We start from the raw sequence: 288,358 nt of genomic DNA, 5'->3' as shown, positions 1-288,358 counted from the left end.
GTATCTTAGCGCTAACACCATGAAACCAGCAAGGGAATATCCTGCACTTCCCTGTGACTCCAGGCACAAGCTGCAAGAACACTGCTTAAGAATAAGCACAAGACTGTCCCAAAAGGTAAAATGCAGAGGTGAGGTTGAGGGTGGTGATCCATTCAAATCAGACCTAGTTCATATAGTTTTGAGTGTTCTGTGAGTTTCTATGTGACTAGCTAGCACAACGCCTACTTTACGGAAGCACTCAACAAATGGTCATTGGTGCAGTTGTTGTTGTTAATACTTTGTTCTAACTCTAAGGGCATGATGTACCATCCTGAAGAGTAGTGCTTCTTTGTTAATGGCTACACAAACCATTGGCAATTGGAAAAATCTTTCCCAGCCATCTGAAACTTTAAAAGTGACTTCTACAGGTTAGCATCCAAAATATGTAAAGAACTTATACAACTCAACACCAAAAACCCACAAGTAATACACTTAAAAAATGGACAGAAAGACATAAACTGTCATTTCTCCAAAGAAGACATCCAGATGGCCAACAGACCCATGGAAACATGCTCAACATCACTCATCATCAGGGAAATACAAATCAAAACCACAATGAGATATCACCTTGCACCTGTCAGGATGGCCAAAATCACAAACACAAGAAACAACAAGTGTTGTTGGCGAGGATATGAAGAAAGAGAAACCCCCGTGCCCTGTTAGTATGAATGAAAACTGGTGCAGCCACTGTGGAAAACGGTATGGAGGTTCCTCAGAGAAGGTAAAAATAGAATTACCATACGATCCAGTAATTCCACTACTGAATATATAGCCAAAGAATACAAAACACTAATTTGAAAAGATATATGCCCCCCTATGTTTATTCCAGCATTATTTACAATAGCCAAATTATGGAAGCAGCCCAAGTGCCCACTGACAGATAAATGTATAAAGTGGTATATATGTACCATGGAATATTGTTCAGCCATAAAAATAGAATGAGATCTTGCCACTTGCAACAACATGGGTGGATGTAGAGAGTATAATGCTCAATGAAATAAGTCAGTCAAAGAAAGACAAATACCATACAATTTTACTCATATGTGGAATTTAAGAAACAAAAGAAATGAACAATTGAAAAAAGAGACAAACCAAAACACAGGTTCTAAACTATAGAGAACATACTGGTGGTTACCAGAGGGGAGGTGGGTGGGTGAAAGAGGTGCAGGGGATTAAGAGCACACTTACCGTGAGGAGCACTGAGTAATGTATAGAATTGTCAAATCACTATATTGTACACCTGAAACTAATATAACACGGTAACTAGACTGCAATTAGATTTTTTAAATGAGCTCTAAAAGTGGGAAGAAGAAAGATTTGTATCTATGTGTGCTAGATTGTAAATCTCTTTGAGGAATTTTTCTCTCTCCAGTGTCCGTGCCTAGCACACAGCATGATGTATAGAATGACCTCAGTAAAAGTCACCATAGAGGGCAGTGGTTAAGAACACAAACTCTAGAGTCAGCCTGTTTGTGTATGTATTCTGGTTCTCCCACTTCTCAGCTGTGTAATCTTGAGCAAGTTACTTAACCTCTCTGTGCTTCAGTATCCTCGCTTGTAAAATGGGGGTGATAATAGTTTCTACTTTTCTGGGTTACCCTGAGGCTCAAATGAGTTATTACATGCAAATTTCTCAAAATAGTGCCTACCACCGCAAGTTGCTATATATTTACTATCATTATTTTGATGATGATGATGATGAGCTCTCCCCCAACCCTTAAGCATTAGCCTAAGAAATACAGCATGAGACCGTGCTGTGGGCCATACTTCCTGGTGCATACTGACCCCCTGAGACATGTATATGGTCGTCCTTTTTATATCCAATAATCGACTGTGACAACAGCTACTAAGTGGAACACATTCTACCTAATTGTAGTTTTTTTCAAGAAAAACTGATGCCAGAGAAGCTGCCAAGTGCCTCTGCTGTGGTTTTCAAAAGGCCAAGTTAAATCTTTTCTTGCTGTTGTTTCAATATCATCTGAAAATGATTAGAACTGTAACATTTGTGCTCTATTTAAGAAAATGACAATATTTTCTAAATTATTGGGTAAATGATATTTACTGGTGGCACTGTTAACCCTAATAGGTTTTTTGGATCAAATTAGCCCATTTAAGAATAAATAAAGCACAATAAACCTATTCTTTCTAAAAATCAATAAATAACGCTTTTAATTCACTTTGATTACTGGACTTGGCAGGAGAGTAATCATGTCATGAAACTGACACCACAACAAAAAGCATTATGCTGACTACCACAAGTAAGAATAAACCAACAACTGAGCTGTAGAAAGAAAAAAATTATGCCCGGAAGTATTTCTGCCACGAAATGAGACGCTTGTCTCTGCCATTGGCTACAGCATGAAGAGGGGCAATTTTCTCTTGCAAATTGCACTCTTTGCAGCCGAATGACATTGTCCCCACCTGTGCAACAGTCCTTCCTGCCAACGGTTTCCATAAGCAGTGTGAAAACTGCCTCGGACATCTCCTTAGGAAACTGTGCTAGCAGACGAGATGACAGAGTAAATGGAGCATGTACTCGATTCATTTGTCATGAGGACAGGACCACTGACTGAGGCTTGCCCTGTGCTGCGCCTGATGGTGACATTCTACAACCAGGGACAGCAGCACTCATTTCCAAAAGGCAATAACTGTTGCTGATTTCAGTTAACAAATTTCATGTAAAGCATCCCTTTTTCCACTTTGTTTCCTGGAATCTAAAATGAGAGTTTAAAAGGAAGGAAGGTCGAAGGTCAGTAAGAGAAGCCCAGGAAGGGGCCCCTGCCCAGATAGAGCAGAAGGAAGATGGCCCATAGAATCAGGAAGACCTGCTCAGACTATCAGCTTTGCCTTCTATACATTATCACCCTGAACAAGTTCACTTCCTTCACATCCACAGACTCCATTTCCTCAGTAGCAGAAGGGAATAATAAATTTGATCTCGGGGCTGTTACCAGAATTTAATGAAATATATAGGCATCCAGCATATGGTACAATATATATACAATGAGTGATATGAAAATTGTCTGCAAAATGACTCTTTTTCTTGGCCTTTGATATAGGGCAGAGACCCCATGGCCCCTTTGTGTAAGAGGACTGAAGCCAAGGTGGATAACCCTGGAAGGTGAGATGAAATTGCAGGAGTCTGCAGGTGCAGGACACATGCTGCTTACAAGGCAAGAGACCTGGACTTCAGAGTCTGTCCACTGGGAGCAAGGTTATCACCTGGAATGCAATCAGGAGGGCCCCGGAGTCCCTCCCTATGCTCTCCCATCTTCACTACAATCTTCTCTCATCCCACCCCCCTACCACCCATTAACCAAACCATTGCTGGAGGAGAAAGCCATTACCGTACCATTATGCAGGCTCCCTGGGAGGCTTACAAAAGGCGCCGATTACTGCAAACTTCCTGACAGCTCTCACACTATCACTATTACATGTGCAAACCTTTTTTTATGATTCCTTTGAACAGATAGAATGTTAAGAGCCTAGAGCAAGCATGTGACTCCGATGCGCGTACCTCAGGCTTATTTATATACTTGGATGGGAAGAAGACTGACTTTTCTTAATTTTAGGCTGTCATTGCTACAGTAGCCATACTTCTCTCTGAGACAGAGATATAGAATTAATAATTCAAAAAAACAGTATGGGGGAGAAAACACTTTATCTTGCACGCATCCAAAATCCCAAAACTAAAAGACAAATATTGGGGTATGCAGTTAGAAGCAAAGAGCTCTAACTGAAACCTGAGTCACACTTATAACACCTTCCTCAGATGAAGGAGCACAGTGTGGTCTCAGTTCTCTGCCCATTGCCTCCACCCCAATAATACTCAGGAGGATAGAGTTTAATACTGTCTCGGGCAAAGAAGAAAAGGCAAGAGAAAGGACTGTTGTTCTCTCTTTTCCTTTCTCCCTCTGTTAAGCTCCAAGGAAAAGTGAGTTTCCAGTGGCAGGCAGTGAATAAGACTGAAAAGAGGTTTTATTTCACCTCTTTAAGTCAGGTTAAATAAAACTTCTGCCAGAAAACATCCTGGCAATATAACTATAGCTAAAAGATTGGGAGATCTATCTCCATTCACAGCCAGTCACTCACCCCCCTTTCCCATTGCTTCCCTCCTCTTGTGAATGCCCAAGAAATACAGGGGAAAGATGCTACACAGTTGACTCAACATTTTTTTCCCAATCAATTCTTTTTTTTTAAAGATTTTATTTATTTATTTGACAGAGAGAGACATAACGAGAGAGTGAACACAAGCAGGGGGAGTGGGCAAGGGAGAAGCAGGCTTCCTGCTGAGCAGGGACCCTGATGCAAGGCTCAGTCCCAGGACCCTGGGATCATGACCTGAGCTGAAGGCAGAAGCTCAATGACTGAACCACCCAGGCACCCCTTTCCCAATCAATTCTTATGCAAAAACAGACTCATCAAAAATACACACTAAACACATCTATAGTAGGCTAGGTCTCACTGCTTCCTTCATGCATTCTCTGACAACACAGCCTCTTATCTCTATTTCATCATAATGAGAGATGTTTGGTACCAAATAATTTAGCATGTTGCAGCCTTGGTTATATGCCTCAGTGTAGTGGTTAAGAGCGTAGGGTCTGAGCACAGGCAATACTGTAAAGGACACCATGAAGATAGTGAAAGGCAATGAATGTATAGAATGGGAGAAAATATTTGCAAACCATTATCTGATGAGGGATTAATATCCAGAATATATAAAGAACTTCTACAATGCGATAAAAACAAAACAACCCTATTTAAAAATGAACAAAGGATTTAAATAGATATTTCTCCAAAGAGGATTTACAAGTCTCCAACAAGCACGTGAAAAGATGCTCGATATCACTAATCACTAGGGAAAGGCAAACCAAAACCAAAATGAGATACCATTAGGATGGCTATTAGAAAACAAATATTGGCAATAAGGTAGAGAAACCGCAACCCTTGTACATCACCCATGGAAGTTTAAAATGGTGCAGCCCCTATGGAAAACAGTATACCATGTCTCAAAAAAAAAAAAAACCCCATATATAGAATTATCATAAGTTGTAGCAATTCTACTTCTGGTATATATGTAAAAGAATTGAAAGCAGGAATGCAGACAGATATTTGAACACCCATGTGGTATATTTACACTTTACCAAAATAAAAAATATATAGGAATTTGAAAAAAAGAGCCTAACTTCTGGAGCCAAAGTTCCATATTTGCCACCCTAGCTACCCCACATTAGCCTTGGGGCAAGTAATTTAACTTTCTGTTTTCTCATCTGTAAAATGGAATAAGTAGAGTGCCTAAGTCATAGGTTGTTGTGAAGTTCATGGCAGATGACAAAAAGAAAACGCTGGCACATAACAAGTACACAAAACATGTTAGCTATTATTATTGCTTCTTTGTATAGATGCTAAAAAGCCCAAAGCCATGGACAAATATTTCTTGCTTTTCTGCATCCATCTTAGAGCATTCTCTATATATTATTAAATACTTATTGACTGATTAACATCTTCATACACAAAGGTGAACCTTATTGACTCAATATAAGTGGTTGTTTTTCCAGCACAGAATATAATTTAATATCGATCCATTCATATTCTTGAATAAGCCTCTTTGAACCAAAGACATATATTTGTAGACATCTGGGTATTATCTTGAAAATATAGATAATGCTGAGATATTTTCTTGAAAAGGATTTAATTCATATGGCTATATTCCAAGGTCAAGAGAATCATGAAGTCTTCCCATTTTGTTATTGTTAACCAACCTACAGAACCAATCACAGAGTACAATGTAGTTGGGACACCACCATCTAAAGATAGATTCAAAGTAAATTAAATAGATGGTAAAATCTCTGAGCCCCCAAAGCTGATACTTTCTTAGTATCACTGAGGAAGGGATTGAGGTGTGAAGGACATAGAGACCACCATTAATAAACTCTGGATCAGATGATGTTGGGAACCCATATTAAATTTAAAAGCAAGTATATCTAAAGATGCCATTGGTTTTGAGTTGACAGCATGAGATACAGGGCATTTGCTAATTCTCTCCATTTTTAAATTTTTTTAAATTAAAAAACCTCTATCCAAAATCTGTTGTGATATAATATTAACAATCATTCTCAGAAATAACAGGTGATTTCTGAAATGTACAGCATTTTTACAAGCTTTTCCTAAAACGAGTTTTTTAAAACCTTGGCTGATGCTGGCTACTAAAATCATCTTCAGTCTGAGTGAGAGCAAATTCATTTAACGGTTTATTTCTCCAACAATTTGAGTGACTATTTCCCCTAGATATCTTTTTTCAGAGCCCACACCCTAAAGCTTCATAATTCCATTAAATCAGCACACAGCTGGGCAATTCCTTCTTTGCTCACATTATAGTGGTCCCCAGGGAATTTATGTAAATCTATGGAAATTCATTTTAAAGTCTGTGCTCTGAAAGGGAGGATGCATCCTCATTAAGTAAACGATTACATCTACAAACAAGCTAAAAGCAACATGCTGGAGAGCTAAATTAAACTTTCCATCAGGAAGACTAAACCATTCACGTTAATATATAGGCTTTACCCAAATGCTACCAAAATCATAAGACAAAAGATTTTGATGAAGTCCAAACAGATATAAAGAAAAGTATAGCTGAGTCACTATGGTAGGGCACAGCCTCCTTTCTGGTACAACTACCTAACATCACCTTGGGCCATGGTACAGGGAGGGGTTCATCCATATCATTCACAGGCTCTCAGAAAAGACTTCTCATATAGGGATAAAAGGAAATGAACTCACAAAGTCCTTCAAAAGGCACCCAAGTCAACCCTAAGAACCCCTAATAAGACTAGAGAGTCTGAAGCTTAAAGGAGAGATATTATGTGCTGAAAGGAGGATACAGGATTTACAGTTAGACTTACCTGCATCCCGCTCCTACCTCCTTCACCGATTACCTGAATAAATTATCTAGACTTCATAACATCAGTTCTCTTATTTGTAAATAGGGAATAATAATAATTCTTGACATGATTTTTTTAATGAAATAAACTATATAAAGCATTTGTTCCAATGCCTAGAACATGGTTGGCACTTGAATGCCTTCAACTGAACCAAAAAAATGAAGTCTGAGCAAGATCTAAGCTCTAGAAATGAGGAACTAACTGCAAGGGAAGGAGAGAAGTCCTCCACTTCAAAGTTTTAGGCCCTCAAACAACTATGGTGCCTTCCCACTTTGGAGATCTCACCTTTCCTACTGCTGAGAAAGTAGGGCTAAGGCAATTTATGAGAACATTGACTCAATATTGCTGCAAGCCCTTTCTTCTTAAGCCATTCCAACATTTACTCTTTTCTCATATCTGAAAACTCCATGCTCTACACAAGTGACATCTTGGTTCTGAAGTCAGAATTAAAAGTGAAAATATCAAATGATCAAATATACCCGTGAAAATCCCTCAGGAAGGTTTAGCATTGGAACAGTCTTTCAGGAAGTCCAGCATAGGCCATTTCTCAACCATTATTGGGACAGATTGTTGATTCTTCAGTTGAGCCCAAGTGATTGAATTGGCTTGATTTTGAGATCCATGTCATCTCAAAAACATCTGCATAGACATAGATATAGATTCTGATAGAAGATTCATATTCCAATTAAGCAAGATTCTCATAATCCATGGGAGGTAAGTGGAACCAAGGCCAACAGATGAAAGGGCAGATTCCTACCTCCATGCACACATTGAATGGAATAACATTCCATTGGATGAATGGTGGAACAGCCTACATTACTTATATATTTATTTTAGTACGTTTTTATTTTGCAAAGCAATATGACAACATTTGCATACGTTGAATATGCTTTAATCAAATGCAAGTACGATATTATGCCACATTTTGTTTTTGGGTTACTGAAATGAGATTGTAGTTAATGGTAACCCCACTAGCCAGGCCACATATAAGGATTGGTAACTGTACTGCACAAGGAAAAAAAAGAGACACATTCACATTTTAGGAATTAAGACAAAGCTTGGTCACCGCAAGTAAAAATCTGGAAAGAACACAAATACATGGAGGGTAAATAACATGCTACTAAACAATGATGGGGTCAACCAAGAAATCAAAGAGGAAATAAAAAAACACATGGAGACAAATGAAAATGAAAACACAATGGTCCAAAATCTTTGGGATACAGCAAAATCGGTTCTAAGAGGGAAGTTTATAGCAATACAGACCTACCTCAAGAAGCAAAAAAAAAAACCTCAAATATTAACAACCTAAACTTACATCTAAAGAAGCTAAAAAAAATAACAAACAAAACCAAAACCAGTAGAAGGAAGGAAATAATAAAGATTAGAGCAGAAATAAACTAAGTAGAAACTAAAAAAAATATAGAAAAGATCAATGAAACCAGGAACTGGTTCTTTAAAAAGATCAACAAAATTGATAAAACTTTAGCCAGACTCACCAAAAAAAAAAAAAAAAAAAAGAGAGAGGACTCAAAATCAGAAAGGAAAGAAGAGAAGTAACAACCGATACCATAGAAATACAAAGGATTATAAGAGAATATTATGAAAAATTATATGCCAACAAATTGGACAACCTAGAAGAAACGGCTAAATTTCTAGAAACAGATAACCTCCCAAAACCAAACCAGAAAGAAATAGAAAAATTTGAACAGACAGATAACAAGCAATGAAATTGAATCAGTGATAAAAAAAACTCCCAACAAACAAAAGTCCAGGACCAAATGGCTTCACACATGAATTCTACCAAACATTTAAAGAAGAGCTAATATCTAATCTAAAAAATAAAAGAGGAAGGAAATCTTCCAAATTCATTCTATGAGGCCACCATTACCCTGATACCAAAAGCAGATAAAGACACCACTAAAAAAGAGAACTGCAGGCCAATATCTCTGATGAACATAGATGTAAAAATCGTCAACAAAATATTAGCAAACTGAATCCTAAAATAAATTTTAAAAATTCAGCATGATCAAGTGAGATTTATTCCTGAGATGCAAGGTGGTTCAATATTCACAAATCTATCAACCTGATACACCCCATCAACAAAAGAAAGGATACAAACTGTACGATCATTTCAATAGATGCAGAAAAAGCATTTGACAAAGCACAGCATCCATTCATGATCAAAACCCTCAAAAAGTAAATTTAGAGGGAACATACCTCAACATAATAAAGGCCATATATGAAAAAACCATGCTATCATCATAATCAATGGTGAAAAACTTAGAACTTTTCCCCTAAGGTCAGGAACAAGACAAGGATGTCCACTCTCACCACTTTTATTCAACATAGTATTGGAAGTCCCAGCCGCAGCAGACAAGAAAAATGAATAAAAGGCATCCAAATTGGAAAGAAAGAAGTAAAATTTTCACTATTTGCAGATGACATGATCCTCTATATAAAAAACCCTAAAGGCTCCACCAAAAAACTGCTAGAACTGATAAATGAATTCAGTAAGGTTACAGGATACAAAATCAATATATAGAAATCCATTGCATTTTTTACACTAATAATGAAATAGCAGAAAAAGAAATTAAGAAAACAGTCCCATTTACAACTGCACCAAAATTACTAAAACATCTAGGGATAAACTTAACCAAGGAGGTGAACGACCTATACTCCAAAAACTATAAAATATTGCTGAAAGAAATTGAAGATGACACAAGCAAATGGAAATATTTCCCATGCTCATGGCTTGGAAGAACAAATACTGTTAAAATCTCCCTAATACCCAAAATAATCTATACATTTAATGCAATCCCTATCAAAATTCCAACAGCATTTTTCATAGAACTAGAAAAAACATCCCTAAAATTTGTATGAAACCACAAAAAGACTCTGAATAGCCAAAGCAATCTTGATAAAGAAGGACAAAACTGGAAGCATGACAATCCCACATTTCAAGATATACTACAAAGTTGTAGTAATCAAAACAGTATGGTATTGGCACAAAAATAGACAAATAGATTAATAGAACTCTGGAGAGTCTAGAAATAAACCTATGATTATATGGTCAATTAGTCTTTGACAGAGGAGGTTAAGAATAATTAATGGGAAAAAGACAGTCTCTTCAACAAATTGTGTTGGGAAAACTGGACAGTTACATGCAAAAAAATAATGAAACTTGTCCACTTTCTTGCACCACACACAAAAATAAACTCAAAATGGATTAAAGACCTAAGTGTGAGACCTGATACCATAAAAATCTAGAAGAGAGCACAGGCAGTAACTTCCCTGACATCAGCAATAGCAACATTTTTTCTAGATATGTCTCCTGAGGCAAGGGAAACAAAAGCAAAAATTAACTATTGGGACTACATCAAAATAAAAATCTTCTGCCAACAAAGGATTCAAAACAAAAAGACAACCTATGGATTGGGAAGCAATGTTTGAAAATGATATATCTGATAAAGGGGTAGTATCCAAAATATATGTAAAAACTTACACAACTCAACAACAACAAAAAGTTCAATTGAAAAATGAACAGTAGTGGTGCCTGGGTGGCTCAGTCAGTACAAATTGAATCTTTTTTTTCCTGGGGGGAGGGGTTTGGGAATGGATGAAATAGATGAAGGGGATGAAGAGAACATTTATCATGATGAGCACTGAGTAAGGAATAGAATTGTTGAGTCTCTATATTGTACACCTGAAACTGATAGAACACTGTAGGTTAACTCTACTGGAATTAAATTTTTTAAAAAAAGACAAAGCTTGGACAGGATGCACAGTCTAGTCACTGTTACAATTAAGCTAGCCCCAGAGTCATAGCTATCTGTTTCTGTTTGTCTAGCTCTCTGTCATTGCCTGGGTTCTGTCTGTCCCACTGACAACATCTCTTCAACTTTATTTCATTTCTTTGGGAAAAGGAAAGAGAGAGAAAAGAGAACATTTTCCTCTGACAGCTGCATCAGATTTTGATCCAGAAAACTTGAGATACCTAATCTTTTGAATCTGTCTCCAGATCTCTATTTTGTTTTCCTGCAGGCTCCATTCCTTCAGCTCTTGACCTTTTCACTCCTTCAATCTCGATGTGGAGGGAGAAGGACAATAAGCATATATGGGTCACATGCAATTTTTAATATTAACTTCAACCTAAGAAACTATGCAGAGATTCTGGCATATCATTTTTAAAATAAACCCAGCTGCCTTGTGCTGAAACATGAAAAAAAATGACCATTCATTTCCTGAAAAAGGAGAAGTTGTTTTAAAATTCTTAATTTTTCATTTCTATTTTCAATATGAAATATCTAAAATGTAAAGATGCCATTTTAATAAAATAAAGAGGCAGAGATACAGTGGCTCTAAAGATTTGTTGTAAATATTTTGTAAGGAAATTGCCCTCACATTATTATTAAAATTTTAACTTTCCACTAAAGCCACATTTAATCTTCTACAAAGACTCTGTTCCTCCTGCAAGCATAATTCACTGCTGCCTCCTCCGTGCTCTTCTTGTGCATGTTTATCATAAGTGATGATATTAACATGTGATATCTTATATTTCAAATTTATACACATCTGTTTCCTCCATGTGATGGTAAAGCTTCTTGCTTACTTTGGGGATGTAAATTCAGTTTCTTGCAAAGAGTAGAGGCTCAGTGAATATTGATTGGGCTTTATTTGAATTATTCTGTTTTGAACTTTGGAACTGATGAGATCACCTTTGCTTCCTCCATCCGTGGCCCATCCCTCACCCTCTTAATTAGCTGTTTATTGCTGTTTTCTGCATCCACCACCTCTTATACACCAATTCAAAGCTCTCGGCCTCATGTGCATTTTGTTTCAACTGCTCCTGCAGTAACCAGCTCTGCATGGGTTGGGAATGATTTCATTCATGCAGAACTTGACAGTACCTTACTTTAAGGCCAAACCATGAGTTTCTTACCAATCCAGAATTTCTTTGTTGACCCTGAGGTGTGAGTGGTCTTGTTTAGTGTCCACAGTTGCAGTCTGGACCTTCTGGGGAGTTAAGTCCCAGTACAGCAAACTTTTAACCGATGGTCAGCAACAACAGCAAAACAAATAAATCCTTCCTCTTCCTCAACTGTCTATGGTCCTGAGATGCAGTTGATGTGGCCTTTCAGAGGACACCCCTACAATATGAAGCAGTCTACATCAGTGCTAATAGTTTAGCAGCACACCCCCCACTGGCTCTTTCTCCCACCCTACCTCAAAGTCTTTTACACTCACTCCTGCCTCTCTTAATAAAAACATTTGCATAAATTCTTACATCGGACTCTGCTTTCGGGGGTGCTTGGGCTAAAACACCTGCCCGCATCACAGCCCCCTGCCGAGGGGACATGGTCCAGTCTGCATCAAATAATCCTCTCTGCTTCTTAGGGGAGGATTTCACAGGAAGGCACACCTAACACAAAGGTTCCCCATCCACTAACTAAGCCAGCAAGCAAGCCTCGAGACCTGGTATAAAAAGAAGCTGAACAAGTTGAAATCCTCTCTAGGGAACTCAGAAATGGCAAAATAAGACATGAAGCTAGGAGCAGCAGATGATGACATAAAGACAGAAGGTGGCAGGGCAGCCATGATGTTCTAATTGCTCAGTTCGGTAGCAATTCTTACTGGCATGTTGCTTCCTTCTCTCTCTTTCAACTCCTTCTTAGATGCTACCAATAGTTAAGTCAGAGAATGGTGTTCATTGCCAGGCCCTAGTCCTCATCTTAATTCAGCCCTTTCGTCATCATATCTGATTAATTGAAAAAGGGCTTCTAACCTGGCTATTCTGAACTCAGGCTCTTCCTAACTCAGGAAGTTATAATAAAGTCATAAATAATATGAATTATTTATAATTGCCATCCCGTCCAACGGCTCTCATCATATCACTTTCTCTTCTAGGAGAAAAGATTGATAACTTTTACTTTTTTGATAAATGTAACATTAAGTGACTCTCCTCCTCATTAATCCATCAACATTAAATTCAGCTTCATTTTTCCTCTATTTTTCACCAAAATTCCACCCTTAAGCCTTATTCCTAAAATGCAGTTTAGGGGCTTCTGATTTAAAGAATACTACTTTATCTCATGTGTTCAACAACTCTCTATGCTAAAACTATTGAAATGACCAACAAACCTTAAAGCTAAAACATGTATCTATGTTAGAATATATAGAAGGTTCCCCTTAAAAGATAGAAAATTTAACAGTTTCTATAAAATATGGTGCATGACAGGTCAGATTAAGGGATATACTGAACACAATTCACAACAGCAAACAGAGGATTGAAGAAGTTAGTATGTCCAGAGAGTTTGAATGACATGATACTAAGGCTAAGAAAGAGGAAAAGAAGCATAGAAGAAAATGGACAAACAGAAAGCACAAATTACGATCATTGAAATAGGTAAATATACATCACTGATCACAATATTTATGTATATAGACCAAACCTTCCAGTTAAAAACAGAAATATTAAGGCTAAACAAAAATTCAACTATATGCTCTGTATGAGAGACACACCTAAAATATAAAAGCAGAACATGACTGAGAGAGATATATCCAGCTAATAATAGTCCAAAGAAAGCTGGGAGAGCTGTTATTAATTAATAACTATTAATTAATAACTATAATAATTAATAACTACTAATGTTATATAAATAGGCTTTAAGGTAAAAAAAAGCCATTATCAGGAAGAAGAGGTGATGCTATGTGAAGATTAAAGTTTCAAATTACCAATAAGATTTAACAATTAGATATGTATTATGAACCTATCTCAAATTACATAGAGCATAACATTCAAGAACTAGAGAGAGAAACTGACAAATCATCATAATAATATGAAGATGAAACACGTTTCTCAATTATCCATTGTTGAAGCAGGAAAAAAAATCTATAAAAATCTAAAAAAATTTATTAAAAAATCTTTGGACTACCAACCTTGACTTAATGGTTATATATAGATAGAGAAAGAAAGAGAGATTCCATATTTTCCTCTCGAGTACACAATGTACATTTACCAAAATTGAACACATTAATCCATAAAGCAAAGCTCATTATGTGTGTGTATGTGTGTAATATATTCACTACATCGTATAGAGAGAATATACATAGTCTTCATATATATGTATGTATGTAGGAATATATAATTCATAATATATACTCTAATCCTCTAGCCACAATGCAACTAAATCAGAAGTTATTTGAGATAAACTTTTAACATCTTCTTATGAAAAAGGTCTCACACACATAAGAGTAAATGGAATAGTACATGGAATGCCCTTGTATCCTTCAGTTGTCTTCAACAATTATTCCACTCTTAGTCAATCTTTTATCATGTATATACCCACTCCCATCTGAATTTTTCTATTTATAAGGGACACTTTTAATATAACCATAATACCATTATATATTTTTTAAAATATGTAAAAATTCCTCAAATATCCATTCAGTGTTCAAGTTTCCCCGATTATCTCATATGTTTTCTTAAATTTGTTCAAGTCAGGATCCAAATAAGGGTCACACATTGCATTTGATGAGTGTCTTTGAAGTCCCAAGTAGATACATTATTAAAACCCCATAGGATTGAAATTTTAAAACCACACTTCCCAATAACTCACAGGTCACAAAAGAAATGACAGTGGAACACTGACAATACTTGTAACTGAACAAAAAGCAAAATACCAATATAGCTAAAACTTTGAAATGCAATGAAAGCAATAATTGGAAAAAAAAATGTTTACCCTTCAGTGCTTATAATAGAAGAAATGTTGGAAATTAATGATTTGAACATCCAACTTAAGAATTTGGTAGGGGGGAAACGATAGACTATAAACAAAGAAAACAGAAGGAAGAAACCAAGAAAAGAATAGATTATTTGAGAGTGCCCGCGTGGCTCAGTTGGTTAAGCACAGACTCTTGATTTGGGCTCCAATCATGATCTCAGGGTTGTGAGATCAAGCCCCATGGTGGGCTCCACACCCAGCAGGGAGTCTGCTTGAGATTCTCTCTCTTTATTTCCTTCTACCCCTCCCCCCCGCATGTGTACACTCTCTCTCTCTAAAATAAGTATATAAATCTTTAAAAATAAAAACTAGGTTGTTGAAATAGAAGACTAAAATACAACACTGGATCAATGCAATGGAATAAAGATAGCTCCAATTCTTTGACACTCATTCCTTTGATAGGAGGGATCCATTTCTCCTTCCCCTTGAATCTTTGTTCTGTGACTGCTCTAAGAGTATGGCAGAAGTGATGTTTTGCCAGTTCTAGGTCTAGATTTTAAGAAAACTTGCAATTTCTACTGCCTGTTTCTGTGTACATTTTCAGAGTTCTGAACTGCAATGTAAGAAGGTTCAATAACTCTATTGGAGAGGCCATGTGGAAAGGCTCTGTGTGCTACATGGACAGAAGGAGAAACCCATCTGAGCTTAGGCTCCTCAGTTTCCTTGCCAAGGCATCAGGCGCCTGAGTGAAGCAATCTTTTTTTTTTTTTAAAGATTTTATTTATTTATTTGACAGAGAGAGCACAAGCAGGGAGAGCGGCAGGCAGAGGGAGAGGGAGAAGCAGGCTCTCCACTGAGCAGAGAACCCGACATGCAGGACTGTATCCCAGGACCCTGGGATCATGACCTGAGCCAAAGGCAGACCGTTAACTGACTGAGCCACCCAGGCACCCACTGAGTAAAGCAATATTAGACTCTCTAGACCATACCAACAACCAACAGAATACCACCACATAAACCTGGCCAAGACCGCAAGAAACAAAAGAATGACCCAGGCAAACTGTACCTGAATTCTTGACTCACAAAATCATGAGATAATGAAACGGTGGTTGTTTAAAACCAGTCTGTATTGAGGGTAGTTTGTTACACAGTAAAAGGTACATGACAGCAATAAACAAAGCCAAAGTTGGCTCTTTGAAAAGACTAATAAAATTTGTCAATAATCTCTAATGAGATTTTCCAAGGGAAAAAAATAAAACCAAGAAAACTAAGAAAAAATATATTAAGAAAAAAAGGACTGTGTATCAGACTATATAACAGAGATGATTGGATTCAAGCCTTCACGCAGAATCAGGACAATGTGATGGAGCAGAACAAGTACTTGATTGAGGTACGTATTCTTCCACAGCTAACTTTGGGCAAGTCATTTAAGTCTACTGGACCCCAGTTTGATTACAAAACAAAACAAAACAGAAAATGAAAGCTCTTTCCATAGGTTGATTGCTTGATGTGATCTCTCCGTGTATGTTTAGTCCCTGCTATTTAGTGAAGTTTTACTTAGAAAATGGTGGAATATAGAGCAAGGAACAAAGGAGAATTCAGTAGGGAACCAACCATCATGGCTTCCTCTCTTTGCTTAAGATGAAAAAAAAAAAATAAGCGGACAGTGACATGGATTTTTTGTTTTGTTTTGTTTTGTTTTTTACAAAATTTTAGTATGCATATTCAGGACCTTCTCATGGTAATAAAGTCAATAAATATCTGTTGAGTTAAATTCACACAAACTCACAAAAAGGCTTTTTCCCAGTATAAAAAACAACCACATTAGCTAGTTTGATAAACATAATGGTTATAAGGAAAGAACTAATTTTTACTTTTATATGTTCTATAAAACACTGTATAGTAAACTCTAGTTTTTGAAAGATTTTGCAAGATTTGGGGACTCTTACAAATGACTTGTGTTGTGATATGATGTGGAGTTCAAATGGAATTAAGTACTTACCAAAAACATGGCCCCAACTTCTACCTTGCTCTACATTTTTCAACAGTAAATAACTTAAAATTTTCCTAAGATTTGAGCAATTATTTATGTCTTTCTGAGGGTTATTTAACATGGAATTTAGCTAATGAAGTTTTGTAGTGTGTTATATCTTTGCTGATATTTTGGAATGATTTTGGGAAACATATGAATAGAGGGGGTGGGAAGGGCCATAGTCCTATCAGATTGTTCTAGCTTGTTACTTTAGATAAAATTAAAAGCTACATCACGTTATCACCTTAGTTTCTGGAGAGGAAGTTTATTAGTTTAAATACCTTTTCAAATTCCAAAATAAACTCAATTCTGAAATTTCCTGTATGATAAAAATCTAGATCAATTGACATAATGAACAGGTTATAAGCTCCAATGGAAAGATTAGGCCTGTCTAAAAAAGGATATCATTGAATTTTTTAAATTTTATTTTAAATTAGCAAAGCCATTTCACTTATTCAGTTGTTTTTTAATGAGGATAAGCATTTGCATGGTAAAATAAACATTTATGACTTAATGTACACAGTATAAACATGAGAAGCATGCTACCCATCAATAGATACAGATTAATCTTTTTACTTCTCTACTCTGAAACATAGAAAAACATCTTTAAATAGATATAGCTATATAAAATGACATATTTATGTACAAGTTCTCCACATTATTATTAAAATTAAGATTAGGACATCAATCATATCCTTTATCCATTACTATTTCAAAAATAAAAATAAAAAACCCTAGCTATATGCTTTTTTTAATTTCAAAGTGTCCTCTTCACCTTTGTGAGCTAGCTAGTTACCTACTACAAGGCATTAGTAATTCCTTTCTTTCCAAGTTATTTTTAGGGTGCTTTAGCTTTATTAAGATGTCCACCAAATGCTAAAACATTAAATACTGAGTTCCCTCTTCTATGTCTACCCCACAGAGAGGATATTTCTTGCCTCAAACCTCAGTGCACACATGTAAACACAATTACTCAAAACAAGGCAACAAGTGAGAAGCAGGGTTAAAATAAGAACTCAGACAATCTGACTCACAATCCAGCATTCAACTCCCTATAACTTGCTGTTTTCCTTTGTCCTCTTTGCTGTGAACCAAGATACTTGTTCTTTAGCAGGGTGTTTCTGCTGCAAATCCAGTTGCTACTGCATTATGCAATGAAGTCAGAAGCCTGAGCTTGTGACATCAATATAGGTTGCTATGGTAACTCTTTCCATAAGTATTACAGGTTCATTGTAGGCTCAAAAAAGAGGACTTCAGCACAGTAGCAAAATAGCTGGCATTAGTCAGCCTAAATTACAACAATAATTGATCCAAAAAAATGTTTTATGCTAGCTATAATAAATATAGATTTTTATATTTATGTTTTGTGTCATTATCAAAAGTCATTTTTCAAATACATTAATTTTTAAAATTAAATTCTCCATAAAAATAGCATTGCTACTGACCTTCTGATATAACAGATCCAAAGATCCAGGAAGAAGAGAGTCTCACTGTAACACAGCTTATTATTCCATGCCTTGTGTCATTCCAGAAGTCAAGTCATGTTATGCATCATCTGTTTGGAATTAATTCACAATAGCATGATTTAAGTAGTTGTCAGATTACAGAAATTATAAAAAGGTTCTAAGGAGTTGCACATATGAAAGCAATTTTAGGTGAGAAGTTTTCCCAGGTAATGTGTCCATTTTGAGCATAACAATAGTAAAGATCACTTTTTGTTGCACCTGTTCACCCTCATTTCCCTAAAATGTTTTCTGCCAATGCCTGAGTTCAAATGATTAAATCCACCTCACTGTGTCGGAGATACTTAGAAAGATTCTTTTGCCATTACATTTTTGAAATCAAAATTCGAAGCACATGGCCGAATAATTACAAAGCCTGAATTCCTTTCTTCCATAGCTCTTTTTTGTTTGCTTATCACCCACCATCAGCAGCATGAGGATCTTAGTTCAATTCTGTAATCACGCCTGGGCTAGGCATTGCAGTTACATGTGCTGGGCTTTAGGTATAAGATGTATAAGACACAGTCCCTTTCCATGAAAAGCTCATACAGATAATAGCAACATCGATAACAAATAGTATTTACTGAGTACCTGCCGTGTGCCAGACATCATGATAAGCACTTTCCGTTCACTATCTTATTTAATCCTCACACTACAACAAGGGAGGGAGGTACTGTTCTCCCCATTACCCAGATAAAAGAACTGAAACTCTGACAGATAGTCACTGGTCTGAAGTCACACCTGTAGTTAGGGACACAGCCGGCATTTGAATTTAGGATTAACAGACTCCAGATATTTATGTTCTAACGAAAATTAACGATAATTTCTTGTTACCATGGTAAAAATTGAAAAATGGATCATAATCCCACTGAACAAGGACTGCTTGACATAGAATTTACAAGCAGAAAGCAGATGATAGTCTTCAGGTGGATTTCATAAACACTTTCTATGACGGACTTTTCTGTTTTTGTAACACTCAGCAGTTCAGAAAGTGTTTGCCTGCAGACATTCTTATTCCCCTGGGGTTATAAATGAAAATATCTCCCAAAAATATTGGTTCTATCACTTTTCTTAGACAGCTGTATTGATATTCTAATATGCTCCAAGCTACTGTACTTTCTTGAGATCAGGTAAATATATTAGCACTTTAATGTGTATAGTGTGTTGCATTTTACAAATCCTACCAAACATTCATCCATTCAGCACAAATGTATTGAGCCACTATTATGAGTCAGGCAGTGTGCTAAAGTTAGATATGACCCTACAGCAAAAAGTTGAAATAGTCCCCAAAGGAATGGAGCATGTAATCTTAAAGGAGAGAAAGTCATTGATCAAATAACAATAGAAATAAATGTAAAATTGGAACTGTGTCCAAAGAGTAGAAAATAAGAAATGCTGAAAATAGATAACCTAAGAATTCAATCCTAAATGATATAAAAAGAACAGAAGAAACACAAAGAAGCAGAGGGAAGAAAACAAGAAGAAAAAAGTAAAGCCTAAGGAAATGTAATGCAACATACAACAGAAATATCAGCAAAACCAAACTGGCTCTTCGAGAAAATGAATAAAATTGACAAACCTCTGGCAAGATTGCTCAAGAAAACAGACAAGGCAAAGGTGAACAACATTTGAAATGACATAAAGAACACACAGAGATACAACAGAGATTAAAAAAGGAAATAAGATCAAATGAACTTTATGCCAGTACATTGGGAAGCATAGATAAAAAGGACAAACAAAATTGATCAAGAAGAAACAGAAACTTGGGTAGGCATAGACACTGAAGAAATTGAATTAGTGTGGGTCTTACGTCAGTTCTCGTTTTATCTTCTGAGGAGCTGCCATATTGTTTTTCATAGTGGTTGCACCAGTTTCCGTTCTCACCAGCAGGGCACAGGGTTAACCTTTTCTCCATGTTCCTGATGGCACGTGTTACCTCTTGTCTTTTTGATAAGAGCAGTTCTAACAGGTGTGAAGTGATAGCTTATTGTGATTTTGATTTGTGGTTCCCTTTGATTAATGACATTGAGCACGTACATTGAGCACATACTTGCCAGTTTGCGTGTCCTCTTTGGAAAAAGGTCAGACCTGTTCAGGTCCTTTGTCTATTTCTTTAGATTATTTGGTTTTGTTGTTGTTGTTGTTGCTGCTGCTGCTGTTGTTAGAGAGCTATGAGCTCCTTATTATATATTTTGGAAGTTAACCCTTTATCAGATAATGGCTCGCAAACATCTTCTTCCATAGGTTGCCTTTGCTGTGCAAAAACTTTTTAGTTTGATATAGTCCCACTTGTTGATTTTTGCTTTTGTTACTTGCGTTTTTGGTGTCATATACAAAAACAAAACAAAACAAAACAAAACATTACCGAAACCAGGGTCAATGAGCTTTTCCCCATGTTCTCTTTTAGGAATTTTAGTTTTAGGTCTTACATTTAAGCCTTTAATTCTTTTCAAGTTAATTTTTGTGAGTAGTATAAGATAGCAGTCCAATTTCATTATTTTGCTTTTAAATATTCAGTTCCCCCAATACTACTTATTGATGAGACTATTTGTCCCCATTGAGCATTTTTGGCTATTTTCTCAAATATTAGTTGACAATATATGGATGGATGGATTTCTGGACTCTTGATTCTGTTGCATTGGCCTATGTGTCTGCTTTTTTATGTAAGTTTCATACTGTCTTGATTACTACAGCTTTGTTATGTAGTTTGAAATCAGGAAGTGTGATGCCTCCAGCTTTGTTCTTAAGTTTGCTTTGGCTATTTGGTTTTCTATGGTTTCACTCAGATTTTAAGATTATTTTTTCTCTTTCTGTGAAAAACTTTGAAATTTTGATAGGATTTACATTGAATCTAGTGATGGCTTTGGGGAGTATGGACATTTTTAACAATATTAGCTCTTTTGATCCATAAACAAAGGATGTCTTTTTATTTATTTGTGTATTCTTCAATTCCTTTCATCAATGTCTTAGAGTTTTCAGTGTACAGATCTTTTACCTCCTTGGTTAAATTGATTTCTAAGTATTTTAGTCTTTTTGATGCTATAGTAAATGAGATTGTTTCTTTCTTTCTTAGGTAGTTTGTTGTTAGTGTATAAAAACACAACTGATTTGTGTATGTTGATTTAGCAACTTTATTGAATTGACTTATTAGTTCTATGTGTTTTTTTGGTGGAGTCTTTAAGGTTTTCTGTATGTAAGATCATGTCATCCATGAACAAAGACAATTTTACCTCTTCCTTTTCAATTTGGATGCTTTTTATTTCATTACCTTGCCTGATTTTCTGGCAAAGACTTCAAGTACTATGTTGAATAGGAGTGGTGAGGGTGGGCACACTTGCCTTGTTCCTGATCTTAGACCTTAGAGGAAAAGCTTTCAACCTTTCACCATTAAGTATAATGTGAGCTATGGGCATGTCATATATTGCCTTTATTATGTTGAAGTACATTCCTTCTATACCCATTTTATTGAGACATTTTATCATGAAAGGATGTTGAACTTTCTCGAATGCTTTTTTTCTGCTTCTTTTGAGATTATGTTATTTTTATCATTCATTCTATTAATGTGTATCACATTTATTGAATGGCATATGTTAAAACATCCTTATATCCCAGGAATAAATGCCACTGGATTATGGTGTATAATCCTTTTAATGTGCTGTTGAATTTGCCTTCTGAGTATTTTGTTGAGAATTTTTGCATCTTTATTCATCAGGGATATTAGTCTGTAGTTCTCTTTTCTCATGGTGTCCTTATCTGGCTTTGGTATCAGGGTAATGTTGGCCTCACAAAATGAGTTTGGAAGTGTTCCCTCCTCTTCTATTTTTTGTAAAAATTTAAGCAGGATTGGCATCAACTCTGTCTCAGCAGTTTCATAGGGCTGATGACTTGCTTCCCTACTCTGTCAGCCATAGGATGTACTCCATAGACCCCCAGCATTTCTGGCCAGGCTTCCTGGTTTGGTGGGACTGCACTCAGCAGTTGGGCAAGGCTGGTGAATTACTTCCCTGTTTCTGTGTAGATCTAGAATGGGCTCTCAGATCAGAACAGATATATAAGTTGGGGACCTAAAGTAGGCAGAACTGCTAACCAAGGTCCGCAACCAGACGGGGCCATCCATCTTTATCCTTAAAGCTTTGTTACTTGTCATATCTGCCCCAAATTGTAGTCTCTATATTCCATTTCCATACCAGGCTTGATTTTAGAGTTATGCCTTTTTAACTCAATTCAGAAATTCAGGCAATATTTTTAGAAGTTTCCTTTATTTTAAGTCTTCATTTTAATTCCAGCTAGTTAACATACAGTGTTATATTAGTTTAAGGTGTACAATATAGTGATTCAACAATTCCATACAACAACTGGTGCTCATCACAACAAGTGCACTCCTTAATCCCCATCAACTATTTAACCCATACTACCCACCTCTCCTCTGTTAACCATCACTTTGCCCTCTATATTTAAGAGTATGTTTCTTAATTTGTCTCCCTTTTTCCCTTTGCTCCTTTGTTTTGTTTCTTAAATTCCACATATGAGTGAAATCATATGGTTTTGCCTTTCTCTTACTGACTTATTTCACTTAGCATTTACTCTCTAATTCCATCCATGTTATTGCAAATGGCAAGATTTTGTTCTTTTTATGGCTGATATATGTAAATATATCACTTCCTGTTTGTCCATTTAACAATGAGTAGAAGTTTGCATTGCTTCCATATCTTGGCTATTGTAAATAATGTTGCTATAAACATAGTGATGCATGTATCCCTTTGAATTAGTGTTTTCATATTCTTTGGGTAAATATCAGTAGTGTAATTGCTGGATCATAGGGTAGATTCATTTTTAACTGTCTTCCACAGTGACTGCTCCAGTTCGCATTCCTATCAACAGTGCATGAGGGCTCCTTTTGCTCCACATCCTCATCACCCCTCCTTGTTTCTTATGTTGTTGATTTCAACCATTCTGACAGGTGTGAGGTGATATCTCATTGAGGTTTAGGATGATTTGATAGTTATCTAATCATATTTGTGTGATGAAGACAGCCTACGGTCCATCTACTCTGACACCATCTTCTCTCTGGGAGGTTCTCGTTTAGTGCCTGTGGAACATATCCATTTGGCTTCCACCACACTTACAATGCAAAATTCTCCTGAATTTCCTACTTCTGCTCTCCCAAAATTCTACCTTTCATCTCAAAACTGTGTTTTTGAAAACATTGCATCTTTCAGCTCAAAATCTATTGCCTCATCTCCCTTATCCAGTCTGGTTCTGGGTTCCTACCCATTCTTTCAAATTTGCCATTACTCTCTCATGCATTTTCTTCCTCTCTTCTCTTTGCTGCTAACCACATCTGAGCCCTCATCACTTCATGTGACAGATGTCTCAATAGCTTCCTGCAATGACTCTCTCCTTTAGCCTCTACCCTAAGAGTTCAAAGTGCAGATAACTATAGATTTACTTCCTGAAACATCTAAAAATTTAACTTAATCACATTGCAGCTCCTATACCACCCAAATACTTTTAGTCACTCCCCTTGACAGAAATTTGAAATTTTAACTCTTTAACCTGATATTCCAGGATTTTAAAAATCTGACTACAGTGTAACTGTTCAGTCTTTGGAGCCATCACTAGCCTTCAAGAATTATCACCCAAACCAAATGCATGAATTACCAGTCTCTAAATACACATTTTACTTTTCCATCTTTCTGCTTTGTCCATGCCATGTCACCACTAGAATGTCCCACCCCTCTCCCCGCTTCCCTTTACCTTTTAAAATTCTAAACATCCCCCTAAGCTCAGTATGAATTATTGACTGGAGAGTTGTGCTCTTCTTTTGTTTGTTTGTGTGTGTGTCTGTGTATGTTTTATCTTCTCAGCTAGACTGTAAGCATCTTGAGAAAAGAAACTATATCCTTCATCTGCTACAGTATGATACAAATAATGGCACTTAGTTAATACTAAGTTGATGTCACATCCCAGAACAACAAAAACTTATGCAGATATTTGCTCAGGCAAATATTTGCATCACTAATTGTGTGACCATGGCTTCTTTGGAACATTGCAGATTCAGATTCTTTTGTTTGTTTTATTAAAAAACCCTTGAACATTCCATCCCAAAGCAACGGAATACACATTCTTTTCTAGTGCCCATGGAACATTCTCCAGAACTGATCACATCCTAGGTCACAAATCAGGTCTCAACCGGTACCAAAAGATTGGGATCATTCCCTGCATATTTTCAGACCACAATGCTTCGAAACTAGAACTCAATCACAAGAGGAAAGTCGGAAAGAACTCAAATACATGGAGGCTAAAGAGCATCCTACTAAAGAATGAATGGGTCAACCAGGAAATTAAAGAAGAATTAAAAAAATTAATGGAAACCAATGAAAATGAAAACACAACTGTCCAAAATCTTTGGGATACAGCAAAGGCAGTCCTGAGAGGAAAGTATATAGCAATACAAGCCTTTCTCAAGAAACAAGAAAGGTCTCAAATACACAATCTAACCCTACACCTAAAGGAGCTGGAGAAAGAACAGCAAAGAAAGCCTAAACCCAGCAGGAGAAGAGAAATAATAAAGATCAGAGCAGAAATCAATGAAATAGAAACCAAAAGAACAGTAGAACAGATCCACGAAACTAGGAGCTGGTTCTTTGAAAGAATTAACAAGATTGATTAACCCTTGGCCAGACTGATCAAAAAGAAAAGAGAAATGACCCAAATCAACAAAATCATGAATGAAAGAGGAGAGATCACAACCAACACCAAAGAAATACAAACAATTATAAGAACATATTATGAGCAACTCTATGCCAGCAAATTAGATAACCTGGAAGAAATGGGTGCATTCCTAGAGATGTATCAACTACCAAAACTGAACCAGGAAGAAATAGAAAACCTGAACAGACCTATAACCACTAAGGAAATTGAAGCAGTCATCAAAAATCTCCCAAAAAACAAAAGCCCAGGGCCAGATGGCTTCCCAGGGGAATTCTATCAGACATTTAAAGAAGAATTAATACCTATTCTCCTGGAAACTGATCCAAAAAATAGAAATGGAAGGAAAACTTCCAAATTCATTTTATGAAGCCCCCATTACCTTGATCCCAAAACCAGACAAAGATCCCATGAAAAAGGAGAATTACAGACCAATATCCTTGATGAACACGGATGCAAAAATTCTCACCAAAATACTAGCCAATAGGATCCAACAGTACATTAAAAGGATTATTCACCACGACCAAGTGGGATTTATCCCTGGGCTGCAAGGCTGGTTCAACATCCGCAAATCAAACAACGTGATACAATACATTAACAAAAGAAAGAACAAGAATCATATGATCCTCTCAATAGATGCAGAAAAAGCATTTGACAAAGTACAGCATCTTTTCTTGATCAAAAATCTTCAGAGTATAGGGATAGAGGGTACATACCTCAATATCATAAAAGCCATCTACGAAAAACCTACAGCGAATATCATTCTCAATGGAGAAAAGCTGAGAGCTTTTCCCCTAAGGTCAGGAACGCGGCAGGGATGTCCACTCTCACCACTGCTATTCAACATAGTATTAGAAGTCCTAGCCACAGCAATCAGACAACAAAAAGAAATCAAAGGCATCCAAATAGGCAAAGAGGAAGTCAAACTCTCACTCTTTGCAGATGATATGATACCTTATGTGGAAAACCCAAAAGACTCCACCCCAAAACTGCTACAACTTATACAGGAATTCAGTCAAGTAGCAGGCTATAAAATCAATGCACAGAAATCAGTGGCATTCCTATACACCAACAACAAGACAGAAGAGAGACAAATCAAGGAGTCGATCCCATTCACAATTGCACCCAAAACCATAAGATACCTAGGAATAAATTTAACCAAAGAGGCAAAGGATCTGTACTCAGAAAACTATAAAATACTCAGGAAAGAAATTGAAGAAGACACAAAGAAATGGAAAAACGTTCCATGCTCATGGATTGGAAGAATCAACATTGTGAAGATGTCAATGCTACCTAGAGCAATCTACACATTCAATGCAATCCCCATCAAAATACCATCCACTTTTTTCAAAGAAATGGAACAAATAATCCTAAAATTTGTATGGAACCAGAAGAGACCTCGAATAGCCAGAGGAATATTGAAAAAGAAAAGCAAAGCTGGCGGCATCACAATTCCGGACTTCCAGCTCTATTACAAAGCTGTCATCATCAAGACAGTATGGTACTGGCACAAAAACAGACACGTCGATCAATGGAACAGAATAGAGAGCCCAGAAATGGACCCTCAACTCTATGGTCAACTTATCTTTGACAAAGCAGGAAAGAATGTCCAGTGGAAAAAAGACAGTCTCTTCAACAAATGGTGTTGGGAAAATTGGACAGCCACATGCAGAAGAATGAAACTGGACCATTTCCTTACACCACACACAAAAATAGACTCCAAATGGTTGAAAGACCTAAACGTGAGACAGGAGTCCATCAAAATCCTAAAGGAGAACACAGGCAGCAACCTCTTCGACCTCAGCCACAGCAACTTCTTCCTAGAAACATCACCAAAGGCACAGGAAGCCAGGGCAAAAATGAACTATTGGGATTTCATCAAGATAAAAAGCTTTTGCACAGCAAAAGAAACAGTCCACAAAACCAAAAGACAACCAACAGAATGGGAGAAAATATTTGCAAATGACATATCAGATAAAGGGCTAGTATCCAAAATCTATAAAGAACTTATCAAACTCAACACCCAAAGAACAAATAATCCAATCAAGAAATGGGCAGAAGACATGAACAGACATTTTTCCAAAGAAGACATCCAAATGGCCAACAGGCACATGAAAAAGTGCTCAACATCGCTCGGCATCAGGGAAATCCAAATCAAAACCTCAATGAGATACCACCTCACACCCGTCAGAATAGCTAAAATTAACAAGTCAGGGAACGACAGATGTTGGCGGGGATGTGGAGAAAGGGGAACCCTCCTACACTGTTGGTGGGAATGCAAGCTGGTGCAACACCTCTGGAAAACAGTATGGAGGTTCCTCAAACAGTTGAAATTAGAGCTACCATTCGATCCAGCGATTGCACTACTGGGTATTTACCCCAAAGATACAAATGTAGGGACCCGAAGGGGTACGTGCACCCCAATGTTTATAGCAGCAATGTCCACAATAGCCAAACTGTGGAAAGAGCCAAGATGTCCATTGACAGATGAATGGCTAAAGAAGAAGTGGTATATATACACAATGGAATATTATGCAGCCATCAAAAGCAATGAGATCTTGCCATTTGCAACAACGTGGATGGAACTGGAGGGTGTTATGCTGAGTGAAATAAGTCAATCAGAGAAAGACATGTATCATATGACCTCACTGATATGAGGAATTCTTAATCTCAGGAACAAACTGAGGGTTGCTGGAGTGGTGGGGGGTGGGAGGGATGGGGTGGCTGGGTGATAGACATTGGGGAAGATATGTGCTACGGTGAGCGCTGTGAATTGTGTAAGACTGTTGAATCACAGATCTGTACTTCTGAAACAAATAACGCAACATATTTTGAGAAAAAAAAAAGAAAAAGAAGAAGATAGCAGGAGAGGAAGAATGAAGGGGAGTAAGTCAGAGGGGGAGACGAACCAGGAGAGATGATGGACTCTGAAAAACAAACTGAGGTTTCTAGAGGGGAGGAGGGTAGGGGGATGGGGTATCCTGGTGATGGGTATTAAAGAGGGCACATTCTGCATGGAGCACTGGGTGTTATGAACAAACAATGAATCATGGAACACTACACCAAAACAAATTATGTAATATATGGTGATTAACATAACAATAAAAAATTTAAAAAAATAAATAAAAAACCCTTATAATAGTAGAACATAGAATAAGATTTCCTGCTTGACTACACAGAGCAAATAATTTACCTGATATATCTATCTATCTATCTAGATATATATCTAGATAGATAGATAGATATATGACTTTCAGTGCACTCTCCCAAGAAAAGATAGCAAAAACTATGAGTTATTGTTTGTATTAATCTAGATTCTTCCAGTCGAAAATAAAAGATATCTAACTTAAAATTAGCTTAATCAAAAAGGATAATGTTGGCTCATGGAATTGAGAAATTCATGGGTAAAATCTTGTTTTAGTAACAGTTAGATCCAGAAGATTCACTGGTATTAATAAGTCTTACTCTCCTTTTTCTGAGTGCTCACATTATTCTCTGCAGTTGCAGATAAGCCAACTGTATGTGGTAAAAGCAATGCTAACTACAATTTTGATATCACATTATGCCCAACTGGCAACCCCAATTAAAGAAGAATCTCTCTCAATCTCTCTCTCTCCCATTCCATAACCACAGAGAAAGTTCAGAGACAACTGTTGAACCCTAAATATGTCATATACCTATCTCAGCAAAGACACTGGGCCAGAAAGGAGAACACCTGAGAATAATTCAGCCTGAGCATGAGTTCATGCCAGTGGCCAAGATGGTAGCCAAATATATTGACTGGCTGTGTCTCCAAGACCACATGGTGTTGAGGAAAGATAAGGATCAGCTGCTTTCCTTGAAAGAAAGAAAGAAAGAAAGAAAGAAAGAAAGAAAGAAAGAAAGAAAGAAAGAAAGAAAGAAAGAAAGAAAGAAAGAAAGAAAGAAAGAAAGAAAGAAAGAAAGGGAAGGAAGGAAGGAAAAAAAAGGAAAGAAAAGAAAAGAAGAAAAGAAAGAAAAACGAAAAGAAAGGATAGCAAAACTACTCATTTCTCCCTTTAAGTCAGGGAGATCCTTTGGGTCCTGAATCATCTAAATTGACTTTAAAGTCAATCATCTAGATTGACTTTAGTACATCCAATTATCCTCAAATATTTATTCTGTACCTACTATGTGTCAGTCACTCTCTTAGGCACCATTGAAGATAAAAGATTATTATCTTTGATTTACAAGAATGAGAAATGTAATATGCTTATACTAATTCTGATCCAAAGTAGAATTTGGTATGTGTCATAAAAGAGGGCTAAAAATAAAGATTTAGGAATCATACATACAGAAGCAGCAGTGTAAGCAGTGTAAATGGATGACACTGAAATTTTGAGGGAGAGAATAAAGATACAAGAGAAATGAAGACTGAAGAGAGAAAGAACTTAGAATAAACTTTCATACCCATGTTCAAGTTGTATTCTATAGAATGTGAGCTCCTTAAGAGTAAAACTTTAATCTCAGGGCGCCTGGGTGGCTCAGTCAGTTGAGCATCCCACACTTGGTTTGGGCTCAGGTCATGATCTAGGGTCATGAGATCAAGCCCCGCATCAGACTCTGTGTTCAGAGGGAGTCTGCTTGAGATTTTCTCTCTCCCTCTGCCCCTCCCACACCTCTCTAAAATAAATAAATCTTTTAAAAAAAACTTTAACCTTGCTTTGAGCAACAAAAATATTAATAATAGAGAAATAAAATTACAATGTTAATACTAAATAATATTTATTGAGTGTTTACCACGACAGAAATTGTGCTAATTTTCCGATTCAATCCTCAAAACAATGTTATGAGTTAGATATTAATTTTAACATCTTCATTTTATGGATGGGAACACTGAGACTCAGTAATGTTCAACAATCTGCTTAAGCAAATGGTAGGTGTGGGTTCTTATCAAGTCCAAAGTGTGACCTCTTAATCAGTATATTATAGTAAACATTTTCAAAGTTTGCATCTTCTCATGTGAGTCAAGGAATAGATTCAGTATAAATTACCCAGAAATGGTGTTCTTTGAGCTTTTAGTACCCTCATGTCATCTCAGCTTCTTGCCCAAAGTAAATCCCAACATCATTTTCTCCTTAGATTCATCCAGCAGACTAAAATCATTCAGGAACTCTGTTGTTTGAGAGGAGAATGAATGAGAAGACCAGAGGAAAAAAACATGGTTATAGCATGGTTGAGGTTTTGCCTTTGTACTAGCAAAATAAAACTCAGTGATACTGTTATGGATTGAATTAATATCACCCCAAAATTAATATGTTGAAGTCCTCACCTCAAATATCTCAAAATATAACCTTCTTTGGAAATAGGGTCTTTACAGATATAATCAAGTCAAAACAAACTCATTAGGATGGGCTCTAATCCAGTATAGCTGGTGTACGCAAACCAACGGGAAATTTGGACACGTGTGCATTCACAGAGGAAAGACTACATGAAGAGATATGGAGAACACTATGTGAATATGAAGGCAAATATTGAAGGTGATGTATCTGCCTGCAAAGCAAGAAATATCAAAGATTGCCAGAAAACCACCAGAAGCTAAGAGAGAGGCCTGGAACAGATTCTCCCTCACAGCGCCTAGGAGGAACCAAACCTGCCAACACCTTGGTCTTGAATTTCTACCTTCCAGAACTGTAAGACAATAAATTCCCATTGTTTCAACAACCCAGCTTGTGGTGCTTTGATACAGCAGCCCTAGGAAATTAATATAAGTATCTTCAAGAAACCTTAGAACAAATCTAAGCCCCTTGCAAATGAAAAAAGCAATTCCCAGTACTTTCTTTCATGGGGGTGCCATGTTAATAGAGCCAGTTCATAATTAAAATAGCTGGATCAAACTTCTACCTTTGATTCCCCTAATAGGGAATGTTTGCAAATAATTTTACATAAATATTACATTTTGTGTCTCCTAATTTGTTGCCATCATTTGCTAAAAGAAGGCTAATATTTTTTCTGAAGAGAATGCTTTTCTTTTTTCCAGAAACCTGACACCTGATTCATAAGTGATCAATTACATTTTTTATTCTGGCTTCTAGGACACATCTAGATAATCAGAACAGATTATTTATCCATCAGTTCAGATATCAAGTTCTTATCCATCAGTTCTCAAATATCAAGAAAATATTTTTATTTAATAACAATCAGCAGCTCATCTAACTGCTAATTTTAAGGGGTCTTTTTGTAAGCATGGTGGAAGATCCTTATTTGAGGTTTTGTGAAGAAGATAAAACATGGCATGAATCATAATTGGAATCTATATTCATAGCCACATTACCAAAGAGTATACAGAACTAAAAGTTTAAACATTTACTATGTTCTTGAGTAAACTGAGAATGTGAGTAAAATGTATCAGTGTTGAACACCACAGTCCCTTGAGGGAAAAAGTTATACACAAATGTGCCCCTGTGGGCTTACTTTTCCAGACTGGTGGAACCTGATGGACATTCTAAGTCAACAGAATGGTCACTCATGTGCACCCTCAGGAGGAAGCATGGCTTTTAGCAAAATCTAACAGTCACTGATCCTGCTCCCTGACCTGATACGCTTGCTTTCCTCCCTTTCTGCCTTGCTTCTTCTTTCCTTCCTTCCTTTTCAGTATAAATATGTTTTTTCTATTAAAGTAATGCATGTTTGGAGTTGTAAAGAAGCCCCATTGTTCTGTGCCCAGGTCTATCGGAATGTAGGAGCATTGTGAAGCAGACATCCTGTCTCTAATTTTCTCAATTCTGAGTATGAATGTAGCAGCATCATATATTGGTTAGACAGTGATTTTGAAGTCAAATAGCCCTTGTTTTAAACTGACAGGTCCTCTTATTAGCTATATATAATTTTAGGGGTAGTCCTTAGCTATTCTAAGCTTCCTTACCTGTAAATTAAGGATGATCATTGTACCTCCATCACATGGTCTGAGAACAAAAACAAAACAAAACAAATAAACAAACAAATGTGGTACCTGAAGAACAAATAGCATATGGATAACCCACCTTGTGAATACTTCATGTAATGAAGCTAATGTAAGCTCATAATTATGCTTATCAAGTAAAGTAATTATATGACATTCTGGAAAAGTCAACACTATAGCAATGGTAAAAAAAAGAGCAATGGTTGCTAGGGATTTGGGGGAGGAGGAGAGTTAGGTGAGCATTGAATACATGAAACACATTTCAGTAGGTGATAAAACACAATTCTGTATGATACTGCAATGGTGGATATATGACATTATATATGTCAAAATCCCTAGAACTTTCTAGCCATAAAGAGTGAAACTTTCTATATGCAAATTAAAAAAAACTATTTTGGAGGTCAGGGTATCACAGATGGAATGCAGAATTTGATAAACTACCTATAATACAAATATGTGAAACAAATCTAACCATACTGCAGATATATGAAGCAACCTTACATGAAGGGGGTGGGGGTAAAAGGTAACCTAATTTTGGAAATGAATGGAATCTGTGAACTAAAGGCAAAATAAACTATATATAAGTACTGTGGTCATGTTGATAAAATTGTTTCTTTTGGGGATACGGTTAATTTTGATACTGTCTGACATATACACTGGAATTGAAAAATTAAGTAACTGGGTGCTGGATGTTGGGAGCCAGGTCTCTCAGTGTTGCGGTGGTTACACTGTAGAGCAAGGGAGGAGGCTAGAATGAGCCATGTGATAACACATTAGAGTTGGAGACATCAGTATGAACTCATGGCTAGCTTAGGATAGACACAGATGATTACATATAGAAATAGTTATAGGTATGCATATATGAACAGGCTGATATCCACACATAGAACACCTTGCAGTGTTCTATGCACCTCAGTGGAGCATGCCTGGGTGCAGTGACACGTCAGTACCAATAAGCACACCTACCACCCAGATCTTGTTTTCTAATACCATTTTCCAATGAAAGGAATCAGGGGTCCTTGGAGAAAGGGCCAATTCTAGGACTGGGGCAGAAAATATATGAGATGAGCTCAGAGTATCTTGTAGATACTAGCCAGAAAGTAAGGAAATGCCTTAAAAAAATGATGGTGTAGGAAAAGGATATATGAGACAATTAAAAGAGCCCCCAATAGTCAAAGCTACAAAGTTTGAACAATACAATAAACAAAGTAGTATTGGCTTATAACCCAAAATAAAAAAATAAATTTTTGATTCCATACCGATAAATAATTGAACAAATAATAAATAAGGGAGAATAAACAAATCTTCCATGCTGATGAATTCTTAATAATTAGTGTAGGTACTCTGTCCTCAAGGAGGTGAAGCGGAAGTCCCCACTGACTTCCTTCCACAGAGTACAATATAGAAAAGGGAAAGAAGGGTAATTTTACAGTGGATAAACCTCACAAACACTAACTCAGTCACTTGGTCAAGGTAAACATCAACAGTGCTAAGTCCTGTTGATAGTATGTACTCTTGATATGATGTGATGAAAATGGCACTTTACCTGTATGGTCTTCCTCCCAAAATCCATAACCCCAGTCTAATCATGGGAGAAAAAATCAGACAAATACCAATTGAGGAACATTGTACAAGACTGTACAAAATCGACCAGTAATTTTCTAAACTGTCGAGGTCACCAAAAACAAGGAAAGTTTGATAAACTATCACAGCCTAAGGACACATGAGGACTAAATGTAATGTAATGTCCTGGAGGGGACCCTCAAACAGAAAAAGAATATTAGGTAAAAACCAAAGAAATCAAAATAAATTATAGACTTTAGTTAAAGTAACATATCAGTATTGATTTAACAATTGCAAACAAATGTAATATAAATGTACAAATATAAGACATTAATAATGGGAAAAATAGGTATAGGGTATATGAGAACTCTGAACTATCTTAAACTGTTTTGAGATTTCAAATTTATTTTAAAAAGAAAAATATAAAGGTAGAACTATTATATTAAACCTATAAACAAAATCATTAACCAGTAATACTAAATGTTATTATTTTTTATTTGGTAAACAATTAGTACAAGAAATACCTGGCAACTACTAGAACTTTATTAAACTTAAATGTTTTTAATCATTGTTCCAGCTAACCCTGGTCTAATTCTTATACTTTATTCAACTCATGTTGAATCTCTTCTTAAAATTAGACCTTCCTTGAACTTGATCTGGTACCTTCAACAGCTTTACCGCCCACTCCAATTTGCCTACGAGGAAATCTTGTGGATGTCAGTGACTTTTATATTCAATAGTCAATTCCTAACACTCTAAATGCTCCGTTATTAAGCACTCTTTGATTTATAGATTAAATGATAAATTGCCCTTTTTAATCAGTGAAAAACCACCCAAAAGTAAGAGGTTAGTCACAAATTACATTGACCTACTAGCCACACAAATCCCTCCTATTTTTCCTAATAAAAGTAGATTTCACATCATTTATGTCTCCTGTGTTTAGTTCTTTGCTTTGAAAGTCAGAATTCACAGATTTAGCTTTTTTTTTCTTCAAGTAAATCCTCTTCTAACAAACTTCACCATGTATAGTAGATTTTATGTGGCACTATTTTCTTTTAAAAGGCAGGTGGGTACCCAGGCTATAACATACTTAAACAATATGAGTGAGGTGCCTGGGTTGTTCAGTTGGTTAATTGTCTGCCTTCCACTCCGGTCATGATCTCCGGGTCCTAGATTCAAGCCCCATGTCAGACTTTCTGCTCAGTAGGGAGTCTGCCTCTCTCTCTCTCCCTCTGCCCCTCCCCACTGCTCATTCTCTCTCAAATAAATAAAATCTTAAAAAAAACATAAATAAACAATACGAGTTTTAAAATAATCATATAATAATTTCCTGTATACTCTACTCCCAGGAAGTTGCCCCTTCCTTCCCTACTACAACATAGAAATGTACATCTCTGAATCAGTTTTTTATAAAGCCTGTGCTTTGGGGGCTTGAAGGTGAATAATAGAGCAGAGAGATTAAAAGAAACAATAGAGACAGGTAGTTGAGCTCCCCCCATCACACAATGTCCTGCATAAATCTCCCAGTTAGCATTCTTGGGACTTGCATATCAAGATCTGTTATGAGTATGACATAAGCATAATCTAGAATTTTACGGTTCTTCACAAGTTCCTAAAACATACAGTGACAATGGCCTTTGACACAGATGGGGCAGCTGGAAATACAGATGAAAGAAAATTAAGAAATCTTACCACTTCTCAAAGTGCTCAAAACCATTAAGTTCAAAGCCAACTCATTTACTATTGAGCTCAGGGGGCTTTCGCTCCACACCAAAAATCTCCGTGTACCTACCACTCTGAGCCGACTTTATCCTACATTTGGAGGATATGGACCATTATTTTATTCGGTATGAGTATTCCCTTTGCTTTTCATAGTAAAGTATAAAATGATGTGGTAACTTGGTGATCAGCTCAGTGCTCCTGCCTACAGAGTGTGGGTTCTGAGAGAAATGGGAAAAACAAGTGCAGCCAATTTACATACCTTATAATCCTTTAATATATCTGGTAGATCATAAGTCTCACAAAACTTTATGCACCTGAAAGTTTGGGGTCTATGCTGAATGTGTGTGTGTGTGTTGGGCTGGGTTGCCTTTTTATGCATCTAAAAGTCAGTTTCAAGGGAACCTGGCACAGTCTGTTAAGCTTCCGACTCTTGGTTTCAGCTCAGGTCGTGATCTCAGGGTCAGGCTCCACGTTCAGCACAGAATCTGCTTAAGTTTCTTTCTCCCTCTCCCTCTGCTCCCTCCTCACCTCTGCTGGGCATGCTCTCTCCCCTCCCCCTCTTTCTGTCAAATGAATGAATAAATAAATAAATAAATTAATTAATTAAAAGCCCATTACAGAGGAAGTTAAGCTATAATGTGGTACTCAAACTCTTTCGACTGTACTACTTGTGACAATAACTACTGTGTATTTTATCAAATGACACGGACTTACACTGAGATATATTTTTAAACTGCTGGGTCTTTTTCAGTTTAAATATAAAAACAAGGTTACACACATGGGAGCTGCTGGATCCCCATGGAAGCATAAGGCAATGTTGGTATAGAAGACAGCATATCTATTTAAGCTTTGTCTCACCTCCAATTCCGGAAGCTGGCATCTGGTCTCAGGTACTTCATTCTATTCCATAGAGACTCTGTACATCTTACTTCATCCCTGGTCATCTTCAATCTCTATAAGGGTGAGATTATCTTACAGTCAAACCTCAGAAGTGTGTCTTCCCTGGGGCAACCTGAGCAACGCAAGCAATTTAACACCTCAACTTTCCAAGCCATACCAGACCTAACCTAAAATTAACCCTTACAGAAAAAATGATCCAAATCTGGTGTCTGAATACAGAAAGATTCTGATGAGATGGCCTTTGAAGCCGAGACCTGTGGAAGTTGTATGTATACGTGACCATTCTGTTATAACGCAGTTCCGAGACTGGCCTTCCCACGGGGTAAATTTGAAATGGGTATTTATGGATATAGGTCTAACCTCCATACCTCTCTCTATGTATCTTCCCCCCATCTTTTTTTTTCCTCTGTCTCCCTATCTAATCTTCCTCTCTTTATAACCTCTCTGTTTACAGGTCACTCTCCTTTTTCTCTCTTCCCTTCCCCTTCTCCCATATCTTCCATTTCACTCTCTCTCTACCTCTCCCCTGCAGACCTATTGCATCCTCTCGCAACGTTTTCCTTGACTTCTTAAAAATGTGTCTGTCTGGCCCACTGGTTCCACTCGAGTCTCTGCTCTGATACTTCTTCTATTTCTCTTCCCACCATAAAGCAAACGGAAGTAAAACTCTGTATTGCTTGCGAATTTAACAAATGAAGTCATATTTGCATCTCTAAAGTAGTTATGTCATTCTTCACTTACTCTGGTCCCTGAGTTCTCTTTCGGTGGGTCTTACAAGGAAAAAAATTGAGTATGCCATGTTATACCACATAAATAATATGTAAATATTTGAAAATTTTTACTTATTTTAATTCTCTTGAGTGCATGTGAATTTATTTTTTATTTATTTTTTTTAGGGAGAGAGAGAGTGCATGCGTGAGGGTGGGGGAAGGGGCATGTGAACTTTAACACACAACACTGTATTTCATATTTGGAGGAAGCATGTGGCCCAGTTAGAGATGAATTTTGACTCTGATATTTTCAGAAGCAACATTTTAGAATTTATACGAAATGGAAATGAACTTTATTCATTGTATGCTTTTAACTTCAATTTCATTAATGTGTTTCAATTATTTTCTCTACAATAATAGTATGCAATTATCTATACTTATTATTAAAGCCATCTTAATAGAACTTTTATTAAAACTGGGAAGGCTTAGACATAATAATAAGACACACTGAAAATATTTATTTTCAGTGATAGCTTTATAAAGAACATACTTTTTCTCAGAAAGGAACTCTGTACAGAATTATTTTGTATTAATTTCATTCTAATAAAATCAAGGTACATTTTACATTTTACAAATTAATATGTAAAGTAACACATTCTAGTGGATTATTTCTAAATTTAGTTTCGATTTTCTTCAATGAAACCCGAAGTTTGAAACGATCCTCAAATTCAAAAAATGACTTGAAAAAGACTGAGTAAAGATGAGAAAGACCAATATTCTTTACCTAATGGCAAGAACATTTAAGCAATGTCCAATGAGACTCACTGTAAAGGCATTTCCCCCCATTTCATTCTCATTTCAGAAATATGGCAAATACTTGCCTATTTATCTGGGAAAGCATACAGTGACAAGACACATCCTCAAACTGATGAAACTCCTCCTCATTTAGATGGTACTACTGCTGACATTATTCTTGAGCCAGAGACTTCCTTTGTATGCTCCTGCAGAGTGTTCGATCTTGCTGATAGGTTTGACCTATTGAAGGTTATATTTGACCTTGTAGCCTAAGCAGAATTTTTGTTTTCCTTAAAAAGAAATGACCCTTTTTCTTCTGAATTTAAGGACATGCAGGTCCATTTTCCAGAAAAGGAATTATTGCAAAGAGGAAGCTCTAGGTGTGAGGGGACCACAGGTGAGACAGGAGCATCAGTGGAGTCCTTGGGATGGGACAGACATCTGGGGCATCAAACACTGGGTATTTATTTCATTCCACACCAGGGCTTCAAGAAGTAATTTTTGGACAAACTGAAGTGTTAAACAGAAAAGATTGTTTTTACCATGTTCTCAAGAAAAAAACTTACTGAGTCCTTTCCACTTGACCCTTCTAGCATAACTTCTTCATGCTTCCATCTCCTTGGCTCAAAAATGGAAATAATAAGACCAAATCCATAGGGTTGTTTCGGGGATTGAATTAGCTAATTCAATTAAAGCACTTAAAATTATACCTGAAACACATTGCCCATTTGGTTAATGCTAATTATTGTTATCACTGATGCTGTTAGGGTAGTTAACAGCACCAAATGCAGTTAGGACACTATGTACATAGTTGTGGGGCTTAATAGAACTGGTCAATCTGAAACCTATAGGCAACCGAGGTGCTAGAAAAACGCAAGTCAGGGGCGCCTGGGTGGCTTAGCCGTTAAGCGTCTGCGTTTGGCTCAGGTCATGATCCCAGGGTCCTGGGACCGAGCCCCGCATCGGGCTCCCTGCTCCGCAGGAAGCCTGCTTCTCCCTCTCACACTTCTTCTGCTTGTGTTCCCTCTCTCACTGTTTCTCTCTGTCAAATAAATAAATAAAATCTTAAAAAAAAAAATAGAAACACGCAAGTTTGCCATCTTTTTCCTCAGAGCATCATCAGATACGTTTCATAATTAAGCACATCTTCATCCCCTTCTAATTACCCAGAAAAAAAGCTTGTAAGTCTAGTCTCATTTAAGGCGACTATGTTTGAAAATGCTTTGAAGATCAGAGAAGATAAACTCATGCTGTGGTCCCAATGTTAAGGAAACAACGAACATGAAAGAATATTATCACTCATGGGAGCATCCTTTAGAAACCATGGGATTTACCATATAGAACAGATTAAGGAAAACTTTGTCTATTTTGGTAAATTGTTTACAAAATGGCTGATAATATGCTTCTCTGCACCATGAGTCGTCCCCTCCTCTGATGACTCTGGGTTTGGTTATAGGACTTGCTTTGGCCAGTGGAATAATAGCAAACATAATTTAAGTAGGAGAGTGAAAGTTGCTTCTATTAGGGTTCTTCAGAAAAACCGGACCAATAAGTTTTAGTATTATATAAAATTTATTAATATATAAAATTTATATCAATATATAATGTGTCTTTATATTTAAAACACAATATTTATAATATTAGAATAATAATATAAAATAATTTGTAGGTATATGTTTATAATTTAACATTATAAAATAATATTTATATATGTAAAACCTATTAGTTCCGTTTATACCTATATAGATTATATACATAATTATTTAATATGTAATCTATATATAAGATACAATCTAGAACAAGAGTGAGAGAGATTTATTACATGGAATTGACTCACAAGATTATGGAGGCTGAGAAGTCTCATGATGTTCAGTCAGCAAGCTGGAGTCCCAGGAGAGTTGATGGTGTTAAGTTCCCACCCAAGAGCAGAAGACTGATGTCCTAGCTTGAAAACAGGCAGAGAGAACAAATTCTCTTTTATCCCTCCTCCTGTTCTATTCAGGCATCCAATAAATTGGATGAGGCCCACCCATCTTGGGGAAGGCAATCTGCTTTGCTTAGTCTATTGACCCAAATGTTAGTCTCATCCAGAACCAAATAGCTGGAAGCCTGTGGGCACATCAAGTTGACACATAAAAGTTGACACATAAAAGTAACATCACAGTGCTCATACAGTGGCTTCCCTTCTTGCTGCTGGACCCTTCCTCCCTCATGTGAAGAAGCCCATGCTAGCTTGCTGCAGGCTGAGAGACCACATGGCTAGCTGTCTTAACAGAGGTGCCAGATATTTGAATGAACTCTACCCCAGCCCAGCCAGATTAAACCAAAAGAACCATTCAGCCTACCCATAGAAACACGAAAAATAATAATTTTTTGATGTTTAAATCACCATGTTTTGGAATGGTTTTCATATAGCAAAAGTAAGCTGATTTGACAATTGAACACAACTTTAAAAGTTGATGTCACACTTAAAAGCAAGGCCATATTATAATCTGTGCTTAATAAATTTTAGTCTAAAACAGGAAATTATACCTATTGCTTACATATAAAAATTATAAAATATATAAATAGTTTTGATTCTTTTATTATCATCAAAGGAATTATACAAATGGATTTTTAAAATAACAGATCAAACTTTAAATATTGTAGTTGAGTAGACACAAATATAAAGTGAAACTCAAGATCAAGTTTCAAAAAATGGCACAAAGCAGATTAAATATTATGTGAATGTTGAAAATATTGGTGATGCCATTCCAATTCTAAAATGATGATCTAAACATTAATTTCAAACATCTTCAATATCCACTAGTAAAAATCTTTTGCAAAATAATTCACATACTATAAAATTCACTATTTTTAAATTGTGCCATTCAATGGACTTTAGAATATTCAGAATTGTGCAACCATCACTACTACAAAATATCGGGATATTTTCATCACCCCCAAAAGAAACCCTGTATCTCTTAATAGTCACTCCCTGTTCTCCTTCTTCCCCTGTCCCTGACAACACTAATCTACTTTCTGTCATTCTGGATTTGCATATTTTGGACGTTTTACATAAACAGTATTAAACCATCTGTGACCTTTTGTGTCAGGCTTCCATCACTCAGCCTAGTGTTCAAGTTCATCCATGCTGTAGCATTTATCAGGACTTTGTTTCTTTTCATTACTAGGTAATGTTGTATGGCTAGACCACAGTTGGCTTATTCATTCATTAGTTGATGACCATTTATGTTGTTTCTATTTTTTTATTGTTACAAGTAATACTGCTATAAAAACATCTGTGTACAACCTTGTGTATAAACTTATGTCTCAATTCTTGGATATACACCCAGAAGTGAAAATGTTGGGTCACATAGAAACTCTATGTTCAACATTTTGAAGAACTGTCAATCTATTTTCCACGGTGCCTGGACTATTTTACATTCTCATCAGGAATGTATGAATGTATGAGAGTTCTAATTTCTCCTTATCCTCAACAACAATTGTTATTTTCCTTTTTTATAATTTTTTTTTAAATTTTTAGAGAGAGAGTATGCAAGCAACAAGAGGGGCAGGGGCAGAGAGAGAAAGAGAATCTCAAACAGGCTCCATGCTCAGCATGGAGCCCAACGTGGGGCTCAATCTCACGACCCTGAGGTCATGACCTAAACTGATTTCAAGAGTCCACACTTAACCGACTGAGCCACCCAGGTGCCCCCTCCTTTTTTTAAATATTACATAGCCATCCTTTTCGTGTGAGATAACAACTCATTTTGGTTTTAATTTGCATTCCACTGATAACTCATGTGTTGAACATCTTTTTATATGCTAAGTTTTCATCTGCAAGATTGAGAAGTATCTGTTCAAATCTTTTGCCCATATTTTAATTGGGATTTTGTCTTTTTGCTGTTGAGTTGTAAGTGTTCTTTATACCTTTTAGATACAAAATCTTTATCAAATATATAATGTGTAAATGTTTTATCCCATTCTGTGGGTCATTTTTTTACTTTTTTGATAATATTATTTGAAGCACAAAAATTACAATAAAAAACAGTAAAAATATTTTTAATTTTGATGGAGTACATTTATCTATTTTTTCTTGTGTTATTCATGCTTTTTGTGTTATATTTTAAAAACTGTTGCTTAAACTAAGGTTACAAATAGTTACTCCTATGGTTTGTATCTAAGAGTTCTGTCATTTTTAGCTGTTTGTATAAGTTTAATACATTTTTAGCTAATATTGTAGATGGTGGAGGTAGGGTCCAGCTTCGCTCTTCTGTGTATGAATATGCAGATGTCCTAATGTCATTTGCTAAAAACACTAGTCTTTCCCCCATTGAATTGTCTTCGCACCCTTGTCAAAACTCAATTGACCATAGATGTGTGGCTTTATTTCTGGACTCTTGGGTTAAATATTGTGTGATCTTTATGTCTGTCTTTATGCCAGTACCACACTGACTTGATTACTTTGTAGTAAGTTTTGAAACCAGGAAGTGTGAGTCATCCAACTCTGTTTTATTTTTCCAAAACTGTTTTGACTATTCTGGGTCCCTTGCATTTCCTTGTGAATTTTAGGATTAGTTTACATAATTGCCGAAAAAGGAGTTGGAATTTTAACAATATTAAGTCTTCTGACCCTTGAACATGCAATGTCTTCCCATTTGTTTAGGTCTTCTTTGATTTCTTTCAATAACTTTGGGATTTGCAGTGTACAAGACTTGTCCTTCTCTAGATAAATTTATTCCTAAATATATTATTCTTTCTGATACTATTGTAAATGGAATTGTTTTCTTAATTTCATTTTAGGATTTTTCACTGCTAGTGAAACACTGCTAGTGTACAAAAATATAATTGAATTTTGTGTATTGATCTTGTTATCATGCAACTTTACTGAACTCTTATTAACTCTGGTACTCTGCATGTGTGTGTATATGTGTGTGTATTCTTGGTGTTTTTATATATATCTGCAAATATAAAGATACTTTTACTTCTTCCTTTCTAATCTGAATGCTTTTTATGTCTCTTTCTTGTCTAAGCGTCCTGGCTCAAATCTCCAATACAATGGTGAACAGAAGTGGTGAGAGTTGACATCCTTGTCTTATTCTTGATCCTAGAGAGAAAGCATTCAACCTTTCATACTGACTATGATTTTAACTGTAGGTTTTTTTGTAGATGCCCTGAATTAGGTTCAGAAATTTCCCTTCTATTTCTAGTTTGTTGAGCATTTTATTCTGAAATGGTGTAGGATTTTGTCAAATGTTTATTCTGTTTTTTGTCTATTGAGATGATCATTTTTTTCTTTATTCTCTTAATATAGTATATTACATTGAATGATTTTCATGTGTTGAAACACTGTTGCATTCTTGGAATAAATCTCAAATGGTCATGTGTACTCTTTTTAGAGTTGGTTTGCTAGTATTCTGTTGAAGATGTTGGCTTCTATATTCATAGGAGATATTGGTCTGTACTTTGCTTTTCTGTGAAGTCTTTGTCTAGTTTTGGTATCAGGGTAATACTGGCCTCATAGAATGAGTTAGAAGAGTTTTCTCCTTTTCTTTTTTAGGGGAGAGAGGTGGAGAAGTATGTGAAAGGTTGATATCAGTAATTCTTTAAATGTTTGATAGAAATCACCAGTTGTAGCTGTTTGTTTGTTTAGTGGCATTTCTGAATTGATTCTGTAAAGTCTCTATTTTTTTTGTCATGTGAAAACTCTATATTAAGTTAGTTTAGGGATGATGTGTGATTAGACAAAAATTTCTTAAATACCAGAACCAATAAATATCCCAGTGTTTATTGAGATTTGTGTACATGTTGGAACACACCTCCAAAACTCAGTTTACAACTTTTCCTTTGCTTCCTGCAGAGTTTTAAGGTAAACAGATGTGAGATCCTTGGGCCTTCTCGGGTCCTTCCTGAGTATGTACACAGCACCACACATGTAAATGAAACTCCAGATTCCCAGGTAATATGTGAGAGCTCTCCAAAGCTCTGGACACCTCATTCCTTACCTTTTTCTTTTAAGCTCTTTGGTTAGCCCACTTTTTGTGCTGATTGTTAACCATCACCTCAGGCATGGTCATTTTAAAGCATTTGCCTGGAAATATTTTTCATAAATGCCCCTAGGGAGAAGCTTTTAGCATTGGGCAAGCTTGAGTCAGGTCAAATAAAGACAAACTTTTCCAGTTGGGTCTTCCAAGGAACCATCTAACTGAACAAATAATATCAATTCTTTGGGAATGAAGCTTTGGAAGAGCTCCAGCTCTGTTCCATCCCCTTCCAGTATTGGGAAAGCCAGCTCTTCCGGCCCCCCTGCCCCCAAGGCAAGGGCTGAGCTGGAGAGTGAAAGATGGGAATTGCTGTTTTTATCAGCATTTGACAGTTTTTCTTTCTTTTTTTTTTTAAAGATTTTATTTATTTATTCATGAGAGACAGAGCGAGAGAGAAAGAGAGAGAGAGAGGGGCAGAGGGAGAAGCAGGCTCCCAAGGAGCAGGGAGCCCGACGCGGGACTCGATACCAGGACCCTGGGATCATGACCTGAGCTGAAGGCAGACGCTTAACCATCTGAGCCACCCAGGTGCCCTGACAGTTTTTCTTAAATAAATACTTCCAGGGCTGCTACAAGTCTCTGGCTAATTTCCAGAGATCTGAAAAAGTTGATTCTGACTATTTTGCTACTTCTCTGTTGTCGATTTTATGGAGAGATACATTTTTGGATGTCATTTTCACTACACAAAACTATTAGCGGTAAATTAACCATACCAAAATTGAACTCATAGAGTAGAGTCAGTTCACCAGTATTTACCAGTAATTTTGTGACGACTCAATCTTCAATACTAACAGAGGAAGAAAATAAACTAAAATAAACAAATAAAGTAGTAAAGTAAAATAAATAAATAAACAAATAAGTAAATAAAATATACTGAAGCAAATCAAGCATTTCAACCTCTAAACTATGAAATGTGACTACAGGTAACAACACAAGAATATCTTCTCTAAAGATAAAGAACTGTGAAGTATATGCAGACAGGTGATATGTACTTGGGTTACTACTTAAGTGAAACACTATAGAATGACAGCTCCAGGATCTAAAAGAGTCCATCACAATGTTTTACATTAGGACAAGAAATTAGAAGATGCAGCTAATGAATTAAGAGTAAAGTCTACTTGTAAAGTGAACTCATCAAAATGAAAGCAAAGGAGCTTATTAGGAAGAGGCTGTGTAAGAATATTAAACTCACTTTGCACTTAAACTCTCATCAAGGATGATTGATGATACAAGAATAAACTAAGAGGAAACATATTTTTGTGGCTGTACTTTTATTTGCTGAGACTACAAAAAACCAAATCTCTACTAGACAAAGAATGAGATCACAATGAAAAAACAGCAAAGCACCTACATGTGCGTCTATATGGTACTAAGACAAAAGCCAACTCAGAAAACGCTTTCTGTGAAAACCAAGTTGCCTTACTAAGTATTGTATTGATATCTCCTCATCTGCTTTCATCTACCAAGCAGTTTTATTTTTAAATTCAGTCTTCTCTGACTGCAATGAGGTCTTTCAAATCTTATCTTTCTTGTGTGTCCTCAGAGCAATTGATGGGGTAGATGAGATAGACAGAACGATTCTGGGAGACAGAATTCTAAATTATATTATAAAGTATGTCTTAAAATGACATGGACTAAGTGCTCTTTCAGTTGGGTCATTCGGTGTTTAAAAGGCCACTTTAATTTGGTACCTGTTGGGGCACAGACAACAAAGACAGTTAGTTAATGATTGTGCATCATTATAGAGGGCAATTTAGCAGTGTATACAGAGCCAAACCCTCCCCCCCTCCGAGAGTCCTCACAAACCCCACAGTTATACTTAGAGGACTACCATTGTTCTTTAGATGACACCACATGGCTTTAAAAAGCTAATATTCCCTCTAAGAGTTTGACTTTCTCTCTCCGGCTATGGGTTAATCCTTAATCACTCATTTATCTGACTTCCTTTTGCAATCACAGTAATTTCTATACAAACGAACATTCTGTTGTCCACTACTAGCTTTATGTGCTTTAACCTTCTCTTTTATTTAGATAATCCACTGCTAGATTCCTGGATTTCTGTATCCCCCTTCTCCTTTCCTCTCCTCTCTTCTTTTATTTCTGGACTCCTCTCCTCATTCCATTTCATCTCGTCTCTTCGCTGCAGATGCTACAGCGCCTCCCTCTACTGTAGCAATTCATCCAAACTGTCTTGAAACCATAAAGCCTTCCCCAATTGAAAGAAATTGTTCAACTTTACACTGCTTCTGCCCTGTGTAAAGATCATTTTGAGGGTTTCTCCTTATTTCTTATTTTTAAAAACTAATTGTTCAGTCTTGCATCTCTGGAAGGTCGTCTGTTTTGCTATCGCCACTCCTCATATCTAGTCACAGAAATAGAGATTCTATCCCAACTCTTCCATGGAAGCAATGCACACTTTAGAAAATTTATCTTACTGGAAGTTTCTGTACCACTTGAAATAGTTGACCAATCTGTACCTTGAACAAAAGTCCTTTCTCCCACAGACTGCAGACTCATCTCTTGTAACTCCCCATCTTGTACTTGTTTACTCCCGCCTTCCAGAATGTCTTCTAGCCCTTCGAGATCACCGTGCCCTGGGCTCCTCTGTGTCTTCTCATATGCTCTTCTGTCCTCTCCCACCCTAGCCCCTTCCCTATTGCTTGGACTGCATCTATTCTTCTCAAATTAAAGTTTCTGTTTAGATATTCCTTCCTCAAGGAATTCTTACCTGATCTCCCAGATCTGGGTTTGAGACACATCCTGTGAGCCCTCAGAACACTCTTTACTTCCCTTACAACAGCACTTCTGTTATCATGTTGTAATTATCTCTTTGGGAGATCAGAAACCATGTCTACCTCATCCAACTCATGAATCCCTCCCATAATGCTTAGGACCACATTGTCATCATCATTATCATCATCTTCACCATCTCCCCTCCTCTTCAGCTGAGCTAAGAGCTTTACATATTTAAACTTCTAACTACCATATTTGTCCATCAGGAAAATGAGGTTCAGAAGAGGGGTGAGCTAATAATGAGAAAGCAGGATTTGAACCTGGGGAGTCTAACTCTAAAGCCCACTCTCTATTCTTTCTTCTTGGGATAACAGTGTAACAGCACCTGCTTTTCCTCTAGAAAACCACTCCTTCTCCACCCATTCCCCACCTTCCTCCACCTGAGATTTCACTTTTTATATTATACCCCTGCCCGTGTACCTGTGGCCACACATTCTGTGGCCTGTGGGGACAGGTTTGATTGTGATCTGCAGAGAGGTGAAGAGCCTATGGCTGGTACCATTCCCAGTTCACCCAGGCATCTCCCCACCATTCTCCAGAGAGACTATCCAAGGTCTTTTCATGGCACAGGCAAGAATGGGCATACATTAGAAAGAGAAGAGCTATCTTTTCTAAGGATTTAAGGGATTATGCCTCCCTCTAAATTCAGAAAACACTAGGTTTCAAGAGTAAAGAGAAGTGTATGTGTACTCTTTAAATTTGATAAATTAATAAAGCTAATAGGAAAACAAACAAAACTGATCTGAAATATAAAAAGGAGACGTTCTGCTGTTCATAAACTACAAAGCCCATCTCTGGGCCACTCCTGCCACTTCCACACTCCTCTGCTGCTACACTAGTGACCACCCTGTCTGTCTTTCTCAGCGCTTGACAAGCTCTATAACTCTTGAGCACAAGGACTGTTTTTCATCCCTAGAAGCCCAGCATCCAGAACAGTTCCCAACATTACAGTGGTACTCAAAAAAAAAAAAAAAAAAAAAAAATAGTAGTAGTAATGTAATCTAATGAAGAAAATATATATTTCCATCTAAGGTTTTTGTTCCTTCTTTGCAAGATAGTTTAAAAAGAAATTTGGTTGAATAATGTTAAAACTAAACTTGAATCAGCCTGACCAGATGTTATCGTGAGTCTTTCAGAACCAAAAGGGAAAAGTTAAGTTGTCCTCTGTTCTGTCATCTCTAATTCTCTGAAGCAGAGATTTATATAAACTGTCACCCTGCCCCATATTCCATCCAAATTTCTTTTTGCTGCTGTCGTGACTCCTCTACCCTTGGGGTGGTGCTCCCTTATGCCTCAATCAACTTCCTTCACTCTGGGACAGCCTGTATTCAGTCTCTCCTTTTACACACAGACAGGCATCTTAACACCAATCAATATTTCCTAGGGCCCAGGGCACAAGCCCCCTCCTACAATGGAGCAGAGGGAAAGGGTAAGGTGAAGGACAGCCCCCAGGGCCTATGTGCCATCACTCTCGCTCCTTCTTCATCCAGGCAGTGGGTGGCCCTGGAGAACCGGCACACAGATGCTTGGCCCCCTACGGGAGCAATCTATTCTTGAGACGGATGAAGTTTTTTCTAGTCAGCACTGTGATACTATAATGAGTAGACTCCGGCCTCAAAATTAAAGCTTCCTGAGAAAAGAACATCCTGAAGATTGTTTGAACTATATTACTGAAATTCTTCTTAATGCATGGTGACTCAACCCTGTTTGTTCATTGCAAACATAAGCAGGGCTGATTTTGAAGGGTGTGCCTGGTTAAACATATTATATACACCCTCTATATTAAGACCAACACCTGGTTAGAAGCTGCCATTTATTTTGTGTAGAGTGTTTAGTTTTCACATAGAATAGAAATTGAGAAAACAGTAATTAAATAAGGTTGGCAGATGTCACATCATGAATGTCCTCCTATATCCTGCATTTTTGCTATAAAGGACATTATTAGGACAATGGACAAAACTCAAATGGTGTCTGAAGATTAGAAGGCAGTTATGTATCACTGTTAGTGTCCTGATTTTGGTGGTCGCATTGTAACTATATTGGGCACCGACCATATACAGGAACTATGAGGTACAGAAGAAAAAGTACAAGAATTAACCCCGGTTGCTTACAGTGTAACAGGAACGATATCAGGGGCATGGAAAAGATGATGAAAAAATGCAAAGCACAGTGTCATAAGGACCAAAGACCAGACAAGAATCTATAGTTCTCAGTATTTTCTCCACCAATGACATTGACTCTAATGCTCATTCTTGGAAATTCATTGAGGTCTAGACCCAAATCACTGGGAGATGGATATAATGCCATTCCTTTCTCTTCTGCTGAATGAACATTGGAAGAGGAAGGAGTAGCATTATTCTAATATTAGTTTTGAATTTATTCTACTTAAAATGTAAGTGATTGACCATCTTGGTGACATCATCTCTACCTAATTCATCTCAAAAACATATCATTAAATCTCTTAGTATAACTCAAATTTTAAAACGTTGAGTAAGGGCTGATTTTAAATGGGGCAATAAGCACTATCACCACCCTTCCCACTCTCTCCCCATTAAGAAGTATTTCCTGCCTACTCCACCTCAAAAAGCACTGGTAAATCTTACTGTCTGTCACTTTCTCAGTAGTGCTTTCCATGTGTGCCAATAACACCGTGATAATAGATTCATGGACAACTCTCAAGTTTAACATTCATTCTTCCACAATTATGGAGTGTGCTAAATGGTGAGAGAAAGCTCATTCCTCAAGATGCTTATAGTTCAGTGGAGGGAGATTATAAACACGGGCAAACTCTGAAATACATACACACAAAATACATGCAAATCCCCTTCCCCTCCCCCTCACTGCAAGATTCAGAATGTCCCAGCTCACCTTCTCTCTCCTCTGACTTATAACAGAAACCCATTTGCCCCCAGCAACCCCACTGTATGGGAAAATCAACTTACAGGGGATCAGGGAAATGCATTTTATAGTAATTGCAAGTTTCCTGACTTCCCTGAGTCTACTTCCACATATATAAAGCTGGGACAAGCAAACCCAATACCTCGGTAGAGACTAGATTAAATGTGATCATGAACATAAAATACTACACTTGAAGTATTCCTCCCAACTCTCTTCTCTGCTTCTCTCAGGGTGGGTAGGTCTACATCCAGAAATGCAGTGTACAAATAGGGAAAAACTGATGACGAGGAGGGCAAATGGGATGGGGGTTGCTGGAGAAGGTTGAAGACCTCTCTCCTCCACCATGGCTTTTGATACTCCTAACTCCAACTGATCTCTCCATTTTTCACTCCTGGGGAGTAGAAAAAGGCTTCTCTGATTCTTGGTCTCTGTCTGCCCTCCCAGAATCAGAAGTAGAGAGGTACCTGTCCACCTGTTCAGGTCCTTTTCAGTTCCTTGATTATTAAAGAGAACAGGCTCACTCAAGTTGGGTTGATATTGATCTTCCCAAGGACCTATGGATTTCTGAATTGGTATGTTCTCAGAATCCTCCCCATTTCTTCCCCCAGCACCCTCCAGGGCTGGACTCCAAACTGTGGTCCAGTGCAAAGAGGAGAGTCCTCTACATTTCCTGTCAAGCCATCCAAGGAGCCTGGAGCCCCCCTGACACCTAGACACCTGCCTGCCCCAGCCCCAACTGCAGCTGTGCTCAGGACAAGTGGATGGGCTGGATGTTGGAACTAGGTGGGAACAAGATAGTATAACCAGGCTGCATATTTTCAAACTCATCTGCAAACTCCCAGTAATTCTTAATTCTTGAATCTCCTTTTCCTCTTCCATCCACTTTCACCAAATCCAAGAACTACTCCTATGAAGTTCCCAAACTGCTGAACGCTTGAGCCTGTCTCACAACACAAAAGCCAAATGAACCCTCCTTAGAGAAAGGCATGAAAGGCAAGGAGGGAGGGAAAAAACAAGAGAAGGAAACCAGAAAGAGGGTGTAAGTTGGGAAACCTCGTGTGATATCAGATTTCCACTAGTCACAAGTATCACTCTCCCCCTCCTTCAAGTTCTGCCAGCATCATCCTCAGACCCCCACATAAGCACACACTAGTTAGTTCTCCACTGTTGCAGAATGTCCCACTCCCAGGAGGGCAACAGCGGGAATTCTTTCATAAGTATGCTAGAGTCATTTCAATGAAACAGGTTGAGCAGGAATTGATCAAGGACTTATCTTTGCCTTCTTTGGAAGTTTCTGGTTGTCACCTCAGGTAACTCTGAGAAAAACTTGTCTATAGTTTTTGGAATCGGGTAATTTCTACAGTCCACCAGAATCTCTCTTCAGCTATTTTTAAACCTTGACTCTGATATTTTGTGCTATTTTAAGGTACTTACAGAGTTTGGTTTTTTACATTGGAAAAGAAAATCTTATGTACTATTGCATTTTAGTGGTATATTCCTCAAAGTCTATCAATTCTTCCTTTGGTTATTTTGATCCTCTAGAAGAAATGTATGGAATTAAAACAAAATAAAGGACCAGCCTGTATAACATTATTTCAGGGACCCCAAACTTGGACCCAAGGTACATGAGCTCCAATCCTTACTCTAATAATAAGTTACTTGTTATGCAAATTTTGGGGAGCATTGATCTGTCTCCTTCTTGAGGTTATCGTGAAAAAAATATTAGATGATATGTAAAAGTAGGTTGACAAAATATAATATGCAATATAAAAATAAGGTGTTATGTTTTAAGAAATTACTAAAATAGAGAAGATCATTGCAAAGCCTATGAAAAAGAACCCATGAGACCTTTTGCCTAGAATTGCCTGTTTTTTTCCAAATCTTTAAAGGACCTCGGAATGGGAAAGAGTCCCAGAATCTTCAATTCTTCCTTTAAAAGTATAAAAGCTTCCTCTTTTACCATGTAATATTTGAGTTACGTCTGTAAGTAATTCTAACCCAGTAGGTGTTAGATTGCACTTTTGATTATTTGGCATAAAGGTCCATACCACAATTGGAGTTGAAGCTATTCTCTGGATAATTTGATCAATTATTTCTTAAAACCACTTAGAAACAAGATATGATATAACCCAAAGACCAACTGGCTGGCTGACTGATAGACTAACATCTCTGATGCAAGGAACCTAACTGGATAACTGGGGCTCAAAGTGGATATGAGGACAGAGGCTCAATTTATTTTTTCTGTGCATGAAGCTTAGTTTATATGTTTCAGCCTTTCATATCACTGACGTAACTCACAAGAGAATAAGACCCTCACCAAAAGACATAGGACATTGTTCATGCAGCACACCATAACCATTTTAGTCTTACATTTAATGCATTATTTCCTTCAATTTCATACAGTAATCCTTAGCTCTATTTTCTGAAAAACACCATACAACACCCTGTATTATTGTTATCTTTTCTTGTGTGATGCTTATATTCTCAATATTACCTCTTGTACCATATTTCACAAAATTTCTGAAGATTAAAAACCTTTGGTTTTGTGGGGCTTTTTTCTTTTGGTCTGAATATTGAAGACCGGTTTATTCAAGTAGCATAGGTTAGATGAGTTTTCTGAATGATTTATTTTTTTTTCATGTTCTTTGTAGTCTAGCCAGAAAAATTTATAAATAATCCATCAAGTCACATTACAAGTCATTTGATTACTGGTAGCTGGCATGCAGAGCAATGAAAATGCAGTTTAAAAAAATGAAATGCTGAGCTGCTACTACCAAGACACTGGGCAAATATATACGAACAAGAATCCTGTGATTTTACCATAGGGAGGCTATTTGTCTTATTTATTTCTGACTCTGATCATAGTAGCCACTCAATAAATATTTGTTTAACATAGGCTGGTAAAATAAATAGAAACATCCAGAAAAAAATCACTAGATCTGAGTGTGGACTGAAGTAAGTTTTCTTTTTTGCTGTTTTTCTTTTCTTTTCTAGAAGCCAGAAATGGTTTCTATATAGCTCATTTATTACAGCAAACTTCCAAATAACTATAAGTGTCCTTAAAATGTTACTTGGAGAAAGTTACTGCTCACAGGGGTTATAAAGCATTTTGATAAGGCAGACCACAGCTTTTTGAAAGGGATGTGAAGTAACTTGAACCCTGCACAACAGACTCTCACCCCAGACTGCCCTGCACAGAATTGCTTCTTAAAACACTCTCTTCAGAGATGAACAATCACGAAGGAAGACTAAAATAAACATGCCACCATTTTGCAAAGTAAGTTGTTTTTATATCCTGATAGGGTTTCTCTAACAGATACTTTATAATATTCTCTAACTTCACTATCAAGACTGAAAAACAAACCCCTAAATATTTCTTTTTCTAGACAATATGTAAAATTGATGTTAAGAATCTATGTTGACTGTGGTTCTGAATTCATCTAATGATATGGTAAATTCTTTAATTTTCTTCCCATTTCCCCACAAAGTGTTATCAAACAAGAATAATTTTCAACTTGAACGTCATTATAAATTTAGGGGACATGGTAGAGACAAATGACAAATCTGAATTAAAATGCAAATGCAGACATAAGGTCTGGAAAACATTGTTTGTCTGTTTTCCATTTGTTTTGGTGGGTGGTTGTAGGGTGTGAGGCTAGGAAGGAAACACAGTAAGAAATGTTGTGATGATCCAGTTACAGCCAGAACCTGGAGAAATCCGAAGATGTGGACAGGAATCACCCAGAGGGAGGCTATTCCAAGCTTTGAAAATGCTGGTGCAAGAAGGAAAAAACACAGAAAACAATTGAGGTAGAAAGATTGAAGATGATGTGTCTGAGAGACAGGAATATGAGGAGGGTGTGAAAGAGACTGAGATACCCCCGTGCCCTCCCCCCCAAGAAAACAGAGGAGGAAAACACATAAAAATCAAAGATAAATATGTCCATTCCAAAAAGAAATTCCTGGGACCAAACACAATGATCTCACCTAGTACATGGCCAGGAGTGGCCCAAAGCCCTCCTAATTTATCTTTGAATTCCCAAGGGCTTACCTTCTCATGACCCTTTGTGCCCAACCCCTGCATCTACGCATGATGTGTTTATTTCATCCATGTCAGCCTAAACCCAAACCTTCCTATCAAGCATTGTCATCAATTTTCATAAAAATAACACTCACCCTGAACATTTTTACATTTAGTAGAAACTGACTGATGCTCTTAATCATCAGAGACGACTGATGAAGAGAATGAAATCCACATCACATCACACTCTGCCATTTTACTGGCCTCCACCCATCTTCCTATCATCTCTTTTTTTTCAGGAGCAAAACACAAAATCCATTCTCTGTCTCACTCGGAACAACTTACCAATGTCTCTGAAACCTTTGTATGAACAATAATTAAGTCTCTGGATGTTGGAGAAAGGAGGGGAAAGGTGTAGGTGTCTACTTTCTATCAATAATTGTCAACGCTTTCTTCCATAAAAAGTAGGATGGTCTGAATAACACATCACTTCATTACATGTATCAAACAATTCTTAGAGATCCTTTGCAGTCACTAAGATGTTATTTTCAAAGAATATTTATGAATATAAAATGCTTATGATATGGTAAGTGAGACATAGGTTATATATGTAACACAACATTTTTTACAGAAGTCATATATTTATATTCTTAAAAATGACTTCAGGAACATATACTAAAATATTAAAATATCTCTGAATAGTGGCATTATGGATGATTATACCTTTCTCCTTTATAATTTTTCTATAAATGTTTTGTCATGGAAAGGAACTGTTTTTTAAATCAGAAAGAAAACCATAATTCTTATTCTTAAAGATGTCTTAGAGTACTACTCAGTAAAATTGTTTTTAGATTAAAGTGATATCTGGTTAGTTTGAGCTACAGAAAGCAGGTGAGGGTACTGTGAGTCTCCTTTTAAAAATGAAATACATACTTCACTTGTCCTTGAATCCCAAGCAATTTGATTCTTTGAGAAACTGAATTTGATTTCTCCATGGGGAACTCAATCTTTTTCAAAATTTAAGTCACACTTTTATGAAATTAATACATTAGTTTAAAGGAAAGAGGAAAAGAGAAAGAGAGTATAAAAATAACATATGAACTAAGGTACAGTCGCATATATATTTTAAAGCCTTTCTTTCAATAAAAAAAAACATTTCTTAGGAAGGATTTAACCAAGTTATTTAGTTTTGGGACTTGCCTCTGATCTTCTAAAATTAGGTACCTGAGGGCCATCTTTTTAAAGAGTTGCTTTTTAAGTGCATGCTGTATTATGATGGTCTTATATTGATATTTCCTGTCTCTTTAAATGATTTCGTGACTACAGGTGATACAAACCAACTACCACAGCTTCTATTCCTATCTCTGAAATAGAGATCCAACATACTCTGCCTAAATCCCTTGCTAATAAATAAGTGGCTGAGTATCTTTAATTTTTAAAATAAACATATTTAGGGTAAACTACTGCCATTGATTCATTTACTCACATATTCACAGCAAATATATACCTGTGTCTAATATATACCAGGCACTGTGTTAGGCTCTAACAATAATGAAGTGAATATGAAGACTCCCTGCCCATAAGTACTTCATATTCTATGGGAGACACTCAAGACACTGGTAGGAAACCAAAGCTACACAGTTGCTTGTTTGCCCTGATTCCTTAATTACAATTAATGCTTACTTTTTACCTCTGAAAAAAATATTGTTACTGCTTTGATGGAATCATGCCCAGTTTTTTTTCCTCTTTTTTTCTTTATCTTTCTTTTTTCCTTCCCTTCTTCCTTCACTCCTTCTGCCCGTCCATCCTGCCTGCCTTCCTATAAACTCTACCAGCACTGTGCAGTAAAATAGCAACTAGTTATATGTGGTTATTGAGCATGTGAAATGTGGCTAACCCATATTGAGATGTATGGTAAGTGTAAAATACACACTTTGTTTAAAAAATTTGGTATGAAAAAATGCAAAATATCTCATTAATAATTTTTTCACATTAATTACATGTTGAAACCATAATATTTTACATGTAGTGAGTTGGACAAAATGTGTCATTAAAATTAAATTCACCCTTTTTTTTACTCATTTTAATAAATCTAGTTAAAAATTCTTAATATTATATGTGGCTTAAATTATACTCTAGTGCATGTGAATTGCACTAAATGAACTCAGTTTCTTACTCTGGGAGGAAAATAGAGAAGCCTACCACTTCCTAAATCATATTTGTACAAAACATAATGATATGTAGTTTAGTTTTAGTAGTCAATTATGAGGGTCAGACCATGTGAACATACAAACACCATTCAGGAAAACAAAATCAAAAACAAAACCAAAAACACTAGTGTATGAGCACTAATAGTTTTTGTGTATATTGTAATCATTATAAAACACAGCAGCATCTAGTAACTTACCTCTAGTTTTTATCTTTGGAGTGGAAAAGACATTCTTTTCTACCTTGGTAATTTGTTTCATATTATTGAAAATAAATACTTTATTTACAAAACGAGTTTATATAAGTACTACATAAACAGATCCATTTTTGTGGGTTTTGTAATTTACACTTAGTAATAGGATTAATAGATATTTAATCTATTAATATGTAAGAGTCTACATACATCTAGACATGTGTTTATACCAGAGAAGGCTCTCTTATTATATACCCAATGGCCCTGAAAACAATAAGAAGGAAATAGTATTTCTATTTCCTCCTTAAGAGTTGAAAAAATCTAATTCCCTTCTTATTTGCTGTGATTCCGTGTGTTTGTAGTCTCTAGGTGAAATGTGTGGAGCTCAATGAAATGTCACTAGAATTTTTCAAAAGCCTCATTATGCATAAAAAAAGATTTTAGTAAGATGATTACTAGAATAATATCTTTTTTAAATGTATTCTTTAATTTTCATAAGAGGGACAGTCAAAATTTTAAATTTAAGCTTAGTTTAAAAAATTTTAAATGGCTTGTACTGTGTTTTTCTCAAAAATACAACTTACAGTGTCTATTTACAATGTATATCACATTACAAAATATCCCACATAGCTTTCCAATGATCATTTTTATAATGATATATCTGAAATATAATAAAGGTGTTTCTTAAGTAATTTTGAATATATAAGAAAGTTTGAGGAAAACACTCCTAAGTGTATCTCACCAGAATCCACTCATTATGTCTCACCTTAAGTTACTTTGCAATGAATCATAATAGCATGGAATATAGTACATAGCCACATCCCCAGTGTATAAAAGATACATGTAAAAGGAAAAATATATGCATACTTTTCTGTCTAATGGAATCATTGCCTTTAACACTAGGTCACAATAAATATATTGGGGTTTTTTTGTTTGTTTTTTTAACACAACCTCTCATCTTTCTCTCTTCAGAAGTTCAAAGCTCCTATAATTTCCATCTCTGTGATTTGGCCATTGAAAATTTGATTAAAATATTACTTTCAGTTGCATAAACATTGAACAGAAAAGGAACACCTTATTCACTTTTCCCAGGCATTCATCCATTGAATAAATTTTTACTGAGCAGCTACTATGTGCCCGACACTGTGTTAGGCCCCTTGGATATGACGATAAGCAATATATTATTTTCCTTACCTTCACAGAACTTAGAAATAGAAGGAGAATTAGACATTTCACAAATAATCTCACAAATGAAAGCACAGCTATACACCATGAAAAATACAATGAAAGAGAAGCATAGGTTTTATAAGAAGTCTTAGGGAACTGTATGTTCTTTCTTTGTTTCCTTTTTAATTTTGAAACATGGGAATGTATTACCTGTTCAAAATTCAGTAATTAAAAAATAAAAACTAGGAGAGCCTGGGTGGCTCAGTCCATTGAGCATCCCACTCTTGGTTTCAGCTCAGGTCATGATCTCAGTATCGTGAGAACAAGTCCTTCCTCAGGCTCTGTGCTCAGGAGGGAGTCTGCTTGCCCCTCCCTGAGTGCATGCTCTCTCTCTCTCAAATAAATAAATAAATATTTTATAAATAAATAAATAAGTACTAAATCCAGCAAAAAAAAAAAAAAAGTTAAACTCTGAAGGAAACACAAGAAAGTAAAAGTGGTTATTGGCATTGAGGGTGATGGTGAACTGGGAGGCTGAAAGACAGAATAAGAGAAAAAATTTTCACTATATCTCATTTATTTTTCTTTTGATTTTGAACTATGTTAATATATGTATTCAAAAGTTTAAATAAAATATATTAAAATCTAAAATAAATATATATATACATATATTTTTTTTTTAAAGAAAGCTTAGGGGGATTAATTTAAGTGAGAGAAGTTAAGGAAGGCCTTTCTGAGGTAGTGACTGGTTTTGACTGGAAGAAGAGCTAGGTTGCACTGAGACCATTGGAGGAATGTTCGAGGTAGAGGAAACTGTACATGCAAATACGTCAAGCAAAAGAAGTGCTCGCCTCTAAGTACTGAAAGTCAGCTGGGGAGTAGGAACCTCCTGAGCCAGGGGGATGATGGAAGATGAGGTGGTGAGATTGGCACAGGTCAGGTCACACCTTGCCCCATGTGTTCTTTATTGAGACAGTAGGCGCCATCTAAGTGGAGTCTTATGATTACAGAGTAGTAATATTAATTTCATGGTTTTGATGGTTGTAGTTTGATTGTGTCAAACTACAAGGAAGAATGCCCTTGTTTGTAGGAAACACACACTAAAGTATTCAGGGTTGATGAGGCATCATATGAACAATTTACACTCAAATAGCTCAGAGAAGAAAGAAGTTCTTTGTATATTTGCAATTTTTCAGTAAGCTTGACATTGTTTCCAATAAAGAAAAAAGAAACAAGATTGGATAGTGAAAATTCCTTTCTCCTAATCCTCTAATAGTTTTCCATTCCATTTTTGTTTTTTTAAAACAAAACAAAATACCTGAATGGAATAATTTGGATGTATTCAAGGAAATACAATTTGGGGGACGACTTATCTTTCTTATTAGATACAAATCCATATTATATGTTTCCCATATAACCAGGAATAAGGGATTGGGAAGTAACCATTTTCAGTTTAGCTCTGGAAAGGCTACAGCTAGACTGCACTGTGTGGACAGGTGGTTTGGAACAGAGAAAAGGTAAAACAGGTTCTGCCTGAGTGAGTTACTGGTACGGCACCTTTCTTTGGCCTAAAAATTTCAGTCTCCCCTTCCCCCAGCCTAAGCTCTAGAACAGTGCAGGCACTACCAGGCCTGCCTTGATATTTGAGGAACAAATAGGGGTCCACATACCAAATGTTGAAATACTTTGAAATTAGAAATCAAGCTAATAAACTATTAAATGAAATATATTTTGTCCTTATCTTGATAGTACACCTTCCTAGCCATCTAGAGGGTGAATTTAAAATTTATAAATAAAAATTCAAAATTCCAACTTCTTAGACTTCTTCCTGGAATATGCAGTTCAGGGGAGAGTGGCCCATTCCCCTTCTGTTCCCACATCAGGCTCCCACCCACCTGCCAAGGCCTTCCCTCCCACATATAGACATCTCCACAAAGAGCTGCTCCCTCCGCCACCACCCCATGGGTCTAGGAATCAAGTGCAGGATTCCCGCAGTGTCTCAGTGATTTTCTTGAACTTTCCATCATGTTATATTTTTATATTGTTCCAGAACTTCCACCAAACATACATCCACATCTAATAGTTGCTAAACAGTAGGTTCGCTAACTATCTAGAGTACTGTTGGCATAAGTTTTTCTTTTTACATGATATGAATAATAACAGTTGTATCTATTACCTTGTTTTGTTGCTTTAGAGTAAGTCTTAGAGATCTACCCAACTTTATCTATGAATTTGCTTTAAGAAATCATAGCCATCATTGTGTATGTGAGACTGAATGTACAGACAATGGTCAGACCCTCTACAAAAATGGAACTCTGACACACAGTCTGCAGCAACCAGTTCAGGAAACCAACTCATTAGTTACAATATCCAGCCCAGAAAGCCAGCCTGCCATCTATAAGTCAGACTTGAAGAAGTCAGACCATTATCTCCAACAATCGCTCCGGGAAGACAAACAATAATCCCTGTAACACTGAAACCTAACGTCCAGGACTTGACTAATAACTGGCAGCTTCCCTGCCTTTTGTCCTCCTTCCATCTTAGGACCAACCAGAGAAAGCCAAATATGCACTCCTAACCTATCACATAGGATAGCCCGCTTCTAGTTAGCCTACCTACAGCTAGCTTCCCATGCCAACAGCCCCCAATCAGGGCACACCTGAAGTCTTCCTTAATTCAGTATAAAGCTTTCCATCTCCCGTGCCTGTCTTTGAGTCTCTGCCAAACACACGTAACGGTGGCTGACTCCTTTGAGATAGCAAGCTTGGGGTAAATAACTTTTGCTTGTTCTCATTGGTTAGTCTTGTTTATTTCCACATGTAGCAGGCAATGATAGCTTCCATGCTTCACTTCACTGATTGCAATGAAGGAACTGGCAAGTTTAATTGCAATATCTGTTTGGCCACTGTGTATTTATAATTTACTAAATTAAGTAATTTAATAAATAATTATTTATTATTTTATCATTAAAATTTCAGTTGGACGTGTTTCTTTTATCGAACTCATGGTGGCTCTAATAAAAATGGAATGTAGACTGATTAAAGGAAAATATTCACAAGGCTTTATTCATTTCCTGAGTTAGCAGCAAGAGCAAATGTTTCGTTAGTAATTTATGCAGTAAATGGTAGATTCTTTGAGTTTTGCATATAAGGATGAGTCATCATCACCAAAGGGTATTTTATATGGTGAAAAATAATGCTCATATCTGTAAAGTCTTTTTACATAATTTAGTTAACAAAAGGATGTTAAATCTGAGAATATAATTGATTTTATTACTGCAAAAGCATTTGGTAAGAGGAAGAAAAAGGCATGATACTTAGAGCAATAGAATTCCTAATCAACGGAGGTTGAGAAGTGATATAAGTTCCCAGATATCTTCCATCCTTACAATGGGCTGTTTTTGAGGTCTGTGATGTGAAGATACTTTAAAATTCAAACCATGACTCAGAAGTAATTTTGAAGACAGATAAAGTAGCTGGTAAATTCTAATTCCATTGTTTTCTGTTTTCCGCAGAGAGCAGGAGAAGCTGTAGCTATCCGTCCCTCTCTCCTCCACCGAGTACACATCTTCCTCCCGCCTCCCGGAGAGCTCCCAAATTCATTTCTCCAACCTCTTCCTTGTCCCATCGTGCCAGTAATTCCTCAAGGTGTAGATGTGGGCTATCTGGAGCAGAATCACTGAAAGGTTCCTGTCAAAATCCCGATTCCTGGGCCCCATCCAGACCATCTGAATCAGAACCTCAGGGAGCGGAACCAGAGGAACGTATATTTTCACAAGCCCTCCAGATGATTCCCATATACACCTGAAGTTGAGAATTACTGTTTAAAGCATTTCTCTAACTCAAAAATCTCACCAAATCTCTTGGATTCAGAGAAGGCCTAACATGCCAATGACAAGATAATCTGTATTTTTAACCTTAGCTTCTCATTTGAAATTCAACTGGTTTCTCTAACTTCTGATAAGAACAATTTATCAGATAACTTACTGTCAATCCACAGCTCAGTTAGAATAAAACCAAACTTGTATATTTGCCACAAAAGGAGATCCTCCCCTTTCTTCTATCAGTGGTTCATCAGCCTCCTACTTGTTGACAGTTTAAAAATTTAAAAATAAGAGTCATCTTTGACCTTTGTTTTCACATTGCAAATCCAACTGGCCACTAATCATGTAGCTTCTTGTCTCATTAAGCATCTAACTGTAGCTAAATCTATCTTCAATGCTGTAATTGTTACCTGAGTACCTACTATGTGCTAGGAAATAGTGATATGAAGATAATCAGACCTGATTCTTGCTTTGAGACGCTTAAAGTCTAACTATCATGAGAGTCCAATAACTAAATCATCCTCTGTGCTAAGTGCTATGGTGTAAACATGGCAAAGGAGCTGAGAGTACACAGATAAGAAACCAATGCTACGGTGAGTGCTGTGAATTGTGCAAGACTGTTGAATCACAGATCTGTACTTCTGAAACAAATAATGCAACATATTTTAAGAAAAAAGAAAAAGAAGAAGATAACAGGAGAGGAAGAAAAGGGGAGTATGTCAGAGGGGGAGACGAACCATGAGAGATGATGGACTCTGAAAAACAAACTGAGGGTTCTAGAGGGGAGGGGGGTAGGGGGATGGGTTAGCCTGGTGATGGGTATTGAGGAGGGCACGTTCTGCATGGAGCACTGGGTGTTATGAACAAACAATGAATCATGGAACACTGCATCAAAAACTAATGATGTAATATATGGTGATTAACATAACAATAAAAAAACAATGACAGGTTGAAACTAGAAAAAAAAAGAAAAAAAAAGAAACCCATGAATGATTCCTACATGGTCTGTGAAAGGTACACAGAGGAGGCAACATTTAAGCTGGTGTTTACTGAAGGATAAGTAGCTTCCCAGGCAGCGAGGAAAGGACTTTCAAGAGCGAAAACAGGGGCCCCTGGGTGGCTCAGTCGGTTAAGCATCTGCCTTCAGCTTGGGTCATGATCCCAGGGTCCTGGGACTGAGCCCTGAGTCAGGCTCCCTGCTCAGAGACGAGTCTGCTTCTCCCTCTCCCTCTGCCACTCCCCCTGCTTGTGCTCTCTCTCACTCTCTCGCTCTCTCTCTCTCAACTAAATAAATAAACTCTTAAGAAAAAAAAAGAGCAAAGACAATAGGAGCAAGAATACCAGGATGTGAAAGTGAGTTGGACAGAATAGTTTTTTGCCTGATGTGGGCTGGGGAGTGACTGTGGTAAAGCCAGAAAGGTGGGTTATGCCCAAGTTATCGAATGTCTTTTGTGCGACATGCCAAATAGCTTGGACTTCTTCTGTAGGCACTGAGAGTCACCAAAGGGTTGTTTTCTTCTTATTATATTTATAAAAATATATGTATAGGATTTTAAAATTCAAATATTATGAGGCTTAAAATAAAACCGGTACATTCTCTCTGTTCCACCCCGCCCTCCCCAGGCCCTGCTCCTTTCAGGCATCTACTTTTCATACTTAAAACGGTTACTTTTATGGCACCTGGGTGGCTCAGTTGGTTAAGCGACTGCCTTCGGCTCAGGTCATGATCCTGGAGTCCCAGGATCGAGTCCCGCATCGGGCTCCCTGCTCAGCGGGGAGTCTGCTTCTCCCTCTGACCCTCTCCCCTCTCATGCTCTCTCTATCTCATTCTCTCTCTCAAATAAATAAATAAAATCTTAAAAAAAACTGTTACTTTTAGTATTTACCTCCCTATTTCAAAATAATATGGGGCGTTGAAGAAATTTCATTGTGAAATCAACAAATATCTGTGTCACTGAGTCTTTCCTCTCAGCTGATCTCCTCTGCAAAGAGGAATTTTCTGGTCTCCTGCCTGAGGGCACAAGGTCAATTTGAGGAGGCTTCATTACAATCACCCTATGTTCTCATTACTTGACTTTTCCCTGGATAGGAGTCTTTGATGTCTAACACGTCCAGGCGACTTTCTTTGATCTGAGGTTATGTCAATTACTTCCTATCAAATAAATCATTACATTAATTTTAACTTTATACTTTGAAGATCCCAAGCTGCCTAAATTTTTTTGTAGCAGTTAAACCTGGTTTCTATCAGACAGATGAAGAAACTGAACAGACTGAAGTGAGGGTAAAAGTTGGTAAATATTGAAGTCTTCTAAAGCAGAGGTCAGCAATCTATAGTCCATGGACCAAATCCAGTCTCTCACCCATTTTTGTACTGCACACAAACTACAAATGGTTTATATTTTTTAAGTGGCTAAAAAAAATCCAGAGGTGAATACTATTTTGTGATGCATGAAAATTATACGAAATTCTTTTTTTTTAATTTTTTATTGTTATGTTAATCACCATATATTACATCATTAGTTTTTGATGTAGTGTTCCATGATTCATTGTTTGTGCATAACACCCAGTGCTCCATGCAGAATGTGCCCTCTTTAATACCCATCACCAGGCTAACCCATCTCCCTACCCTCCTCCCCTCTAGAACCCTCAGTTTGTTTTTCAGAGTCCATCGTCTCTCATGGTTCGTCTCCCCCTCCAACTTAATCCCCTTCATTTTTCCCCTCCCGCTATCTTCTTCTTTTTCTTTTTTCTTAACATATGTTGCATTATTTGTTTCAGAAGTACAGATCTGTGATTCAACAGTCTTGCACAATTCACAGCGCTCACCGTAGCACATACCCTCCCCAATGTCTATCACCCAGCCACCCCATCCCTCCCACCCCCCACCACTCCAGCAACCCTCAGTTTGTTTCCTGAGATTAAGAATTCCTCATATCAGTGAGGTCATATGATACATGTCTTTCTCTGATTGACTTATTTCACTCAGCATAACACCCTCCAGTTCCATCCATGTCGTTGCAAATGGCAAGATCTCATTCCTTTTGATGGCTGCATAATATTCCATTGTGTATATATACCACTTCTTCTTTAGCCATTCATCTGTCGATGGACGTCTTGGCTCTTTCCACAGTTTGGCTATTGTGGACATTGCTGCTATAAACATTGGGGTGCACGTACCCCTTCGGATCCCTACATTTGTATCTTTGGGGTAAATACCCAGTAGTGCAATTGCTGGATCGTATGGTAGCTCTATTTTCAACTGTTTGAGGAACCTCCATACTCTTTTCCAGAGGGGCTGCACCAGCTTACATTCCCACCAACAGTGTAGGAGAGTTCCCCTTTCTCCGCATCCCCGCCAACATCTGTCGTTTCCTGACTTGTTAATTTTAGCCATTCTGACGGGTGTGAGGTGGTATGTCATTGAGGTTTTGATTTGGATTTCCCTGATGCCGAGCGATGTTGAGCACTTTTTCATGTGTCTGTTGGCCATTTGGATGTCTTCTTTGGAAAAATGTCTGTTCATGTCTTCTGCCCATTTCTTGATTGGATTATTTGTTCTTTGGGTGTTGAGTTTGATAAGTTCTTTACAGATTTTGGATACTAGCCCTTTATCTGATATGTCATTTGCAAATATTTTCTCCCATTCTGTCGGTTGTCTTTTGGTTTTGTGGACTGTTTCTTTTGCTGTGCAAAAGCTTTTTATCTTGATGAAGTCCCAATAGTTCATTTTTGCCCTTGCTTCCCTTGCCTTTGGCGATGTTTCTAGGAAGAAGTTGCTGCGGCTGAGGTCGAAGAGATTGCTACGTGTGTTCTCCTTTAGGATTTGGATGGACTCCTGTCTCACGTTTAGGTCTTTCAACCATTTGGAGTCTATTTTTGAGTGTGGTGTAAGGAAATGGTCCAGTTTCATTCTTCTGCATGTGGCTGTCCAATTTTCGAAATTCTTTTTTTCATACGAAATTCTGATTTTAGAGTTTGTAAATAACGTTTTATTGGAATCTTATCCGGATCAGTACTTACAATTTGTCTCCGACTCCTTTCGTGTAGGAGTGACCAGGCAATTGTGTACTTGAGACAAAACCCACGTGGCTTGCAAAGCCTAAAATGTTTACTATCTGACTCTCTGCAGAAAAAGTTTACTGACCCTTGTTCTAAAGCAATTAGCTGAGGCAACGCAAAGAGCATCAGGTAAGAGGATTAAGCCCCGGTAGTCTGGCCAAGGGAAACAGAGAGATCCCTATTAGAGAAAGTGGGAGGAAAGAAAGTAAACGTGTTTTCTGCCTGTAGGACAGCGACATCATCTATATATTGTATGAAGGAACCCTTGGTGTATATGACTTTAAAACATTTCTCTAATGTGACCAAGTAAGGGTAAATTTGGAAGAAAGGGAAAAGAAGCGTGGCACATGGGCTGAAGAATTCTCCAGACAGAACGCAACAGAATGCCAAAGGCCCTGAGACAGACTCTGAGGAATGAGGTATGGGAAGAACAAACTGGCAAATTTTCACAAAGAATAATAATGAGTACTTTCAAATCTCATCATCTCTTCCCCTGCAGTGCCAGCAGACTGACGATGCAGCAATGCTAAGTGACTAGGGAGACGCTTCTCCTAGCCACAAACAGTGTGGAGAACAACATATATCTAGGATGCTTGCTCCTTTGCTAGTAATTGTGGAACTCAAACGTGAGGCAGTATTCCTTCGGTAATATTGGCAACCCCATGCAAACCACAAAATAGAGCAACAAGCACGTTGAGCATCCTCCATCTCCATAATAATTTTGACTCTGCCTCATTGTTCCAAGTTTGTAAAAGACAATAAGGAAGCTGAGGAGCTGGCATGGGCTAGGCACTCAGTACATATCTTCCGGAAAAACCAATAGCTAAATATCTGGAGGTTTGAGCTGCACAAATCCTGACGGTGCAGATAAAACAGAGCATAAGGGAGTTTGTATATATCATGGATAAAGGCAAACATTTTAAGGACTCAGTGAAAAGCAGACTTGGTTACAGAATTCTGTGCGGGAGAGTTCTTGGTGAACACATCTTCTATTCCAGAGAAGATAAAAATGTTAGCCAAATAAGCAGAAGAAATTTCCAAGGCAATATCGTAAATCCCTCTCTCTCTGAGAATGAAGTCATCGATCCTCCAGTGTCTACATATCATGGTATAAAAATATTTCTTTTTGTCATTTTATCATGTAAATGGGATCCAGAATTTGGAAAATATGGTATTCTACATGAACGTTGGGGAACTTGCTCAAGGGCACACAGAAAATTAGGGAAGGGCCAGAATTATATGCCCCAGGGTTTCAATCTGCTCTTTAGTTCTTTAGCTCAGAATGTTGCTCTGCATTCATCCTAACCTTGTATATATGCACCAGAAATAAATACCCCTCTCACCTAAAAAGCCACCCTTCTGAAATTCCCTTTTACGAGTTTTAATAATTGCTTTGTTTCCACTACTCTTTGGAAACAATATTTTTTGTTCAAATGTCACAAAATCACATGTGTACAGAAGCCCAGGCAGGTAAAATACACAAAGGAAGTGGAATGTATGAGGTGTGGCAAACGGTAACTGACCCTCAGCTCTGGTTTCTGGGGGATACAGATGTTGAAGACTGTGGGAAATTCGAGACAAAAACCCAATGTAGAGGCTCCAGTTTTCTGAGAAAGAGAAGAAATTCAGATTGGTATATAAGACATTTAAATTTCATTGTGTTTATTTTGGTAACTAATTAAAATGTGAAACACTGGCCAGGTCAAGACCACAGACAAAACCAAGCATGTCTGTGGGCCTGCGTTTAGCCAGAGGGACAGCTCACTTCCTTTCTATGTTGCCAGATGGAGCTACTGGGGGTATGTCTGTTTGGATTGGTTTCTAATGTATCAGCAATCAGGCGCATTAAAGAAAGTCCAAGAACATTTTTAATAATGCCAACATAGATGGAACTGTACAGCCTCCCAGGATGGCTTATTAGTAGGACAATTAATTTAAGGTTGAGAGTTATGTTGTGTCCTAAGAACATAGGCTCTGGAGCCAAGTTGCCTGGGTTTGAATTTCAGCTCTTTCACTTACCAGCTCTGTAACCTTGGGCAAGGGATGTGATTTCTTCATTGCTCAGTTTCAAGACTGCAAAATGAAGATAATGACAGTTACATGAATATACACATATTATATATATACACATACACATATATATACACATATATGTATATATACAAACACTTAAAATAATATCTAAATTAGTGCTAATTATTTGCTATTATTATTCAGAAATCATAGCATTGGTTAAAACAACAAACTTTCCACGTCTATCTCACATTAGACAGCTACTGATCCCATGAGAGGCCTTGGGAAGCTTTCTTCTTCAGACAGAACAGGTGGGGAAATCAGGCTCCTTGTGGTAAGCTCCCACTACTTTGGCCTGAGTATTGATGCCATCACCTCTCAGAAATGGCATAATTGTGTATTTCAGTGAGATGAATATACATAGCAAGTTTTTGAAATGCTAAAAATACTAGCAGTTAATGTATGTCAATCTATCTTTTCATTTTTTCTTTTTTGGAGATCATCCATTTTAAAGTCAGGGACATTCTGTTCCAGAGTTGGAAGGCAGAAGAATCAAAGGACTTTTATTTTCCTCTTTTATGGGTTAGTGAAGCATGAAATTTATTGGCAGATGCTTGGGCTAGATATAAGTTGCCGTGCTATTTCATTCAAGTTTATTTTCACATTAAATGATTCTGGAGGTTTTTATATTTTTAAAAAAGGTACCCCATTTTTTTGAATGCCTAGAAATAGAGAAAACAGATGGTCACATGACATCTTATCTATTTTACTGAAATAACCATATGTTTGTGAATAGTCAGCGATGACACAAAATTCATTTTCTATGGCACGAGCATATTTTCTCACCAATGAAAATCGAGATACACTCTGCCCTTTAAAGATTCCATAACTTTTCTTTTTCACTTCCAATATTCTGACAAATAAATAAAAAGCCCACCATACTTTCATTCCACCAAACTCTTCCTTCCTAAGGCAGGAGAAAACAATAGTGAACTCTCAGGAATAAGAATAATGCAGGTGGAATTTATTAAGATTGAAAAGAACATCTACTTGTACTCTGATCTCATCAAGGGCTTTGTGCCCCTATGAAACCCAACCCAGGAGCTAAGAAAAGCCAAAGTGCAGAAGCACAGAATCACAAAAGTTGTAAAGGCATTGTAGAAAGAATGTCATCTACACACTACCACCACCATCCATTTAACAACAAAGGGTCAAAGCTCAAAGAGAGAATATACAAAATATGCAACTGGGTACGATAGGGGCCAGAAACTAAACCTAAAATTGTCAATGAATTAAAATATCTTTGTATTCTGAACTCTGTGTCTATTAGCTTCTAGAAATATTAAAATTAGAGATGTATCACACAACATTAACTGTTTTTCCTCTCATAACTATTTCAAAATTCTCAGTTTTTCTTAAATATGATGGAAGGATTACCTGCCTCAAAATCACCTGAGGTCTATGCAAATGACAGATTCCCAAGCTCATACCAGACCTACTGGGTGGGAAGGGGATTTAGAATTTGGGTACCAGCAGTTTCAATACACAACTCAGAGGATTGTTATAAACAATAAAGTTGGAAAGCCACTAACATCTAGAATCTGGTATGTACATTAATACAAGTGGAATTCTGGAGTAGGGAAAAACTTTCCTACTTCATTTATTTAAGAAGTGGATATCCTTTAAAATCTCAAATTTGCAAGATTAACTTGCTGTAAAGAATCCTTGGGTTAGGGGTACCTGGGTGGCTCAGTCATTAAGCGTCTGCCTCCAACTCAGGTCATGGTCCCAGGGTCCTGGGGTCGAGCCCCGCATCTGGCTCCCTGCTCAGCAGGAAGCCTGCTTCTCCCTCTCCCACTCCCCGTGCTTGTGCTCACTCTCTTGCTGTCCCTCTCTCTTTCTCTGTCAAATAAATAAATAAAATCTTTAAAAAAAAAGAATCCTTGGGTTATAAATTCCAAATGCACTTTCACATGTGTGCACTCAGTGATTTTTCATGAAGTCACTTCCTTGCCTGGCTTTGTATCCTCGGGACTGACCCTAGAATGAGTCTTATTCAATGTCAGTGAAAGCACTTGGCTTATATTAGGTGTGACAAGTTATATTTTGCTGCCCAGGTACAGCTAGAATTTAGCCTTGATGTGTTTCTGAACAAAGACTGTATCTACAGGGCTAGGGCATTTCAAACCCAAAGAATGACATGTTTTTGTATCATACCATTTTCCCTTTTAATTTATTCTTTAATCTAAAAAGAAAAATATCAATTAAAATTAAACATGAATATAGCTTAGAGTTTAAATTGTATAACAGATTTAGAAACATGACAACTTTTAAAATGCATTAAACCAGGAAATGGCATTTCAAATATAGAAGATCCACAGATAAGCTTCTAGAATTCCATCTTAAGTTTGGTTCTCTTCCTTGTCCCGTAGCCACTCTTTCCCGCCAGCATGGTTCAGTACAAACCTGGCACTCTATGTACTACGTGGGTGAACTGAGGCTTTTTTGAAATTCTATTTTAAGACAAAAAAAATCTGTTTTAATTTAAAACAGTAATGATGGTAAAACCCCAAGGATTCATGCCCAATGTTTCATTACAAAGGCACTATTTCTCCTTGTTTTCTGATAATATTACGTTGTTGTTTTATTACTATTATGGTGCAATAACTCTACATACTACATTTTTAGTATGCATAGTTCATTATTATTATTGCCACATTAAACTGGAGTTGTGTTCTCAATGGAAGCTACTTTTAGTCAACCAAATACCCTGTACTCTACTACTCCTAATACTTACATCTTATAGGAAATTATGAATGTCCTCAGAATAGTCAAAATTAATTTAAAAATAGAAAGATTAGGAAAGTTAAAATTATCCTGCTGAACTATTGTCACCAGTCCATTGAAGATGATGAATATCTAGGAAGTAGTGTTCACTATCCACTAAGTTTTCATTACTTTTTCTATGCATTTCTTGTCCATTGTCATGTACAACTAGATCGATATGGTCATGCATTTCATTCTTCATCATATTAGGACACAGGTTAGGTTTCAAAGATAGCTTTAGGCAAATATTTGTGGAAAGACTTTAAATAAACTATGTAGGGCTGGTTAAATGTTTCTTAAATTTGTACTAGATTGGTTCTACAATGATTCATCAAAACATTGGTTAAAAACCTTGTGTCTAAAATTTTGTTGAGAAACAACAGGCAGAGAAATGCCACCTGATTGGCTGATATTTGACAGAAATTAATGACCAACAATAACTGACCCCCATGAGACAAATGCAAGGAACCAGATCCTTTCATACCTTGACTGTTCTAGGAATGCAGAGATGACCTGCTGTGAAACGCTATACCTGGGACCACAGTTTTACACCTGGTCAGCTTCACACTTCTTATCAGTAATCTCTTTCTCCGAAGTCCATGCTGAGCTAAAGATCAGAGCTAACGTTTACTTCTACATTTCACGTTCTTTGGGTCCTTATTTGGTGCCAGGTGTCGTGCTAACTTCTTTACAATTCAGTTTGCGTGTATAATTATTAAATCCCATTTTACAGTTGAGGAAACTTAGAGCCTGTGCTTTTAATAACTTTAGCATATATTTGTAAGTATCTTTCTTTTTTATTTTGGTAAATATTTTGATTTACTATTCTTTTACATTTGGTTGCAATTCTTTTTCTTTTGTTAAAAATATTTCCTAGGTGCATATGCATAGATATATGCTACCATATTGTAGACAAATAATTTCATATGTCTCTCTTAGGTTCCAAATGTAGATATTTGTATCTTTCTGGGAATGGGAAGCATCCTTTCTTATGTAAACAAAACTAGTGGCTACTAGTGGTTACTTTGGACTGAGAAATATTTCCAGTCAATCCTAGCCAATATTCTACTGTAGAATATTAATAAGGCCTTGTTGTATATAAACCCTTAACATTTTCAAAGTGACCATTTGATTATTACAACTCCAAGGTAAGCGGGAAAGAGATTATGATCCTTGCCTTAGAGACGAGATAATTGAAGGGAGAACTCCAGTCAACTGATTTACCCAAGATTATGTAGTTAAATAATGGCAGAGCTTCGTCTTAGAAACTTGGCCTTCTGATGACTCACTCATTGTTTTTCTAGTAGAATGTCCCTCAAGTAACACTTAACCTTCTGGTCGTTCAAGTCTTTATAGCTCACAACTTTTATGAATATGTTCATTTTTTCAGAAATAAACAACTCTATGTGGGATACAAAACTGAACTGAAAGGAAAAAGATATGGAGATTCAAAACAAAGATGTAATAAGTTCCAAACCATGTCATAAACAATCACAAAAATATTCCCTGGACCTGTACCTCTGAAACAAATAATACATTATATGGTAAAAAAAAAAAAAAGAGAGAGAGAGAGAGAAGATAGTAGGAAGGGAACAATGAAGGGGCGGAAATCAGAGGGGGAGATGAACCATGAGAGACTGTGGACTATGAGAAACAAACTGAGGGTTCTAGAGGTGAGGGGGTTGGCGGGGATAGGTTGGTCTGGTGATGGGTATTAAGGGGGGGCACGTATTGAATGGAGCATTGGGTGTTATCCACAAACAATGAATCATGGAACACTACATCAAAACCTAATGATGGAATGTATGGTGATTAACATAACATAATAAAATAAAATTTAAAAAAATTCCCTGGAAAATTGGGCTTCAGTCCTCAAAAAATGTTTAAGACTGACCTTCAGAAGACAAATTCTTTAATTTATAATTTGTCTAATAAGAGCATTTGAAACACAACATCTTTGCAACTACTTGCTTTTATTATTCTATGCTAGCTGTGAAAAAAAATTATTTGTGTATGACAACTAGTTTTTGGACATACCCATTCTGGACTGAATAACTATAAGAAGATCTTAGCCTCAGTCAAAAATGATATCAATTTCAGCTATCTTAAATATTTCAAGATGAATATGTATAAAAGACAGACCAGCATCAGAATTGCTGTGGAGTTATTTTATTAATCAGTGACATTTGAGTTTTTATTATTTATTCTAAATTCCTACAGTTAAAAAGCAAGTCAAAGTATTATGGGAACATGGTTCTTTTTTTGTGTCATTTATGGAGATTTTCTGTAAATGTAATTTACTGAAATTTTTGAATGAGTGAATCCAAGCTCTAATTCACAAGACAGCTGCTCTCTTGCTCAGTTGGATTGAATAGTCTCCTTTCCATTTCTCTCCAATCATCAATTCTATTCTCCTCTCTGAAGACCCACTTTCTCTGCTTATTCATTATCCCCATTTTTCCAAATTCTGTCTTTGGTTTTGTATCTGAATGGTCTTTTATTTTTTCCTTTCTGAGGTAAGGCATGGACTCTGGTCCTAAGTTTTCATGCTTTGTAAGTCTAGCATCCATATTAACCAGCCATAGTTTTGTCTCTTAATTCAAATTTTCAATACATAAAACAAACTGACTCAGCCCAATTTGGAGGCATGTTTCAATCAGATATGATAAATAAGGTGAAGACTCATATATAAATGATGCCACTAAAGCCTAACAAGTCAGGATGGAAAGCCCACCAAGAAAAGAGAGTGGGCCAGGAAAACACCCTAGTTTAGTATTAAACTAGTATCCTAGTTGGCCTAGTTGGGTGTTATAGATACACATAATCTGTGCACTTAGACTAGACCAGAAAGCATCATGGAAAGTTCCTAGAGGAGGTAATATATGAGTTGAGATTTGAAGGATAAATGAATAAGAGTTAGGGATAGACAATGAGGTAGAGTATATAAAGGAATGGAATCAACATGTACAAAGATAAGAGGTATAAAAGAGTTTGACCTTTTGAGGGAACTGTATGTTTTTCGATGTGAATGAAGCACAGGGTTTGAAGGAAAGAACAACAACAAATAAATCTGGAGAGTTTGGTTAGGGATCAGATTATGGGGTATTAGGCTCACTGAGGAATGTGCTTTTATCCTAGAGGCAATTATAATCCTTTAAGGAATTTTAAGAAAAGTTTTGATATGAAAATGCTAATAATAGGATTAGCAACATATTTTTGAGTACTGCTCTTCTTTGGGAACCATAGACAATACTTGGCACGCATTATCTCAACTAATTCTCACAAAAATTTAGTAAAGTAGACACTATTAGTATCTCTATTTTTCAAATGAGATCATTGAGGTTGTAAGTAATAGAAACAAAGCCAAGGATGACTTTGAGGTGAGCAAGATTAGAAACAGAAAAACCAGTTCTTAGATGATTGCATTAATTCTGTCTGAGATGAACTGGGACTTCATCTGAAGCAGACAAGAGGAAAGACAACAGTGAGGGTGTCAGAATCAAGAAGTTGTGGTTCAGGTTGGATATGGGCAAAAAGTGAAGGAAGTGGCCAATAACAACTCCCAATTTTCTGTATTGGTCATCTGGGAAGGCAATAATTCCTGAAAGGAGAAGCAAAGTTGAAGAGAAACAGGTTGTTTTCGAGGCATCTGTGAGATACCGAAGTAGAAATATCTAGTGAGCAGTTCAAGAAATCAGTAGGGTACTCAGGAGAGAGACACATACAAAAAATGTAATTGCATTTCTTACTTATGCAAAATTCCAGAACAGGTATTTCAGGTTGGTGGGTGGCTCTCCCTCAGAAAAAGAGCGGAAGTTTGAGGCCAGACATTTCCTCTTAGGCAAGTGAGGAGGAAGTTGCATGTATCCCTTCTAACGCTAGAACTACCATGCATCCATACCCACTATGGTGGGGCTAGGAAATGCAATCCCTAGCTTAATTGACATAAAACAGTTAAAATTCTATTATTATGGAAGAAGAAAAAGTTAAGGATAGTCGTTGGAGAGTTTAGAGTCATGGAAGTGGATTAGATTACCTAGGGAGAATGTTTAAAGTGAAAAGTAAAGAAGGCCAAGAATGAAACTGACATATTTATAGATGCTTTTCAGGCTACGTCAGAGCCATCAGGGAGATTTCCTTGTCTTTTTGTATACCTTGAGTTACACTTCTTATCTTGCCTCCCCTTACCCGCTGCTTTTTTTTAAGCATTTGATAATCTGACTCATGATTGTCTACTTCGTAACATAAAATACCGTGGTAGGAAATGACCCTGTTTCCAGTTACAATTCCAGTGTTCCCCCACCACCAACAGCACGCTCTAGTCCCAACCTTCTGCCTTATCTGTGGAGATCAGCCAAAGCACATAGAAGGAATATTATAAAACTTTTTATAACAGATAACTTGTAGAGACAATTAGTATAAATAAACCAGGGTTAAAAGAGTTTGAAGGGAATGAATAATGGTCTAGTACTAACAAGACAAAGTTTTACAGGAATATACACAGTAATGTTTCAAAAAACTAAATTCATGAGAAAAGAGGTAGCTTTGCCCAACAACAGTTAATATGAATACTTTAACTTTTATCTGACCACTAGATCAGTGTTCAGGAACACTGTCATACAGCTGCTAAAAAAGTAACGCAATCGGGTTATATTAGTAGGCTTGGCACACACAACAAAAAATGTTGGTACACAAAAACATTTTATACTGAACTCTTGGGAATGCTGTATTAGCATTTACAACTTATGGTCACCCGTGAGTTCCTCCTCTCCCTTTCCCCCACATCCAAATTCATATCAAGTCCTATCTATTCTATCTTTTAAATATTTTGTGACCCTTGTGGTATAGAGTTGGAATTGGAGATACTGGTATGAACTCATTATATTTATAATATAATATGTATATTACATATAACATGTAATTATATAGCACACATATATTACATATATAATTTTACAGAAAAAATGTTTTGTAAACTTTACAATTGTACAAAAAATTATAAAAATTTTACAGAATTACACATATATACCCGTGTGTGTGTGTGTGTGTGTGTGTGTGTGTGTGTATGTGTGTATGTGTACATTTCTTAGGTCTGTCAAATAGGTGAACCTAGAAGGAAAGACACCAAAAGAGCAATCAGCACACGTAACACCCAGATCTTTATTTCTAAATACCATTTTTCACTGAAAAGACCAGGGATCCTTAGAGAAATAGTTGAGCCCAGAGTTGGGACAGGCAAACTATAAAATGAGGCTAAAACAGTTTTGTTGTTCCAGAAAGTAAGAAATTGCTAAAATAGGAACATCTCAAAAAAGACAAGATCCAGCTAAATGAATACTAAAATTAGTGGATGAAATTTTGTTGAACAAAAATTTTACATGATTTCAGAGTAATCACCAGAAATCACTTACTAATTACAAAGAGGAAAAAACTATCCTGGGGATCACTTCCTAATGTTTAAAAATACTGAATCACTTTGATATATACCTGAAACTAAATTGGATACTGTATGTCAATTATACTTCAATAAAAAAGAAGAAACCCAAATAAAAATTTAAAAATAAAATATTCTCCCTAATATGATGAAAAAAAAAAGGCTCATATGTAGAAAATAGATCATTTAAATCTTAGCAACTTTTGTCTTAACCCAGGAGAAGCATCAAAATATATGTGTATATATAATATGGTACACATATACATATGTATTTGTGCATATATATTTTATTTTACACATTACTGTCAGAAAATATTTTCTATGACTAAAATACTTAACACTATGGTATATATATATTTACTGTGCAAATGTTAACAGAACAAAAATAATTTTTTTTCTTATTTTCAGGGGTTATATTTGTTTGTTGCATGCATATCTCAGAGGGAAATTGTACATAATTTTTAGAAAGGTTAAAACAAAAGAAAAATGAAAGTACTTAAAAATTTTAAAGGGGGGAAAATCAGTAACTTTATAGTAAATTAAACTAACAAACACAAATTTTTTTAAGTTATCAAGGTCAACATTGGTAATAATGAGGCAAATCGACATTATGTGCTTCCTGATATGATATGCCGAGGGCACAGCATTACTTTTAATGTTATTACAATCAAAAATACACAAACGAAAGCTAATTGTGAGGAAACATCAAAGAAATCCAAACTGAAGGAGATTCTGCAAAGTTCCTGGCTTTACTCCTCCAAAACGTCAAGATCATGAAAGGAAAAGAAAGTATGAAGAACTGTTTTTAGATGAAAGGAAACTAAAGAAACATGACAATTAATACAACCTGTGATCCTAAATTGTATCCTGGACAAGAAAGCAAGCTATATAATCTATTATTGGAACAATTTGTGAAACTTGGAGAAGAACTATGAATCAGATAATAATATTGTGCCAATGTTACATTTCCTGAGTTTGATAAAAATACTTTGGTTATGTAAGAGATAGTCCTTAGGAAATACATATTGAAGTATTTGTGCATAAAAAGGAGACAGAGAGAGAGAAGAAAGAACAAATGCTACACTAAATGGGGCAAAATGTTAAGAATTGCTTGGTAGAGGATATAATAGAGTTTTTTGCAATATTTCTTGCAACTTTTAGGGAAGTAAGGAATTGCATCAAAATTTGAAGCCAAAAAGAAAAACTTTCAAATCCACCCCCGGTAGTTAGCAATAGATAATTTCAAGAATCTAGTAAATACTTCTAATGCAAGAGGATACATTCTTAATCCACTAATCTAAGAGCTTCCATCTGCGGTGTACAAAAAAAAAAAGGAAAAAGTTTGTAAAGTCTTTTGTTTACATTAATGCTGTGCTCTTGTTTGAGATAACTTATGTTTTAACACACACTGAGGAGATCCTCTCCTTATCCATAGTCATCTGGAAGGTCAGTTTCAATAATGGAACTTCCGAGAGTAAGAAAAGCATAACACTAGATCTAAAAGATGTTTGAGGATACTAAGTGTGATCTCAAATAAGCTAAAAATATGCCACAAGTGTCACAACATCTTGGGCAGTTTCATCCTTAGGATAAATCTGCCATAGCTAACAGCGAATGCTAAAAAGAATTCTTAGCAGATCGCTCCAGACTTAGAGTTATAATTCAACTCCACCAGTCACTAGCTGAATTTAAAAAGATACCATTTATATATTTAATATATTTGTGTCCCTAGCAAGAGCACTACAAATACTATTATCCCAATTTTACAAATAAAGACACTAAAGCAAAGAGATGTTGAATAATTCTTCAAGTTCACACAGTCTATAAGAATTTGAACTAGGACTCAAACCCTATAGCCACCAAAGATAGTGCCTTTTCCCCTATCCCCTTTCTACTGCTGTGTGAATGACATAGAGACCCTAAAGACTGTGAACATTCCCAGGAGATTTTGCTCAGGCGTGGTAGATTAAAAAAAAATAATAATAATATATAGAGTCAGTGTGTCTATCCTCACACCCAGGAATGCTTTTCTAGAAATCTATCTTTAAGAAATAATGAACATTTCAAATCAAAATTTATGTTCAAGAATGTATTCATTCTGGCAAATATATATATATATACACATATATATAAGCTTTAAATATCCACTAATTGGTTAAATAATTCATGTTATATACAATAGTATAACTTAGTAAAGTATATAACCATATAAATCATTAATGACTATATGAAAATGAATACCATATAATGTTCCATAAAAAAGAGCAGAATACAAAATTATTTAGACAGTATGGTTCAAATATATATACCTATATAATATACTTAGTATATATGTCTATATATACATACATATGTAGGAAAAAGACAGAAGGATGTAAATCAAAATTCTAACATGTTTATCAGTGAGTATTGCAGGTGACTTAGGTTTACATTTGTATATCTTATCTTTATTTTCAAAACTTTCTAATATTTGTTTTAATCACTTTTATAATTTAAATTTAAAAAAGCCAATAAGCAGCATTTAAAAGAAGATTCAATGCAGCCTTTGAAAAGATAAGAAGGAAAATAAGAAAGAAAGTAGAAAGAAATCTGGTAGACTGGGTGCTTCCTTTTGCCTATATTCGTCAAAAAACCATGAAGTAAAGACAGTCCCACCAGTAGTAGGCTCTATAAAGAAGAGATACGGTGAGTACCTGATAAAAAGAGAGTGAACAATATGGGGGAATTGCCTATCTCACAATCACAGCCACACAGGTTGCCAATGCGCTCCCGGTGCCATCTTCTAGTAAGGGATGACAAAAAAAAAAAAAAAAAAAAATTCAGGAAAAGTATAATGCGTTAATGGTTCATAAACATAATCAGGGAAGGGGCACCCAAGTGGTGCTGTTGGTTGAGTGACAGACTCGGTTTTGGGTCAGGTCGTGATCTCAAGGTGTTGTGATCCAGCCCCACGACAGGCTCTCTGCTTGGCGCCGAGTCTACCTAAGACTCTTTCTCCCTCTCCCTCTGCCCCTGCCCCACAACCCTCCCTCACTTTCTCAAATAAATAAATAAATAAATAAATAAACCTTTAAAAAATAAAAATAAAAACATTCAGGGAGAAAAATCAAAAGTAATAAGTCTTTGAATCTAGAAATTAAAAAGAAATAAAAACAGCACACGGAAACTATTCTGTACAGTACGATAATGGCAGATACATGTCAGTATGCATTTGTCAAAACCCATACAATGAACAACACCCAAAGCGAACCCTTAATGTTAACTATGGACTCTGGGGCATAATGATGTGTCAATGTCAGTTCTTCTATTGTAACAAATGTACCACTCTAAAGTCAATAAAAGGGGAAGTTGTGTGTGTTTGCGTATAGAGGCTGGGTATATTGGAACTCTCCGTACTTCCTTCTCAATTTTGCTGTGAACCTAAAATTGTTCTAAAAAATAAAGTTCATTAAATAAAAAATAAAATAAAAAAGAAATGAAAATGGAATTTTCTTTAAAATCTAGCACAATTCTCTAATCATTCCAACTTTAAGCTATGAAACCCTTGAAGGAGATTTAATTGGATTAATTTAATTTAAATTTATTTAATCCAAGTTGATTTGAGTTTAAATTTTAATACAGGAGTCTCCTCTCATCCTCACACTATCACAAGAAGGGTAAGGATAGTACCATAAGATATTTTGAGAGAGAGAGAGAGAGACCACATTCACATAACTTTTATGACAGTACATTGTTATCATTGTTCTCTTGCATTATTACATAGTAGTTATTGTTACTCTCTACTGTGCCTAATTTATAAATTAAATTTTATCGTAGATATGGATGTATCAGGAAAAAGCATGTTATGGTTTCGGGCATCCACTGGGAGTCTTGGAACATATACCCTGAGGATATAGAGGGGACTCCTGTATGTGCCCCCACATTTTATGTTTGTATTCCCTAGGAGGTAGGAAAATCAATTTTTTTAGGAAAGTGTGTGGGGGTGTGTGTGGGTATATGTGTGTGGAAACATAGATAAATGATAGATAGATAGACGATAGATAGATTGATTGAGAGATGGTAGATAGATAATAAATAGTATGCATTTACAAAACACCTGGTTAGGGACTGGTACTAACTACTGGAGATAAAAACAATTAAAGGCAAATCCGTGCCCTTTAAGAGACTGTAGGCTAGCGGAGAGGCAGACATGCAAACAGACAGGGCACCTCACCTCCCTACTGACATGCATGCTGTGTACTGCATTAACCCCAGGGGGGGCCATCCTCATAGGAAAGTAGGAAATGAATGATACAACTTGGAGTTGCTTGGCAGTCCTGTAAAAAATTACAAAACAAAAAGGGGTGGGTCCTGGGGGCATAAGTGACCAAGCACCCAGTTTCTCTGTGGGAGTGATGGAGCTTTCATAGGTCAGATGACACAGTACTTAAGACTAATGGGATGCAAAGAAGGAGGGCTTGTTCCAAGCATGAGCAAAAGCTAGATTACGAAAGAGAAGATAGCGTTCCATGTGTCTGGAGAGTGAAGCGCAGGGTGAGTAGTGACAAAAGATAAACCGGATAATTAGGCAGAGACCCCGTGGGGAGGATATAGAGAGTAACAGTTTTCTACTGGAGCAGGGAGGGAAGAGACCTGAAGTGCTTTGAATAAGGACATGACATGATCAGATTTCTTTATACGAAAAAAAAATAATCCTTGGGTAACAAGGACAGACTCTATACTAAAGACAGGAGAACAGTGAACTCAATATTGCAAGAATCTAAGTGAAAACAATGAGGGCCCAAACTAGGGTCAGTGGTGGGATTGGGGTGGGGGTACTGAAGGGGGAGGAGGTAAGAGACTGAAAGTTATTGAGAAGGTGGAATCCTGGGAGCTGATGTCTAACCGAACACGGTGGTGAGAGAGAAGAAAAATTCTCCAGTGACTGCCCAGGCATGGGGCTTGGTTGCCGGATGAAATCTTTCTGAAAGAGAAAATATAAGAAAGGGATCACATTTCCAAGGAAGAGATGAGAAGCTTCGTGTAAGACATGTTGAATTGGGAGGTGCCTGTGTTGGGCATCCACATGGAAATGGTCCGATGACAGCTGGATGTTCAGATCGTTTCCTTTTCACTGACATAGAAAGATCCTTTCAGGATCTATAGCTCCCCTATATTTGTTATGTGGACACACATCAAAGGACCATTCAACCTGTGGAGGGAAGTGTGCCCGTCAGCTCAGAGTCAGACTTCACCCACAGGGCAGGGAAGGACTGATGCTGGCCCTGAACTTAGGTGAGCAGAGTTTTCTCTCTTTAAGGCAACATCCCTTTGCTGTCAGGCTGCTTTTCTGGAGAATCCTGGCAGGACAGAACAGGTGTCTTATCCGATCAGGAGGGCGCTTAGCTGGTGCCTTCATGCATGCGAAGAACATGAATGAAGTTGAATATGCACGCATTCAACTAAAAACATCCAGTTAAGAAAAATAAAGCATTATCTATCTTTCTATACTAGTATCAAAAAAATTTATTAATAATATGACTGGATACAGCTGTCTGATAGGCATTCCATAAAAGTCATTACTGTCTCTCTATCGTCCAAGAGATTTTAGAGAACAGAAGTTCAAATATCAAATGGCAAACAGACATAAACAACCACCCCCAGGCTTAACATGACTCAACATGGACAAATATATAAATACCAAAGTATGTAGTTTGAGAAAGGTGAGCTCAGGGAGTTGCACAGAGAGGCAAAAATACAGAAAAACAGTGACCTCCCTTTTAAACCATCAAGGAAACCTTCACTGAGTACACAATATTTTAGCTGTGTGTAGAATGATGAGCTTGGATTTCTGGGGATAGCAGAAGTTTCTACATGGAAGAAACAGCCTGGAATGGTTTGTAGGAAGGAGTGGGATAATTTGGTGATAGGAGAACTGCATCTGTTTTCTTGGGGAGAGATAATACACTGGATCTTGGAGGTAGGGAGTCGAGATCACAGATGAAACTTTCCCTGGGAAGCCATTTGGTTACTCCTCCTGCCATAATGTGTGCACTCAGCAACAGCAACCGCTAAGTTGCACCAAGTTAGGAGCAGGTGCAAAACCATCCCCTATCCTGGCTTATTAGATAGAAGTGAATTTTGATCATAGTTTTATTATGCATTCTTCCTAGCCTTAAGTTGAGTGTTGTTATTCCTATTGTTGTAAGTTTCCAATTTTCAAGTATCATGACAATGTGCTTAAGCACGCATATTTTAGGAATTAAAAATAGATTTCTATTTCAGGTGAGAGAAATAAACTGCATGGGAAGAGGAACTCCTAAACAGCAAGGAAATTATTTCCATCCAAATATCCTGAGTGATTAAAAAATAAAAAGAGACTAAAAGGAATCCAGAACATTTGCAATACTACAGTATTTCTGCCACGAAATGTTGGTGCAAAGAGCACTTTTTTAACTGCAACCAAACCACCGTTAGTTACCACAGGTAACTGAGTGCAGAACAGGTTTTGCAAACTACAATTTGTAAACAAATTTCCCAGGCTAGAATTCTTTTAATACTTGTAAATTTAATTATGATGTTTATTTTAAAACAATACCCCCAAAAAGGCAGTGATTTAAATTTTTTTTTAAGATTTTATTTATTTATTTGACAGAGAGAAACACAGCGAGAAAGGGAACACAGGCAGGCGGAGAGGGAGAGGGAGAGGCAGGCTTCCCGTCGAGCAGGGAGCCCGATGCGGGGCTCGATCCCAGAACCCTGGGATCATGACCTGAGCTGAAGCAGACGCTTAACAGCTGAGCCACCCAGGTGCCCCTCATTAAAATTTTTTAATGTACAAATCAGAAGGACAACATCAATCCCCATTTAGAATTGAGTACATATTTAAGTCTTCCTCAGTCTGACCTGAGAGGGATTCATTTCTCATACTCCACTGTGTGCCAAATAATAATGAAAATAATAGGAATAACAAAACAATTATTATTGAGCACATATTATGTGTAAGGCATTGTTCTTAAGTGTTTTTCATGGCTGGTTATCTAAACCCCACAAGTCTCTGTGAGGAGGTACCTTCTGTGATAAAAACGTCAGCACTATCTCCAGTTTCAGACCCTAAAACTTTTCCAGTAAAGATCAATTATTGTGTTTTGAGTATTAACAGGAAAGAGGACACAGTCTAAAGAAACCAGTTCCATAATTCAGATATTCAAAAAGATTTTAAGAGTGTACTATAGGCCAGTCATATTAACTGGATTGTAAAAGGATTTTAAGGAGGAGAGGAAAACTTGGCAGGCGGAGAATAAGGAAATTTTACAGCTGAGTTAGAGTTGGCCCAGAAGAAGTCTCCACAGGAAAAAGGATATTGAAGGGAATGGGGAAAATCTGGTCGAGAATCGGGACCAATCTTTAAAGTAAAGCCCAAACAAAACATGTTCTCATAATTCTGTGTTTTGTCATTTTATAACTCGGGCTGTTCACAAAGGCAGGGTGGTGCAGAAGAAAGGATTCTGCACAGAGGATCCAAGGGGCTGAATACTCACCTTTGTTCTGCCATTTATTTGGTGTGTGACTTTACAAGCCACTCTTCTTCCTTGAGCTTTACGTCCTCAATCCTAAACTAAGGGCAATGATATGTAGGTATTGTTGTGAATATTGAACAGATAATATGTTTTCAAATGTGTAAAATGCTACACAAATGAACGATATTGGCTGTATTATTTTCAGGTTCAGTCACTGAACATTATTCTTCCTTTTTTTGATCTTTTGCCTTGTTGACATAACAAGGTATCCTGGCATCAGCTTAGAATTCAGTTATGCTAAGCTTTGAAATTCTTAAGTAGAAAGGCAGTTAGATGACAGAAAGAGAACGTGGTTTTGAGCCTGAGGCAGGACTGAATTCCTGAACTCACACTTCAATGACTTATGCACCAAGGTCATCAAGCCCTAAATCAATAGAATTTTTCGGCCAACCCAGCCCATCAGCCATCATGGAAATCTACCCTTGCAAAGCCCTAGGCAAAGGATGAGTGTGAATTTGGACTCAAATACAACCTAACTGGGGATAATGCCAAAGACCAGCTTAATATATCTATATTGTGGTAAGAGAGAGTTTATTTTCTGACCCCAATATATAAATCTTGCAGGAGTTTAGGTGTACTGGTTATTCTGGTTAACTGCAGTTTACTCTATAGAGCAATCATAGGCCAATCTTCCTTCCCGCCATCAAGTCAAGGGGAACTCAGCTGCAACAGTGTCTCCGAGGTTTGGTATGGTATGATGGCGAGTAGGGGAAGTAGAGGTGGCAGGTCTGGGTCTCCTACTTACAGTGCTGATAGCTGGAGTCAGTAGAAAAATATGGCAAGTTGTACCAAAGGGAATGTAAGGCCAGAGCCAGGGGTAACAGTAGAGAATCATGCAATGTATCCATTGGGGGCAGAACAAAAGCCTGAGCCAAGATCCCGAGGGAAATAGGACAGAGGAATGGAGCCAGTGAGGGTGGGACGTGACAGCTGGTAGGAAACCAGCCTAACAGAATTTGGGTTTGCTGTGCTGGCACTTAGATTCATTAAAAGAGGCTACAATACAAAAGGGTGTAACTAGAGTGAATATATATATGTATATATATTCCTTTTTCTAACACTTTTAATAAATACGTCTCTATATAAACATTCCAAGAAATAATTATGAAATTATTGATAATGGGGACATCAGCATTAGGCACTCACAAAAACATCCCTACAGCCACTACAGCCAGCCTACAGATATGATGCTGAACCTTAGGACTGCTATGGTCAGTTGAGTTTTCTAGTTGTTTGGATGGTGACCAGTCAAGAGAAAAAGGAACATTTTCAAAACTACTGATTTAGGAAAGTCAGTCATCAAACAATAAATAAAATCTCAGTGCCAACAAAGGAAAATCATAAAGGCAGAGACAATAAGATATTAGGAGGAATGGTATTTATTCCAGTACTTGGGTAGAAAATCAACTAAAAACTTTGACCAGTGAAATACAATGACAATCTGAGAAAAAGATGATTGACCCCTGGAGAATGGTTTACTAAACCTAGGAGGAAAGACAAAGTCAAGGTGAATTAACAGAATATTTGCTATTGATGCACCTTATAAATTTGATTGAGAATCTTGAAATTTTCATTGATAATTTGTATCCCTAAATTCTGATCATCTCCATAAGGTTACAAACTAATGGAAAAATTTGACACTATGTTTTAAAACAATACTTCAAAGGATATTTTTTTTAAAAATGCAATGGGAGACAGAAATTGAAAAGTGGATAAAAAGAAATAATGCTCGGGCGCCTGGGTGGCTCAGTTGGTTAAGCGACTGCCTTTGGCTCAGGTCATGATCCTGGAGTCCCGGGATTGAGTCCCACATCGGGCTCCCTGCTCAGCGGGGAGTCTGCTTCTCCCTCTGACCCTCTTCCCTCTCATGCTCTCTGTCTCTCACTCTCTCTCTCTCAAATAAATAAATAAAATCTTAAAAAAAAAAAAGAAATAATGCTCACTTTCATAAATTCTGAGACTTATTCCTACCTACCCCTAGCCTGGGTACAATGAAAGGGGAATGATGAAGGCCTAGCAAGGTGAATGAGTTAAATTCTCCGGGGGAGCATTGTTTGAGAGTTACTATGTGGAGGAGTTGGGCTCTCAGGCAAAAGTGACCACACTGTCAATGAAGGCAGACTCTTTCATTATTTATGTCAGAGGGTCTTGGTGTGTTACGGAAAAGGAATGGAATGTTACATAGCTGACAGCAGCCCTTACCTTACCTTGAATCCATGACTTTGGATAATCTGGATGTCAATATTTTTCCTCCTAAAGGGAAAAAAAAACAGAGTGACACATTTCAAAGTATGCAGGAGAAAACTATACTGAATGTGGGTAACTCTTGGGATTTTTATGATAATATTGTAAAACAAAATTGATGACTTCCTTCTTCCTGGCGTCTATAAAAACTTACACCAAAATAGTAATAATGATATTACAAGGATGTGGAAATAATGTAATATGGCAGGATAAGAAAACTCAGATATTTATCAGCATGATTTTTTTCTCACTCATCATCCACCCCTCCAACCCCTCCCCTAACTCTCCCCTTGTGTTTAGGCTCAGAGAGATGTACCCGTTTGCCCCATTGGGAGATTACGAAAACTTTGCTGGCAGTCAAGTGAGACATCTCAGTGTGAGCTTAAATTTTAAATAGAAAGTTTTAAGAGGCAGACAAAAGTGGTAAAGGGAAAAAAAAAAAAAAGGAATTCTGTCTGCTCTCTGTGCCCTCCCCACAGAGATATGAGAAGGGAAGGCAGAAGAAAGGAGTGGAAGGGTTAGCTGTAAGTATGGGGAGCCCTACGCCTTGTGCTTTTCCTCAGGCAGAATGGAGGGTTGAGGATGGGCACTCCACAAACATAGTTATCTCTTCAAGTATCTTCTTTCTCCCTTTGTTCCCTGTAAGTCTGATGATCCACAAGTAGAGAACCTGCACCTTTTGCTCTAGGGGAGGTCCAGGGAAACTGCAAGCTGCCCAGAAAAGAAAGCACCCCCTCCCCCATTCAGTTGGTGCAGACAGTAAACTGCAAATGTAGCGAGACAGTAGACTGGAGAGGGCTGCAGAGAAGCCCCTTCCCCTAGTTTGGGTCTTAGAACTGGACAAAGGGATTTCATATTGGAAGGATATGGCATGGGCATGGATATGGCATCGACGCTAGAAATCTGTTGAGTCCACTGCTATATCTTGGCTGTCTCCTGCAGGAAGTCAAATTGGCTTCCCCAAACCATCTTTTAACATTTTGATGGATTGTGATTTACTACCTGGGTGGAGGAGGTGGCAAGTCACACCAAGGAGAGAGGAGTGAGAAGTCAATACACGGTTTGCCACCATGACAGCATTGTAAGAGGGGGACAAAAAGCAAACATCTTGAAAGGGCTGAGTTTAAAACCTGAAATGGCTTAAAACAAAACAAAACAAAACAAAACAAAACTTTAGCTTACCTAATGTGATAAGATCAATTTTTTACAACAGGTCAAAAAAAAATTGAAGGTGAGTTTCAAGTCAGAAAATAATTTAGTCTTTCAAGATGAAGAAAGTTTCATTTCTTGTACACTGTGAACTTTGTGCCTGCTGTAACAATAATGTCTCAAATATGCTCTTTTGAGGATCTCTGTCCCTCTCTCAAATATGCTCTTGGATAATTATTTGGCTGCCACTAAAGCAGCAATCTGAGTTGTATGGCAGCCAAGAAAATCTCAGATCCTATGTTTGCTAATTGGATATAACAATTCATGCTCAGGGGCAGCAAGCAAAATGGGCTTTACTCTGCCAGAATTGTTTTGGCTTCCATTTTTTTTTGGTTAGCCCCAATCCTTCATTCCAAGTTTTCTGAGCCCTAAAACTACTTTCCTGGTGAATAGCAGTTCTCTGCCCGGGTATAAGAAATACTCATTCCACTGTATCTGGAGAGGTTAAGCCTTTCTGTGTGAGAAGTTGAGGGTTGGCAGTTGGATAGAACTTTATGCTTCTCTGAAACTTGATCATTTTAGAATTAATAAGAGCAAATACTAGAATTAATTCACAAGGGAGTAGAAGTCATAAACACTAGACAATAATACTCAGGCATATGACCTTTCCATTTTAGGTATCTTATAAATGTAAGCCATAGGTTGCAAATCAAATGACTAAGAGAAAAGTCAATGGTTCTAGGTTTAAGTAATTAAAATTCAATGATATTTGGTTCTTAAATTATAAAAGAGAGACCCAAATGATGGTCTCTGCCTGATCTCTGCAGTGGATGCTCAGATTACTAAGAAATGTTTGGGAAAGGGGAAATCAATTAGATTGAATCTTTGTAAGATCTCTGACGATTTCAGTTTTTTTTCCCTTCTATATGTAAAGTTTGAAGCAGAGAAAATGACCATGAAGAGGAAATTATTTTGGTCATTTAGAACTTTGCATAAGTCAAAGTTCTTTGACTTGAAGAGTTCTTATATTTTTCTTAAAAGACATTAGGGTACAACAACTAACAAACCCAACTTTTATTTCTATTACTTTTTACAGTTTTTGTTTTTGTTTTTTTTAATTTACCATTCGATTTGATCTCTACAGCATGCCTTATTTTTTCCCATTTAAAAAGGGACGTGTATAATGTGAGTGGTTAAATGAAATGCTAAAGTGTTATACTGACTTACTAGAAGCCAGAAGGAACTCCTGCCTTCTGGCCCAGAGCCCATTGATTCATTCTATTGCAAGCAACTGTTCCATGCCCCAGGGACACAGCAGGGAAGAAAACAAAATCCCTTACAAAGAAATGTAGTGTGTCAGTGGCCAGTGCCATAGAGAAAATAAGGCTAAGTAAGGGGCCTGGGGTGGGGATGGGAAATGTCTGACTGTGTGTGTGTGTGGGAAGTGGGGGTAGAAAGGGTAAAATTGCTCCTATTTTGTGGGAAAAAGTCAAAGAAGGCCACATTGTTAAGGTGACATTTGTGACAACTGGGCAGGGATATGAAGGTGTTGGGGAGCAAGAATTTCCTATCCCCTTCAAGATCCTTCTAGTTAGACTAAGAATCAAATTGACATGAAATAGATTAATAGAAGAAAATCAAATTTATTTTTGTACATATGGGAAGCCACACAGATGTGGAAATTCTAAAGATGGTCAGGCAAAATGAGGTATATGTGTCATTCTGAACTAAGGAGAAATGGGTAGGGATCTGGGACTTCAATTCCTTCCCAATCATGGGAAGGAATGCAATTCACTGGAAGATGAGAATGAGTAAATGTTTGGTAAATAAATGTTTGCTGGATCACAGAAACACTGGGACACAGAAGACTTTAATCCAAGAAGCCTTGGTAGGTTCCTCCCTGTCGACCATACCTAGTTCATAGAACTATGTAGTTATCTATGGTGATAGCTCTTTTCCTGGAGCAGGTCCTCTATCTAAATCTTTTGGCAGTTGTGAAGGAGCTGAAGAGCTTTTCTTAAATCTGCTGGGGTTTGATTGCTTTTTAACTCAAAATAATCTTCCTACCAAAGTGGCCTATCTTGGAGTGGCCTGCCTTGGGCCCCTACAAAGGAAATTTGGGAATGTATCACATGTGGAGATCAAATGTGGGGGAAGAGAAGTATTGGCCAGGGGTGGGCCACAATCTATCCAATGAAGTTTTACTGGAATACAGCCATGCTCAGTGGTTAACATATTGTCTGTGGCTGCTTCTTACTACATCGGCAGGGTTGAAGAGTTGTGACTGAGGCCATATGTGGCCCATAAAACTGAAAATATTTGCTACCTGGCCCTTAGGAAAAGTTTGCTGACCACTGGTTTATGCAGAGGGAACAACAAATACAAAGTCCTAAGGCACAAGTGTGCTTATTGTATTCGAAGAGTAAAGACAGCAAGTGTGGCTGTGGTGGAGTGAGCAAGAGAGAGAAAGGACAGAGGACAGAAGGAGAGTAGGGAGCAGATCTTGCAGGGCTTTTCTAGGCCTTTCTAAAGGATTTTGGGCTTTACTTAGAGAGGGACAGGAAACCACTGGAGGTGACTGAGTATAGAACTGACATAATCTGATCTACCTTTTAAATTGTTCACTCTTTTTAGAATAGATGAGAGGAAATTAGTCTGGTATATGGTCCAATGATCCAGATGAAAAATGGTGCTAGCTTGGAATAAGGCACGAGAAATGGAAGTTGTGAGAATATGTCAAATTCTGAATATGTTATAAAGATTGAGCTGATGAGATTTGCTGATGAACTTGAAATAGAGGTGTGCATTTGTGTTGGGGGGTGGTGTGTGTGTGGGGAGACAGTAAGAGAGAGGGTGGTACAAGTTTACTTGTGTGGACCTGAACATCTACAGGATAGAAATGCCATTGACATATAAAAAGCAGATTGTGGGAGATGTAAGGTATACTTTACTATGGGAAGTGAAGAATTCAGTATGGACATTAAATTTTAGATGGCTTTTGAATATCTAAGTGGAAATGTCAAAGAGGCACATATGCAGCACATTGGGGGTTCAGGGGAAAGGTTGGAAACAGACATATACATTTTGGAGTCATCAATGTTGAGATAACATTTAAGTCCCAAGAACAGAATAAAATCACCTAAAGAGTGGTTATCAACAACACAAGAGAATGATTTGAATAGCGACCATTTAATTTCAATATATGTGACAGGTTTTGAGCTAGGAACTTTATACTCTTACAACACTTTACTTCGGTAGGTATCTGTGCACCTATTTTACACATGTAGAAATGAACACTGTAGTGTTAAATGACTTGTCTGATGCCACTTAGCTAGTGACAGAATCCAGATATGCCTGCCTCGGTGACCTGAGCTGTCCCTTTTCTGTCATGACATAAGAAACAGAAAAACAAAAGACTGAACATTGGCCCTGCATGTTTATTTTTTTTTATTTTTTTATTTTTTTTATTTTTTTTTCTCTTCAAATTCTGCATGTTTAAATAAAGAAGCAGTCGAATTACCCAAGTGGGTTGCACATGAACTCTGCTCAAAGTTTCAACTGCAGGAAGGCCTCTTTAAGGAAACCGCTAGACTGGTGAACCATGATAATAATATGGAGCTTCCTCCTCAATTTCCTGAATTGAACAAACTCTCTCGTCATGAATAAGCACAACATGTCTGGTTTATGAGCAGATTAAGAGGCAGCCACTGAAGAGGAATTCATGCATCGATGTCATGCACATTTTAAGGCAAAATAAGGATATGGAGGTTAGATGCTCGTACAGGACACTGGACAGATCCTTTATTAAACGAGAAGAAACAAGCCTCCTGCCTGAAAACCAGGTATGAATCATGTGAAACAGCACAGAGACAGAGAATATTACTTAGCAATAGATGTGACTCCTCCCCCTCACCCCAATGTCATTACATCCTTATAGTGTGGCATTTACTCTCACAAATGTAGTAGCCCTAAGTGAAGGTGTTTTGCTTGACTGGTAGTCTCAAACTACTCTGTTTCCAGTGGCTTCTCAAAAGTACAGTCACTCCGGCTGCTAGAAAACAATGCAGAGCCACAAAACACCTGGTACCCTTTTCTTCGTATACGCCTGGGCTGAAAGAAATCATCACTTATTTTTCACTGCAAGAATCAAAAGAGGAACATCATATCATGCTGAGAAGGAAATAGGAACTAACCTGTCAGCATATGTGAGAACCTCCACTTAGCCCAATTATAAAGCCACACCTTGAAGTTACACCCTCATCGTGGTTATAAGGAAACAAAGGAAGGGAAGCTGCATTCGGGGCCTGTCGAACAAGATTAAGTCTTGGTGGAAATATTTGGGTCATGTGGGTCTGGATGAAACCTAGTAGGAGTAGCCAGAAGTATGGAAAGAATCACAGGGAATTGAGTAATCCCAGTGTCTTTTCTCCTCCACACCCCATGTTTCCCAAATCCCAGCTTTGCTTCGAGGGAAGCCCATTCCCCGAGAGAAGGTGCCACGAAGATGAGTGTATACCCAATGGGAGAGTGTTGCTATGGAGAGTTTAAAATGATATATGGTGATAAGCCTCAGGAGAATGAAAAGATGCATTCAGCATTTGGTTCTTAACTATTCTTTTTAGGGATTTTGCTCCCTTACCACTGTAATGCCATCTTATCGAGTGCCACAACCAAGTTGTACCATCTTTGTATTCCCTGAAACACCCAGCAAAATACCTGTCACACTGTGGGCACAGAGCCTTTTCTGGAAGGGAATAGTAATGATCACCCTGTTGGTAGATAAGCATAAGTGCCAGGATTCAGATTCTTGATCTCCTGTTTTGGAAATCCCACCGGTACTGCACTCTCCTCTAGGTATTCCCTTGCTTTATAGACTGTAGTCATTTTGTGTCCTCAGCATCTCCGGATGTATTTCTGGACCAGGAACAAACTGGAACTAAACTACCGAGGTGTACATAGTCACATTCCTCATCCCTCCCTTGTGAAGAATAGTCTGTGCTTCTGGGCTATTCACGCCTTTTCTTTCTGATTAGATGAGAATACTAGCCTCAGAGAGAAGAGGGTAGACAGTGCTACATAAGAAAGTATATGCGGGCGCCTGGGTGGCTCAGTCGTTAAGCGTCTGCCTTCGGCTCAGGTCATGGTCCCAGGGTCCTGGGATCGAGCCCCGCATCGGGCTCCCCGCTCCTCGGGAAGCCGGCTTCTCTCTCTCCCACTCCCCCTTCTTGTGTTCCCTCTCTCCCTGTCTCTGTCTCTGTCAAATAAATAAATAAAATCTTTAAAAAATGAAAGTATATGGAAAAGAACCATCTGGGAGGTTTGAGGAGGGGGAATTTGGAGGACTGAGTAATCCATCCAGCAAAGCCTGGGCTTTCTAAGGAGCCCAGGACCCTTTCTAAGAATCAGGGTATTGGAAAAATTGTCCAGGGTATTGGAAAAACTGCCATGAGGTAGGGAAGAGTGAGATGGGGGGGGGGAGGTTATAAATAGGTGAAGAGAATTTTGAGGAAGTTGTCTTATGCTAAGTGTTATACCTTCTTTCAGAAAATATCCAAATTATTATACAATTCTTTGGGAGCTTGGTGTGTTATTTTGCTAAGAATAAAAAGGCTCCATTTTATTTGGGGTATAGTCAATATCTTTTACACTGACTTCACTAATGTTTTGGTTTACTAACATGTTAGTAGGTTACTGAATAGAGATATTTCATTAAAAATTGCATGCCCAAAGGAACTTAGTTTGTGCCATTGGTCTTAGGACCAGATAGAGTGCAGTGGCCAATGGAGGTAGAATTGAGATTGTGGGTGTGTGAAAATAGAATAATAGAGTAATGTAAAAACAACAGATGACCATGAGGCCAGAGGTTACCTAAAAGTTGAAGATGGTTGGCCCAGAGCTGGGGGAAGCAGATACGGTAGTCCCCTTTACCCACAGGGGATGTGTTCTAAGACCCCCAGTGGGTACCTGAAACCAGGGATATTACCAAACCCTATATATATATATACACTATGCTTTTTCCTATACAAAAATACCTATAATAAAGTTTAATTTATAAATTAGGCACAGTAAGAGATTAATAATAACTAACAATAAACTAGAATGATGATAACAGTACACTAGAATAAAACTTATGTGAATGTGGTCTCTCTCTCAAAATTTCTTACTGTACTCTACTCATCCTTCTTCTTGTGATGATATGGGATGATAAAATACTTGTGTGACGAGGTGAAGTGAGGTGAATGATGTAGGTATTTTGATGTATCCTTAGGCTACTATTGACCTTCCTATGCTAAGTCAGGAAGATCATCTGCTTCACACTGGTTGACCATGGGTGACTGAAACCACTGATAAGGGGTGACTATTGTACTACAGCTGTAGGTTTGTGGACACATTGTTGTTTAGACTAAGTGTATGGTGTTGGCTAAAAGCACAGTCAAGGAATCCATTCTGAGTTTAAAGCTAGATTCCTGGTCCTATTTTGAGGAACTCCATCCCTGGGGTTGAGACTGTGCTTACCCATCTAGATAAAACCTCTGAGAATTAGTATCCCTTGCATGTTTTCATTCTTAGTACTATTCTCTTGACTTTTATAGGTCCTTGGAGAGAGGACTGCTCCTATTCTCCTTATGTTAAGGTTTTTATTTTGATCCTTTTTGATTTCTCAGGTGGTATTCCTTTTTTTTAAGATTTTATTTTGTTTATTTGAGAGAGGGAGAGAGGGAGAGTGAGAGAAAGAGAGCGAGAGCGAGAGAGAGAGAGAGAAAGAGAGCATAAGTATGGGGAGGGGCAAAGGGAGAGGGAGAGGGAGAAGTAGACCCCCACTGATCTGGGATCCCAACGCAGGGCTGGATCCCAGGACCCTGAGATCATGACCTGAGCCAAAGGCAGACGCCCAACAGACTGAGCCACCAGGTGCCCCAGGTGGCATTCTTTAAGGTTGACCAGAAAGAAAGGAAAGTCAGCATCTGAAAGTTCTATAGCCAAATAAGTAAGAGATGTGACACAGCTCTATGTCCAGCTCGGAGCCTGAGATGGAAGGCCCTGTTACGCCAGTCAGCTGCAAATGACACTGTCTCATTGGGCTGCCAGATCAAGCAATACTGTCTGAGGGAAAAAGTGTTCAGTTTTCTGTTGGTATGTAGCACTTAGTTATTGACCTGATGCTGAGTAGTGTTTAATTGAAAAAAAAAAAAGCGTGGCTTGGCAATTCCCTCAGAATCACACTTGGTATGTATGCTTGATCTCTGCTAAGGGAATACTTTTTAGAAGTATCATGATATACAGTTTATTCTCTTTTTTTGTGTGTGTTGCAGGTGTTGGAGGGGGCATGGGGGGGATTTAAGCAGGGTGGAACAGAAGGAAGCAACGGGTTGGGGGAAGGAACAAAATACTAACTTTAACTGCTTTTCAAAGCTTATTCAGTCACAACAGTGTATTAACCATGAATAATGGCATAAAGTAAAAGGAAGTACAAACTTTGATGCTAGCTCTTCAGTCCACAAACCAAATTATAAGGAGTTATTTGAGAAGAAGAGCTGAACTTCTGGTAAAAGTTTAGCAAAATTCTCAAAATGTTTACAGTAGTATTTAAATCCTAAAATAAAATACTGAAATTGAAAATACTATGAGTATTATTCCTTAGCTCAAATATTGTGCCCATTGTAGAAATAGCATTTGAAATATATGAGAATTTATTGAGGAATTCCAGATTGCCCAGTGTCTTGGTTTTAAGAATTTGACAATATTTTTCACTCATATTATATTAATGCCTCATATTTTACACTTAAGTGTTCATTTGGTTTAATTAGTTTTGTTTTGTACTTCTGGAATTTTCTCTTCACTTGAACTTACTAGTCTTTATCTAGACGTTTTTATATATAGTTTAATGATAGTCATACAAATAATATTAAATAGTGATGGGGTAGTCTATTGGATAATGAAAGCTCACTAAAATCTGCCTAATTTGTTTTTCTAGAAAGGCCAGAGCTTGACAAAGAGCACAATGTAGTGGATTCTGCTTGTTCTCAGACATGGCTTGTTTATTTAGCAGATGGTATTTGTCCAGTCTACTCAGGTACAAATGGTAATAAAATTATCCAGGATTCATAAATGTGGAAATTTAATTGCAACACCACTCTTTGAAGTGCTCAGGACAAAACTCTGAAGCATCATCCTTGTCTCTTCCTTTCCTCCCATACTGTCAGCAAATCCTCTTGGCTCTAGCATTAAAATACAATCCAGGGGGATGCCTGGGTGGCTCAGTTGGTTAAGCATCTGCCTTTGGCTCAGGTCATGATCAAGTCCTGCATCAGGCTCCTTGCTCAGTGGGGAACCTACTTCTCCCTCTGCCTGTCGCTCCCCCTGCATGTGCTCTCTTTCTCTCTCTCTCTCTCTCTGACAAACACATAAATACAAATCTTAAAAAAAATACAATCCAGGATCTGACCCATTCTCACCACAGCCACTACTTTTAACCATTCCCCTGTAAGCCACCAACTCCTTGCTGGATTATTGTAGCATCTTCTTAACTATAGGGAGAACTGTGAGCAGAAGGTAAATTTATCAGTGAAAGATGGCTAGAGTATGTCTACATTCCTTTATATTGGGGGCAGGTTGTGTCTAAATTTCTGTCAGAATATGTTGACTCTAAGAACCAGAAACCCATTCAAACTCATTTATACAAAGAAGGAAAGAAAGAGTAGCTAGATTTCATAAGGAATAAGGACGGGGAAAATGGAAGATCAGGAATGGGGACTCTGCTCTCCACTTCTCTATAGAGTCACTTCTCTGTAGGTTGTGTGTCTGCTTCGTTCTACCATGTGCCATCTAAGTATGGGCATACTTAGCTTCAGTCCTGCTCCACATGACTTCCTAGTCAGACTAATTAGCATTGTCTGATTCAACTCCAAATTCCCAGAAGAAGATGATCTCTTGGCTTGGCTTACTTCAGATGTCTGCCTCAATCTGTTTGGACCAGAATACATGTTTATCTGGTCAAAACACCTGGCCCAGCAATTTAGCAGGACTTAGGAAACCCATTCAGAAAAGGGGGTCTGAACTAGGCAAGCTAACTAATTAATATCTCTCCTGCAATTTATGAATAATTTAAATCCAATATTCTGTTAAATGGTGTAGTGAATCAATTATTGTCACATATACATCCTTTGGGATTCAATAAATTGAAATGAAGTGGATATGAATAAATGCTAGCAGGTAAGGTGGATTTGATCTACTTCCAGAAAGTTTTTGTTGGTAACATAATTTCTCATTAAAATGTTTATTTTCAGTGTCTATTTTATTCCTCTTGATCAGCATCCAGCAGCACCTATGAGACCAATCACAGAGCTTTCATTAGCCTGGTAGCCTTTAAACAAGGCAATGAGGAGTGGTTGATTCTGGAATATTATGAATCTTTGGTCTTTGTCTTTCCATGCTGAGTAATTTAACGAGGTGCCTTTCCTTTTCTCTGTCGATTTTTTCTTTTTCTTTTCATTGTATCAGTTGAGTATTGTTTTGAGCTGTCTTGACTCAGCTAAATGTAATATAACTATTTATAATTTGTCAGTGGTATATACTATTATATCATCATCTCCTGGTCCATTCTTCCGGCAGGTAAGAAATAATTCCATTTGAGGGAATGTTGCTTGCCCAAAGGCAGAAGCTACTGAATTGTTTGGAGTCAACACATTTATTCATTCATTAAAACAAACAAACAAAAATAAATCTTTGTTGAGAGATTATTAAGGTAAAACTTTCTCTGTGCTAAACTTTAAAATGCATAATATAAATTAAAATTTTAATCATTTTATTCTTCACTTAAAATTTTAATTAATTTTAATTTCTTAAATTTCATATTTTATTTTCTTCTTTTTTCTATCTTAATTTTTTAAAGATTTTATTTATTTGACAGAGACAGAGACAGCGAGAGCAGGAACACAAGCAGGGGGAGTGGGCGAGGGAGAAGCAGGCTTCCCGCTGAGCAGGGAGCCTGATGTGGGACTCGATTCCAGGACCCTGAGATCATGACCTGAGCCGAAGGCAGCCGCTTATCGACTGAGCCACCCAGGCGCCCTCTATCTTAATTTTAAAAAGTCAATTGACCAATTGAAACTGACTTACAAGAAAAACTTTGAGTTTGAGGATCCATTATTTTATTTTTGCTATCATAAGGTAAATATTTTGGGGCATTGTTGTTTTTTACCTAACAGAATTCTGGATATGTCCTGGTCTCCTTGAGCTTGGAGAGGATGGATTGCAAGTTCACAAAGCTAACCTCCACTAGCAGGTATGCTCCACATTCATCTTAAATGTTATGTGTCCTCTATGAACCGAAGTTTTGGGAATGCCAGGATGAATTCATAATCTGATGAGAGGGATGAGGCATGAAAATTAAAACAAAAATGATAAAGTAAAAAATGGGGGACTGGCTTAAATTGGTCATCACTTGAACTCCCTTTCACCTCAAGGACCCTGATAGTAGGATGGAAAAACTGATATTTTTGAGTATCAACACAGTGCAAACTTTACATTTGTTTCTAGTTTAGCCTCACAAAACCCTAAGAAGAAGGGAGTATGAATTTCATTTTACATATGAGGAATCTGACCCTTAGAAAAGTAAGGAATTTGCTCAACGTTGAACCTTATCACCAAGGCCTGGATTGAAATCCATGTCTGGCAGACAGCAGAGCCTAGGATTTTTCCACTGCACCACAAGTCCTCTCGGCAAGAAGCTGTCCCTTCTCTGAAGAGTTTTATAAATTGATCTCCAACTTAGATGAAAAGGCGGATCAAAAAATTATGTGGGGGAAATGATCTCTTTTGCAATTTTCCTCTATGGGAGGTTTTGGTATTTTTAAAAAGCTCTCCAGGTACTTTCGATGACCTCCCCACCTACCTTCCGATGCCCTTCCTCCTCTTCACCTGGTCAACTCCTATTCATCTGGTTTGAATGGTGTGTATCACCACATCTAGGTCTTCTCTGGCTGGTTAAATTACTCTCTTTTGTCCTTGTGAAAGATTCCATCACTGAAATCATCATATTGTTGTACGATTTCTTTTTATGTGAGGTTTGCGCCCTTTAGGCTGTGGTGAGCTTGTCGAAAGCAAGTATTGCATTTTTGTGTCTTCGTTACCTAGCACAGCGACTCAAACTCAAAATGTGCTTCAGAGAACTAAATTAGCAAACAAAAACTTCAGAGCCATTTGTAAATAGCTTAAGAAAACCCCCAAACTTGTTTTACTATCCGTTGTATCAGTGAATTAACTGAGTGTTTCAATAAATATAAGCAACAAAACAATTTTACAGGTTCCAAGTGTCAGACACCGTCCCTAGATGCGGAAGCTCCAGAGCGAACTACATTTCCCAAAATCCCTAAGCACCTCTCGTAGTTGGTTTGCTGAATATTCTTAAAGGTCTGTCACATCAACTAATAGCGTGCCGAGAATTTCCCTGAACCGGGTAGGAGGCGGCCAATCACAAAAAAGAGGGCGGGCGCTTCTGATTTCGGTTCAGGAAACCCTTTGCAACTCTTCCTTGCCTCTTTGCAGGACCGTCAGAGACGAAGTTATTAAGGCTACCGAGAGTGTCCTCCCTTCCCACCCCCACCCCACGAATTAGAATTAGTCTTTATGCACTTACATCCTTCCTTATGTTTTCCCCAGTTTCCACATCCTTTCCAATCAAATGCCTCTTGCTTCCCATCTACCTTTCTTTCTTGAACACACTCTCTGGGAGGGTACCCCTAAGCATGAATCTCTGCCGTTTCAAACTTGAGCCAGACATTTGTCTCTACACCTCCAAGCGAGATTGGGCCAGTGAAGAACGGAAAAGTCTGAGCAAGCACTTCATCCATCCCTCTCCTCCCCTCGCAAGAGTGGAGGAGCTATTGGGGATTTACTTACTGGATAATCAGCATAACAAGGCGGATTGTAGGTTCTGAAAATGAGTGGCAGTGCGGTGTTTACTTCCACCTTTGCTCCCGCCTCCATCCCCACCCACCTTAGCGTGCGGACTGAATCCAGCGGTGGTGTGTCACTGGCCCGGGCAGACACCCAGCCTTGGACGGGCTCCCCGCTGGCAGCCGAATCCATTCCAGCAGCTACCTGCCATGGTCACGCTTTAATCTGACCAACAGTAACAGATTCAGGAAATAATCCCCCTACCGCCAACCCCCGGTTTATCTCCTTTCTTTTTCTAGTACCTAAGTCTGTCATCCTTTTTACCACAGACATAACCGTTGTCTAGAAGCTCTTTTTCAAAAATCAGATCCAAAACAATCCAAAACAAAGCCCATCAGTAAAGCAATATTGCAGCCAGCAGCCAGGAACGTGTACCTCGGTAAAGGGTGAGAGCCTAAACCCCTGCTTTAATGACCGAATTTAAAATAAAGACTTCCTGCTGCTCGTTAGTGAACATTTTTACTATCTCAGCTGCCGGAGAAGCAGCTGCATACTCTGTCCTGGCGACTGGGGTGGAAGAAATTTAGCCATGGTCTGGGATTTTCGCAGAGGGTAATTTAAGCCCCAGCTCCACTCCCGCGGAGGGGGGCACGCGGGGGGGCGGGGAATGCGAGGCGCATGCGCATGCTCAGCAGCTCAGCTCCGCGGAGGCCCAGCTGCCGCCACCGCCGCGGCCGGCGCTGTAACCGCGGCTACCGCTGCTGCTCTGAGCGGGCGTTGGTGTCGTGTGCCGAGGCGCCCTGTCAGGCGAGAGGGAGCGGCGGGGCGGGAGCCTGGGCGGCGGCGGCGGCGGAGGCGGCGGCGGCAGCGCCCGAGGAAGGCAGCGGGGGCTCTGAAGGAGCGAGGGCGGGCTGGTCCAGCGGCAGAGGAGCGAGGCGGAGAGCGCGGGGACCCGCCCCGGGCGCCCTGCGTGCGATGCCTGGCGGGCAGCGGCGCTGAGCGGCGGGGAGGCCGAGCGGCGGCCGCGGACGGAGGGCCAGCGACCCCCGGGAGGAGGAGGAGGAGGCAGCGCAGGAGCGGGAGGAAGCGCCGAGGGACTGCGGGGCCGGGGCGGGCGAGGAGCGGCGGGGCCGCGGGCCATGGACGCGGCGGCGGCGGCGGCGGGGGCGAGCCGGGGCGGCGGCGCGGCGCAGAGTCAGCCCGCGGCCAGGTGAGGCTGGGCAGTGCGGGCTCCGGGCGCCGCCGCCACTGCTGTGCCGCCGGGCCGCGGAGCGAGGCAGCGGCGGCGGTGGCTGAAGCGGCGCCGGCCTCGGAAGAAGAGGGGTCGCCGCCCGGGGTTCTGGTGGCCCGCTGCTCTCTCGTCGTCGCAGTATTTCCTGTTTGGATTATCTTGTGCTTCTCCCCAGCTGCCTCCTTCCCCTCACACTCCCACCCTGTCCCACTCCCCCGTGTCCTCGGTGGAAGCTGCCCTCGGCCCGGGCTCGTTTCCCGCGCCGGGGTACGCCCCTTGCCTCGGCTCGCGGGCTGCGGGGGAGCCCCGCCGAGACCATGAGGAAATTCAACATCAGGAAGGTGCTGGACGGCCTGACCGCCGGCTCGTCCTCGGCCTCGCAGCAGCAGCAGCAACAGCAGCACCCGGCTGGGAACCGGGAGCCGGAGATCCAGGAAACGCTCCAGTCCGAGCACTTTCAGCTCTGCAAGGTGAAGGGAGTGCGCAGCTCCGCGAAAATTGGGGTCGTTTTAGGGGGCGGCTCGGGCTTTTCATGGGAGTGCGAGGGAATAAGACGCCACTAATAATTATATCTCGCTCGAATGAAGGGCTCGCTCCTCCTCAAGCAAACGTTTGCTTAGTGGGTTATTTTGGAGATTGACATCATCTTACTCCTTTTGGTTTTTTTTTTCCCCCTTTTCACATGCAGCAGTCATTTCAAGGTTGCTTCTAACGTATTTTACCGTATTCTTAATTAGTATTCTTTAATTAGTATTCTTAAAAACCTTAGAGCCTTTATATTCAAACATTTTAATGTAATTCACCAACTTCGAAGTTTCCTTTGGAAACAGTGTCTAATGAATATTGTTCACCAAAAAGCCAAACCTGTTCAACTGGATATTTGCTTATCACCTTTCCCTTAAAATGTGGTAAGAAGCTTAAAATACGAAATCACAGGGTCCTTTTTATCATTACGTTTGATTAAAAAGTTGGTACTGTGATTTTTGCCCATTAATGGCACCATTCCTATAGCGGTCTGTAATTCGGAAAGAATGATGCAGCGAATTAATTCACTGGCTGCTCAGTGAGAAATACAAACTTGTCTTGATATTGATACCTGCCATAAAATACCGTGTGTTCATCTGTCAGCTTCTTAAAAATGTCTAAATACATATTTTTGTCGTAATGCCCTAAACTTAAGGGTTTAATAGCAAAATGCAAAAATATATGTTGTACTTATTTTCATCCTGTTACAGTTGCAAAATTTGGGGGTAGATGTTTGATAATTGCCTACTGAATCCTTGACAAAACTAATTGTAGGACAGCTTTTTTTTTTTTTTTAGCAGTACTTGGCATTTAGCATCCAAATAAAGTAACAAAGTTATCACACTTGAAATAAAGCATGAATTGCATTTTTAGATTAATTTACAGAATTTTTACTACTGCAAACTTTAGTATTTTGGTCTCAGACATGATAGTATAGAATGTTAATAAGAAATTTTCTTCTATAGAATATCAGTATTATGGAAAGACAGATATTAAAGTGTAACATTGGGAGATATATATGTGTCTGTATACACACACACACTTTTGATTTCAGATTCTTTGTGAATAAGTTTTGTTAATGTAGATTTTGTAGGTTTGTTTTTTTTTTTTAAGGCAGTAAGTGGGTGTGTATGTGTTCTGTATCACTTATAATTGGTTCTAGATTCTAATGCCTCTGTTGACTTTTCTGTTTTTAAATTCCGCTTGCTGCCTTGGTTGCTGTGATGTCATTTTACCATCCCTAGACTGTTCGCCATGGATTTCCCTATCAACCTTCAGCCTTGGCCTTTGATCCTGTGCAGAAGATCCTGGCAGTCGGAACTCAGACTGGTGCTTTAAGGCTGTATCCTTTCATTTAAGTTTTCTTTTTTTTTTTTTCCACTTTTACTGTATTTTCTCCATTCTTTCTGTGCTGCTGATTAGTTGCTTTTCCTGTTTTAATTCCAAAGAAATGGTGTGATCAGGTATATATATTGTGAAATCATGTGGTGTTGGCTTTTCTCTTGATTATGCGTCTATTCATGCTAAATGTTGCTGGGGTGTTTCTCATCTCTAGGTTTATGGTAGCTAAATATGTATCCACATACAGTTCTAAAGTTTTGCTGTAGTAACTACTGTCTTTGCAAGGAGCTAGAAGTTTCTAAGGGGTAATCTGTCAGCTTATGTATATACTAGGGGTATTTTGAATGGAATGTGGTTTGGAATGAGGTGTAAAAGCAATTGGCATAGGATACACATTCATTGCTTTTTAAAAATATTGTGCATTGGTAGATATTGAATTTATGACCTATCATTCTAATGAATTAGAGGTTGAATTTGATTTGGTTGTTTCTGACTTGCCCACTGACAAAAAACATTAGAAGACAGATCCTGTAAATTAATTTTATATAAATAGTTATGAAGGGTTAATAGTTCTAGAAGTTTTAGAACGATTTTGTTAGTATAATGCAGATGGATAAGTATATTCTCTTGATGTTTTCTCTTTTGTAGCCTACATTTGTTATGTATATGTAAAAACTCTTAAGTTAGCTGTTCTCTGAAGCATTAGTATAAGGAGAATTATTTTTCCTGACTGTGCATGAACTATAATAGTTTTGTCATAGCATAACATAGTTTTTCCAAATACCTGTTCATTTTTCAAGATCAGTTTTTTAGTTTGAACAGTGGAGACTACTTCTCACTTTCATACTATTGAGCTTGAAATAAAATTGTTTGCTTTTATCATGAAATTTAACCATACTTAACTAAAATACCTTTATTTTTAAACTTAAACATAAGACTTTTAAAAGCAAATGCTTTGTTCATCTTTAGGATATCTGCTTCTACATATTAAAGTAATGTGTTTGTAAATAAAAAAAAATCACTAGATGATCACAATAGAATTACTATTGTCAAAAAAATAAAGAGAAGGAAGGAACTTTATCCCTCACATTTTAGATTTATCTGGCTCCTGAGAAGAGGGGAGGGGAAACCTGCATTTTAGTTAAACACGTACCTTGATTTTCCTTATAATCTTTTAAAATCTTTATTTCAAAAAGTGCTGTATATGGTATCAGGATATGCCTCAAGTTTCACTTACGATTAGTGTGTTATCTTTCAAAATACTTATAAAACTTTTCAGATGGGCCGTTGATATGTATTGAGTGAAGTCTACATTCAGTGTAAACACCAGTAGTGCACACATTTCTTTTAAAATGGTAAAATCTGACCAGGCTAGTTCTGAATCTGTGAATTTCTAGGAGTATGTCTAAAGGGCTCTTGCCCAAATATCTACATATTTGAGACTAGAAGATTTTTGGCTGCAGGTGTTCAGTTGTTTTTATTCCTAAACCCAGTGATCATTACCTTCTAGTTTAGGGTTCCTATTTTAGTCTCATGAAGATGGGACAAAAGTTTAATTTTGTCAGTGTGGGTACTAGGTATTCAACAAAACTCCATGTAGTGACAAGAATAGTGCATTGTTGGATCTAGATGGACTGTTTGGAACTAAAAGCAGATTTTTTTTGTTGTTGTTCTGAACAAAAAAAAATATCACTGGATTAAAAGAAAAGAAAAAAAGTTAAATCAATTATTTTTAGATTTTGCTTTTCTTTTAAATGGGTTCAACTTTTACTGTTGTCTCAGTGTACTCTCAATTTTCCAATGGCATATAACTTTTTTCTTTTAACAGCAAGTCTGCCCTTTGTATTTTTAATACGAGTGAGTACCACCAGTAAGTACAATTTTATAAAACCAAATATTTTTCTTAGACCAGGCTGTTACCCTTAATGCATTTGAGTAATTAGCAAGTTGACACAAAGGAGTTAAAATATAGGCCTGATTCTAATTGCCAAATAAAAGTAAGGATCGGGTGTCCAAAATTCTCACTTGTACATACCTTACTTATGTGTAGCTTATATGTTTTAATAGCTAAACACTAAATGACAGTGAACCTGTAATTATAGTTTACAGTTATGCTCTATTTTTTTTTTTAATTTTAGAATCTCTCTTACTGTATTTAGAATGAAGTCAGGAAAACTGTTTACCAAACATGTTTCTGCTTTTTAATGAGATTTGTGTGAACATTCCAGAGTGATAAATTGGTTTGCCTACCAGTAATACCAGCTAGTCATTTCTTCTGTTAGGTTTAGGTATCAGATAAGCTAATGAGCTTTATTTATTGCAGCTTTGATTTCTAGAAAATGACTAAGACCTTTTTATTTTTATTTAATTTCCACGTATGTAATTTAAGATCTATGTTTTTCTGTTTTGTTATTTTCAAAGCTAAGTTAAAATTAATAATTTCTAATTTCAAAGCTCTGTATTGGCTTAACATGCAGACTTATTACAGGTCTATTCTGTTGCTCTTGCTCTTTTATATTTTTTGCTATTTCAGTTGGTTTCTTTCAGTCCTTTTCTTTATTTTTCTTTATTTTCTTCTCATATTAGGCTCTTATAGCCTAAAAAAGTGTCTTTGGAGCAGAAATATACTTGTAGATAAGGTGTTTTCTTTCCTTTGATCGTGGAGCAGAAAGTAGATGTTTTCAGAAGTAGGATTGGGCTGTTAGAATTTGCATTACATGTCTAATCTGACTAATCGAGTGTCTTCCTGAATGTTAGACTATATTAAATCTACTTTGAGGTATTAAAAAAACTAGATGAGAAAGTTACATCTGATAGCTAATGTTTGCAGACAAGAATTAGTGAAAATCTGATTTTTTAAATAATCTTCTAACCAGTAATGAGGCAAGATAAATTTAATGTTTCCTGCATTAATGTATAGCAAGTGAATGATACTATAAAAATGCTTTATGTTCAATCTTCTTGGCTTCTGGAAAGAATGTGAGGTTGGAATGTATTTATTGATGGGAAGCAGGAAAACAATTTTATATAGTAAGTCATATAGCAGTGATGTGATTTAATTATCTTAATTCTCTTCTTTTTGTCATGTAGAAATAGGTGTAATTTGATTCTTATGATTAATCCAGGGTTGAAAATTATTGGGATAAAATATCTAATTATCTGTTTTCATATCAATATCTAGAAAGGGAAAAAAAGTTTTTAGCTGAAGAATGAAGGCATTTCTAGTAATGTTTTTGTTGTCCTTATCTAGACTTCTGGTTTATTAGTATAATTTTGAATTACTGTAACCATGGACTACACTGATCTTTGTAATGTATTTTTGTCTAAATACAATGAAGTCATTTTGTGTGTGACTATTTCAAGGACTAAGCAGAAAAATGAAACTTCAAATTTATTGAATTTAAAAAAAAATTGTGTTACAATTATCAACATTATTTAAAAACCTCATTTATTGTCTTAACTTGTGAAAGATAGAGTAAATTAGGCAATCTCTGAGAAGGCTTGGATTGCCTTTTTTTATTTATTTTAAGGCATGGATTGTCTTTTAAACTGCAGTGTAATGTTGCTGAATGCAGGCTCACAAGTTGATTTTTGTATGTAGGAGTTCATTTAACCAACACTTATTAAGTGCTAACATTAGATTATAAACTGTGGCCTGAATTCTAGTTCTTTTCTTGCTACTAAGGAATTAGGTGTCTTTCAGTGTTTTTTTTTCTTTCAAAATGAAGATGCTATATTAGATGATTTCTTCAAGAAATAATTCTGTAATTTCAAGTGGCTATATATTGTTCTAGGTGAGTATTCAAAAGAAATGGTGAATGTGATTCTTCAGAAAGTTTCCATTCCTAACTAAAGGACTAAACTTAGTGAAACAATTGAATTTAGAGTATTATTTAGGACTCTACTGACATTCTTAAATGTCACATTGCAAGTAAAGTCATTTCATTTGATGACACATTAGTAGATAGAGATCACATAGAGTAACAGAGAAGAGGGACTGGGAAAATTATTCTAGGCAAGCAGCATGGGCAACAGTAGAGAAGCGAATTAGGATAGTTCAGAGGAGTACTAAAGAGAGAGTTTGGAGTAGTGATCCTAACTGTGTTGGAGACAGAAATAGGAGCCAGTTGGTGGAGAACTTTGAATGTTAACCTGAGTTATCTGAGTGTTATTTGGTGAGGAATCATTGTAATTATCTATTTATTCTTGATCAGTGTCTCTCAATAGTGGTAGCATTTTGGACTAGATAATTCTGTGGGTTTGTTCAGCACATTGCAGCACATTTAATATACCTGGCTTCTCCCTGATAAATGCCAGGATTGCCCCTGCTGTCAGTATGGCAGCTTAGCCTCACACAGTTCCAGGTGTTCCTGGACTTAGCCCAAGTTGTTCACCAATTAAATAGGCTAATAATCCTACTGAGGTCATGAGGTTAGCATCAGGATTAAATGCAATAATGCATATGTCTAGCTTTTAAGGCCATGCAGAGACTGTTTTGGTGAATATTCAATATATGATATTATGAAAGTTTTCCTGTAGTTTTAATATTCAGGTCCTTCATTACTTTATTTCAGCAAATACTTGTTGGGAGGCCACGAGGTACCAGGCACTATTTAAGAAGGCCTTAATTTCATTTATTTTTGTAGGTAATGCAGTCTTTTAGAAAAATCTTGAAAAAGTTTTTTTCTTTTTTCTTTAAGAGTCATTGAAATGGCTCTGTTCTCAATCACAAGGTTGCAAAATTGCTATTGAGATGTAATAGGATAATATATGTGAAAGTTTTTTGCGCATAGTAGGCAATAAATGTTTAGTGATTTTTGCACTTGTAAGATAGCATTAGAATGTTTGACTTGCTGCTCATTGTATTTTGTAAAACAGTTACAGTATTGGAAAAATTTAGAAATCTGATTTTTATTCAGATTTGAATAAAAGTGAAACAGTTAAAGGTGAAATTTAGCTAGAATTAAGCCAGATTTTTATCTCCTCTTCTCCCCTCCCATCCTTTTTGTCCATGGAAGAATTCTAGTCATTTGGAATTCTAGCTCCAGAGGAGAAACAGGACTTTGAAATACTTTTACTTCTCAACTCTTAGCTCTTTATTAAAGAGGACTTTGTATAAAAGGAAGAATGAGTACTGTGTCAGCAGTAGGTTGTGATTCTCAGCATGAACTACTGCAGCAGGAGGAATAGGCTCTTTTACTTTAGAAACAACCAGAAACGTTTCCTGCCTGGAAGCAATTACTTTGCAGTGAATTTCTTTTTGAGGGAAACAAGGTATGATAGAATCTGAATGGGATTGAAAATTTGTAGGGAATCAAGTCTGCTTAGTAAGCCTTTCTGCCTTAAGTAGATGGGTTTTTATTTGTTTGGTATTGTTTTCCATTTGCTTTTAAGTATCATTTACTTTTAAAATCATAACCTGACTTTGCCATCCTGAAGGGAAAAGGTAAAGGAATTTTTGAGGGATGACTTTATCTTTAGAAGATTTGTGTTCTAGTCTTCAGACTAATTTTGGTTAAGCCAGCTAAAATTTAGTCTGGGCTTCAGTCTCCTTTCCTGTAAAATGGGGAAATTGGGATGTGTGATATCTGGAGTCTTTCCAGCTCTGGGATCTTAGAATTTATTTTTCTGTGGAGGATTTGGGAATGCTCTGAACCATTTCTGTGTAGAGCCCTCTTCTGATTGTTTGTTCTGAGTACCTGTTAAAGAGGATAAAGTATTGGACTCCATCCCATTGTGGGGCCCTTACTTTGTATCCATTGACTGCATTCAAAATCCAAGTCAGAAGATGCACAAATGTAAACCTTTGTTTACAAAAGGAGCAGGAAAGAACATCTGAAAAACATGCACTTTTTTTCATTGTTGAAACACAACTCACGTTGAATACTTAAGATACTAGGTTATTGCATTTTTATTGTATAACAGATAAGGTCTCATTATGACATAAGAAACGTGGGTATTTTAAAAATACTGTTAACCAAGTTTGCTTACTTTCCTGTCTTAGGTGTAAGTAGTAAGGATATAAAATTAAAATGGAATTACATAAAATTAATACTGGGTTGTGTTAACCTTAACAGTAAAACTGTCAGTTTTTTTTACCAGTAACAGATGGGTTTATTAGAAAATAAAAGGAGAATTGCAACCTGGAACAAACCAGCTGCTGAAAAATTGTAGGCAAGTGCAGGGAACAAAGGACAGGAACCCTTTTTTAGGAGAAAAGGGGTAAGTTGGGAAGGCAGTTAGGAAGTACCAGTCCATTGGAGTAAACGGGGAGTTCAAAGTGTGGTGGCTTCTCATTGGTGGAGCTGTTGCCTGGGGGGCGAGGCGATGAGGAAAGTGTCTCCTCCTCTGGCTGGAGTAAGAGAGTAATATCCACTGCATGGTCAAGTCTATCTCTTCCTGTTAGCTCTGCAACTAACCACAAGTGGTAGGGCATGAGAACTCCCCTGCCAAAACCTCCCGACTCCTATTTTAGGGAGGTTTCCCATTACTTATTTTCACAGTTCCTAATCACATGATTTTATTTTTATATAAGAGATTTAATAGACTGTTGAATTGCTGCTATGTAATTTGAGTGCTAAATTTGGTATTGTTTAGTAACTTGGAGTAGTAGTAACTAGTAACATGTGTAAATAATTGGACCGTAAGGGTGAGTATCACTAAATAAAAGGTAAGCTTTGGTTGTTTTTGTTTGGCTTTAATTTCATGCATTGGAAGTGACACATTATAAAGAAAATTAATAATATCAATATTGTTTGTTTTGTAATGTTTAAATGAGAATTTCCTGCAGTGATATGGCATATTGTCATCATCAGAAGGTGTACAGTATCTTGGGATTACAGATAATGAAATGTTTTTGGTTTGACCTAAGCAGATCTGTTGAGAATTGAACAGTGATACATGGAAAAGGGCATTTTACTATGTACCACTTTTTATGTTTGAATGCCTTTTATTAATATAGATTTTAATCATAATAAAGTACTACAAAACTTCGTGGGAAGTAAAACAAGGTGATTATGGCCTTGATTTGTATGAAATAAGCCAAGATTTCATGAAGGACTACCAAAAGGTACTTGATACATCTCTCTTACCTTAGTCACATATGACCTAAATCATTCTAAGCAGTACCTCCTGATTTAATTACTCAGACTTCTTCCTATAAAGATGGTTATGTTTGTAATATAATTCTTACACTTTAATTTGAACCTATTTCTAATTTTTATTTGCAACAATAAAGATAAACAACTTATCTTCCATATATTAATGTTATAACTTTTAACATTTTTGAAGAATTTAAATACTTAGTAGTTACCCACTTTTGGATTTAGTAATCCCAGTTGCTTTAAGCTCTTACTCTCCTGTTTCATTTTAAAGAAATTTTGGACACTAGTTTTGTTTACTGCATAACTTTTTTCTTTCTTGGCTGTAGAAGGTAAGTAGGGGAAAGAACTGTTGACACAGTTTACTTCTTACTACTTACTGTTCCACAAAGGGCCATGTGTTTAGCGATTCCTTCAATCTAGAATATTTTTGTCCCTGTTAAAATAATTCTTCTCTTTATAGCTTAATGCCTTTGTCTTTGTGATTATATATTTGATTTAATTCCATCCCCAGTTCCACCCATGTAGCCATCTTTTTCTTAATTCAGCATTTAAAATCTAAATTTCCACATTACCCTTCTTTATGAGTAATATGTAGACATATTTAAATAGCTAAATTTAGACCTTTTTGAAATTATAGCTATAATATTGAGTGGTATTTTCTTTTAATACAAACTGTCAGAAACATTACCACATATGAGAAGATGCAGTGGAGTTTAAAGAAATGCAAAACAGAATTAACCAGTATCCTTTGTTTTATCATGAGTCCAGAAACGGGACAGTAGTTGGTATACAATTCTAAAATCACAACAGAAGGAACACAGTTTTTTGTTTTTTTTTAAGATTTATTCTAGAGTGGGGAGGAGGGGCAGAGGGAGAGAGAGAATCCTGAAGCAGACTCCCCGCTGAGCATGGAGCCCCACAGGAGGCTTGATCTCAGGACCCCTGAGATCACCACCAGAGATCAGCTGCTCAACAGACTGAGCCACCCCGGCACCCCAGGAACACAGATTCTTAAATGATCAACTTAATAGGTTCTCTACTAAATATGATATAGAAGATGGGGATGTGTGTGTGCTCTAAATCTTAATGAAGATCTAGATTCTTAGTTCAGGAGTCAGCAAACTTCTGTAAAGGGCTAGATTGTCGATATATTAGCTTTTTAGTTTCTGACACAACTACTCAACTCTGCCCGTGTGGCACAAAAGTATCCATAGACAATATGTGAAGAAAGGAGTCTAGATGTGTTTTAATAAAACCTTATTTATAAAAATAGTCAGTGGACTGGATTTGGCCCACAAGCTAACATTTGCCAATCCCTGTTTTAAATCATCAGCTGCCTTGCTTTTAAATGGCGAGGAATGCTCAGGAAGGAACTACTACAGGCATTTCTATAGTTAATGCAAGTATAATTTGTGACACTTATCAGTTTAAATTTAACCTTTTAGTCATAAGTAGAAAATGGTTTAAGAAAAAATTTAGTAATTCTTAATGATATATAGTACTTCTGTATGCCTATGAAAGAGGCTTTTTTTGGGTGGGGATTAATGTGATAATGAAGATGCTTAATTAGGTATCTTTGGGGGCAGTTCAGTAATCAGTTCTATTAATGAAGTATTCAGCTTGCTTGAGACCTTTACTACCTAATTTTACTTAAAACTGTTTGCATTTGTAGCTTTTAATATTTTCATTAATATTATGTAGAAACATAGGTACATTTAGATGGGTACTTTTATTTTTTTAAATATTTTATTTGTTTGAGAGAGAGAGAGCGCACAAGCCGGAGGGGAAGGGCAGAGGGAGAGGGAGAAGCAGGCTTCCTGCCAACCCAGGAGCCCAATGTGGGGCTCTCGATCTCAGGACCCTGGGATCATGACCTGAGCCCAAGGCAGACGCTTAACTGAGCCACGTAGACGCACATAGAGAACTTTTAAAGATAAAAGTGAATGTAAGCATTTTACTAAAATATTGCAATTTTGTAGTAGTCTGCAAATTTTGATTAAAAACAGTTTTCATTTGTGGAAGGAACCAACCTGAAAAATTATGTATTGAAAAGAAAACTCATAAAGGCCCTAGAAGCAAATTCAGGTGCATGGTTACCTTCTTTAGAGTTGGATATATTGCATGTCCCTTGGGAAAAATGTTTGATACTTTAATTGGAAACTGAAATTAGATCTGCTTTTTGAAAACGTTTTACTTGCTCACTGCATCATTTTCAAGTAGCAATAAGTATAGATATTTTATTCAGTAAATAAGGCTAATTTCTACATGATTCCATTTCTCTAACTGGTGTTAATCCTTTTGGAAGTTGTTACGTAAGACGAATAAATGAAGGCATGCTGAACATATTTCTTTACTGGTGCTGTGATTTAAAAATGAATGTTGAGGGGCTGCTGGCTGGCTCAGTCCGTAGAGCATATGACTCTTGATCTCAGAGTTGTGAGTTCAAGCCCCACATTGGGTGTGGAGCCTACTTTAAAGAGATAAATAATAATAAAAATGAATGCTGTTCTGGAGTAACTTCGATTCCCTTAAAATGGAAAATATAAAGGGTTTTAACTAAAAATAGCTAATATTTTTGGTTTTATAATTCTTCATTTGAAAATTAAGATTTGCTTAGCACATGTTATTTGTAAAATATATAGTCTTAGAAATTATATGGTAGTTACTGTTTAAATAATGAGTATTTTTAAATTTTAAAATAGGGATTTTTATATATCCCTAGTTTAAGTTTTGTTTCCCTTTCAGTAAGCGCTATCTAGAATTTTTGAAGTTTTCTTGGTGAGATTGTCTATTGAAAAGTGATTAATCCTACCCTTTCTTGAAAGTACATAATCTTTTCTTGTAATAGCAGTACCTCTGCTTTTTCACAGCAGTACTCCGCCAGAGGTGACGATAAATCTAGTGGCATCAGCTATTGCAGTACTTCCTGCTAAATTGCTTTCCCTTTGTGTATTTTTTTTTCTTTTTGTCTTTTGAAAAGGAGAAGTGTTGGAGCAGACTTTTCCATCTATTCAGTTTCTGTACTGTATTTTTCATAATGGGTTATATTTTTCTTTTAAAATTCACTTTGCCATACTTGAGAAAAGAACTTAGCCATTAAGCATCTGAGAATGGATGTTGGGATAAAACATTGTTTTTACCTGATATGTCAGAATGTACATTCTTTCTTGTTTCTCTAACCCAGACTACTCTTTATGCCTGTATTTCTTGTAGACTGAGCAAATGGTTCATTTCAAAATATATTTATATATCAAAAGCTATTCTAAATAATTGCCTGTGATAATAAATATAACTCATTTTGACCCCTTTAGAGACAGTCCTAACTCCAAAACAGGGAATAATAAGAATTGAATATTTTTCAGCAACTCTAATTTGTTTACCAATGATAAAAAATTCTTACTCAAAATAATAGTGGAAGAGGTAACTAGAGGCCTATTTTAACCCAGTGAATACTATAAGTCTAGATGCTGCAGTTACTTTTTTGTTTTGATATTCCTTTCATTCACATGAAAATAAAGCAGCTGACATAATTTTTCACATACCATTGGAAATTTATTGTAAAAAGTTATGTTGCATTAGGAAGTTTTAAATGTTGATCTGTGCATTTTTCAGTTATTTTTAGCATTTTATTAAATTTTTACTGCAGAAATAGTACACATTGTAGTTTTGCTTAAATAGCAGACTAGCAGAATGTTAAAATTGTGAGTCAGCAGTATAATTTATGTCCATCCTTATAATCATGAGGATGTGGCTAACTTCATTTATTAATATATTAATTTTTAAAATAGACTATTTTTTGAGCAGTGTTTGGGCTCAGCAGAAGGTACAGAGATTTCCAACATTTCTCTGTCTGCACTCAGCCTAACCCCTCCATTATCAACGTCCCCCATCGGAGTGGGACATTTGTTATAATTGATGAACCTGCACAGACACATTTTCATCCAAAGTCCATAGATTAGGGTTCACTCTTGCTGTTAAATGTACTACAGGTTTTGGCAAATATATGACATGTATCCACCATTACAGTATCATATAATATAGTTTCATTGCCTAAAAATCCTCTGTGCTCCACCTATTCATCTCTTCCTGTCCCCCAGCCCTCAACTCCTGGTAACCAATGATCTTTTTATTGTCTCCAGAATTTCACCTTTTCCAGAATGTCTCTGTAGTTGGAATCATATAGTTCGTAGCCCTTTCACATTCACTTCTTTCACTTACTAACTTTAACTCTGTGTCTTTTCATGGTTGATAGTACATTTCTTTTCAGTGCTGAATAATGTTCCATTGCCTGGATGTACTACAGTTTAGTTATCCATTCACCTACTGAAGGGCAAATTGGTTCCTTCCAAGTTTTGGCAATTATGAGTGAAGCAGCTATAAATAACCCTGTGCGGGTTTTTGTGTGGATATAAGCTTTCAGCTCCTTTAGGTAAATACCAACAAGTGCGATTACTAGATTGTATGTATGATGAGAGTATGTTTAGTTTTATAAGAAACTACCAAACTGTCATCCAAAGTAGCTGTACCATTTTGCATTCTCACCAGCAGTGAACAGGAGTTCTGTTGATCTACATTTTTATCAGCATTTGATGTTGTCAGTTCTGAATTTTGGCTATTTTAGTAAGTTTGTAGCAGTAACTCCTTGTTTTAGTTTGCATTTCTCTGGTGACATATGATAGAGAGCATCTTTTCATATACTTGTTTGCTATCTGTATGTGTTTGGTGAGGTGTCTGTTAACGCTTTTGGCCCATTTTTTTAATTGGGTTGTTCATTTTCTTCTTGTTGAGTTTTAAGAGTTCCTTGTATATTTTGGATATCAGTCTTCTATCAGGTGTGTTTTATAAATATTTTCTCCAAGTCTATGGCCTGTGTTGTCATTCTCTTGATCTTGTGTTTTACAGAGCACAAGGCTTTAATTTTGAGGAACTCCAGTTTATCATTTTTTTTTTCATGGATGGTGCTTTTGGTGTTGTACCTAAAAAGTCATTGTCATACCCAGGGTCATCTAAATTTTCTTCTATGTTATCTTCTAGGAGTTTTATAGTTTTGCATTTCACATTTAGGTCTGTGATGCATTTTGAGTTAATTTTTTGTGAACAGTGCAAGGTTTGTATCTAGATTGATTTTTGGTGGTAAGATGTGAGGGGAGGAGAAGCATTCTGTTGTCCTATGATTAGGTCTAAGTCTTTTAGTGAGCCTGCGCTTCTGAACCGTGAACTTCACAAGTTCTTAGTCACCCCTCTCCCCCCTCCCCTAGGTGAGTTAGGATGGCTAGAGTGGGTTGGAGTTGGGTATTTCCCTTCCGCCACGTCAGTTCTGCTCTGATAAACCCCCAGCTGTATAGGCTCCTGTTAGTTGCTCCTGAGGGAAGATTTTGTTAAGAACAGAATGCTCCGGTATATTTAAAAATCGTTGCTTTTCCCCACCCATTGCTGGAAGCAGGTGGGAATTTTTCTCAGATCTTTGCTTTGGGAGCCTGGTGGAGCTCTTGGAGGTAAAATTCACTAAAGTGTAAGGATTCCCCGCTTTTCCTTCATGACTGGGTCCCCCTGGAGTCGTCAACCTCTGAAGTGTTGCAGGTAGGTGTTGTCACATGGGTCAGCTGGAGGAGGCAGGTGAGGCATTCCCAGATGAGAAAGCTGCAGCACACATAGGTGGTCTTATTTATCACAGATCATTTGAAATATTTCCATTTTTTTGAGTAGGATAAATGTATAATGTACTGCTTTTATTTATTGACTCACTTATTTCTCATAATGTGGAATAACAAATGAAATCTCTCAGCTGCTTAATGATTGTTGTTTATGTTCACACTAAATGATGGAGTTGGTCTGATGCTAAAGCTCCTCCTTTTCATTTTTAGAACGCTTTCATCAATATTCTTTGACCACATTATGGTGGTGTTTAGATTTTAACTTTATTATTGAAAATAATCACATTATGGTTAAGTTTCTTCAAGACTGAAGCCATTAACAATGAAAATCGTCCACTGAGCTTTTATTCCGAGTATTAAGCCATTTGAGAGTAGCAGCACCTTGAAGGCTTACTAGAGATGTGAATTACTCTGTTTGCTAAAAGTATAAGAATGCACTAAAATAAATGGTAACAGGAGTTAGTGGAAATCATCAGGGTTTATAATGGATAATTTAATCAGGGAGGAACAGTTTATCCTTCAAAGTTGTTCTTGGTTTGTTAGCAGAATATATGTTCAATGAAAGTTACTTTCACATAATATATAATTGAATGTATAATACTGTAGGATAATTTATTAGTCACTTCGGAGTTCATGAAAAGTTCAATTATCTGTATCCTCATCTTTAAACTTTGCAGAATATAAATGTAGTTTCAGAAACTGCACAGGGTATTAAAGTTCTCTGGTTGCTTTCCATTTTATATGTATTCCAGTCTTCCATTCCTAGTTTGGAAAATTGAATGTGTCACTGCTGTATATGTTGGAATAATGTCAATACTTTCTTTGCCCTTTTTTTCGTTGACAAGAATTGATGAACAGATTCTCTGAGAAGATATATAATCTTTAAAAATCTTAATAATTGGGAAGCCTGGGTGGCTCAGTCGGTTAAGCGTCTGCCTTCGGCTTAGGTCATGATCCCAGGGTCCTGGGTTCGAGTCCCACATCAGGCTCCCTGCTCAGCAGGAGGCCTGTTTCTCCCTCTGCCTGCTGCTCCCCCTGCTTGTGCTCTCTCTCTCTCTCTCTCTCTTTGGCAAATAAATAAATAAATAAAATCTTTAAAAAAAAAACTTAAAAAGAAATCTTAATAATTTACTAAACATATATTTTCTTGATATTATCTCATTCTTCATAAAAGTAGAGGTTGCCAAAATATGCGCACAATACACAGTGGTTTTGAGAGCAGTGAAAACTTGCCTAGAAGCTGTACTCTCAGAACTTGCCACAGGCTGGGGTCCCATTGCCTGCTTCTTTGACGGTTTTTTAATTCTACTTTGCTGACAGTACGGTAGAAATCCCAGAAGGCAGAATAAACAGAGGAACTATTGCTGTGATTGTAACACCAGCCTAATAAATGATTGGAAGGTAAAATGAATAGGCTGAGCTTATAGATTAATGGGATTTTAAAAGCTTATAAAGGGTCTTCTCTGTTATGTCTCCTCTGTTAAATACTTCCTGTGTTTAAATCTTGAATGGAATAAAAATATTTAAAAATTGAGTGCAAGACAGAAGGAAATAAGGAGCTTAATTGCAAAAATGCTAAACTAGTGTGATTTTTTTTTTTACCTCTTACTATGCTGCATTTCAGTTAAGTTGCTAAATAGTTAAATTCAACATTCATTGCTTGTGACAGATATTTTAAATCCTAGATAAAAGGGATTTTTAAAGCTATATTTAAGAATATAATGTTTTAGGGCGCCTGGGTGGCTCAGTCGTTAAGTGTTTGCCTTCGGCTCAGGTCATGATCCCAGGGTCCTGGGATCGAGCCCCGCATGGGGCTCCCTGCTCAGTGGGAAGTCTGCTTCTCCCTCTCCCACTCCCCCTGCTTGTGTTCCCTCTCCCGCTGTCTCTCTCTCTGTCAAATAAATAAATAAAATCTTAAAAATAATAAAACCTTTAAAAAAAATAATGTTTTAATTTGTTTCATTAACAATTGCAGTCATTTTTGACCTTAAATTCAGTCATTTTTGCCTATTTGCATTATCATTTATCATTCATACAAGCCGATTCTTCTTTTTTTAATAACAATTTTATTGAGATACTTTTATATACCATAAAATTTACTCTTTTGAAGTGTATGGTTCAGGACTTTTCATTATGTCCATTGAGTTATGCAGTTGTCAGCATTTCTTAACTTCCAAACATTTTCTTTACCCCAGTAAGAAACCCCATACCTATTTAGCAGTTACTGTGCCTTACCCTCTCCACCCAGTCTTTCACAACCATTTATTTACTTTCTATTTCTGTGGATTCATTTACTGTGGACATTTCATTTATAAATGGAATCATATAATATATAGTCTTATGATTGGCTCCTTTTACTTAGCATAATGTCCTTAAGGTTTATCCATATTATAGCATGTATTAGTTGTTCTTTTCTTTTTATGGTTGAATATTTCATTATATAAATACACCACATATTATTTATCCAATAGTCAGTTGCTAGACATTTGGATTTTCCTCTTTTTTGGCTATTAGGAATAATGCTTTGAGCATTTGTGTAGAAGTTTTGTGTGTATGTATATTTTCATTTCTTTTGTTTATATTCCTGGGAGTGGAATTGCTGAGTCCTAAAAATTCTGTGTTTAACCTAGAGGAATTGCCAATTATTTTCCAAAGTAGTTGCATCACTTTACAGTTATACTAACTAATTGAGACTTCTCATCTCTCCACATCCTTATAAACTCTTGTATTGTCTTTTATAATCATACTAGAGGAGGTTAAGTGGTATTTCACTGTGGCTTTGATTTGCATTTCCCTAGTGACTAATGATGTTGAACATCTTTTCATGTATATTTTGGCTATTTGTGTATCTTCTTTTGAGAAATGTCTATTCATATCCTTTCTCCATTTTTAAATTGGATTTTTTTTTTGTTATTCAGTTGTAAAAGCCCTTTATATATTCTGGATATTAAATCCTTATTAGATAAATGATTTACAAATATTTTCTCCTATTCTGTGACTGTTTTTTTTACTTTCTTGATGATGTCCTTTGAAACACAAAATGCTTTTAATGTTAATGAAGTTCAATTTATCTATTTTTTTCTTTTGTGACTTATGCTTTTGGGGTTATATCTGAGAAGCCACAACCTTATCTGAGGTCACAAAGATGTATGTTTTCTTCTAAGAGTTTTATTGTTTTAACTCTTGAATTTAGGTCTCTATTTTGAGCTCATATTTTTTATATAGTGTGAGATAGGGGTCCAAATTCATTCTTTCTCATGTAGATACCCAGTTATCCCAAGACCATTTGTTGAAAAGACTGTTCTTTTTCTATTGATTTTTTTCTTTTTTTTTCTTTAAAGATTTTACTTATATATTTGAGAGAGAACGCGCGCACGCACAAGAGCGGGGTGAGGGGCAGAGGAAGAATCAGACTGTCCACTGAGCAGGGAGCCCGAAGCGGAGCTCAATCCTGGGACTCCGTGATCATGACCTGAGCCGAAGGCAGACACTTAACCGACTGAACCATCCAGGCACCCCTCTATATTGAATTTTCTTGACATCCTTGACATCCAAAGTCAACTGATCATAAATGTTTATTTCTGGATTCTCAGTTCATTCTATTGATCGAGCTGGACAGTAATGATGCTTATACCACACCGTCTTGATTACTGTAATATTGTATTAAGTTTTGGAATTAGGGAAATGTGACTCTTCCAACTTTGTTCTTCTTTGTAAAGATTGTTTTGGTTATTCTGGGTCCCTTGCATTTCCGTATTACGTTTAATCTCATTTTAGGCTCAGCTTGTCAGTTTCTACAAACAGCTGGGATTCTGACAGATTGTGTTAATTTTGTAGATCAGTTTGATGAATATTGCCATCTTTACAATTTTAAGTCTTCTGTTCCATGAATATGGGATGTCTTCCCACTTACTTAGATCTTGTTTCAACAATACTTTGTAGTTTTCAGTGTACAAGTCTTGCATTTTGTTGGATAAATTTGTTCCTAAGTATTTTATTCTTTGTGATATTGTAAATGGAATTGCTTTCTTAACTTTTTCAGATTGTTTGTTGCCAGTGTATAGAAGTACGGTTGATTTTTGCGTATTGATCTTGTGTTGTGCAACCTTGCTAAACTTACTTATTTGTTCAAATAGGTATTTTTTAATGGGTTCCTTAGAATTTTCCATATACAAGATCATGTCATCTATGAATATAGAATAGTTTTACTTTACTTCTTCCTTTTCAGTTTGGACACTTGTATTTCTTTTGCTTGCCTGTTTCCCCCAGCCAGAATATCCTGTATATGTTGAATAGAAATGGTGAGAGTGGACATCCTGTCTCTTTCCTGAGTTTAACAGGAGAATACTAATTTCAGTCTTCCAGCATTAAGTATGATGTGAACTGTAGGTGTTTCATACATGCCCTTTGTCAGGTTGAAGAAGCTCCCTTTTCATTGAGTGTTTTATCATGGAAGGGGGTTGGATTTTCCTATGTCCATTGAGATGATCATGTGATTTTTGTCCTTAATTCTATTAACACAGTCTTTGATTCTGTGGGCTTTTGGGGGATAGGGTCATTTACTCATTTTAATATCTTGCTTAACTTTGCTAAGAACGGTTCCTCTCACATAGCTGAAGTCTCTAAAATGTTTGTAGGCTGTCCATTTTACATGAAAATATTTGTAACAAGGCAGTCTCAAAATTTCAACTATAATCAGAATACAGAACTCAGCTTTTTGCTTATTCTGCTGAGCTGTAGTGCTCTATTATTAAAATTAATAGATATTTATTACCATGAACTAACACGAAAGATGAGTCTAGAAAAAATTTTTTTGATTGGTGTATTGCTTGTGCCCAACTGGTTTCACAATGTCTATTTGCTAATAGACAACTAAAAGTTGCATTTGGTATAGTTTTAAGAGTTTTAGACCACTCTGAGTTTATTTCATACTCAGATGCAAAATATTATAAACGTTCTTCTGTAAGTTCATTCTCTGGTTGTAAAATGACTTAAAGCAAGTCAGGAAGTGACATTTACATTATAACCAAGGCCTATGGGTGCAAGAGGACCTGGCTGTGGGGGTCCCACAAAGACTGCTGACAACATCAAAGCAGGGAGACCAGTGGTGGTGAAATAAGAAAATAATTTATTTCAGTGAGGCCAACACCCAGAAGACAGCCGACTAACATCTCAAAGACTGTCTTCAATGTGCTGAAAATAATTCTGTGTTTATATAAGGAAAATGTGCGACAGAGACCAGTGGGTACATACAGGTGGGCAGTAAAGGTCAGGTTGATCATTGTTTTGGGGTCAGTCATGTGAGGGCTTGCTGGTGTTGGAGCAGTTCCGATTGCTTGATGGGTAGTTGGTCCATTACAATATGCTTTGCCCACTGGGCTCTTTTCCTGAGTTAAAAGATAAGCTGGAAAGAAGAACTTAACCAGTTAGAAAGTACAAATTCGGGTCAAAATGGAGATAAAGTCCCCCCCCTTTTTTTTTAAGATTTTATTTATTTATTTGCCAGAGTGAGTGACCGAGCACAAGCAGGGAGAGCAGGGGCAGAGCACGCAGATGGAGAAGGAGGCTCCCTGTTTAGCAAGAACCCCGATGCAGGACTCGATCCCAGGATCCTGGGATCATGACCTGAGCCAAAGACATGCTTAACCGACTGAGGCACCCAGGCATCCGTAAAGTCCTCTTCCAACATGTGAAAATGGGCTCTTTTTTGTGCAGTAAGTCTTGGTCTGGTATGTGTGTGTGTACTGGAGTTAGACAGCCTGGGTTCAAACCCAGCTTCACTAACTAGCTGAATGGCTTTGGGCAAGTTATTTAGCCTTGTTGTACCGTAGTTTCCTCTTTTGTAAACAACAGAGCCTATAGAAGAGATACTCTTGTAAGCTAATATATATATATGGTACTTGCTACATATTAAGTGTTTAATAAATCTTAACTACTATGATGATGTTGATGTACTTAAAGGCTTTCTAATTCCTCCTTTCTTCCTCCCTTTCCAAAAACAAAACAAAAAAACACCATTTAGACAATTGGATGAATGTTTATTTTAAATTTGAATTTGATGATACAATATTATAAAAGGTTTAACTGGTTTTGGTCTTTGTTTCTGCTTATCTGTCCCACATATCTCTTCCTGATTATTATTCAGTAATTGCTAATTTCATGATATTATTTTTTTCCTTAAATATTTTTCTCCCTGTTGCTTAGAGGATGTATAAATTCAAAGATTTGCATTCAGAGACTTTGCTCTGAACCTGTTTTAGCCTTGTTTTCTGTAGCTCTTATTCAGGAGTTCTGATGGTGCTTTTCTGGACAAAAGCCATAAGTAGTTTTGCAGGAGGTATGTGGCCTGTGTCATGGGCCATATAAATTAATTGGTTTATTCCAGAGACAAAGTTGACTCGTAAGATTAGGTAGATACCATAGCTCTTGATGGGCAAGCAGTAAAAAAATGGAGACTAAAAGTATCTCTGATAGGAAGGTAGCACCATTTTTAAAAGAGTACTTTGGTGTTCAGAATTAAAGGGCAAAATGTGTTGACGCCAAGAAATACTCAGTGGAGCCTTAGGATTTGGCTTTTTCTTACAGTTGATTAATGCAAAGGAGTAGGCATCATAATAATATTTCTTTAATAAATATCTTTGCAGAATTGTTCAGTATATAACATTTTCTTCTGGGTTTTCTTCATTTTGTACGTAGCCAACAATAGGAATAATTTACAAAGCAGATCTTTGTTACAGTGTTTGACTATTGTTTAATAAAACTGTTAACTCCAAGTAATAACAATATTAGGAAGAACCATATATGCAAGCAGTAGGAATCATTACACAAATATGAAGGGATATGAGTATTTGCATCTATGACATGCTGTTTAGTGATCTAATATAGTCAGTTATTTTCTTACATTATGATATGTCCACTAATAGGTATCTTTAGTTCTTGTTAAAGTAATGAATATACTAGTTAAATAATGATAATGAATGGGTACCATTTGGGGAGTACACTCTCAATAGTTTTAATTCTCACCACAGCTCTGCAAGCTAGACTAGATAAGTATCTGTATTTTATAGACAAAGTGGAGAGGTATAATAATTCTCCTCCTCAGGTCACAGCAAGTACTGGTGGAACCGGCATATGAACTGACTTGAAAGTAGATGTCTTAATTCTCAACTGTGCCTCAGATGTTCCTGTGGCACATCAACAACAAAAAAACAAAAAAGGCTGCTTCTCAGGCAATTTGGGATTAGTAAATTTGCAGTAGAGCTGGAATTCTGATACACTGCCAGGATTGAGAACTACTTGCTCTAGGACTTGTATTCTTTCAAACTAATATCTTTTGATTATATATAAGTAACTTCCATTCCTTAAAATTTAATTTTAAACTTTTTGTTACTATGAAATAATGTTTTAGGATTCCCCCCCCCCCCCCCCCCCAGTTCATAGGGCTATTGTAGTATTAAGGATCCTTCAGGGCTGGCTGCAGCATAGTACTACCTTATCCAAAGGAAAAGAGAGAAATCAGTAGTAATCTTGAGAAAAATCACTTCTTTGAGCCTCAGAATTATAATTTGTAAAATATGGATAATAACTACCTTTCAGAGTTACCATGAGGATTAAGTACAATTGCATTTTTAAGACACAGAGTCTGAAACTTAGTAGATAGTGGTTCTTCTTTATTATATTAAGAAAATATATTTATCATCTTAGGTGTAAGTGACTATATTAATAATAGTGTCATAAAGTACAGTTTTATCTGGAGTAGTTTCCATGTGTAGATAAGAATAAACCTTCCTTGACCTCCATGTAACTGACTTCCTGGATTTATAGACACTTTGCAGTCTCTGTGAATAAAATATTGGTTGATGCCCACAGCATACTGAAGTTTTCAGACCAATAGGCCCAAATTAGTAGATCTATATGCTTATGTTTTACTTAACCAATAATCAGTTTTGTGTATTCCCATATCTGTTTGTGCCTGTCATATTTGACACTATAATATAGTAATTAGTTTACTTTAAGAATATATAATGTGAATGCAAAATAGAGGGGTTTTTAAAAATACATAAAAAATGCAGGATGAATAGTTTGGGAAGACTTCATGAAGTCAGTCACTTAAAATTTTTGATGTTGTGTGGATAACAGTAAATGATCAGAAAAGAAATAGTAAGATTGTATGTGAATGCTGCATTTAGAATGCATTGCCAATTATCTTTAAAGTTCCATTTAAAAAATTAAACTAGTTGAATGCCTGGGTGGCTCAGTTGGTTAAGCGTCTGCCTTCGGCTCAGGTCATGATCCCAGGGTCCTGGGATCAAGTCCCGCATTGGGGGTCCCTGGTCAGCAGGGGGCCTACTTCTCCCTCTCCATCTGCCCCTCCCCCTGTTCATGGGCTCCTATGCTGTCTCTCAAATAAAATGTTTTAAATAAAAATAAAAATAAACTACAGATCTTATACCTGGATAGTTATGGCTATGTTTTTATTAATTAATTAATTTTTAAAGATTTATTTTATAAAAAGAGCAGATGGGCACATGAACATGCATGTGGGGGGAGGGGCAAATGGAGGGAATCCTCAAGCAGACTTCCTACTGAGTGCACCTGTTGTGGGGCTGGATCCCATGACCCATGAGATCAGGACCTGTGCCAAAACCGTGAGTCAGATGCTCAACCAATTAGCTACCCAGGGGCACCATGGCTATGTTTTAAGAAAAACAGTTCTGAATCTAGTTAATAGAGCCGTACTTAAAGAAGATAATATCACAAGATTAGCAAAATTATGATTTCTGAAAAAAAGGTAAGTAGAATTTTTATGATTCTTCATAATAGCTCACATATTTTATTAACTTAGTTTTACTGATCTGGTTAGATGAGAAGTTTTGCTTCATGTAAAAATGAGAATTATAGAATATGCTAATTGGTCCCAGAAAGAATAATTTAGCTGGAAAGATTAGAATTAGACTCCCTTTACTAGCTAAAAAGTCATCCTGACAAAAGAAATGGATGTAGGTATTTCTTTGGCCAACCAGGTGTGATTTGGCACTACCAAATGCCGATAGTAACAATCTGAAATCTAGCTTCCTTTAGGTGCATTTGGGTAATTGGTGTAAAACTAGTACTACTAATATGATGATGATTATGATAAAAGTTTGAGATGTTTACAGAGTAAGGTACTATAGGCTAAACGTGCACGATTAGTCTTTGAAATAATAGAAGAATTAATTGCTGGCAATAAAATGAAAAAAATCATGGAAGATAAATATCACCTAGAAAAACTTTTAGAAATCAGAAGGAAAAAGTGTATAGAAAATAGGAATTTAAACTTTAGTGTGATTATTTTTTCTTAAGAAGAACCTTAGGACATGTATTAAAAGAATATAGAAATAGTCTATACACCTGAATATGAATTTATATAAAGAAGGCTATAATCACATTATCGATCACATTTTAGATATAGCTTTTTATTTTCAATTAATATTTGTTAACTAGTGAAAAGTAGATTAGTATAGTAACATGTTAAAATAGCTAATTTCTTATTTCAAGTTTATGAAGATGAAAGCATGTAACAGTGCCTGGCACTTAGTAAATTGTATAAGTGGGTTTTTTGTTTTGTTGTTTATTTAGCATACCTTATTAAGAGTATAGATTCTGGAGCGAGAATGCTTATTCAAATCTCATCTCTGCTGCTTTCTAGTTACGTGACTTATAAGTTGCTTGATATCTCTGTGCTTCAGTTTCCTTATCTGTTTATGGGGGGAGGGGAAATTATATATTCTTCATAAATTATGGGAATTAAATGAGTTAATATATATAACATGTTTAATATAATGCCTAACAGAGAATGTTGTGTGTTTATGGTTATCATGTACAAATTAGTGTAAATTTGCGTATTTTGAATTCACGTCTCTTGTAAAAGATCGATACATTCGTTGGTAATATAACATCATGCTATAATTACAAACATAGTCATATGGTTTTTCATTATATTAACTTACGCTATTGAAAAATAACACTATAGGAATGAAAAATGCTAGTAAAAAGATTGGTTCCAAAAGCATTATTCCAAAATGACATGTCTCTGCTTTTCAGATTTGTTTGCTTCCTTGGTCAAAATTGGATGCTCTGCAGATCAACTACCTTTTCTCTTTTTATTTTAAGTGAAAGAAAAAAACCTGGGCCAGAGTAAAGTGTATTAAACCTAGTTTATGTTCTGTATATTGCTGTTTTGGATAGTTTATTTTCTAGAAGGAACAGTTATTTCTTTTAGACCTATAATCTCTCAGACTTCCGATTATCAGCAGAAGCTAGCTGATCTGATTGATGTGTAATAAATGTAACTCTGAATCTTAATCTCAATAAATAGCCTGTATTGAATATCAGGTCATTGGAATATTAGTCTGTTATGTAACTTAACAATTGCTATAAAAAGCCCACACATACCGTAGACTCCTTAATGAAATTAATGACAGCTTTGGTCGTCCAGGAGTAGAATGTTACTGCCAACATGACAGTGGAGCTGCAGTAATCCAACTTCAGTTCCTGATTAATGAGGTTAGTGAATTGCTTTAATCTGTCCTATTTATATATGAAATAGGGCCACATCTGGTCTTTCAGATTTCTTGCATGCATTCATATTTAATATTTGAACAAAAGTAAATTTCTTATAGGTCAGAGCCAATAGCAGTTCACTGAGGCATCTTCCTGGGAAGTTACAGAAATAATGCAAGATGTTTCTCAAAACAGTGTTGCAAATAGAATGGTGTAAGGTAAATCTTTATGGTACAAAGTGCTGCATTTAAATTTTATTTCTTGGATACTGAAAGTTATGTAACACTAAAATCTATATTAATTTTTTTTTTAGAGATTGAGTTTATTATAAATAACAAAATATACTTCTCTGTGACTTGTTTGAAATACAACCAGTAAACAAAATTCCATTAGAAAAGAAGACTGGTTATTGTCCAGAATTCTTGTTGTGTCACTTACTGGTTGAAATAATTGATGATGTCTTTCTTTTTGATAGAGTATAAAGTTAGGAAGGAGCTCAGGAAACAAATATTATTTTATCAGCAGGGTAGATGACATGCTTGCAGGTTTTTAAAAAGTATGAGCATTTGCAATGACATGGAGCAAGACAGTATAATGCTAAGCAAAATAAATCAGTCATAGAAAGACAAATACCATATTTCACTCATGTGGTATTTAAGAAACAAAGCGGAAAAAAAAAGAGAGGAAAACCAAGAAACAGAGTCTTAACTATAGAGAACAATCTGATGGTTACCAGAGGGGAGGTGGGAGAATGGGTTAAACAAGTGGTAGGGATTAAGGAACACACTTGTGATGAGCACTGGGCTTTGTAAGGAATTGTTGAGTCACTATATTGTACACCTGAAACTAGTATAACACTATGTTAACTAATTAGAATTTAAAAAAAAGAAAGGAAAATAAAAAGTTAAACAATTTAAAATATGAGCAGCTCTGAGAATAGTTATTTACTATATGCAGTGACGAGCGGGAAAAGCTGGTCATTAGAAGAAAGGAATTACTCCAGAAAAGGCTCTGCTATCTTTAGTTGTGGTGATAGTCTGTGGACATTCTTTTTGCCCTCAGGTCCTTAGGTTCCATGTAATAAATTCTTAAATGTATATGAAAGGGAAAAAAAAAAACGCTAGATACCTCTGACCTTTTGTAAAATGTTTTTATCAGAAGATTAATATACAATTGTGTAGGTTTTTCAAGGTCAGAAGTGTTTTTTAAAAACTGCAGTATTCTGTGTAGAACTGTATAGTAGGCATTGTAAAATGTTAAAATTCAAAAGAAATCACAATATAGAAAGTTGTTGAACCTATTTATGAGGACTCAAGATTATTTTTCCAATTTTTTTTTAATTTTGTTATGAAATAATTCTGCTGGCAGTTAGGTTCAAAATAGAGAGGTTCTCTGTGTACTTCCCCCATCTTCCCCTAATGGTAACATTATGTATAACAATAGTTTAATATTAACCAGGAAAATGACATCCATATACTACTGTTAGACTACAGACCTTATCTAGATTTCATCACCATGAACTCCTGTGTCAGTGTGGGTGTCTAGTTTTGTGCATTTTTATGACACATATAGATTTGTGTAATGACCACTATGAACAAGATACAGATCAGTTTCATCATCATAAAGGACTTCGCTAAGGCTCCCCCTTTATAACTGGGCCCCCTCCTGCTCTCAGTCCCTAATCCCTGGCAGCCACTAACCTATTCTCCATCTTTATACTTGCGTTAAGATTATTTCTTAAAGCAGTACATGAACCAGTGTAAATAACATTGCAAATTGATTACCTATACACCTAAATTTTAGAAATCTTAAGTAATTTATGTTGTCATACAGGTTTCTTTTCAATAGGATTCATCATAGAGTTCTTGGATATGACTTTTATTTTACATGCTTAAATGTTACATTTTGAGTACTTAAAAATGATGTTGCTGTTTTAAAGAATGCTTAGCAAAATATGAATATTTAATTGGGGATGCTACAGAAATCTGACAATTGGGAGTAGCTATTTGCTTTTATATTTAGTGGGCCATATGTAGGTAAAGGAGCCACGCTAGGAGGTGGTGAGCTATTATTGCCATTTTGGCCCTGCATCTCTTCTTCCTTGAGATTTCACGATGGTGTGCACATCTTGAGAAAGAAGTTGACTGTGGTGGAAATAATGAAGAGTACAAATCTTTGATACTCTGAATCTTTTGAGTTTCTCTGCTTCAAAATAATACAGATAAGAGGATGTTTTCTAGTGAAAGCATATGGACTTTATTTCTGCTCTCCGATAATCAGGTTGTAGCAGTACGAATTACACCATAGAGAAGCCCTCATAGATTTCGAAGGTGGAAAGGACTTGGAGAGATCATTTAATGTAAACTTTCAGAGCTATTTTAATTCTCTTTGATAAATGAGAAACTTAGTTTAAAGGAAGGAGATTTTAAGATTTCTCATAATAACCTAGATGGATAGAACTGCAAATCCTTTTTTGAAATTAACATAAATTTTTCATGTTGTATTTTTTATCTTACTCTCTCAGTATAGACGAAAAGTATCTGATTCCTTTGAGGAAACACATGCACATGTCTTAATAAATCAGCCTTAGTCTAGAGATTCTTAATCCTGTTCACATACAAGAATCACCTCTAAAGATTTTTAAAAATATACCTGTGTACGTCCTTGCTCTGAAAATTCTGGTTTGTGAGGTCAGGGGTGAGATTGAGCCTCCTGTGTGATTCTCATATAGGGCCAGAGATGCTTCTCCATACTTAATAGTATTTAGTAGTATCAGATGTTCTAACTTTCTAAATTAGTTGATTGGTCAACCCTTTGGAAGTTGAAGTTATGGTGTGCTGAATGCTATCTTTATTTTCTGTATCATTCTAGTAGTAGAATTATGATCTAGGCATACATAGTACATTCCGAAGAATTTTTCTTAAGCCAAATAAAATGGGAAAGCTACTTCATATTATATTTTTCTTTCGGTCAAGAAGATATACAATAGTGATCAAGTAACTTATAGTCTGACCTCTAATTTTACATAGCTATCAACCATAATATCCAACTAGATCTTAGTATATTTGTAGTTTATAAGATACTAAATTATACTTTAAATTGAAGAAGTGAAAACAGTTTTTACATATGACACACTGTATAACATCTGCTATTTAGAATTTGGGTGAGACAAATGTTTCTCAAAACTAAATCTATTGGCTGAAAGTTTTGAAATTTGGGAAGATTTTTTTGGCAGCTCTTTAGTAGCTTTAATGTTTCTAAGATGTATTCTATATAAAATATTTTACACTTTATTTTTAAGGGAGCTCTTGTGAGTGCCTTGGCTGATGACACCTTACATTTATGGAATTTACGTCAAAAGAGACCTGCCATACTACATTCACTTAAATTTTGCAGAGAAAGGTAAGAGTTTTCTGTTATCCTATATATATATATAAGGTATTTGCTATTCTTTTTTGAAATATTTTCTTTGAATTTTATTCTTTGATTTTATTTTTTTGTGATAGACTTTATGCACAATCTAAAAAATAATTCAAGAACTTCAAGGGATAGATAATAAAAAGCAAGATTCCTTCCTTTCCAGACCCATTTTCCTCTCCAGAGGCAACCACATAAATTTCTTTTGTGTCCTTCTAGAAATATTTTGTGCATATACGCAGAAATCTTTCTAGATAGCTCTTCTTTTTTTTTTTTGCATAAAAGGGAAAGCATTACGTATTTTTCCTATAATTTATGTTCAGTCAACAATATATTTGATAGATTGTTTCATGTTGGCACAAGCCAGTTTTCCATAGTTATTTTCATAACCACATGATATTCTATTATGTGGAAGTACCATAATTTAGTCAGTCTTCATCAGTGGACATTTATACCCTTTTTGGTGTGCTGTTCATTTTGTTCGGTTGTGATAGTATGATACATATATCACTTCATCCATTTATACAAGTATATCTCTGAGATAAATTTGTAGAAGTACAACAGTTGGTCATAGAAATCTCTTATATGACTGTGAGTTTTGTACTTTGATTGGAAAGACCTTTTTTTCTTTTTTAATTCCAGTATAATTAGCATACAGTGTTACATTAGTTTTAGGTGTACAGTATAGTGATTCAACAATTCTTTGTATTACTCGGTGCTCATCACTATAAGTGTACTCTTAAACCTCTTCACCTGTTCTACCCATCCCCCCATCTACTTCCCTCTGGTAACCAGGAGTTTGTTCTCTATAGTTAAGAGTCTGTTTTTTTGTCTTTTTTTCATTTTTCATTTGTTTTGTTTCTTAAACTCCACATATAAGTGAAATCATATGGCATTTGTTTTTCTCTGACTTATTTCACTTAGCGTTGCACTTTCTAGATCCATCCACGTTGTTGCAAGTGGCAAGATTTTATTCTTTTTTATGTCCGAGTAATATTCCATTGTATATTGGAAAGACCTTTTTCACTCTAGTTTTATTAAACATTCTTCCATATTTTCTTACAGTGCTCTTAAAATTGCATTTTTTTATGCTTAATCTTTATTTTTTCTTTTATTTTTATGCTTAATCTTTAATTCATATGGAACTTACTTTGGCATGAAATATGAGCAAGAAATATAGGCCTTGCTTATGAAATCTATTTTTTGTTGTATATATGAACATTTATATATGTGTGTGTGTATGTGTACTCGTAAGCATGAGCAGATGTAAGTATATATGTGTATGTGCAGTTAAGAAATCTGCATCTATATAGTATCTAAATGCAGTAGGGTTAGTGTCTTTAGGACCCATCTTCAGTGAAAGTCAGACATCAGACTGCCCAAAGCATATCCAGGGATCAGACCATTCCTCCTTTGATACATGTTGATCTGTTCAGGTTATATAAATAGGTCAGTTTGTAAGTCTGGGTTTTTGCCCACAGTGGCCCTCCAAAATAGGCAAGCTTTTAAAAAGGCTGCTGAGAACATAGCAGTTCAGACTTCTTTAGCCAACACCAAGACCTGTCTACATTTTATGGTAGACAGAGACCAGAGTTGGCAGTGGGGCAGTAGCAGAGTTTGCTATTGGGCTACATCTTGCCTGGGAAGATAGATTTTCTAAATAAGTTGGAATCATGGTTCTGCTGCTTCTGGGAGAGGGACAGAAGTGAAGGAGGAGTTAATGGTAGGAGGGAGGGTTGACATAGGGGAGAAAAGGCAAGCAGAACGTTAAGGTTCAGTTCTTTTCTACCTGCTCAGAATAGGGCCGGCCTCAATTTGCCGGGCAGAGTTCCTTAGTCAACTTGCCAGCTGGATCTTAGGGGGGAGGTCTACATCAACTTCAGATGCCACCAAGCAGGTGGAGATAGCGATGGGCATCTTAGTCCCAGAACACATCTTGTCAGTCTCACACCATCTCCTGGAAATGAAAGTATGGGTCTAGCAGAGTAGTTGTCATCCTGGTGTGATTTTACCATCCAGAGGGCATTGGACAATGTCTAGAGACATTTTTTTTGGTCACAGTTGGAGGAGGGTGGACTGAGCAGTGCTACTGGCTTCTAGTTGATAAAGGCCAGGGATGCTGCCAAGTATGTTGCAATGACAAGGCAGTCAGTTCTCCATAATAAAGAATTTATCTGGTCCAAAATAGTCAGCAGTTTCAAAGTTAGAAACTCTGGGCTCTAGCACATCAAAATGATATCATTTGGTCCGTGTAGTGCTGTAGAATTTCTCTTACTCTCTACCACCCACTAGAAGGATTCTGTCAGGATATAGAATTCCAGCAGAAGAATACTTCTGATACCTCATTTGCCAGTGGCCTGTCCATATTTCTCACTGGGACAGAGGAATGTAGTAGTATGTGGTCCAGATTCACAAACATACACTATAGGTTATTATGGTATATCTTCATGGAGAAAGGATTAAAGCTCAAGGAGTCCCAGAATAGTCAGGGTCGCATGATTGTCAGGTATGAGGTAAGTCTCCTCAATAGTACCTCTAAGGATGGTCTCCAAGAAATTCTGGTAAAAATGGGTAAGGAACGGTGAGTTCGTCTATAAGGTGCCGACAAACAGAAGGCATCTTTGTGTGAAGTACAAAAAAACAGAGCCTTTCTTGGTGAATGCCGCCTCAGAGTCCACCATTCCCCTCCTTGGTCAGGTGCTATTATGCAGAGCACATTCTGCACAATTGTATGCAAGGTCCTAAAAGTTACAAATGAAATAAGCTGATAGAGTTCCCAGTTTTCAGTCTTGTAATAGAGTTTACCCAGCTGATCAGTAGAAACTAGTTGGTCCCATTCGAAGTTCAGCTTCCCCTTGACCATTATTCAGGTTAACAGTAAAGAAGGAACTGTAGCATGATACTTCTTCCTTGAGTATCTCCTCAGGATGAAATCCTCTAAGCTAGCTACAAACTTGTATGCCAGCCATTGGACCTGAAATGCTAAGGAATGGGCCTGGTGTCTTGTGGATGGTCCTACTTATATTCTCTCAAGACTAAAGTTCAGATTTCTTAGCACTTGGGAGGAGCCTTGTTTTCCTCAGCATCTGACTACATGTGGGAAGAGGAGGGCACAGTAGGGGCTTCCTCCAGCTCTAGGAACTGCGCATGGTGGCAAGATATACTCTGCCCCTCAGCCTGAACTCTGTGTCATTCAGGACTGTAATCTGCACCCTGGTGGAAACCTTCTGTTAGAGCAACTATCCGTAGGCAGGAGAAGGGACAAAATCCTATCATTCCCTGCCAATCCTTCCATCTCCCTCATTTGTAGGAATCCATCCCTTTCTTTATAGAACTGCTTTACGTTCAGTTTTTATATTTGTGTCAGTCAGGATAGTTTGGGTTATGCTATAATCTTAATGACTTAATACAGCAATAGTTTATTTTTTCCTTATACTATATGTCCTTTGTGGGTTTGTTCCTTTTCACTATCATTATTCCAGAACCTGGCTGAGGAAACAGCCAGTCATTACAATATTGCTTGTCACTGTAGTAGAGAGAAAGAGAATATGGTGAAGCATGCGTTGGCTCTTAAAGTTTCTGCCTGGATATGATACATATCTCTCACACTCTCATTTCATGGGCTATGGGAACAAGTCACATGGTCATCTCTAATTTCACTCATCTAACCAAGAAGCAGAAAAGCGGGAAATCTTGTGACTATTTGTAATGACTATCACGATGCTTATTATTGTTGACAGAATACAATAACTAATAACCTAGTAGTTTTCCCCTTATTTCACAGTGGGTTTGAGCTAACTTAACAAGTTGAATTACTCCATTTCATTTTTATGCTATTTTCATTTTTACTTCTGAAACTAGGAAAGGTAAGAAAAATACAAAAGTTTTTAAGTAGCTATTTCATTACATTTTGAACAGTTGTTAAGTAATATAAACAAGTTTTACAATATTGTCTTATTTTTATAAGTAAATTTTCTTAGTATAGTAGAAATTTATAAATAGAAACTGTAGTGATTTAAATTGTATTTTTTCATAATGTGGATTTTTTTCTAGTTTTGACTTAAAAATTGTGCTACGATACACAGAACCTAAAATTTTCTATCACAACCATTTTTAAATGTACAGTTCAGTAATGTTGAGTACATTCACATCTTATACAACTATATAATATGGATATTTTGATAGAATTTCACTTTTATGGGATTTAAAAAAATGTGGAAATTGGAAGTTTCACATCTTGGTTTAACTATATGAAATTGGGTATGTTACTTCACTGTTTTGTGTGTTTGGTTTTCTAATTTGTGGAAAATTTTCCTCTGTGATATATGTAATCTTTATCATTTCTTTTTTCTCATATGTTAAAACATATGTTTTAACAGCTTTCTGTTAAATGTTAAAACAGCTTTCTCTTATCCCCATTTATTTTTTATTTATTTTTTATTCCCCCCTTCATTTTTCCCTCCCTGCTATCTTCTTCTTCTTCTTTTTTTTTTTTTAAAACATATAATGTATTATTTGTTTCAGAGGTACAGGTCTGTGATTCAACAGTCTTGCACAATTCACAGCGCTCACCATAGCACATACCCTCCCCAATGTCTATCACCCAGCCACCCCATCCCTCCCACTCCCCACCACTCCAGCAACCCTCAGTTTGTTTCCTGAGATTAAGAATTCCTCATATCAATGAGATCATATGATACATGTCTTTCTCTGATTGACTTATTTCACTCAGCATAATACTCTCCAGTTCCATCCATGTCATTGCAAATGGCAAGATTTCATTCCTTTTGATGGCTTCATAATATTCCATTGTTATCCCCATTTATTCTATAGGTATTTATAGAGTGCTTATTTTGTGCCAACTTAATGCTAGCTGCTGAGCATGCATTTGTAAACAAGGCAGACTTGGGCCTTGCCATTAGGATCTTGGTCAAAGTTAAGACAAGCTTAACTTCCCAGATGCCCAATAAAATGACATTTGTTCATACTAAATAGATCGTATCTCAGTTTCTGTAGAATGAATTTGAGTTGGGGAATAACATAAACTTATAAATCTTCTTCTTGGTTAGCAGCCATTTTGTACTAATTGTCAAGTTTTGTTCTTACTATAATTGATCACTTAGCTTGAGATATGATTTTCTCTTGAAAATCTTGAAAAGCAATGTACCATAGTGGTTAAGAGTTCAGACTCTGGGCCAAATTGCCTATGTTCAATCTTAGTGCATAGCCCCATCACCTATTAACTATATCAGTTTTGTTATCTGTAAAATGGATTATTATCTCATGAAAGCCCTAAGATGCATATTATAAAGTTAATATATATAAAATAAATAATATGTATAAAGCACTTAGAACAGTGCCTTAGAAATCACCTGTATAGTTTTTGTTTTTAAACGTATTGGATTTACTGGGTGCCTGGGTGGCTCAGTTGGTTAAGCGACTGCCTTCGGCTCAGGTCATGATCCCGGCGTCCCGGGATCGAGTCCCACATCAGGCTCCCTGCTCGGTGAGGAGCCTGCTTCTCCCTCTGACCTTCTCCCCTCTCATGTACTCTCTCTCTCTCATTCTTGCTCTCTCAAATAAATAAATCTTAAAAAAAAAATAAAGGTATTGGATTTACTTAAAGTAATAATTGTAACTTGAAATATCTGCATTAGCTATACCAGAGATTTTACTTAGGCAGTCTTTATAGAAACAATTAATTGACATTAGAAAATCATTAGAACCAATGATATTGGCCCTACATGGCTTTATACATGTAAAGGCGAGGTTCTTTGGCTTTGGTGGAAGAATGAGAATTTGACAAGAAAATTCTGTATGGTAGTTTTTTTTGTTTTTTTTTTATCAGAGTATGTTCCATTTAGCTTTGTAGGTTTTTTTTCTTTAAAGAAAGTTTAGTTGGGAGGAATTCATGGATTTATAAGCAACTACAACTATCTGCTAGTCTTTTTTTCATCACCTGTTACCATGACTAGTATTCTCAGCCATGTTAAGTTTTTGCATAACAGTTCTTAAGTAAAAATACATGGAGCATTTTAAGACTGAGGACTAAATTGTATACCTGGGCTTTCCTATTTAGAAACTACTATTATCTAATAATTATATCTTTAATTGTTTAATTCTTGTTCATAATACACTTTCACATAAATGTTACTTAGTTTCTTGGGGCAAGAAAAATTTCCCTAAGTGAAATTTCAAAGAATAGAATTTTTCTGTATAAATATGTTAGACACCTGAATAGCTGAATCTTTAATATTGAAATTAATACATTCTTTTAAGATATATTTTTCTTTTATTCTAACACATTTATATCTGTTCATTTGATGATAGATGCATGTATTGGTTTAGAGAATAAAATAAGCATGCATGCATTCTAAACTAATGGTCAGGAGAATACAATATCATATGGAATACACTAATAATCAAAAAGTTCCTCCTAACAGTTATCAATGGTGCATCAATGTCCAAAGTCCTTAAGAAAAAACTATTTGACAAATGGAGTAATTCATTCAGATACTATGATTGTAGTGGAAAAGTTGGTGCTTGTAAGGTATTTCAGGAAGTGACTGCTGCTGTAGCATCAGATTTTCTTTTTATTTTTTAAGGAGAGAGAATGTGCCAGCGTGCAGGAATAGGGTGGGGGGGAGAGAGAAGGAGAGAAGTAGACCCCCCCCACCAAACGCTGAGCGCAGAGCCAGATGCTGTGGGGCTCAATCTCATGACTCTGAAATTAGGACCTGAGCCAAAACCTAGAGTTGGAGGCTTAACCATCTGAGCCACCCAGGCGCCCCACATCAGATTTTTCTTAGTAACTAAAGTAAATTATTGTAGAAACAAGAACTAATTTATCCCATTATACTCTTTATTAAAATATTACCTAAATATTGTGCTTTGCATATTTATGAGGCTTATAATTTGCTCGGTATGCACATGAACCAGGCAAAGTTGTGAAAGAATATTTGGCTAGATACCAGCTCTCAAAAAATCTATACAGGTCTTCCAAAGATTGTGAATTAACTCACTGCACATATTTAACAAGAAAAAAATTAATCATAATATTGGAACTAATTAGAGACCTAAGATTACAGTTTTTGTGGTAATTGCATCATATCGGCAAAATATTTTTCCTCAAAAACAGCTTAATGAAAGTGTACAAGCATTAGAAATGAGAGTGATTTTGTGTGATGAAATTCAGGACTAGAACACAGAAATGGAATGGAGCACAGGCTGTTAGGCAGCCTGATAAGAAGGACATACTCTTCTGGATCTAATTCTAATCCACAAAGAGAATTGTTTTGGAACTCTATGGATGTGATGAGTCACCTTGGTAGTTTTTAGGGAACCAGGTCCTGAGACAAAAATTTAAAAAGAAAGAAGAAAACTGTCAGTGTTCAGAAGGAAGATGATTGTGATTTGACGACCTTGAGATTATAAAAGGAAAGATGGTTAGGAAGTGTTGGATAACTTCCTAGGATAAAATTATCCATAATAACAAGGAAATTGGGAGAGGCATCCAAAGAGACCGGTCTGGTTGCACAAGGTCCTTATAATGTATTCAGGTATAAAAAGATTATATGGCAGGAGGGGGATACATAATCAAAGGTGAATATAAGAGTAATTTGTCTCTCCTAACAGGCACAATGACCTAAGGCATGTGAAAAATAATAAAGACAAAATAATGAATGAAAACAATTTATTTTTTATGTTTAGGGCAAGAAAGCTAGGTAGATTAATGGTAGGTAGAGTTAAGGCATATATTATTTATCTAACTGTATAATGTAATACTGGCTCAGACAAATTGTGTCTTAGACTGCTAAAAAAGGGTTGGCTCCTGTAACAGTATTGATTGGCCTAGGAGGAATCTATAGAGTGGGAGCAGTGCTTTAAATTTGGAAATGAAAAAAATACATTTTAGAAGGTAAATTACGTTCAGTTCATCAAACATTAGGTGCCTTCTGTGTGCCAGGGATTATACTAGGTATTTAGGATAACAAAGATGAGTAAAACATTTGAATAGCTTACACCAGAGGCCCAGACATAAATAACTATGACACAATATGGGTCAATGCCATTTTAGAAGTTTAAGTTAAAAACCCATGATAGAATAACTAATCCAATCTTTCAACTTTTTTTTTTTTTTAAGTATACTGACTTCTTTTAAAGGAAGACAAAAATCAGTCATGAGGAAAATGCAAACTGATACTACAACCAGATATCACTACACATCTGTCAGAATGGCTAAAATACTGTCTTGGATGTGACACAATTAGAACTTCCCATAGTCTGCTGGTGGGAGTGTTGTTAGTCACTTTAGAAAATTTTTTGTAGTATTCACATATTCCATGAGCCAACGGTTCCACTCCTAAACATAGTTGTATGGTAGGCTGAATTTTAAGATGGGTTCCAAGATTTCTGCTCCCTGGTGTCCACACATTACCATACAAACGCTAATCTAGGTGATGGCATTTTGTAGATGTAATTGAGGTTCCAGTTAATTGACCTTAGGATAGGGTGATTATTCTCAGTAAACCTAATTGAAGCAAGTGAGCCTTTTGGGACTAGACTCTTCCTGGCAAAAGGTTCAGAGCCTGAGAGGGATTCAGTGCAAAGGATATGGAGTCCTACAACCACATGAGACTGATTTCTGCTAGCAACCTGGAAGAGCTTCTGAGCAGATTCTTCCCAGAGCCTCCAGAAAGGGACACAGGAATGCATCCTGGCTAATGTTTGTATTTCAGCCTTGTGAGACTGAGTAGAGGCTCTGATGATGCAGTGCCTGGACTTCTGACCTATAGAAACAAAGAATAAATGGTTTTTGTGTGTGTGTAGTAATTTGTTAAAACAGCAAAAAAAAAAAAACCTAATACAGATTTTGGTACCTAGAAGTGAGATGCTGCCGTATCAAATACTTAAGAATGTGGAAATTGCTCTGGAACTGGGCAGTGAATAGAGGTTCAGAAAATTTGAGGAACATGATAGAAATGTCTAAATTTCTTTGGGTAGGCTGTGGGGCTCTAGATTTGGAGACTGCTGCCAGTGAGGACTTAGAAGGAGAGAGGAACATGTTTTTGGAAATGAGGACGTGGTTCCTTGTTATATGATGGTGGGAAGCATAACAGAAGTGTCTCCTGCATAATGTGTAAGTGATTGACTTGGATATTTAGCTGAGGAAATTTCCAAGGAAAGGGTTGAAGGTGCCACCTGATTTTTTTTCTTGCTGCTTTATAATAAAATACAAGAAGAAAGAAATGAATTGAGGGAAGAATTATTAAAAGAACCAGGACTTGATGACTTAGGAAATTCCTACCCTGATCCAGCTGGTAAAAAAATTGTTTCTCAGTATGGCTTAGAGAAAAACATGGTGTGGCTGAACAACTTTTTATTAAAAATCTCCTAAAGACCAAAGGTCAAAGTATTCAGCTACACAAAGGACTCTTACAAGAGATCGTGGGTGTGCTTCACAGATCTTTTCAATCAAACCAAAGAACCTCTAGAGTGCTTTAAGATGCAGTTTGAGAAAATTGTGCAGAAGAATATTGCCAGCCTGAAAGACAGTACAGAATAAAGGAGGCTGCCGCCAGGATCGGGCTGATCAAAGTGCCCGCTCCAGGCAAGTACTGTCTGGATGAAAAAGGCAGAGGGTGGAGCTGAGAGCTACAGAGGATTATTCTCAGACCTTGAAACCTAATTAAGAAAAATCCAACATTTGCCCAACTTGATTTCAAAACTGTTAAGGACCAGTGACTCCTTTTTACCTTCCACTTTTCCCCATTTTGAACAGGACTTTCCATAACTGTTATCCTGTGTTTGTCCCACCATTGAATGCTGGGAGTCTTGGGGGCAGATAATTTGTCTCTTTAGTTTCATAGGTCCACAGATGGAGTGGAATTGTGCCCAAGAGCTATACTTAATGAGTTACAGTCAAGGCTCTCATCTACAGGAAATTTAGATGAGTTTGGGATTTTTGAGTTGATGATATTTTAATGAGATTTTGGACTTGATATTGTAATTGGTTGAGACTTTAGAGATGTTGGGGTCAGGTGAATGTATTTTGCATTTGGGAGGGATGTGAATCTTCAAATGCTTACGGGCAGACTATTAGAGGCAGGATTCTAAGATAGTCCCCAAGCTGTTTCCCCCTGGTATACACACACCTTCTAATTATTCAGTCAATTCTAAATCAGGGTGCTGCTGTGAAGGGGTTTTGCAGGTGTAATTGAGATCCCAAATCAGTTGACCTTCACACATGGAATATATCTAATTGGTTTTAGGTTTGGATTACCTGACTTAAAATGGCAGCAAATGCATCGAATTACCCTGGTTGGTTTGGCTCACCTCTGGAACTCAATTTGGTTTAAGTGTCTCCTAAAGTATATGGGTAACTTGAGGAAGATATGGGCTCTAATGAATATCTGAATAATGTTAGGAAGGAGTGGACTGAGAAATGGATGTTAGGTAGGTAAACAACCAGTGTCCACTGTATTTCACTGCCTTCAAAATGAAGTTGATACTCTTAAATACTTAACATTCTCTAAAGGGTCTTATAAGGTATATGACTCTACTTATTACCATAATTCATGTCACTATGCTTCTCCCTCTCTTTATGCATTCTAAGCTAGCCACCCTGACTTCCTTTTTTTAAATGAGTGATCCTCTCTCCTGCCTGTTTGTATGAGCTGATCTCCCTGCTCCGAACACACTTAAGATTCTTGTTCCATGGTTAACTTGTGTTTGTCATTTCTTTTACAGGTTTTTCTGTAAATTCCCTAGTCTGGGTTTTGTGCCTGTTTTGTATTATACCATAGTATGATGCTCTTTCCCTAAAATAGCACAGACCATGCTTATTGTAATTGCCTTGGTTCCTTGACTGTCTTACAGATTAGAATGTAAACTGTATATGTTTTCTTTTTTTATTTCCAGCAGCAGTCTCAATGCTTGACATCTAGTAAATGCTCAAAAAATTGTGGATTGATTGTTACCTCATTGCCTTTGCAGAAACAGAGGGGAATCTCTTTTTCTGTAGAAGGCATGGTGCTCCACAGACTTTGTGGGTTACCTGGGAGATAGGTTAAGAAGGAAAGTCTTTAAACAGAAAAAAATGAGAGTATTTGCTCCAGGCTAATTCTATATATAATCTTTATTCCTCCCACTAATAGATCCCAAACTAGTTAGGTTGTTTGATTATCTTTGGAGTGCTACTTGATCCTGGGCCCATAGCAAGGTTTTTAAAGTGTTGTTTTTTTTTGTTTTTTTTTTTTGTAAAAGTAGTGAGATGGATCACAGACCTGTACCTCTGCAACAAATAATACATTATATATTAAAAAAAAAAAAGATAGCAGGAGGGGAAGAATGAAGGGGGGAAATCGGAGGGGGAGATGAACCATGCGAGACTAAGGATTCTGAAAAGCAAACTGAGGGTTCTAGAGGGGTGGGGGGTGGGGGGATGGGTTAGCCTGGTGATGGGTATTAAGGAGGGCACATTCTGCATGGAGCACTGGGTGTTATACGCAAACAATGAATCATGGAACAGTACATGAAAAACTAATGATGTAATGTATGGTGATTAACATAACATAATAATAAAAAAATTTTAAAAAAGTGAGATGGGGAATAAAGAACTTTGAACAATAGATTTATTTTTACTGAACGAGCATGCCTGGGAGGTACAGCAGAATTACATCTGTAATAATTTTGCAGTGATTTTGAAGATGAAGGTTTTATTTTCCTTTTCTTGCTTTACTGTATTAGCAAAAATTTACAGAAGTGTTCAATGATATTTTCCATAGCAAGTATCTTTTTCTTAGTAATAATTTTAATAATATTTCTTCTAGGGTTTTACTGTTAAGCATAATACAGGATGTTGGTTTGAGATAGAACTTTTTTTCCTCTCAGAGTCGGTTGTCAATTATGTAAGTTAAATTTTAATTGAATGCCTTTTTAGCATCTTTTTAAAATTGTGTGATTTCTTACCTCCTTTTTCCTATTGATCTGTGGCATTAATAGATTTCCTAACATTAAGGATTCTTATATGGTTGTGAAAATTTTTGAATAACATTGACAGATTTTATTGCACGTGTGCACTCATGCGCGTGTGATAGAGAGGGAGAGAGGGAGAACACAAGCGGGTTTGGAGGGGGGAAGGGGCGGAGGGGGGAGGAAGAAGCAGACTACCCGCTGAGCAGGGAGCCTGACACTAGGCTCCATCCCAGGACCCCGGGATCATGACCTGAGCTGAAGGCAGACACTTAACTGACTAAGCCACTCAGGTGTCCCAGGACTTCTACTTTTGTTTGTGAAATTAGAATATAACTTTTTTCCTGGTATTGTCAATTTTGGTATCAGGGCATGCTTCCTTCCTACAATGAATTGAGTATATTTATGGTTAATATTACACTCAATAATATTTATAATATTTATGATTCAGAATATGATCAATTTCATTAAGATCACAGGCTGTATCTTATTCTTGTGTGCTTATATTCATTTTTATACTCTTCATATCCCCTTTCTCTCTTTTACCATATTTTGGTTAATATGATTTGTCAGAGGTTTGTGTGTTTGTCTTTTAAATGAAGTGGCTTGTGGGTTTATTTTATTTTTATCTTTTATTGATATCCAACTTACTGATTTTTATCTCTGTTCTTCTACTGTTTTGTTTTTAATCTCTTGATTTAAAGGTAAAACTCATTTAATTTGTTTAAGAATTAAAATATTTTAGGGCATGGCAGTGATAAGATGAAGGCAGAGGATGGAGATTTGAGCCTAAGAATTACGGGGATTTCTGGTGGTGAAGACAGGAGAAAACAGAACATGGAGAAGTAGTGATTGAAGGCATAAAGAAAATTTTGTGGTGGGGCACCTGAGTGGCTCAGTTGTTAAGCGTCTGCCTTCAGCTCAGGTCATGATCCCAGGGTCCTGGGATCAAGCCCCGCATCAGGCTCCCTGCTCCGCGGGAAGCCTGCTTCTTCCTCTCCCACTTCCCCTGCTTGTGTTCCCTCTTTTGCTGTCTCTGTCAAATAAATAAATAAAATCTTTAAAAAAAAATTTGTGGAGCTAAAGTATCTTTAGGTTGAAAGGGCTAACAAATGCTCGAAGAACTCCTGACATAATGGAATTAAAAATACCTTTATAAATTACTTTCTGACAGTGTCAACTGTGAAAGAACTCAGAAAATACGATAATTATCTGAACATTCCTTCTCTTCGCCAAATAATCCTTCTTTCAGACCTTGTTAGAGAGCTGTGAAGTTAATGTGTCTTAATGTATAAGGGTAACTTACTAGAAGGATAGAAAATATGATACTAAAACTTTGAGGACAAAAAAAGGAAATGAAGAAAATAGAGATCAGGAAAAGAGAAAATTATAAAAAAGAGTTAATCAAGATGGAAAAAATAAGTTCTCAGTAATCCAAATCATTGTAAATATGCTAAATTCACTGACTAAAATTTTGAGATTTCTGACTGGGTTAAAAAACAGCAAAACACAGATATTAAACTACTTATAAAAGATATACCAAAAGCATAATTACATAAAGTTTGAAAGTATATGGAAGGAAAAAAGTACATCTTACAACAAATTTACAGTGTTCCTAGAAATAACACTAGCAAAAATATGTAAGATCTATGTGGGGAAAATATTAAAACTATCGAAGGAATCAAAGAAGACTTAAGCAAATGGAGAGCTTCATAGAAAGGAATACTCAAGTTTTAAAATGTCACTTCCTTCCAAATTAACCTTATAAAACTTAGTACTATCCCACTCAGAATTTTAACAGGTTGTTCATAGGACTTAATAAGCTGATTCTAAAATCCATATGGAAAAAAGAAAGGCCCAGAATAACCAAGATAATTTTGAAACAGAAATGTGAGCTGGTGGGACTTATTTTATTAGATATCAGATATTAGATATCAAAAATGATTATAAACCTTTTAGAAATTAGCTCATTCGGAGGCCTGCTTCTCTTTCTCACACTCCCCTGCTTGTGTTCCTTCTCTGGCTGTGTCTCTCTCTGTCAAATAAATAAAATCTTAAAAAAAAAAAAAGAAAAATCATTGTAGATAGTAAGTTTGTATAAATGTACAAATAATGTCATATTTGTGTATATATATCTCACTGTATATATTGTGAGATAGATATATATTTAAAGAGAGAGGGAAGCTCTAATAATTAAAAAGACATAGGCATAGATTGGAAGATATTTAGAATATACCTGTCTGTACAATAAAAGACAATCTAATACAAAAATGCAAAAAAAAAGGTATAGTTAAAGGTTGCTGATTAGACCAGCAACTTTTGTTTATCATAACATTTGTTATATAAAAATACTCTGGCATTTTCATTCCTCAAGGTAAGATCATTAAAAACAGAACTTTAAGAAATCCCCCAAATAACAGGGACAGTTTTTTCAGATGTTTTTATTTCTATATAGTTGATATATACTGTTTTCCTATTTGTTATTCACTGTTTTACTTACCGATATTCAGTTGATACTCAGGTTTTTTTTTTTTTTTTGATAGTCATTGATGATGTTAAGTTCTCATTTCACAAGAAAGGTTAATATGATTTATTTGGACATATTTTCAAAAGTTCTTAAATGTTTTATAAAAACTGAGATGTAGGGTGCCTGGGTGGCTCAGTTGGTTAAGCGACTGCCTTCGGCTCAGGTCATGATCCTGGAGTCCTGGGATCGAGTCCCACATCAGGCTCCCTGCTCAGCAGGGAGTCTGCTTCTTCCTCTGACCCTCTTCCCTCTCGTGCCCTCTATCTCTCATTCTCTCTCTCTCTCAAATAAATAAAATCTTTAAAAAAAAAACTGAGATGTAACTAATAAAACAGTAAATCAATACAAATGTAAAATGACCTTCAAAGATCTCTGAAACTTATTTTTCAAAATATTTGTTACCTTGTACTGCTGGGTTACAGATATGAAGATTTTTTTTTTTAAAGTAGCTATGACAGTTTATCAGAAAAGGTGTGAGATGACAAATAGGAAACCCTTTGAACAGATTTATAAATTGCTTTCAGCTGACTCTGCTGTTATTTTTAATACATTTCCATGTTCATTATCACAAACTTAAGTTTTCTTCTAATAACAGGACAATATCAGGTACAGTTAATTTAAGAAGAATATCAGATACCTTTTTTATTTTCTTGTGTATTCGTTTGGTAAACATTGATTGAGATTCTGGTGCAAACAAAGACTGTGATAAATTCTGGAGACATAGAAGTTATAACTGGCTAAGGGAGGTGAAATGACAAATTATAATGCGATGGAAAATGTGATATAATATGTAGTGAAATTTTCTTATGAAATTTTGAAGACTAACCAGCAAAAGGATGTATCACCATGTTTTGAGAATTTTAGGTAAAGCATTACAAAAGAGCCCGTGGGAATTAGTGGGAATTTCCTACATTGACAAAGGGCAAAGGGACTTTCCATTATGTTCAGATGCATAGCCATGAAGAAATCTCTCATGCTTAGGGCACTGTATCTAGTTAAACATGGCTAGGTATGTTGTCCAGAGAGGATAATTTTAGAAGGGTAGAAAAGGTCTGCTTCATGAAAGGTCTTTTACATAATTATGAGAAAGTTATATTCTCAACCTTTTTCCAACTTGAAATCTTTAAATGAATAACATTATCTGAACAAGACATATTGCAAGTGGGTATTTTTTGGTCATTGTAGACCATCATCTAGATAAGCTACAGATTGGTGCATTTCTTGGTATGTGAATAAGGGTTTAGTGCAGGAATAGAAACCAGTGTAGGTATTAAGCACAAGGGAATTCAATTCAGGAATGTAGCTGTTTACAAAATACTGAGAAGGGTGCTAGAACTATTGAGTTTCAAGAATTACCATTACTGCCATACAACTGCCTCTCAGCACATGAATCTCAGGAATAGAACTTGGAATGCTCTTTTTTTTTTTATGTTCAGTTAGCCAACATATAGTACATCATTAGTTTTTTATGTAGTGTTCAACGATTCATTAGTTGCATATAATACCCAGTGCTCATCACCACACATGCCCAACTTAATACCCATCACCTGGCTACCCTATTCCCCTCTCCCTCCCTTCTTTAACCCTCAGTTTGTTTCCTGGAGTCTAGAGTCTCTCATGGTTTATCTCCCTCTCTGATTTCTTCCCCTTCAGTTTTCCCTCCCATCCCCTATGGTCCCCTGTGCTATTCGTTATGTTCCACATATGAATGAAACCATATGATAATTGTCTTTCTTTGCTTGACTTATTTCACTTAGCATAATCCCCTCCAGTTCCATTCATGTCGACGTGGATGGTAGGTATTCATCTTTTCTGATGGCTGAGTAATATTCCCTTGTATATACAAACCGTATCTTCTTTATCCATTCATCTCTGCTCCTTCTACAGTTTAGCTATTGTGGATATTGCTGCTATAAACATTGGGGTGCATGTGCCCCTTCTTTTCACTACATCTGTATCTTTAGGGTAAATACCTAGTAGTGCAATTGGTGGGTCGTAGGGTAGCTCTATTTTTAACGTCTTGTGGAACCTCCATACTGTTTTCCAGAGTGGCTGTACCACCTTGCATTCCCACCAACAGTTTAAGAGGGTTCCCTTTCTCCACATCCTCGCCAACATTTGTTGTTTCCTGCCTTATTAATTTTTGCCATTCTAACTGGTGTGAGGTGGTATCTCATTGTGGTTTTGATTTGTATTTCCCTGATGGTTAAGTGAACTTGAACATTTTTTCATGTGTCTGTTAGCCATTTTTATGTCTTCTTTGGAGAAGTGTCTGTTCATGTCTTCTGCCCATTTCTTGACTGGATTATTTGTTTTTTGGGTGTTGAGTTTGATAAGTTCTTTATAGATCTTGGATACAAGCCCTTTATCTGTAATGTCATTTACAAATATCTTCTCCCATTCTTTGGGTTGCCTCTTAGTTTTGTTGACTGTTTCCTTTGCTGTGCAGAAGCTTTTTATCTTGATGAAGTCCCAAAAGTTAATTTTTGCTTTTGTTTCCCTTGCCTTTGGAGACATGTCTTGAAAGAAGTTGCTGTGGCCGATGTTGAAGAGGTTACTGCTTATGTTCTCCTCTAGGATTTTGATGGATTCCTGTCTCACATTGAGGTCTTTCATCCATTTCGAGTTTATCTTTGTGTATGGTGTAAGAGAATGGTCCAGTTTCATTCTTCTGCTTGTGGCTGTCCAATTTTCCCAGCACCATTTACTGAAGAGACTGTCTTTTTTCCACTGGATATTTTTTCCTGCTTTATTGAAGATTAGTTGACCATAGAGTTGAGGGTCCATTTCTGGGATCTCTATTCTGTTCCATTGATCTGTGTGTCTGTTTTTGTGCCAACACCATGCTGTTTGATGATCATAGCTTTGTAGTATAGCTTGAAGTCAGGCATTGTGATGCCCCCAGCTTTGGTTTTCTTTGTCAACATTCCCCTGGCTATTCGGGGTCTTTTTTGGTTCCAGACAAATTTTAGGATTGTTTGTTCCTGCTCTGAAAAATGCCAGTGCTGTTTTGATAGGGATGGCACTGAAAATGTAGATTGCTCTGAGCAGCATAGACATTTTAACAATGTTTGTTCTTCCAGTCCATGAACATGGAATGTTGTTCCATCTCTTTGTCTCTTCCACCATTTCTTTCATAAATTTCTGTAGTTTCTAGAGTATAGAATCCTTTATCTCTTTGGTTAGGTTAATTCCTAGGTATCTTATGGTTTTTGGTGCTATTGTAAATGGAATCGATTAATTAAATTTAAGTAGTTCATGTAAAAAAAAAGAAAAGAACTTGGAATGCTGTGTCTGGTCCCCACTGCTGTCATAACTACCTCTTGCCACTCAGGTGTCCTTGAATGCCCTTGTCAGCAGAAACAGCAACAGAAAGATGGTCTGTGCCTCCCTTTTGCCTGCAAATCTCAAGCACATCCAGTTGGTAGAAACTTAATCTCATCTGGAACTTTAGCTATGGAAGAATCTGGGAAATAGAAGTTTTAGCTTTCTAGAAACTAAGAACAGGAAGGCGTAGAGGAGAACATGGAAGAGGATCCCGAGCTCCCGCTGGCCTAGTCCGGCACACACTGTAAGTCTGCACCTTTCCCAGGTGTGCATACCACAAAGTGTCACTAAAAATTTAGGGAGCATTATGGCAGAAGATAGGAAGCCATTACGGTCTGCCAAGTAAGATACGATTTCTCTTGGCTTTGAAAAGATAACGCTGGGGGCGGCTAGGAATTGATTTGACAGTCAGTAATAATGGTTTAAATTAGGCCCAAGCCATGAGGATAGAGAGGGAGTAAGTCAGGAATATCTGATTGTTTTGTTAAGTAACATAATAAATTCTCACATTTTATGTAGTTTATTTGTTTATTTAATGAATTAAGTACTTACTAGGTAAAAGATAGTGTGATATTTGCTGAGAATATAAAAGTGTTGGCGTTTTTTCTGTCATGTTGGGCTGATTTAATGGTGATACAGGCATATAGATGAGCTTATTGGTTCATATATCCTTATGGATTAAATACACATGTGTATTTATGCCCTTGTTTATGGATGATTAATTTCAACATTACTTAGACTGTATGTGTTCTTCTGTTAAAATAGGTAATAATTAAATCTTCCAAATTCGGTGCTTGTTGACTGTATAGTACTTGACAGACTGCTGCTAAAGCTAAATAGTGAATAGGAGATGTACATATTACATGTTAGGAAGTGATATATATTTTTTAAGTCCCTTAAGCAAATACAGAAATTGTGTTCCTAGTAACAACTTTGTGTAGAATGAGTATATCGATTTTTAAGTCCTGTAGAGGGAACTAGAATACAACTCCATTTAGTCACGATATGGGGGAATTCAACTTGATTATCTATGTATTTCTAATACATTTGATTCAGTCACACACTTTTTTTTTGGCTCCTTATTATTCATTTTAAGGTACCTTTTCAGACTCAATTTAATATACCATTCTTATAATATCTGATCTTACTAGTGTTTACTGAGTTTTAATGTCTTTCATGTGAGTCTCAATATGTTATTTTAATTATTTTTCATTATAACATTATGCTTTAATATGTCAGCACATAAACTTAAATAAACTTTGTGTCCTGGTATCAGTAAAAACCAAAGTCACTATCATTTACTGTGATCTATATCACCTTAAAATAAAAATCTTTATAATAAAAGTGTATGAAGAACAAGAGTCATGAGACTCAACCAAAGGTAATGTTTGAGCTTCATGATAAATGCACTGGTGGCATTCTTAAAATTTTCCTGGGGTCTTTTTAATTTAATTCTAAGAAATGTAAGAATTTGTTTTTCCTGTATGTTTTTATAACTTTTCAAATAAAAAGATTTTGGTGGAATGGATTATATTAAATAACAGGTCAGTTATCTATTGCTGCATATCCAAACATCCCAAAACTTGAAAGGCTAAAATAACAGCCATTTTGTTTGCTCACCATTCTGTGGGTCAGCACTTGGGTTGAGCTCAGCAGAAGTAATCTGTCCCTGTAGTCACTTATGCAACTGTAGTTACCTGGCTGCTCAACTGGATCGGATGATCTAGCTTGCCTTACGTGTCTGTTGGTTGGTGCTGGCTGTGGGCTGGGCCAGAGTCTCCCAACAGGTTTGTCTGAGCTTCATCACATGGCACCTGGGTTCTAAAAGCATAAGAAAGAGGGCAGGCCCCAATGTGCAAGTGCTTTTCAAATCTTTGCTTGTGGCAGAGCTGCTAATGTCTCAGTGGCTAGTGCAAGTTACAAGATCCTAGAATCAGTGTTGGGAGAGACTATACAAGGGGGAGGATACAGGGAGGGAGAGGAGACCTCTTGGGGGACATTGCTCTAGTAGTATAGTGATACTTCATTGTTGAAGCTTTCTGTTTTCAATGTTTCTTTGCATCTGTTGATCTAAACTCTTTAAATCTGAAATATCTTTGTCCCATGGCTATTCAGTGTCATTTGTTTCATGACTGCTTTTACTGAAAAATACTAGCTTTCTGTCATGGATCACTTTCTTAGAATAATTAACAACACATCTCCCTTTCTCTACACACACATGCACACTTGCACACATATACATATATACACGTGTGTATATGTATAGTTTTAAGTGCCCCATTCAGTGTGACTCCTTTTAAATAATATAATTTCTTCATCAATTTATTACTTCAAAGGCTGCACAGGTATGTTTTAACTATTCTTTAAACTTTCAACAAAGAAAGCTAAGATTTTTGTTTTATTTTTTTTTTAAAGATTTTATTTATTTGAGAGAGAGAGAGCGCATGCAAACGCGAGTTAGGGAGCACAGAGGGACAAGCAGACTCCCAGCTGAGAAGGGAGCCCAACATGGGGCTCCATCCCAGGACCCTGAGATCATGACCTGAGCAAAGGCAGACGCTTAACTGACTGAGCCATGCAGGCGCCCAGATTTTTATTTTTTTAAACAAGGAAATACAGTCATTTTGTAACAAATATTGAAAGAACCCATTAAATATAGTAGGTCCAGTTTGTCTCAACAACCAGTTTTATATTTTGGTGACTGATCAAATTGTCCACAAATTTATGATCTTGCAGTTCTTAGCAGGTCATGTTGATTGAGTTGCTTTTCTAGTAGTATGTTTTGGGGGACCACATTTTCTTGCTGGCCTTTTCGTAAATCACTGGCATGGTATTTTATTTGGTTGCAATATGGAATTTTAGTTTTCTCACTATTCCTATTCTCATTTGTTCAGAGCCATTAAAATTTGCTAATTAAGAAATTCTTAATTGTAATAAAAACCATTTGACTCCCCCCTCAACTGAATCAAATAATGAGGATAGTTATGGAGCAGAGTAATTTTTAAATATGGTGCATTGTACAAATACACTCCTGTTATTTCTATACAAGACTCATTCTAGGGACCATATTAAAGTTTTGGTGATGGATAATTAAATGAAAATTTTAATTAAGTTCCTTCTTAAAATGTTAAATAGTAGTTTGTTTTCACTTGCAAAAAACAAAGATGCTTAAAATTTTTCAGCATTATAAGTTGGTTTTATAATTGAGAAAAAACTTATGATGGCAGCTAGTATTGAAAAAGTGAATCTAGGGAAAAGTTCCAGATTTTTTGCTGAACATCGAAGAATTTATTCTTACTTTGTTTCTTTAAATATTTGAGAAACAGCTGCAGTATGCTGTTGCACTGGGAATAGAAAATACTTTATGAATATATCCAAAATCTCTGCCATTAAGGAGATAAGTTTAAGTTTTTGAAGCATATTATGTAAATAATTTTGTTAGTATTAAAATCAAAGATGGGTAATGTAATTGTGTTAAACAAATCAGTAACTACTGCTTCGTAGAGTGAAGAATAAAGGAGAATTTCAGAGTAGTGGAACAGATCTGGAACTTGGATATTTCTATTTTTTTGTTATCTGGTTATTTTGTCTTATTTATGTTGAAATTATTTTTGAATTTTCAAGACGTTTTACTCCATTCATGTTTTAGTTTACAACACATTTCGAATGAAATGGCTGTTTTTAGGTTTATTACATTGTTCATTTTATACCTGGCTTGTTGTTGCTACTTTTATATACTTCAGATAATTAAAATTTGCCTAGAACTTCTAGTTGGTAGACTATCACTTAATAATAATTAGCTAACATTTATTGAACACTTAACTGTTTCAGGCCCCATTTTAAGCATCTACCATGCTTTGTCTTATTTGGTCCTCCGGGGAACACTGTCAGGTAGATGTCCTTTACTGCTTAGAAACTGAGGCTCTGAGAGATTGAGTGGTTTGCCTAAATTCTCATGCTAATGAGCGAACAGAGCTGGAAATTAAATACAGGCAGTCTAATTCCAGAGCTTATGCCTGTGTATAATCAGAATCACAATCTATTTTCATAATTGCTAAGACCACAAATCTCTGAAAACAAAAAATTTTAAAACAGCTTTATTTAGGGTATAATTAACATACAATAAGCTGCACATACTTAAAGTGTCAATTTGATAAATTTTGACACATATATACACCCATGAAACTGTCATCATAATCAAGGTAACAAACATACAAATCATCCCAAAATGTTTCCTTGTGGTCATCCCTCCCCTCTTCTGTTTCTGGCCTCCATCTCCACAATCTCCAGGTAACCATTGATCTGCTTTCTGTTACAAGAGATTCGTTTGCGTTTCCTGTTGCATATAAATTGTATATAAATGGAATCATACAATATGTCTTTTTGTCTGGCTTCTTTCCCTCATGATAAGGATTTTGAGATTCATCAATGTTGTTGCACGTATTGGTAGTTTATTCCTTTTTACTACTGAATAGCATTTTGTAATAGGTATGTAACAATTTGTTCATCCATTTACCTGTTGACGGACATTTGGACATTTGGATTGTTTCCAGTTTTTGGCTATTACCAAGCTGCTATGAATCATCTGTGTATAAGTCTTGTATAGACCTATGTTTTTCTTTTTCTTGGATAAATGCCTAAGAATGGAATGGGTCCATCACAGTAGTTTTATGTTTAACTTTTTAAGAAACTGCCAGTGACTATAGGTAATAAATAATACTGTATTGTATATTTGAAAGTTGCTAGGAGAGTAGATCTTAAAAGTTCTCCTCATCACAGGAAAAAAAATTTCTAACTATATGTGTGATAATGTATATTTCAACTAGACTTATTGTGTACTTTTTAAAATTTGGAAAAGTCAGAATTCTGAAACCTATATGGCCCTAGAGTTTTCAGAAAGGTACTGTGGACTTACTGCTGTGTGAAATAATAGGGTACTATAAAATGTTTTTTTGATGCAGTAGACATTTCTGTGCTTTAGTTAAACTTATATAAATCCCTTAGAAAGATGACCTGTTATTATATAAAACCCTCAACAAAAAATACAGATGATGAACCTTAAGTAATTATCTAAATGAACATTCCCTTGAGGAAGTAGACCATGAGTTGCATGTACATTTGTTTTTTATAAGTATTTTCATCTTGAAAATTTTCTGTAATGATATTGTGGTAGTGGGAATAACAATATTGTGTGTGCTATATCTTGCCTAAAACCTAGTGTCCATATGGACAGTCTAGCACTGATTATCATTGTGTATTATTTGAAGTGCTATTCTATGGAAATTTTTTTATTATTATGTTAATCACCATACATTACATCATTAGTTTTTGATGTAGTGTTCCATGATTCATTGTTTGCGCATAACACCCAGTGCTCCGTGAACATTTTAAATAGAATATTTTGAGAGACACGATAGGTAGTCTGAAAAAAAGACCATTATATGATTTCATAACATACTAATTTTTTTTTTACTAAAAATAAGTGCTACAAAAAGGACAAGATAATGTCCATTCTTGATCATGAAGTCAAATGAGCTAATAATAGAAAGTGTTTGAAATTTTTGGAATGATAATAAAGTTCAATACATGCATGTAAATTATAATTTGTTAATGAAGGCCTATCATATCATCATGACATAGGAAGAGATAGTTGTCTAAGCCTCAGTGTGGAGGATCTCTGCCCTCCATGAGGCTTACAAGTTAGTGACAAAGGTAGACCTTACCTGTCTTAAAAGTCTAGCCTAACAGAGATACAAAGTATTGGGATATCAATTTGAATAAAGGTGGTATTTGAACTGAAACTTGAATAGAAGAAAAATATAAACCGGCAGAGCATTTTGCCTGGAAGGAATAGTAAGCACAGGTGATGAGATGGATTAGTGTGTTTAATAACTCCTAAGAAATATAATAGTACCTTGGGGTCATGTGGGTATTAGACTCATAGTTTGTGGCTTAATGGTTAAATTTGTGATGTGCCTCGTGATGCGATGAGCACTGGGTGTTATATGTAACGATGAATCATTGAACACTACATCTGAAACTAATGATGTACTGTATGTTGGCTAATTGAATTTACATTAAAAAAATGAAAAAAAATTTGTGATGTGCCTAAAGTAGCACAGTGACTGACAGACAGATTGGAAACACTGGCTTTAAAGCTCATCTTTCTGCCAAGCCATGCTGTCTGTGTACTGTAAGGCCTTATGTTTGACATATAACTTGAATTTGCATATTAAATATTAATCACAATGAGTAGGTAAATCTGGTTGTGTGTCATTTTTGCCTTTCCTAAATTATATATCATGATTAACTCTCAAATGCAATTAATAAAATTTACAGACATTCTTCTAATTACCTTTTTGGCTATATTTTCTCTTTCAGGGTTACATTTTGCCATCTGCCTTTCCAGAGTAAGTGGCTCTATGTGGGCACTGAGCGAGGTAATATACATATTGTCAATGTGGAGTCCTTCACACTCTCAGGCTACGTCATTATGTGGAATAAAGCCATTGAACTGTGAGTTTGAGCACATATTCCATATCTGAAATTTCAGTACCATATATGATACCTTTATATAATAGCTAATCAGTAAATCTATGTGGAGTTAAATATGTCAGACATTCTTGGTATTAAACACAGTTTATTAGCCTTATCTAAATATTATTAGCAGTTTGTAAGTTTAAAGGCTTTATAGATAGATGAACATATGCATATATGACATGTACAGACTATAGCACAAGTTTAGTGAAAAAATTCTTAGGTGAAAAACACTCCACTTTTTTTTTTCCCCCACATACTTTTAACTTCTGGTTGTTTTTCTTTCAAATGCTGCCCATGCCCCACTAATGGGTTGCCACCAATGTTCAGAAAACATTGATCTAAATCACTACTTGGTATGTTTTAATCAACAAATATAATGTAAATGTTTGCAGGGTAACATTACAGAATTTGACAGTAATTTTCCCTAATTTTGATATAATGATGGTTTTCCTTTAACAACAAGAACAGGGTTGAGCTGTAAGGCCCCAAGGATCCTTAGCACTAACTTTGCACTCTGTGTTAGAATCTTATCTTTTATATCTTATCTCAAGTTTTTCCTTATATTATTTAGACATAAAAATCAAAATTTAAGGATATTGGCAAGATTCATTTTCAGTGTTTTTTAAACAAATAATTCTGTGTTGTTTCATTCCACAGAATTTGACATTAAAGATAAATTTGTAGCATCTCTCTTATGTAATGTCTTGGTGCACCTGTGATAGTGTATTAAGACTCGTTTTCCTTCCTATGGCAGGGATGTTATCATGTTTCAGTCCCTTGGTACAAGGTGTGGGTTTTTGCTGTCTGTTCTGTGAGTTGATCACAACATCTAGTGGGTAGGCCTAGTGCAGATGTCTGTACGGTTTCACAAAGGTCTCTCATGAAGTGGACTGTGTCTCAGCCCTCGGAATTTATGAATAGGGAGGTGCTTATTCCTGCTGTATGGGCATTAAGTTCAGCTCCATTCTTAGCTGTATGACTTCTTTTTTCTCTGACCAAGTACAGTGGCATTACTTTTGTTCACTTTTTAAAAAACAATAGAATTTTTCCTATTTTTCATGTGAACTATGAAACTGGATGAGATGCTCCAGTTGGAGGCTAGAGTTGAGTAAAATAAGATAGTAATATTTTAGATGATGCTTTATTTAAAAATATTAATTCTGAGAATTATACCATGAGAATAGGGTTGTTTTTTTGTGCTATAATACTAAATTGAAGATTCTTTCCTATATAGAAAGTATACTTACAAATTTTGCTGACTTGTATCAGTGTCACTGTTTTTCTTCCAATTCCTATTTTTTTTAATTTAAATTCCAGTTAGGTAACATACAGTGTGATGTTAGTTTCAGGTGTACAATATGGTGTTTCAACACTTACATACAACACCCAGTGCTCATTACAAATGCAGTCCCTAATCCTCATCATGTATTTAACCCATCCATCCCCACCCATATTTTTCTTCTGAGTCCTATCTTGATCCGTATTAAGAACTATACATCTCTAATTGATCACTTACTGAATTGTTTTCCTCCTTTATAAAAGTATCTTTATTTTCCATTCATTGATTTCATTGTGATGAAAATACAGTTGTATTGGAATTTTTAATTAAGAAAAAATCTTACTATTCTATTTTAGGTCATCTAAATCTCACCCAGGACCAGTCGTCCATATAAGTGATAACCCAATGGATGAAGGAAAGGTAGAATTTTTTTCTAAAAATACATATTTATTAAATGCATGGATTTTGGTATTTTTTAAAAATATGCAAACTGTTCCAGTACCACATACATTTACCTTGCAAAATTGAGATTTCTAACAAAGGTTGTACATCAAAGGCGTGTACTGGTTTATTTATATATTATGAAGAACAAGTGAGAGAATTAGAATCATTTACAGTTTTAAAGAACAAAAAAGCCTAAGACAAAATTTAATAAGTACTAGTAAAAGTTATTAATTTATTTTTGGCTTATTAAGATTTTCTGGTAATCCTGGCAAAAGCTGTTTTCTTTTGGTCTTCAATTATTTTTAACACTTAATTATACAATTTTTGTAGCATTTATCACATAATGCCTTATGTTAGAGTTGTCTGTATCTCATCTCCCTTAAATTTTTCTTCTTAGATAACTTAGATTAATAATGTAGAGATTTTTAAAGTAGTACCTCATTTTTTTATAATCAAACCCAGTTTCATACAGTCAGTATCTAATTGTTGTTTAGATTTGTTAATATTTTTAAAAATAAATAAAGTTTCTTTTTCCATGAATCTCTTTCCTAATTCAGTCTCTTAAGTAGTTCTATTTAATGATATTTTTCTACTTACAGAATTTTATGATATTAGCCTACATAAACACCAGGATGTTTATCACTATCAGAAGTCAGTGAAATGAAATTTCTAGGTTTTGTGAAGGTTTTTTCTTCCCTCAGTTGGTGGAAATGGTCTAGCCTGTATGTTGAGTTAACACTGTTCTCTTATTTGCCACTGGGAAAACAAAAGAGGATAGCTGTACTGTTTGGCGTTAGCTTATAATCATACAAATGTATGTTTTGAGAGAAACTTTACACTAAGCAAGTTATAGTAACCTGTACCTTCACATTATTTTCTTTGCTACAAGGTACTTGTTTAGAAGCCAAGACTTTAGGTGGGAGGCATGGCAAGAGAATTAAAAACTTCCCCCCCTTCTACCTGGATTCAGTCTCTAAGTCATTTCAGTCCTTTCTTTGCAGTGTCTCTTTTCTATTGTCTCATTATGACCACTAAAGTTCAAGGCATTCCAAGCCATTCATGAGCCATTTCCACATCAATCTTCCTAGAATGCTGTTTTAATATCATTGCTCTCATGTTAAAAAGCTTTTGGTGGTTCTGCAGTAGGTAACAAAGTAAAGCTTCTTTAAAACATAGCCCTAGGTTTCATTGTCTTTCAGAATATCTTTACCTGAATGCTATGCTGAAGTAAATAGTTATTTCCAAATGTGAGCTGCTCATTAATGCCTCCATGCCTTCTTTATGTGAGTCCCTCTGTTTGGAATGCTTTCCCACTGTTCTCTCTCTCAGCTGAATACCTACCCACATTTTAAATGTATATCTTTCATGATATCTTGCTGATAATCCTGACTAAAAATGCTTTCTCTCACTTCCAAATCCATTAGCACCTTAGTTGTACAAGTTTTGCAGTATTTGTCACATATTGCCATGTATTAGAAATATGTGCATATCTCACCTCCCCCGAACTTGAAACACCCCTTAAGCATAGAGATAATACTTATGAAGTTTTATGTTTCCCATGGTACCCAACATATAAATAGTAATGCCTCTGTATATACTTGATTTATTGTATAAATAAATTGTATATAACTGCTTATTATCATCCTCATTTTTTTGAAACCCAGCATTATGTTATTCTCCTTACTTTCCAGAGTTAATCTCACTCAAATATTTTTGAAATACTAAGGTACTAGAGTAGATTATATTGTCTAACCTTTGATTTCTAATAGAAAAATCCACTTTATATCAATGACTCTCTGTTTCCAAAGATCTTTGTGACATTGTGTTGCTAAAGAAAGGTATAAAGTGACAGGGCAGGTTCCTCCAAAGTTAACCTATGGTAGATGCTACCACATTAAGCAAAGGTCTTAGCTAGGGAAGGTTAGGTACTAGTGTAAAATTACTTAAGATGGTAACAGAAATAATTACCACTTATTGAACTCTACTTTGTTTTGGGCACTGTGCTTTCTACTTTATATGCACTATTTTATTTGATCATCTTAACAATTTTTAAGTTAGTTATCTTCCCTAATTTACAGATGATGAAGCAGAGACTTGGTGTGATTATGTGTTCCAGAGGTACAAAATTAGATATTAGTGGAGCTGGGATTTTGAAGACTGATTGCTCTGATTTCATCCCCAGAGTTATTGATGTTGTAGAGAGTTATATTCATATTCAGCAAACCCACTAATGCTTTTCATGAAAGAAAAAAAGAAACTAGTCAACAGAATATAAATTAACATCTCTGAGTTATGAGAGAGTCTAATAAGGATAAACGTTGAAAGAATTTCCCAAGTTTAAATAGCATATCTTTAAGTTAGCTCTTCAATTTTTTAATATTTAGGAGATTATGTGGATTAAAGCCTAACCTCTTGGCATAGATTTCTAACATTCTTAGGATGTTAGAGCTAGCTAAGGGGTTAAAGCTTACTATAACCCTCTTATGTTATTAACATCTGGATGGGTAAAATTATTTCCTTAATGTTACATGGCTTCTAAGTAACAGATGTAAGACTAGAGCTTAAGTGACCTGTGTCCTGAGCAATCCAGTGCTGTTTACACTGTACATCAACTCTTAAATTTTATCCTTTCCCATCTCTTACTCCTGAAGTTTCTCTATTACTTCCCCATCAAAAAATGCCATGTCACATGTCTAAGATATTTAGAAGGACTAGGAAAAGGTAAAGGAAACAAATACCAGTTTTTCCTAGAAGGAGAATATATCTCACATTGCCTAGGCAAGAACAGTTTGTGTTAGCAAAATTAACTGTACTTCCTACAAAGATGAGGGGTTTTGTTAGCTTCAGTGACTGCCCCTCCAAGTGCCCCTGTAGTCTGAAATCCACTAAATTGCTATTTCATTAAAATCAGTGGGTCTCCCCCAACTTTGTTCATATCCCCAGATTACATGAAGAAGTATTGGCTACCTACTAATCATTTATGTATTCATTAAACAAATATTTATTGAGTGTCTCCTGTGCACTAGGCAGGATATTAGAGACCTATAGATGAAAATGCATGTGCTAACATAGGAGAAGGAGGATTTTAGTCTATCTAGAAGAATTGGTGGTTGGCTTACCCAAGGGAGCAACACTAAATTGAGACTTAAAAATGAGTAGAAGATCACTCAATGAATAAAAGGAAAGGAGGTTTCAAGCAAAGGGAATATTGAGATTTGAAAAATGTCAAGGTGGAGGGTTGTGGGCAGCAGAGATTGGATAAAGTGAACCATTTGTGAAGCAAGAACATGCGTTTGATTCTGGAATTTATTCATTCACAGAAAAACGTATTAAGTACCTACAAATACCAGTCAAGCTCTGGGTCTTACTGTAGTGGTGAACAATATAAAAACAGTCCTTGCCTAAAGAGACTATTGTTATAATAAGTAATAGGATTCAGCTAAGGAAAAGGCCATTATTGTGCAGTGACCCTTCAGATTAAAAAATGTACAGAGTGCTGTTGGAGCACATAGAAATGGGATTGACTTATATCTGGTAGGTCAGGGAAGGCTTCCCAGAGGAAGTAATAGCTAAAACAACATCTGAAAAATTAGTAGGATTGATCTGGCAAAGAAGATGACTTCAAATATGGCCCAGGAAGACAGCAAAGATAAAAGAAAGCGTGAACTGAAAGATGTGCTGGAGTATATTGAATAAGAGGGATGTGACAAGGGACAAAGCTGTAGAGGTCAGCAGACGTCAAATGATGATAAATCTTGTAGGTCATATTACTCAGTTTGGACTTTATCCTAAAAGTAATAGTAAGGCATTAAAAAAATTTTAAAAGCATGCATTACATGATCAGGTTTGCATTTTAGAATTGTTAAACACTAGCTACAGTAGCGAATGGGTTTAAAAAAGGAGCAAGACTGGAGTCAGGGAGACCAAGAGACCAGAAAAGAGAACTTTGTGTCTTGAACTAGTAGAGAAGTATTGGAGGTAGGGGTAAGTAGAGAGATAATAGGATGTAATTTTAAAATTACTTGATGATTTTTACCTGAGGAGGGAGAGACTAGAGTTAAGGATGACGCCCCCAAGGTTTTTGTCTGAGTGACTTAATGAACACTAAGATAAGGAATTCTGAGAGAGACACTGTAGTAGTGAACACCAGAAAAAGGGTAGGGAAAAAATAATGAATTCACTTTTGGACACATACTTTGAGGTTCTTGTGGAGTAGATAAAGGGAGCCATCTCCACTGGAATTATGAGTCTGAATCTTATGAGAGGGATCTAGGCTGGATATAACTTGGAACTTTTTAATAGATAGATGAGTAAATGACATTGCCTGATAATGTTTTGAATTAGGAAAGTTTGTAAACTCTAAAGCACATACAAATGTTAATTTTTATTAGTAATTTATTACGTTATATTAATTAATGAAAATGTACTCAGGACTTCAAAATGGTACTATTTTCTTTCTCAATAATTAGTTATATATGTTAAGTCCCTAATCATCAAAGACATATAAATATGCAATGCAGTGTTCTCAGTTGTCATTCATGTGATTAGCAATGCAGATATTTAATTATAACTTTATACTTGAAGCATATGAATGATAATAGTTATCTTTGTTGTCAGCAAATAAATGTTTCACATAATATCATTCCTAGGTCATGTGACATTTTCTTTTATTACAGCTTTTGATTGGCTTTGAATCGGGAACAGTAGTGTTATGGGACCTCAAATCAAAGAAAGCTGACTACAGATACACATACGATGAGGTAATACTATTTTTGCTAATCAAATATTATTTTTGTCATTTTTCTGATTAAGAGCAGCTTCTTTAAGAACTTAATTGGTGATTTTAGTTGAGGCAACCTTTGTAATTGCAATAACACACCTAATACATACACACACACACACACACACACACACACACACACACACACACACATATGTAATCACATAGCTCAAAAGATTAAAAAATCTCTTTTCCATCCCTGTTATTTGGCCATCCAATCCCCTTACCTCTGGTACTAGTGTTACCAGTTTCTCATGTATTCTTCTAGAGGTATTCTATCATTTACAAGCAAATTAATTAATGTATCCTAAATAAATCCTATTTTTGTATTATAGACAAATGATAGTATGCTGTAGACAGAGTTTTGCTTGCTTTAAGATCCAAATAAAGATTGACTGTGATTGATTGATATCTTCTAAGTCTCTTTTAAACTATAGGCCTCTCCTCTTACTCTTTGCCTTCCCTTTTTTACTTCATTCCTTCTTTTTGGCCATGTATTCACTGAAGATAGTTTATCAAAGACTAGATTTTTCTGGTTCCATCCCTCTTGTGTTTAACATCTTTTTTTTGCCCTTAAATTTCCTATAAAATGGATAGTTTACTGAGGCTTGAATAAATTCAGGTTCATTTTTTATTTTTAGCCAGACTTCTTAAATGATGCTGATGCTCTTCTGTCAGTTGGAGTGTTAGTGTCTGTGAGGTTAGCAGCCAGTGCTGTTCAAAGCCTAGATTTGTTAATGCAAAGAGGTTGCAAAATGAAGATGTTCTAATTCTGTAATTCCTTCTCTATTTATTAGCTCAGACACTTTAGTGTAAAGAGAAACTTCTCACATACTATTTGGTTAAGTAGCAGTATAGTTAATAAAGGAAAGCATAAATGATTCTTTCCTTTTATTTCAGTATTTACTCTAAAGGGGTTCTGTAATCCCAGTGGTGACCAATTTGTTCTTGCTTTTAGTTTCACTGTGTACTTAAAGATTTAAACATATTTGATGTGCTTCAGTACATTGAAGTTATTATCCTTATTGATTTTCAAATTCTCCCGTTTTGGTCAGTGAACCTCCTCCTTTTGGTTCCTGAGTTCTTTGGTGATAATAGTCTTGGATAGCTTTCCTGCTCTCTGTTATAAAAAAGTATAACTATTAATCTGTATATTTTTGTTTCGAACTTAGAATAAGACTTTTTCCTTATGAAATGTGGCTTCTTTCAGTGTGAAATGGTATCTGGTAACTGTAATCTGGGGTTTAGTAGGGGTCATGATTTCTAATTCAATGAATAGAGCTAGGAAATGTATAAGTGGTTTTGCTTGTTTTTAAGATAAAATATGTCATGTCTTCATACTGATACTTTCAGTTACTTAAAACAGCAGACTATATTGAGTAACTATAATAATACTTGGAATACTTTATAAATGTTTGCATGTGGTCGTTGTAAGCATGGCTAAAAGAATTTCCTTTGTTTTCATAGCTGCATACTTTTTTTTTTAATACTTTTTATTTTTTAAGTTTTTAGTTACTAAGCACTGTGGTTCACTAATCAAGATCTTAAAAGTATAAAAAAATATTTTTAATAAAGGGTTCTTCTAATTTCATTGGGAGTTTTGACCTGTAAATCTATTTTCTACACTAAAATCAGAGCAGATTTTAAAAATTCACTTTTTTTGTTTTGCTTCTTATAAATTTAAATAGTGATCTTGGCTTTAGCCATTATAGAGTCACAGGGACTGGATTTACCCTCTTGCCTTAAACAAATACACTGGAAAAATACGTGAAACAACAGTTTTTAGAAATTAGATAGCAGGTAGTAAGAACGGAGTTTCCTTCGAGAGGAAACAAACAAGGTGAGCCATTTAGTTGCCTTAGCTTATGGCCTAGAGATTTTTCCAGGTCTCAGTACATAAAGGGGAAACCTAGGTGGAAACTCAGCAGTCTCTCTGAGTTGAGGAGACAGAATTGAGAATTTGGGGAAGCCAAAGTATTTGTAGCCTATAAGGCAAGGTACCAAACGTTAGGGAACTACCTAGAGAAAGAGAAAGAGTTAGAAGTCTACAGGGAATCCCCCACCCTGAGTCTTCAGGTAAATACTGATTAGTTTGTGGGTATGAGGCTTAGAAAAGATCCACTAGAAAGGAGTAGGTAAAACAATTGTCATAGCACACAGGGCCAAGAATAGTTTACATTTGCAACAGAGTGGGGAAACCTTATAATGCATGGGACATCAGAAAAAATACGCAGAAGGTATTGCCTCAATAGTGGGTCTACACTAACCCTAAAGACGCGTCTGGCTGGCCTAACAAAGCTTAAAAGCAAGCCTTGAGAAGTCTAAACTGTTTTCAAATAATATAACTACTCAAAAAGGCTCAAAAATATTCCAAAGAATATAATAATAACCCACCGTAAATTTCACAATAGTTAGCATCCAAACAAAAATTTGAGGCATAGAAAGAAGCCAGAAAGTATGATGCAAAATGAAGAGAAAATGCAGTCAATAGAATCAGACTCAGAAATGACACGATGATAGAATTAGTAGACGAGGATATTAAAACAAATGTTGCTAAATGGGTTCCATACACTCCAGAAAGTAAATGAAAGCATAAACATGTTGGAAAGGGTTTTTCAATTCTTCCTTGTCCTAACTGGAATGTCTAGAGATGAAAAAAATAAAATGGCTGAGATAAAAAATACTCTGGGTTGGTTTACCAAAAGATTTGATCTTGCAGAAGAAAAGATAATGAACATGAAGACATTAACAGTGAAACTACTCAGTATGAAAGATGGGCAGAAAAGGAGCAGAATATCAGTGAACTGTGCTTCAACTTCAGGCAGACTAATGTATGTGTAATAGTCCTAGAAGAAGGAACATGGACAGAAAGTGTATTTGAAGAAATAATGACTCAGATTTTTCCAAATTTGATGACAACTATAAACCCTATAAACTAATAGGATATATAGATATCTCAGAAGTTCTGTGAACTCAAAGCAGAAGGAAAATGAAGGAAAGCTATATAAAAGCACATGTTTCAGTTGCTTAAAATTAGACCTAGTGATACAGAACATCTTAAAGGCAACCAGAGGAAGCAGGAAGGGAACACATTAAATACAGAGGAAAAAAGATAAAAATGACAACAGTGGTTTCCTTACAAATAATCCAAGCCAGAACACAGTAGAACAACACCTTTATGGTACTGAAAGAAAAAATTGTCAACCTAGCATTTTATATCCAGCAAAATATCTTTTCAAAACAAAAGAAAAATGCTTTACACACATCAAAAACTCAAAGAATTCGTCACTTGCAGTCCTTCACTGCAAGACATGTTAAAAAGTTTTTCATGCAGCAGGCAAGTGATATAAATGGAAATACGACTCTACTCAAAGGAATAAAGGACACCAGAAACGGTAGATATGTAGTTAGATAGAAAAGCTTTTTAACTTTTTTATTCTCTTTAAGAGGTAATTATGCAAATAAAAAATGATAAAAATGCATTGTAGGATTTCTGACATGTAGAATTAAAATATAGACAATAGTAGCACAAAGGTCAGGAGACAGAATCTTTTTGTAAAGTTATTATACTGTACCTGAAATGTTAAGATATTACTTGAAGGTGGACTATGATAAGATAAAGACATATGCTATAAATCTAAAGGAAATACCAGAGCAACAAGAGTAACCTAGATAGTTAAGCCAAAGAGGAATATAAAATGAAATTTTAAAAATATTTAATCCAAACGGAAGCAGAAGAGGAAAAGAGGAACAAAGAACAGATGGGGGAGATAGAAAAAAAAAATAGCAGGGCAACAGATTTAGACCCAGCTATGTCAGTAATCATATTAAATGCAGTCATTTAAATACCCAAATAAATGGCAAAGATTGTCAAATTGGATAACAAAGCAAGATCAAACTCTACACTATTTAAAACCCACTTTAAATATAAAGACCCAGAGATGGAGGAGCAAGATGGTGGAGGAGTAGGAGACCTAAATTTCGTCTGGTCCCAGGAATTCAGCTAGATAGGGATCAAACCATTCTGAACATCTACGAACTCAACGGGAGATCGAAGAAAAGAATAGCAGCAACTCTCTGAACAGAAAAGCGACCACTTTCTGGAAGGTAGGATGTGCGGAGAAGTGAATCCGAGGGGATATTCGGGAAGATAGACAGCAGGAGAGGGGGCCTCCGTAGGCCACTTCTGGCAAGTGATAGAGCAGCAGAGCACAAAATCAGAACTTTTAGAAGTCAGCTCTGCTGAGGGACGTTGCTCCAGTGACTAAGCGGGGGATTGAACCCTCGCTAGGACAGTGTGATCTCAGGACCCTTAGGGTCACAGAAAGACCGGGGGTGCCTGAGTGCAGCAGAGCTCCCAGGTATCGCAGCGGGGAAGCCGGCTGCAGAGACGGAGCCAGGGAGTGGGCTCTCAGCTCGGGGTTGCCGTATACCGTGATCCATGGCACAGTTGGGCCACTGCTCCTCCAGCAGGGACCCAACAAGCAGCAGATCCGGGGAGCCTCCCCTTTCTCCCCCGGGAGGAACGGTGCAGTAGCACACTGCAGGAATCTGCTGGGTTTGGAGCCTCCACACGAGGTCGTGCACAGAGATAGGAACGCTCGGTCACTGGCGGGGTGAGCACGAAGAGCGGCCGGCCGGAGACCGGGGAAACCGGAGTGATTGACGGCTTTTCTCTGGGGGCTCCCTGAGGAGTGGGGCCCTGAGTTCTCGGCTCCTCCAGGTCAGAGATTGGGAGGCCACAATTTTCCCTCTTGTCCTCCAAAGCTGTATGGAAAGCTTGCAGGAAACAAAAGCTCCCAGCAAACCCAAGCATATTACTTAGCCCTGACCCGGCAAGGGCGGGGCAATTCCGCCTCCGGCAAAGACTTTTTGGGAACCATGGCAACAGGCCCCTCCCCCAGAAGGCCAGCAAGAACAGCCCGCCAAGACCAAGTTTACTGATCAATGAGAACGGCAGAACTCCAGCACTAGGGGAATACTGCACATAGAATTCATGGCTTTTTTCTCCCTGATTCTTCAGTCTTTTAAAGTTAATTTTTTAAATTTTTTTTTAATTTTTAATTTTCCCTTTTTCAACCAACATCTTATCAATCCCTTTTTTAAAAATTCTTTTTTATTTTTCATTTTTAGAGTCATATTCTTTCCCTTCATAGTAGTTAACCTTATTTTTGGTCTATATATATATAATTTGTTCTCTCTTTAAAATTTTGGGATATAGTTTCTTCTAAGAGACCAAAATATACCCTCAATCTCTAGGGTATGGCTTTGTTCTAGTCTCCTGCCTGATCACATTCTCGCCCCCCCTTTTTTTTTTAATTTTCTTCTCTTTTTTCAACCAACTTCTTATCAATTCCTTTTATAAAATCTTTTATAATTTTCATCTTTACAGTCATATTCCATCCCTTCGTCGTATTTACCCTTATTTTTGTACATATGTAAGCTTTTCTTTCTTTAAAATTTTGGGAGGCACTTTCTTCTATCAGACCAAAATATGCCCAAAATCTAGTGTGTGGCACTGATCTATGCCCAGCCTGATCATACTTGATCATACTTTTTTTTTTATCTTTTTCTTTTTTTTTTTTCCTTTTTTCTTTCTTTCCCTTTCTTTTCCCCCATTTCAGGTCTCTTCTGATTTGTTTAGTGTATATTTTTCTGGGGTCATTGATACCCTGTTAGCATTTTGTTCTCTCATTCATCTATTCTCCTCTGGCCAAAATGACAAGACGGAAAAAAATCACCTCAAAAAAAAAGAACAAGAGGCAGTACCGACTGCCAGGGACCTAATCAATACGGACATTAGTAAGATGTCGGAACTAGAGTTCAGAATCACGATTTTAAAGATACTAGCTGGGCTTGAAAAAAAATGGAAGATATTAGAGAAACCCTTTCTGGAGAAATAAAAGAACTAAAATCTAAACAAAGTCGAAATCAAAAAGGCTATTAATGAGATGCAATAAAAAATGGAGGCTCTAACTGCTAGGATAAATTGGGCAGAAGAGAGAATTAGTGATATAGAAGACCAAATGATGGTTTTCTATAAAGACGCTGAGAAAAAGAGAGCTAAACAACTACTGGATCACAAGGGCAAAATTCCAGAGATAAGTGATACCATAAGACAAAACAATATTAGAAACAATATTAGAAGAATTGGGATCCCAGAAGAAGAAGAAAGAGAGAGAGGGGCAGAAGGTATATTGGAGCAAATTATAGCACAGAACATCCCTAATTTGGGGAAGGAAACAGGCATCAAAATCCAGGAGACAGAGAACCCCCCCTCAAAATCAATAAAAATAGGTCAACACCCCAACATCTAATAGTAGAACTTAAAAGTCTCAGAGACAAAGAGAAAATCTTGAAAGCAGCTCGGGAGAAGAGATCTGTGACCTACAATGGTAGAAATATTAGATTGGCAACAGACTTATCCACAGAGACCTGGCAGGACAGAAAGGACTGGCATGATATCTTCAGAGCACTAAATGAGAAAAATATGCAGCCAAGAATACTATATCCAGCTAGGCGGTCATTGAAAATAGGAGAGATAAAAAGCTTCCAGGACAAACAAAAACTAAAAGAATTTGCAAACACGAAGCCAGCCCTACCAGAAAAATTGAATGGGGTCCTCTAAGCAAAGAGAGAGCCTAAAAGTAGCATAGACCAGAAAGGAACGCTGACAATATACAGTAACAGTCACCTTACAGGTAATACAATGGCACTAAATTCATATCTTTCAATAGTTACCCTGAATGTAAATGGGCTAAATGCCCCAATCAAAAGACACAGGGTATCAGACTGGATAAAAAAACAAGACCCATTGATACGCTGTCTGCAAGATACTCATTTTAGACCCAAAGACACCCCCACATTGAAAGTGAGGGGGTGGAAATCCATTTACCATGCTAACGGACACCAAAAGAAAGCTGGGGTGGCAATCCTTATATCAGACAAATTAGATTTGAAACAAAAGACTATAATAAGAGATGAGGAAGGACACTATATCCTACTTAAAGGGTCTATCCAACAAGAAGATATAACAATTGTAAATATCTATGCCCCTAACATGGGAGCAACCAATTATATAAGCCAGTTAATAACAAAAGCAAAGAAACACATCGACAACAATACAATAATAGTGGGGGACTTTAACACCCCTCTCACTGAAATGGACAGATCATCTAAGCAAAAGATCAACGAGGAAATAAAGACTTAAATGACACATTGGACCAAATGGACTCCACAGACATATTCAGAACATTCCATCCCAAAGCAACAGAATTCACATTCTTCTCTAGCGCCCGTGGAACATTCTCCAGAATAGATCACATCCTAGGTCACAAATCAGGTCTCAACCGGTACCAAAAGATTGGGATCATTTCCTGCATATTTGTGGACCACAATGCTTTGAAACTAGAACTCACTCAGAAGAGGAAAGTTGGAAAGAATTCAGTTCCATGGAGGCTAAAGAGCATCCTACTAAAGAATGAATGGGTCAACCAGGACATTAAAGACGAATTAAAAAAATTCATGGAAACCAATGAAAATGAAAACACAACTGTTCAAAATCTTTGGGATGCAGCAAAGGTAGTCCTAAGAGGAGAGTATATAGCAACACAAGCCTTTGTGAAGAAACAAGAAAGGTCTCAAATACACAACCTAACCCTACACCTAAAGGAGCTGGAGAAAGAACAGCAAATAAAGCCCACACCCAGCAGGACAAGAGAAATAATAAAGATCAGGGCAGAAATCAATAAAATAGAAACCAAAAGAACAGTAGAAGAGATCAATGAAACTAGGAGCTGGTTCTTTGAAAGAATTAACAAGATTGATTAACCCCTGGCCAGATTTATCAAACAGAAAAGAGAAATGACCCAAATAAATAAAATCATGAATGAAAGAGGAGAGATCACAACCAATAGCAAAGAAATACAAACAATTATAAGAACATATTATGAGCAACAAATGCCAGCAAATTAGATAATCTGTAAGAAATGGATGCATTCCTAGAGATGTATCAACTACCAAAACTGAACCAGGAAGAAATAGAAAACCTGAACAGACCTATAACCACTAAGGAAATTGAAGCAGTCATCAAAAATCTCCCAAAAAACAAAAGCCCAGGGGCAGATGGCTTCCCAAGGGAATTCTACCAAACATTTAAAGAAGAATTAATATGTATTCTTCTGAATCGGTTCCAAAAAAATAGAAATGGAAGGAAAGCTTCCAAACTTGTTTTATGAGGACACCATTGCCTAGATCCCCAAACCAAAGACCCCATCAAAAAGGAGAATTAGACCAATATCCTTGATGAACATGGATGCAAAAATTCTCACCAAAATACTAGCCAATAGGATCCAGCAGTACATTAAAAGGATTATTCACCACGACCAAGTGGGATTTATCCCTGGTCTGCAAGGTTGGTTCAACATCTGCAAATCAGTCAATGTGATACAATACATTAATAAAAGAAAGAACAAGAACCGCATGATCCTCTCAATAGATGCAGAAAAAGCATTTGACAAAGTACAAATGCTTTCTTGATCAAAACTCTTCAGAGTATAGGGATAGAGGGTACATAACTCAATATCATAAAAGCCATCTATGAAAAACCCACAGCGAATATCATTATCAATGGGGAAAAACTGAGAACTTTCCCACTAAGGTCAGGAACATGGCAGGGACGTCCATTATCACCACTGCTATTCAACATAGTATTAGAAGTCCTAGCCATAGCAATCAGACAACAAAAAGAAATAAAAGGCATCCGAATTGGCAAAGAAGAAGTCAAACTCTCACTCTTTGCAGATGATATGATACTTTATGTGGAAAACCCAAAAGACTCCACCCCAAAACTGCTAGAACTCATACAGGAATTCAGTAAAGTGGCAGGATATGAAATCCATGCACAGAAATCAGTGGCTTTCCTATACACCAACAACAAGACAGAAGAAAGAGAAATTAAGGAGTCGATCCCATTCACAATTGCACCCAAAACCATAAGATACCTAGGAGTAAATTAACCAAAGTGGCAAAGAATCTGTACTCAGAAAACTATAAAATACTCATGAAAGAAATTGAGGAAGACACAAAGAAATGGAAAAACGTTCCATGCTCATGGATTGGAAGAACAAATATTGTGAAGGTGTCAGTGCTACCTAGAGCAATCTACACATTCAAAGACATGTATCGTATGACCTCACTGATATGAAGAATTCTTAATCTCAGGAAACAAACTGAGGATTCCTGGAGTGGTGGGGGGGTGGAAGGAATGGAGTGGCTGGGTGATAGACATTGGGGAGGGTATGTGCTGTGGTGAGTGCTGTGAATCACAGACCTGTACCTCTGAAACATAACACATTGTATGTTAAAAAAATTAAAGAAGATAGCAGGAAGGGAAGAATGAAGTGGGGGAAATCGGAGGGGGAGATGAACCATGAGAGACTATGGACTCTGAGAAACAAACTGAGGGTTCTAGAGGGGAAGGGGGGTGGGGGATGGGTTAGCCTGGTGATGAGTATTAGAAAGGGCACATACTAAATGGAGTACTGGGTGTTATATGCAAACAATGAATCATGGAACACTACATGAGAAACTGATGATGTAATGTGTGGTGATTAACATAACATAATAAAAATAAATAAATATAAAGACCCAGAAGTGTTAGCAAAAAGATGGAAAAGTAATGTTAGCACCAAATTAGAAGAGTGCTGAAACGGTTGTATTAATATCAACAAAGTAGATATACAAGCACTTTCTTCAAGACCAGAGCACCATTATTTTCAAAGATACATGGATTATTCACAAAAATAAACCATAGTTTGTGCCATAAAATCAATCATTATAATTTTAGAAAAATTGAAATCATTAAAATCATGTTCATTTAGTATAATAGAATTAAATAAAAAATAATAAGGTAGATGAAAAATCTACAAATACTTGAAAGTGAAACAGTATATTTTAAAATGTGCCATGGGTCAAAGAAGAAACAGAAAATGAGAAAGTATTTTGAACTGAAAAAAAGATGTGAAAATATGACATATGGAGGTCTGTGAAATGCTGTTAAAGTTTTCAGCAAAGCCTTATTTATGTTAGAAAACAAGAAGAGTCTCAGATCAATGGCCTCAACTTCCACCATAAGAAACAAGAAGAGCAAATTAAGTCTAGAGTAAGTGGTAGAATTGAAATAACAAATAAATGAAATAGATAACATAAAAACAATAGAGAAAAGTGGTAAAATCCTCATTTGTGGAGATCAGTAAAATTGGTAAGCACACAGCCACAGTGATAACAAAAAAAGAGAAAAGACACAAATTACTTATAACAGGCATGAAAGAGGAGATTATTCAATTTCTACAGAAATGCAGAGAGACTGGTAAGGAAATATGTGCAGTTTCATACCAGTAAATTTGGCAATTTAAATGAAGTGGACAAATGCCTTGAAAGACACCAAATTCCTTGAAAGTACCAAATCCCCTTCTAGGAGAAATAGTTAACCTGAGTAGCTTTATATTTATTAAAGAAATTGAATTTTTAATGAAAATGTTTCCCATGAAGAAAACTCCGGGTTCAGAGGGCTTACTGGTAAATTTTAGCAAATAGTACTCACTGTACACAAACTCCTTCCAAAAATGGAGGAGAGTATACTTCCCAATTCATCCTGTGAGGGCTGCATTATCTTCATACCAAAACCTGACAAAGAAATTGTAAGAAAGCTGCAGACTAATGAACAGATATGCAGTAGAGATGCAAAGTCATAAAACTTATCCTTAATAACGAGTAACAAATATAATGACTAAATCTTACATTTAAATAATAATGCTCTAGATGTAAGATCTAACTTCTAAATTGACTTGTTCTAAGGTAAAATGAGTGAAAATTTCTGACTACATTTCCGTGAGTTTATGCTATTTTACCTCTTGTTTCATATAAAAATAGCTTTATATCTGATTCTTAATGCAAATCGTCAAGTGTATAATTTTAGACATTGAAGAAATTATTATAGTTCTCACTAGTGAAGGTTAAAACTTTAAGACCCTCACAAAATACCACCCCACACCCCCATTCCTCCAATATTTACTTTCTATCAGTGGTGTTTTACATCAGTCAAATTCATTTTTATTATACTGGGGCAAATAAATAGCATTATGATATCAATTCTGAACATTTCTAATATAATAAAAGTTCTTGGTGCAGTTTTAATTGTTCATTTGATTTCTTGAGGATGATTTAGATGGGTGGGAGTAATGGAAACAGAAATTCATCTTTACTAAGCTTTTGTTGCTTTGTGTAACCATAGTACTTTTCAAATTGACCAACTCACGTGGCTTTATGTCTAAATGATAGACTTTGAGTGTACTTAGGGTAGTATTCCTAATTTTCTACAGATATTTTCTGCATAGGATATTTTAATCTATATAAAATTGTATTTCTTCAATGACATTTCATTCCTTTTAGGCTATAAATAGTATTAAGATATTGGTACTCTTTCTGTAGTAACTAATGTGTTGGCAGAAGTGAAATACAGCATTATTGATGTTTTAAGACAGTAATTTAGTACTTATCAAACTATTTTAATCGTTATTCTTTGTCATGTCTAGAATCGATCAGTGACTTTTGTATTCTGGTTTCATGTTGTTTTTTCCTAGTAGACTGAGAAGCCACAGATAGAAATATAAGTATACAAAAAAAATAATAGTTTGTACATTGCTAGCACTGTTAGTACATTTATCTAAAGACTGTCAGTCTTTTAAAAAAGAATATTGAAATAATATATTTGTAACTCACAGCATTGGAATCAGTAAGATTTTAAAAAATTATGTTTCACCCTGTAGATATTCATTGAAGCATTTATTCTTTTAAGGTTTCTTTTCAGTGTTTAGAAAGGTGCTTTTAGTTTTTAAGACAGCTTATTTTCTGCTTATTTCTCTCTCTTACACACACACACACTCCCCAAAGATAAAACAATGCTTAGAAGAATGAATAATTTGTTTACATTTTCAGAATATCTGGAAGAGTTTCATTTGGGTTTTATTTTTAATGGAAATGGCAGTGTTTTCAGTTTATGCCTGTTAACATCTTTAGAGAGGAGAAGCTATAAATCACTTAATATCCAATATATAATAATTTTATCAGCCATTTTACAAAAATGTGTTGTTCTATGATTATCTTACTCAAACAGTATTACTGTTGTCTCCCTTCTACAATGGAAATAATATTAAAATGTTCATAAGTTAAAATACTAGGGCCAAAACTGTACAATTTAATGTATTATTCATATATACAAGAAATAATTCATCCAGTACTCTCAGCATTCACTTTATTATTTGATAACATGAGAGAAGAGTGTTTTCAGTATTTCCTTTCCATGTATTTGCAAGTATTATAATTTAAAATCAAAGTCTTATTATAAAATTTTTTTCTTTTGTCATTTTGGTGACATTTTCTAAGGTTTTAGGAATAGTAATTATACTAGCAATCAATGATGCTTTTGAATATAATTTTAAGATCTTATTTTCTAGGGGAAAAGAAATTATTTTTGGTGTAAGTCTGCTATAAATGTTAATCAGTTTATGTATAATGTAGGAATAGCTGGACTAAGATTTATATACTTTTACTATGAAGTGATTCTAATCATACTGCTCAGTTTGCAAAACAAGTAAATAGGGAATTTATTTAATTTCCCCAGTATTTTGAATTAGTATAAAATTTGATAGGTAAATAGCTAGCCAGAAAATTTCTTTCCAGAAAATTATTTTTAAAGATGCCCTCTTAATTGATAAGAATATCACAAAGCATCATATGTACTACTTTTGCCAAAGCCAAATAATTAGATCTCATAGTTTTAAAAAATGTATCAGAGTAGGCAGTGCTCATGCTTTTCTTTTAATTTTCACAGATGAGAATACTGTCATACTGTTAATCCATTAACTGCCTCATCAGCTTTATTACAGTTATGATTTCTTGTCAGACGCTGCATCTTTTAAAGAAATATTTTTAGATTTGTATATATTGCTCCTGTGGCTTATGCCAATAGCTATATCATCTTCCCTCCTTTTTCTCTACATTTTTTCTCTATCCTGAATTCATCATGTTTCTCTACAACTTTTGTATATCTCTTGTTTAGTATGTTAGTTTCCATTCATTTTGCCCTTGATCTCTCCTATTTCCCTTCATCTGTATATATAGTATCCCATTTTTTAAAAATCAAGTCACCTCTTAAGAATCATCTGGAAATTGCATATCTTGGAAAAGTAAGCCAATTGACATAAAAATTCCTCAACCCTAGTTGATGGTACCTATTTTATATCTCATATCGTCTCCCATGAATTACTCAGTTTTGCTCTTAACCCACCTTCTGATTGTAAAGGTGTGCCAGATTTGGTTAGTTAGATTTGCTATTTCCACTTTGTTTACATAAATTTCTACTTCATTTTCTCCAAAGGACTAAAGAAAAAGTAAAACTGCATGTTTTATTCTTTTTTTTCTTTTAAAGATTTTATTTATTTGCGAGAGAGAGTGAGAGAGAGAGAGAGCACATGAGGGGGGGAGGGTCAGAGGGAGAAGCAGACTCCCTGCTGAGCAGGGAGCCCGATGCGGGACTCGATTCCGGGACTCCAGGATCATGACCTGAGCCGAAGGCAGTCACCCAACCGACTGAGCCACCCAGGCACCCCAAACTGCGTGTTTTATACATATATAGTTTATATGTGTTATATATTATACACATACTTTATATATATACATAATGCTACATATGTACTACTTAAGTGTATATCAGTATACTTACCCATATGCTATACTTAGTTAATGTATACATGTATACATATAATACAGACATACTTAAGTAGCATATGTGTAGTATTACATGCAGTGGTATTAAAGAGACTATTAGAAAAAAGTGATATCTTGTATGAAGTTGAATTTGTATTTAGAAAATTGCAGAAATTATTGAAAAAATCATGTATATTTATTGCATGCATAAGTTTGTATTTGGTTATTCTTTTATGGAGTATTTTTCTGGCATTTGTTTCTTTCTGTTATCCAAAATAATTATGAACCACTGGTCCCTATAATTAGTATTTACTTTTGGAATAGTTAAAAATTTAATGCTATCTTTAAAGTAAATGGTACTTTTAAACAAAAGTGTATATGATTTTCTTTAGCAAAGTAGAAATAGTAATTCTCTATAAATATTATATATTTATGTATATGATATACATTTATATATAGGATAAGATTAGAATGTTTTTATTTATATATTCCAGACAACACTGAAGATCTCTCATGTATTTCCCTTATCACCTTAAAAAAATATTTAAAAGCTTTGTATAGCTCCTTAGCTCTACTTATATTTTACAGAAATAATTTCATCTGTTAAGGCTATTAAGGGATTATTTTAAGATTGAGTTTATGGAATGTCATATATGTATCTTGGAATAAGCTTATTACTGTTGAGTAAGCTTTTATTTAGGGGGTGCCTGAGTGGCGCAGTCAGTTAAGCTTCTGCCTCATGATTTCAGCTCAGGTCATGATCTCAGGGTTGTGAGATCAAGCCCCATGTTGGGCTCCATGCTCAGCGCAGAGTCTGCTTGAAATTCTCTCTCCCTCTCCCTCTCCCCGTCCCCTGTGTGCTTGCACTCTCTCTATCAAAAATAAATGAATAAATCTTTAAAATAAATAAATCTTTAAGATAAAAGATTGTAGGGGTGCCTGGGTGGCTCAGTTGATTAAGCGTCTGCCTTCGGCTCAGGTCATGATCTCAGAGTCCTGGGATCAAGTCCCACATCGGGCTCCCTGCTCAGTGGGGGAGCCTGCTTCTCCCTCTCCCTCTGCAGCTCCCCCTGTTTGTGCTCTCTCACTCTCTCTGTCAAATAAATAAATAAAATCTTTAAAAATAAATAAATAAATAAAAGATTTTATTTAGAAATTTGTTAGAGATACTTTGAACTTGAAATATTGAGTTAAATATTGGCATTTAGAAACACAGCTAATTTATCCATCTTCATTTAAATTTTAAAATATGATCCATAATAGTGTTTTAAATATATAAGCATATGAGGAGCCCAAATAAATGGACATTGAGGAAGATGATAGTAAATGTTGACTTGTATGTAAGTGGAACTCTTAAGGTTCAGTTACATGGTTTTGTGCTATCCTCAGCAGTTCTGCCTTCCAGTAGGGCAGCTTTTAAAGTCAATTGACCATTAATAACTATCAACTTGAGTTGAAAAGAAGTAATTTAAAGAGCAGAAATCACCCAGGAGAATGATTTAAAAAAATTTTTTTTGCAGGCAAAATAAATAATATTAGAACCAAAAAACTAAAAGGTTATATACTTTGGTCATATAAAAGTATTTTTCAGATAGTTTTTAAGTGGCTCAGAGGCATAAAATAAATAACCAAAAAAGTGTCCCTTCAGGGGTGCCTGGGTGGCTCAGTCGTTAAGTGGCTGCCTTCAGCTCAGGTCATGATCTTGGGGTCCTGGGATCAAGCCCTGCATTGGGCTCCCTGCTCAGCAGGAAGCTTGCTTCTCCCTCTCCCACTCCCCCTGCTGTGTTCCCTCTCTTGCTGTGTCTATCTCTGTCAAATAAATAAAATCTTAAAAAAAAAAAGTGTCCCTTCAGATTTTAAAAATCATCTTATTACTGTGAGAAATGGATAACATATCTTGAAGCTCTCAATCTGAGGTATTTTTAATTGATCCTAATTCCAAATCTACATTTTTGTCTCCAAATTTTAGTTATTTTAAAAAATTTGTTCTAGGGGTGCCTGGGTGACTCAGCCGGTTGAGCATTTGCCTTTGGCTCAGGTCATGATCTCAGAGTCCTGGGATCCAGCCCCGCATTGGGTGGGGCATATTCAGTAGGGAGTCTGCTTCTCCTTCTACCCTTCACCCCCCTCATTCTCTCTTTCTCTCAAATAAATAAATAAAATCTTTAAAAAAAATTATTCTGTCTAATACAACCAGTTTTTCTGATGAGATATTGGTTGTAATTACTTGGTAATTTATGTGTAGGTGTAGTTTATTCTAAGAATCTATAAGAATACATTCTGTTTTTCTGAACTCAATAATACGTATATCACTATTATATCATCCTTATGCTGGCTTAAGGAATAAAGTAAAAATAATTTAAAATAGTGTCAATACCATATTAAATCTCATTTGCATTAAAGAGGGTTATGGGAATGTAAAATTAATATGTTGACTTCAGCTTGGAAAATAATGAAAAAGTTTAAAGTGAAAATTATAATACCAATTGTGTATAGCTTGGTTTTTAGATTTTGTTTCTAAAAAATGGAATTCTTCACTCCTCTTCTATAGGCTATTCACTCTGTTGCTTGGCATCATGAGGGAAAACAGTTTATTTGCAGTCATTCAGATGGCACCTTGACTATATGGAATGTTAGGTCTCCAGCTAAGCCTATACAGACAATCACTCCACATGGTAAGAACGTATTCCTTTTGAACACTACATAAACTGTGATGTACAATAAACTGTTTTGAGTTTCCATTTGGATTTATTTGTTTTTGAGGATAAGAATGAGTTTTCTTTCATTTTGAGGAAATCAAAAATATGTATACATATAGAAATAAAATGTAATAACCAGGTAATACAATCTCAAATTAACTGTATTTACAATTGAAATTTCAAATTTGAACTTTGAGAAAATGAATGGTACATTATATTCTGAATATTGCTTGTCCAGTAGTCCAGAAGGTAAGTAATTTTGTGAATGATACAGGACTTACTTTAAGCCTTTGTCATCTTAAAGTTATCAATTGCAAGTTGCTAATACACACATACACATACACACACATAACAGTTTGCAGAAATACTTTGAACTCTACAGAAGGTAATTTTATGCATTGAAGTATTATATCAAAGGTGTCCAAGATCACCCCAGGTTTAATGATTTACTAGTAAGACTCACAGGACTCAGCAAAGGGAAAAGGTACATGGGATGAAGTCTGGGAGAAGCCAGGCTCAAGCTTCCAATGGTCCTTTCCCAGTAGAGTGACACAAGACATGCTTACTTCCTTTAGCAACGAGTTATTACCAGGTGTGTGAAATGTTGTCTATTGTGGAAGCTTATTTGAGCCCAGAGTTTTTATTGCAATCAGTCCAAAGCACTTTCTGCTTATAGCACGCACCAAAATTTCAGATGACGAGAAGGAAATCAGGGCTTCATCAGGAATTGTTTTGTTCATACAAACAACTTAGGCACAGTGTACCATCCTTATCAGTCTGGGAATGGTGGAAACAATCTTGAAAGCCAGTTACCAGATGCCAACCAAGAGCTAACCTTTCTAGGGATAGCAGTCTCAGGCTTGCTTGTTCTTTTCTGTGCAAGAGCTATTTATAGAACCTCTAAAGTTTTATTAGGGTGTTTATGAACAGATTATGAAGACCTTCCTTGAGTTTTGGTTGAAGTTTAGGAATTTGCATTTCTTTATTAATCTGCATTCTCCATCCACCCTAAGAGACTCTTAACCAGTGGATTTAGGGAGATTAAAGGAACTGTTCTTTACATTGGTAGTCTGTTGAAGAATATCCTTGTGGTATTGCTAATATTTCATTGTTTGCTTTAAAATTATCAGTGCCCAATTTAAAAAAGTATTGGTCCATTCTGAATAATTGCAATGTAGAAATTAAAGAAATAGTAAAATTAAATATTTATCTGTGGCAGGATGGGCTTTTAGAGTTGTTTGTTTTTTAGAAAAAAGTAGTAATTCATAAAGCCACACATTTTAGTATACTTTACTGTTGCCTTGTGGTTGCAGTCATCTGGAAAAGCCCTAATTTTAAATTTGCTATGGGTCTATTTATGCATGCATCCAGGGGATAGATAGCCCTTATGATTGAGGTTCCGGTTTTTCTTAATATATTTTCATTCTTTATTCTTTATTCATTCTTTCATTCTTGGTGATACACCTGAGAATTACCATAAATTTTAGGATTTCCTAAGACCTCTAGAACCTAAGAATCCTGAAAACAAAAAAGATGATTATTCTTAAAAGCTTTCATTTCAAATTCAGAGAAAATGAACCTAGTATCAAAGGCAGTAGAAATATGTAACATTGGCTTTGCAGTTTTAAGTCTATCTAAATTTTTATCTTTTTTTATAAAAATGGTACTTTTTTTTCTTTTGAATCACTTGAGAGTAAGTTGTTGACATACTGCCCAGTCACCCCAAAATATTCCAATATCTATTTTTTTACAAATAACATTATCCTGTATCACCAAGTTTTGCCTTTTATCAAAAGGGTCTATATGCAGATTACATTTAGTTGTTTCAAACTGAAACAGTTCTTGAGCCTTTTCTTGAGTTTCATAACTGACAAATTTTGAATATTCTAGGTCAATTATTTTATAGAATGTGCCCACATTTGGTTTTGTCTGATGGTTTTTCATGCTTAGAATCAGGTTTGGAATATCTTAAAATGATTGATACATTCTTTTTGCTGCCTCTCAAGTGGAACTTGTGTTTGATTTGTCCAAATTGATGGTGTCTTATACCTTGATCCCTTGATTAAACTTCTGTCTGTTAGATTTCTCTATTATAATGTTCTTTTTCCTTTGAAATTGATAACTATTTTTGATTTGTATTTGTAATCAATAAATATTTGGATTTGAAGGATGTACTTTTGAGACTCTATCAACATACTGTTCCTCCTCAAACTTTTATCCTCTGATTTTAGCACCTGTTGTTGTTTCTTGGCTGGGTTAATTTTATTGTGGTAATTGCCAAATGGTGACTTTTCTATTTAATCTTGACCTCTCTTTATATCAAAAACTTAGATCTTTGGGAGCAGACTCTGAGAAGTGGAATAAGTAAGTTTCTGTAGAGTTTATAGTATCTTAGCAAAAGAGGGTCACTAGCTAAAATTATTTTTAAACAAGACAAAGAATATTTGATTTAGTATTTTTTTTCAAAATTAAAATCCAAACAAAATGTAAATAAATTTTTTCTGCAGCAGGTGTTAAGTAGGATGGCATTTATTGCATAGTATAGCGGTCTAAAAATGTAGATGATCAGATGTACTCTATTTATAAAATATGAATTATTTTTGATAGTAATGTTTACTGCTTATTTTTAGTGGTAGGTAACCTACCAGAGTTAAATTTATGTTGATAGCTGATTTCAGTGGCAAAACTAAGTGCATTTTTACACATTAAAGTACAAAAATGTGTTTTTCATGCCATGACAAGGTGTCATGTATTCCATATATATCCATACTTTATGGTATATAATTTTGGTATACTAATGTCTGCTTTGATGGATTGAAATTTAGGATTATTTTCTCATGACTATCTTCTGTTGTGATCTCTTGCTTTTCCTTTCTGGCAGTTAGGGTAAATTACTTTATACTAGACTTAAATTTTTTTCCATTTTGGGTTTTTTTCTAATTTAAACCTATTTAATGGTTGTTTGAGTATTTTCTTAAAAAAACATTTGTAAGTATTACCTTGATAGCTAGGAACTAATTGTACTTTAAGACTCCTACCAGTACTTCATTATGTGATGTTTAGTGTTGAGAATAGTTTAAGATGTCCTTGAATAATCTGTTCAGAAGACATGATATTACATCAGCCTAACATGGGGTTTTAAAACCAGAAGACCTGTGGTCAAGCCCTGGTTCCATAATCTCTGGGTCTATGATTTTTGGGAAGTCAGTTAACTTTTCTGAACTTCAGCCTTCTCATCTATAAATGGAGATAATTAAATTTAATCTTCTCATATGGTTGTTATGGAGATTATTCTTATTTATTCAACAAATATTGAATCTACCATGTAATAGGCACAGTTCTACATCCTGGATTAAATAAGCAAAATGTAAGTGAAAGTACCTGAAAATTGTGATGTGCTATACATATGTGATCATAATAAATATAAGTCTGCATATGCTATTAATTTGGTAGGCTATGACTGAAAGATTGTTAGTGTTCCCCAAAATATATTTCACATATTAATTTTTCTTATATTAATGAATTTTTCAGTGAAAAGCCATGTTATAGTCAAAGATTTGGAAATGCTGAATTAAAGTTGAGCATTTTCTTCAACATTAAGACTTATTAACTTTTAATGTGTACTATGAATTTCTAAGAGGGAGAATATATATATATATACACACACACATATATAAATATTTATTATACTGGTTTATATATACATTTTTGTGGCTTTTCACAAATTTATTTGACTTTAATGTCTTTTATTCGGAGAACATCTTCTGGTTCTCCAGTGCTCTATGAAATACACTTTGAGGAATGATGGCCTTGAACTATAATTGAATCCTAAGACAGTTCTCCAGATTTGTTAGCTATGTTCAGTTTATCCTTGGATGTCATCTTTCATTGCTCAAGTTGTTTGATAGCAAACTCTTATTCTGAGGGGCAGAGCAGTTATCTAGATAGTGATGATAAAATAGCCAGCAAAGGAAAATATTTTGATTCATTTAAGATAATTTTTTGATATAATATTGGATAATTTTGCAATGCATATAAAAATGATTGATAGTTGTATTTTTTTCAGGAAGTTTTCATTTGTGTGTCTGAAATACTTAATAGATGATTTGTTTACTAACTAAAAGAGTGATAGCTCCCTTTAATATGGTTTTTATGAATATCAGAGAACATTTCCTGGCAGTGAGACAACCTGGAATGTAACTCTAGCTTTGCTATGTATGGAAATACTTTCTGGAGATAATTACTATTCTCTGGGACTTTAGTTTCATCATCTGTAAAATGACAGGATTGTACAAGGTGATTTTTAAGGTATAAAGTTTTGTGAATATGTGGAAATTAAGCAGGATTTGTTCCATCTGTTGACTGCAAAGTCATTTCATCTTGGTGGGCTGTAAATTTTGTATTTCTGTGTGGTAACCCTAGGGGTGAGTTCTGCTTCTCTCTGTTTGACCTGTTTCCTCTGACAAACAAACTTTAATAATTTAGGAAGGAAGAACTTGATAGTCCTGGCATAGCTCATACATTTACCCTGAAGTAATCATCATGGTTCAGTGAGTTGCTAGCTCAGGGCACCACAGGATCTCCCTTGTAACCCTGGGTATGTTTGTGTCAAAGTTCCATTTTTCTGATTGTCATCTTCACCAACATTAGATGATTCTCAAAAGAAATGGAGGTGATAGATGGTCAAAATCAATAGGTGTCTATTATAGGAAATGACAGTTTAAAATTTAGCTTCTGGAGCTTATTCATCAGTGTGATCAATCTACTTATTAAGGAATAAATCAAGATTGGGGAACTTTATTAAGTGTCGCTGAAGAAAAAATTTTACATAAGTAAAAGTCAATGTAATATTTTAAGGATGTGACCTAAAAAAATTTCTGTTAACCTACTTTTAAGATTCATCTGGGCATAAAACATTCAATAAATAATAAAACCATACTACAGTTCTTTATATAGTTCATTTCAAAGTTTTCCTCAGTTTATGAATTTGAAAGGACTTACCAGACTCTACAGAACATACGCAAATAAAACTTTTATGCAGATAAAACTTTTATTTAAAGGCAAAGGATACCCTGCAGCAGGAGAAACACAATGCAGGTAAGCATTCTGAGAGGCATCGCACATGCAGGCTCCCACAGACACATGTATCCAAGGATTGTGCTGAGTCTTCAGCTCCAACCACCTAGATCTAGCTTCTGAGGAACTCAGTTTACCCTTTCACTGATCAAGCCAGTCTTGTCACACCAGTTAAGCCAGTTGCCAGCCATCAGTAAAACTGTTACACTGGAGGTCACTGGGGGAGTTTTGGGAGTTTGGGATTTTGAAAAAGCATATCATAAATCCCACTGCCCTTGTCCAAGAGTCAAAAACCAGGTATCCAAGTGTCTCTAGTCCAGCTGTAAATCAACTCTGTCTTCATACTTACTAAAGAAGGAGCACCCTCCTCATTTTGGACTAGTATTATTAACAATGTCATTCTCCAGTTTGAATCCTTTTATTTTCTAGAACATCACTGTTCAATAAAAATATAATGCAAACTGCATGTGTAATTGTAAATTTACTAATAACTATATGAATAGCAGTTTAAAAAGGTAAAATTGGTTTTAATAATAAATGTTTAACTCAAAATATCATTTAAATATGTAATCAACTTACAAACTTGAGATATTTCACATCCCTTTTTGTACTCTTTGAAATCTGCGTACTTTATACTTGGACCAGCCACATTTTAAATGCTCTATAGCCATGTGTGAATGGTGGCTACCATACTGGAGAGCCAGCTCTAGGCTGAAAACATAATTGTTGTGTAACAACTGTATCAGTTAGAAAATGTGTTCTGCATTCTAAATATCAAAATTAAAAACAAAGGAGACACTTATTTTTGTCAGTGATCCTCATTTTTAGTGCATCTTCATTCATTCATTCAATAGACATTTACTGATCACCCGCTATGTACCAGAGATTAAATGCTGGAAGTATATTCCCCTTGGAGAACTCAGAATCCAGTGAATGAAAATGATCTATTAATGGATTACTAAAATACATATTGTAAGTGCTGATACAGGTATACATAATATGCTGCGGAAACAGAATTAGTGTGCTTTTGGATGAAGGGTGTAGGAAGATTTCACAAATTCAAGTTATATGGGCTTGGTCTTAAAGGATGAGTGGGGAGTGATAAGATGGGAAAGAGCAGAGCAAGGTTATTTTAGTTAGAAGATACAAAGACATAATCAAAAGCAGGGTATTCTTAGAAAACTGCTAATTGTTTAATATGGACAGAGTTTAAAATACCTTTGGGAAAGATGCAGGAAACAATGGCAGAACTGCATATGGAGGCAAAAATATGTATTGTAGTATGCTAAAGAGTTTGGACATCCTGATGGAGACCTAAATGATTTTACAATGAGAAACATAAAATTTATCTTTTGGAAATACTACTTTGATGCGTTAGGAGAGCTGGGGGCAGAAGAGGGAGACCAATTAAGAAGCTTTTGTAAATGATAAATAATGAAGATTTCAATTGTGACAGCAAATGGGAAGAAAGGGACATACATGAATACAATTCTGGAATTTAATCAACAGAACTGAGGCCAATTTTTTTGTGGCTGGGTGGTTTACAGGAATGGGAAGCAGGGCATAGTAAAAGATAAGAAATCAGATGTGACTTTGAGGTTTATATGATTTATTAAGTTGTTTTATAATTAACCAGCTCTTTTAAACAACTTACCAAGGTAGTTCACAGGTGTTTGAACAAGCACCAGTTGAGTAAGCGCAGGTTTTTGCTGCTCAGGGACACAGCAAGTAACAAGTAAAATGACATCTAGTGGTGAAATCAGGTGATCTTCTAAACATCCTTTAATTTACATATGCTTTATAAAAATCTTAGCAAGTGCCTTATTACTTTATTTGATTTAGAGAATGGTTAGTCTAGGATTACAGATGAGTAAATTGCCTTTCTGGAATGTAAGCAATAATTGGTGACATAATTTTAAAAATCTGAGTTGAAATCAGATTATGCCGATCAAAAGGACTCATTAATTTCCAAGCAAGATTCATGAAGAAAGATCACTATAAAAACTGCAACATTTGACGTACAGAGATAATAAAACTACTCTGTTACCATCCTTGTAGGGGGTGGGAAAAAAGTTTACTTACAAAGAAATAAAAATCAGACTGACTTTAAACTTTATTACAAGTTTAAATACTGGACATAAGAGAGGAACATGGAAGACTGTTGAGCAAGACAAAAGCTAAGAATTTTGTACCTAGCCAGGTTTTATGCGCGATATATAAGCTCAAACTTGTAAAGATTCAGTAGATATACCACCCAATGCCCTCCCTTAAAAATTGTTCTAGCTACTGAAAGATTGGTGGTGAATATTGGAATAAGTTAAATTGAGTTATAACTGAATAATTGTTTACTTCATAAAGCGAAATGCATACAAAAAATAAGTTTTGAAAATAAATGTAAAATTTGTGTCTGTAATCCCAAATTATATCAGTCTGACACTCCCATTAGGGCGTTGGGTAGTAGAAGGAGAATAAAGGCCTGATGCTGGCCTTTAGAGCAACCATTTAAATTCTTTTCCTGAAAGCTCACATATTTCTGAACAGATTGAAATAGTGGTTGAAATTCTGTGTTCCTTGTACAGTGTGAGGGACTACTTTTCAGAGTTAGGCCTCTTTTTTTCCTACCTTTATTTTTTTCGTGCCTTCCCCCATGTTAGCAGCCCAGTGACCAGCTACACTATGTCAAAAGTCTTAACACGTGTTCTTCAAAAAATATATTCCTAAAATTATGTATATTAGTACACACACATTTAAATATGAGGGATTTTGCCATTGTTTTGCATACAATGGAGTTATATTAATCTTTTCTGTATTTTTTTTAATCTACTCTCCTTGAAGAAAGTCCCTTCATGTCACCTGGCATAGCTCTGATTCCTTCATTTTAACGGTCGTGTAATAGCCAATTCTGTTCCCAGTTTTTCACGAAGTATTCAGCCATTCCGACATAATGAGCATTCACTTTATTTTCAGTTCTTGATCACTAGAAATTATGCTCTCATTACCATCTTGTACATATTTGATAGGCCATTGCCTTTTGTTTCTATGGAATAAATGCTTAGGAGTAGAATTGCTCTTCCTAAGAATTAAAGTTTCAGATATTTCTGTTTTTAATAAGTGTTCTCAGACTGCCTTCCAAAGAGACTGTACCCTTTGCACATTTCTTTCAGTCATGTATGAGTACCTCTTTGACAACAATCCCGCCAGCAGTATGTATTGTAGCTCATTTTACTTTCTGTATTTTACTTTTTTTAAACTTCCTCTTTTCTCAAGGTTTCAAAGTTGACCAGAGATGAATCACTGGGGCTTTCTTCTTTCTCAGGTATTTTCTGGGCATGCACATGACCTTGCACATGTGTGCAACCTTTTAGTCCTGGAGTGTGTTCAGTTTTTCAGGATTTTCTTTCAATTCTTGCCCAGGCTCTTATTTGACTCACCTGAAACCACAGCCTTAGGCAGCTGTGATATTATTTCCCTGATGCCCTGGAAGTGGAAGGCCTTCTGTCCCTCTCAGCTGATGTCTGTCTCAAATGAAATTGCCACAACACCATGGGAATAGAGGTTTCCAGGGAGCTGTGCTGGGACAAAATATTGATTGTAGTTTAGGGAAGCTGGTTTTAATGGAATTGGCAAAAAAAAAATTCGGCCCTCTTTGTTGCTGATACTATTGCATATTCATGTCTACCTAGCCACCTAGCTGGGGAGTGGGGAGGATGGGAATAACCCTCATCAGAATGTTCTAGTCCTCCCTGTCTTACCAAGGTTCAGTCATTTCTTTTGGGTAGACAATGTTCCACTTGTTTTGTGGCTTCAGTTTTTTCCAGAGTTCTGAAGTGATTAACTTTAGTTGTTTTGCTAGTATTTCAGTTTTTGTGGGAGACAGAGGTCCTTACTTTGTCATTCTGGAAATCCGTTTCCTTTCCTACTTTCCTTCACTATTCATAGGTCATGAGTCTACCATGTGAACTCCAAAGTCATTTTGTGCAAATCCAAGAAAAGCTGTTGGAATTCTAATTATATTAAATTTATGAATTAATTTTAGAAGAACTGACATTTTAGGATTTCAAGTTTTCTTGACTGGAAACATGATTAAGACCAATGAAGACTTAATTATTTAAATGTATACTTCTGTGTAGTTTTAAAGTTTTTCTAAGAATTCAGTCATAAATGGCACTAGGAAAGATGTTTGTAACATATGGATACAGTATTAATGACCTTTGAATATAAAATTTATTTTTAAATGTAGAGAAAATAACATACAAGCATAGGTAAAGGACATCAGCTATTTTTGAAAGAGGACATACAGATGGCCAGAAAGTCGAAGAATATTGTTAAGAGATTAAAACAATACAAATTAAAATTAGATACCCTTTCCACTTAAAAACAACAAAAAAATAGCACTGTTTGGGAAGAATGTGGTGAACTGTGGTCTTAAACAGCTAATGGAAGTATGAAGTGGTACAACCTGTTTGGAATACAGTTTGACCCAGATATCCCTTTTCCTAAGAATTAATCCTAAGGAAAAATCATTAATTTACTCACTTATTAAATAGTTACTGAGTGCCCACTGATATGTCAAACAATGTTTGTCACCAGGGATACATCAACAGAAAGCACATATACACTTACAAATTTTGCTCTCACAGAATTTACATTCTTCTTGGTGAGTCAAACAACAAACAATGAAATTTTAAACAAAAGTTTATTAGAATGAGCTAAGTGTATTATGGAGGTAAAAAGCTGGGAAAGAAGTATTGGGATAGGGGCATGTGACTGGGATCTCCAAAAATAATATATTAATGTTGAGAATGATTAATCTCTAAAAATGAAGATATGTTTTATTTTCTTTATATTTTTTCTGAGCTGTTTCTACAATGAACATGTAGAATAGCAGAAATCAAACTTTTTTTTAAATAATAAAATTCTTTACGAGTTTCTCACATTTTGTAGAGGTTGGTTTATTTTAGCCGTCTTTTTGGACATTACAATGGATGATTTTACTTTAGGGGAATAATATAAGAAGTTTTTAGCATAGGGTTTAATTTTGCAACTGTAACACTTGGGTGAAAAACATGATTTAGATTTGTTTTCCTCAAATCTAGCTATTTTAAAACTTGAATTCATTTAGAAAATTATAATTCTGCTTGCTTATCTGCAATTAAGAACATTGGGAAGGCTATCAATTTCTTTTACAAGAATTTTGTCACATAAAGGTCATTACTAAGTTACTCATTTACTTTTCAGCACTGAATTTCAAACAGATTTACTTGATTATTTTAAATATATTAAATACTTCTTTCAAAATCATTTAAAAATGTTTCATGGTGTATTTCATTGTATTTTTACTTTCATTTTATATATAAACTATCAATATAAGAATTTAGAGTAACTTAGAATTTTAGAATTTAATGAAGGAAAATATATTTTAGGAAAACAATTAAAGGATGGGAAGAAGCCAGAACCGTGCAAACCTATCCTCAAGGTGGAATTCAAAACGACTAGATCTGGGTAAGATTTTACTTCATTGCCAATTTTCATTGAATATAATTACTCAAAAAGCACTAAAGGCTGTTTTATCATTATATTCTAAAGCCTACTTTAGAATGGTCTAGCTCAGTCTTAAATTTTATGCATTCTTTATTTAACAAAATAACTAAAATTGGTAAGTTTAGGATAAAGTATTTCTTTGTATTCTCTTTGTCTTAGTAGTTTTATAGTGTATCTTGGAAAGTTTGAATAATCTTTCTTGTCAAATGTTATACATTCTGTTAGATTAGTCTTCGGTAAAAGTGGCGTTTATTCACTACTGAAAATTGTGGAGTAAGCAGTGAAAAAATTTTTAAAGCTTAACCTATTTATGCTATATATTTTAATTATGAAAGTTAGCTGTATTCTTCAAAAATTAAATCTCATAAGAATATTTGGCAATTACAAAAATACATACAGTTTAATATTAAAGGAAATTTGTCAGTTGTATTTTATATTTTTATATGCACCAAATGTTTAAAAATACAATAAAGGAAAAACATTGTAAATGTTTCTTTGAAAATGCCACATTTCATTAACCCCTAAAGAAGCCTTTTATTTGTGTTCTAGTTCCCTGGGAAAAGTGTGTGGTTTTATTTACTATAGCTGTGTGAGAGAGTGAACTTATGTAGTGTAGATAGTGCATCGGTTCCCAGATTGTGGTCCTTGGGCCAGCAGCATTAGCTGAGAACCTGTTAGAAATGCAAATTCTTGGGCGCCTGGGTGGCTCAGTTGGTTAAGCAACTGCCTTCGGCTCAGGTCATGATCCTGGAGTCCTGGGATCGAGTCCCGCATCGGGCTCCCCGCTCAGTGGGGAGTCTGCTTCTCCCTCTAACCCTCTTCCCTCTCGTGCTATCTCTCATTCTCTCTCTCTCAAATAAATAAAAAAAAAATAAAAATCTTAAAAAAAAAAAAAAAAGAAATGCAAATTCTCGGACTCCACCCCAGACCTTCTGAATCAGACACTCTTATCTGTGGCTGGAGCCAACCAATCTGTTTTAATTAGACCCACAAGAGATTCTGATGCATGGAAGTTTAGAACCACTCATTTATGTTTTTATATACCAGTTTATGACCACTGGTGGTTATAACTGGCCCACTTCCCTTTGTAATTTGCCCTTCTTCTAATCATAATCCTTTCAGCCCTTTTTTCATTTGAGAAAAGACAGTAGGCTGAAGAATTGTTAAGATTGCTATTACTTGTCCTTGATCCTCATTAGCCTTCCTCTGGGATTCAGAAGATATATTGTGTTCCGAAAAGAGGTTGAGTGAACTCCAAAAGGAGTGGCATCTGTTTAATTGACTGTGGCACCCTCACTTTGTGACCTTTGGCATAGAGTTACTTGATGTCTTTGTGCTTCAGTTTCTTCACGACATGAATATGATAATAGGTCAGAACGTCATTGTTATGATTTAAGTGAGACAGTCATGTATTGAAAACATTTTACAGAGTGCTGGGTACATAATAAACTTTCTATAAGTAGCTGCTCTTATTGTTTCTAGGAAACTTCCTACTACCAATTGATTTTTTTGCCATAATTTGTTGTATGGCAAAGGAATGTAAGTAGGAAAAGCAATGACAGCAAAAAAAAAAAAAAAGTGTGTGTGGGGAACCAGAAAAAAACCTGTTTCTAGCTTATATGAATTCAAATGAATCATCATCAAATGAATTGTCTAAACATTTAAATTAACAGTGCTTATTGTCTTCTGAATTACCTATTCATTTTAACAAATACTGATTGGCAACAAAGATAAAAGTCCAAGGAAGATTTTTTTTTTCCTCCCTGTGCTTTACCTATTCCTGTTTTCAGTTCTTATAAACGGTAATACTTACGTTTTCAGTTTCTTCAGGATGGCAGCAATATTTTTTCTTCTGTAAGATCAGACGGAAAAAAAAGCCTAGCTCTTTTGCATGCTTTTGTAGATACCTTTAAATAGATCGACAGGATCACTCTCTGAGAACAGTCTTCACCAGCTTTCCAGTTTCTTTTTCACCTGGGATAAGACATGCAGTAAATTAAAAGGTTCTTTTTTCACCATGACATCTTTCCTTGAGACAGTTCCCTAGAATTCCCAGTGTGTAGCCAGCGTTGAGAACTACTGCACTCCCCAGTGCACCTACAGCAGAATCACCCTCTATTAAATAAGCTAGTCAACTCTCACCCATTCCTGTTCCTAGCAAGTGTCTTGGGTAGGTGCCAGCTAAAGGCATTCAGGTTAGCAGTAGATAATGTTAGCAAATTGCCAGATTTTATTAGCAGAGCTTTTCTTCCCTCCTCAAGATCTTCTGCATTTTCTTCTTTTTACCTAGAAATCATTCTAGGCAGAAAGATTCTCTTTCATCCTTTATAGTTTAGCAATAATATCCCTGTTTTGAGGATGTTTTGGCCATGTTGTCCAGGTTGGGTCCCCAGTAATATAGTCTCAAAGTATGCTGTATATTTTCCTTCTAGAATTTGTACTTGTCATTAATAATGAAATTATGTGTTTAATGCATGCCTTCCCCTTTAAATATTAGCTCAGTGAAAGCATGGGACATACCTGTTTCACTTCTACTTGTCCTAGCATAGTGTTACTGAATATAAGGAAGAAGAACATAGGATAGTAATTCCCACTTAATAAAGTTGTTGTAAAGACCTGAAAGAGAAATATAATGTGTTTGGCATGTGGTAGATGTTTGGTAAATTATAGTCCTTTTTTCCTCTACTTCTACATTTTTCATTTCACTAGTAGACAGCAGAAGAAGTTACAGGCGGGGCAAAATTTTCAGCAAGAATCAACTCAGGGTAGATTCAAGTTTTCTTTTTTCTTTTTTTTTTTAAAGATTTTATTTATTTATTTGAGAGAGAGAATGAGATAGAGAGCATGAGAGGGGAGAGGGTCAGAGGGAGAAGCAGACTCCCCGCTGAGTGGGGAGCCCGATGCGGGACTCGATCCCGGGACTCCAGGATCATGACCTGAGCCAAAGGCAGTCGCTTAACCAACTGAGCCACCCAGGTGCCCTAGATTCAAGTTTTCAAACAGATATTCACTTGAACTCCTTAGAGTTTTACACTATAGAGCATTGGAAGTTAGTGTCTTTTTTTTTCTTTTTTAAGATTTTACTCATTTTATTTGAGAGAGAACACGCAAGCAGGGAGGGGCAGAGGTAGAGGGAGAGAATCTTAAGCAGACTCTGTGCTGAGCAGAGAGCCCCACGTGGGGCTTGATCCCATGACCCTGAGATCATGATCTGAGCCAAAACCAAGAGTCAGACACTCAACTGACTGAGCCACCCAGGTACCCAGGAAGTTAGTGTCTTTTAAGAAATGGACTACCATTCAAAGAATTACCAGTTTGGTGGGGAACATCTCTGTTTGGGAACCTAAAAGTGAATATTATCACAGTTAAAAATGACAGTTTAGTCACACTTGGAGAACCATGTCCAAGAGATTAATTCACTCCCTTTCCTTATAATACAGACTATGGCAAACTATTTGTGTATAGGGTCAGAGAATAAATATTTCAGGCTTTTTGCAAGCTGTACAGGTCTCAATTGGCAGCTATCCAAGTCTGCTATTGTAGCCCAGAAGCAGCCATAGACAACTCATAAATGAAAGAATGCAGTTGTGTTCTAATAAAACCTTCTTTACAGACACTGAAATTTGAATTTCCTTTAATTTTCATGTGTCATGAAATATTCTTTTGTGTATTTTTTTCAGCTATTTAAAAATGTAAAAATTATTTTCAGTTTGTAGGCCATACTATACAAAAACAGGCAGCAAGGGCGCCTGGGTGGCTCAGTCGTTAAGCGTCTGCCTTCAGCTCAGGTCATGATCCCAGGGTCCTGGGATCGAGTCCCACATCGGGCTCCCTGCTCAGCGGGAAGCCTGCTTCTCCCTCTCCCACTCCCCCTGCTTGTGTTCCTGCTCTCGCTGTCTCTCTCCGTCAAATAAATAAATAAAATCTTTTAAAAAAAAAAAACAAATAACAGGCAGCAAGCCCTAGTTTGCTGACCCCACCCCTGATATGCACACATGTGCATACATAATATATTTAAGTTTATCTGTAAGCAGATTTGCTCCCCCCAGCTGTGGTGCCTGAATTTGTTTTCAGCTAGTTTAGTAGATGATTTCTTTAATGTCATATGTGCACTAAAAGCTGTAGGTGGATTGCCTGTATAAGAATATGAAAAAAAAAAACGGGTGCCTCGGTGGCAGCTAAGCATCTTACTCTTGATTTTGGCTCAGGTCATGTTCTTGGAGTCGTGAGATTGAGCCCCACATTGGGCTCCACGCAGGGTGATTCTCTTTCTTCCCTCCCCCCCCCCCCGCCCCTCCCCTGCTGGTATGCACATACTCTCTCTCACTCTCAAAAAAAAAAAAAAAAAAAAAAAAAGACTAATAAAAACTCAGGGTACATTTGTGATTTTCTGGTCCTGAAAATATCTAAAAGTCTATTTCAGTAACATCCACAAACTTGGTACCACTGAGTTTCCCCTGCTGCTACTAGAAGTATATCCAATGAGAGAATCCTAACTCTGAAGCTCAGAAACAAACTCCCTCGTGCAAAGATTTTTTTCCCAGAATACAGGCTTGCTCTCATATATTTTTTCCTTCTCAACTATAGATTTTTCTTAAATAACTGTGTCTATGTAATAATCCATAATAACACTTATACTGTGCTAACTATGTGCCAGACACTATTCTAAGTGTTTTATACATCTTAATTTATTTAATCTTAGCAACCATTCTATGAGGCAGGTATTATTACCTTTGTCTTATAGATGAGGAAACTGAAACGGAGACATTTAGTAACTTGACCAAAGTCATACAAGTCATAAGAGGAAGACCCCAGATTTAATTAAGTCTGTACTCTTAATCACTTTACTTCCTTTTTAATGAAACCTACTGTCTATTCACATTAGCCACCAATCCCCAAGATCATATTCATACCTGTAGATCTCCCAGCAGCAATTGCTCTGCTAAACTATCTGATAAAACTGTGATGAAGAAACTCACCCTCAATTTAGTCACAGATATGTTGACCATTGAGAAAATGTTTTAGAATCTAGCCTTTACATTAATAAATATGTTTATATTGTCATCTATCATGCATGGAGCTTTCTCTTTTTATTTTCTTACCACCGGTATATTAGAGTCAACAAATGTTCCATATTTATTCTCTCTCCATCCCAATTCATGATAAGCCATATCAGCCAGAAGAGAGACTCATTCAGATAGCATGCCCACTTTCAGAAACAAAAGTAGTTCCCTTTTGTATTGTCTTAACAATTCTCATAGCCTTACTTGAGATGAAACTAGCTTTTGTCTTTTGAGCTCAAGACTGTTACTTAGATGGCTTGGCTTCCAAGTACCAAGAAGAAAAAAACTAGATGAACATCTGTTATTTGCCTTTTATAAGCCAGGTATTCTGCTCTGCCGTTTGAATGCATTACCTTCCATAATTCTAACAACACTGTGAAATAGGCACTTTTATCATCTCCATTTAGGGATATGAATAATAAGTCTTAGCTTAAGTTAACTTGTCTTACAAAGTAGCAGAGCTGGAATTTGAGCTCAGGTTGACTCCAGAGATGGAGTTGTTTATCAGTACACTGAACACTCTCATGGTTAAGATGGGTTAGGATAGAATCGTCCTAATGATTCACAAGTCACTCAGTTTGCCAAGACCTGATTTCTTTTTTTTTTTTTTAAGATTTTATTTTTTTTTAAGCAATCTCTACACCCAGTGTAGGGCTCAAGCTCACAAGCCTGAAATCAAGAGTCGCATGTTCTACCAACTGAGCCAGCCAGGTGCCCCTGATTTCTCTTTTAAATCTGCTAGTTTATCAGATCATCTTCATAAATTTAACATTAAAATCATACTCAGTAATCATATTAATGTGAACTGAGAGGAGATTCTCTCTGTGTCTCTCTAATAGGCTGGATAACTTACTGTAAGTAACCCTAGCGACTCAGAGGACTGGAGAGCTTCATATATCACTTCTAGGCTACAAATTTTAATTTGTTGAAGTCCAGGTTTAGGTTTTATGGTATCCCCTTGTGGTCATGGCACTTGATCTTCACACTGTTTAGGAAAAATCCATAAGTGGGATTTATAATTAATTGCACCTAATGAGAAAAGACATCTTTGAGCCCACAGACTCTCAAAATTTCATATTTCTCATTAGATAACATTTCCTGTTCTCATATTACTTTTCTCATGTTGGTGAGAAAGTTTCGATCTTAAGTTGGCTAATTCTCATTTTATCACTGTCCTCAGAGGCATTCTTATGGCCCACTCCAGATTTATCTGTATGATCTTCAGTTTCTCAAAACAAGAACACTTTCCCCTAGTCTTAATCTCCAAACCTCATACCTAACTAAAATAAATTACCATTGACTTTCTTGATTTTAAGATAACATTTGACTTACAATCCCTAACACTGTAATTGTATAATCCCACATAGCTAGACAACAAAGACTACTAGATTAATGGCTCTATCTTCTGACATTAGAATACTTTATTTAGCAGCTGTATGAAGATTGGGGTTTGTCTGTGGCTTCTATCAATTTAAAGTGGTAAGATTCTTCTATTTTTAAGTTTTTCCCTAAATTAGTTTTTTTTTTTAGGATTTTTTTTATTTATTAGAGAGAGAGAGAGAGCACAAGTGGGAGGCAGAGGGAGAGGGAGAAGCAGACTCCCTAATGAGCAGAGAGCCCCATGTGGGGCTTGAACCGAGGACCCTGAGATCATGACCTGAGCCAAAGCAGAGGCTTAACTGACTGAGCCACCCAGGCACCCCCCCCTTAATTAGTTTTTAACTCATTATTAAGTTAAAACTGATACCACTTATTAAGTCTGCTGATAAACAAATGCGTTTTTACATCACTAGCGAGTTTTACTTGTTAACTTTGTGTGAAAGTAAACCTGTATTAAGCCCTTAAAGTACATTTAACCAGTGGTGGTTGCCAAAATGAAGGTGAAGTTCCTTAAGTATAAGAAAAAGGAGTGCATTCAGAATGGTTCCGACAGCTCAGAACCCTTTATACAGCTGAGGCTCTCAACACTGGTATTTTATTTTGAAAAACACAAAAATGAAGGTGTAGAAAAAGGAGGACTAGTAGATTTTGAACAGAAAAGAAAAAACAAAAACAACACTCCCAGGATACATCCTTAAAGTGTTTGTAGGAGAGAGTAAGTAAGCCTTGTTTGCTGCTGTAGAAAGATTGGTTAGAGTGATAACATAAGAGAGATTAGAAGATACTCACTGTAAGGGGGATTAATTTGTAAGAGTATTTTATTAGCATTGTTTCAAACATGAGCCAGGATGTAGGGTCATTAAAAGAAGGAAAAAGAAGTGGGTGGATTAACAGAAAATGCTGGTTTATTTTTTTTTTTTTAAATACTGGTTTAAAACATGTGTTTAGTGTGTTCAGCAGTAGACGTAAGTAGCATTTACCTTTCATCAGGAAGAGTAAGACACAATTTTGTAACTTGGGGAAAATCTCCATATGACAAACGCAGAAAAGAAAGAACTGCTGGAATAGCATACACTGAAGATGAAAAGGAGATAATCTGGGCAGAAGGTTTTAGAGTGAATTTCTCAGGATGAATTCAAAGTACAGGTGAAGAAGATAATTTGCTTTCTTAATACTAAAAGTGTTGTTACATGATTATATAATCTGGATTCTTCTGAAATTTTTTGGCTACAGAACTAAAGGTCTTGGGATTAAGATAAGTTTTGGGTTCTGAAATGGAACACTGAAATCCGTAAAGTAGTTGATGAGTAAAAAGTGCAGGTAAAGGTGGGTATGCTGGCCAAAGGATGGAGTGAAGCTGGAGGGATCAAATGATGGAAGATAAGACTTTTGGGCCCCTCCTGTGGGGATCAGCACAGTTAAGCACTTGGTAAAAGCTTGCTGAATGGATGAATCATAATAATATTCCAACTTAATTTGTGTAGCAATTCTTGTGTTGTCTAGGAAGCAGAAAATTCTTCAGCATAAGCTACATTTTATATTACTTTGTAATACCAAAAATATTAGTGATAGATAAAGAAATGATGTTAAAAATTGGTGAACTATTTCCATGGTATTTCAGAGGACAAATGTGGTTTTTTAAAAAAGTATAATTAGTCACAATTGTTAATATTAATTTCATTTTTTTAAGATTTTATTTTTAAGTAACCTCTACGTCGAATGTGGGGCTCAAGCTCACAGCCCCGAGATCAAGAGTCACACGATCTTCTGACTGAGAGATCCAGGCGCCCCTATTAATTTCATTTTTAACCACTATTATCTTCTTCTCTAGAGTGTTTTTGGAAGTACCTAGGTTTGTTTTTTGTTTTTTTGTTTTTTTTTTTTAGTTATAACATTAAATAAAATCTTCACAAAAGAAGTATATTACCTTTCTAAAGGTAATATCACTATTCTAAAACAATTTTTTTTCTTTTGTTCATTTTCCCTCAATCTTTTTTCAGATACATGTCCATTTTCACTTAATTATATTCTTAGAACATAGTCAGTCTGGTGAATTTTTTTTCCTACTTAACATGTCTAAAGGATTATTAGTTTTTATCCATTTTTGTAAATAATTTTAAAGGCTATGTACTTTACTCAGACATTCTTCCCTTTTGCTGAACATTTTGTTTTTGATATTATAATCAGATTTCTCATATTACAGAGAAAAATATAGTAGTGAACAGATTCTCTTTCTTGATGTTATAGATAATTCAACAGAAGATTTTTTTACCATTGTAGTATTTCTTCACCGTAAATTTCCAATGGTGAAATTTTGAGGATAAAAGATTTTTATGAATCTTGACAATTCCCACATTGCTTCTTGAAAGTATCTGTGTATACTTTAAAGAACTGTGTATAAGCTAACAGTTTCATCAGTCTCATCAATGGGAGATGTTTTTGTTTTATTAATTTCCTACCTTAAAAGTAAGCATTTATGCTTTGGAATCATCTTAAATTTTGTCACCACAATGTGAACTCCTAAATGACTACTGTTATAATAGAAAAGGCAGCCTGCTGTGGTAATAGGGATCTGAAGAGAAATTTGTTTCCATCTGCATATAAAGTGGTGTTTCATAAAAATTTTACAACTTAATTTTTTGCAAGCCGTCAAAGTTTTCGCAGGGACCAAAATTATTTATATGCTTGTCCATGCCCCTGTATCTAGAAACTGATGAATTTAACAAAGTTGGCATATTAATAGTTGAGATTTGGTAGCATCTTCCATTTCTGAAATCCTAAAATAGAATTTAAAACCTTAGTTTTTTTTTTTTAATCTAGTAGTTTTTGATGTGTATTATTTATAAAAAGGCATGGCTTCATTGCAAACCTAATTGTTTCCAAAATTGTCCCTTACTTGTTAAGGCTATTCAGATAACCCTTTCTGACACTGCCTCTGGTTTATTGCTCCTACTTTTTCTACTGCTGAAGTTCATTCTGAACTTTCCTATAGTTTCTTCTTTTAGAGCCATCCCTTCTTCATCATCTAAATTGGTTCTCTGTTGCGTCCTTAAAGCTATATGGCTTGTTCAAACTAATCTAAGGGTAGTTTTCCATCATTATTCATCCTAATCTGCTTTTTTTTTCATGCGTTTAAAATGCGTCTACTTATGATCTGTACATGGACTGAATATCTTAGTAATGGTTCACTAATTGTTCTAGTACTGGGCTACTTATAATATATATTGATACCAGCTTATATGCCTCAGGTTATGTTGTTCTAGAGGACAGGGATCAAATCCATGTAAGACCTTGTCTGCAGTAAATGATTTTGAAAACTGCAATGTTCTTTCACAGATAAGCTTTGAAATCATACTTGTAACACTATGAACTTCATATATAGTTCATTTAATTACAAATTCCACATGACAAAGACTGCATTGAAGATTTTAGATTTCTTTTTGAAAAAATGCCTGTTACATAAATTCTTTCATTTGTATTGATACTAGGAAAAAAAAAGTAATGGACTAATACAAATTGCTGTGGGGCCTTATAAATCTCATGCATCCTAACCATCCTGGATTGTGAAACTGTAATACATTGAAACCCCAAAGCATAGTTTTTCTGGGATTTGTATGGTTAGGTTAGGTCTACCAAATTCTGTACCTTTATCTCATTGACTTATCATGTTGATGCTTAATGTTTATTTTGCTTTCCAGTTTAATGTCAGCTCTAGAATGGATGCTTTGCCCTGGAAAGCACAGGTAGAGAAGAGCTGTGTTGCCCTAGACATGACAACTTGATTATAATAGCTTTTGTTATGACTATCAGCCTTTATTGGTTACAAGAGAGTATTATAATTCTTCTAAAGTTACTAAGATTCATGAAATGTTCAGGTTATAGGGGCACTTAACAAATTTCTGTCTTCAAGGTTGGGAAGGTGTTCTAAGATATTTTTTTACCTTTTCAAAATTAAGTGAGGACTGTAGAATTCATGGATTCTTCTTCTGTCCTTATCTCCAAATTGAGTCTTGCCAGCCACTTATTTATATGAAGATTTCAGACGTTAGAGGACATGTTATTCAGTATGTTATTGCTAAATAACCCTTAAGTTCTTATATGATTGAGGAAGACATTAAAGTTTGATGAGTAGGTCTAGTTTGGTGTCATTGCTTTGGTTCATGCTGAGATACCAGGAGTTTAATCCACCTGCTATTACTTTTGTGCCATCAGTGCAAATATCAACACAGTGAAAAGGCACATAGTGTCTTAATACCATAATGAAATGGTTTTACCCTTGACCTTTTGAAAAGGATCCTAGAAACCCCTAGGGGTTCACAGACCACACTCTTGAGTATCACTGTTGTATACTTCATGGCAATTTATGGAAATGTTTGGAGATTCCACACTTTTGATAACTAAAAGATATGTATTAAGTCTGATTACTATAACAACTTTTCATAAAAATTATACGAATAAAACAAACATAACAATATTAAAATCTTAACATTTTATTCGAATACTGCAGTATACAAGTCTACTAAAGCTATATCATTGTTAAATTGGTCATTAAGTGAACAAAAACTTATCTAAATATGTTCCTTTATTTTTTCCCCAAACTTCTATCTTTTTATCTATATTAGCAAAGGAGAGTATTAAGGTTAGTCACTAGTGAAACATAGTCTGGAGATGGCTACTCTGGTTCTCAGAGAGCCCTCTTAAAATTGGCAAAGGTACAGATCTGAACTAGAAGGACACTTGGAATATCATCATCATGATGCTAGTGAAGTAATAGTCACTTCCTGAGAATGTATTTTGTACCAAGCACTGTAATAAGCAGTGTATATGTAATGTCACTTAATCTTTACAATAACTCTATGAGGTGTATATTACAGAAGAGAAAACTGAGGCTCAGATAATTAAAATTAAAGTAAGTTGTTCAGTTCTCATAAGTATAAAGTAATAGAGCTAGGATCTGAACATAGATGTCTTCTTCCAAAGCTTGGGTTATGATCCATTGTGCTTCTCTGTATTCAGTTCATTATCATAATGACTTATTCTTATGCTATCCTGTTATTTTCCTGTTTGCTCAAAAAGGTCCCTGGTGAAAACTTGTTGATGCTAAGCAGTAGTTCTCTTATCAAATAGTTGTTTTGAGAATCCGCCTCTTTACTCAAACATGCCCAGTTAAAGAATTACATGGCTTCTGATTTAACTTCAGAGTGTGAGGGAATGTAGGGCCTTGCAGTGAGGTCTTCAACGACATCCTCACATTTCTCCCTGATGATGATAGGGTAGGTCAAAGCAGTATCCTTAGAAGGCTCAACTTTTTGTTTTCTACTACTAGTGCTGCTCAAAGTATGGTGCATGAATGGTTCCAGTCTGCTAACTCTCTGAGACAAAATACATAGAGAAATCAAAAGTAAGAGTATGGAAACTTGAATATCATTTGACATTACCACAACATCTGTGCACACATTTAGTTGTTTTTCTTACAAAACACAGATTTTCAAGGAAGTGCAAAATTTTTTAAATAGTTTTTGATCACAGATAGTTTGAGAAGCATTGTTTGAAACTATAGCATTACATGATTAGAAGAGTGCTTTTAATTCATCTGCCTATATTTTAAATTTTCTTTTTTGCTTTTCAGCCCTTAAAAAATTTGTTTTTTGAAACCCTTGTTTTTGATTATTCTATTTTGTTTTGATTCATTTTTCCATTTTGATTTGATAGCTCAAAAAACTTAGCTTTTAACTTTTATGTGAAAAGTAAGCAATTTGACACCAAATATGAGATGATAGTTGCATAGATTTCTGTTAGACCATTCGAATTTAGATAATCATAATTTACATTTGGAATTTGAACTGAGAATCATAGAAATTTGATGTAGGGTCTCATAAAAAATCATATGTTCATTCAATAAAAAGCTAAGCTCTGGGGTGGGGCATCTTGGTGGCTCAGTTGGTTAAACAGCTGACTCTTGATTTCAGCTCAGGTCATGATCTCAGGGGTCGTGAGATTGAGCCCTGTGTTGGTGCTGGGCGTGGAGCCTGCTTAAGATTCCCTCTCTTACGCTCCCTCTGCTCCTCACCATCCCCCCAAAAAGCTGAGCACTGGGGTTAGAGTGGTAAAGAGAAGATATTTGTTAGCTTTCAAGAGCTAAGGTATAATTCTGCTCACCAAATATATAGTTAAGTGTTTCCTTTGAAATAGAATGGCATATCTCCATTTGTAAAAAGTTGGAGAATTTGATAAGGTTAGTAATGTAAATTAATGACGCATGAGAGAATTTGAAGCTTAAATTCCAATTTTAAAAATACATAGAAGTACTGAATAATACAGGTGGCAGTATTAATTATGCAGGAAGAGTATCAGAATAGCACAACAGTTAAATTTCAAACCTCTTTAGACAGTGCTTATTACTAAATCTGGCCAAATATTACCAAATCCTACAGCATTTCTGATTGTAAGTCCTGGTATTAGTGACCATCTGAGCAGTAGGTTTAGTGGTATTTAAATATGTATTTGATAGATACCACTTAGTGGTATTTAAATATGTATTTGATAAACACTTTAAATATGTATTTAAATATGTATTTGATAACTAGCTAGGGCCTGGGAATGCAGAGGTAAATTATACACTCTTGTTTCCTAAAGGAGCTAACAATACAAAGGGAAACTAGGTAAACATAATGGTAATTCACTGTGGTAAATCCTGAGAAGAAATAGGCACAGGATGCAAGGAACACAGAAAGGGAACCCAGCACAATCAGGGTGGATGGATCAGGGTGGAAGGATCAGGGTGGATGGATCAGGGAGATAATAATTGGACTGAGTTTTAAAATTTTAAAGTGAAACAGAAAATGAGGGTAAGTATATCTCAGGCAATAAACAATGTGTGCAAATGCTATTATAATAATTTCAGCTGCAGGTTATTAGGGTCAGAACTAAAGTCATCATGGGGCTGAAATGGAGGACACAGGTTCTTGAGATCCTAACATGCATTTTACAAGATTTGGAGTTGCATCATCTCTTATCATATATTACTTTACTCACTGTGTTGTGGCCCTACTGACCATTTAGTTCCTGAGATAAACCGAACTCATTCCTGACTTACGGTCTTTGCAATCGTTATTCCTGCTGCCTAGAATGTACATCCCTTTCTCCCCAACCCCAGGCTCTTTGAGTGGCTGGCTCCTCATCATTCTGGCCAACTCATCCATCATTAGTTCAGGGATCTTTTCTGACCACTCTTACAGTAACTGCTCCATCGCCTCCTTCACAGTCAGCCTACCACTCCACATTGTTTTATTCTCTTTGTAACACTTCTCCCAATGTGCTTATTCATGTAGACTAGACATGAGAGCACTGTTTTATTCTCAGGAATACAGGTGCTCAAAATAAATTTGAATGAATGGGTAATGTTACAGAACCGAGTTGAGCAAATTGGTTATAAAAATGGCTTTTTGGGTAGAAGTGCCTCCTTTAACTGAAGAGTGCTTCATTTGAAACACAACTTGAGCCAAATCACTTATCAAGGCCAGCCTGGGGAGGTTAGTCAGAAGACAAAGGAATGGGGTGCCTGGGTGGCTCAGTCGGTTAAGAGGCTGCCTTCTCTCAGGTCATGATCCCGAAGTCCCAAGATCGAGCCCCACATCGGGCTCCCTGCTCAGCAGGGAGTCTGCTTCTCCCTCTCTGATCCTCACCCTGCTCATGCTCGTGCATTCTCTCTCTCTCTCAAATAAGTAAATAAAATCTTTAAAAGAAAAAAAAAAAGACAAAGGAATTACTTAAAAGTGTCCAGCCTCTTAAAAATTTCAATCAGATTATGAAAGGGCCAAGGGCATGTGGGTGGCTCAGTAGGTTAAGCATCTGACTCTTGCTTTCAGCTCAGGTCATGATCTCAGGGTAATGAGATCTAGCCCCACGTCAGGCTCCACACCCAGCATGGAACCTGCTTAAGATTCTCTTTTCCTCTCCCTCTGCCTGCCCCTGCATGCACACGTGCATGGTACTTGCTCAAATGAATGAATGAATGAATGAGTGAATGAATGAATGATTAAATTATTAAATAAATGATTAAATAAAATGTCCAGACACCTTTCTAATGCAGATATCTTCACAAAATGACAGTCTTGAGGAGCACTCAATATCATTATAGAAATTCTACTGAAATTCTACTTTAAGTTATAGGATAAAAATTATCTTTCCTCAAGTCCTTATTATAACATCAAAAAAGCTAACCTTGTGTTTAAAAACAATAAGATTCTCCACCTCCATAATTCATATGCTACCTAGAAATAATCTAGATTTCTAGAATTTTTTATATAATTCTTAATGGCAACAAAACAATTTATATAATTTTCACTATCTAGTATTAAAATATTTATTTTTTCATTGCATTTATGACTACTTTCTTATAAAATATTCATCTCATTAATATTTATTCTTCAAAGTTTGGTTCTTTATAAAGAAAAAAATAAAACTCATTGGGTGTTCATAAGTCAGGTGATTCCTGCCTGGCAAACTTAGATTATTTTTTTAAAAACAACACATAAGATAAAAGGGAAAAAATATGTATTTAAATATATACATATATATGCATATGTATATATATGCATATGTATATAATGCTAGATTTGGGGAACTCATTATGAAAAAGAATATGACCTTGGTATTTCTTTGAAACTGTTTCTTACTCATTTTTTTTTATTCTTATATTTTTATCCTTATTTTTTTTCATCATATATTTTTTCTCTCCTGAGTTTAGAAAAGAAGTGTAGGCAACTTACAAGGCCACTGAATACACACTTAGTTGCCTTTTGGATACACATACCTAATTGCCATGGTGTTATTAAATATCATATTAACAATTCATCTAATGAACTGGTGACTTACCTGGCAAACCTACCTGGTATTTCCATGGAAATTTTATTCTACAATGTAGCTCCAGATCTCCCTGTTCCTAGTTCTTATATTAACAATACTTTTTTTTTTTTTTAAGTTGGCTATATGTAAAACCATTTATCAGACTATTTTTGAAATACTACTTATAAAATACATGGCCTGGGCCTCCCATCTGTAAAAGATGAAGTTGGATTCTTCATCCTTCTTTCCAGTACTTTATATTCAGTTGTATGCTATATTTCAAAGTAGACAAGACAGGAAATGTATACTATTTATTCATTATATGTGGGGAAAAAAAGGAAAGAAAATTAAATATGCTTTCCTAACTACAGTCATAATAATAACACTATGCAAAGAGGTTGAAACAGTGTATTGGTATAGTTCTGTTTGGGAAGTTTAACCTTGATTACTATCACTTAGGTGGAAAACTAAGATTAACCAAATCAGTTTAGTGGCGAAAAATCTAAATGATAATAAGCTAGAGAGTGGTTAGTGTAACATACATTTCTGTTAATTTATTTACATATTAATTCTATTAATTCACTAAGTTTTGGATACAGCAATGAACAAAATGAACAAATCTCCTTGCCCTCGAGGAGCTTACATTTTCATGGGAAAAACAATGAGCAAAATAGATAAGTTTTAATGATAAATTCTGTGAAAAAAAATAAAACAGGGATACATGAGAGTATAGTTTTAAATAAAATACTATAGACACACAAGTTATTTTATATATTAAAATAGATAAAATGTTTAAGTATTAAAAAACAATTGAGTTATCTGACCTACTATTTATATTTCCTTATAAATTACACATTTGTACTACTACTGTAAGTAAATTTTAGTAGTTTATTCTAGAGTTTACTTTAGATAAAAATAATTTGGAAATTGTAATGTTTCTTTCCACATGTCAAAAGAAGGGAAACTTTCATAATAGATAATGTAATTTGATGATAATAATAATAATAGGTAAACCTTACCAAAGATGTACTGTGTGCCAGACATCGACCCCAGTGTTTTGTGTACATTAATTCAGTAAGTGTCTTGAGTATGGATACATACCACTTGGTCTCCATTTTATGGATGCAAAAGCTAGGCACAGAGAGGTTAAGCAGCTTTTTCAGTATCACACAGAAAGGAAAACCAGAGCTGAGATTTAATTTAAACTCAGGCAGCTTAGTTCCAGAACAAGAATTTTTTTTAAGTAACAAAATATTGCTTCGGGGGCGCCTGGGTGGCTCAGTCATTAAACAAAATATTGCTTTAATCTAATTGTCTTATTATTCACAGCCATATAACAGTAGACAAACAGTCTTCAAGTTAAATATAAGAACTAGCATTTTTTTAAAAAGTAAGTAAATAAATAAGAACTAGCATTTTTAACAATTACACATTATTACATTCTACTTATACCAGATGTGAAGAGGAGGAAGGTGGATCTACTGACCTTAGAATAGGCATTCCGAAACTACCTAAAAAATCATAAATGAAGAGATGTAAGAAATCTTATATCAAACTTTTAAAATCATCTGTTTAATGTACCATAAACAACTTCCCCACCAACAAATAGTGAGACACATAGCAGATCAAAAGCTAATTCCTTAGAATGCAACAAACTCTTACCAAACAATTAGAAAAGGATTACTAATCTGATGAAAACATGGACAAAAAACATGAATAATCAAGACAAAGATAAATACAGGCCAAAATATATGAAAAGATATTTTTTCTTTTGTGTATTTAAGACATGCAGTTTTAAAAAGTGGGTCTAGATAAATTATTAAGTAATGACTAATAGGAAGACAGAATTGTGGAGGTAATCAGAAGTGGTAAGCTAGCAGCTGGTAGATGTATATGGGAGCTGTGGTTGGAGAGCGTACGAGCCAAAATTCCAGAAGCGCTACAGAAAATGATTTTGAGTGACTGTTTTCTCAAGGGTGATTTATAGCTAGTACATTCCTGATACATCAATGAGAAGTTAATTTGTTACAAACAGTGGATGCCTCAGGCCATTAACATTCTCTCTTAGACCTTCTGTTGAGAAGGCCTGGTTATTAGGATGGAAATAAAGGCAGTACATTCAGGAGACTTGACCAGTAGAAACCCAGAGAGAATTTTTTGACAATTGTATAAAGAGGATAAAGGAAAAAATTTTAAGCACCAAGGGGAGGTATGAGGGAGTCAAATGTGGTCAATGTTCATTCTTATTGTAGGTTAATTTTCATGAATTCACTTGGGTCTTGCCTATGCAATTTAAAAAAAATCCACGTATGAGTATTCAATTAAATCATGCATTAAAATGTTAGAATTTATTATTTCACTAAATAAAAAATTTACAATACAGCAAGAAAATAGTCTCCACCATGCTATTTATAATCCTGCCTATGTATTTTATTTTCAGGGAACCTTTTATTATTTTATCAGGAGGTTTGTCCTATGATACTGTAGGAAGAAGACCCTGCTTAACAGTTATGCATGGGAAAAGTACTGCTGTGCTGGAAATGGACTATTCAATTGTTGATTTTCTAACGCTGTGTGAAACACCATACCCAAATGGTAATAAGCTTTGCATTTAAAACTCATTCTCTATAGATATCTGTTACTCAGAACAAAGACCTGTAGGTTTTCTAAGTAGTTTCCTTATCCTCGTATGCTATAATTCTTCTGGGGGAGAGATGCTGTCTTCCTAACTTTTGCAAGTTTTATCTCAGAAGTTAATTTTATTTAATAAGCTTTATCTGTTTAGTATGACATAGTAGTCTTTAGTGCCACTTAAGGATAAACAAAACTGTGGACATTAAGAAACATTTTAGAATTCTATAGAACATAGTATATTAGTCAAGGTACTCCAGAGAAACAGAACCAATAGGGTATAGAGAGAGCGAGAAAGAGAAAGAATGAATTTATTTTAAGGAATTGGTTCATTCAGTTGTGGAAGCTAGTAAGTCAAATTCATTGAGCAAGATGGCAAGCTGAAAATTCAGGGAAGAGTTGTTGTCTTGAGGCAGAATTCCTTTTTTAGAACCTGTCTTTGCTCTTTAGGCCTTCGGCTGTTTGAATGAAGCCCACCCACATTATATCTGATAATCCGCTTTACTCAGAGTCTACTGATTTAAATGTTAAGCACATCTAAAGAATACCTTCACAGCACCATCTGGATTGGTGTTTAGCTGAACAACTGGACACCAAAGCAAAGATGAGCTGACATAAAGTTAACCATCACAACTAGCATATATTCTTTCAAGAGGAATTTAAATCTGGATCTGTTTTACTTCATTTGAAGCTAATTGAAATGTAAAGCTGTAATGCGTTTTATAGTTAAAACAGGTGCATATAAAATATCTAAGGAAGAGATTATAGTAGCATAGTAGTACTCGAGTTCCAATGAGATCCAGTAGTAAGAATTGTTCTTATTGGTGTTCTAATTTAAATTTTGGGTTTGTTGCCCATGCCTTGCCTTGGATTTTGCAATACCAAAGAAGTTCTGTGAACTTCCTGTCTTACTCATCTTTACAAAACTGAAATAATTTTGTCTATTATATAGATTTATCTCATTTAAAACAAAATAGTCTTAAATTACATCAGAATGTTACATACTTGAGAGAATGGAACAAAATAAAATTAAAAACAAGCAAATGTTTATTATCTAATTTGCTGTCTTCTTGCATATTTAAAACTATTGTTCATGCATTGTTTTCCTATTCCAGATTTTCAGGAACCATATGCTGTGGTGGTTCTTCTGGAAAAGGATTTAGTACTTATAGACCTTGCACAAAATGGGTAAGAAATAAAATTTGGTGAGAGATTATTTTAGCATGTAGTGAAAAAGACTCTTTTTAGTATAGGGTTGGCTATTTCTTTTGTTTGAAAATGCTACATTTATATCCATAATCTTGACCTCTTTTTACAGTTCCAGACACACATTTCTTAATTACATGCCAGACTTACCAGATCTAGTATGTTGCTCATATAGAAGTTCCATTGTTTAAGTCAAAATTTGTTGAATTTCTGAAATTTCATATGATTCAACCTAATACTTGGACACCCTGGGGGCACACAAAATAAGTCCAAAATTGATCCCATCACAGTTCACCTCCAGAGAAGCTCTGTGGTCTCCCCACCCCCATGCACTCTCTGTGGAACTGTCATGAATACCATTGACAGAGTAATTTTACATGCAGCACCAAGCTTGTCACTGTCCTCTTTTAAGAATCTCATACTCTGCTGATGGAGCCAACCGGCCACCCTGTTATTCTCCTCTTTAAACCACTGCAGTCTTTACTGTTGTTTGATTTGAGAGCACCTTCTCAGCCTGCTACTGTACACAGTAGTAACTTAGGATACCTTTCCAACCTGATTTCTCATTACCTTCCTGTAGGTGCCTTATTCCCTAGAAAAACTGAACTGTGATCATACTTCAGTGCCTTTTCTTATATGGCTCCCAACAGCTGCAAACGTCACTTGCTTCACTGCTGTCAAAACTCCATATAGCTTTCAAAGTCAGCCCTCATTTCCGCTTCCCCCTCTCTCTTAACTACACACACACACACACACACACACACACACACACACACACACACACACGCACACACACACACACACACACACATCTATAAATTGCCACCATAGCTCCTTTGCAACTTTTTGTGGTATTTGCCATATTCTGCTTTTTCTAACATAGATGATAGCATGCTTACTTATAACTTCTTTGAATGAAAGGACATTGCATTATTTATTTGTATCCCCTGAGAGATAATCATTAAATATTTAATTGAGCTTACCCATTTAGTGTTATTGTTTCTCAGGGGCACTTTTACTACCCCTCCCCCCCCGAAATGCTTGACAATGTCTGTGTAAACATCTTTTATTCATGCTATTGGCATCTAGTGGTAGAGGACAGAGGTGCCACTAAACATCAACAGTGCACAGGAGAGTCCCTCATAATAAAGAGTTATCTGATCCAAAATGTGAATAGTACCAGGATTGGGAAACCCTGAAGTATAAGTGAGCAGTATTATTTACTTTATTTTAAGGCATTCCTAGATTTACATCAACTTAGTATGTGCTACCTATAATTATCAGTTGGGTATTTTTTTCCTTTTTAAAAATTATAAGACCATAGTGGATCAAAGGAATTTAAAAATATTATTTCTAAATGACAGTCCTATGGGCACTTGGGTGGCTCAGTTGGTTAAACATCTGCCTTAGGCTAAGGTCATGATCTTGGGGTCCTGGGATCAAGCCCTGCATCAGGCTCCCTGCTTAGTGGGGAATCTGTCTGCTTCTCCTTCTCTCTCAGATAGAGTCTAAAAAATAAATTGATAATAAAAAAATAAATGACAGTCCTAGAATAACTTATTCTTTTTTAAAAAAGATTTACTTATTTATTTTAGAAAGAGAGAAAATGTGAGAGTGGGGGATGTGCAGAAGGAGAGGGAGAGACAGCCCTAAGTCAACTCCATGCTGAGGGCAGAGCCCAATGCAGGGCTGTCTCCCAAGACCCTGAGCTCACGATGAGCCAAAACTAGGAGTCGGATGATTAATCGACTGCATCACCTAGGTGCCCCTAGAATAACTTATTCTTAATAAATTTTATTTTTTTCCCTTAGCTAAGTTTTCAAGTAGTATGTGAGACTTTTATGTGTGGTCTGTACCAAAATATATTTAAGTTAAAGAAAATACTGTGCAAATAACCTGTGACTAGGCATTTTAAATAAAAATAGCAAATGGATCAGGTGAATGTATAATAATAGTAGGATCATTGAGCTTAAGGATTATAAAGTATGTTTATAAAGAGAAAAAAGTTACCTGCCATTTTTTTAATTCATGTTTTTGTTTGAGTTTTTTTTCTGTTTTATGTGTGGTTGAAGAATGAGTAATGACAGTTTGGTTCATTTTGAAATCTAGAAAGGACTTTTCCAAAATTATTCTTCTCTAATTTTTAAATTATTGTGAGTCGTAGACTGATAAATACATCTAATTTTTGCAGATGAGCCACTCTGAACTTTTTAGAATTTTTAAGACATATTCTGGTTTTCCCGATATTTTTAAGTAACCATTCTTAAGGAATTCAAACCAGAAAAGAAATATCATTGTATAGTTAGTATTTTACTTTAATTTTAAAATTTTTGAAAGCATTTTTTGCTTTATTTAATGAAATAATTTTATATATAAAAAACTCTTAAGGTAGAATTTTATTTAGATTATCACTGAAACAAGAGAACATCTCTAGATTAAATATTGTACTAGGCATCACACTGATGGAGAAAAAAGGAGAACTGAAAATTTGTATTAACTCTGCTGACATACAGATGAGGCATCTGTTGATTGAGAACCTTACACCTTAATGGTTAGGAGCACAGTTTAAATTCTGCTTATCCTTGCTAGCTGACATGTCTTTAGCACATTACTCCAAGTGTCTGTTCTTCAGTAAAATGTCCACATCATAAGTTTGGTGCAAGAAGTAAATAAGGGAAATGTATATATAAAGCACTCAGTCCAGCGTGTGCCACATGGTACATAGTTCTAACTGCAGCTTTTCTGTTTACTCTTCTACCTGAGCAACTTGCATTCTAAAAGATGCCATTTTTTTTTACATATTTGCATGAAGTAAATCTGTTAAATCTCTTTGGTAAAATGTATGTAATTTCTAAAAATACAGAGAAGAACATTGTATCCCTAAAGTTACAATATAAATTCAGGTAATATGTTATATGGACCTTCAGAAGATGTTACCTTTAAATTTAAAAAAATTAAAAAATTGTTTTCATTCCAAAGCTGTAAATATTTTTTTAAAGTTTTCATTGTTGTGTTAATTTTGTTAATATTTTTCTTTTCCTGTTGTTAAAGATATCCTATATTTGAAAATCCCTATCCTTTGAGTATACATGAATCCCCTGTTACATGTTGCGAATATTTTGCTGATTGTCCTGTGGACCTTATTCCTGCACTTTATTCTGTTGGAGCTAGACAGAAACGGCAAGGTTACAGCAAAAAGGTATTGAACATGAGTTTTAGTATCTAATGTTACATTTCAGTATTTTATATTTATCACCTTGGAGTATTTGATAACATTGAAACCTTTTTTAGAGAAAATATATAGGAAGTCCTTTTTGGAAGCAAAATATGTCATTTACTGTTGTCATAGAAATATATATGGAGATGTATGCTTTGGAAGTTGCTTGATACAATAATCTTTTTTTATAGGAATGGCCCATTAATGGAGGTAATTGGGGCTTGGGTGTTCAAAGTTACCCAGAAATAATTATTACAGGGTAAGTAAGATCCTGTTTTGCCACTAAATCACTAATAGTTAAATATAATTAAGACTACATGAACATTAACTAATTGGGCAAGTAGTGCTTTCCCTTATGCTATAATGTATTAAGAAATGTTATTATCTAGAACCTGCCAACTTATGCTGAATTTTACCTTTCTTCATTTGGTTGCTATCTTTTCAAATAACAGTATGCTTCAAAGAAAGAAAAAAGTGTGATTTTTTTTTTTCTTCACAATTTTAACTCATTTGCTTTTCATAGGCATGCTGATGGGTCAGTTAAGTTCTGGGATGCTTCTGCAAGTAAGTATTTTGAATATTATTTGTTACATGTTATACAATCATTTCTTCTATACAACCTGTTTTATAATAATTGTGTAACCGACATTTAATTCAAAATTTGGAGGCTATAAATTTAATACATGATTTATCAAGTACATGAGTTTGAGAATTTCTAATAGATGTAAGATATTTTTAAGGATATTAACTAGTAAATTAAGAATGATTCTCAATAGAAGTAATCAAATCCTTTGTTCAAAATTTCCTCAAACTTTCTCTTTAACTCAGAGATAAGAGAGGGAATATATTTCAAATCAACAGAAATTTGTAGAATAATTTTAATGCCTGATTCTAAGCTAACAGTAATTTGTGCTGTCTTTGTGGAATATGTATATGGTGGCTACACAATAGCAAAAAAGGAAAGGATGCTTTGAATTGTCATGGCTTGCAAAACATACATAGTAAGCAGTGAGAATCCAGTTAACTCAGGATATTTTGTGTTTCATCATGTAGAAGTGTGAGATAGTATTAGTACCTTTTATAGAGAAAATAAGTAGAAAATCTTTCGGAAAGCAAATATGTTCTTTATTATTTTCATTATATTTATCTTTTTTTTTACAAAATCTTTTCATCATTTTTTTAAGGTTAACCAAATTCATCATCATGATGCATGTTTTTTTTAATGAATACAATTTTTTTCATGATGCATGTTTTCTATTTAATGAATACAATTTTTTTGGTCAATAGGTACAGTGATTGCTTTATCTAAAAGTGTAATAGAGAAATGCAGACCTGGAAATAAAAACATGGTTCAAATAAATATAGGATATTTTCCTTAGATAATACGTCTGATTACATATTATTTTATATTTGTTCTATTTGTACTAAAGTATCTAACGTATGTTTCTTTCTAGTAACTCTACAAGTATTATATAAACTAAAGACATCTAAAGTATTTGAAAAGTCAAGAAATAAAGATGACAGGCCAAACACAGACATTGTAGATGAAGATCCGTATGCCATTCAGATCATCTCCTGGTGTCCAGAAAGTAGAATGTTGTGCATTGCCGGAGTTTCAGCTCATGTTATTATTTATAGATTCAGCAAACAAGAAGTGATTACAGAAGTCATTCCGGTAATAGTGTCTTAATTATTTTCAGTGTCAGATGTCTGACACTTTAAAATTTTTGAATTATTTAGATTATTTGGAGTCAGTTTTATCTAGAATTTTTAAGAACACTTAAGTGTTTACATTGCCATCTATCTTTTGTGGAAAATAGCATACTTTTCCATATCTTTTTAGTGAGCATTTAAATTTAAATCCTTATATATACTATATATTTCATTTAAGGAGAGTTAATATGAATATAAGCATACTCTAATTTGGTATTAATAGGAATGCTGTAAATTCTAAAATCATTGTATTGTATGCGTGTGTTCTCGCACACATACACACAAATCATTTTTAAAAAGCTGAGTCAGAAACATCTTTTTTCTTTGCTAAATCTTTACCTTTAGAAATCTTGTTACATTTTTACCTCTAAAAATGTTGTTCCCGGGGTGCCTGGGTGGCTCAGTCAGTTAAGTGTCTGCCTTAGGCTCAGGTCATGATCCCAGGGTCTTGGGATGGAGCCCCGCATAGGGCTCCCTGCTCAGTGGGGAGCCTGCTTCTCCCTCTCCCTCTGCCCCTCCCCCTGCTTGTGACACACTTGCTGTCTCTCTCTCTCTCTCTCTGTTGAATAAATAAATAAAATTTTTTAAAAAAAGGAAAGTGTTTCTTTAAAAAAATAGTAATAAAAATGTTCCCATTGAAGTATATGGGTGTATGTATAAACTGTATAAAATGAATAATTATTAAAAGTAGGTGAACTGTCTTTCTTTTACAACAGATGCTTGAAGTTCGATTGTTATATGAGATAAATGATGTGGAATCCCCAGAGGGTGAACAGGCACCGCCTTTGCCAACACCAGTTGGGGGTGCCACTCCTCAGCCCATTCCTCCTCAGTCTCATCCTTCTACCAGTAGCAGTTCATCTGATGGGCTTCGTGATAATGTCCCTTGTTTAAAGTAAGTTATTAAATACAGATATTTTGGAAATTATTTTTTAATATAGATAAATTACAAGCTTTTTACAGTACTATTTTCCTGTGATAGAGAAAAATGACATAAGATCATTTCTTCCCCTGTTTTGCTGTGGTTATTAATCCAGCTCATTTTTCTGTGGCATCAAGAGGAATATGATTGAATTCGTGATTTTTATCTTTAGAGTGCTAAGATTTGATCTTTAAACGTACTGGTAGAATAGCATGAATCTTTTCTGTATATGTAGCTCAATCTTCCAAATCCATGGATATTTTCTAGTCTGGATTCAGATGTAGATCAAATGTATATGTAGACTGCTTTCTACCACTCTGAAAATTCTGGTTTTTTGGTCTCTAGAGATTCAGTCATTTTTTAATCATTTTCTCATCTTTCTGAATCTTCTCTAGCACAGCAGTATCATTATTTAAATGCCTTTATCGTAGCATTCCAGATTTGAATACAGTTTGCTTTTATACCGGAATAAATTGGATACAGCTTTCTTTTCCTTTTTTTCTAATTTATATTATTGAGTTGTTAGATTTTTTTTAAAGGGTATGAGCCTTAAATATGGCAGAGAAATGAAACAGTGAGGAAAGAGCTAAGATCACTGAAAAATTTTATGAAGACTGTGATTAATTACATTTACAGAGAAGTCAGTTAGGGTAATGACTGAAAACGTGGTTATCGAAAATGTCAAAGAAATTCAGTACAAGAGTTGAGCAAAAGCCAGATTAGTAGGTTCAAGGTAGGGAGGCCTGGTGAGAGAAAATTTGCATTTGTTAAAAGAACCAGCCTTTGTCCTGGTTTTGTTTTAGATCTGCTAGAGTCACTTCTCTTGGTGAATAATTAAAGGATTGCTGCGGAGAATGCCTGTGTAACTAAAATTGCATTGCAGTCACCCCAAAGATACAGCAGATTTTTTTATATCATAATCATTTAAAAAATATAGACTTTATGTTTTTGAAGATTTTTATTTATTTATTAGAGTGTGAGGAGCACCAGTTGGGGAAGGGGAGAGGCAAAGGAACGAATAACAAAGATCAAAGAAGGGATCCTGAGCAGGGAGCCTGACACAGGGCTTGATTCCAGGACCCCAGGACCAGGACCTTAGCTGAAGGCCGCTGCTTAAACGACTGAACCACCCAGGCACCCCAAAAAGTATAGACTTTTTAGAAAATAAACCTTTATATGTTTATATAAATTTGAGGTTGTATGTTCTATATTAGTGTTTCTCAAACAGGGATGATTTTGCTCCTCCCTATTTATTTGGCAATATCTGGAGACATTATTAGTTGTCCCAACAGTAGGAATAGGGTGCTACTGGTATCTCGTGCATAGGGGCCAGGGATGATGCTCAAGTGCACAGAACAGTGCCCCACAACAAAGAACTTCCCAGGTCAGAATGCCACTGGTACCAACAATGAGAAACTCTGATCTGATCTAAAAGATGTAAGTATTGAGATTAAGCACCTGCATTCTTCAGAAAGGTCTCAAGGTTTTATTTGTCTCTCTCATGTACATACATACATACCCCTCTGTTTGCAACAGTTCTGGCACATGTTTAGCTAGACTGAAACTTGAAAATACAGAATTCTACCTTCTTCCCTTCTGTTACTTATTCAGTACTACTTTGCTTTAAACTTAAATTTGTAAAATTTCATTAATGCTCTTCTGATTTTTTCTTATTTTAATGTGTATTTTTCTCCAGTCTTTTGTTAAATTTACATCTTATAAGCCTATAAAGTACAGTTTGTCTTTGACATTTATTTTAGTGACATATCTTCGGTGGCAAAGTTTTGAGATTTTTTTTGTCTAAAATCGATATATTCACCAGTGACTTTTTAATCACAATTTGAGTTATACCTCATTTTTTTCCTTCTTAATAGTTTTCTGGTAAATACAGTTATTTATTAACTTCACATTGTTTTAGTCCACAGTTCCAAAAACCAATTTTTAAATGTCAGAAATAAAACCAAATTGATATTAAAATAATCAGTACTGAGGGTTTTTTTATACAGAATGCTTTCATATGTGATTATTCCTTTGAAGAAACATTTTAAAAGCAGCTATTTGATTTATTCCTTTTACCAGTAAAGTTTATGTTTTTAAGTATCTTAATTGGGCTTTTGCAGTTTATTTGTCCAAACATTTTGAAACTGCAGAGCCTCCAAACATATGTTTAAAAATGCATTTGTACAGAGGGGGGTGGGGGGATGGGTTAGCCTGGTGGTGGGTATTAAAGAGGGCACATTCTGCGTGGAGCACTGGGTGTTATGCACAAACAATGAATCATGGAACACTGCATCAAAAACTAATGATGTAATGTATGGTGATTAACATAACAAAAATTATTTAAAAAAATAATGCATTTGTACAAATTATGGAGTTTTTTTGTTTTCATTAAATTATGGAGCTTTTTATAAAGGTTCAGCCCCTTGCTTTAAAAAGTAAAACCTTAATTTACATTTACTAAAAACATTAAAATAATTTGCATGTAAACATTGTACACATAAAACATACACCCACCCATCCCCCATTTTGCATTTTTAACCTATCCTGTCATTTCTTGATCCAGTTTCTAGTTTTTTACCAATTGGGGATTATGCATCAGGCTTGGCTGGTTTATTTTTGCTTAAGAACTTTTTTTTGTTTCTTCTTACTAAGTAAATTAAGAATTCCATGAGTTCTTTTTTTTTAATTTTATTTATTTATTTGATAGAGAAAACAAGAGAGCACAAGCAGGGGGAGTGGCAGAGGGAGAGGGAGAAGCAGGCTCCCCGCTGAGCAGGGAGCTAGATTCAGAACTGGATCCCAGAACCCTGAGATCACGATCTGAGCCTGAAGGCAGCCGCTTAACCAACTAAGCCACCCAGGCGCCCCCCATGAGTTCTGTGTGTCTTCATCACTGAAGTTTTAAATTTGTCCATATATGCACTTCTAATATTTTCCTTGAATGCTTGTCCCTGCTCTAATCTAATGTGCATGTTAAATATGCCAAAAGAAGGTGGACATTTCTTTGAACCTTACCTAATTCATCTAAGGAGAAAATAACACAGACTCTTCTTTTCAGAAGAACACTCAGTCTTCATTTCTGTCTCTTGAGATGGACAGCTGTCACTGATCGGTGGTATTTCCCTGAGAAAAACAGAACTTCTGCCCAGCCAACATACAGTTCTGAGTGTACTGCCTTACAGACTTTGCATGAAGTGACTGTAACTCAGTTCGTATTTGAAGTACCCTAATGTTTACCCTAAAATTTGGACAACACATTTGATCAGGTGTCATGGTCTTCCTCACTAGAAGTACCAACTAAATGACTCAAAAGCATCCATACTTCTGAGTTTGGTGTCAGGAGATTTAACATTGAGTAGTCTTCCTGCTCTCCTTCTTTCATGACACTATCACTCCAGAGCAGAGCCTTAAGAATTATTGAAGTAAGCGGGCTTTGCATAAGTTTTACAAGAGCGATTATTAGAGAAAGAGTCTGAGCAATCAAAAATGTTTTTATCTTAAAGTCAAAGTAAAATTTTTTTCATAGTAAAAGTAGTCACACACACAAATACACTACTCACTTTAATTTTAATTGATTTTTTAAAAATATTTTATTTATTTATTTGACAGAGACACAGGGAGAGAGGGAACCACAAGCAGGGGAGTGGGAGAGGGAGAAGCAGGTTCCCCGTGGAGCAGGGAGCCTGATATGGGGCTCGATCTCAGGACCCTGAGAACATGACCTGAGCCAAAGGCAGCCGCTTAACCGACTGAGCCACCCAGGTGCCCCTTAATTTTAACTGATTTAATTAATAAATTAAAAAAGGAAAATTTTATCTTCCAAATCCACTTAAAATTTCCTGATACAAGTATTACAGATGTTGTATCTAAGTGGCTGTATTCCAGGGTGCCGGGGTGGCTCAGTTGGTTAAGTGCCTGCCTTTGGCTCTGCCACTACCCCTGCTTGTGCTCTCTTGTTTTCTCTATCAATTTCACTGCTCAGTGGGGAGCCTGCTTCTCCCTCATCCTCTGCCTCTCCCCCCCCCCCGCCCCCTGCCCCCGCTTGTGTGCTCCCTTGCGCCGGTGTACACACTCTCTTTCTCTCTGTCAAATAAATAAAAAAATTAATAAATCTTTTAAAAAAATAAGTGGCTGTATTCCTTAGAAAGTCTCACATTCTTATAAGCTCCTCCCTCACTCCCCCTAATATGTACATAACAAGTTTAACTAATAAAAAATTTGTATGAGTTTACTCAATAAAGTGAGTTTGGGAATACATTTATCTTTTTGCTGAGTAGTTCACTTGAAAACACATATTCCTGCAAAACGAGCTCTTCATCCTGACACAGTTTTTTTTTTCTTTCTGTCTTTATCTTTTTCTCTTTCTCTTTCTTTCTCTTTCTCTTCTTAACTTAGAATGACTGTCTAATCTTTCTCCCCGATCTTCCTCTAATGACCCTTCAGCTCGTTCATTCATTCAAATATTGAGTACCTCCTCTGTACTAGAGTGTTAAAAGTAACTGCAAGGTTTGTGCCTTCATGAAGTTTAGAAGCATTTTTGATTCTTACTTCATGTGTTTCAAATCTACCTTTTTCTTATTGTTTTACATAATTACAGGCACTTCTTACTTGTTCTCCTATTCTACTTCATCTTGCAAACCTCCCCCAAATTAATCTTTCCAAAGTATTTCTTATAAACCTTCATTGGCTTTTAATTCCTTAAAATAATGAAAATATATTTTGTGTAAATTGACCATTGAGAGCTCTTTCATAGGCACTCATACTGTGATTAGGTAGTAATATTGCCACTCTTTTAGACAAAAAGACAACTGGAAAAAGAGCCAGGACTTAAAACTGTAGCTTTTCAAAAGCCCTCAGTTCTTTCTACCAACATCAGACCTTTGCAGCCAGGCCTTGAAGACCCTCTCAAGTCTGACCTTTGCCTATGTTGTTATATTGATTTCTCACTGTTATCACACTTGCCTCCACTGTGAGCAAACTTACACACTTGTTAATGCTTGATTATGGGTTTCCTACTTCTTGTTTGCATATGTTTGCAAAAGCAATATATTTTGAGCATCTATTCAGCAATTATTGGGGATAGAGTCTATAATCAAAATTACTATCAATTCAAAGAGTACATTTTTTTAATAGTGCAAGTGTCATGCACCCAAAAATAAATCTCTCATTTTTTAACTCATTATGTTTTGGGCCACTTTTCATTTTCTTACACCATATATTTAAGTCTACTTTTCTAACTTGCATTTTTTTTTCTAACTTGATTTTTTTCTCTAACTTGATTTTTTTCTTCCTCTTCTTAATTCTTGGGCTTCTCATTCTCTTCATTCTTCTCTCCATTCCTCCCTCCCCTTCCTATCCATTCTCTTTTTCTCCCTCCCTACTTCCAACCCCCCAATTTATAATGGGAACTTATATGTGATTTCTTATTTTTGTTATTTATGTACATGTTTTGTCTCCAACTAGATTAAATGCCTGTAGAGAACAGGATTCAGGGTTTTTTGTATATTTAATACAATTTCATATATAAAGTTACTTTGTGCATAGAACTATTTATGCATGACCTTATAATTACATAAGTTAATAAGATACGTGAAGATGGGTTAAAAGGTAATGTGTTTTCCTTTATTGCAGAGTTAAAAATTCACCACTTAAGCAGTCTCCAGGTTATCAGACAGAACTAGTTATTCAGTTGGTATGGGTGAGTGGAGAACCACCACAACAAATAACCAGCTTGGCAGTCAATTCTTCATATGGATTGTAAGTATAATTTATGTGTTTCTCAGTCTGTTCATAGTATTCCACACATTTTTTTTAATGTTTAAAAATAGGATGATCTTTATTATAGCATCAGTTAAAAAGTTATATATCTTTAACTTCAGATCAGAATTAGTGTTTATTTGGAAGATAATTCTGTTCCGAATAATTTACTCTGGATACACTTATAGTGCTTCTCAATGAATTGAGATAAAGATTTAAAGTCAGTATGTCCTCTCCTGGATATACTCTCAGAAATGATTTCCTTATTAATGCTCAGTATAATGGAGGTCTCACAGCATCAACTCAGAAGACTTTATTCTAAGCTAATTCTGTAAATGTTGAACCAGAGCTATATGATTTCTTCTTTCTGCTTCCAAAATTCACTTGTATAAATTATAAAGGCATAGTAATAGTTTGATAAAGTATTTATACTACTGTTGTATCATCAATTCATACCTTTAAGTATTGAGTTATAATACATGCTTTTTTATTATAATTTGGTAGACTTACAAAGTATTTTTGTTTGTTTTAAAAATCAGCATTGTGGTATAAGAGAATCATACACTATTTAGTCCCAGGGCTATTTATCGGTTGTGGGTCACTGTCTTCTTCTTTTATGCTAGCCCTAGGGACTCATTCATCTTTCTTCTTTCTCCTGGAGCTATAACCACCCACTCTATCTCTTATAGTTGTATTCCCAGCTAAGACTGGCTATAGTCTGAGATCGTCATCTCTCAGTGTAAGAACACATGTAAGAACACAAACCTTCTCTCTTTTAATATTTCACTGCCCACAACCATAAGGAAAGAGGGAATAAGAAAGAACCAGTAGAAAATTTCAAAGGAAGTTGCAAATCAGTTGATCACAGGTTCATGGACTCACAGTTAACATTTTATTTAGCCCCTCCTTGTATGTTTTTAATTTTGAACTAGCTGCCAAGATTATTTAATGTGAAATCCATATTTAGAGCTTTAACTGAAAAATTTGATTACCTGGCCCATTGTCTCCAGTCCTGCTTGGCGCAGTGGTCAGCATGAATGGAATTGAAACTTTTCCTCTTTAGAAGGGTTATCTAAAGTCCTTATCTGGCCTGTTTGTATTACTTACATAGTCCTTCTGTACATTACAATTTTCATCTTCTGGCTTAAGACATCTTAAAAGAGTCAAATTCCTTTATTCATAATTGCTTGGTTTGTAGTTCCTAAGGTATTTGGAGTACTCCAGAGGGAGACCTCCAAGATTTATGCTTTCTACTTTTTATTCTTGACTGTATAGATTACCATAATTTTCCCAGAGATACAATCCCCCACTTCCCTAGTGGAAGAGAATGTCTTTCCCTGAGCTGCTTGAAATGCCCTTAAGTCAGAAAAATAGACGTCACATTTCCTAGGATGGAGATTTATGTCTGTGATCAAGTTTCACTTCCTATGCCAACATTTTTTTTAATGATACCGATTTTTAATCATTAATGTCTGCAGAAGATCTGCGTAGTTCCATGAGAAGGCATACGTAACCTGTATTTCCATGTCTCTGATAGTCTTTAGTTGCAAAGAGGAATTTTCTGAAAACCCATCCTCCTTTTCAGCCTTATAGACTACATTTCCTTATAATTACTTATTTGTGCTAAAATATTTGCTCTTTTCCTATTCCCAGGGTAGTTTTTGGCAATTGTAATGGCATTGCAATGGTAGACTACCTCCAGAAAGCAGTACTCCTCAACCTGGGCACTATTGAATTATATGGCTCCAATGATCCTTATCGGAGAGAACCCCGGTCTCCTCGTAAATCTCGACAACCTTCAGGAGGTATAAAGAAAACAATCCTGAGTTTTAGGATTTCTATAAATACTGAGTTACTTCTGTGAATATAAATACTTCAGTTAGATAAATAGCTTGTCTGACTTAGTCTATATATGCAAACTGTCAAAACTAGTAAAAGATTTGAGCCTTCTTTGTTTTGTGTTGTTCTTAGATTTTTGCTTTTGTTTGTAATACCCTAGGATTTTAATTAACGTTGGGAAAGAACCACAGTGGCAAGTTTCTTCAGCTAAATTATAATGGGATGAAAATTTATCCCATTTTTATGGAATCAAAGTTAATTTCAAAGTTTTGCCCCTTTTATTGTTTGGTATTGTAAGACCAAAAGTTCGTTGTTCCAACTATGTTATTTAAAGGGATCATTTCCCATGTGAGAAAAAAATGTAAATGCAAAAGTGAATTTGAATTCTAAGAAAATACAGTGTTTTTAGATAGCCTTGATTCAATGCAAACGCAGATCCATTAAGAATTTTCTTTATATGGGGCGCCTGGGTGGCTCAGTCGTTAAGCGTCTGCCTTTGGCTCAGGTCATGATCCCAGGATTGTGGGATCGAGCCCCGCATCAGGCTCCCTGCTCCGCGGGAAGCCTCCTTCTCCCTCTCCCACTCCCCCTGCTTGTATTCCCTCTCTCGCTGTGTCTCTCTCTGTCAAATAAATAAATAAAATCTTTAAAAAAAAAAAAAAGATTTTTCTTTATAGCATTCTTTTATGTTTGCTAGGTAATTAGTCTTAATTTTATATTATTTTTTAGTTTTTTTAAAAGATTTTATTTATTTGAGAGAGAACATGGCAGGGAGGGGCAGAGGGGGGAGGGAGAAGCAGACTCCCCGCTGAGCAGGGAGCCCAGATATTGGGCTCCATCCCAGGACCCCAGGATCATGACCTGAGCTGAAGGCAGACACTTAACTGACTGAGCCACCCGGGCATCCAGTTAGTCTTAATTTTAAATGTTTTAATATGTCTAGTTGTGGTCTTTACCAGTACACCTCACCTTTTTTTTTAAACCTCATGGCATTGGATCTCTGGCACATAGGGGTATATTAGTGAGGCCTGCAGCAATTACTGGCCTGCAGGCTCCAGTCTCCTCAGGACCTGTTCAGCTGGACCAGGGATTGAGGGATTGAGGGGAACCCTATCTTGGGCAGACTCAGCCCATTTGCAGAACGCCAGTGTGCAGTGAAACACTGTGAAGCTCTGGTCTGTACTTATAACTTAGTCTCTCCGATTTTAAGTTCTCTCTGAGATTCATTTCTCATTTGCTCTCATGGCATAATTAGCTCATATTACCTGTATCACAATTTATAAGAGAAGGAAAAAAAGGTGGTGGGATATAGACCTTACTATCACTTTGGCTTGATGCTTGAATTTTCTTTTCCATTTTTGTTTTCGTGTGTGCTCATTTTGTCACGTTTTATCTTCAGAAATTGTCCCAACCATACCATTCTAGTACCTTTGTCTCTTTTTTTTCCCCTTTGCTTTTCATTACTTCACTAAGGCATGCTGACTGTGACTTCTTGCATGTGCGGCCTTTCTAGCTTATATTCTGAATCTGTGAAAAAACTCCGTTCTTCTTTAAGTAAGTTATTCTATGTCAGTGAAGTCATGGGATGTTTGTTTGTTGCCTGTAAAATCATTTTATCTCATTTATTTATTTATTTATTTATTTATTTATTTATTTATTTATTTATTTATTAGAGAGATAGAGAGAGAGGGAACACAAGCAGGGGGAGTGGGAGAGGGAGAAGCAGGCTTCCCGTGGAGCAGGGAGCCTGATGCGGGGCTCGATCCCAGAACCCTGGGATCATGACCTGAGCCGAAGGCAGTAGCTTAACCAACTGAGCCACCCAGGCTCCCCTTTCTCATTTGTTTTTAAAAGAGCTTATTAAAACATATGTCTAAAATGGCACACTCATTCCTAAATTAATCATCCTGTGTATATGAAAACAGCTATTGAAATGTTTGTGTCCCAATCCAGTTTCTTTATAAAGCAAAGGAAACTAGTATTTAGTGTTAGAAAGTTAAAACATTGTCATGATAGAGGAGACAAGTACTTTTAGCAATTTTACCACAAACCTGTATAAAAACTTTATTGCTCTAAAAATTAATTTCTCTTTCTTTGATTCCTCATAATAGTTTCATAAAATAGTTTCATGAAAATATAATTAAAGAAGGATTAGAACTCTAAGGATCTTTGAAACGATAGTTGAAAAACAGAATATAGACTAAATAACTTTGTTTCTCAACCCTCCATTAAGAGGAATGATTTCTCTTTCTGGAAATTATGAAAAATAATTAAGAGAAATGAAAATCTAAGCTATATTATGTATGTAAGACAGACCTTGGTAATAAAAAGTGATAAAGTAATAAAAGCATATCAAGAGAATTTGTAAACAGTACCCAAGTTGATAAAGGTCAAATCAGTAAATTTGATGTACAAATCAGTCAAAATTCTAGAATGATTTGTGTGCATATTGCAGTGCCTTGTATGCATGTTGAAAATAGAGCTATCAATTGAAGTCAGCAGGAATCCACTGAAAGTAAATTGTACCAAAATTGGTGTTACTTTTTTAATCTCATAACTACATTGATGACTCAGAGCAGCCTGTTGACATAATGTTTCCTGAAGTTAATCAGATACTTAATAAAGAATTCCATGTATATCTTTTATGAACTAGGCAGTTGGAAGTGACCTAGTCATTTTGACAATTGCAATATTGATTAAACCAGGAGTCAGCAAACTACTGTCCCTGAGCCAAAACTGGCCCACTGCCGGGTTTTGCCAGTACAGTTTAATTAGAACAGCATCATGTTATTTGCTTAGCTGGCCTCAAAACCGATCAGGTGTGCCAACCCCTGGATTAAACCATGGTATCCAGTGGGTCAATTTGTAGCCTAATGTGAACTTTGGTGTAATGTACCTCAGTAGGTATATTATGTTGAATGACATATGATTATGCTTTGTTGAACATTTTAAATAGTAAATTAAGCTTCTTACTTAAACATGTGAAAAAGAAGGTATGCTTTTTATCCATAAAGCGTAACTACTACATTTGATGGCAAAGACCCAAAAAGATATTTGTAGCTAGAAATCACAAACCATATACCATAGCGACATAGTATAAACCACAGGATGATACACATCAATCACTCATGTAGGGTTCGACTTGACTTTTACCCTGAGCCAGATGGAAGGCTTAAAATGTCAAAATTGATTATTTTTATTCAGTACTAGGCACACGGTAGTACTTGAATATACTATCACTAGTATTTATTATTGAGGTATAAGTGGCATATATAATCATTATATTAGTTTCAAATACTGATTTGATATTTGTATGCATTGCAAAATGATCACCACAGTAGGTCTAACATCCTCATCTTACGTAGTTACAAAAATTTTTTTTCCTTGTAATGAGAACTTTTAAGATCTACTCTTAGCAGCTTTCACCTATCTGATACACCATCTTAACTATAGTTACACTGTACATCACAGCCCTTATTTATTCTGTAACTGGAAGTTTGTACCCTTGACCCTTTTTACCTATTTTTCCCACCCTTCACACCCTGCTATGGCAATCACCAATTTGATCTCTGTATCTGTGAGTTTGGTTTTTTTTGTTTTGGGTTTTTTTTTTTGGGGGGGCAGGTTTAGATTCCATTATATCATATAAGTGAGATCATACAGTAATTGTCTTTCTCTGTCTGACTTATTCTATTTAACATAATGTCCATTCGCATTGTCACAAATGGCAAAATTGAAATCTTTTATGGCTGAATATATTCCATTGTGTGTTTGAATGTGTATATGTATGTATATATGTTTGTGTGTGTGTGTGTGTATATATACACATATATGTGTGTGTGTGTGTGTGTATATATATATACACACACACACACACACATACACACACCCACCCACATTATTATATACTCCACATTTTCTTTAGCCTTGCACCCATTGATGGATACTTAGGTTGTTTCTGTATATCACTACTGTTTAAAGACTTGCTATTTTAGGGGCCCCTGGGTGGCTCAGTTATTAAGCATCTCCCTTCGGCTCAGGTCATGATCCCAGGGTCCTGGGATCGAGCCCTGCATCGGGCTCCCTGCTCCACGGGAAGCCTGCTTCTCCCTCTCCCACTCCCCCTGCTTGTGTTCCCTCTCTCACTGTGTCTCTCTCTGTCAAATAAGTAAATAAAATCTTAAAAAAGAAAAACCCTGCTATTTTAGTGTTCTATCAAGAAGGAGTTCATTTATATAAACAAGTATTTTGTCAAAGAGTAAATGCATACCTAAAATTCCATCCATCGTCTTTGAACTATAAAACTAGTTTTTTTGGTTTTTTTTCCCCCCAGAACCATTAGTTTAATAAGTGTTAAAAAGAAAAATAAAATTACTGGTTGTCATTCGAAAACTTCCTAGTGAAGAAAAATAATATATAAATCAAAATAGAAAACCCTTCTTATAAATCCGATTCAGAACTCCATGTTCTCTGGAAGTGTTATTGTAAAAGCTTTCTTAGCGACTGGACTGTGACATCATGTCTTTTACCAAAGGATTGGAAAAGTCAATACTGGTCAATGTGCACATATGTCAACATTATAGCTAACTTCTTCTGAGGCCTAAATATGTAGCCCCTCTGTCTGTTGCCCAGCTATCCCAAATTCTTGATCTGTGTTTATTTGTAATTTTTAAAGAATTTGCAGGAATTCTTTTCATTCCAGTCATCAAGCAACTTAATATCTGTGCTAATTGTTTACTCTGCATATTGCCATTTTTTTTTTTGTAATTCTGCATTTAATTGTCTACAGCATAAAATACCTTGCTATGGTTTCTCCTAAGAATCTAGGTCATCCTGTAAGATAGATTAGTTTTATATAATTCATATGAATCTGTGAAAAGGAAGTATTTCCTTAGAGCTCTTTAAAAATAAGTGGTATAGTTTTTAAAAAGTATAGTCCTACAAGGTAAGTAATGTACAGTATTTTAAATATTGCAAATGTGGAGGCAGAAAATATTAATTATTTAAAAATATATAAGGAAGGTATTTGAGACATAGCAGAAACCACTTTGAGGTGTGAGTTGAGAGTTTCTATGATGTAAAAATCACCAAATTTACTACCAGGTATTTATTTTCCCTCAAGAGAAATCCAGTAAGTCTATCATATACTCTCAAATTACTGATTTTAAACAAAGTCCTACTTTATGTCTAATGTCCTTGAAGAATAGTAAATTACCTCTTAGAAGTTTTCTTTTTGCTTAACTAATGACTATCTGTATTATTTTGAGATATTTTGGTATCAAAGTGCTCCTATTTCCTATCTCAAGATTAATGGGCATAGTATCAATGCCAGTACAGTCTGTTCAGCTGCTGGGTTTTTAACAATGGGCAGTCATTAAATGTGTACTGTAAATAGAACATAAAACTTCACTTACATAAATTTGTGTTGTAATTTGGTTTCTGGTTTGTTTTTTTTTTAGCAGGTCTATGTGATATTAGTGAAGGGACTGTAGTCCCAGAGGATCGCTGCAAATCTCCAACTTCTGGTAATTTGTTTTTTATTTCATTAATAATTATAATTCTATAAAAACCAATACAGTGTATCAAAATTCCTTTTTACAGATAACCATTTAAAATAACACCTACAAGGAACTTTTATATCACATATACTTAAAATGATAGCTATTTTTTGCATTCTAAGTGAAAAGAAATGCACTAGATAAAATCCTGCAACTGGTACCTGTTAAGAGTCATAGAACTGTTTACTTAGCTTTCTTATATTTATACTTTTTTAGGGAAAATATATTTTACTCCTCACCATTGTATCAAATGGTTTGGTTATTCTACAATCTTGTCTTTGCTCTAGGCTTGCCTTGTGTCATCTGGTAGAATAGTGATCTAATTCTTGAATAGTGTCTATTTAAATATTTTCAAAGATTTTGTACATTTATAATCTCATGGTAACTGTAGACAGACTAATTGAAGACTAATTGTATGTGTTTTTGTTTTTGGTCAAAGTGATATTTGATATAATTTTATAGCTATATTAAAGCAGTTGTCCTTTTTTGTTCATGTAATATAGGTCTTTATGTGATATATGTGTGTATTAATATTTTAGTGGAACATAATTTTTAGTATCTTTTTAATCCCCTTAAGATTAAGAGGATCATAATTTTATTATTATTTTGAGTGGATAGAAACTTTGCCAGTCTTTACTACAGTTGAATTCACAATTCTGATTACCATATTAAATCATTCTGGCCGGGAATGTTTATCAACTTTCGACTGAAAAGATTGTTCTTAGGATAAAGTAACATGGTTGTTAGATAGATTTTGATCCTTCCGTAGCTGGTTCTACTACATCAGAAGTCATTATAAGCATGGGAAAATTGAGAAGTTCATTTTACTTTACTCTCTCATATTTCAGGTTAGCATTTTATTAGGCATAGGACTGTAAAATTTTTGTGATGTTTTCTTTTTGAAATTGCATTTTCCTGATATTGCACAAGTTATACCTTAAGATATATCCACCTTCTGGTTTTCTTAATCTTTAAATTTCATATTTAAATTTACTCATTAATGGAACATGGAGCTATAGGAATTATGTAATTAGCACCTAATGTTAAGTCTGAACATTGGTACAGTAAAGTTTGAGTGAATAATATGGAGCAAGTAACTGTATATCTCACAGAACTAGAGTTATTTCTGAATTTGAAATTCAGAACTGTAGTATCTTTTCATTATTGCTGTTCTTTGTCCATCTACCTACAATACTATTCTAATCTTACTTTCTCTCTAAAGGCCATATGAATGCAGTTGTCAATATGTTAAGGCTAAAAGCCAGACTGGATAATTTGGACATGTAATTATCTTTTAATATATTAAATGACCATCCAAAGTGTTTTAACAAGATTCAGCCCAAATAAATTAATACTCCCCCTTATCCTCAGCCAAACTGTGAATAGGTATATACATCTATCAATTTGGAATAGCCAACAAGAGGTAATTATAGATAAGTATTTAACTATATTAAAATTTGAGTATGTAATATAAAAAGTGCATAAAAGTAGAAACCCTTTCTCTTGAGACTCAAACATTGAACATTTTCAAATATATTACATTTTTTGATCCACGTCTAAGGACAATATAGTTTTAACATACAGAAATTTATATGACACTAGGTATTTTATTGTTGTAGTGAGTTTGAACTGCAAAGTAAAAATTGTGACTGCAAAAATCATTGATAAATCAGAAATTCTGATCTTAGATAAAAAACTCTTAACTTATTTAGTTTAGTCTTTGATTACGCCCCAAAAGATGTAAGAGTTTTCTGAAGAATTATATGCATTCCTGCATATCAGAAAAGACAGCTTTTACAAAAAACAAATCAAACTTTAGTAGGTAGTAGTTGGGCATGAAACAGATTTCACAGAGCGGGAGATAGATGTCACTCATGCATACATACTAACACATACACTAGAGACTAGAATAAGATTCTGGAAAGCTATATGCATAAAGCTATGTCTTTCACCGCTTGTCCATTTTAAAATAGTAGTAATTCTTGCTACCCATCTTGGGCCAATTGTCTTAGTCTTTGCACATTTGTAACTTTTTTGCCTTCATTCTTGTTAGCATTCTAATAAGGAAATAAAGGAATAATTTAGTATCATTCCTCTCACCAATACATGCAAACTCTACTAATTTAGGATGGTCAAAAAAGAAAAACGGATGGGGTAAGTTTGAGGTGAATCAGAAGAACCACAAGGTAATCATGTTATTAAAACCATGGAAAGTAGTAATTAAATTACTAGCCTCAAGTACTTTCTGCACTGTGGGAGAATATAAATAAATAGTTAAATGATACAATATAGATTAGAAAACCAATATAATAGAAAACAATGTATCATGAGGGAAGAAGAAATGTATAAAAGTGGGTTGGGAGTTCCACTGAGTCACTCATAAATACTAAGAGGAGGACCACTATTATAAAAATGAAAAGTAGCCATACACCCTTTATCAAAATCAGTGTGTTTATTTAAAATAATAATACACATGAAGAGCAACTTTTTGAGAAGCATTTAAGTCCCATAATCAAAATTGGTGATCTCAGCAGTTTTGCTGATCAATATCAAAGCTCAATTCAAAAAGCATCCTGAGAAAATCCAAGTAATGAATATAGTTTGGCTTTTCCATTTGTTTTTAAATAAATCAGCAGTCTTTCTGAAATAAAATATTAATTGTCATCCTGAATTAACATAAGAAAGAACTTCTGCTATCTGCATTTGATGTTTGTATTTCAAATAACTCAGATTGCTTTACTGAACACTTTAATAATACTGGAATTTTGTGTTAGTACTGCATCAGAAATGTGTGTGCCTTTGAATATGTGAAAATGATAAAAACATTTGTTAGGTTATTTTGGTTTGAAGAAAACCCAGGGCCACATAGGCCATAATATAAGTGCTGCCTTAGGAGTTACCGTGTACCCCAGGAAAAAAAAAAAAAGCTGTAAATATTTTCTATGTTTATTTAATCATAATTATTTGGTAAACATATTCAAGTGGGATATGCTGAAAGCATTTTTGGAATTTGACAAAAATTCTGAAGACCAATGGCAGGCATTTTCAGTTAGGGGAAAAATATATCTTTTCTTTACGTTTATGGCTTATTTTGGAAATTTTTTTTGGAAATACTAAAAAACATTTTTATAATTTTATATTCATATTTAGATATGTAGCTATTGCTCTAAGATGAAATACATCAACCAAAACAAGTATTAAAAAATTTTTTTACATTCCTGTGGCTATTTAACATCAGAGGTGACTGTGATATTTTAAAATATTTATAACCTCTTACAACGTTATCTTCTTTGAAAAACAAGTATACCCATTTCTATTCCTGAAAATATCACTGAGTCCAGTGTTACTTACGTGATATTTTTTGATAAAGGATTTATGAGGATCCATAAATGCTACTTAGCAAAAACAACATGGTTTTGAAAGAGTATTCTTTTAAGACTATTAAAGAAGTAATTGGATGCTGCCAATGTTGCAGGTTTTACTTGGTCTATGGAGAGATTTCAAGGATATTTTCCACTTGGCCAAAGAAAGTATGATTTTTCAGGGGGACAAGAAGGTCAAACTTTGACCTCCTTTATTAAGATTCAGTACTTTCACTGGGATAAAAAAAAATACAGAAAGACTTTTTTATTTACTTCCAGTTATGTTTCATGTATTTGCTTCTATCAGAAAATTTATTCATTCAGCAAAGAAGCACTCTGCTGAGTGCAAAGGGGTTGCAAAGATGAATCAAATGGGGGCCCAGTTTTTAGAAGTGTGGTGCAGTGAAAAGGGCACATGTGTGTAAACTTTTTAAAATATGAGGTATTAACTGATGAACATCATAAGAGAAGAGTACAGATAAAGGGTTATTGGAATTTAAAAGAGGGGAAATGATTTATAGCGAGGAGATTATGAAAATTTATGGGTGAGATGTCATTTGAAATGTGCTATTATGAAGAATAGAGCATTTAATAAAAATCGTCAACTAGAATACTACTTAGGATTACATTTATAAATAAAACATTTATGTTAGAAATTAAAGAAATGAGATAAAAAATTGAACATCTTTTTTTTAAGGAAAATGGACAGATAAAATCTTAATTATAAAAATATTAGATAAACTGGATTGGAAGTCACAGCCAGAATAAAATTAAATATTTCTTACCTCATTAGACATAAGTAAATATTTGAACATACCTAAAATTATAAGTATTATCCTCAGTATTTTAAAGATCCTTGTGGTAATAATATAATTTATATATGACTTTAAAATTTGTATCTAGAAAGTGAACCCTAAAATAAATTTTGCCAGTATGCTTCTTGCACGGGATTCTTAGTTCTAGATGAACCTTATTCAGTTAACTAGTGTCAAAGAATTTTTTCATTTTCTTTCAGAAACAGTTAATTGCTGCTTATATTTTTCTTTATCTCTTCTCTAACATTTATGCCAAGATTTTTCTAAATGGTTGTAACTTAAGGAAAAATTGTTATAGATTGAAGTTAATATCTATATATACTAGGGATCTCTCTACTGTGAAAGATAATGCACTGCCGTTTACTATTCTTACTGTAATATAAGAGTTGTTATTAATTATATGCATCACATTTTCTTGTGGCCAATAGTATGGAAACTTACCTTAGAAGTTACCAGATTATTTTGTTTGTACTTTTCCCTATGACAACTCCGTGTTTGTGACTGATATGTGCCTGTTCCTTCCATTGTCTTCGTTTGTGTAGGTTCTTCATCACCACACAATTCAGATGATGAACAAAAAATGAATAATTTTATAGAAAAGGGTATAGTATCTTTATTTTAAAGTATTTTCTTTTAATTATGTTTAATTCATTTAGTTTACTTTGAATAGATTTTGACATTTTATATCAAAATATTATTTTCAGTGAAGACCAAAAGCAGAAAGTTTTCCAAGATGGTAGCCAGTGATATAGGTAGGAAATAGAAATTTCTCTTTTGTTTCTAATCCTTGCTATATGCAGTGTTACTCAACACCAGAAAATGATCTAATGCATTGCATTTTGTATATATTAATTTGTTATTTCTATGCTAAACAATAATCTTTTGGGCTGTTTTTTTCTACACTCATTGGGGCAGTAATTATTAAAAATCAGTTAACTTGGGATTGCAGTTCTTTTTCTGACTTACAATGTGAACTATTCTATTTTTATTTTTGCTTTATTTAAAGCAGGGTTCAATTTATGCTATAAATAGTACAATTTTATACTTTTAGATTTTGAGATCTTTTTTTTAATTTATATTTTCACCTACCTTTATTTCATCTTCCTCAAATTTTCAAAACTCCCAATTTCAAGGAAATGGTTCTCTAAAATATTGACTCTTTTGTTCTGTAATCTGCACTACCCTTGAGTTAAATGGGAATTTTCTTAAGACTCTTCCCTCCCCTCCCCACACACAAATAAAAATGATTGATGGGGAGTATTTTTTATTAATCCTTTTGACTGTTTTTATGAATATACTTGGAAATGAATTACCCAGTCTAGGGTTTTCAGTCTAAAATAGGAAAAACAAAATATAATCAAACTTTGAGGACATAGTCAAACTCTTAAGATTTTTTGGTTGGCCATAAAACCTTGAATATTCTCTGAAGATTTCTAAAGGCTTGAGAAGCACTGCTTTATAAAAAGAGAATAAATTAAATTGATTTAAATCCAAAATTTTTATTATACAGTTATTATGTTATTTCTTCCAAACTGCCTACCATATATTCCTTGAATTATATTAAATGATATGCATTTCTAGGCAGCTGAAATAGATTTACCTTTTCTCATGATAAAGCTTAATATATAGCAAAATTAAATTTCAAAAACTTAACAGAAGTAGCATCCATATTGTCTGCCTGTTGTAAATTGAACCCTGTTTAGTCATATTAATGTTGGCTGACTGTCAGCACCTCTGGTCGTTTTTTAAATAAGATGGTTTATTCTTGGGCAAAGGGCTCTTCATATATGGGGAGTTGATTATCTCTTTGTGGTTTTATAGTGAATCAGTTGGTAATATCTAAATCACTTTAATTATGTGCTAGCACTATAGCATAATACTTTTTCAACCAAATTTTTTTAATATTTTGTTATAACAGTACTTATTGTCATAAAATGTAAAAAGTTAGAAGGGACTTTCCTACATACACTTAATCAAAGAACTTTTAGAATTTAATTATCTAGGGATTTTACCTTGCATGAAAGGAACCTTGTATATAATTACATTTTTTAAAATAATTTCTCTGCCCGATTTTTGATCCTGGGGTTGTATTTGCTTTGTTAAATGTGGTGACTAGCTCCTCTCTTTTTTCTGTGTTTTGAATAGACTATGTAACATGAAATATCTGAGCTTGAATATTTGAAAGTCTTCAGTTAAGAAATTTCTTAGACGAGGAACATTATTGGAAGTTCTTTGGTAATATTCTTGCTTGCTTTTTATGTTATTGGCAAGTTTTTCTTTTTGTCATGCAGGTTTTATATTTATAGTTTTGGGGAAACATGTTGACTTTATTCAATTTTTCAAACTTAGGTTAGTTACACAGTTATACATAATTATTTTGCATCTTCAGAAACTACTGCTCTGTCTCCTATTTCATATATAATTTTGTTTGGTTTTGGTGGAATCTTTCAGTGTGGTTTTTAATCCCAACATAGATACAAGGAAAACTCACTAATCAATTTTTTTCTTCATTCAAATGGAGACTGCTCCATTTTAGACTATAAAGTTTTTACAGTTAAAAAAAATGAGTTTCTCTCTCTACATTAGTGTCTAATTTTATAATCAGAATTATAAAATATGCTATTGAAAAACACATAAAATGTCAGTGAAATATCAAGAAAAAAATACATAGAATCTCCTGAAGACCTCTCTGTCAAGACGTGTTTTCTGTGTAAAGTTTATGGTGTCAAAAGTGCTAGGATTCCCTTATTACGCAGCCATCAAAAGGAATGAAATCTTGCCATTTGCAACAACATGGATGGAACTGGAGGGTATTATGCTGAGCGAAATAAGTCAATCAGAGAAAGACATGTATCATATGACCTCACTGATACGAGGAATTCTTAATCTCAGGAAACAAACTGAGGGTTGCTGGAGTGGTGGGGGGTGGGAGGGATGAGGTGGCTGGGTGATGGACATTGGGGAGGGTATGTGCTATGGTGAGTGCTTTGAATTGTGTAAGGCTGTTGAATCACAGACCTGTACCTCTGAAACCAATAATACATTATATGTTTAAAAAAAAAAAAGAAGATGAAGATAGTAGGAAGGGAAAAATGAAGCGGGGGGAATCAGAGGGGGAGATGAACCATGAGAGACTGTGGACTCTGAGAAACAAACTGAGGGTTCTAGAGGGGAGTGGGGTGGGGGGATGGGTTAGCCTGGTGATGGGTATTAAAGAGGGCACGTACTGAATGGAGCACTGGGTGTTATACGCAAACAATGAATCATGGAACACTACATCAAAAACTAATGATGTAATGTATGGTGATTAACATAACAAAAAAATCCTAAAAAAAAAAAGTGCTAGGATTCCTTGAGGGGCGCCTGGGTGACTCAGTCAGTTAAGCATCCGACTCTTGGCTTCAGCTCAGGTCATGATCTCAGGGTCATGAGATCGAGCCCTACAACGGGCCCCCACTCAATGGGGAGTTGGCTTGAGATTCTCTCGCTTCCTCTCCTGCCTCCCCCACGTGCTGTCTCTGTCTCTCTCTAAAATAATTTTTTTTTTTTAAGAAAATGCTAGGATTCCTTGAACATTCTGAGCTTGGTGTTCCCTACCATCCAGTCCTGCACTTGCTCTGAAGTATCCTAAGCCTCATAAAATTATCACCTCTCTCTTCCTCAGTCTACAAACATTTGTAGCTTCAACTATAACTGTAGTGATGCAGTGACCTAATAAGGGAGGGCATGAGAATAAATCTAGACCCTAGTAAGACTAGTAAGGAAGCCACCTTGCTTGGAAGGCCAACTGAGATGTCTTGGCTCCAAAACTTTGTTTCTGCAGCTTCACCTTTTCTTTGAAAGTAATTGCTGCCAATATTGGAGGGGTGAGGTGCAAAATGTCATTCCTTAACACTCTGACCTAAGCTTGGAAAATCAACCCCTTTTTTACTGCCCGACAGTACAGCTGAGATAGCCGAGATGATAACAGTTTTTTTAAAAAAAATATACATATATATACTTAACGATGACAACTTTTCTGACACATGCCAGCCCTTTATAAGTAATATTTCTTATTTAATGCATTCAATGTAACTACAGTGGGAGCTACTTACTATTACTTCTCTGTTTTACAGATGAGGAACAGAGAGGTAGAATGTAAGTAATGTATCTGTCAGTTACACAGCTAGCAAACTCCCGCCCGAGGAATCTGACTTCACTGTTCGTCCTTTCAACGCTGTACTACTATATTAGTTCTTAAGACAATTTACTAAAGTCTATAAGGATTCAAAAACAAATCCATTGTGTGATTTGTAACTAGATATTCTGGTTATGGCCCTGTTCTATCTACGTAGTAACCTAGGAGAAAAGGTGTTTCCTGTTACGTTCTGCCCTACCACCAGATCATGGTTGTGTTGGTGCCTGTTACCCAAACCTAATATACAGGGCCTGGAAGTCTACCTTCCTCAAAGACCAGACTCAAGTAGCTACAGTGAACAGTTGAGCCCTTAACCCATCTACCCAAAGCCTAGCTTCCTTGTTTCCTGGCTGACAGCTAACTCAGATGAATGAGGCTGACGGTGACTTCCTTGTTCATGCCTAAGAACAGCAGCCTCAAAAGGCATAACTTTAGTCTTGTGAGTTTAACAGCAAAAATATAGCGGAATATAATGCAGTTTCAGCATCCCTGAAGAAAGGTGCATGCATGTAATACACATATGGAGATATATTTTGCCTGTTCATACTTGATGATTAATTTTTGTTAGTAAAATCTTGACCACCATTTCCAAAATCAATCTTTCCTATAGTGCTAACCATTTCTGTAAATCATTTAGAAAATAAGAGTAGCTACCAATTTTTAATTTGCTTATTATTTATATTTTATATGAAACTTTGGAAATATAAAATTCTCTCAAGCTTTTTGTTAAGTTTGTAAAAAATAGTCCTAAAATGTATGTCTTTTTTAAAGTGTTAATCAAATTTTTCATGATACCTTATGAATAAAATATGGTCCAGATGCTAGCATTGTTTGGTAGAGTTTGAAACTACATGAACCTTTTCTAAAGATTGTTAATTCTATTTCATTGATTCTATTTCATTGTGAAAGTAGATTTCTAGCTGGATTCTATAGTCTACAAGCCCATGTCCCATATTATTACTAATTTTCATATAGAAGAAATGATTACATGAAGCTGTGAGGGGGAAATAATAACTAGAGATTAAAATATAAACATTCAAAAATACAGTAACTTAATGAGCATTGGGTCAAAACAAGTAGAAATCTTGGCTCCATTTAATGAGCACCTCCCAAGTTCCAGTCACTAGAGATATTCTTCAGGTGGTATTTGTAAACCTAGGGAGGATTGTACCTCCATAGTCCTTTTAATCTCTCAGATTCTGGGTTAGCAGTTACTTGGGTAATGACTAATTTTCTTTTCTAGCAAAAACTAGAGTGAGTTTTGAAGTCAATTTAAATGAAGATAATGATCATTAGTCCAAATACTGTTTTCATTAGTTCTCCTTTACCTAAGTCCCAATGTTTCCTTTTTTAAATTAAAGAGTTCTAATGCAACTTAAATAAGTTCTTGGTCATTATATTCTAAATCACTAATTCATTAAATCCTACAATTTTAAATCTCAAGCCCCCTTATTCTTCAAGAAAAGAGATTGAGCCTCAAAGAAGTTAAGTTGCACATCCAAAATAATGTTTCACAGTAATGACCTAGTCAGGACCAGAATCCAGGTCTCTTGACTCTTATTTTACTATAGCATGTCTCCACTCTCATGCTATAAGTTCTCTTTTTCTTGTGCTGTCTTCTCAATTCTTTTGTATTTACAAGTTGAAAAAGAAATTCTCAGAGGTCCATTTGGAGCCTGCCATGTGAATAAAAAGGTATGTATCAAATTAATTAAGTAGAATTTTAAGTTATAAAATTATTCTAATTCATTATAAAACTCAGATTAGTACTGATATTTCTACTTTATATTCCCCAATACTCAATCCCAAATGTGTGGCTGTTACTTCTATAGAAGTTCATCTTTATATTTAATCCACAGTATGGCTCTTGAAGAATAGAAGCTCATCTTGAAAGAGATGATGAGTCGAGTGTGCAGTAATACCATTTTTGCAGGTAAAATTACTCTTAATTTGTGAAGAACTAAATTTCATAGTCAGGTACCTTACAACCGTTATACAAGTCTGAGGTTTTCTAATGAATTCTTTTTCTTTTTTCAGGATCACTAACAGAAGAGTATGGCATAATGTGTATTGGATTTTAATTTTATTTCAGAATGTATTTTCTGTCAAATTTCATAATAAAATCTCAGCAAAGTCTGTTTGTCTTTTATATCACAGTACTTCCTGTGGATGCATTTCTTTTTCCATAGAACCATCTTTTTCTTACATTGGAAGAATGTAAAAAGATCTTTCCAGAAATAACTTGTTGTTTGATTCCTAACATAAAGTAAATTAATCCAAATTAAATTACTGAAATAATTTCTTTGTCAAATATTGTTTGAATAGAACTGCTAACATGGCAGTCCTGTTCACAAAGATGGTACTGAAAGCGAAGAAGGAAGCTGCTGACCCTCCCAAACCTGAAGCCAAAGCAAAGGCTTTGAAGGCCAAGAAAGCAGTGCTGAAAGGTGTTCACAATCACAAAAAAGAAGAAGAAGATGCAGATGTGCAGATGCACATCACAGCATTCCGATGGCCCAAGACACTGCATTCTCCAAAGGCAGCCCAAATAGCCTCGAAAGAGCACCCCCAGGAGAAACAAGCGTGACCACTGTGCCTCCATCAAGTCCCCCTAATCACTGAGTCAGCCAAGAAGAAAATAGACAATAACACAACTTGTGTTCATTCTGGATGCCAGGGCCAACAAGCACCAGATCAAACAGGCTGTGAAGAAGGTCTTTGACATTGTTGTGGCCAAGGTCAACACCCTGATTAGGCCCAGTGGAGAGAAGAAGGCATATGTTCAACTGGCTCCTGACTGTGATGCTTTGGATGTTGCCAACAAAGTTGGGATCACCTAAGCTGAGTCCAGCTGGCTAAATCTAAATATACATTTTTCTCACACACACACACACACACACACACACACACACACACACACACACACAAAGTGGCATGTTCTACCATTACTTGGTATTAGTTTGCAAGTAGCTGCCATAACAAAATACCACAGACTGGGTGACTGAAACAACAGAAATTTATTTCCTCTAGAATAGCTCTGGAGGCTAGAAGTCCAAGATCAAGGTGTCAAAAGGTTTGGTTTCTTCTTGGCTTGCAGATGGCTGCCTTTTCATTGAGTCTCATATAATCTTCCTTCTCTGCAGGTGCAGCTGTGGTGTTTGTGTGTTTAAATTACCTCTTCCCGTCAGATGAGATGAGGTGTACCGCTAATGGCCTCATTTCGGCTTAATCACCTCTTTTTAAAAGCCCTGTTTCCAAATACTTCACGTTCTGAGAAATTGAAGGTTAATGCTTTAACATACAAATTCTGGAGGAACAATTCCGCATATAACACTTAGGGTTTTGTAACATCTTTTATTCTGTAGAAAATGCTGCAGAGTTTATTATGATATCCTAGACATTAAGTTTTATGAATTTATGGGAAGCAAATAGAAATGGGAAAAATATTGAAGACTAAAGCTATAAGAGTTCAAGAATTAGAAGAACATGCTATAGCTGAATCTTTAAGAGAAACTTTAAAGATTCCCCTTCATTTCAGGTAATGGATATGTGTTCCATATTTCACAAGTGATCTGTTTGATGAATAGGCCTGTGTTTAATTTGCCCTTTCTTTATTTCATTTATGAGAAAATTCAGCTTCTTTCTGTAGAAGTAAAATTCCAGTGACAGTTTGTGTTCATTTATTTATTCATCACCATGCTCATTGACCACACATTGTTATACACATACACAGATGCAGTATTTCGCAAGATAAATATTCTCTCCAAACTCATGGAATTTATATTCTAACATGGGAGATAGACATTGATAGGCATTGATATTATTAGTTCTAATGGCTATTAAAATAATGTGTGATAAGTGGCAAGAATTTCTACTTCGTCTCACTTGCCCTTGGATTCTTTGCCATATCCTATAAGCTGATTTTTAGTCTTGTTACTATTCTGATTTTTAAAATATAATATGCATACATTTCAACATTTTGCTTGAAAAGAGTAGCATTGGATCTCTGCAGATGGTGGAAAAACTGATTTGTCACCTCCTTTTAATTATTGAACCTCTCTGTATAAACAAAGATTTGGTTTTTTTGGCATCTTCATACTGCCATAATAAGTCCCTTTACCTGTTATTCTTGGTATACTGTTTCTGATAAAAGTCACATTCCAAAAAGCAGAAATTACACTTCCGTTTTCCTTTCTTCTAAGAAACCTTCCCTTAGAAAAATAAGATGTGGAACACAGTAGATAGAAAAATTAAAGCAAAATTATAAAACAGCTGCCTAATTTCACAGAAGCAATATGAATCTCCATAGTTGAGAAACTTTACAAAGATTTGTACAGTGGCGAAGAACTGAAAAGTATCAGCCATGACAAAACTGTCATCTGTGTACAGAGGTCCAAGCAGTGCTCTTGAGATTTGTTTCTCTCCTTGCTGTTGAAACTACCATTGCAGACATGATTTATAATCATGCATCACTTCATTTATTCCTACCAAGCAAATGAAGCTCTTTACTACTTACTCAGCCAGTCAGCTTGATATCTTCACTCCAGTTTATAAGAAGGGAGTAGAGACTCGGGTTTACAGCCTGCCAAGACATATCTCTGATACCAGTTTTCTTCAGATTGAAGAAACGATTATCATTCCCCTTGTTTCTGCTGTGGACAAAGGCATAAGAAGAGAGCTAGTTCATAATCTTTAGTGACAAAAGCTTTCAAAACTAGGAAGATACTGAGTACAGGGAGCAAGAGTTGAAGAATACACAGTTGAAGAAGAGAAAAACAGACAAGGGTCTTCCAAGAATGCATTCAAAATCTTACGTCTTCAGTTTGAAAGCCTCACTGGGAGTTGAGTAACTTCAAAGCATGAGCAGAAGTTTCTTTATACATGCAATGAAAGCTGACAAGGTGACTGGGTTGGCAAGTGCTTCTGAGACTCCTAAGAAGTAAAAATATGATCACCAAAAATTGCTGGATAAAGTCTACAACTGCTTCATCCACAGAATTATACTAGGGTACAGAGTATATGCTAGGAGGACTGGATCTGCCTCTTGTGGACCTGCCATCAAGGAGGTTGACTAAACAGACCTGAAGACAAGTATATTCCCTAGAAGTCACAAAATTAAAAGATAAAAATAAATGGCCTAAATTTTAACTTTAGATCTTAGGTTTGGGACTTAGCCTTCCACAGAAAACAGCTGTGAAACTAGTCAAAATATATAGGCTCTTTCTAGGCATTGAGCAACAGGCAAGTCTAGGGCTGCCATCCTTGAGAGAAAGGAAAAATACGAGGTGAGCCACATTGACCTTGGGTTTCTGCAGTGGAACACTTTCCTGTTGCAGGGCAGGGTGGATGGAACTCAGGAGGAGCTGCAGTCTCATCAAGTTAAGGAGGCAGAGAGTGGCATTCTGGGCTGCTAAAGTGACTAGAATTTGTGAGATACTGTACTTGGCAGGAAGGAACTGCACAGAGGAGACTTCCTAGAGGTCTGTGTGTGGGGGGGTGGGGGTTAACTCAGGTTCAACTCCAGGCTAAAGCTGTACCTGAGCTGGGCAAGACTCTCTTAAGGCCTAGCAGCAACCACCTGCTATGAGTCTGAGAGCTAGCAAGGATACCGCCAGTCATGCAGGGCCAGGAATTGTTGCCATTAGACGTTGCTGAACACCTTGGTCATTCTGGATATCCCAGAAAGGCCACTCTGTAAGAGTAAGGATCACTTCTTAGCATAAATGCCATATCCTAGAACTAAATTCAAACTGAAATAGACCTACCCTAACAAAGAATAAAACCTGATAAAACCAAGGATCCACTAGTAATTTAACAGCAAGACAGAGCAAAGCTCAACACCTACTAAGATGCATGATATAATACAGACTCCATTCAACACTCTGTCTAGTATCCAGTCAAAAGTTCCTAGGCATGTGAAATAAAGATTCAAAATCAAAAGTAGGGAAAATGTGACCCATAATTAAAAATAAAAAAAATTAGTAGAAACAGACTTAAAGATGATCTAGATGCTGTAATTAGCTAAGGATTTTTAAAGCAGCTGCTATAATATGTATTAGTACTGAAAAGAAAAAAAAATGGTCACAATGAGTGAACAGATAGAGAATTAGAGAATAGCAGCAGCAAAGAGAAAATAGCAACTTTATAATGAATAAAATGAAAATTCTAGTACTGAAAGTTCAATATCTGATACGATAAAATTACCCAGATGAGTCCCTATCACGGGATAGAGACTACAGAAGAAAGGGCTATGGAACTTGGCAGCAGATAAATACAAATACAGTGTGGAATGCCGAGGATCTAAATCCTTCCCCACCCCCTCCTTTTGCTCTTCCCCTTGCCATAAGTGTTCATAAAAAATAAGTTACATTTAAAAGTAGGTGATAATCAGCCTGGCTTTAGATATCTCAGCTACACACAATGCTATAAGAAAATAGGACAACTTGAGTTTTGAGGGGATGTAGTTATAAGCTGGGACTTGTATATGTTACCAAATTTCTCTGATCCCTGTTTGTCTTTGTTTTCAGCTAAACAGAAGTTTGTAAAATATGATCATATGCCTTTCTTTTAAACTTAAAACTACTTCTTAAAGACATACTTTAGAAGACCTTGGGGTTTGGGGAAAGTTGTACTAGAAATGATTGTCCAGTATGGAACGCTCTCCTAAGGAAATAATCAAAATATATGAAGATATTTTTGTACATTTTTATTGCCTTATTTATTGGAAAACTTATTGTTCAGTACGTGTTCATATAAATATGCAGTCATTAACATATACTAACAACTGAGGAAAGAAAATGTTTCCTTTAGTAGTGGGAAAAAGTAGGATACAGATTTGTATATTACATAAAATGGATATTAAAAAGTAGCAGGAAATATGCAAACATCTTGCCTCTTGATGATGGGCATTCATGGTGGCTATATTTTCTGTTTCTATATTTTCCAAACTTTCTATAAAGAACACACAATTCAAAAAAGCAAAGATAAAATGTATATGTATGAGAGGAGAGTTAGAAGATGTTAATCTAATAATGCCTGTGGATCTATTGATTGAGACTGTGTTTTTCATCTAAAAATTCTAATTTTATACATTGAAGAAAAAAATGTAAGCTTTAAAATATTTTGGGAAGAAGATAGAGAACATTGTCCCAAGTGAAGGATGCCTTACACGGGAGTTTATACCATGTAATTTCATGCATATGAAGTTCTAGAATAAGCAAAACTGACTGATGGTGAAAAAAAAAATCAGAACTGGATATTTCTAGGGATGAGGACAGGAATTGATTGGGAAGAATATGCATGACCTTTCGTGGGTGTTGATGAATTTCTATATCATGTTAAGGGTTTGAGTTACACAGGTGTGTACATTGTCAAAACTGAATAGGTTTTTATGATTTGTTCATTTGTATGTAAATTTTACATCAAAAGAAAAATACTGTCAACAAACCAGTGGGGAACATACAGTTTTGTAAAAATGTACAAAGTCTGAGTTACTCCTTGCTGGCTTTATCTTTTGTCCCAGGATCTTACATGGGTATTCCAGGGTAAAAAAGTTACAAGTTCAATGTACTCTAATTGGCACCTTGTGCATGCATCTGTTAGTACTTGGTACATTTCAGCGGAGTTATTTCATTCCTCCAAGGGGCTGTGAACTCTTGAAGGGCAGGAAATCCCTGCCTTCTGGCACATGGCTGGCGTGTGCCCAGTAAATATTTAATAGGTTAGTAAGTATTCCTCTGCCTTTGTCTCCACCTCTACATGTAACAAAAATATTTTTCTATTCATTAAAATTATTAGTTCTGTGTCTTTTTTATAATATTAATTGGTAAGTGGAATTAACACAAAATAACAAAGGTTAATCTTTTAACATTGTCATTTCAAGTTCTTTGTTCAAGGAGATTGCTCACAATTATATCAAGGTGTTATAGCAGTGTGGCTTAAATATTTTGAACACTGTGATTGAGTTTGTGGTCAGGTTGTGGGTCTCCAACTGCAGAGTGTTCAGGAAAAAATATTAGACCCCATAATTAAATCATTTTGTGACATTTATAGTGAAGTCGGAAAATCTCCCTAGTCATTTTTGTGCGTGATTTTAACCTCAATAAAATGTCAAAATTAGACCAACTGAAGAATTATTTGAAAGTTGGTTATATTCAGTTTTTTTTAACATGATAAGTTGCTAGACCAAAAAAAATATTGTATTTTATGGGAAAGATTAACTTAAATTTTTTGAATATTTGAGAATTTATATAAAAGAATTTCTAGTAGAAAATCATGAGGGAGATTGAAAGCATACATTTAAGAAATTCAAAAGGAAATTTCATGCTAGTGCAGTTTTTTGGCAGAAGTATGTATATGATTACTGAGTGAAAGCTTCAACAGATGCATTTCTAATTGACAAAATATTTACTTAATGTAGTCTCAAATTAATGAGGAATAAACTTGATCTAGCTTGTAAATTATTCAAGTTATTTCTTTTCTTTGTTATGTTTAGCTGTATATTGAATTTAGTTTTTGAAACAAACAAGGTTGAACTTAACAGTGGTGCATACCATTCTATACTTAATGTCCTAAGGTTTTTTTTTCCCATTTTCTTGTTTTAGTTACTTGGAATATTATCATAGAATTAGAATAAAGGAATGCTCGGTTATTTACAAGTGTATTAATAGCTCGTTTGTATAGCATTTTGCAGTTTATTTAGAAATCATATTTCATTTACTTATTAATAACTAACTTTTATTAAATCCATATCGTGTGTCAGGTATTATGCTCAGTGCTTTGCTTACATCATCTTGTATAATCTTCACAGCTATGAAATTGGCATTATTATCTATCCTCATTTAACAAATGAGGAAATTTCAGGTTTAGAGAGGCAAAGTGATTGGCCTAAGGTCATACATCTGGTAGTTGCTTGAAGTGGATTCCCCCTAAGGTTTGATCTGATGCCAAATCCAGTCCTAACCACTATACTTTATCCTTCCACATTTTATGAACCTAGATATTGAAGCTTGTCCAGGGAATGTTTGTTATGAACTAACTGCATATGCATACTGAGTTTGCTCAATTAGTTTTGGTTCCTATCCTGAAGTTTCTTTTAGTCTAGGGACCTGGCTGCTCAAAGTGTGGTTCATAGACCAGCAGCACTGGCATCTTCTGGGAGCTTGTTGGAAGTGTAAGATCTCAGACCCTAGTCCAGTAGTATAGAATCAGAATCTGATTTAACAGGATCACCAGGTGATTGGTGTGTACTTTCAAGTTTTTGTTAAGCACTGGTCTGAAAGAATAACTGGATCAAAGCAGAGTAGTCTAGAGAGGCATCCACACCATCTGATTAATGTCTTTAGACTCTACCAGACTGATTTTTATACTTCAGATAACACATAATAATGTATAGATACTATTTATCAGTCTGTGTACATTGTACCCATGGTATTTGGTGAAAACCTCTTTGAATTATCTTGAAAGTGTTTAATATTGCATTTTTAGAAGATGGTTTTGGGGGTATAATATCTTCTAATTTTAGGGAATTGCATATTAAGTATGATGGCAACCATTTATATGAAATCAACTAACCACAGATTTCATTGGCTAGTTTTGTTTTGTAGTACATTTTATCTTTTAACTGATACTGATTATGTCTGAGTGAAAATGGGATAGGACTGATTGCATTTTTGACTCATTCTTGATTTTTAGAGGATGATGATTAGATTGATGAAGCTTAGAAATGAAAACTTGAATCCCCCAACCCTTCCCAGTTTGCCTAATGCCTCTTTCCTAATACTGGATTTGTCATTTTTTTAGATGGGAAGTTATATACTATGACTGGATTTCTCTTTGTTTACATGGCGCCCTTATGGACTAGCAGGGTCTGTGCTCTAAATATCTCTTAACAGCCCAAAATTTAACCCAATATATGCATTCCTGTATTAAACAAGTGCTTGTTCAAAATTGTGCGTAGGAAGCACTATTCTGTTACACATGCATTGCCACTAACATGATATAGTTAAACAACTCCTAACTCTAAATCACTTCCTAGATTAAGGCAGTAACTGACTTTGAGGATGGAAAGTGAATTCCCAGTAAGTTTATACAGAGGCTTTTTTATTCTGGTGCAAAATAGAAATTGACATATAGTTTACATTTTTGTAAATACCATAATTTTAGATTGGCATGACTTTGTTTTGTTTGTTTTGCACTGACATATAAATAGAGGTGTTAACTTGTATCAAGAACAGGTGAATTCCGATAGTTGTATGATGTAATCAAATACGTAAATTTAATCTTAGATAGAAGTTGTCCTATATTCTAGAGATTAACTTAAAAAGTAATGAACACAGTAGCTATGAACATGAGGAACTGGAAAGATTTTATTATATCAACTATCCAAACTCTGTCTTCTGCCTCTATTGTCCTTACCTGCAACACCTTCCTTCTAAGAAATGACTCTGCTTCTCTTAGAAAAGCCTAACCCTTTCCTATGAGCCTAAGAAATAATTAACAGTTAGAATTAAAAAGCTTTCTTGAAGTAACAGCTTCAAGCACACAAAGATAATACATCAAGTAAGTACAAACTTTTAAAAAGTTGAAAACAAGATTTACTTTCAACCTATAATATTATTAATCATATTTTAATTATCTTAGCCTCTAGATTTAGTAATAAAAGTATTTACTTCTATCTGGAAGAGCAGCTGGTATCAACTATTCTTCAGAACTTTAAAAATGGGTTTTATTTTTCAGCAAAGATGTCAAGGAAGTTAAGCTTGCCTACTGACCTAAAGCCTGACTTAGGTAAGTAAAATAAATAAATGAATGGGGCACCTGGGTGGCTCAGTCGTTGGGCGTCTGCCTTCAGCTCAGGTCATGATCCCGGGGTCCTGGGATCGAGCCCCGCATTGGGCTCCTGCTTGGCGGGAGGTCTACTTCTCCCTCTCCCACTCCCCCTGCTTGTGTTCCCTCTCTCGCTGTGTCTCTCTCTGTCAAATAAATAAATAAAATCTTTAAATAAGTAAATGAATGAATGAATGGATAAAATCCATAAGAGTTAAACTCTCTTCAAAGGGAAGACAAGGAAATTAGATTTAAAATTACCATAGACTAGATTTTTATCAGAAATCAAGTTTAAAATGACTAAGATGTTTAAGGATTAATAGCCTCTAGAATGTCATCTATAAATTATAAAATTATAAATCCAAGCAAACCAAAATAATATTTTCTTAGCTCTCATACTTTATATCTAAATAAGATTTAGTATAAGACTAAAATTTGTACAATTTCAGATTAATTTCTGTTAAAAGTTGTTATAGCCCATGTAACCATCTGAAAACTTGCTTGAACTTTATAATTTATAAACTTATTTAACTTTTTCACAGTAAGTTAGTTTTCTATATTACAATGAATTTCTCATATCAAGAATCATTATTTTTGATGATAATAAGTTGGGATGTATTTCTTTTTCTATAGCACTTTCTATGCAACTAATCCCCTAGGAAAGCAGAGTGAACATATTCACACATTACTTTTGCTTTAGATTCAGCTCAAAAACAGCTCCCTGATATCACAGAATAGAGACAAATGACATTTCAGTAAAGATAAAAATAAGCTTGCAGCATTTCTTTTTAAACTCATTTTTTTTTTAATTTCAGAAATTGTGATGGTCTTTAATGAAATAAAAAGTAGCCTGACTGAAGATGGTCTCACCCATCTTGGTCTTAGAAATATCTAGATTTCCTCCCTTACATTTGCTCACCCCTGTCATCTTCTCACTATCCATTCTCTAGATTCCTTAACTGCCTTTTTATGCATAATGCAAATTTAGGTATTGTCCATTTCACCATACTAATTTTAGCATTTCCAAATCATGGTCTTATCTCAGTTATACTGATAGAAGGTATATAACTATCAATGAGTAGGCATAATGTCTTCCATTGTCAGCAGTACAAGTTTCCATTCTTGAACATAGGAAAAACAATTTCGTAGAATCCTGTAGTAGGACTGGTAGAACAAGAATTAATCCTAGAATATCAGATAACATATGTTTTGAGAAGGGAATAGCTCCCTTTACTATATAAATGGAAGATGTAATTTGACATTAAGTGTATCTGAGGGGCAGAGTTTTCATCAGACTCTCAAAGAGGCCCGTGATTTTAATAATACTAAATACTGCTAGTTAAAATGGTTTTTACGTTCTAGTATCTAAAAAATCTGAGAAAACACATGTAGAAAAGTACTTTTAAAATTAGTAAAAATACTGCAATTATTTTTAAAAAGAATATCACACTTATATAAGTAATTTAATCAGTGGGCATATCACAAGTCCAGACTCTTCCACTAATTAGCTTTGTCATCTTGGGCGAGTTATTGTTATTGAATCCAAGTGTCTAAAAGTATTATCATATACTTTTCACTTGTTATGTGGATTCAATAGAATGATAATTACTTTTCACTTGTTATGTGGATTCAATAGAATGATAAATAGAAAGTGTTATGAAAGTGTGTCTTACATGGTAGGCCTTGCTTAGTGGTAGCCATTTTCATTTTTGCTCTTCTTACTAGAATTAAAATTGAAATTTCTAGTCCTTTGTTTAGCTTGCCCAATTTCTAAAATTTAAGCCACAAAGATCTGCAACATCTGACTTAACAATAGTCAGTACAAGTTGTAATTCATGAACTGCTAAAAATTCTAACTTGTTTTCAAACAGCTCTAGGCAGATAGAATTTTAAGTTTAGGATTGATTCTGATTTCAGTTCATTTTCACATACTGATCTATACTTAAGAGTTTCTTTGGTAGCTAATTTTTATAAAGAAGTCATAATAAAAATGCAGGTGTAGTTTATGAATTTTATATAGTTAAATTAGTCCATTAAAACACTGTTTATTTGGCCTGTGAATTAACATTTGAAGTAGATTGTTGTGAATCACCTATTGTAATTTTAATAGATAAGAGTAAGAATTTTTACACAGATTATAATGAAATTTATATTATCAAATTTTCTTATCAAATTTATATTATCAAATTTTCTTTTTTAAATTTTTTAAAGATTTATTTGAGAGAGAGAGCGAGGGGGAGGGGCTGAGGAAGAGGGAGAGTGAGTCTTAAGCAGACTCTGCACTGAGCACAGAGCTAGATGTGGGGCTCAGTCTCATGACCCTTGAGACCATGACCTGAGCTGAAACCAAGAGTTGGATGCTTAACCAACTGCACCACTGAGGCACCCCTCAAATTTTCTTATCAAATTTTCATTGATTTCTATCTTTGTCCCTGGGTCACAACTGAAAATAAATGTCCAATCACCTTGTATGTGTATGATTTATTAAAGTAACGAATATTTTTATCATTGGAAACTACATTTAAAATTTTATTGTTTGGGGTCCCTGGCTGGCTCAGTCAGTAGAGCATGAGACTCTTGATCTTGGAGTTGTAAGTTTGAACCCCATGTTGGGTGTAGAGATTACTTAAAATCTTAAAAAAATAAAATTTCTATTATTTATAGAAATCTGTTTATAACTTTGAAAACTTTAGAGTTAGCATTTGGAATCAGTTTATATATTTAATATTACACACACATCCAGTAAGGGGCTGTTGCTTATGGAAAGTTGTTTCATTTACAGGAAATAGTTCTTTTTTGCCATGTCAAAATCTTTAAGAGGAATTATAGGCAAAAGAGAGACATTTTTAGGCACTATAGTTGGAAATTACCCATGTTATTGCCATAACTAGTAGCTTTATTATTTTCGGAGGCTAGCTATAATCAAAATTCTGTTGTATATAATTATCATTTGGGGAAATATTTGTCAATCTATGAATTTAAATTTTTAAAGATTTATTTATTTAGGGAGATAGCACGCGGGTGCAATCAGGAGGGGCAGAGAGAGAGGGAGACAAGCAGACTCCCTCCTGAGCATGGAGCCAGACATGGGGCTCTATCCCAGGACCCTGAGATCATGACCTAAGCCAAAAATCAAGTCTGATGCTTAACTGACTGAGCCACCCAGGCGTCCCTGAATTTAAATTTGATTACAAAAGCTTTTAGGGAGCATTTATTTAATAAAGTGCAATTTAGAAGACTTGACTGTGTTTTTTATTTTTTATGACACGAAGTGATTTCTTTCATGATAGCATTGAAAGCATGTGATTTGAGGACCATTTATTAGATGTGAACGGTAGAAACGGCTGAGAATTTTAATATATCCCACAGGTGTGGTAGCAAGACATCGGTTTAGATACTTTCAACTATAGATCTGTCTTCAGCAAGTATTTATTGGATACTTTTATAAGCCAGGCACTATGCTCAAAATGACACAGCTCTTGTATTCAAGAAACTTAGAGTCGCTTTAGAGTGAGGCCTAAGACAAGTCTGGAAGAACTACAGAACAAATGTACTATTAGTGCCATGGGAGAGAAAAAAACTATCAAGATTCAAAAAAAGAAAAAGCATATATGTTTTTAGGAATCAAGATAAAACTTCATGAAAATGATGGTACCTGAGATGACAAATAAGCACAATCTTGATAGAGAAAAGGGTGAGGCACAGGAACCAATCAGAAAGAAAATCACAAGCAGAGAACAATGATTTACTCAGTTTTTTCCCACAAGATCCTGAAAAGCAGGGTAGCATTGAAGATAGGGCCAGAAAGGAGAGTTGAAATATTTTGTGGAGAGTCTTAAAAACCTGAGTAAGATACTAAACGTGATCAAATAAAGAGGAACTACTGAAAATTTTTTAAATAGAGGTGGTAGAATTATGACTGTACCTTATAAAATTCAGTTGAGTTGGGTTAGAACAGTGCCAGAATGAAGGTGGGAAGACCACTTGTGAATTATCAGCAGTCTCCATGAATGGTGAAGGCCTGAATGAAGGGTAATGGAAGTTGATTGGTAATGGAAAGAGGGAAACAACAGTGGAGTAAAATAACATTGGACGTGGCATTCCATCAGATGTATAGGTAAAGTGTAAGGGAAGAAGAAAAACTGAAACTCATTTTAAGTGTTGTTCCCTAGAACAGGGTTGTCATGAAAATAAACAGTGCCATTAGATGAATTTAGAACTTTGGGGAAATAATGTATTTTGATTTTGTATAGTGAGACATTATAGGAAAAAATTCCCATAAATTTGGAAATGCAGTTGCAAGAGAAAAGAGGCCAAGGCTCAAGGCAAACTTGCAATTGGCCACAGTGAAGAAGGCAGCTGAAGACGAGAAGGTTTATTAGTATAATTTTGAAGTATCCCTGTCATTACAGAAAGAATCAAGTAAAGGGAATACACCTGGTATGAAATTAAGTATGAGTCAGATACCAGTTATATGTTTTGATGTAAAATGCCTTGGATGAATGTTGATTACAGTTAAAATGGTTTTCAAGAAAAGAAGGCTAAATTTTTATGGATTAAAAGCTTTCATATGGACAGATTTGAAAAAAAAATCTTCAGATTTGAAGGTAGAATCAGTACTTCAAAATGGATTTTTTTTTAATGTAAATAATTGAAAGTGCAACAAAAACTTATGATGTACTGTATGCTGGCTAACCGAACATCATAAAAAAAAAAAAATGCCCACAGTTTTCTAGTTCTACCCAACCATGGAATTGCATTACCAAAGGAAGTAACAGCATCATGAGAAAAGTTGGTGAGGTCTAAGATTAGAAAAGCAACCAGGATACTAACAAAAGAGCCACACCAAAAACCATATAGGTCACACATCCAAAAATTCACTGGAATTACATCCAGCTCACTTCTGAGAAGTGTGAATTTATCTGTTTGTATTTTATATTTAAGCAAAGGAAAAAATTATTAACATAAAAGTAAATTGTTTTGGGGACGTCTGGGTGGCTCAGTCAGTTAGGTGTCTGCCTTCAGCTCAGGTCATGATCCCAGGGTCCTGGGATCGAGTCCCGCATCAGGCTCCCTGCTCGGCGGGAAGCCTGCTTCTCCCTCTACCTGCTCTGCCTGCCGCTCCCCCTGCTTGTGCTCTCTCTCTCTGACAAATAATTTTTAAAATGTAAATTGTTTTTAATTGAAATATGCTATAGGTTTTGTCTTTTTGCAGATTAACTATTTGGCCAAATTTTTATGAGATTTTATAACAAGCAATCTCACAACATTTTAATTCATTTCAGATATAAAAGATAATTCCTTCAGCCGATCACGGAGTTCCAGTGTAACCAGCATTGATAAAGAATCTCGAGAAGCAATTTCTGCTCTTCATTTCTGTGAAACTTTTACTCGAAAGGCAGATTCATCGCCGTCCCCGTGTTTATGGGTTGGTACTACATTGGGAACAGTGCTTGTCATTGCACTGAATCTTCCCCCAGGAGGAGAGCAAAGACTTCTTCAGCCAGTAATTGTCTCTCCAAGTGGTATGTATGCTTTCATGCTGTATTTATATTGAAGATCTAACTTGCTATATTTAGTAGAAGCCTTTGCTTTTCATTTTTGAATTGACCTATGAATTCTAAAATGTAAACTAAATGGAGATGTAGTCTTACGTTTTTAATGAAGGAATACATGAATCAAATTCCAGAATATTGTTTATTTATACAGCCATTCAGGTTTTGCATTTTTTTTAACTCTAGGATCATGTCTAAAATGATTACTACATTTGAAAATGAAAAAAAAAACTGTTCTTCTAATGCATTCTAAGATACCTTAAAATGCTATGTTTTATAAGCAAAAGGATGGTACCATATTTAGGAGAAAAAGCAAAAAGTATTTTTTTTAAACATATAGTTGGCTATTTTTAATATCTAGATGTGAAGTCTTAAAATATGTTATCTTTCTCCTTTGAAGTATTAGGAAAAGGTGACTTAATAGCAGATCTTAAGAAAGAGTTTATGACCTTCGTATATTGAAAATGAGATTCAGTTTCATCAAATGTATGTGGAGTCTGATAGATCTGGAAATAACTGAGAAATCTGGTTTTCATTACTAATTTATGCTGATTTAGGTAGACAAAAACATGATTGTGCTCGTTAGTGTATCCTTTGTTTATACAGTGGACTTTAACATTACTTGGAATTTAAAATTAAAATGTAATTATGATTTTAATGGTTTGTGAACTATCTTTACATCAAAGAAACAGTTTGATTTATTCATTCAGCTCAGTAAATATTTGAGTATGTTCTGTATGCCTAGTTGTTAGAAAAAAAGAAGCCTGGAAAGATCAGCCACATAAAGAATGTTCTGGTAGCCATATTAAAAAGGTAAAAAAAAAAAAAAAACCAAGGTGAAATTAATTTTAAATTAATTTTAATAAATAAAATTTTAATAACATTTTATTTAGCCTAGCATATCAAAAATGCTGTCATTTCAGCATGTAACCAGTGTTTTTAAATTATTAAGATATTTTACTTTTAATTTTTTTTTTTTTTTTGGTAGTGAGTCTTCAGATCCGGCATGTATTTTACTCTCAGAGCATGCCACAAGTTGGACAGGCCGTATTTCAAGGGCTCTGTAGCCACATGTGGCTAGTGGCTGCTATATTGGACAGTGTAGCTCCTAGGCACCATCCACTTGCTCTCACACTTGTCAGTAGTACACTTGGCAGATATGAGATAAGACATAGTTGCAGGCATCCCAATATTTATCAGTTTGGGGCATGTAGTTCTGATTTCTTTTTCTGGACTCAGATACATGCTTGAAGGTTGAATCCCTTCAGTAAGCCAGTGTTCAGTTTCAGTTTAGTGTACATTCTACATGTTGTTGAATGTCTATTCTGTGTCAGAGTTGGATAAACATATTTGCTGTGGATGTTAAAATACTCGTTATCTACTATATTTACGTATTTTAGGTACTATATTGAGGTTAAAAGGGGCGATCCTGAGAATGGCATTCCTGGATACCACAGGCTGCTTAGTGCCACCTGCATATGAATCCTGGAAAGAACACAATGTTCCGGAAGAAAAAGATGAAAAGGAGAAATTAAAGAAACGACGGCCTGTCTCCGTATCCCCTTCCTCTTCTCAGGAAATTAGTGAAAACCAGTATGCAGTGATATGTTCTGAAAAGCAAGCAAAAGTCATCTCACTGCCAACTCAGAACTGTGCTTACAAGCAAAACATTACAGAGACCTCATTTGTGCTTCGTGGAGATATTGTAGCATTGAGTAACAGTATCTGCCTTGCCTGTTTCTGCGCCAATGGACATATTATGACTTTCAGGTAAGAGTTACACATTTTTAAAAAACACAAAGATGGCATTTACACCCTTAAAACATAACACTACAGAATTATATTCCACTTAAATGAAATGCTTTTGTTTACAGTCTTATACACTGAGAATTTATTTTCATTCAGTTAAGAGTGAACAAATTTATGAAGAATACAAATCAGTTTTATCTACCTCTCAAGTATGCTAAATCATAAGGTTTATAAGGTACTGCCATTTTTGCCTTCTATAATACTTTGTTCAAGACTAAAACTACCTTGTTTATTTATTTATTTTTTTTAATTCCAGTTAGTTAACATACAGTGTTGTATTACTTTCAGGTGTGCACGATAGTAATTCAACACTTCCATACATCACCCGGTGCTCATCATGACGGTGCACTCCTTAATCCCCATCACCTATTTAACCCACCCCCCCCCATTGCCCTCCCCTCTGGTAACCATTACTTTGTTCTCTAATTAAGAGTTTGTTTCTTGATTTGTGTCTCTCTCTTATTTTTTCCCTTTGCTTGTTTTGTTTCTTAAATTCCACCTATGAGTGAAATCATATGGTATTTGTCTTTCTCTGACTTATTTTACTAAGCGTTATACTCTCTAGCTCCATCCGTGTCATTGCAAATGGCAAGACTTCATTCTTTTTTATGGATGAATAATATTCCATTGTGTGTATACACACACACACATATGTACACATGTTTATATATATAGATACACACAATATATATGGAAGAAGATGTAGATCTTTGTCCATTTATCAGTGAGTGGACACTTGGGCTGCTTCCATATCTTGGCTATTGTAAATAATGCTGCTATAAATAAGCATAGGGATGCATGTATTCTTTGAATTAGTGTTCTTGTATTCTTTGGGTAAATACCCAATAGTGTGATTGCTGGATCATAAGGTGGTTCTATTTTTAACTTTTTGAGAACCCTCCATACTGTTTTCCAAAACCTACCTTGTTTCTTATTAACAACTTTTTAATATTTTTCTCAAGTTTGCCAAGTTTAAGGCCTCTACTGGATGTCTATTACTTGCCCCTCACCAACATGCGGATAGCCAGAACATTCTGCTTCACCAACAATGGACAAGCATTATATCTTGTTTCACCTACAGAAATCCAGAGACTCACTTATAGTCAAGAGACCTGTGAAAATCTTCAGGTAAATAACAAAAATATTACTGTAATTTCTTCAAAAGTGAAATATTCTCTAAGATCCCTTACTTTTGTTCATCTCTTACACTCTCAGGAGTATACAAATGAGCCTATATGGGAAAATCCAAAGCCTGACTTTCAGAGCATATGCTTTGAGACTTGTGTTAACTAACTTCATCAGACTTTTGTTATAAGAGGGACTTATCTCCCTGATCCATATTTTTTCTACTCAGTGATGGCACAGAAATATGAAATATTACATACATTTTATACCCACTCTCCAAGTATAATAAATATCAATTATACACACAAAGAAATCCTTTTTAAGGAAGTGTGTTAATGTGGAAATAGTTACATCTGCACATTGTGTCATCCCCTCATATGCTATGTATTCACAAGGATGTATATATATATATATATATAAGAAAAAATAAGGTTTTATAGTTTTACTCTGAATATTTTTTTTGATCTTTTTGCAACATTCTTTAATTACAAAACTTTCTTTCTTAATATTCAAGTGCCTTATGTGCTTGCATATACAGTTGACCCTTGAACAAGTTGTGTTTGAACTGCACAAGTGCACTTAACTCAGATTTTTTTCAAAAATACAGTACAATACTGTAACTGTATTTTTCTTCCTCATGGTTTTCTTAACATTTTCTTTCCTCTAGCTTACCTTAATGTAAGAATACAGTATGTAATAAATATAACATATAAAATATGTGCTAATCCACTCTTTATGTTATCAGTAAGGCTTCTGGTCAGCAGTACACTGTTAGTAAACTTTTGGGGGATTCAGAAGTTACACAATGATTTTTGACTGTGCACGGCGATTGGGCCCTAACCTTCACACTGTTCAAGGATCAACTGTATATTAGAAATGATCAGTTTAGTTTCACCTTTTAAAATAAAAGTGCTGTTATATTGAGCTAAAATATAAAAAATTAAAATATTAAATATTACGTATATAAATATTAATTCTTAGAGGAAACCATTATCTAAGGGAACTTTAAGGGAACGTTCTAATGAAAGTTTTTACAATTAGCCCTATTTTACTTGTTTGTAATGAATTTGTGGCTCATTTTGAGAAGATGAGCTTTAGAGTCGACTGAATTTAAGTCCCATCCTTGCTTATAATTACACAATTATGTGATCTTAGACAAGTTAGTTACTGCCTCTGAGTTTCATCATCTTTAAAAATAGGATTAAAAATAATATCCATGCCATAGGATATGGTGTGGATTAAAGAAGACAATGCATGCAAAGTGTTTAGCATAGTGCTTGGTACAGAGTATGTGATCACTGTCAGATGTTAGTATTATTTCAGTAAGCTAGACTGTCCTGGAAATGTACTTCTAATGACATTATTACAAGCCTTGAGGGTGAAACAGAATTACAGATCTGATATTTTAGATATAAATTTATATTTACATTTGGGTGGAGATGTTTTTTCAAAGATTCCTAGGTTTCTGAATTAAACCTTTGCTTTTTATGGGGAAGATAAAATTTTTCTCTAGTGTTTCCTTTCACTAGTAAAATGTTACTGTATTAAGAAATAATATGGTTAATTGAATATATTCTTTATTTATTTTCATCTGAAATGTGGTCATAATTCAATTACTCAAAATTTTAAACTTCATCACTTTTTTAGGATCAAGTCTATTCTTTGGTCAGTGTTTTATTTTAATAAAAATCAATAGCAGCAGCAGTAAACTTTACCTATTTATTTTTAAAATGAAATGATCATTTAGTAACTCAGTTTATTTTAATGACTATCTGCTATGTACCCTCATGATATAAATGAAAAGTGAACTCTAAGCAGTTTGTGATAGAATGTTTTCATTGAATATTATTGACATTTTATTTACCTCTGTATTTTCAGTGCCTAAAAATAATGCTTTGGTAAAAATATGTTGTAAGTACAATGAACTTTATAAACACTATTCCTTGGTTTCCAGAGTGCCCTAATTGTGCATTCATTTAACTTTAACCAAAAAAATAAAGAAGATGCCTACAAACATTAATGGAGTTTCTAGCCCAAATGGAATAATAGGGACTCCTGCCTGAAGCAGCCCCCAAAAAGCAGACATAAACATGAAAGGACAGTTTTCAAGATCCTGAACATTAAGCAGTGAAGGAAAGTAATCCCTGAGAGACAGGAAACAAAGGAAGTGCTCCAGCTTTAATGCCTTGATAGAGTTTCCAGAGCATGCATAGAGGGAAGGTCCTGAGGCAGAGTGTGACCAACTTCCTGTGTTGAGGAAACAGAACCAAGAGTCTAGGAAGACCAAGTAAGTTAGAGTTCTTAGAAGAGAGTATCAGGGAGAAAAGAACTATACAGAGGGAGAACCCTGCATATCTGCAGAGGGTCTGCCAAGAGTATTCAGTAGAGTACTGTTGAGCACATGCATGTGGATACTCTCTGGCCTGGGAAAGAACCATCTGAAAGGAAAATTAGAGGGAATTTTGCCTGGTCCCAGGGCCAGGAACAGTGCCTGCTCCCAAAAGCCAAGCTAAAAATATTTATAATTCATGAGTGTGTTAGTTTCCTGAAGCTGCTGTAACAAATCACCACAAACCTGGTGACCAAAAACAACATAAATTTATTCTGTCACACTTCCGGAAGTCAGAAATCTGAAGTAAGTTTCACTGAGCCAACATCAAGGTGCTGGCAGGATCATGCTCCCTCCAGGGGCTCTAGAGGAGACCTTGCCCCTTCTATCCTCTTGTAGCTGCCAGCATTCCTGGACTTGTGGTTGCATTACTCCAATCTCTGCCCTCATGGTCACCTTGCCTCCTCCTCTTGTGCTATGTCAAATCTCCATCTTATAAAAACACTTGTAATTGGATTTAGGACCCATCTAGATAATCAGGATAATTTCCCATGGCAAAATACTTAATCACATTTGCACAGACACCCCCTCCCTTTTTTTTTTTTTTTAACAAGATGTAACATTTATAGGTTTCAGGGATTAGAACCTGATATTTTATTTTTTAAAAGATTTTATTTATTTGAGAGAGAGTGCCAGAGAGAGCATGAGTAGGGTGGCGGGAAGGGGGTGAAGAGGGGAAAGGGAGAAGCAGACTTCCGCTGAGCAGAGAACCTGATGCGGGGCTCAGTTCCAGGACTCTGGGATCATGACCTGAGCCGAAGGCACACTCTTAACCAACTGAGCCACCCACGTGCCCCTGGAACCTGATATTTTAGTTGGCCATTATTCAGCCTACTTCAGTGGGTAATTGGGTAGAGTACTCTGGAGGGTCTGGGCTCATTAGTTGGGGAATAATTAGCCTTAAAATGAGCGCTGCTTCTGACCTGCCTAACAAATTATGAAAGTGAGACCCAGAAGGATCAAAATGTTTCCTATTATCCCAGAATGAAGCTCAAGATAACTTAGCAAGATGAGAAATATCCAGTACTCAACAAGGTAAAAATCAAAAGATCTGGCATCCAGTCAGATTGTCAGGAAAATATGACCCATAATGAGAAGAATAATTAATCTTTAAGAAACCAAACCAGAACTGACACAAATATTACAATTAGTACAGAAGGACATCAAAACAGTTATTATAAATGTATTCCATACATTCAAAAAGTTAACTGGACACATCGAAGATACAGAAGACCAAACTATGAATTTGTTAGAAGTTCTTCTCAAATCAGTGACCTCAGCTTCCACCATAAGAAACTGAAAAAGAAAAGCAAGTGAAACCCAAAGTAAGCAGAAGAAAGAAAATAATAAATATCCAAGTAGAAAACCATGAACAGAAATGGAAAACAAGGAAACAATAGAAAAACATCAATAAAACTAAAAGTTTGATCTCTGAAACCAAAAAAATTGATCTCAAGCCAGTCCGATTATGAAGAGAGAAGTTATAAATTACCAGAATCAAGAATGAGAGGAGTGGCATTACTACAGATTTGACAAATATTAAAATGGATAATAAGGAAATACTATGAACAACTTCATGCCAATAAACTAAAAAATTTAGATGAAAATGGACAAATTCCTGGAGAGAAATTACCAAATGTCACTAAAGAAAAAATAGATAACCTGAAGAGTAGTACTGTATCTAATTGAGAAGAAAATTCTAAGCCAGATGACTTCACTAGTGAATTCTATCAACGTTTTAGGAAGAAATAATACCAGTTCTACACAAAAGTCAAAAATTGAAGTGGGGAAATCCTTTCCAATTCATTCTGGAAGTTACAATTAACATGATATGAAAAATAGACAAAGACATTACAAAATTATATACAGACCAATATACATCACTAATACAGATGTAAATATTATGAACAAAATTTTAGCAAATTGAATCCAACAGTATATCAGAAGGATAATTCTGGTCATGATTAATTATCATAGCATTTATCCCAGGAATGCAGGGTTGACTTCACGTTTGTAAATCAATTAGTATAATTCACCATATTATTTAATAGGAAGCAGTTAACAAAACCCAACATCCATTCCTAATTTAAAAAAAGAAAAATCTCAGCAAAGAAGGAATAAAAGGGAGTTTAAAGGGCATCTAGGGAAAATCTACACCTAATACTTAGTGATTAGTTACTGAATTATTTTTCCTTAAAATCAGGAGCTTTTAGAAAGGGATGTTCATTCTCAACACTTCTGTTCAGTGTTATAATCTGTTCAGTGTTGTACTTAAGGTTCTAGCCAGTACATTCAGGCAAGAAAAAGAAAGAAGAAACATCTCAACTGGAAAGGAAGAAGTAAACCAGTTGTTATTACACAGATGACATGATCATCTCTCTAGGAAATCTATCCAGAAAGCTACTAGAAATAATGACTGAGTTTGACAGGGATGCAGGATATGAGAGCAATATTAAAAAAAAAAAAATTCTATGCGAGGAGTGGGCATTTGGAAATTGAGATTTAAAAAACACTGAGCCACCTGAGGGCTCAGTCAGTTAAGCGTCTGCCTTCAGCTCAGGTCATGATCTCACGGTCCTGGGATCGAGCCCCGCATCTGGCTCCCTACTTAGCGGGGCGTCTGCTTCTCCCTCTTCCTCTGCCCCTTCCCCCCACCCCTGTTTGTGCTTGCTCTCTCTCCCTCAAATAAATAAATAAAATCTTTAAAATAAATAAATACACCATTTATAATAGCAACAAAAATAACTACTTTGGATAAATCTGACAAAAATATGAAAGACTTCTATTTTGAAAATCACAAAAACACTGAAAGAAATTTTTAATAACCTGAGTAAATTGAAGTATATACGTTGTTCATGGGTCAGAAAATTCAATATTAAAATATCAGTTCTCCCAAAATTGATCTATAGATTTGAGGAAATTACAAAATCTCAGTGGAAATTTTTTTGGGGAAATTTATTCTAAAATTCATATGGAAATGCATGGGACCTAGAATAGGCAGAACAACTTTGAAAAAGAATAAAGTTGAAGGGCTTGTACCACCTGATTTTAAGGATTACTGTAATGCTACAGTGACCAAAAGAACATGGTATTGGCATCAAATTAGATAAATAGATCAATGGAACAGAGTATAGAGTTTAGAAATAAACCCACACGTATATGGACAACTGACTTTTGATGAAGACAATGCAATTGAGAAAGGATTGCCTTTCCAACAAATTATGCTGGGAAAATTGGATATTAAAATGCAAAAAGTGAGGTTTGAACCATGCCTCGCAGTATATACAGCAGTTGACTCAAAATGGATCATAGACCTACATGTAAATCCTGAAACTATAAAACTTTTAGAGGGAACCTAAGAGAAGATCTTTGTTAACTTGGGCTTGGCAAAGATTTCTTAGCTACAACACCAAACTCACCATCCATAAAAGAAAGAATTGGCAACTTCAACAAAATTAAAAAATTATGCTCTTCAAAGACATTTAAGAAGTAAAGAGATAAGCCACAAGCTAGAAGAAAACCTTGGCAAAACATATGTCTATAAGGGACTTATGTCCAGAATGTAAAGGGCTCTTAAAAGTCAAAGACGATAACGCAATAAAGGCATGGGCAAAATATTTGAACAGATACTTCACCATGAAAAGATGTTCAGCATTATTAGGCCTTACAGAACTGTAAATTAAAACCACAATGAGATACCATTAAAGATTTACTAGAAAGGCTAAAATTAAGAATACCATGCCAGGGCAATTGGGTGGCTCAGTCAGTTAAGCATCCAACTCTTGATCTCAGCTCAGGTCTTGATCTCAGGGTCGTGAGATCAAGCCCAGTGTTGGGCTCCATGCTCAGAGGAATCTACTAGAGATTCTCTTCTCCCTCCCCCTCTGCTCCTCCTCCTGCTTGCACTTGTGTTCACACTCTTTTTCTCTCTTTCTTTCTGTCTCTCTCTCTCTCAAATAACTTAAAAAAAAAAAATACCATGTCAAGTTCTCACAAGGATGTAAGGGTCCAGAACTCTAATACACTGCTGGGAATGTAAATAAATAAACAAAAACAAAAAACAGTACAACCACTTTGGGAAACAACTTAGCAGTTTCTTTAAAAGTTAAACATTCATAAACCAAAGACCTAGCCATTCTATTCCTAGTTTTTTTAACTTCAAGAGAAAAGGAAATTGATATTCGTAACTGTTTTATTTGTACTAGCCAAAAAACTGGAAACTACCCAAATGTCCATTATTCATTATTGATGAATAATCAAATTGCAGTATATCCATACAGTAGAATACAACTCATCAATAGAAAGGAATGAGTAGTTGATAACATTCAGTATCAAGGATGAATCTCACAGTAATTATGCTGAGTGAAATAAGCCAAGCAAAAAAAAAGTTTAGAATATTGTATGATTCCACTTATATAAAGCTAAAGAAAATATAAATTAACCAAGGTTGAGAGAAAGCAGGTCAGCATTTACTTGGTGATGGGGGTTCAAGAAGGAGCAAGAGAAGGTTTTCCAAAGAAAGCACAAGGAAGCACGAGAGATGACTATGTTCATTATCTTCATGGTGGTGATGATTTCACAGGTATATATACATATGCTAAAATTTTATACTTTAAGTTTGTACAGTTTGTCATATGTCAGTTAACTCAATAAAACTGTTTTAAAAATTCATGGACTCCAGAACTTTTTATTATCATTGAGAGGCAGTCAAAAGCATGTTTATAGATTGAAATACCTAAATATATTTCTACAGCATTATTCTAACCATATCTGGAGTGAAAACATGAACAAAATGTACAAGTTATCTTTTGAAATTGACAATTTGTTTTTATTTTTTAATTTAAATAAAAAAACAATTTTAAAGAGGTGGAACATATGAATTATTTCAGTTTAAACAATTTATAATTGCCCTAAGCACCTTAATATTGTAATTTATAAACAAACTCCCAAGTACTCACTGTACAAAATTTTTGACAGTTGAACTATTTAGCTTCCCTTAAATGTCATACATTCAATATTGAAATTTATTGCTGTGCTCATCCTCTAAGATATTTATTTAAACTCAGTATTTTTATAACAGGGTTTTCTTAATCAAAATTGTTAAAATCTGATTATTTGATGTATTAAAAAGAGTTTAGTGATAAAGCACATACATTCATCCATTCATGAAATCAGTCCTAAATTTTACCCCATAAGCTTATTAACACACATGATAAATGAGATCTAAGAGTCCAACATCGGACAAGTATATTTGTTTTTGTATATTCATATTTTGGGGTAGTTTAAAAGTTCCAGATACTATTTCAGACAGAGTTTACTATTATTAGATGTAGAAAGATATCATAGAAAATACAAATCTATTTTAGATTTGTTAGTCATTAAAATTAATCATTGTAAATAGTAAATTTAATCATAGGTAAAATCCTTAAATACAAGCAAAAAAATCTGTAGATAGTATTTATGTTGTAATATATGCTTTTTTTAATATCACTTTTTCTCCCCAAATTTTAATACTTGAGACTACAGATTCTTAGAAACCAGTTCTCTGAGAAACATTTGCCTAAAGTGCCTCTGGGGGTAAAAAGGCAGAGATGAAAATCAAATCCAAGTCCATGTGGTTCCAAAGTTCATACTCTGGACCAGTCATTCCTACATTATAAATGACTCTTCATTTATAAATGTAATTTGTTTTTTTTATATTTCTTACTTTGCATTTGTAAAATTGTAAGCTCATTAAACACCAAATAAGAGCTGTAATTCTAAAATAAATGTCCTTATACCATCACTTGTTATATGTCATGTTACTCTTTTGATTTAGCATAAAAGACACTCAAATGGTAGCTGTTTGCCATTTTTGTTGTATCAATTTAAATTGGAATCTGTTGTAGTACAGTATAAAAATGATTGGGAATATGCCTAAAATCATCTGATATATAGTGTAATATAAATTTGAATTAAATAATAGTTATGAGTATATTCTTTAGTGAGCTTTAACAAGTTTGATTTATTGACTTCAGGAAATTTTTCATTCCAGTTTTATTCCACTTTGTAGAATTTCAGAGGAAAGAAAATTAAAATATATAAGCTTCAATCCACTTCAACATAATAAATGAAACTCTTGTTAATATTGTTTTAACAATTATCTTTTCCCATTTATAATATGGTTGGAGAAACAACATTAATATGAATATACTTAAAAGTAAAATCTTTGGACATCCTTTATTAACTTTCTTAGCCCTGCCCTAAGGAAGAAACTCTAAAAAATACATGCTTCATCTTCAACTATAATAATGTAAAACCAGATACAGCAGAACTACCCAGAACCAATAATGTACTTGTCTTTTGTATCATAGCTACTACTCTTAAGTGGACAGAAATGTAATCCCAAAGCCTCACTATACTTTTATTTTGATTCTAAAGCTTCCCAGAGCTGCCTTATAAATAATGTTGCTACCATTCTTCTCTTATAGAAATTCCTTTTCTCTATGTATTATTTACAAAGTCAATAACATGTCAGCAACCTTTCTTGTCTCCTGAGTTAGTTTTACCATTTCTGTGCTCTGAAGAATAGTAATTTCAGACAATACAGAAAGAAGCCTTCCCATCCCCTTGCCACATTTCTGGAATTCCAGGTGTATGTTGGCATAATTCTCTTCCTAAGCTATGTTTATGAAAAAAGAAGTTGATGTGTCTTTCTAGATTACTAATTTTCTGACTCAGCTGAAAGTGATAATTCCAAAACTGTCATTATCATTACACTAAACTTTTCAACTTACTAATAGCTTTTCTTCTTTCTAATGTAGGAAGACCTAATTGTTAATCCAGTTATCAATTTTTGATGTTAAGAATTATGGGAAAATTTTGTCTTAATGATTGGAATCTTCTTAAGTGAGAATATCATCTTTGCTTGAAATGTAAGGAAAATAATCTAGCCAAAGTAGCAAGCAGCAAGTTAGTCAATTGTCTTAACTGTTCGACTAAGTCAGTAGATACTGGATCTAGTCACTTGAAATATGCTCATTAATTGTTTGTGAATCTCAACAGGTAATGTTATAAGCTTAAGTTAGAGTTTACAGTGATGGTTTTGTGAATTATAGTTTAGTTTCCCTGTAACTTTACCAATTACAATTTGTTTTGATTTTAAAGGAGATGTTGGGTGAACTCTTCACTCCTGTAGAAACACCTGAAGCACCAAACAGGGGATTCTTTAAAGGCTTATTTGGAGGTGGTGCACAATCTCTTGATAGAGAAGAACTGTGTAAGTTGATTTCTTTAATTCAGGTATTGTATCTGTAAAACTGAAACATTCAAGCCATTTAAATTCTTCCTACATGTATAAATTATGTTCACCTTTTTCCTCCTTGTCACATTAATATATCCATGTTTTTAGCAAAAATACATAAAAGGTTTTTTGTGTCATTCTAACCCAAATCAGAGGAGTATTTTACTCAGGGAACCAAGATCAGAATAGCTTCAGGTGGTTAAAAAGGAGTATTCACAACTTTAAATGAGTAGTTTAGAAAGTATTTTATTTTCATTAAATGTGATCCTTATTTATTCTTTCAATTCCATAATTTACCTTAACTGATGACCTTAACTTTGAAAAAGTTTTTAACCTAAACATTTATTTTACGAAACCTCCAGAACTATTATCATTGCATCAGAAGGTTATTTAAAATAGCAAAATCTGGTTTACTTACTACCTTCCACATAATTGGCACAGAGTAGAAATTTGTCCTTTGAAGGAGCTAATGAGTCAATGATTGACCTTTCTTTCAAATAGCTGTTATCTGTCCTTAACTTTTTTCCTTTTATTCTCTTTCTGTTTTGCTAAAATATTACAGAATTTTCCTTTTGTGTTTGTTTGACTAATTAGAAAAGCTGTAAGATTAAATATCAGTAAGTAGCAGTGCAATTTAATTTTCAAAACTTACCCAGATTATTGATCAATCATCTTGCTACTAAGGATCAGTCAGTTTTAATTCATTTTTTAAAATGAAGACTGTTGTTTAAGTTATGGGGGACTGGTAATTTGGAATAATATTCTCACCAAGAATAACTGATAAAGTTACACAAAATTAAAAAATGTTTATTTTAATTCTTAAAAACATCAAAGAGCTAAGAGTAGAGTAAGGACATGGGGAAGGATGGGAACCCAGAGTGCTGAGTCTGGCAAAGTGAGGCCAATTTTACCCTGGAGTACTTTGCTAATCCGAAGCAGGAGGCTGATACACTAAACTGTGTTCATACTAGCAAAGTGGGCTCCTAGAATGGGCAAGGGTAGGGATCTTGTTAAACAACTTCTGCTTTTTGCAAAGGATTCCAAAGGCCAAGCTTAGGAGTAAAGGTGAACTGGAAATAAATCAGCCCTCACACACACAGACTGAGCTCAGCTTTAAATTATCTGAGTGTCCCAGAAAACTTTCAACCTTAGTTAAGTATTTTTACAGACTGTTTTAAGTCCCTAGCACCTGGCAGAAGCAAATGAAAATGTTCCCTAAAGGAAGATAACATATTCCAAGTCCTCAAATTATTTGTAGAAATAATTTTTCAAATATGTCATCCAAGTGAACCAGGAAAACTAGTAATCAACACCATGAACAATGAAACAGAAGAGGCAGAAGCAGAATTACAGGTACTTCAGATATTAGAATTATCAGACATAAACTATAAAATAGTTATGTATATTATAAGTTCACATTCACCATGCCTGAACATTTTGTCAGATAACTGAAACCTATAGAAATCAGTACAACAAATGTGTAAAATCTAAAATTAATTTCTAGAACTGAAAGATTCAAAAAACAAAAACTGAGTGCATAAATTTAACCACAAATTAGACACAACTGAAGAGAAAATTATATAGCTTGAAGACCATCAAAATAGACCATCTAGAATGTAGTACAGAGAAACAAAAAAGGTGTAAAATACAAAGAAAAAAGAAATAGAAGTTGCAGTGAGAAAATCTAACATGTTGGACTTCTAAAGAAAGAAATAGCAAAGCATATAAAGAAGAATCAATATGTAAACATATATGGCTGGAAATTTTTCAGAATTGATAGAAGATACCAATTCACACATTCAAGAAGCCTAATGAATTCCAAGAATTTTTTTTTTTTTTTTTTTTTTAATTCACAGCTAGAGGGGTGCCTGGGTGGCTTAGTCGGTTAAGCATCTGACTTTGGTTTTGGCTCAGGTCATGATCTCAGAGTCATGGAATTGAGCCCCCCTTCGGGCTCAGTGTGGAGTTTGCTTGAGATTCTCTCTCTCTCTCCCTCTGCTCCCCCCAACTCACACACACACACTCTCTCTCTCTAAAATAAATAAATCTCTAAAAAAAAATTCACAGCTAAGTATGTTACATGAAAATAGAGGATATCAAAGACAAAGAGAAAATCTTCAAGGTGACTAGAGGAAAATGAGGTATTTTTTAACAAGCTATGGACTGACTTCTCAACAGCCGAAGACAGAAAATATCCTTCAGGAGTAAGACATTTTTAGACAAATGAACACATGAATAAGACTTGCCACCACACTAAAGGGAACTCTAAATATTCCTTCATGGAATGTCAGAGATGTAGGAAACAATGTTTTAGAAAGAAAGTAGCAAGTGCATGCATAAATGTAATCTGTATAGACTGGAAGCAAAGCCTTGTGGTATGTATATACACATATAAATAAACAATGTGTGACCCAAAAAAATCACATAAAATCAAGGGAGTCACAAAGGGTAATGGATTTAAGGTGATCTGAGATCATGCAATTTTTGAGAGACTTTTAAAAAATATCCAGTAGCATTAATAAGGATGCATGTTAAAATTTCAAGGTGACTTCTACAACTTAGTATATAACTTCCAGGTGAATAGCAGGAAAATCACAATCCTTCCAAAATAAGGCAAGAAAGGAAGAGAGAAAGAACACAAAACAGGCACATAAAGGACTGTAGACTTAAGTATAAATAACCATAGTAATTATGTCTCATTTAAAAGGCAAAGGTTGTCCAACTGAATTTAAGAAGAAAAAATGTACATTGTTTACAGAAGACATATTTAAAACAGAAATATTAAAATTTTAAAAGATAGAAAAACATGAACACAAATGAATCAGCTGGTTTAACTATATTAATATCAAAATGTAAACATTAAGGCATTATTGAATGCACATTATATCTTCACTTCAAAATATATAAAAAACAAATATTGACTAATTGCTAGAAGAGACCATTTCCCAGTCATAGCAGGGGAACTGCTAATATGCCCATTGATTGAGATATAAAAGCAGACAACAATAAGTCTTATAGTAAAGGCCATAGAAGACATGAACAACACAATGAACTTAAACCTAATAAACAGATATACAACATTGCAGAATACATTCTTTTCAAACACACACAGGATGTTCATAAAATATATTTGTATAGAAATTACAGATGTATACCAAATTATTTTGGGGTAAAATATCATGTCTATAATGAATTTTGAATATTATATTTAAAAATTTTACATGTAGACACATAGCAAAAAATGTTATCTATTACCAAAATTAGATAATGTATGGATATTTATGATACAGTTCTTTTACTTTCCTGTATGTTTGAAACTTGCATTTTGAAAAAAGTTGGGGTTTAAGTTGACCATATGTTATATGATTTTTTAAAAATTGAATTTCAAAGGATTCAAATCAATTAAGGGTTTGTGATCTAATTAGAATTCAGTTATACTTGTGATTAATAACAAGGTTAATTTTAAACCCCTGTGTTCGAAAATTAAGAAATAAACTTTTGAATAACCCATGTGTCAAAGAATTTATAACCATTGGTCTGCATCTAAAGTAATAGTGGTATTGGGCGCCTGGGTGGCTCAGTTGGTTAAGCAACTGCCTTCGGCTCAGGTCGTGATCCTGGAGTCCCGGGATCGAGTCCCACATCGGGCTCCCTGCTCAGCAGGGAGTCTGCTTCTCCCTCTGACCCTCTTCCCTCTCCCCTCTCGTGCTCTCTATCTCTCATTCTCTCTCTCTCAAATAAATAAATAAATCTTTAGGAAAAAAATAAAATAAAGTAATAGTGGTATTTATAGCCTTAAATATATATACAGTATTATTAGGGAAAAAAAAAACCAAAACATGAAAATGATTGAACCGAGCAGCCATCTCGAGAAGGTAGAAAACACAGCAAAATAAACCAAAGAAAATAGAAGATAATAAGATAGTAATGACTTAGTAAACAAATACAAAATAGAAAAAAAATCAACAAAGCCAAAAGTTGATTCTTTAAAAATCTAATAAAATTGATAAATCTTTTGTGAAATTAAGTGGAAAAAAAAAAAGTAAGACACAAGTAAACACTATCAGGAATGAAGAAAGATAAGAGAATGTAATTGCCCTAGTTAAAGCATCAAAGCCAGCAACTTTGTTGAATCTGTTTTTCTGAAGCCATCTCTCTCTGCCCATAGCTGGAAAGACCTCTTTGCTTGTGTGATTACATTGGGTTTACCTGGATAATCTAGGATTAGAGAGCTGGGTAATCCAGCTCCTTAACTTAATCACATCTGCAGAAAAGTTCCTTTTCCTGTGTAAGGTAACATAATCATAGGTTCCAGGAGTTAGAGTAAGGTCATCTTTTAGAGGAGTGGGGGACATTATTCTGTCTACCACAGTCATATCAAAACAAACAAACCAAAGAAGTCAAATACTTAGAAATAAATTTTAACAGAAGATGTTTAGGACTCTATGGGGAAAACAGATAATTATATAACTTTGTTGACAGAAGTTAAAGACCCAAATAAAAGAAATATACCATATTCATGCAGTAGAAGATTCAGTAAAAGGCATCAATTCTCCCAAAACTGATTTATGCATACACAGATATACACTTAATGAAGTCCTTATCAAAATTACCTTCCCCCCAAAATTTTATAACTGATACTAACCTTTAGATGGAAATTCAAAGGGTCTTACCTCTTCTATTTAGCCTTATATTAGAAATTTTAACTAGGACAATTAGGCAAGAAAAGGAACTAAAGGTCATGCAGATTGGAATGGAAGAAGTAAAAGTCTGTGTTTGCAGATGACATTATCTTGCAAATAGAGAATCAAGCCACACCCAAAAAAATTACAGCTAACAAGTTCAGCAAGATTGCAAGATATAAGATCAATATAAATAATTTCATTTCTTCTATGTACTAGCAATGAACAAAATGAATATTAAGTTAAGAAAACAATTCCATTTATAATAGCATCAAAAAGACAAAATAACTTGGGAATAATTTAACAAAAGAAGTGTAAAATGCCCTAAAAACTTCAAAACATCATTTAAAGATATTAAGTCATAGATAAATGCCTTGACATCCTATGTTCATGGATGGGAAGATTTAATATTGGGAAGAAGGCCATGCTCCCCAAGTTGATCTGTGCATTCAACACAATCCCTGTCAAAATCCCAGCTATTTTTTTGAAGAAAAAAAACTGCTCCTAACATTTATATGGAAATGAAAAGGATCCAAAATAGCCACACATACACAAAAATTTTTTTAAAGAAGAAAAATGATGGAGAAATCACATCTTTCAATTTCCGAAGTTACTACAAAACTATAATTATCAAGATAGTGCAATAATGGCATAAGGAGAGATGTACAGACCAATGGAATAGAACTGAGAATCCAGAAATAAGTCCATACATGTATGGTTAATTGATTTTCTACAAGGATGCCAAGAAAATTCAAAGGTAAAAGAATGGTCTTTTCAACAGATGGTGTTGGGACAACTGGATATCCACATGCAAAAGAATGAAGTTTCCTGCCGTCCCACCATTCACAAAAATTAACTCAAAATGGATCAAAGACCTTAATATAAGAGCTAAAACTATAAAAGTCATAGAAGAAAACGTAGATATAAACCTCTGTGACCCTAGATTAGGCAGTGGTTTCTTAGGTATGACACCTAAATCACAAGCAACCAAAGGAAAAAAGAGATAAATTGGATTTCATTAAAATTGAAAATCAAAGAACACTATCAAGAAAGTGAAAAGACAAACTGCAGATTATGATAAAATATTATAAATCATATACCTGATATATCTGAAATCTGATAAAAGTCCAGTATTCAAAATATATGAAGAATTCTTACAACTTAACAATAAAAAGACAAATAGCCCAGTTTTTAAATGGGCAAAGGGTTTGAATAGACATTTCACCAAACAAAATATACAAATGGCCAATAAACACATAAAAAGATATACAACATCATTTCTCATTAGGGATGCACAAATCAAATATCACTTCACACTAGGATGGCTGTAATCAAAACTATGTTTGCAAGAATGTGGAGAAATTGAAACTTGTACCTTGCTGGTGGAAATGTAAAAATGCCATAACCTCTTTGGAAAACTGGCAGTTCCTCAAAAAGTTAACATAAAGTCATCATGTGACTCAACAGTTCCACTCCCAGGTATATACCCAAAAGAATTGAAAACACATATTCACACAAAAACTTGTACAAATGTTCATAGCAGCATTATTCATAACAGCCAGAAAGTAGAAACAACTCTAATGTCCATCAGCTGATGAACTGATAAACAAAATGTCCTATCTCCATACAATGGAATATTATTCAAGTCATCAGGAAGAGTGAGGTGCTGATGCATGCTACAGCATAGTTGAACCTTGGCAACATTATTTTAAGTAAAGAAGCCAGACACAAAGGTCACATATCTGAATCCATTTATATGAAATGTTCAGAATAGGAAAATTTATAAAGACAGAGTAGATTATTGATTGACAAGGACTGAGAAGGAGGGGAATGGGAAGTGACTGTTAATAATTAGCATGGGGGTTTTGTTTCTGTTTTTGTTTTTGAAGAAAATGCTCAGGAATTAGTGATGATAGTTGCACAACCTTCTGAATAAACTAAAAGTTACTAAAGTGTTCAGGGACAAATTTATGGTATGTGAATTATATTTCTAATGAAAGAAATGTAGCCTGAGGGAGGAGGGGAAATCTGACCTAATTCTTTAACAGAATTTAAGACTTTTGCAGTAATCTCGATATTAGGTAATCAAGGTCTGGATTATGTAAGGAAAGGAAGCAGTGAATTCCTGAGATCTTTTGAAGGAAAAATTTGGTCTATTTGTAAGTGACAAGATAAATGGAAAGAAAGGGATGTCGCACATCTATGACTTATGGAGACTGAAATAGAGTAATGAATAAATTCTTCATTTTTCTTCTAAGCTTAGGCATAGTATTTAAAGTATGAGAAAGCATGGAATAAATAAACTAAATCAAATCTGTATGTTTAAATTATCTTTAATTTTTTGCAGAACTAATAACAATTTTTACTGTTATGTAAACGGGTGTCAGTATGCCTGTTATTCATTGCAACAAATAATTACTAGTCCCCTTTTTACACAAATTTTGTTACATAAACTAATATAGAGTAGAAAATTAATATACATTCTGTTTTTGCATGTTTCAGAAACTATCTAAAATTATTAAAATGATATAAAAACATTAATTTTGGAGTGAAATATATAAATATTTCAATTACACTGATACTCCACCTAAAAATTGTGTTTTAATATTATATATAGTAGGATTTTTATATTAAATTTTCATTTGAGTTACTCTTTCACTTATCAAATTCATTCAGTTGGAGAATCGTCCTCAGGAAAGGCCTCAAGGAGTCTTGCACAGCATATCCCTGGTCCTGGCGGCATCGAAGGTGTGAAAGGAGCAGCATCTGGAGTTGTTGGTGAATTAGCACGAGCCAGGTTGGCGCTAGATGAAAGAGGGCAGAAACTTGGTGATCTGGAAGAAAGAACTGCGGCTATGTTGTCCAGTGCAGATTCGTTTTCTAAACATGCTCATGAGGTATGTCTATCAAACAAATATTTAAACAAAATAACCTAGGTTAAAGCAAGTATGAAAATTGTTGAGTTCCTTTTTTTTTAATAGCTATTGTATTTCTATGCAAGAACTTTCATTTATCCTCTGTACAATTGCAAATTCCTGATTTTTGCCACCAGAGGGAGCCATTACAAGAATATATTTCAGTAGCCTTTGGTTTCTTACTGAAGTTTATAAATTATGAAGGAACCTGCTCACATTCAGACTTCTCGTAAACAAAGCCAATGATTTTGCAGCTGTTTTTAGGGAATGCAAAGGCCTCAAATTTTACTACTAACTTCTAAAAAAGGAAATAATTTGCCTCTCTTGATTCTTTAGGTTGATCTAAATAACTAAAATTGGCAAACATTTTTATTGAAATAGACAATACTAAATCCATCTGTAGCCCAGTTCATACAGAGGATGAATGAGATGCATTTTTGCAGCGAATTCGTCTTGATGAATTCAAAAGTCATGGTGGACCTTAGAAACGGATGCCCTTAAAAAAGGGCTCCCTAGCTGGCCTTACAAGGATGTTTTGTTGGCCAGCATAGTAACACTTTAAGACACTGATCTTAAAGGCCCTTGGGTAGAATATATATCTTCATTTTGCCACATAGGTCTGTCATTCCATGATGCTTTACATTGGGCTACTTCACACACTTAGTTCCTAGCCTAACCGTTGAGGACATTCTTAGTTTGTTATCTGAAGAAACCATATTAAGGTTATTTTTATATTTGAGTACCCAATCTATCAGTAATTGCTCTTTAAATTTTTCAATCAAAAGTCATCTTTTCCTTGCTCAAGAATGCTGACACTGGAATGCATGAAAGAGGTCACTTGACCTGGGAGAGATTTGTCCAGGGCTTCAAAGAAATTTGGAGATCCCTTGTGAGTCCTTGTACTAGGCTAACACACACCTCAGATATAGGCTAGTGACCTTGGTCAAGAATTTTGTTGGCCTAACCCTGCATCTGACTGTGATCACTAATGCATCTAACATTTCAGCCAATTTCAAAATATATTCACACTCTAAGTATTTAGCAAAGACCTCAGACTCAAACTGATAGCTTTTCCCTTCTACCAAATGATATTTGTGAGCCATATTTGAAAGTCTGTGGAAATAATATATTGAGGTGGTTAAGCTCATGGGTTCTTAAAGAAGACAGTGTGGGCTGTAATCCAGTTTCGCCATTGTGTTACCTTGGGTAACCGTATAAGCCTTATTTTCTTCATTTATAAGATGAGGAGAATAATAATCTATAACCATAGAGCTGTGAGGGTCGACGAAATGAATTCATGTAGGGAGGGTGTGCCATGCAGCGCCTGTCAGAGTAACTGCTCAGTAAGTTTTGGATGGCAGCAAGAGTACTGTTTTCAACCTTTCATTCACCAGATTCTTTAACCATTATTTTTAGTTCAAATCAGAGAACTGAAAATTACCTTATTTCTAAGGTATTAGCTTAGGTCACCAAAGAATATACTGAGCCAAAGTTTAATTATGTCACATTTCTAAAAAAAATAAGAGGACCTTCTAGGCTATAGTTCTTAATAGTTATGGTCTTTTCTCTAAATGGAACAGTTCTTATTGCTTTCAATATAAATTGATTTGAAGTAAGCAATACAGTAACACTAGAGAATGTTTCAGGATGATATAATGTTTTGGAAAAATACAGAAATTGATTATAACGTAAATATTGTTGTTCTGGCATTTTTAAAACATTTTTTGTGTTTTCTCCCCTTTAGATGATGTTGAAATACAAAGATAAGAAATGGTACCAGTTCTGACAACCAGAAATCCAACTAAGTCCAACTTCAGCTGGAAGGAAAAAGAATTTTCCTTTTTTATTTTATTGATTTCAGTTTAGGAAAGTTAACATTAAAGGGATGTTCATCACTCGATACCGTTCTTTCCTAGCACAATCATGCACTGTTTTACCTCAGTCATGTGGCTTTAACTGAGGAGTGTCCACACACACTCAAAGTGGAGTAGGTGGTATGTGCCGGCTATGAGTGGACAGTGTGGGAACTAAGCAGGTCACATGTTACAGATGAAGAAACAAAGGGGGATGTTGAGGAGACCTGGCAGGGACTATTCCTGGGTCATTCTTGTATTAATCTTTCATAGGCCAAAAGATTGTGTGCTATTGTATCTGCCATCAGTGTTTGACCTCTTTGAGGGAGAGGCAATAAGTCAGAAGTCCTGAAGCTGAAATAGTTATGTTTGTGTCATTGACTGAATTATAAACAGCTGTCTTGGACTTTCCCTCCCTTAAACTGAACGGTCATCAGTGTCATTAGTGAAAAAGAAACAAACTGTTTGTTACCATATCTGTAGACAGATAAGCTGAATGGTGGGCTTTAAATAATAAAAACATACACATCATTGACTTGTGTATGGGCTACTCTTGGATTCTTGTTATTGTATACTTGTGTTTAGTCCATATTTTGTCAAAAGCAAAACAAGGCGATACATCACTTTTCATTGAAAAGAAAAGTGTAGAGCATGACTGAACTGCTCATCATTCTGGGAGTTTCCATGTAGTGGCTATACGGTGTGGAAAGTGAGAAAAACCTCCATTGTGGTGAGGAGAATACTTCAATGTCCCTTGTCCTTGTTCTCATTAATTCAGCTAAAGGTGGATTTGACCAAAATAGTTACTGGTTAAATTTGTAGAAATGTTGAAATTGGCTAAGTTTTTAATTTTGCTTGAATTTTTATAAAATGTTTAACCAAATGTACCTTTGCATTATTTAATTAAAATTGCGAAAAAAATGTTTCATTATTTCAGTAAAACGCTCAGCTCCCTTTTTAAAATGCCCTTTATTTGCTAACAGTTCCAGTACACTCAGGTGATGAGCCAATTAAATCTTAGTGCACATGCTGTCGCATGGAAAACAAGCATCTGTTGTCAATAATTATCTATATAAGAGTCTAGTCTGATGACCTACAAAATATTTTCTGTAGAAATATACTATAAATCTGTACATGTCCTTTCAAGGTTTTAAAAAGCCAAAAGGAAAGGAAAATATGTGCATTTTGGTAACTAAATTATTTCTGTATTGGAGTATAATGCAAACGATACCATCAGTGGACAATAAATGATTGGTTCCTAGAATAGCATTGCAGACAGGGAAGAGATAACTTGGTAGACCTGGAAGTAAGTGATCTCGTAATACAGGCTCATCTGAGATGATTATTGGTGGTTCTTAAAGCAACAAAGGAAGAGCAAAATAGAAGCATTACACTTACTATTAATGAAATTTAAATATTTTCTTCTATAAATAATTATTTAAATATTTTTTTTCATTAAGATATAATCAGAGCACAAATTGATAGCAAACTTGATGGTTGTTTTTTCTATTCCATATGAACATTAAAGGTATATGTAGAACACCTTAATTTCACACAGTCTGTTATGCATCTTTTCCTCTTCTTTTCACTAATAAAGCTTTTATGTTTACATTTTATAATGTGCACTATGGGATACAAAAGTTTACATTAAAATTTATTTTGAATGTCATCAGGGAGGGACTAAATATATGTGATAGAGATAATTGATTGAGCCAAAATAAATATTTTAAAAGTAATCATTTTCAAAAGGTTTTGAATTTGTAGAAAATACCTATGGATAACATGTTTCTGTTTAGTTAACGTCAGCTATATGATGAACAGTCAGCAGTTTACAGATGGCTTAATTTGTATCCTGTGTTATCTAATAAACCTGTTGTTCCAAAATCTGTCACAGGAAGTATTAGGCCCCTTTTTAAGGTACAGTTTTGAGAATGTCATCAATAAAATCAACAGTTATGGATTTAAAGTTGAGAAGCATTAAGTAAAATAATATACTGGTTGATTCCCCATTATGTGGAAGGGCATATTAACTCCAGTTATTTAATTTGCTGTGTTACTTTGTGTTAATTGTACATCAACTTTATTTCTATGGTCATTTTTCCTGTTGTATATAAAATGAACTAATCTTGTAATTATTTTCAAATAGAGAGGTAGATACATTTATCTGAAATGGATTTTATAAGAAAATGTTAAATCAATATTTTGAGTTATTTTGTTTTTAAATTAATCTACAGATTATGCACAGCAAACCTAGAAACTCACTTAGAACTAGAAAGCTTGAACTATTTTTGAGAATAGAAAATGGCTTCTCCGAGTTATACTTGATTCAGTCTGTAGATAAGAGACAGTCTGCAGTAATAACTAACCCAGGGAATTTATTGTAATTTGAGAGATAACATCTCTATTTTTTTCTTTTTATGTGCAAAAAGTTATAGTCACCAGCAAGCCAGGATTTCAGGAAAACAAACCAAAAAAAAAAAAATAGAAAATATTAGGAAAATGAAAGATTTGTGTGTGCTTCCTCCATATCCTCATTTGAGGACATAATTCTTTGTTGCATTTGTCCTTCGCTCTAAAAATCATTGAAGTATTCATTAATTAGCAGCTTATCAATAGGAAGTTGTTTCCCTATATGTACCACATAGCCAGTTCACTCTTCAAACTAAAATTCATATATAGTTCCTTAGAAATTTATTTGAAATCTTAATACTCTGACAAATTCTGTATATTACATCCATTTGAATTTTTGCATCATCTTAATCCCCTGGGTTTGCATTTCAGTTGTACAAAGTGTTTCCAAAAATGGTTATAGATATCACTGAGCTGTGATTGACTTAATTTGCTTTTCTTTATGGATGTGAAAAAAAAATGCTGCTACTTGTCTATGTTATGTGTAGTATATTACAATTTAAGTACAGTACTTTATAGTAAAGAAAGAAGCATTTCTTTTGCTTAGACCTTCTTAATTGTAGGTTTCTCTGAAGTTCTTTTGTGTAGATATGTGAGTGTTTTAAACAAGTCTGAAAGTGTTACACATTTTTAGGTTACAGGGGGTGGTGGGGAGACAGCTGAGGAAAGGGAAGACAGGGGGAGACCCCCACAGAGTGCAGAGTTTTACCCTGAGTTCCAGATTCCCTATGTTTTGCTGAAGGCATTTTCTCAATGACATTAGAAAAGCTATATCCAAAGGTAAATTTTTTGTGGCAAAGATTTATTTTACATTTTAACTTCGGGGATTTTGTTTATTTGTTTTTGCAAAATAAAGAGCACTGAACTTTAAACTTGAATTTTTTCTGCACTTTTTTAGGTAACAAAAACTTTTTATTATCATTTAATCCACATTTCTCAGTTAAAATCAAGTGATGCATATGTATAAAACATGCCAAAATCATGAATATGCTGCTAGCTGCACCTTAAATAATTAAACTGATCATAGTCTTAAAATCTTTAATAGGGCTTTATATAGTTTTCAAGGAAAAAAATAGTAAAATCATTTGCTGTATGTTTCAGTGTTCTAGGTCTTAAATTATTGCAACACTTTCAGATTTGTTTTAAGATCATACAGTAACATGTTATATTTATACATACTGCTAGAGAATATACTTTTAATTTTAAAATGAAATTTTTATAAATGTACTCTTTAATTTTAAAAATGGTGAACTTGTTAAGTTTAAGTCAAAGTACTTAAAAAGTATGTATATTATCCATACAAAAAGTTATGTTTTACGCTTATAATAAGAAATATTGGTATCTCATATCGAGATACAATTAATTTTAGAGAATCATACATTATTCAAAAGTCTTCATGCGTTGACAGGAAAGATAATCATTACTATGGTTTAAAAAATACCCTCTATTGAGCATTTTCAAATATTAATTTTATTTTGGGGAAAATGCCCACAACAGTAATTGCGAGATCTTTCTCACTAGCTGCAGCTTGCTGTCGGATGCCTACCTTAACTATTGTTTTAAAATATATATATATTTAAAATAGTTTTCCAGGTATTTTCTTCTACCTTTTTTAAAAATAAATTTCCAAAAATGAAAACAGAGTTTATGTATTTTTGTCAATGAAGGTTTTTATTTTGTAGTTTATAGAATTTGTTCCTTATCAGTTTGATACTTGATCACTATTCCTAGACTTTTTAATCTGTATTTACTTTGAAAAAGAGCACTTCTCTATCTTAAGTGTCCTCCTTTTTTTCTTTTTCTTTTTAGAGTGCTTGTTCTCTTGGATTGAAATTTATGCCCACCAGTGATTTTTTTTCATTTGAAAATGAATGTGAAGATACTGTTTACAGCTTTTGTTAATCACACTTTTCATCACTTATCAATTTCTTGTAAAGTGCTATGGGGATTATTTTTCCTGTGAATATTAATGATCTTATTACTGCCACAGAAGTTTTAAAAGTTCTGTGGACAGAAAATAGTTGTAACAACAACAAAAATTAAAGGGAAAACTTTAGTTTACCTTTCTCAGCTGAATTAAATGGTTTTAATAACTTCCCAGTTATATAACATGGCTTTCTTCAGTTATTAATAGAGTCTTAAATTACTAGGCACAATTCATTTACAAATTGAGTACAGTAGTCCAGGACTACATGTAATTGCTCTTTTTATTGCATATTGCATTCTTTACATCAGAAAAATCATGAATGTCAGTTTTGCCGGTATTTTGCAATGAGGCTCATAGTTTAAAATTAAAATTTTATAGTGTATGAGATGTAAATAAGTCAGTACTAATTTATTGTAGGTTGTTTGGCTCAGGCATTTAAAATGGACATAGGCTAATGGCAATGGAATCCTATTTGATTGGGAGTTTCATTTTTTTAAATATACTTTTGCTAAGTGTTTTATGTTGTTCGAACTTTGCTTCAACTGAAGACAATGTGAGGAGTTAAAAACAGACTCAACATGTCAGTAGAAAGCAATGCAAAGAGAAAATCATATTTTAAATTTTTTTAGGTTTTTTTTTTGTAAATAAACGGTACTGTGATACTTTAGGTGTGACCGCTGCTTAACATGATAGTTAGAACCAGAAAAACATTTCTTTCTAGTTATACTATTGGTTCATTGTAAATGCATCACCAAAACAATATTAAAAAGAGCAAGGATAAGTTTTTAACATTGTCCACTTCAGGGGCAAGCATGCTTGGTATAGAGCTCTAGCTTGTGTCTACCTTAAACCCGCAGGCAGTTTTCAGTTGCTGCACCTTTTATTTTTTTTTTCTAATTTTGCTCAGTCCAGTAACTATCTCAAAGGTAATTGCTGGAATATGTATTTTAAATACGGTAAAAAAAAAAAAAACCAACTCTGTGTACTGTTTCATTTTAAACAAAAACAAAAGCACTATTGCAAACACTAAAAATGTGTTAAACTTTGTAGTTATTTTGCATTCCTGTACTTTACAAAATGTCATCACAGCAAAGGTTTAAAATTAGGTAATGAAATATTTTTGTAAATAAATACCGTTAAGCTGGTATTTTAAAAAAAATGTATTATAATGTTTCTGGAAAATGTTCATATATATGTATATGAATGTCTTTATGCTGAAGGGCTCTGATTGGGCAAAATAAAATACTCTAATCTCTCCTGAAACTAAACAAGCCCTTTTTTCTGGAAAATCTGTTTTAATTTTTTTCTCTGAATTGTGGAATTAATCCCATTAGTTTAACCTAAGCAAATAATAGATAAAATAGATTTCTACATTTGCAAAGATAAAGTCAATTCAAGTAAGACAAACTATTTTTCTTAACTAGGTGGGCTTTTTGGTAAAAGTCACCTCCCCTGCATTGGGTGAGGTGAGATCCCCTACTGTAGGCCCTTACTGTAGATGAACACTTCTTGGCCTGTAGTGTGTATGGAATCTCCCTGGGCATCTTGTTAAAAGGCAGATTTGGATTCAGGGTATCTGAGGTGGGGTCTAACTGCATCTCTAACAAGCTCCCAGGTAGTGCAGATGCTGCTGGTCTGTGGAATGAACTTTGAGCAACAAGGATGTAGATAATTTACATAACTGGCATCTTGCCAGTTAATAGTGTCCAACTACTTGTACCAAGAATGAGTATTATATTAATGGATTTAGAATAACATAAAGAAGATCAAACAGTACTTACTGTTCTCCATCGTATTTAAAGAATATGGTAATTCTTTTATTAAATTGAAGGTTTGATTTTGAAATCTATTCATTTTACTGCCCACATGGTGGCAGTCATGTCTCACCTTATTTGAGCCTTTAACAAGGGAAAACGAGACATTGCAAAGACTAACTTTCATTATAATTAATTTTTATTCAGAGAATTATTAAAGTCTTGGATATGGAACAGAAAAAAATGTCTTCCTAAGCTATTTGTTATAAAGTGATGTAGAGCATTTAGTAGAATGATCTAGTTTATCAAAAATTAGAGTGTTTTTCCAGAAAATCTAGGCATAAAGTGATAATTTAAAAAAACTAAAGAAAGATTGTCTTCATGTCTCTGTTCATGGTCTTTTAAAGAACCTCAATTAGGGTGTGTCCTGTGTAAATGGTACAGTGCCATCCACCATTTTATAGAAACATACTTGTAACTCTTCACAGGAGTTTATAGGAAGATTTGATTATTTTTCATTACTTTAAAGATAATATGATTGCTACATCACTACTTTTTTCAGTTTTTGTACAAACGTGATCTTTTAAAGAAGAAAAAAGTTCAAGTCATTTTATTTTTCAAATTTTATCTGTTTAAAATGAATACTCTATATTCACTTAAAACATAGAAATATTCTAACCCTTCGTTTTGGTCAGATTATCTAATTTTTTACTATTTATAAAACAAAGCACAATAGTCTTTTGTAACTTCTTTTTAAACCAACATAATAGTAAGATACACATTTCATTGATAAAAACAAAGTTTCAGATAACACAGAATATGTTGTTAACTAGCAAAGGAAAGTAGAGAAATATCAAACTGAAGTTCTTCATTTTCTTGTCTGTTGCAATTTTCTGTCATCCATGGAAGACCTAAAGCTCTGCTTAACAAATATTCTGAGGGACAATCAACAGCTTTATGATTTCAAAATGAGTGTGTGTGTGTGTGTGTGTGTGTGTGTGTGTGTGTGCGCACGCGCGCGCACACGTCTTCCCAAACAGAAGACCCCTTTGTGCATCTCTCCCTGATGAAGTTTAGCTCTGAATCTTCTCTCCCTCTCCCTTCCTCCCTCCCTCCTTTCCTACCTCCTCCAGTTTAGCTCTGTCCCTCTATCCCTGATGCCTGTCACCCCAAATCTCTTTTTAGTGTTTATTTTAACCAAGCACGTTTTGCCAATTTAGGGGGTGGGAGGGAATACTATAGTTCTCAAAGGGTTCCCTCCTAAGTACTGGGTGGATTTGTAAATAGTTTTTATGAACAATAATGCTATCCCTATTCCTTACTATAATCTCCAGACACTCAAAATCTAGGCAGATAAAGCAAAAAACAAAAACAGTTTAGCACACAGAAGACGTGCACTGAAGCAGAGATTCTGGAAGCTAAGCACAGGAGGAGTGTGACGTGATAGAAAGCACTGTGCTGGCAGCCCTCAGGTCCAATCCCAGCCACTTCACTAGGGTGTTTAACCAGATGGTTTCCCTCTCAAGACCAAAGTGTCCAAGAATTATTAGCATGCATTATATTATGCATGGGGATAGAAGACCACATTTTAGAAAATGTTACCTTCCATGTTCCTTTAACAATAATGTGACTACAGAAACAATTAGTCTAAGCAGGGGTTCTCAAACCTGAACATCAAAATCTCGCGGAAACCTTGTTAAAACGCACATTGCCTGGCTACACCCCCAAAGTTTCTTGCCAAGTCTGGAGTAGGACCCAAGGACTTGTATTTGTAACAAGTTCCCAGGTGATGCTGATGCTGCTGGTCCACAGACCACACTTTGAAAACCCCAATCTAGAGCAATGCTGTAGAACAAGTTTTCCCTTCATAGCACAGATATTTTGGATGTTTCTTTTACGATGCCCTGATGAACCTCAGGTAATATACTTGCCTATATATGTAATTTTTTAAAATTGACATAATGTCCTAATGCACCAAAGATATGAAATGAATGTGGTTAATAATTTTTAAAATGGATTTCAATATGTAAATCCCAAGGTTACACACTAGAACAACAATAACAAAACTTCCCACAAATGTACAAAACACTCCCAGTAGGATGATCCCTAGCACTTACCCCCACCCTCTACCAAGTGAACTGTTGGTTAAGAGAATAAGACCAGCAGCAGGACATACTCTTCTTCATATCTCTTCACATCCAGAGGGGCTGTAGAAAAAATGTTCATAAATGTTATGCCATGATGTATATAAGAAAGTATAGAAAAGAAGTCTTGACTTAAATGCCAGGGAAATTAATTTGCATTAATCCCTCTTATAAATTCATGTTCCCTTTCACTTAATCCATGCTTTTGAACTGGTCAGAGTGGATGAGAGAATAGGACTTTCCTTTGTAAGTTTGTGCCTGATACTCACAAATCTCAATACATTAATGGTGTGGTTCTAACAAAAACTCCTCTTGATAAAATCCATGTATAAGATTCTATTACATAACCTTACTAATGGTTAGTCTATCAGAAACTTTACTCCTGATGACCAAAACTCAATGAGTGATTGATTATTGGTTAATTGTTAGGCAAGTAGAACTGCCTTATATTTTATTCCAAATTCGTTAAAAGGGGGCATTATCTACAGCCCCTTTCAAATGCCAAGCACCTTGGCCTAAAGGCCAGTACTCCATCCTTGAGTTTAGTACCAAGCCATTCAGCCTCTACTTGCCTGTTTCTGTATGTGTAAAACTAGGGTCTGAATTTTGGTCTTACCTACCTCACAGACATATAGGGATGTAATAGAATAACCTCTGAAACTCATTAGCAAACAAAATTAGGCCACAGACACAAGGCTTTATGATCTAAAGAATATTAGCTCCTTGGAAGCTCTGTGAGTCAGAAATATATTTGAGTAAGAAAAAATAAGTAGCAAGTCTTAGATCAGGATCAGCAAATCAGGGAGTATTAAAAGTGCTGGATAATGAGGATAAAACCCACAGATATATTTAATAAAGTAATTGATGGGGCTCAATAAGTTTAAAATGTGTTTGAATTTAATAAGCACCTTTAATTTCAGCTAAATTTCTTATTTGTGGTATGTTACTTCATGATGATTTATTGCCAACAATCATCAAGATATAAGATCTTATTGAAATTAATATGCAGTTGCCTTTCAAATAGAATCCCAGTGCCTGGCAATTTTTTTAATAAATACAAATTTATAAATGTTAATTTTTTCTCTATGGTATAGAAAGTAAATGCTTTTTTGGTGTTTAGTCATAGCATAGTTGATATTTTTCAAAGGTCAGTGACAGACTATCTCTCTAAATAAATATAAAAGTTGTCTGAATTTAGGATATCGCTTTCCTATTCTTTAACGGAGCATATTACCTTTAAAAGACTTTGTTTCTATTTAGCCAGTAAAATATAGACTGGATCAAGGTCCAAGCCCTTTACCTCTGTGTGCCAGCAGTATGACCCTAAGTTACTTAACCTTTTTAAAACACTTCCCTCAAATATGAAATAGAAATAAAAGCAGTACTGATTTTATAAGACTGTATTAAGGGTGCCATGAAACTCAGCAGAGGGACCTTGCTGTAAAGGGGCCACCTGCTGTCCAGCCTGAGAGGCAGCATAGCGTACAGACAAGCACGGACTCTGAGGGGGGACTGCTTTCAATCTCTGCCCCATGCTATGCGTGTCAGTCAACCTCAGCAGGTTATTGAGCATTCCTTGCCTCAGTTTCCTTGTCTGTCAAATGGTAGTGATGACATCAGTATATGTAAAATGCTCAGCATTGTGTCTGATGCGTACACCACCTCTTAAACTAAGGGACCACTGACAGTAACATAACATTATTGGTGCCACTAACAAAAATGCGGATGATTATATTCATCCTAATTTTTAAGATATAAACTACATGAAAATGGGTCTAAGAATTGATGAAATATAGTAGTTAGTACTCAAATAGTTACCATTATTAGGAGAGCTAGGAAATAGCTCTTGTACATGTAATCACATGTAATTCCTAGATTAACCACCTTGGGGTGCAGGATAGAACTTCTAAAACTCCTCCTCTTCAGTATTTTCCCAGGCACAGGTCTTGTTCATGAGATGCTCCTGAAGCTAGGACCATCTTAGAGGGAAGGTGGTGTTTTGGAAGCATAATACAACATGATACAATACAACATAATACAACAATTGTATACAATACAGGATGAAAAATAATTTTAGAAGAATCTCATTCTTTATTCAACTCAGAAGATGCTAAAAGAAACCCAGTTCCTAGCCGCAAAACACTTTTCATAGCAATTCACTCTCTGAAGACTTTCAGATGCCAAAACCTTCACTATGCTTTCTCCCTCTCTTCCCTTAGACGCCGACGCCCAGATAGGCATGAAGAAGAGTGCCTACGTCCTCTCTCCCCATCCTGAGTCTCAGGTAAGATGCTCTCCTGTGTCACTTGGGGCTGCTGGACACCTGGGGAGCTCCCTCAGTCCCTCTGCCAAGCCATGCCTTCTGCGTATCTCTGCTATCATGCCATCAGGGTGTGGGCACCTCCTCTGAATTCCCAAGGGAAATGGAACCTCAGTCCTCCGAACTCGTAGACCCTGAAACTTTTCAGAGAGTTCTATTATTCCTCTACCCTCCTTGAAGCTAATCCCTGATGGGTGTCAGCTTCAGAGTCCTGTCTTCTCCACTCCAGCCTGTACGAGTATTGTCTTGTCTCAACAGACGAGAGAAAGTCATTCTGCATGCTTCCTCTTTTGACCAGTCCTCAGCTCTTAGGTTTAAGCCCAGGCTGTCATTTATGCAATTTTTTTTTTCTTTTTTTGCCTCAACTATTATCTCTACCATGAGCTCCAAAATTCCATTTTGAGGGGTTCCTGGGTGTTGCAGTCGGGTAAGTGTCCGACTGTTGATTTCGGCTCAGGTCATGATCTCAGGGTCCTGAGATCGAGCCCCATGTCAGCCTCTGTCCTCAGTGGGAAGTCTGCTTTAGATTCTTTCCCTCTCCCTCTGTCCTCCCCCCTGCTCGCTCGTTCTCTAAAGTAAATAAACCTTTTAAAAATACTGCATTTTGAAATTCAAGTACAGACTTAAAAAAAAAAAAAACTCAACAGATATTTATTAGATGTGTCAGATTCTGTTTTCAAATGTTGGAAATAGAAAAGCAAACAACACCGAGACCCTGCCCTGGAGTTTACATCCAGTGGCAGTGACACTTTCTCTCTGTTTCTTCAGTAATCGTCCTAACTTGAGGACAAGGAGGGTGATGTGCCTTTGCCACCTGAGCAAGGGAAAACAGGAATTTTATATGTGGAGTGAGGAAATACATCATTTAAAACATTGCAGCATTATCCCACCAAAACATTTATTAAGCGCCTAGTCTTCTCCCTTCCTCAATATCCACATCTAATCGGTCACCATGTGTCCTATTACCTTACAAATGACTCTCTAATGTGGCCTCTTGCTTTCCTCCCTGCTCTGTGGTGGCCTCGGCTTCAGCTTCCTGCTGTAGATTATCCTCCTAACTCGTCTCCCTTTTCAGGCTACTCCCTCTCTAGTATGTTCTATCCCAGCTCCAATTAAGCTATTCTCCTTTTAAATGTTTCTAAGGCTCCTCTTATGACCTATAGCGAATTCCAATGCTTTAATGTGGCGCTATGGTTCCTTACCATTCTACCTGGTACATGCCATGATTCTGGTACCCTTTACCATTCCAAACCCATCTCCTGCAATTACCTGCTACCCTAACAACACGTGCTGTCAATTCTCTGGACTCTTGTTTATGCTTAGAATGCCCTTCCTTTCTTAGCCTGGAAAAATCCTACTAATCCTTTATGGCCAAGCTGCAATGTCATTTTCTCTTGGAAGCCTTCCGTTCCCCCAGGAATGATTAATTACTCTCTTCTCTCTGCTACAATAACCATTTCCTCATACCACTAGTTGGATCCTTATCACAATGGGGTCCAGTTCCTTGTTCATGCATTCATCTCTTTAGATCATGAGCTCCTTTAGAAAAGAGACAGTCTTATCCAGATATTGGAGATAACTCTGGCATACTACCTGCTAAGTAGGAGGTGTTAATTAATATTTGTTACTGACTTGACATAACCCAAGAGCTTATGTGTACATATACATATATAAATAATGTTTATACATATGCATAAACTTTCATATAAACCCAAGTGCTCATATATTTTTATATATTTCATATTTTATCCAAATTTTAATATCTCTGTATTTCTGCCACAAATGTTTAGTAGCTGCTATTTCCTTTGAAATTTCCTTATAAATATAAAATTGCCTTTATTTTAAATGCACCAGTATTCTATTTGAAGGCTTTTATAGTTTTGACAGTTCTGAAAACCTGACTGGTTTCTGAAAGCTTATTATTAATTCTGTAATACTTTATATTCTGTACTGTGTATCTATATTTAATACTCTGTTTAACTTAAATAAGATTTCCTACATGGTTAATAAGACACAAGTCAAATGAATGAGTCAGAGGCAAGAATCCACGCTATGTCTAGTCAAGTGATATGAAGGTTTGAAGTAAGCAATCAGACACTCATTCTGTTTCATAATCACTATTTAATTCTCAGAGAAGAACATTTAAATTTAGCTTTTTAGATGAAAAAATTAGAACAGTATAATCCACAGGAGAATCATTTTAGTTTTATTTCTCTTATTGTCTTTCTTTCTCATTAGTCTGTGAAATACTTTCATGTGGAAACGATCAAGATCCTCATTTGAAACTATAAAGAAAGGTAGAAATGTAATTAAGTAAACTAATAAAAATGGGTATCATGTGCTAGGTTAAAAATACCTCGCTTTTAACAAACCACAACTTCCCAAGTGATTAAATTCACCTCCAATTGCTAGGTTGGGAGTGGGGGTCATAATATAAGGTAACTTTGGCTGACTAGAAAAATTTTCCATAACCCTGGGTATCTAAAATCTGGGTAGTAACACAGCTTCTTAAGAAATTCATGTTTTGTCTGCATACATAAAACTGACTTGTTGTTATGATTATAATTAATACTAAACTAATTTTTTAAACCATAGCTTAGCTAATGCAAGAGGAACAAAATTACTCTGCAGCTGTGTAAGCGGAGGATTCCAAACCTCACACTTGGAAAACCCTGATGTCAAAAGAATTCAGAGTAATATGCCCAGAGTCACAGGGCTAGTTGGTGGCAAAGCTAAGATTAGAATTTCTCAGAACAAAATCCAAACTCCCCATGGCCTACAAGGCCCTACAGACCAGCCTCGTACTGTCCCAATACCCCTTGCCCTTCAACCACGCTAAACTCATTGCCACTTAAGTGCTTCTGAGCCTGCAGTTCCTTCACCCAAAACATTATTTTCCTGTCTTTTCACAGGGCTGGCCCATTCTCATCTTTCAGGTTCCCTCCTCCAACAGGCCTTTCCTTAATTCTGTGTCTAAATTCGAGATTCTAAAATAACCTCACCCTGTGCCACCCTCTACCACCTTATCAAATCACCCTCTATCAGGGAACCCATTCAATTTCTTCAGACACTGACCACAGTCAATTATCTTGTTTACTCATTTCTTAGTTTGTTTACCTGCCTCTTTTAACAGAACATAAGCCCCATGACAAGCAGGAGTTTGGACCATATTGCGCCTTGCTGTGTTCCTAACCCCAGAAGTGGGCCATGTACACAAGGCAATCTTATTTACGGATGAACTCAGATCTCTGGTTCTGTTTAACTGGAAGAGGGAACGAACATTGAGCTTAGAATTAGAAGAAGGAGCTTTGTGTTCTGGGCAAGTCACAAATGGTATCATCTTCTCTGTTCTCATTTTTGGAAGAGGGACACCAATGGCCTCCTATTACAGAGGAGAGAAAAAAGCAAATCATCTATGTAAAAGTGCTTTAAATAGAAGCATATCTGTATACAGATAAATCACTTCTCCCATGCCAGACTTACTCACTTTATTTTTTTTTTAAGATTTTATTTATTTATTTGACAGAGAGATAGAGAGAGAGAGCACAAGTAGGCATAGTGGCAGGCAGAGGGAGAGGGAGAAGCAGGCTCTCTGCTGAGCAGGGAGCCGGACGCGGGGCTCGATCCCAGGACCCCAGGATCATGACCTGAGCCGAAGGCAGTCGCTTAACCGACTGAGCCACCCAGGTGCCCCTTACTCACTTCTTTAAATCTTCTGGAGCCCAAGTGCTATTGTCCTCAGTGATCCTTTCAGACCACACACTCTTGTTACTTTTCCCCGAGGCTTGGGCGGAGCAAGCAGGTGGATGGATCCAGCGAGATTCCAGCATCAATTTACATTTGCCTAGAACTTAGTATCCTCTTCAGTTGCAGAGAGTCAATGCTTTCTTGGTGTCTAGAGATGATTATTACCTCAATTCTTTTGTCATTGCTTGAGGAAAGAAAAAAAAAAGGAAGCTTACTGATACCCCTTACTTCTGGTCCACATCTATATGCCTAGGGAAGCTAACCCCACTGTGAGAACTGTTCATTCTGAATGTTGAGGTACAAAGATGGAATCAAGTCTCTCTATCTTTGCCCCTTCATTCCCCCATCCTCTAATTTTCTGGCCTTTAGCTTACAGATGACCCTTGAACAATGCAGCGGTTTGGGACCCCAACCCCCATGCAGCTGAAAATCCACATATAACCTTTGACTCCCCCCAAAACATAACCTACTAAGAGCCCACTGTTGACTAGATGTCTTCCTGATAAAATAAACAGTTCATGAACACATGTTCTGTATATTACATGTATGACATACTATAGTCTTACAATAAAGAAGCTACAGAAAAGAAAATGTTATTAAGAACATCATAAGAGAAAATACATTTACAGTACTGTAAAAAAAAGTCTGCATTTAAGTGGACCTATGCTCTTTAAACCTGTGCTGTTCAAGGTCAGCTGTAATTAATTCCCAGCATGACTGAAATAGGAACATCTTTTCCTTCAGGGAAAAGCTCTACTATCATCAGAGTACACTCTAATCCCCATGGCTGCAACAGTCCCCAATGATCCCCTTTTTTTTTTCAACTTATTGAAGTCTGGGCCATAAAGTCTTTTCCCCAGTGATATAATTACATAAATAAGAGTAAATTACTATAGAGCTTAATACACATAGATCTTAGAAAACAAAAGAGAACAAATGAGATGTTAATTAGCAATGATCATAAAAATGTATATGCATTTGTTTATTTATTCTTTACAGTATGCTAAATGGAACTTAAAATTCCTTTCCAAAATACATTTAAAATAACAACTATTTTTTTGAAGTGTAGAAATTCAAACAAGTGTCAACTTTGAATATCATTTGGAAGGATGATATGAGCTAAGAACAGCCCAAGGAGAAGACAGTCATGGTAAGCAAGATGAAGTGGTATGTAGAGAAACTAAAGGAAAGAAAGTAGACTTGTTTGGTCTATGCTGGGAGCTTGGGAAAAGCAGACTATGAGGCGTTCCACTGGGCTCTGGCAAAGAGTTCAGGGCATTCATATGCAAAAATACCCTGGACTATCTCCTATCTCTTCTGCCTATCCCGCTTTTCTTTGTTCTCATTGTTACCTATTTCACTATTGCCTTGAGTCTTTTTTCTTTTGCCATTTAGAGTACTGTGGATTGGGTTTGATTTTGCTCCATTTTTAGCCATTTCTACTTATTTAAAGGCTCATAAATTTTCAGGCCAGGATCCGAAGTTATCTGAAGATGACAGATTTATGATGACATAAATCTGAAGACAAAGTATAGAAAATGCCCAGGTTGTTGTAAAACGCATGGTAAAGCAGAAAGAAGTGCATTCACAAAAGATTGGAGTTTAAGTCCTCACTCTGGATATTTTGTATATATTGTGCAGCATACATTCATTCAATTATTTATTTACCCAAATTATTTATTTACTCACCAGTTCATTCAATAAATACCTAAGCATGTAATATGTACCAAACAATACACTCAAACATAAACATATACAGATGGTTAATTAGACAGCTCCTGAAGACATGGAGATCACAGTCCACTGGCAGTGATACAGAGGTAACAAAATACAGTGTCAGCAGTGAATTGATAAGGGTAAGAACAAACACAGAGGAGAGGTACCAACCTGGCCTTAGGATGTAAGGTAGTGCTTCTCCAAAGAGAACCAGTATGAAGAGAATCCAAGAGATGAACAGAATTGAACTAAGCAAAACCTGGAGTGTCATAATGTTATTCCAAACAATTAGGGTCAATTTGGGAACTGCAAGTAGTTCAGAGAGACTGAAATGCATGGAAGGAGGGAAATGGGAAACATTGCCAAACTATGGAAAGAGCCAAGATATCCATCAACAGAGGAATGGATAAAGAAGATGTGGTGTGTATATATATATATATATACACACACACACAATGGTGTATATATATGTGGTGTATACACACACACACACACACACACACACACACACACACACACACACACACACACACTGGAATATTATACAGCCATCAAAAGGAAAAAATCTTGCCATTTACAATGACATGGATGGAACTGGAAGGTATTATGCTGAGTGAAATAAGTCAATCAGAGAAAGACATGTATCATATGATCTCACTGATATGAGGAATTCTTAATCTCAGGAAACAAACTGAAGGTTGCTGGAGTGGTGGGGGATGGGAGGGATGGGGTGGCTGGGTGATAGACATTGGGGAGGGTATGTGCTATGGTGAGTGCTGTGCTATGGTGAAGACTGTTGAATCACAGATCTGTACCTCTGAAACAAATAATATATGTTAAAAAAAAAAAAGAAGAAGATAGTAGGAAGGGAGAAATGAAGGGGGGGGAATAGGTGGGGGAGATGAACCATGAGAGACTATGGACTCCGAGAAACAAACTGAGGTTCTAGAGGGGAGGAGGGTGGGGGGATGGGCTAACCTGGCGATGGGTATTAAAAAGGGCATGTACTGAATGGAGCACTGGGTGTTATACACAGTGAATCATGGAACACTACATCAAAAATTAATGATGTAATGTATGGTGATTAACATAATAAATTTTTTAAAAAAGGAAACATTGAACCTTTAGAAGATAGATCATGAATTTGGAATTAACCTAAGAGGGATGGGAAGCCACTGAAGGTTTTATGTTGGAAAGAAAGGAGATGACATGATGGGTTAGAAAGATTGCCCAGTGAATTCAATACAGAAGAAAATAAAATCTACTTCTGGCATCAGTATGAAATTCTAGCCTATTTTATATGCTGTGTATAAAATGTGCTGCGTGACTTTTGTTTAGGATGTAGAAAACTGGAAAGAGTATGTCTCCCACCCTAACAACAAGGAAAGATACATAATCTACAAAATCATAATTTCTCTTAAACCCACCAGAGAGCCAAGGTCATAGGGCAACCCACCAGTCTGAGATCTGAGTAAACAAAGTTACCTTCAAGGAGAGACAGGAGTCAGACACCAGCTTTCCTGGGCAGAATGTGGACAAAAGATAGGGCTGACACACATGTGGGCAAGATGACTTAACTAAAGCTTTTAAGGCATTGTTAAAGCCTAAGTGTGGCCTGCCTCCAGAGTATAGAGAAACCCTGGAAGCCCAGAAATAAAGGGAGTTCATGCTCACTTATGGCCTCTTCTCCACAGACCCCATCTTCGGCTCACAGCAAAGGCTGGGGGTAGAGGAAAGAGACATGAAAAAGTTTCCCTCCTAGGACAGACCTAGGAAGTGATG

General features: G+C 35.7%; 1 protein-coding gene across 5 annotated transcripts; it reads left to right on the top strand.

The window, feature by feature from the left end:
* Window positions 1–99,320: 99,320 nt before the first annotated feature.
* Window positions 99,321–273,840, top strand: STXBP5 (syntaxin binding protein 5). Of its 5 annotated transcripts, none has more exons than XM_088023846.1 (28): window positions 99,321–99,570; window positions 100,870–100,967; window positions 124,187–124,268; window positions 127,567–127,667; window positions 151,891–152,025; window positions 153,685–153,748; window positions 158,449–158,532; window positions 174,871–174,994; window positions 185,518–185,596; window positions 203,366–203,520; window positions 204,672–204,744; window positions 207,814–207,961; window positions 208,171–208,238; window positions 208,503–208,543; window positions 209,434–209,654; window positions 210,409–210,587; window positions 216,246–216,371; window positions 218,025–218,176; window positions 223,673–223,735; window positions 228,488–228,547; window positions 228,650–228,697; window positions 242,860–242,910; window positions 248,235–248,474; window positions 249,905–250,274; window positions 251,276–251,441; window positions 260,974–261,085; window positions 268,468–268,688; window positions 270,451–273,840. In XM_088023846.1, the coding sequence occupies exons 1-28, from the start codon at window positions 99,418–99,420 to the stop codon at window positions 270,490–270,492; spliced, it is 3,456 nt and encodes a 1,151-aa protein (XP_087879972.1). In that variant the 5' UTR covers window positions 99,321–99,417; the 3' UTR covers window positions 270,493–273,840. The 5 variants fall into 5 exon arrangements, with proteins under 5 accessions (XP_087879972.1, XP_027959007.1, XP_027959008.1 ...); XM_028103206.2 differs by having other exon boundaries at window positions 223,670–223,735; XM_028103207.2 differs by lacking the exon at window positions 228,650–228,697 and having other exon boundaries at window positions 223,670–223,735.
* Window positions 273,841–288,358: the final 14,518 nt, after the last annotated feature.

The sequence above is a fragment of the Eumetopias jubatus genome, unplaced genomic scaffold, assembly GCF_037043125.1.
Source record: "Eumetopias jubatus isolate StellerSeaLion01/CBP00866 unplaced genomic scaffold, mEumJub1_p1.0 scaffold_6, whole genome shotgun sequence".
NCBI lineage: Eukaryota > Metazoa > Chordata > Mammalia > Carnivora > Otariidae > Eumetopias > Eumetopias jubatus.
The sequence above is the reverse complement of the archived record's forward strand: the minus strand, read 5'-3'. Positions and strand labels throughout refer to the sequence as shown.

Coding starts and splice junctions, on each gene's coding strand:
- STXBP5 (XM_028103206.2), top strand. CDS start 99,418: ATGAGGAAATTCAACATCAGGAAGGTGCTGGACGGCCTGACCGCCGGC. Junction 208,239..208,502: donor CCAGAAATAATTATTACAGG/GTAAGTAAGATC, acceptor TGCTTTTCATAG/GCATGCTGATGGGTCAGTTA. Junction 218,177..223,669: donor ATCTCGACAACCTTCAGGAG/GTATAAAGAAAA, acceptor TTTTTTTTTTAG/CAGGTCTATGTGATATTAGT.